The sequence below is a fragment of the Chiloscyllium plagiosum genome, unplaced genomic scaffold (genome assembly GCF_037043375.1).
Source record: "Chiloscyllium plagiosum isolate Xiang-an unplaced genomic scaffold, Cpla_swu_hap1 HiC_scaffold_12, whole genome shotgun sequence".
Lineage (NCBI taxonomy): Eukaryota > Metazoa > Chordata > Chondrichthyes > Orectolobiformes > Hemiscylliidae > Chiloscyllium > Chiloscyllium plagiosum.
In genome coordinates, this window is record NW_028270150.1 from 21,134,043 (window position 1) to 21,422,400 (window position 288,358).

Below are 288,358 nucleotides of genomic sequence, written 5' to 3' on the forward strand. Positions count from 1 at the left end.
GTTCGGCATGGACTAGTTTGGGCCAAAGGGCCTGTCTTCATGCTGTAGGACTTTGATTGTAATTATGATTTGTCTACATTTCCTGCTGCCTCAGAAACGAGAATCGACGTTTCGGGCATGAGCCCTTCTTCATGAACTTCCTGAAGAAGGGCTCATGCCAGAAACGTCGATTCTCCTGCTCCTTGGATGCTGCCTGACCTGCTGCACTTTTCCAGCAACACATTTTCAGCTCTGATCTCCAGCATCTGCAGTCCTCACTTTCTCCTGCTACCTCAGAAAAGCAGCCAACGTAATTAAAGAGCTTCCCACCCTGGTGATACTCTCTTCCACACTCTTCCATCAAGTAGAGGATACAAAAGTTTGAAAACACGTATCAATGGATTCTAAAAACAACTTGTTATTCACCGTTATCAGATTTATGAACAGACCTCTCCTACATTAAAGTTGATATTACAGCTACAGAGGGGGTGCAGTGAAATACTATATTCTGAATTCTGTTCTATTACCCTGATGGACTTATGTTATATATGAGTTGTCCAGTTAGCATGGAAAACAATACTTCTCATTGTATCTCAGTACATGAGAATATAATAAATCAAATAGCGGTGTCCAGGGAAAAATAAAACTTGTCCGTTTTGTTAGGAAGAATTAAAACCAGTATACGATGCAAATTGAGAAAGTTGCTAGAATTTGATAATACAGAGGGATGTGTGTATCTTGGTACAAAGATAGCATGCAAGTGCAAGAAATGCGGAAGGCAAATGGAATGTTGTAGTTTATTCCAAGAATGGAATATAATATCAGGGAAGATTTACTGCAGCTGTACAGGATGTTGGTGAGACCACATCTGGAGAACTGTATAGTTTTGGTCTCATGCTGGGAAAAAAATATTCAGTTGCATTAGAAGCAGTTCAGAGGAGGTTCAATCAGAGGGGATGGCTTCAATTTATGCCATCTTAATCTTAGGTTGAAAAGGCTTGGCTAATACTCATTAGAGTTTAGAAGAAGGAAAAGCAGATCTTCCTAAAACATATAAAATCTTGTTGACTAGATAAGGTTTATATTGAGGAAGTTTCCTCCTATGAGCCACTGAATTTATTCAAGGCTGAATTTGATGGATTGTTAATAGACAGTGAAAGTTCACATTATGGGGAGGGATGTTGAGACCACAACCACAAGTCATGATCTTACTAAATGATAGGTCAGCTTCCTTTCCTACACTTCCTGAACCGTCTCTTAGAATGGGGGCAGATCAAAATGGGTAGCATGGTAATGTTTCTCTCGTGACCAGGCACAGACCGGCATCCGGCATAGGAGGGCTTTAAATACCATCCATTTACCCTTGCCTCAGACCCTCCCTAAACACTTACAACCTTTAGTTTACACCACATCAGGTACAAAGCATTTGGTATAAGCAGTGGTAGGTTTATTAAGTAGAAGCTCCAATATAACAAAATGGAACGTAGCAAGACAATAATCACTATGTTTTTATGAACACCAGTTGATTGAGGTGTTGTCTCCTGGTCTGCTCTTATTGCTGTTGGATTCCTGTTAAACATAGTCCACCTCCTTTTCTCTTGGTTGTGTGTTGAAGATCATAATCTTCCTTATCTTATACCCTTTTGAGTCCAGCCTTGTGCTGTATTAGCTGAATGATTAGTTTACCCTTGATTTGGCTGAAATCTCATCTTAACTAACCTGATTAATTTATTATCATTGATGAACTGGTGAATTAGCCATAATTTCATTACTGCTCAATACAGCATTGCAAATATGAATGGAATCTTGTTTATGAAGTAGAAGACCCTTGAGCTAACTAACATAGTTAACATAATATAGAACTTTATCTTTGCTATTGGCTTATTACAGAGTTCAGCAGACAAAATTGCTTATTCAAGCTTCTAATCAGCCAATGGCTAGGACACTTTCTGATCTAAGGCTGTATAACAGCTGACATTTCTTACTATTTTCCATATTTTGGAATCTAACTTCGAAATTAATTAAAAATTATGCCTCACTTTTCGGCATTTTTGAATTCTTTTCCCCATTTTAACCGAACTCCTCTCCCTCATCCCGGGTTCACTCACACTTGACCTGGGGTTCTATGATGACCCTGAGCCTTCAGCAAGTGCTTTACCACCAACTGTTCGACAGCTGGGACTTATACCACCGTGGAGCGCAATCACGGGAAAGCTTGACGCTGGTCACTCAAATGTTTGAGAAAAGGTGATTGACAGGAGCTCCCCACTCACTCTCTGACCAGCATGTGAGAACCCTTTCAGCCTGAGAATCTCAGCCAATGTTTCTGTTGGGAATGTTGTGACTGAAGTATCAGCCGAATCATTGTGAATGCATCTCAAAGCCTGACCTCAATTATTAATTTGGTTACTGAATTAAGACTAACAGCATCAATCCCATTACAGGACCATAGAAATGAGCTTAATCCTAAATTTCCTTTTATTTTTATTTTATTTTTTTCTCAGAACATTTACACTTGCTTAAATTCCCATAAATCTCTTTGATGGTCAAATTTGAGCAATTTCTAGCAGCGCATTAACAATTTTCTAGCTTATTATACAATTTATTTCGCTTTGCTCCATGGTACATGAAAGACAATATTACACAATGGCTGGGTTGAGAAAAAATCCATTGTTTTGCACAATAGTGGGCAGCCGAATTTAAAATAGACAACATAATTAAGATCATACAACCAAACTTTTTCGGGTATGCATCTGTCAGGCTGCTAGCTTCTGCATGAATCAGAATTGAGAATCATTGAGAATTGCAATTTAAGCATTTTCTTTCCTCACTGCCATCCCACCACACTCCCCTTTTTTCTCTTTGTTCCCATCCTCATCGACTTGTTCTCGTCTATTATTCCACAGGCATCAGTGTTCCATTATATCTCGTAAATGGGAATTTCCACACTTTAACTCAATAGATTTTAGTGGCTATTTGGACGCAAGAAGCATCTGAGCTTCTTGAAGCATCTGTGCACAAGTCTGCACTGTTCAGCAAGAGTCACTGGACAGTGCCCAATGAAGCCTGTCACTTTATTTTTCTTTGCTCCCCCAATGCCAAAGGACCCTTAGACCAATCAATTGCACCTCCATATACCTCACCTGAAATCAGCTACTTCTCTCCTAACGGAGACATAATCAAATTTGACCGTTGACTGGATTCGTACTGCCTTTAGTAAAGTGGAATTGGTAACTTATCCTGTAATTGCTGCCACCCATGCTTGCTGATTGGGCATTGGTTAACTAACAGATAGCAGTGAATAGGATAAGTGCAGTAGATTTAAAACCAAGATGCAGAGAAATTACTTCTCTCAAAGGTTGTGAATCTGTGGAATTCAGTACCAATGCCGTGGATGCTGAGTAAATTTAAGGAGAGATGTGTATTTTTGATCAGTAATGGGTTGAAAGTTTATGGAGAATGGGCAGGAAAGTGAAGTTGAGGCCGAGGTAAGATCAACCATGATCGTATCGAATGGTGGAGCAGGCTCGAGGGGTTGAATTGTCTGCTCCTAGTTCTTATATCCTTAGTGACCATCATTTAATCTTAACGGGGATGTCTTTGGAGTTCAAGCAGTTTTAAGATGATGTATTTGCCAATGATATCTCAGTGACAAGTCTCATGACTACAGGCTTTAATGGTGGTCCAGTGGTTAGCACTGCTGCCTCACAGCGCCAGGGACCCAGGTTTGATTCCACTCTCAGATGACTGTGTGGAGGTTGCACATTCTTCCCATGTCTGCATGGGCTTCCTCCAGATGTTCCAATTTTTTCCCACAGTCCAATGAAGTGCAGGTTAGGTGGATTGGCCATGCTAAATTGCATATAGTGCACAGAGATGTGCAGGCCAGGTAGATCCAGCATGTGAATTGCAGGGTTACAGGACCAAGGTAGGATGTGGGTCTGGGTCGGATGCTCTTCGATGGGTCAGTGTGAGCTCAATGGGCCCAATGGCTTGCTTCCACACTGTAGGGATTCTAAGATTCGATAATGCTAAGCCAAATAGATTCACACTGTTCTAGGATGGCCATCCCCAAAATAAACTTAGATAGCAGCTTTAGTGGGATCTGTCAAACTTCTTGTACAATGGGAGCATAATGGTATTGTCACTGACCTGGTAATCTTAAAGCCCAGAAACATGTTCTGGGCTCCTAGGTTTAAATCCAGTCATAGCAGCTGGTAGAATTCAAATTCAGGGTTTAGGTCAGAGTGGTGCTGGAAAAGCACAGCAGGTCAGGCAGCATCTGAGGAGCAGGAAAATCGACGTTTTGGGCAAAAGCCCTTCATTAGGAATAGAGGGAGGGAGCCTCCAGGGTGGAGAAATAAGTGGAGAGATGAATTGAATTTAAATTCAATTAATTAACAAAAATTGAATTAAAGGCTAATCTCAGTAATGGTGACAAACCATGAAACTATCATCGACTTTCATTAAAAACCCATCTACTTCACTAATGTCCTTGACAGAAAGAAATCTGCTGCCACTCTTGCTTAGCCTGACTTATATGCGACTCTGGACCCATGCTAACTCTTAACTGCCCTACAATGACCCAGACAGGTAATATGGGATGGGCAACAAATATTGCCCTGGTCAGAATAGCCCACATCTCAAAGAAGAAAAAAACATAACTCCAGCTAAGTATGGTAGCCCTTTCTTGACAAGAACCAGGAGGTTTACCAATGATTCCACGCTGGGAGTCCAGATGGCTTTAGCTGCTTGAGTTCTCGCGAAACATTTTGCATTCTCCAATACAATGAGCTTTGGATAATGTCACCCTCTGCTTGAACTAGCTGATGGAGAGATGTGCTCTCCATAACAGAGAACTTCTGCCTTTGTAAATTTTTCAATAGTTTGGTTTAGAGATTCTTAAGCCTGGTAATAGGTTTTTATGTATGTCAGGCTAACCAAAAAGGAAACAAAAAAGTTCAGACACACATCACGTGTCCTCAACCGTATGAGACTCAAGGATCTTTTTCATCACTTATTGCAAATGGGGAAAATGTTCAAACACAAGTTTCTTTCGATTGAGCTTTTTAAAGCAAACAAGTTTTTGACTAATTTATTAACTATATAAAAGAAACAAAACTGAAATTAACACTAGAAATTATGTACAAACATTTCCCAAAAATCACTTGGACAGCTTGTGATCTTCCCACTGAAGCTAGCTCCACTGGCAATGGCACGACTTCCAGTCATCACGTTGTGTGCTTTGGAATTTTCACCCTTCGTTCTACTTCACTATTTTTCCAGCTTCCTTTGTAGGATTATCTATGTCCGAGTTGTTGATGCTTTGCAGTAAACAATAAGGTCAAAGTGGTCTCCCAATGGTTTCCAACAGTTTGAGCTACCCAGAACGAAGTGTCATAAAGTTACTAAAAAGATTTATAGTTTATTCAATTTTATTACAGAGAATTATGCTTTACAAAAATTAAAACCAGGCCTCCAAAATTAATTTCAAAATACTGCATCCACTAATATATCAAACATGTTCATATACTCTTATGATACAACCCCTTTTCCTCCATTGTATGTTTTCACCTGAATGTATTAAATATGTCGTCCTGGGGAACAGTCTCAAGATATCAGCAGTTGTCAATTACCTCTCAGTGGTAATTCGTTACATGGGAGCCTAGGCAATGTGTTCCATTGTTTGGCTGTTCCATTTTGAAAAGAATTGTTTGCAAGTCTGACCACATCCTTGCCTGTAGTCCTCCAAAAACAAGAAGCTTTCCAGTGGTCGGGACAATTTTGGTTATTTGATTTATCAAGAGAATAAATCAAAGTGGATTTCTTGAACTTAGCTGTCCTAATAATACTTCTTTTTGGAGCCATTTCTAGTAATGTGCAATGTTTCCTGACTATTTCAACAAAATAAATATATGTAAGCTTGGAAAAATTTTCTAGGTGCTAAGCATGAATCTATGAAATTTCAGAAGAAATCATGCATGTGATCCGTTGATATTTCAATCAGATCGACTCCCCAAAACTAGCTAAACAGGGAAAAGTAACAGCAGCAGAATGGAAAATTTGAGGGAAAAGAGTCAAGAATGCAACAGTTGTCAGCTGCTTTCTTGATAGTTTTTGGACTGATTATAAAGCCAGTGTGTCTTTAATCAATCTCCTCATAGTAGTACTAACGGATGTCCCAAGAGAATCAGTGATCTGGTAGCTGATTTTGTACAGGTACGGCTGCACATCTCTCAGGCTTGTATCAAAGACATTGTCCACCTCTGATTGCGTCGGCATTTTGGGCAAGTACTCATGTCGGTTCATGACCTCGATGATATTAATTATCTTCTCGCCTAGTTTTTCGCCCACCTTCTCACGGCAGATCTGCCTCTCCTGTTCATTGGCCAGGTTCACCACGTTGAGTTTGAAGGCCCATACCTCCCATGGAATGCACTCATCTGAGAATGGCCAGCGTGATTTCTTCTTCTGGTAGAACTCAAGGGAGATTTGACCACTCCCATCGCTTCCAGAATTACGAAGGGCATCCTATTGTTAAGAGAAAATGGCATAAGGCAAATGAGGGGTGAGATCCATTACTCCAAAATATCAACCAAATATAATTGTTATGTTGGAGTCTGAATGCACAATTCTTGAAATTACAGTAAGTTTGAGGGGGGGTTCTAAACCTTGTAGACCATAGGTCCCAGGTTGGAATCATATTACGTTTCAATCTCATCCAGTATTTGGGGACTCCACAGTCTGATCATGTACACTTAGTAAGTGGGATGTCAGCTAATGATCCCACATCCAATTGATGCTAAAGTTCAGATAATCTTTTCCTAAATTCCAGATACAATTGTATTTTTAATCTGGGCTACCAGGAGCATGTCCTCATTCAGTTTTGAATACCAAAACTTGGGGAAATATCTAGTTCTTGAAGGGAATTGAATGCAGCTTAAGTTGATAGAAATTCTAGAGTTTAGCAGGCTAAATTTTGAGCAAAGCTTTACATAAGAACACAAGAAATACAAGCAGCAGTAGATCATCTGGCCCATTGAGCCTGCTCAGAGATTCAATGGGATGATGGTTGATCTTTTCATGGACTCAGCTCCACTTACCCGCCTGCTCATCATAGATTTTGAACAGTAAAGGAGTTAAGAGCTATCTGTCCTATACTTAAAAACCATTGTGAGGTAGCCTTAGCTGCCCCACTGGGGAAGGGATTCCACAGATTCACAACCCTTTGGGTGAAGAAGTTGCTGCTCAACTCAGTCCTATATCTGCTCTCCCTTAATCTGAGGCTATGCCCCCTAGTTCTAGTTTCACCTGCCAGTGGAAACAACCTCCCTGCTTCTATCTTATCTACAGTATTCCCTTCATAATTTTAAATGTTTATATAAGATCCTCCCCTGTTCTTCTAAATTCCAAAGAGTATAGTCCAAATCTTGGCTGACTGTGTGGAGTTTGCACATTTTCCCTGTGTTTGTGTGGGTTTCCTCCCACAGTCCAAAGATGTGCAGGTTAGGTGAATTGGCCGTGCCAAATTGCCCATAGTGTTAGGTGTATGGAGGCTCAGTAGTTAGCACTGTTGCCTCACAGTGCCAGGGACCTGGGTTCGATTTCTGACTTGGATGACTGTTTGTGTGGACTTTGGACATTCTCTCCATGTCTGTGTGTTTCCTCTATGTTCTCCGGTTTCCTCCCACAGTCACAGGTAAATGTAGGGTAGTGGAATGGGTTTGGGTGGGTTACTCTTCGGAGGGTTGACGTGGACTTTTTGGGCCAAATGGCCTGTTTTCATACTAATCTTAAAAAAAAAATCACTCTTCGGAGTGGATTTTTTTTTTAGATTAGTATGCAAACAGCCATTTGGCCCAACAAGTCCACACCCACCCTCCAAAGAGTAACCCACCCGATCCATTCTCCTACTCTCTATTTACCCGTGCCTTATGCACCTAACCCTATGGGCAATTTAGCATGGCAATTCACCTGACCTGCACATCTTTGGATTGTGGGAAGAAACTGGAGCACCCTGAAGAAACCCACACAGACACGGGGAGAATATGCAATCTCCATACAGACAGCTGCCTGACGAGGGAATCGAACCCAGGTCCCTGGTGCTGTGAGGCAGCATTGCTAACCACTGAGCAACCGTGCTGCCCTCATTGGGTCAAATGGTCTGTTTTCACACTGTAGGTAATCTAATCTACTCAATCTCTCCTCATAAACCAACCTTTTCTTTTGTATTTCTTTGAATTTTGAAGGTTTGGGATTGAGGTATTTAAAATGGTAAAACGATTTAAAAGTACATAGATATAGAGAAACTGGTTTTCTTGTGTCAAATCCCAAACCAGGAGGCCAATATTGAAATTTGAAATAAACTATTCCAATCATTAACCAATTTTTCACACAGAAGGTAGTGTGATTTCTGAAATTTCTTTTCTCAAACAGCTATGGAGAGGTACATTTTGGTCATATAGGGAACATGAAGAAAAGGCAGGTAGCTCTATTCTAACCAGACTTACTTGGAGGTGCCAGTGTTGGACTGGGGTGTACAAAGTTAAAAATCACACAACACCAGATTAAAGTCCAACAGATTTGTGGGCGGCACGGTGGCAGGCACGGTGGCACAGTGGTTAGCACTGCTGCCTCACAGTGCTTGAGACCCGGGTTCAATTCCCGCCTCAGGCGACTGACTGTGTGGAGTTTGCACGTTCTCCCCGTGTCTGCGTGGGTTTCCTCCGGGTGCTCCGGTTTCCTCCCACAGTCCAAAAGATGTGCAGGGTCAGGTGAATTGGCCATGCTAAATTGCCCGTAGTGTTAGGTAAGGGGTAAATGTAGGGGTATGGGTGGGTTTCGCTTCGGCGGGTCGGTGTGGACTTGTTGGGCCGAAGGGCCTGTTTCCACACTGTAATGTAATGTAATCTAATCTAATGTAATCTAATGTAAAAAAAGATTTATTTGGAAGCACTAGCTTTCAGAGCACTGCTCCTTCATCAACCACCTGATGAAGGAGCAGCGCTCCAAAAGCTAGTGCTTTAAGATAAACCTATTGGACTATAACCTGGTGTTGTGTGACTTTTAATTCTAACCAGGCTGATGGCTAATTAGCTTACCTGTGCTCATCCAGGCAAGTGATATTGTAGAGCGACAGGAGAAAATTGAGGGTAACAGTGGTCACAATTAACTCCTAGCATACACTATAACTTGATATACGAATGTTCCCTGAGTATGTAGCATTGATCAGCATCTAGAATAGAGGAAAAGTAAAATTGCCATAGTCCCAGAGGACCATAATGCTGTTCTCTTGTGAGTGTGTGTGTGAGAGAGAGAGAGAGAGAGATGACTGGTGGCGAGTCTAACCTGAGGATCACCGTGCCTGAGGTGTAGAAGGCAGGCCCTTCATGATAAACTCAGCTGGGTCAGGAATCAGCTATGATCTCAATGAATGGCAGAGCAGTCTCATTGGGCTGGCTGGCCTGGACACTCCAGTACTGCATCAACGCTGCACTGTAAGAGGTCCTCTCTTTCAGTTGAGGTGTTAAACTGAGGCACAAACTGCCTTTTCAATTGGACATAGATGGCTCATTTGAAAGGCATGGTGACTCCCTTAAAGGTAAGCCCACACGCAATGTTGCTGGCATTTAAATGACAGACAAATGAACATCAGGACACGGAAATGGTGTTGAGGGTGGTGGAAGCATTGTTGGAGACATTGGTGATGGAGCTGGGCTGTGCTTCCAGGAATGGTAATGGAGGAGGGGCAGTAGGCATACCCCGAGAAAGGAATGGGAGCAAGATTCCAAGGAGGCAAACTCCCAGGTTCTCAGCCAAGAACCCATAAGCAACGCGAAAGAAATTAAATCTCACATGGCTGGCCTAACTGTAAACTGACATCTACCAGCTCCATACATTTCCAATATACTACAATTCCAACCTCTCACACTGCTCAATGCAGTTCACTCCATCTCTCACCTACTAGCACTTCTTGACAATTAGCCCTCACTACAAATACCCAGATACCCCACCTCACTCTCACACTACCTCCCAATACTTTCCTTATGATTAGATTGAGCCTGAACAAGCAGAAGTAGGCGGCACGGTGGCACAGTGGTTAGCACTGCTGCCTCACAGCGCCAGAGACCTGAGTTCAATTCCCGCCTCAGGCGACTGACTGTGTGGAGTTTGCACGTTCTCCCCGTGTCTGCGTGGGTTTCCTCCGGGTGCTCCGGTTTCCTCCCACAGTCCAAAGATGTGCAGGTCAGGTGAATTGGCCATGTAGTGTTAGGTAAGGGGTAAATGTAGGGGAATGGGTGGGTTGCGCTTCGGCGGGACAGTGTGGACTTGTTGGGCCGAAGGGCCTGTTTCCACACTGTAAGTAATCTAATCTAAAAAAAAGTAGCGGACTGATTTACTCTCCCAGCCAATTTCTCACAAATCCAGCAACAGTTTAGATTAGATTACTTTACAGTGTGGAAACAGGCCCTTCGGCCCAACAAGTCCACACCGACCCGCCGAAGTGCAACCCACCCATAACCCTACATTTATCTCTTACCTAACACTACAGACGATTTAGCATAGCCAATTCACCAGACCTGCACATCTTTGGACTGTGGGAGGAAACCGGAGCACCCGGACGAAACCCACGCAGACACAGGGAGAATGTGCAAACTCCACACAGAGAGTCGCCTGAGGCGGGAATTGAACCCGGGTCTCTGGCACTGTGAGGCAGCAGTGCTAACCACTGTGCCACCGTGCTGGGTTTAAAGTTGGTTTTAAGTCAACTTTCAGGACATCCCCCTGGGTTGCTACATCAATTCACTGCAATATTGAACGTTCTCTTCCAAACTCAGGTAGAAAATACAGAAGCTTGGACAGGCACCAACAGGTTCAAGAACAGCTTCTTCCCTGTTGTTATTAGACTGATGAATGGACCTTTCTAACTTCAAATAATGCTGATCTTGTTAACATTGATCTGCTTTGTGCATTGTAGCCCTCTATACCTCCCTCTGTCTAAGCACCCTATGATCTGTATAAAGTTAAAAATCACACAACACCAGGTTATAGTCCAACAGGTTTAATTGGAAGCACTAGCACTAGGTGGTTGTGATTATCTGTATGTGCTTGCTTGCTTTGTTCACAAAACAAAGCTTTTCACTGTACTATGGTACATGTGGCTACATTAAATCAAATCTGATCAAACCTATAAAACCGGAGAGAACTACTCTGTTTTGAAATTGTGCCTTATGGGGATCCCTCACAACTATCTCACAGTGCAGGTGTGGGCTTCCATTCAAAAGGCCGGGGGCACCTCGGGGAACACCACACTCAATCTCAGCCTTGATTTTGGGATCAAGACATGGGGGTGTGGAGGAAGGCCTGATCGAAGAGTGCCAGCGACCAAGGTGAGGCTGAAACTGCAACTGTAGGCCTGGAGACTCTGTAAATCATTATGAGAAGAATGCAGACAATGGAAGCGCTTGAATTTGAACATAAACCGAAACCAACCGACTCGATCCATGATGAATCCGAGCTTGGAGCTGGCGTCGCTTTTTTTTAAAAAAATACACAAAACAGCAGAGATATAACGAAGTCTGCAGAGCGAACTCACCTTAAACTCGCCTACGGATCGACGCAGCGTGCGGTCCAGCTCGTCGGACGAGACCCGCACGTAGGTGCAGTCGACGAAATCGCAGTCCACGTCTTCGGTGCCCACCGTGCCGATGGAGTAGGTGCCCTCCTTCTTGTAGTGGAACTTGCCCGAGCTCCGGTGCAGAAGCACGGTGTGGAGCACGGCCAGCACGGTCTCCTCGATTTGCCTGGCTTCCACGGTGAGCTCCAGGATCTGCGACCTGCAGTTCATGGTGGCGCGCAGGACAAGCCGGGTCCGTCTGTGTCTGTGTCTGACCCCGTGTGTATCCTTGTGGTGAGGATCAGAGACTGATGGAACCCCGGGGGAAACAATGTAACCATTCAACAATGGAAATGGAACGCCGTCAGTTTCTGCGACAATGTAAACATTCCACCGGGTGACATCATCCGCTGCTGGAGGAGGAGGGAGTTTCTCCTCCTGACTACAGCATCCTGCCCGGGACAAAAATGAATGTAAACTCGCAATCACTGGAACATAAGCATGATTTGGACATAAGCAGAAGTTCTGGTCACTGAAGCTGAAGAATGGTCACTGAACTCAAAATGTTAACTTCTGAATTCTCTCCACGGACACTGCCAAGTCTGCTGAGTTTCAATTTTAGTTTCAGATCTTCAGCACCCACTGTTTTTAAATTTTGTATTCACTGGAGTTTAGGAGGCGACGTGATTGAAAAATATAACAGGGCAAGGATGTTTTACACAGTAATAGAGTTTTTTTTATAGTTTGGATAAAGACCCTTTGGCCCATCGCATCAGAAGGAAAAACAGTAAAACTTGTGATGAAGCATATTGGAATGCTGATATACTAGAAAAAACAACGTCTCGTTTTCTGTTTGGGGACCCTGCAGCCCTCCTGACTCAATAATGAGTTCAATAATTTTAGGGCCTGAACTTTCCCATGTCCTAGGCCCCGACCCCACACACCAGGCCTTGTTATCACAGTCTGCATTATACCCTATCTATTGTTTGCCTTGATGAGAGGTTTTTGCCCAAAATCTCGATTTTCATGCTGCTTGGATGCTGCCTGACCTGCTGTGCTTTTCCAGCACCACACTCTCGACTGTAACCTCTAGCAACTGCAGTCCTCACTTTCGGCTAGTCTCCATTAACAGCTATTCACACTCATAGCCAGATCGTTATCCACTCCTTTGTCTGTCCAACTGTTCTTTTTTCTCTTTGGGCTCTATCCCCACCTATCGTTTTACTCCTTACTGCCCCCGCCCCCACATCTATCTCATCCATTCCAGTTTTTAGGTACTTGGGCTCAATAGCTCTGAACAGTTCTGAAGATTCCCACCTCTACTACCCTTTTAGGCAGTGTCTCCTGCTTTGAGAGAGTCAGGTTGCAGAGGTGATTGTAGTGACTAACTGCAGGGAGAAGAATTCTGAAAGAGTTGGCAGAGGAGTTTGTAAGGCATTGATGGTGATCGTTCAGAAATCACTGGAGTCAGGTTATTCCTGATGAAGGGCTTTTGCCCAAAATGTCGATTTTGCTGCTCGTCGGATGCTGCCTGAATTGCTGTGCTCTTCCAGCACCACTGATCCAGAACCAGGAAGGGTTCCGGCAGACTGGAATATGGCTAATGTAATGAAGGGAAGGAGGCAGCGGACAGGAAACTATAAGCTGGTTAGCCTGACCTTGGTCGTGGGTAAGATATTAGAGACCATTATTAAGGATGATATTGCTGAGTACTTGGAAGTGCATGGTACAATAGGCTGAGTCAACACGGCTTTGTCAAAGGAACGTCATGCCTGACAAATATGTTAGAATTATTTGAGGAGGTAATCAGTAAGTTAAGCAAAGGAGAACCAGATTGATTTGGATTTCCAGAAGGCCTTTGACAATGTGCTACTCAGGAGGTTGCTAATAAAATAAGAGCCCATGGTGTTAGGGGCAAAGTATTGGCATGGATAGAGGATTGGTTAACTGGCAGAAAGCAGATAAAGGGGGTTAAAGGGGTCTTTTTTTCAGGATGGCAATCTGTGATCAGTGAAGCTCTGCATGGGGTTCGTCTTTATGTTATACATTAACGATCTGGACGAATCAATTGAGGTCATTGTTGCTAAGTTGGCAGATGACACAAAGATACGTGGAGAGACAGATATTGTTGAGGAAGCAGGGAGGCTGTAGAAAGACTGAGACAGGCTACAAGAGTGGATCAAGAAGTGGCTGATGGAATACAATGTGGGAAAATATAAAATATTGGAAGAATGGAGGCATAGACAATTTTCTAAATGGGGAAAGGCAAATGCGATGTTAGCATTAATTTGAAAAGGACTAGAATACAAGAACAGGAATGTACTGTTCTGGCTGTATAAGGCTCTGGTCAGACTATATTTGGAATATTGTGACCAGTTTTGGGCCCTGTATCTAAGGAAGGATGTCCTGTTGTTGGAGGAGGTCTAGAGGATGTTTACAAGATTGATCCCAGGGATGAAGGGCTTGTCATATGAGGAGCAATTGAGGACTCTGGGTCTGCACTCGATAGAGTTTAGAAGGATAAGGCGAGGATCTGATTTAAGCATACAGAATACAGAGAGACCTAGATAGAGCAGATGTGGAAAAGATGTTTCCACTCAGAGTTTTTAAAAGGTTTTAATCCAGAGATATAGAAATATATTTGCTTAATCATAACACTAACATATGGCATGTGATTAATGACACTTAACCTTTAAGAATAATATATGGACAGCATAGGAGCCAGCTACACTGATTGTCTACAGCTCTGTGTCAGGACCTTGTGAGGATGATGTTTAGAAACAAATGATCAGTTGTACAAAATCTAATCAAATCTTTCAAGTATATTTCCCAACAGTTCACACTTTGGTGTATAAGCGCCATTGTTATACAGACAAACACAATAATGTTTTTGATGGTCCTGGCTATGACCTTAGAAAATCTCCATTTTTCTCTGAGTGTTACTTTTGGATCTCGAACTGCCAGCAGAAACAACAGACAGATTATTAATCACAGAATAGTTATAGGACAGAAACATTTGTCTGCACTACTACTCTGAAAGAGTGATTCATCAAGTACCACTCCCTAACCTGCTCTCTGTGGCCCTACGCAATCTTCCTTTTCACCTAAAATCTAACTCACTCTTGAATTCCTCAACTGAACTTGTTTTGACCACACTTTCAGGCAGTACATTCCAGATTCAAATCAGTTGTGTAAAACGTTTGTCTCACGTCTTAATTGCTTTTTCCCCTCCAATGACTTTAAGTGTGTGCCCTTTTGTTCTTCATACTTTGACCAATAGGAGCTTTATTTCCCTATTTCATTCTGTACAAACCCCTCATGATTTTTCTTACTGCTGTGCTCTTCCAGCACCACTAATCCAGAATCTGGTTTCCAGCATCTGCAGTCATTGTTTTTACCTAGTTGATTTTAACCCCACTGCGAATCCTCTTGCAAGGATGCCTGCCTTGAAGAAGTTTTCCTCCTCTCTCTACAAGAATCTCAGGGAGTCCTTCTCCCACTGCAACTCTATGCTACTTTCTCCCCACCCCCACCCTCCTCTCACTTATCTCTCCACCCTTCAGGCTCTCTGCCTGTATTCCTGATGAAGAGCTTTTGCACAAAACGTCGATTTACTGCTCCTCGGATGCTGCCTGACCTGCTGTGCTCTTTCAGCACCACTAATCCAAAATCTGGTTTCCAGCATCTGCAGTCATTGTTTTTACCTAGTTAATTTTAACCCTACTGTGAAGCCTCTTGCAAGGATGCCTGCCTTGAGGAAGTTTTCCCCCTCTCTCTACAAGAATCTCAGGGAGTCCCTCTCCCACTGCAACTCTATGCTACTTTCTCCCCACCCCCACCCTCCTCTCACTTATCTCTCCACCCTTCAGGCTCTCTGCCTGTATTCCTGATGAAGGGCTTTTGCACGAAATGTCGATTTTACTGCTCCTCGGATGCTGCCTGAACTGCTGTGCTCTTCCAGCACCACTAATCCAGAATATACCTATATTATGTCTATTTGACAATTCATTGGTATAACATCTTATGACATACACCTCAGGCACAATTGAATGGACTGATAGACAGACAAAGGTGGATAAGGAAACAAACAGTTTGGAAAGGAGATCAGCAGATTAATGCATAACCATCTAAGACAGGACCTAGAACAACAGACAGAGTTAAATTGATATAAAGATAAATACATAAAAGACTAAACTTTGTGGAGTTTTTGCTTACCTAATTCTGGCGTCTTGAGCATCCCTGATTTAAATCACTATTATTGGTCGTCATTCCTTCAGCTACTTGGGCCTTAAACTGAAATTTCTCCACATTTTTTTTGCTTACTTTAAGATGCTCATTAAAATGTTCCTTGTTGCAATGTTTTATTACATCAAAGGTGCTATCTGAATGCATGTAATTGCTAATAGGTAGACAAATAAAATGTATTGATAGAAATATGAATGGATAAATAAGTAAAAAAGTAGAAAATGAAGTGTGTTAAATAGAGTGACAGATAGTGAAATATCAAGAGGAGAAAGAGGATAGGCTGAGAGAGATAAAGATGGACAGAGTGAGGTAGGTAAGTAAAAAGATGATAGAGGTTTTACAAAAAATGATTAAATAGAAATATGCATACATAGAGAGAAATAGAGAGGTATAGATGGATAGAAATAGACAAACAGCCAGAACTAGAGTGAGAAAAATAGATAAAGAGATAGAGAGGGATAGAGTAAGGTAGTAAGAAATAGATACACAGAGATAGAGAGATAGAAAGAGATAGATGGAAAGAAATAAACTGAGAGAGATAGAAAAATAGAGGGGATGGGAAGGGAAAGAGAAACAGAGAGATAGACAGGAACAGAGAAAGAGATTGATATGGTTAGAAAGAGAGATAAATAGAGGGAGAGATAAACATAGAGGGAAGTAAATAAAGGTAAATAAATAGAGAAAAAAGAGATAAGGAGATGGATAAATGGACAGGGAGAGATTAATAGAGAGGGTGAGATAGAGAGAGAGAAATAGAGAAATCTAGATAAATTGAGAGCCGGATAAATAAATATAGATAGATAAAGAAAGAGAGAAATAGATGTAGAGTGATGGGCAAGGACAGAGTGAGATTGTGTGGTTTTTGGACTGTGGGGTTGTGTGCTGGGTCAGTGCTGCTTTAAGAAGCTTCGGGGAGGGGTTTGGGCGGACTCCGCCCCTTAGTAAATGCCTGGAGAGTGGACTTGGAGCTGGGAGCGGGGATGTGGAGGCTGGCTGTTTGTATGTATTGTGGGCTGAGCTTGCTTTCACTCTCAGCAGTGTCAGTGTGGTTCAGGGCCCGGCTTGCTCACTGTGTGGCCGGATGCAGTCAGTAATTGTGGCCGGGGATTGAGCTCTGTGGTGTCGGCCTGTGCCCCTTTCATAAGGAGAATGGAGTTAGTAAGGAAGGGCTGAAAGTGAAACCCACATCAAGGAATCGAATTCAACACTTTTAAAAATAACTTGTTTTTTGTAATTTAGTGATTTGTTAAGCTACTTAACAATTTTCAGAGGTTAGACACTTTTGCTCAATTTTTAAAGACATGCCTCCAATTTGGCAAAATATATCCAGTTAATATATTTTTTTAAAAATGTGCAGTATCTAATGTAGGTGCAGTATCTAATGTACTCTTTATTGTTGCCTGACATGTCTGATTTGACTGTTGGGATGGAGCCCAGTTTCTTGGATGTGCTGAAATGGGTTGGGCTACTTGTCCTGTTCCTGGCCTCAATATTTACATTGGTGATGTATGGCCTTCAGTGGGTTTCACAGCCTTCCCAGGGCAAGGGTAAAACTGTCCCCAAAACTGGGGCTATGGCAGGTTCTCATCTGAGCGATCCTTGTGAGGGGGCAGCCACTCTTCTCTCCTGGGTGCTGTCCTTGGAAAGCTGGAACCGTGAGTGGCAGAAAGCCTGGGTCACCGCTCTCAATGAAGCAGTCGCAAAGCACGGGGTGAGTTCACGTCTCGGTACTTACCTGATTCACTTGTAGAGGATAGGGTTGATGAAGCTGATCGACCAGTAGCTGATGGAAGAAAATGGACACTGGGGTGTATGAGTTTTGGTTTAAGTATGGTGAAACTATAATGGTTGTAAGACAGATTATTTTGAACCTAATGTGCTCTTAATCATTTCTGGGGTTCTGATGTTTGCATTTGAACACAGTGGCTTACTAGACTATTTGATTTGGAGATGCTGGTGTTGGACTGGGCTGTACAAAGTTTAAAAATCACACAACACCAGGTTATAGTCCAACAAAGTTAATTGGAAGCACTAGCTTTTGGAGTGCTGCTCCTTTATCAGGTGGTTGTGATGAAGGAGCAGTGCTCTGAAAGCTAGTGCTTCCAATTAAACCTGTTGGACTATAACCTGGTGTTGGTGTGGTTTTTAATTTGAGATTGTGTTTGGCTCTTAACCAATGTCTGGAGTGTCTCATTCAGCTGACTGGGTAAGAATTACAGATTTTCTTCCCTAATTGATAATAGTGAACTGGACAGCCCTCTTGATGGCAAATCTTTTTTTAAAAATTCATTCACGGGATGAGGGAGTGACTGGTGAGGCCAGCATTTATTGGCCATATGTAATTGTCCAAAGGGCAGTTAAGAGTCAACCACATTGCTATGGATCTGGAGTAACACGTAGGCCAGGTCAGGTAAGGATGACAGTTCCTTTCCATAATGGACATTAACGAACCAGATGGATTTTTCTGACAGTCAGTAATGGACTCATGGTTGTCATTAGACTATTAATTCAATTGAATTCAATTTCCACCATCTGCCATGGTAGGATTTGAATCTCAGTCCCCAGAGCATACCTGGGTTTCTGGCTTAATAATCTAGCGATTTATACCACTAGGCCATTGCAGATAATAGGTTTATAGTCTGGATTTTTAAAGTATTTAAACTACCCCATTTGCCATGGTCATTTATTAGTCCAGCTGTTTAAATTAGTAATCAGGCAGTGTAACCTCTGAGCGGTTTTTGTTTGCTTCTTGAGGTAGCATACTTTGCGATGTCTTTCTGATGTTTACTATCTGTCTTTAACTCAGATTTTGTGTTTAGCTGGAGCTCTTCTTCAAGGAGCCTGAAATGTTGATTTTCCTGCTCCTCGAATGCTGCCTGATTTGCAGTGCTTTTCCAGCAATGCACTCAACAAAGTTAAAAATCACACACCAGGCTATTGTCCAACAGGCTTATTTGGAAGCACTAGCATTTGGAGCGTTGCTCCTTCATCAGGTGGTTGTGGAGGTTAAGATCATGCTCATAGAATTTATAGCCTAAAGAGTCCAATGTCATGGAGATGTGATTCTGTAAACAATCTCAGATTAAATCTTTCCCCTTTTAGAATGGGATATGCTGGTTGCTGTTCGACATATAAGCTTACAGAGTGAATTTGTTTTTATTTTGCTCAAAAACTCCATGAATCCACTGATTTTTAAAAGGGGGGGCTTTTCTTTCTGCAAATTGGCTATCTTCTTTACTTATTTTATGAGAGCAATCATGCTCCCATATGTATTTAATGCTGTCTCATCTTCCAGTCAGTTTTGACCTGAAGATGCTATATAAACACAAGTTTTCTTCTTTTTCCTGAGGAAGCTGATCAGAAGAGTTCAAATAATGTGGTTAAAGGAGAATATTTTGATGATCAATGATTTCCAGTCAACACTAAGAAGTAATCTTTGAAATGCTAATATATTTGAGGTAGTTTCTTGGTTTATAAAGTAATAATTTGCTTTAACCTTCTCGGTGAGTTGATTCAGGAAAGGTTGGAACGTGATTCCTTATTTTACAAGAGCAAAGAAAGTAGCCAATTTGCAGAAAGAAAAGCCCCCCTTTTTAAAAAAAACCGATCACCTGGTGGGGGGAGAGCAGGCGGACGGTGGGTGGAGAATTAGTTTCGGTGACATTCATTTCTCTAAATTATGGACAAGGAAACTCCCAGGCTTTGTCTCAAATAGAATTAAGTCATGCTGTTCAATTGGACAGCACTATGACGTTGTATCTGTAAGACTTGGAGGTGCCAATGTTGGACTGGGGTGGACAGAGGTGATATACCATGGGTTCCAAATGTGTTGCTTCATTTCCTTTTCTCCTTGAGTTCTTCATTCTATTCACATGGAAATGCATTGCAAGTTTCAGTACTGTCCTATTTCTCCAGGAGTGTAACACGTTGCTTGACATATCTCTTCCTCTTCCATGCTTTAATAGTCTTATCTTCTACAAGGTAAAAACAAGGACTGCAGACGCTGGAAACCAGATTCTAGATTAGAGTGGTGCTGGAAAAGCACAGCAGTTCAGGCAGGAAAATCGACATTTTGGCCAAAAGCCCTTCATCAGGAATACAGGCAGAGTGCCTACCTCTCTTCTCCCCCCCCCCCCCCCCCCCCCCCCCCCCCCCCCCCCCCCCTCCCCCCCACCCCCCCCTTTATCTTCTATAAACCTTGTGTCAACCACCCACTTGTTTTTCTTGTTCTAATCACTTCTGTCTTTAACTTTAATCAGCTTTGCCTTCTGTTTCCCCTCTCCTGCCGCTCCCCAATGCCTGCCTGAGCCTTCTGAGTTCTGACCTCATGTGATAAACTGGTAGAGTTCTGACTCCCGTTCTTGGAGAAGGTCATCACACTGAAATGTTCACTTTTTTTTCCTCCACAAATGCTGTTTGACCTGTTGAGTCTCTGCAGCATTTTCTATTCTTATTTCACTTGACATTTTTTCATTTCTCTCCCTTGTTTGTTCTCAATCTTGTCCCTGGAGCTTTAGTTTTTCCTTAAGGAAAGGCACGCTAAGCATTGAAGAATGTAAATTGCCTCAACACACACTGCTGGACCATGTGTTTCTTCACCCAGTGAACCTCTACCAACAACCCTCCACTCTAATCATTAATGACACGGTGATGTGTCAGAGAGGTGTGGAATGGCACCTTGTGTACTCTAATGAAGGAGAGGAATCAATTCCTATCGGAAAGATATTGTGAAACTTGAAAGGGTTCAGAAAAGATTTACAAGGATGTTGCCAGCGTAGGAGGATTTAAGCTATAGGGAGAGGCTGAACAGGCTGGGGCTGTTTTCCCTGGAGTGTCGGAGGCTGAGGGGTGACCTTATAGAGGTTTACAAAATTGAGGGGCATGGATAGGATAAATAGGCAAAATCTTTTCCCTGGGGTCGGGAGTCCAGAACTAGAGGGCATAGGTTTAGGGTGAGGAGAAAGATGAGACCTAAGGGGCAACTTTTTCACACAGAGGGTGGTACATGTATGGAATGAGCTGCCAGAGGAAGTGGTGGAGGCTGGTACAATTGCAATATTTAAGAGGCATTTGGATGGGTATATGAATAGGAAGGGTTTGGAGGGAAATGGGCCGGGTACTGGCAGGAGGGACTAGATTGGGTTGGGATATCTGGTCGGCATGGATGAGTTGGACCGAAGGATCTGTTTCCATGCTGTACATCTCTGACTCTCAAAGAAAGAAAATGCATTGGCTTTCTCCATTGAATCGAGAACACCATTTATTGGTGGTGTGGCTGTGTCTACGGTCAGATGCCCCGTGGACTTGGAAGATGGAAGAATCAAGGGAAATTATGCTTTCAAGAGACTGGCGCATAAACGAGTAGTGGATAAAGTCTGAAATTTTACGTAGTGGGTTAAACAGTGCCGTATGGAACAGTCTGTGTGTCTCTCAAGTGGTACTCCAAATATCGTTTGCAAGTAATAATGATTGTAGTTAAGGGCTTCAGCTGTAAACGGCCTAAGATTACAGAAAGAAACATGGTGAGAGCAGGTGGAGGCTGTTCAGCCCTTCGAGACTTGTCAATATTTTGAACGATAGTGAAAGAATATGTTGCTGGTTAACATTTGGGTGTAACGTTTTTGTGTGGTAGCATTTCAAATACTATGTACCTCCCAGATAGCTCTGGGATTAAAAAGCGTTTTAATGAACCTTTATAAAGAATGGAAGTCCCTAGTTTTTGGGTCGAAGGGTCATGAGGTAGTGTTGCATTACTGTGTAATTAGTTGAGTCATCTAGACCTGTTGACTAGTTCTTGCTGATGGGTTTGCAACTCAATGAACTGCTGTCCTTAAAGATTTATGCACCTGTTTGTCTTCCACTGTCTGTCTCCTGCACACACACAACATGGGTGCTGGGGAAAATATAAGCATGACTGCAGTTAGGCGGTAGTGTGGGGAAGAAAGAAAGAAAAGTATTACCAGGAGATTGAGTCTCCTCAGTTTAGGGCACTGACCCTGTGCTGCCTGGTGCTTAAAAAAAGAAAATGAACTGCTGACCTCAGGATAGAAGCTCTCAGAAGAGGTGAGGAGATGATCCGCTTCTTGCTTTTGACCTAAATGTTTGCATTGCTTTATTTCCACTGTTGCCTACGGGAAATGACTGTATCAAACGCCTATGTGGGAATTATCCCTTCAACAACTGGAGTGGGAGCCAAGGCAAGGTCTAAACAGAGCTGCTGCTTATATGGCTGAAAATCCCTTGTCCATCCCTACTCTGGATCTGCCTGATCAGACAACAGCCCTGGCACCCAGCCAAATCAGACATCAGTCCTACCCTTCATGACAGGCTGGTGACCAAGGCAGGTTCACAATCTGAAATTGAACCCAATTCACGGCTTGGTGGGGAACATCTAGCCCCCGTGTTTGCACTCACTGAGATTAACAAGATCGAGAAACCTCTCCCAGCTGGCTAATAAAATAAGTTGTGTTATGTCATAATCATGTGCATATGTCCATGTTGGAGTCCCACTTCCTTTCTGGAAATGTTTGCACGTGTTGGTTGAAATGACTCCCCACTGACTGGGGTGATGGAATGCCCAGGTCTTAATCAGGCTGGAGGAGAAAGTAACATAACCATCTTCCAAGCAGCTGTGATGCAATCCCACCTTCTCCAAACCTTCAGTATTAATTGCGATGTGGTTAAAGTCGTTCAAAAGCCCGCTGATGATCTCTTCATAACTGAGGTTTGTCTTAATCTGTAGTGGTGTGTACTGGGCAACCTAACTGACCTGTCCTCTGGGCCTGCATTTATTGTGTTGTGATTCCATTGAGATTCAGTATTCTTCCTCTGTTTTTTTCTCTCTGGTTGTCTCTGTCACTGTTTGATAAGTTGCATTTCCTGAAGTCTTGCTTTAGTGATCGCTGCCTTTGTACTTGGAAACCTTGACAAGTATTTATAGTTGTGTGTTTATATTTGCAAAGACTAACGGTTTCCCACCTCTTTTTTTTTGCATTTGAATTTGAAGTTGTTTTTGTCCACCTTTTCTTAAAACCAATTACTGGACACGTTTGTTTTAAGAACAGACTGAACTGTACTGATGGGAGGGTTTGACAGTTGTTGTATCCGCCTAGGAAACCTCCAACCACAAGGGATGAATGCAGATTTCTCCAGCTTCCTCATTACCCCTCCGCACACCTTATTTCAGTCCCAACCCTCTGACTCAGCACCGCCTTCTTGACCTGTGATCTTCTTCCCGACCTCTCCGGCCGATCACCCTCACCTTTAACCTCCTTCCACCTATCGCATTCCCAACGCCCCTCCCCCAAGTCCCTCCTCCCCACCTTTTTATCTTAGCCTGCTTGGCACACCCTCCTCATTCCTGAAGAAGGGCTTCTGCCCGAAACGTCGATTCTCCTGCTCCTTGGATGCTGCCTGACCTGCTGTGCTTTTCCAGCAACACATTTTTCAGCTTTGACAGTTGTATTGTTGGTCCCTGCATAGCTTTTTAACCAAGAAAGCTGTTATAGCACAGAAATGTTGTGACATGTACAACAACATCACTGATCACAAGCTTAGAGTCATAGAGATGTACAGCACCAAAACAGACCCTTCAGTCAACTTGTCCGTGCTGACCAGATATCCTAAATTAATCTAGTCCCATTTGCCAGTAATTGGCCCATATCCCTCTAAACCTTCCTGTTCATGTACCCATTCAGATGCCTTTTAAATGTTGTAATTATACCAGTCTCCACCATTTTCTCAGGCAGGTCATTCTGTACACACCGCCTGTGTGAAAAAGTTGTTCCTTTGATCTCTTTTAAAACTTCCCCTCTCACCGTAAACCTATGCTATTGGTTATTCACCCTATCCATGCCCCTCATGATTTTATAAACCTCTCTAAGGTCAACCTTCACCCTCCCACCTCCAACAAATATAACCCCAGCCTATTCAGCCTCTCCCTATAGCTCAAGCCCTCTAACCTCATCTTTGTAAATATTTTCTGAATCCTTTCAAGTTTAACAACTTGAATGTGGGCTTGAAAACAAACATGCCAGCCATAACCGTATGGAATGGTGGAGCAGACTTGAGAGGCTGAATTATACAATTGTTCTGGTGCAGAGGATGGCCATTCTGTCCATCATTGTCTGCACTGGCTTTAAGCATTTTAATTTGATGCCAATGTCCAGCCTTGTCCCTGTAACCCTGCATTATTTAAGTAATCCACCAGTGTGGTGGCTGGTTAGCTCAGATGGTTAGAGCAATGCTGAGGTTATGGGTCATGTTGCTGGCTTCCACCCCAGGCTCTGATCAGCTATGATCCGATTAAATGGTAGAAGAGGCACAAGGGGCTGAATGACCTACCCCGTTCCTATTTCCCATGGTCCGTGCCATTTCGAATGCCTCAGTTTGAACCTGCCTCCTCCAGTGGGGTGTAGTGCATTCCACACCTTAATTAATTGCTGTACAAAAAGAATACTTTGTTTCTTTTGCAAAACGCTTTTAGTCTGTGCCCTTAAGTTGTCTGTTTGTTGAGCAGGAACAGTTTCTTCCTATCTATTCTGTTCAGATCCACGTGAATTTGAAAACTTCTGTCAGATCTCCTCTTCGCCTTTTCCCTCTCCAAGGAAAACCATCCCAACTTAAGAACATAATTGGGACAAGCGTAGGCTATATAGCTTCTCAAGTCTGCCTTGCCATTCACTCAGCTCATCCAACTCCAAGGATCAGCGCCTCTCATACCAGCTGGTCATCATCATTCTCAACTCCCCTAGTTTCGGAAGTCTATCTGATTCCTCTTGTAATTCTTTCCATGAGTTAATCTCCACAACTGAACTCTCCTGACCGTTCAGGACATTCCCCACTATTTTGGAGAAGCCATTCCTTCACTTGTCAGTTTTAAGTTACTGTTCTCTAATGATATCCCCTAGTATGAGACTAGGGAAACACCTACTTGACATCTACCCAACCAAACCCAACTCTCTTTCCCCCCCCCCCACAATCATTTATGTTTCAATAAGATGACCCCTCTTTGTTCTTAACTCTGATGAATTAAGATCTATGAAGAGAAAATGAGGTCTGCAGATGCTGGAGATCAGAGATGGAAATGTGTTGCTGGAGAAGCGCAGCAGGTCAGGCAGCATCTAGGGAACAGGAGAATCGACGTTTCGGGCATTAGCCCTTCTTCAGGAATTCCTGAAGAAGGGCTAATGCCCGAAACGTCGATTCTCCTGTTCCCTAGATGCTGCCTGGCCTGCTGCGCTTCTCCAGCAACACATTTCCATCTCTGAATTAAGATCTAACCTACTTAAAAGTTTTTGATGAGACAAACCCTTCTTCCCAGTATGACTTTGAAGTGCCGGTGTTGGACTGGGGTGTACAAAGTTAAAAATCACATAACACCAGGTTATAGTCCAACCGGTTTAATTGGAAGCCCTAGCTTTCGGAGCAACGCTCCTTCATCAGGTAGCTGTGGAGGCATCACTTAGTGTGCAACTTTGTTTTCCAATTGTGACCTCATGCCTCTGCCTCTTTCTTCAGAGATGTCTATGCAGGGAGCTTCCTGCAGAAACTCATGAATTTTCTCCAGTACCGTTGCTGCACAGTCATCTTGCTCATCTCAACTCATGAGCTCAATATCTTATCGTAGAGTCATAGAGACATTAAGCATGGATACCTTCGGTCCAACTCATCCATGCCGACCAGATATCCCAATGCAGTTTAGTCCCACCTGCCAGCACCCGGCCCAAATCCCTCCAAACCATTCCTATTCTTATACCCATCCAGATACCTTTTAAATGTTGCAATTGGACTAGCCTCCTCCACTTCCTCTGGCAGCTCATTCCATGCACATAACACCCTCTACATGAAAAAGTTGCCCCTTATGTCTCTTTTATATCTTTCCTCTCTCACCCTAAACTTAAATCATCTAGTTCTGGAGTCTCCCACCCAAGGGAAAAGACCTTGTCTATTTATCCTATCCACGCCCTTCGTGATTTTATAAACCTCTATAAGGTCACCCCTCAGCCTCTGACACTCCAGGAAAAACAGCCCCATCCTATTCAGCCTCTCCCTATTGCTCAAATCCTCCAACCCTGGCAACATCCTTGTAAATCTTTTTTGAACCCTTTCAAGTTTCGCAACATCTTTCCAATAGGAAAGAGACCAGAATTGCACGCAATATTCCAAAAGTGACCTCACCAATCTCCTGTACAGCTGCAAATTAACCTCCCAACTCTTGCACTCAATACTCTGATCTTCTGCTCCTTTTCAATCCAAAGTTCCCATATTATAAGATGAATTAGTTGGAGTATTCCACCAATGAGGTGGCAACTTTGATATTGCATTTTGAGTATGCAGACACTGAATCCTTCATTGGGTAGTGGATAATAGAATAGCAGTCCATCATTGTCAGTGATTGGGCTTGCACCAGAGAAAGTTTGACTTCTGCAGCGAGTATGCAGAAAGTGCCACACAAGTCTGGGTGCTTTGGCTAAAAGTCCGAGCTCAACCGTTTACAAGAAATTGACCACTCAGTCAAGTATATAAGATGAGTATCTTGCTAAAAGTTATTGATCTTTATTTGTATCGTAATAACAGACTTAAAGAAATGAAGGTGGCCTAGGAGAGTTTGAAAAAGCTGTTAAGGCATGTAGTGTGGTGGGCTTTATAAATAGAGAGTACAAAAATCAGTAGTTGTACTGTACCTTTCAATAATGCATTAGTTCATCCTCAACTGGGCATTGCATTTTAAAGAAGGACTTGAAAGTTTTAGATTTGGAAAATACAGAAAAGATTTGTGATTCAGCGACTCTGGACTTAATTTGGAGAAGTAAGGTTGGAGAAGCCAGGATTGTCCCCTTTGGAAAAGAGAAGGTGAAGGATTTGAGGCATTCAAAATTGTGGGGTATCTGGACAAAGTACAGCAGGTGAGGCAAAAGTATTCCCTTGGTTGAAGGGTCAAGGGCCAGAAGACAGTGGCTTAAGATGATTGGCCAAAATAGAAACAAGGCATGAGGAAAACCTTTCTCCATGCAGCAATCTGGAAGATGAAACTCGTCTCAGTAATAGTGTTATGAAAGTAAGGGGTACTGTACCTTTAAGAGAGTTGAAAGCTAGTAAGGACAGAGGCACAGAGTCCAGAACAAGATAACAATGTAATGCTTGGTCGGCACAATTAGCACTGGCTGGGTTGCTACGAGACAAAAACAAATTCAAATTTGACCAATCATTTTAAATTATGCCCCAAGATGCCAAGCTTCAATCAAGTTTGTATTTAGTATTTTGACAGTATTAAAACAAATGAAACGATCTGACTTTATTTATTTTATTTATTTACTTTTGGGGTATAAAACCAGAAAACGTTGAGAGAGAGCTGCCAAAAGACCAATAGATGTAGGCTGCTAGTAAGATCTCTGAGAAGTAACTGTCTAGAGAAGGGGAAAAAAAACACCGACACCGGCCTGGAGAGCACATCTAAGAGGAAGGTATAAAGAGAAGATTCGACTGCTGGCTGGTTTTGAAATTTGAATTTTTTTTTTGTAAATCTTAATTGGGCCAGTATTGTAGAGGGGAAGGTAAAAGATAGATTTAGGTGAATGTGTTGTAAATAGTTGTTACTTAAATATCCCTGTTTGATTGTAAAAATTAACAACTTTATTTTTTATTTAAATGGTGACTTTTGGGATAGTTCTTTGCCTCTTGAATTTTCACAGATGACAGCACGGGGTGAATCTTCTCTGTTACTGGTTTAAATTAGCGAGGCAGTGTTTACCCAGTGTTGTAACAATAGTGACATCAAAACTCATTGTAAAAACCCATCTGGTTCACTAAAGACTGGGAACACATGGCAACCATTCCATGGAAGAACAAGTATTTTTCTAAATTTGCAGTTGCCTTTTAGCTGAGAGGTGAAAGGCCCGTGATGTTGTCTTTCCCCATTAGTTTTATTCCAATATTTGAATAAAGAAACCATCATCATAACAGCCAGCCTAATCTGTTTCCAGACTGGCTGAGTTACTGCAAATTCATAAAGATCCTGAAGTAACCCGAGGGCTGAATTTAGTTTATAGTAGGATAGAGTTCTGCCAGTGTTTCTTGGGTCTTATACAAGAGTCTTTGTGTGAATTTACAAAGAAATTATTCTGTCAAATCCAAGTTGCTAAATCTAGTTTCATCCTCCAGTTGCTTAACTTGACTTGGCTCCCAAAAAGGTACATACCATTGCAAGCCCAATGCAAATAATTACAAACCTATTATTGATCACAAGAAAACACATCACAAAACATTTTAATGTTTGCTCAATGCAGTTTCTTCTAAATGCAAACACTTTTAAAATTTACAGTTTGTTTTTTCAAAAAAAAAGCCTAACAGCAATAACAAGCTTTGGTGCCCCTGGTTAAAAGTTATCGACTTTTGTCAAATAATTGGATATTCACTTTGTTTTACAGAGTTCTCTGCAGCTCAGTGTTGATAAAGTGGGTCCACACTCATCTGCCCTTGTTCTGAGTCAGGTTACCACCGTTATCAAATCAGACCGACACTTGGTGAGTATGATGCAGTGAGTAAAGATTTTTCTGTCTATCACAGCTTGTGTTGTGTTCCCAAAGCAGAGCCGTGGAACAGCTAAAATGAATGCATGCCCTAAAATTATCTATAATTTTGACCATATACCATTGAACTTGTAATTTCCCAACTGGAAGTCAATCTTGGATACAGGGATGACATTGGCTGACATGTTTTGATAGTTTTAAAGGTGGCCCTGTGATACTCTGTATTGATTTGAGTCCAATAAGAGTCATAGGATGTGTGTTAAATTGACTATATTTTGGGGGTTGGTTAGCTCAGTTGGCTGGATCACTGGTTTGTGATTCAGAATCACACCAACAGTGTTCTGCACAGGCTGAGGTTATCATTGAAGGTCCTGCCTTCTCAACTTCTCTCTTTACTTGAGGTGTCATGACCCTCAGATTAAATCACAGTCAACCATCTCTGTAATGACAACCCTCTGGGGTTGTGGTGACTTGATTTGTTTTAAGGCAAATGAATTATTTGAATATGGTCATCTTTGTAAGTTCCTTCCCTCAGCAGAAACATTTTGCTGAAGTAAATGTGATTAAAGTGGCTGACTTCTGAAGCCCAAACCGTTAAGGAGAGTCATAAGCTGAGCTTTGACAAAATTAGGTTAAATCATCCCTTTATTGGTTTGAATTGTAGCGTACGTGAGGGTTTGGAAATTTAATGTATTGTCTGATTAATTGTTGTGGCAATGAACTTTATCCATCTGGCAATTTTATATTTGGAGTTAGTTAGGTTTTCAAGAACCTTGATTGACTTTTACTTCAAAGGTAGTTTTACTGAATTGACTGAAAAGTTTTGTTTTATTTTTGTTCTATTCCCCTCCCCTTCAAATATTTCCGAGCATAAACGCTTGGACTATTTTGATCTCCGTTGCTGTAGAGGAACCTCTTTTGAACATTTGTTATGAATCCAAACTCAGTATATTCCAGGAAGTGGCAGTAAAATTGGCGATGATTATGTATTCCTGTCGTGACAGGAAATTAAAAGATGTAAATGGGAAATGATCAAAATCCTCCACTTTGAGCTATGGCAACCTCGGAGTTTGCTTCCAGTTTGTGACCTCTGATGAGTTTTTTGATTGGCTACACATGCTCCCACTGCATCTTTGAGGAACCCTCGTGACTAGTGTGAACAGGAGTTATTAAATCAATGCATTGTTTTGCATTAATTGTGTGTTGATTATTATTTGAAAGCTTTTAAAAAAGATGTTATGGAGCTGTAATGTCTTGACCCAGTCACTGATGTTCCTGTGTAATCCGTCTCCACCCCAGTATTGTACTCAACTGTTTACAATTACTTAAACTCAAAGATTGTTTTTTTTCTAAATGTTGATGGTGATTAATTCTCTGGCTCTACCAGTGAGCTCGAGTTCCTACAGAATACATTATAGAATGTTGCACCAGAGAAACTGGGCACTCTATGTAATTCTGTTTATTTTATCCATAGGAGCTTGTTAATCTATTCCTACTCTCTTGCTGGCTCCCCATATTCGTTTTTAACTTTTTTTCTTAAGCAGTCATCAACCTCCAAGAATTATCAATGCTCTTTGAAAATTTTTGGCAGTGTTTCACATTTTCAGCTTTTTTTTTTGTTTGTGATTGACTGCAATCCTGTATTTGTTTCCCCACTGCTATTCAATGGAAACAGTTTATTATTATTTACCGGGGATTACTTTTGAGGATAAGTTGATCAGATCTAGCTTGTCAAACCTCAAGTATTGAAGTTTTGACCGGATCGAGGTGTTTGAAGTACTCGAAAGGCTCTGATGCAATTTACTTTGGAGGTGGGGAAGGGTGTGAGGGGGCGAAAGGATTTGATATTAACTTTTGCAAGGAAGCAATTTTTTCTCACAAGGATGATTAGGAATCTGGGGCGCTGTTCCACTTCCCAAAATAAACCTGTCAATGCTGGGACAGTTGGACGTAACAAAACTGAGTCTTGCTGGATGAGTGCATTGTGAGCCGAAGTGAATAAATCTAACTCAAGGTCACAGATCAGCCATGATCCAGTTGAATGATGGAACGTGCTCAATTGGCTGAAGGGATTCCTTCTGTTACAATAGTTCCTCAAGCTTTGAGCATAAAATACTCACTGGGATAAATTAGCTCTACCCCTGCTAGGGAGAATCAGTATCATCTGACTCCTTTCCTGTATTCATTTGTAGATGGTTTTATTTAGCAATGCTTCTACTCAACGCTCTTTAGGCTGATGAGATAGAGGGGGAAATATTAATGAAGTATTTGTAGCATACTCAAGATCTGTTTCATATCGGATGCAATCATTTCACAATGAAGCAGTTTGGTATGAAAGAACATATACCAGTTTTCTGTGTCACATGGCCCAAAGGTAAAATAACTTCTTTACTTCATTTCTTTTAAAAGCTAATCCCTGTGATATAAACCACACATTATAAAACATTCTGGGATACAGACAGATAAACCACTGATCTTTCCACGTGGTGTTTAGCTATTTCCCATCATGTTTGCTCCATTTTACATTTATTTATGCAACGTGATTTCTTTTAGCACTTTGAGGTACATATTAATAAAGTTGACATTAGTAAAAATGACTGGATGCTTTTGTGTGAATTATTAAATGATGTATAACTTATTAAGTTAGATTGGAAGCAAACATGAGTGTTGGCAAATTACAGTCCTGTTACATGAGGAGATGCCTTGCCCTGGGCCATTTGTTCTCCTGCAACAATGCAGCTTGTAGGTTTTGTTTACACCTGCTGCCTATATGTGGTTCCTCTTTTTTTTCCCCCAAAAGTTTTAAAGATTGGTGGCTCAGTGGTTAGCTCTGCTGCTTCACAGTGCCAGGGAGCCAGGTTTGATTCTAGCCTTGGGTGAGTGGAGTTTGCATGGACTCCCAGTGTCTGCGTGGGTTTCCTCTGTAAGCTATGTTTTGTCCCACGCTCCAAAGATGTGCAGGGTCTTTGGATTAGTCATGCTAAATTGTCCATAGTGTCCAGGGCTGTGCATACTAGGTGGCTCAACCATGATAAATGTGAGTTATAGGGATCGGCTTGGAGGTCGTGTCTAGGTAAGATGCTCGTCAGGTGATCAGTGCACATTTAATGGGTCAAATGGCCTCTTTCTGCGCTAGTGATTCTATGATCAGGAGTAGGAATTTTAGACATTGCTCACTCTGACTGTCTCTCCCTCCCTTTTTTTTTTCCCCCACCCCAGACACTTCCATTGCTCAACTCCACATCTCATATAACCAACATAACCCCTTTCCTCCAACCTTTACCCCAGCTCAGTTGTCAACACCCTAGTATTTTCCTACCCAGGAAAAGTTTGGGCCTTTTGTTTTGCTCAGGTATGGGTAAAATTAATTTTGCCAATAAATAATTGGAATTCTTATAAGGTTTTGAGAGTATTGCCACTGTGTTGATATTTTTCCACATGTTTTACACAGGCAGGCCGGGTTGCTTTCTTAGATTTAGAACAGAGTTGAAAGCTTTCAGTAACATTGCGGATGAGAGGACAAGTAATGTGCACTGTTATCTGACTATCTCTGGATTAGATTTAAACCTTGAATTTGTGCCAGGATTATCTGGTTTGTGTTAGAGGTGCTAACAACTGATGCTTTTAATTGTTGGTTTGTAATTGCCCTGACCAAGTTGTTTCTGGAATTTGGGATATAAATATAAAATAGGGCAAACATGGTGGGAAATGTTTAAACACAACCCAAACTAAATACCACATGAAAAGCCCAGAAAATCTTATGTGGTGGTGATCTGTCTAAATGCTGTCAAACCTTCTTTAATGTTTAAAACAAAATCTGTTGATAATGACTTGGTTAATAAAGGCAATATTCACTGTATTGCTGAACGTAAGAGACTGCTAAGGGTTTGGATTTAATCTTCATCTAGATACTGAGTTAGTGCTTCAAATAAATTGATAATTTGATTCTGTACTCCTCCCTAAACTAAGAACATGATACAAAGATGTTGTTCTCGGTATCTACATTCCATTTTTTCACCAGCTTCGCATTGTATGATAAGTGGCCGCTTGGGAGACTTATCAGTGATTGCAAACGTGAGTTTTTAACATGCAATTGAAGGGAGATGATGAAAGAAGTAAACTGGGTTTCATATAAAAGTCATACATTTATGTAGCTACAATATGTTTTTGGCAAACAAAATAGAAAAATCAAGGGATCCACTAATTTCTTTCTGTCCTGCACATTTAGTATGTGAGGATGTGTATGTTATCTGCTTATTGATGGTAAATGTAGTGACTTTGATGCAGACTCCACAATCCAGCTTGTTGTATGAATTTGATTTTAGGTTTTTGGATGCCATGTGACTGGAGAGTATGCTCAGTTTTCTGTTACTGTGACCCAGGACTCGCCTGTTGCCATGGGACTGGAATCTTTTCATATCCAAGTATCTCCACTTCATTTACAGGTACAAACTGTGATGAATCATGAGCAAGTTTTATTCTGAGGAAGCTGTCCAACATGAAATGGGGCCAGCACACACCCTTTGGGAATTTCCAATTTTCATATGCATGCTCTTTTTAATTAGAGAGAATACTTTGTGTTTATTTGCATTTGAATGGCTGTCTCTGTTTCTGTTCCGCTTCCCTTCATATGTGGTTTTCTCTAAAGAAGCAATGATGTGCTGGCGATGATTGATTGACAAAACAAATTTTTATTTGGCTTTCCCCCAAGATTCTGCATGTTTGAATCCTACCTCTCTGGGTCCCAACTGGGTCATATCTAATTACTTGGTATGAGCAGCAGATTGAGTAAAGGATTTTACTTGCTGTGTCCAGATTGTACACTCTTTTTGGAATTCCTAGCAGCTGTATAATACTGTACAAAGCCTGCATTTCTGCAACTTGCAAGGGAAGGCTGACATTGAACTGACCTGCCAACATGTTGCCTGACCTGCGGAGTAACCATGTATGGTTTGAGGCTTGCTTCGTTGCTCTATTGTTCAACACAGATGACCAGAGCCTATAGAGGATCACTGCACCTGAACCTTGTGTAGACGTAACCCACAACAGTCCAAGTTCTATTTCGCTTATTTCAGATGTTTTGCATCCATGAGAACGAAGTATGGAAGTCTATTTATGAGAGTATTGACCATTTTGCTTACAATACTCTATTGCTCATTATACTTCAATTCTAGAGTAATTAAACTGCTTTTACTTCCTCTTTTGCAGCTTTCTTCATCATCCTATAGCTATTTAATTTTAGTTTTGGGTTTTTTTTCCCTCTTCTCATTGCTCCTTATTCTTCTAATAAGGACATATCTTATTAAAAAAAAAACAAGATTCTGAGGAGACTTTACATGGGGGATGCTGAGAAGATGTTTGCAGTATGGAAATCTTGAAATAGGGTGCAGAGTTACAGGATAAAATTGCACACATTTAAAACTAAGATGTAAAGGAATTTCTTCTCTTAGAGGGTAGTGAATGTCTGGAGTTCTCTTCCCTCAGAATTGTGGAGACTAGATAACAGATTTTTGAAATGTCAGGGAGTTGAGGGCTGTGAGGAGCTAGCATAAAAGAAGAATTGGGATCAATCAGCTCTGATCTGTAACTTAGAATATTCACTTGTCTAGCTTTGCTTTTTGAGGTAAGGACAGTGGGAAATATGCTTGGGAAGAAATGCCTGTGATTACGTACTCCCGTGCATCACAAAGTAATATTTAATCCGGGTAAGGCCCGTGATCATGCTGTGTTGGAAGCATTGGCTCTTTGTTCCAGTGTTCCATTGCGATCTTTGAGAATTTCAGCACTTTCCGATTCAGTTGCAGCCTATCGCTGCTGGAGCGTGAGCAAATTTTATATGTGCAGAAAAATGTGTGAGAGAGAGATGGGAAGATACTGAAGTTACTTTGTTACCATGATGTTTTGAATTTCAACCTGGTGTGTGAGATCCAGGAGGTATTAAGTTTTTGTGCTTGCACCAGCTGCATTACTTCTGTAATAATGCTGTGACTGAGTGGGTGCTGAAACCCAAGCCTCACTAGTCCACAAACTGTCACAATTGCCTGACTTTGACCACAAAGATAAAATAATATTCTGATGAAATCTGATAATTAAGAAAACAAAGCTAGCTGTTAGCAAAATTTTAACAGGTGTCAAAATGGATTATTGGTTAGTAATTTGCAGACTTTAAATAAACCCCCTTTAAATTCAAACGCTTACAAACAATCGTTCACACATGGGACGGACAAGATGGACAGTTCTGCAGAAATATTCTGGTTGGAAAGCTTAAACGCAAAGGAATAAATTTCTGTCGAGCATGAGCCTGACTTAAAAGGGTGGATTGACTTTTTCTCTTTTGGTTTCTGTACATATTTACATTGTCTACTGCGACGATACTCCAATTGGTATTCAGTCAGTTGGACCTAGGTTTTTGCTCCAGTTAGAGGTCATTTCTGAATCATGAAGTGTTGGTTTTCTTCCACTCGCAGAGGGACGAGGGAGGGAGGGAGGGAGGGAGGGAGAGAGAGAGATCATCTCAAACATATTCAGTCCAACTTAGAGGCTTGGAGATGTACAACATGGAAACAGTCCCTTCGGTCCAACCCGACCATACCAACCAGATATCCCAACCCAATCTCATCCCACCTGCCAGCACCCGGCCCATATCCCTCCAAACCCTTTCTATTCATATACCTATCCAAATGCCTCTTAAATGTTGCATTTGTACCAGCCTCCACCACTTCCTCTGGCAGCTCATTCCATACCCGTACCACCCTCTGCGTGAAAAAGTTGCCCCTTAGGTCTCTTTTATATCTTTCCCTACTCACCCTAAACCTACACCCTCTAGTTCTGGACTCCCCGGCCCCAGGGAAAAGACTTTGCCTATTTATCCTATCCATGCCCCTCATAATTTTGTAATTTTCAATAAGGTCACCCCTCAGCCTCCGCTCCAGGGAAAACAACCCCAGTCTGTTCAGCCTCTCCCTATAGCTCAAATCCTCCAACCCTGGCAACATCCTTGTAAATCTTTTCTGAACTCTTTCAAGTTTCACAATATCTTTCCGATAGGAAGGAGATCAGAATTGCACGCAATATTCCAACAGTGGTCTAACCAATGTCCTGTACAGCCGCAACATGACCTCCCAACTCCTGTACTCAATACTCTGACCAATAAAGGAAAGCATACCAAACGCCACCTTCACTATCCTATCCATTTGCGACTCTACTTTCAAGGAGCTATGAACCTGCACTCTAAGGTCTCTTTGTTCAGCAACACTCTTTAGGACCTTAACATTAAATGTACAAGTCCTGCTAAGTTTGCTTTCCCAAAATGCAGCACCTCGCATTTATCTGAATTAAACTCCATCTGCCACTTCTCAGCCCATTGGCATATCTGGTCAAGATCCTGTTGTAATCTGAGGTAACCCTCTTCACTGTCCACTATACCTCCAATTTTGGTCTCATCTGCAAACATACTAACTGTACCTCCTTATGCTCGCATCCAAATCATTTATGTAAATGACAAAAAGTCAAGGACCCAGCACCGATCCTTGTGGCACTCCACTGGTCACAGGCCTTCAGTCTGAAAAACAACCTTCCACCACCACCCTCTGTCTTTTACCTTTGAGCCAGTTCTGTATCCAAATAGCTAGTTCTCCCTGTATTCCGTGAGATCTAACCTTGCTAATCAGTCTCCCATGGGGAACCTTGTCAAACGCCTTACTGAAGTCCATATCGGTCTCCTGTAGAAGTTACATGAACCTGTGTAACCAGTTAGTAATCTGGCTGTGTTTCCACTTTTTTCTTTTGAATCATTGAAAAAGGCTAGTCCACTAAACTAACTACACAGCAGTATCCAAACTTATATTTTCTCAGTTTATGTTTTTAAAAGAAAAATGTGGTCCTTACAATAGCCTTTTAATGTTTAAGCCTTGCAATAATGAGTTTTATTTGTCTAGGGGAGAAAGTGAGGTCTGCAGATGCTGGAGATCAGAGCTGAAAATGTATTGCTGGAAAAGCGCAGCAGGTCAGGCAGCATCCAGGGAACAGGAGAATCGACGTTTCAGGCATAAGCTCTTCTTCAGGAATGATTTGTCTAGGACCTACTTAAGGTCCACAAAGACTTGTCTCTGGAGGTGTGAATGAAACAGAATTGAGCTTTCATCATCCTATTCAATCAGAGGGATGGGGTTTTAAGGGAATTCCTGAAGATAGACAGCTGAAAGCATAGCCTGTAACGGTTGGGTGAGTTCCAAATGTTGCAGGCTCCTTCTGTCATACGAGAAACATTCAGCAAAGACCGTGTGATTTGGAGCAGGTGGAATGACATACTGTGCTGCAAAGTCAGTGAATCCCAAAGCAAAATGTCTGGCAACATTCGGAGCTGACAATTAGTAAAGAGAGTTAGTTTACCAAAGTAATTGGAAGCAACCAATGTGGATTTCACAAAGATGATGATACTTGACAAATGCGATTTGTGCTGTTTGAAGAGGTGGCAGATTCCGCAGTGGATGTGTACTTGGATTTTCAGGAACTCTTGAACAAAATATTTGAAAGAGATTGCTGTAGATTTGTGGATGAGTAGCTGAAGAAAGAGAATGTAAGAGTGCGGCTAAGGGACAGTTGAGTGGTTCAAAGTATGTGAATCTGTTCAGTGAGTGTTGGCTGTGAATAATGTGAGTGTACGACTACAAAGGGTGATATCCAAAACGTCAAAATAGGTACAGAAGATTGGTGCATCAAGGAAGCTAAAAGGCATTGTTAATGAGGTGGTAGAATGGGCAGGTAGAGTTCAGTATTTATGTGAGAGATGTACAATTTGGAAAAAAAAGGCTATGTGCAAAAACTGAGGGGTTTGAGTGGTTCAGTTTCTACAGTTTTAGAAAACTGCACAAAGAAGGGCACAGAAATAACTGGTGGGATTTTTATGGTAATGGGTGTAAGGCATTAAAATAAAGTTGTAATACTAACTATGGTAAATCACATTTGTAGCATTGTGTGTAGCTTTGAATTTCAGCATTAAGAATAAAGTTAAAAATCACACATCAGGTTCTAGTCCAACAGGTTTATTTGGAAGCACTAGCTTTTGAAACTTTGTGCACCCCAATCCAACACAGGCACCCCCATATCATAGCCTTAAAGATGACTGTTGAGGCAGTACAGAGGGTGTTGCACGAATTCACTAGAATGCTAATTCACTGCAAAGTACTGCTGATGCTGGGAATCTGAAATAAAACTAAAATGCAAAGTAGTCATCCAGTAAAAGGGATTTTAAGCGGTGGATGCTGGAAATTGGAAACACAAACAGAAATTGCTGGGAAAAACTCAGGTCTGTCAGCATCTGTGGAGAGAAAGCAGAGTTAATATTAAGGGCCCAGTGTCCCTCCTTCAGAGCAGTTTTTCTTTTTAAAAAAAATCTGCAGAAGCTGTCCAGCCGCCCTCCCCTGCCAGCCAGTCCCAGATCTGGGGATGGTGTCAATGGATAGTATGTGGAATCTTTGAGAAAACTTCTGTGATAATCATAGCTGGGTGAGAAGCGAAGTCATCAAAATTTAAATTTAATAAAATTTTGGCCGGTCCTCCTAAGGTAACAGAAAGGAGAGTCATTGAGGAGCAGCAAAACATGCGTGATCCTGTTTGAAGTATTTGAATGAGAAGAGAAGCCATTCATGGAGATGGTTCAGATTAATTGGAGCCAAGCAAGTCCAGTCCTCAAGTCAACAGGAGAAGGGAGGTGTTGAAGGAAGACAATGTCTTTGATTCTTTCAGAGGTTGCATAGAGGATGAACAGTACAGGTGGTGAGCTATAGTTGTAGGATAATTTGATCGGGATCATGTAGACAGCACTGAATAATGCAGGAGTTCACAATTAATCTGGTCCCACCAAGTTCCATATCATTCTAAACACCTCCGTCTGCCAGCGTGTAATCTAACAGAGCTCCAAATAGAAATTGGAGGGAGGGAGAAATAGAAACCTATTTCCTTTTGTAATTTCTTTCTTCCCATAGCTGGAGATTCATGTCCAACAAGTTGATGATGTCCAAGTCTCATGGAATCTTGTAGAGTCTCAAAAGTTGAACTTGGAAGTAACTCCAAAAGTAAAAAGGGAGGTGAGTGACCAAGTTTCTTTCTCTCCTCTGTTCATTTCTAATTTTAGTCGCTGCATTTAGCATGTAGAAAGCAGATACCCTGTGCAAGTTTTGCTTTGTCTAAAACCAGCCTGATCCTACCCTGGAGACAACTAATGGTGATTTTAAGAATTGGAATCTGACTCCACCTTTAACAAAGAGCACAGGCAATGAACCAATTTAACACACTGCAGTTAAGTTTGGTTTGGTTTCATACTGGATAATACACTCATCAATTATACTGAGTTGTTCAGTCAGTTTTCTGTTTGAACGTAGAACAGTACAGAACAGGAGCAGGACCTTTGCCCTACGATGCTGTGCCAAACGTGATGCAAAATTAAACTAATCCCTTCTGCCTTCCCTTGGTCCATGTCCCTCCATTTCTTGCATATTCATGTGCGTATGTAAAATTTTCTTAAATGCCCCTATTGTATCTGTCTCCATACTACCGGTAAGACTTGTACCACTCTCTTAAAACACAAAAACATGTGCTCCTCACATCTCTTTTGAACTCTACACCTCCCCCCCCCCTCATCTTAAATGTTTGTGCCCTAATTTTAGACATTCCAACTCTGGAGAAAAAAAGATTCTGACTGTCAACCCTATCTATGCATCTCATAATTTTATAGACTTCTATTGAATCTCCCCTCTCAGCCTTTGCCACTCCAAAGAAAACAACCCATGTTTTTCTAGCTTCTCCTTACAGCTCATACCCTCTAATCTAGATAGCATCCAAGTAAACCTCTTCTGCACCCTCTCCAAAGCCTCTACATCCTTTCTGGAATGTGGCGACCAGAATTGAGCACAATACTTGAAGTGATGACTTCCTGACTCCTGTATTCAATTCCCTGACCAATAAAAGCAAACAAGCCATGTGCCTCCTTTACCACTCTACCAATCTACTTGTGTGACCACTTTCAAGGAGCTATGGACTTGAACCCAAGACCCCACTGTATATCAGTGCTCTTCAGGGTCTGGTCACTAACCTTATACTTTTCCTTAACATTTGATCTCCCAAAGTGCAGCACCTCACGTTTACACAAATTAAACTCCATCTGCCATTCCTCCACTCATGCCTGCAACTGATCTATATCTCGCTGTTTCCTTCTACCTTATCCACAACTCCGTTGATCTTTGTATCATCAGCAACCCGCCCATCTACATTTTCATCCAAGTCATTTATCTAAATCTCAAACAGCAGAAGTCCCAGTATGGATCCCTGCGGAACACTACTAGTCTGTGACCTCCAGCCTGAAAAATTCCCTTCCACCACTATGGGCAAGCCAGTTCAGAATGTCTGCTCTAGCCAAAACAACCACCTAATAATTCTAACCCCACTTCCAGTACTTGGCCCATAGTCTTGTACGTCTTGACATTGTAAGTATGCATCTAAATACTTAAATGTTATGAGGGTTTCTGCCTCTACTGCTCTTACGGACAGTGAGTTCCACATTCCCACCACCCCTGGATTTTAAAAATAGCTTTTCCTTGCATCTCCTTGTCTGCTCCGTACCTTAAATCTTAAACTCCTAGTCATTGATCCCTCCAGTAAGTAGAAATGTTCTCTCCAATCTACCCCATCTATGCCTCCTCTTAATTTTATACATTTCAATCACGACCCTGTCTCCTTTGCCATCAATTCCTGTTGGAACCTGTGATCTGCATGAGAAACCATTCTTACAAACTCCAGTGCACTGTTCCATTAAAAGTGCTGTAATGGGTTGTGAGCAGGTACTTGTTGTGGAGTTGTGCAGTATCAGTTTATCTGTGTTTAACAACCCAGTCTTAGAAGAACCGTGGGCCACCTCCACTCCCTGCTCAGAGAAGAATTTGCGACTGTTTGAACGTATTGATCTAGTTGGATGAATGAAGAGAACAGGGTTGAGATTCAATGCAGGCAGTGAGACTGAAATGTCTCCAATGTTGGCAATTCTGTTGCTCATGGAAAAAAAGATTAGGAGACAGAGAATTGGTATGTTCATCATCTATTGGCCATTCTCTTCTGAAGGACTGCATTGATGCCCAGTCTTGAAGTACAGAGTATTGGACGGTGTGATTCTCATAGTAGTGGTCAGTTAGTATTCCAGGTCTGTATGTGTGCTTGCCAATTCGATGCAAGTTGCTTGTCAAAGATGTGGGTAGGAGTTCAATTTCACAATTTATCATTGATCTTTTACAAATTGTCCCATTTTGAAGAACAACCTTTTGTTCTTATTTGCTTTTAACAGGCTAAATTTTAAAGAATTTTTTTCCACTTCCGCATTTTAGTCAGTTCGATGAAATTGAACGAGGTTCTCGTATCCTCTCAGCAATTACGAAGGCCACGATCTTCTGAAACATGCCTATTTAAGAGGAGTGGCAGAATTCACTATAAAACTGTGCGCTTTAAATGTACAATTTCTAACTATGTTTTGAAGTCTGTTTTGTATTGGAATTAGGTGGATGAAGAGGATACATACCTGGAGACAATCCACACTTTGTTACAGGACATGTTGATTTCTGCCCGTCCAATGGTCTTGATGAATATGAAAGCTGTACCTTTAAAGGAAAGCCAAGTGAGTAGGCATTGTCTGAATATTCCAAACTGAGGCCCTCACCTTTCAGCCTAACACGCTGGTAATACAAATTCTCAAGATTCAAGTTTATAACTCTATATATGTTTTCCTTGTATCGAGCACATATAAAATTGCTCCCTGTTTGTACTGAAGTCAGCATTCTTGTAATAGAAGATTTTTTTTCTGCAAATCCAAGCCAAAGTCATTGAAGCCTGACAAACATCTGATACATCTGTCTGCTTCTCTACCCTGTTTTTTTCCCTTAAGTCCTCCTTGACCAAGCTTTTGGTTATGTGAGCTAATATTTCCTTGTGTGTCGGTATTGTACTTGGTTTTACAATACTCCTATGAAGTATTTTGGATATTTCATTACAAAAATGGCGCTATACAAGGGTAAACCTTTTTTTTTAAATGAATTCATGGATGATGGTTATTGCTGCTAGACCAGCACTTATTGCCCATTTCTAATTGCTGTTTAGAAGATGGTGCTCTGTGTAAAATGGCTGCAGTCCATATTCTGTAGGTATACCCACTGTGCTGTTCAGAAGGGAGCTTCAGGAATTTGATGCAGCAACATTGAAAGAAAGGTGACATAATTTTAAAGTCTTGGAAGGAAATTTGCATGTGCTGGTGTTCTGCATCTTGCTTGTCCTTCTAGCTGGTACATGGGTTTGGAAGGTGCTATTGAGAGAGTGTTGGTGAATTGCTAAAGCATGTCATGCCACAACCCAATGGCGTAAAGTGCTGGAAATCAAGCCCCATTTATTCCTGGACTTGCCACAGACATGAAAATTTTATGAAACTTCCAAAAATCCTAATTTGCCTCTGACTGCAACCCTAGAGAGAAGTAAACCACATCAAGTTCCTTCAGGCATTAATAAAAATAACTATTTATTACGTCATTCTTTTACTGCTCTTCTTAAACTTAAGAAAAGAATGTCTAACTTAGAGTCATAGGCATACATGACGAAAGTAGACTCTTTAGTCTAACTTGTCCATGCTGATCAAGTTTCCTAATCTCGACTAGTCCCACTTACCTGCACCTGGCCATAGTCCTCTATAAACATTTCCTATTCATGTACCTGTCCAAATGTCTCTTAGCTGTTCTAATTGTACCTTCATCTACCTCTTTTCCCTGGCAGTTCATTCCACATATACGCAACATCCTCTTTGTGGAAAAAGTTTTCTCTCTAGTCCCTTTTAAATCTTTCTCCTCTCACCTTAAAAATATGACCCCTAGTTTTGAACTCCCCAACCCTAGGCAAAAGACCTTTGCTATTCACCGTATCTGTGTCCCTTGGTATTTAAATGGTGATCTGGATTACTGATTCTCATTAACTTGCATGTGTGCATGCACATATCTGGGTGTGACTATGTTTCTTGTGTGTGCATGCATGTGCCTCTGTGCTTGTCTATATATTATAGTGGTGTGTGTCTGCCTGTCTATACGTAATTTTCCGTGTGTGTGTTGTCTAAGTGCGTGCATGTGTTTAACTTTTTTTTAATCCACTCGTGGGACATGGGTACGCTGGCTGGTCAGCATTCATTGCCCATCTCTAGTTGCCCTTCAGATGGTGCTGGGGAGCTGCCTTTGTGACCTACTGCAGTCCATGTGCTGTAACTAGACCCATAATGCCATTTGTGATGGATTTCCTGTACATGAGTCTGTGCGTGTGTCTGGGTAACTTTGTGTGAACCTCCATGCTCGATTGTATGTGTTAGGTGCCTGGATGTGTCAGAGATCTACAGTGCAGAAAAAAGGCCCTTCAGCCCATCATGTCTGCACTCGCCAAAAACAACCACTAACTATTCTAATCCCATTTTACAGGACTTGGTCCACAGCCTTGTATGGCTTGGTGTCGCAAGTGTGCATCTAAGTGTTGGTGGTTTCTGCCTCTTCACCCTTGCACACCAGTGAGTTCCTGACTCTCATCACCCTCTGGTTGAGAAAGCTTTCCTCATTTTCTGTCAGCCTCCTGCCCTTTAATTAAAATTGATGCCCCTGGTCATTCATCACCCCTTGATGAAGGGTGAATTATTCTTCCTGTCTAGCCGATCTGTGCCCCCTCATAATTTTATACATTTCAATTATGTCTCCTTTCAATCAACTTTGCTCTGCTCTGATGAAAACAACCCGAATCTATCCCAACTCTGATAATAACTAAAACTCTCCAGCCCAGGCAACATCCTGCTAAATCCTGGCACCGACTCTGGTACTGGCACATCCCTCCTATAATGTGGATTCCAGAATTACATACAATACTCTAGCTGTAGCCTAACTAACTACTTATGCAATTCCAGCATAAGCCTTCAACTCTCTATCTTAGTTAATAAAGGCAAGTTTACCATAAACCGCCTTAGCCACCCCTCCTGATACTTTCTTGGACTGCTGTGTGTGCTGTATGTGTGAGAGACTGTGTGTGGTCTATGTATGATAGCGAGACTGTATGAAGGAGGAACTCCAAAGGGATATTAAAATCTTCAGTGAAAGTGAAAATCTGACCTAAAGCAAGACTTCCTCACATTTCTAATATAATCTCTTGCCTATAACTGGCAAAGTATCACTGTCCTCGTAATTATTAACTCTGTCATCATGTAAAACTTATGATATTTGAGTACAAGATCACCTGAACCTCCCTGGACAATAATATTTAATTTCTCACCATTTTAAACAACAATATTTTTCTATTCTTCCTCCAAACATGAGTCACATTTCACCACATTATATTCCATCTGCCAATGTTTTAAAAATAATTTATGAGACAGACAGGAAAGTGGCATATGTGGCAACCTCTGTCAGTCAGTACAGTCATGTTGCAATGTTTCCCGAGAGAGAGCTGTCTCCTGATCTGTCACTGGATTCTCTGTTGCTGGCGAGACTGTGTAGTTAATCGGTTATGACTTTTTGTAGGACATACAACAATTTGAATAAAAGTGACATGAGAGGTTTTTGTTGTCAGGAAGACCAATGTTATGTAACTTAAACTTTACCCCCTTTTTAAAATGCTCAAAAAGCAATTTCAAAGCAAAAAGACAAAAACACAAATATTGAGTGGGGGAGAAAATATTTTAGAATTTTTTTTGTCACCAGTCCAAAACAAAACCAGATGGGTTAGTTTTGCAATCCTTCTGTGACAATGCTGTGGCTTTTAAAGATGTACTTTAACCAGATTCCTTTTGGGAGAGATTGTAGCGAGCAGTCTCTGGTAAGATAAACAACCTGAGATTGGGTTTTTTTTTCCCCAGGAGCTGGAAGAATAGATTCAGCCTGAGTTAGTGTGGTCAAGTTCCCACAGATCAAGGGTTTTTAGTTGCTGTTTTGGGGGTTGAAGAAGTGGAAGCTACTTTCCCCCCCCTCGATTACAGCTGGAAGCTCTTCCTAGGCTGCTGGATTGCATGCGAGACAAAACCGGTTTTCTGAATTTGCCTTTTTTGCCAACAGGTGTGTTTATAGGATGTTACTATTATTGGAACAGTTAATTAGTAATGATTACTGTATCTATTATTTTCTCCAGTTTTCCAATAGAATTGTTATTCCAAATTCTTTCTTTCCTTTTGTATTTTTGCTCAAGTATTTGTATCAATTATGTTTTGCTTTGAGTAGCTTGACCAATCGAATTGCATCTGGAACACAGCACGTTAACTTTCTGTTATCTTAAAAGGCAAATGCAGAGTCTAGGCTACCTTAAGATATTTTAAGAGGGTCTGGTCTGGTCCATAACACTTCTAATTCTTCAATTATGCTTCAATGTTACCTGCACAGTGGTGATCGGTCTGTAGTTCACTAATTGCTTGGTTGGATCTGGGGTTTGTCTTGATGTCTTTCAACATGTCCAAATGTAATGTGGTTTTCCTGGTATTTCGACAGAAAATTGATGACAGTAGCCTTACAGAGAAAGGAGAGAAATTGATAGTTAACCTCGCAGGGTCCTCTTTGTTCATTGTTTCATTCCCCCTCTCAGAATCTCTATTAAATTGGAATCTGACCAGTCAGTGGGTTGATGCACAGTTGAGCTCTCCTGAACCCTTAAGAAATGGTGCCCTTTTGTCTGAACTCTGTATCCCTAGGAAGCATCATTATCTCATGGAACAGGTAGCTCCACTTTGTTTTTCTAAACCTGCAAATAGGTCCTTGGATCTTCTCCCCCTTTCTTAAAAAAAAAAATTCATTTTTCTCCCTTTCACTCCATAATTCAGAAAATTAGAGATGTCGTCCCTTACAGAACACAATGTTGCCACTGCAAATTGGTGCCAGTCAAGCATACTGCTTTGTCCTGGATGGTATTGCAATACTTGAATGTTGAAGCTGTGCCCATTCAAGCACCTGATTTTCACTCCTGTCAATTGGACTGAAGTGTGATTGAGGTTTGAGCGAGTAGGTTGGGAGAAGTTTTTTGTTTTCTGATTTCAGAAGGAGTCTGGGGACAAGGGGCTATAAAGTCATAATTAGTCAGATGATTTAGGAGTGGAATCAAGAAACACTACTTCATGCAAAATGTGGTAGAAGTGTGGATCACTCATGCTTGCAAAAGCAGTAGGTGCTGTCTCAATTTAGTTTTAATTTTTGATATTGATCTTTTTGCTAGCAGGGGGTGGAAAACAATGTGACGTTAGAGCATAGATTGTATTGAATTTTGAGAGAGGCTCAAGCTGCTGAATGGCTTATCCATCTTTCTACTTTGAGAAAGAGAATAGTTCTTCAGAGCCTACGTACTTTAATAGAACTAAGGAGAATAGTGAACTGGAAGGACAGGTGAAAAGAGGAAAGGATGTTCTGTACCTGTGAATGGGCTGACCTGGTCCTCCTCCCCAACACCCTGACTCCCTCCCTTCCCCGGCTGCCATCAATCTATCCATCCATCCGTTCTCTGTTCTCCTAGCCCCTCTGCAAAACTTCATTCCCACTTCTCTACCTCCTCCCCTCCTCCCCCACTCACCCCTCTCAGCTGTTCAGTTAAAACATTCTGTTTTAATGTTGTGCCTGTTCTGTGTCCACATGCAGTGCAGAATTTGTGCATGAAACTGACTTGGAGTCACAAACCATGTGCACATGTTTCTAACTGAGCTCGCACATGCAGTTGCCTTGCATCTGTGGTGTTAGCAGATACTGTTTGTTTTTAACCAACCTGGAGAAGGTGGGGCCGAAACCTTCTGGCCCAGAATTAAGGATGCTGTCACAAGAGCCCTTGTATGTTCCTTGCGTACTGACATTAACGATTCGTTTCACCAGCTTCAGGTAGGAAGGTGGAGCTGAGGGTTATCAGATCAGCTCTGCTCTCATTGAATGGTGGAGCAGACGCATTGAGCTGAATGCCCCACTTCTGCTCCTATATCTTAGGTAATTTTCCTGTGCAAGCACCGATGTAATTCTAGTTTGTTTTTCCTTCTCCCTCCTTCCATTTTAGCATATGCCCATTCCTCAAAGTTTACTGAGCACTGAATTGGCCTCGCAGATCTGCTCACCTCCCAAACCACCAAGAGCTCACGAGCGCAAACTTCTTGTGAAGATCATTAAGGTGGACAATCTCGCAGATCCTGATATCGCAGGTAACCACATCTAAATCATGTGTTGTATGAGTGCAGTTGGGTCCTACCATGTGGATACCATGTAAAACAGAAAACCTGTTACATTTTAAGAGCTGGGGATAAAAGCAACCTTATGCTGATCATAAATAAATAGCTGTTGCACTATGTAAATGTTTCCTTGAGTATTACTGCAACCCTTGTTGATGTGTTTGTACTTGATGATCAATCAAATTGTGATCAATTGTGTTTAGCAGCAAATGTGACTTGTATTTACGGACTGTATTTATTCACATGTAGCATCTTCAGGCATTTTGCTGGAGCATTGTAGAGCCAAATGTGACACTGAGCCACAGAAAGAGTTACCAGAGCAGATGAAGTAGCTTTCAAGATGTGCCTCAAAGAGAAGCAGAGAGGTTTAGACAGAAAATCTTGAGCTTGACAATAAATGCCGTTTATTTGAAACCGTAGAATTGCTTAATTTTTGAGAAATAGGATCTTTTTCAGGATATTGATCTTAGGAAGACAAGAATTTTGTTTCCCCAAAGGGTTGTGAATTTTTTGGAATTCTCTACCACCCTGGTTTGAGGAAGCCCAAGTCTATGTGTATGTTTTAAGGCAGAGATTGATTGATATATTTCTAATTACCAGTGATCTACTGACTGCAGTCATACTGAATGGCAAAGTGGGCTTGAAATGCTGACTGACCGATCATCCCTATGTTTTCTATCGTAAAATCGTTGAAACTTTTTTTGTTAAAATAAAAGTTCAATTCATAATCTGGTGTTTAGATAAAATTCTGTTCTCTGGTGGGAGTAATTCTAAGCAGCATTGTGCTAAATGATCTGTTTTGCACTAACCGCATCTAAAATTGATTTAACATTTGGGATGTATTTTGTATTGTCAGAGAATGTTCATCCATACTGCGTTGTAGAGTTGGATAATCCAGTGCAGAAAGTCTGCAGCTCCGTAATGAGCAGCATTTCCAACCCCTTGTGGGATGAGCAGTTTGTGTTGTGAGTATGGCGCTGTTGTTCATTTTAAACTGGGAATTCTAGCTGGATGCCTTGCTGCTGAATAATTCTGAGAGGATCAAAAATTGTTTTGTGGGAGGTGCCTTTCCTGGCATCCCATCTGGACCGCTGGTTTGTGATGCAGAGTGACCCCAATAGCATGGGTTCAATTCCTGCACCAGCTGAGCCTACCATGAAGGACCCTCCTTCTCAAGCCCTCCCCTCGCCTGAGGCATGATGATCCTCTGGTTAAACCAGTACCAGTCGTGTCCCTCTTAAAGAGCTGCCATATGGTCTGGTCGAACTGTGGCGATTTTACTGATACTTTAGAAAAATTCAACAAGCTTCACGTCATTTTTTGTTTCCTTTTATCTATGGTCTAAGAATTGTTTTTTTTTCAAAAAAAAAAGTAGACAGAAACATTATGGTTTTTTTATTGAACACGATCATGACTTGTCATCTGCTTTGACTCCACTTCCCGTGCACTCTCCATATCTCTCAATTCTGAGAGATTAAAAATCCATGTATCCCAGCCTTTACTGTACTCAATGATGGACTATCCACAACTCCAAGATACAGAATTCCAAAGATCCACTTCCCTTTGAATGAAGGATTTCTGCTCATCTCAGTTCTAAAGAATCACTCACTCTTCCTGTGATCCTGCGTTCTGGAACTCTCAACCTCTTGATCTCGTCCATGTCTGTCCCCTTTAGAGTTTTGTATGTTTCATTGAGATCACTGTTTTTTCAAACTCCAGAAAATGTTAGCCCAGTTTACTCAACCTGTCAGCATAGGACAAACCTCTCATCCAAAAACTAATCTAGTGAATCTTTGTCCTCGAGGCAAGTCTATCCTTCCCTAGATGTGGAAAGAAAGACTTCCGTATTTATCTCACATTTTCTCATCAATGTATGTCTGAAAACACTTTACAGCTGAAGTTCTTTTGAAAGGCAATCACTGTTGTAGTTTGGGGAGTGGAAAAGCTGCAGTATTCCGGGTATGGTCACACAAAAACTCAATAGGAGCAGGAGTTGACCAAACAGCAGATTGAGCCTGCCCCACCATTCAGTATAATGACCTTCTGCTTCAGATCCAGTTTCGTGCCTGCTCCTCAATATCACTTGATTCCTAGAAAGTCGAAATATCTGTCTTATCACATCCTTATAGTGGTCATTGATGAAGCATCCACAGCCCTCTGAAGTGTAGGATTTGAAAGATTCAAAACCCTTTTCAATGCAATGATTTTTCTCCCCTCAGACCCAAGCAATCCTGTTCCTGCTATGAGGCTGTGATCCCATATTTTGAATTCCCTGACCAACAGACAACCTCCTATTGTTCACCCTCCCAAGCCCCTTCAGAGTCTTGCCTGATAGTCTTCTAACTTTGGTGAATACAGGCCCAGTTTACTCTGTCTCTTATGGTAGGACAATCCCTATGTCTCATGATCTAATTTAGCGAACCTTCGCTGTCTTGTATCCAAAGCAATTACATACTTTTCTTAAATGTGAAGACCAAAACAGCATACAGTATTCCAGATGTGATCTTACCAAAACCCTGTACAATTATAGCAAGACTTCTTTATTCCTGTATTCCTCTGGCAATAAAGGTCAACAGGCAATTTGCTTTCCTAATTTCCTACTGTACCCAAGTGTTCTTTTGAATGAAGACACCCAAGTTTCTCCACACCTTAACGTTTGAGGTCTTATGTAACAATAAACACAGATTACCAAAATGACTGATTTTCGCATTTCCTCATTCTCCACTTCTTACCTTGTTCCCCACTCACTGAATCAATTTATGTTTCATTGCAATCTCTTTGTGGTCTTGGAGTCTCCCTGGGCATTTGACCTGCTTAGAATGCCCGTAGTCTTGTATGTGGGTGCAATCAAGTATGACTTATATTTTATTTATTTCTGTTTTGTTTTCTGAGTACATTGGCATACATTCATTCTGTACAGTATTCAAATTTCCATGTGTGGTCGTTTGAATGAGCCAAGTTACCTCAAAAGCTAGTGGATGAACTGAGATTGACTTGAGAGATAGCAATCTTGTGGTGAAGTACAGGTCGCGTTGATAACCCTTTTCGTTCAGGTAACTTATGTACCTCTTATCTCACCACCACCACCACCTTTGAGAAGATGGCTTGAACTGGGCAAAGTAAAAATTAGGCCCATGAATCCACCCCTGTAAGGGTTTGAGAATTTAGTGCCTGGGAATATCTTTGTGACTTTGATCTGGTGTTGGACCCGGTGAATGTTTAAGCACAGAAGGATGCCACAGTCAGCCAGAGCCTATGCTGTTCCTTTGATAGAGCTTTTGAGTAGGTTCCATTCCCAGATTCTTCCCATATCACTTCCAACTTTTTCTTCCAAGACTCTCTTGTTTTTTAGTGACAATTTTCTTCTGAATGCTTTTGCTTACTTTGCTGAGAAGTGACTGACAACAGAACCAAAACGCGTTGCTCATGTCTGTGGGTTGAGTTGCACCACATTGCATGAAACAGCATGTCATTGTCTTCAAGTTAGAACACACTTTGCAAAGATTTTACAGCCATTTCCTTGTACTCTAGTAATCCACAGTTAATCTAAAGCTGCAGTCAGTTTTGGTTTTGAACATTTTCAAGTTTCTTTTTTTTTAAAAGAAATGTCAATTTTCCTTCTGCTGTTCGCAGGGAGAGTTTCTGGTGTTTGATCAGGCATATACATTCTGGTTTTGTTACATGTCGGGGAAAGTGAAGTGGCAGAGGGGGAAGACTCCGCCATTTAAGTTTTAATGTTAGTCCATCCATCTCTCAAGTTATAAAGGCGGTTGTGTTGTGTGTATTTAAATGATATATAATGCTGACTGATGTCTAAACAAGAATCTTGATGCAGAAACACAATCTCATCCGATTTTCCCCCCCCCCCCCCCAAAAAGTTGGCTTTGCATTATGTGGCAACTACCAAATAAAAACCTCAAACCTGTCCACTTTGTTTTAATGGAAACCAACTAGATTAGATGCCCTACAGTGTGGAAACAGGCCCTTTGGCCCAACCAGTTCACGCTGACCCTCCGAAGAGTAACCCACCCAGACCCATTTCCCTCTGACTAATGCACTTAACACAAGGGCAGTTTAGAATGGCCAATTCACCTGAACTGCACATCTTTGGACTGTGGGAGGAAACTGGAGCACCTGGAGGAAATCCACTCAGACATCCAGCTTGAAGAAGGCAAATTAGTTAATCCACATTTTGTAATGTGGATGTATGCCTCAGAATTAACCATTGGATTAAATTCATAGAATCCTTAGTGTGGAAGCAGGCCATTTGACCCACTGAGTCCATACCAACCCTCCGAAGAGCATCCAACCAGATGGACCTCTCCAACCTATCCCTATAACCCTGCATTTCCATGGCCATCCACTTAGCCTGCGTATCTTAAGAATGTGGAAGGAAACAGAAGCATCCAGAGGAAACCCACACAGATCACTGGGACACTGTGCAGATTCTACCCACAGGTGACTGTGTGTGGAGTTGAACCCCGGGTCCCTGGTGCTGTGAGGAATGAGTGCTAACCACTGAGCCACCGTGCCACCACATATTTAAACTAGATCTGTCTGGTTATGGGGTTTAGGGAGGTGAAGAGGCAGTTTAAGGAAATAAACTCCAGTTCAGCTGAAGGCCAACCAAAGTAGTACTTACAAAATTTTGGAGATGGGGGAAGGTGCAGAGGGTTACAGAGCAGGAGGAGATTGAGTAAGAAAATGTGAATGCACTTCATTGACCATGGTAAGAACAGCATTTTAAAAGTGTTTCAGAAGCTTGGGTATGGTAGCTGATTAGATCCTTTGTTTTTCTACCCGACAGTGAATTGAGTGCCAAGTCCAAGAAACTTCACCTGCAGATATTGGAGGATGGAAAACCCTCAGAGAGTGCGTAGCTGACATCATCGTTAGAGTTGTGCCGAGCAATTATTTCTGTAATTGAACATTCATCATCATGTGAGATTGTGCTGTGATGCATGAAATCATTTTACTTTATCTAGGTTATGTCTTTAAGATCAGTTTCTTGCATTTTACTGGAGAGAATAAACCTCCAGACTTTGTTTCAGTCAAAAAAAAAATCAGTGTTTTCATAGGTACACGAGCGGAAGATTCAACCCCTTGAGCCTGCTCTGTGTTATCTGCACTTCAAATCCATTCAGTTCCTTTGCTTCATATCCCTTGATCTTAACAAACCAAAACTGAGTCCTATAGAATTATATTACATTGATCCAGCAACTACAGCCAGCAGAATGAGGAGGCGTTCCAGATTTCCTCTACCTGTATCTTTCTCTCTATCTTTTCAATTAATTATATCATTTTAAAGATCTTGGTTAGATTACCTGTCACCCTCTGACTGTAAAATGGAGTCAAAACCAAATTGATACAACGCGATTCTCATAACTTGACATTTTAAGTCTTGCTATTTGGTATACCGTAAATTATCCGAAGGAAATGTGCACAGTATTCCAGGTGGGGTCTGACCAACACTCTGCTGGTTTGAAGCATCTTTCCTTCAATCCACTTTTTCTTGAGACGTGGGGCCAACCTTCCTCAAGTCTTTTGGATTTTTTTGTACCTGCTTTTTAACAATCTGCACACAAACATTTCAAAGCCCTCGTTCCTCCTCTTTGTATTTCTCTGATCCAAAGTGACCGAACGTAAAATAGCCCAGTTTCAATTCCATCCACCATAGCTTTGTGCACCTGAGGGGTCATTTAGCTCAATTTAGCAGGAGCACTGGTTCAATTCTTATCCTGACCAAGAGCACAAGGAAGGTCCCACCTTCTCTCCTGAGCTGTGGTGAACCTCTGGTCACCTGTCTGTGATGAGACCAGCATATGGAAACTTTAAGTTTTTTCCTTTTCGCACTGATGCAATCTGTACTGCTGATTTGTCAAAACTTCTTATTTCATCCTCTGGATTCTGACGAAAGGTCACCAGACCCAAAACGTCAACTTTAATTTCTCTTCACAGATGCTGCCAGACCTGCTGAGCCTTTCCAACAACTTCTGTTTTTGCTTCTTGTTTTACTTTTGTCATTGCAATTCCAAACAATATAAATTCAAGTGAAAAGCTAACGTTTGTGAGGAACCTAGTCATTTGTTCACTCATGGTCTATGGTAGAGGAATTGCCAGGGAGCATGCACCCATTAATGATAAGCCTGGTAGTTGACTACCAGAGTTTAAATTTTAAACTGGTTGACTATTAATCAGGGCATTACCCTGCGAAATGAACCAGTAGGTGGCTGTAATTTATTTAGTTGAATTTGAACAGGTGCAGTGCGTGTACATTTTTTTGTCTGTCTGCAAAGAGCAGAGTCCTGTTTCTTTGTGCTTAGTACATGCAAGTGTGTCACACCTGAATGGTAATTCTAAATTAAAAACCGAAAGAAATGCGGATGCTGTAATTCAGAAACCAGGTGGTTTCAATTCGACAATTCTAAATTGGTTGTCAGTGCAAATCTTCACGCATACGAACTTAGCCAACAAAGGTTTTTTCCAGTTGGGGGAATCACATCTGATGTTGGACACTGTTGTGAGTTTGTCATGGCTGAGCTAGTTGGGTACGCTCATACCTTGTTGTGAACAGCTAAAGGGATACTCTTCCCAGTCCAATAAGATTGGGACATGTGGCTTATATAGCTGGCATCATGCCAGTGCTGACAGTCGTATACCACATTACTTATTTTTGTCATTGCATGAGTTTTTGGGTTCAACAGCAGCAGCATGTTTGTGATGAGCAACACTCATGTTGCTACTGCATTGGATTAGTGTGAAACAGCGACTTAAACTGTTGCTTAAACTTTTGAGATAATCTGAGATAGACTGGACTCTTAGGTCAGCACCTTAGGACCTTGAGTGTGCACAATATTCAGAAGGAAATAACCTGATTGGGATCGTCATTATCTCACAGGACAACTTTGTGTCCTACTTCAGCATCAAGTTTGTGAGGTGCACAAATGGCTTGGTTGAGGTTGCCAAAAAGGCCAATTTTCTAGCGTGTAGAACTGCAGGAATCCAAATATGTACACTTAGCAGTGAAGATACGTTTGCGGTAGACAATAGCTGAGAATCCTTGTCCAGTTTCTATCTGACACAGAAGTGAGAAATAGACATGTGGCAGCAGTATTGATTTACCAATGTAATGCCAAGTATGGAAGCTGAGCATCCCAAAGTCTGGCTGATTTGTATCCAACAAATTTCCCTTTGAAGTGTTGTCACGACTTGAAACGTTAACTTGCTTTCCCTCTAGATGTTGCCTGACCCGCTGTAATCTCCAGTTTTCAGTACAGATTCCAGCATCTACAGTAATTTACTCCACCATTTCCCTTCAGCTATTTGCAGCAAGCAAGGTACTGGGTATACCCAAACAGCTCACCCTTGGAAAGCTCTCATTTAGATATGATTGTCCACTTGCACAACATTTTCTGGGTATGTTAAATGTGTGAAGAATTACACTGCCAACTGATTTGGTATTGTCAGTTGGGCTTGCAGTATGGTGCACTGTGTATATATGCATTTAGGACACAGGCCCTGTTCCTTATAGACAGACTGAACATGTACACACTGCACTTGGATCGACTCCACAAGGTAGGTGACAGCCATTCACCAGTTCATTTCTCAGGTCAGTGTCTTGAGAAATCAGAAACACCAGCCTAGTTTAAAGTCTGATTGTTTGGATATTATATGTGTCAAGGGAAATGAAGCGAAAATGGGAATCACGATGATGAGATGGAGGATCAGCCATGAACCTATTGAATGGTGGAGCAGGCTAAAAGGCCAAATGACCTACTCCAGATCCTAGTTTTTGTTATTCCAAACAAAGCCTGGCAGTTAGATATCAAACGAGATTAATGGGTTCATTCTCCATGGCAATATCTCTACCAATTAGAGACCACTTGCTAACCAAACAGAACTGACCTTTTGTGCAATATAGACTTTGGTTTTCCCCTTCAGCTGGTATTCTTACAGATTCTCCTGTTGAGAGCGAAATGAGAAACTTTGACAAAATATGTCCAAATTATTATTTATTTAATCAGGCAATGTCCCTTTTATACATTCCTGATCTTGAATTTGCAGCTTACTGCACTTTCTAACATGGTATCACCTTAATCTTGCATGTCTGAAATAGCAATGTTCACCCAGGTATTTGTATGAAATAAAAATTGAAACTGCTAAAAATTTACTGGCAGATCACTTGTTCTAATGCAACCTGAATAGTCGACTTTGTTCTCTGTATTCTGAAGCATTTTATTTGTATTTTCTTCTTTACTTCTCACAGTAGATGCAGTCCTTGGCGAGGTGACAGTACCCATAGACCTGTTCAAGAAACAGCCCAGTGGGAGGCAGAGCTTTCATCTCGGGACCATGCAGAATGGGAACAGTTCAGGATCCATCACAGCTGAGGTGGTAACTCGCACTGACCTTCCTTTCATTTTTGATCAGTGGCGCTTTTTTTTCACGAGAGAGAATTTTCTGATTTCTTTTTTTTAAATTGACTACCTTTATTTTTAGCTCTCTTGGGATTGTAACTGAATCAAATAATAGTGGCTGGAGTTTAATAAACATGCATTGGGTGGTATAAGACCTCGATCTGAAGCAAAGTTACCTTTCAAAGCAATTGCACCCATAATTGCACTAATTGAATTATAGAACATTACAGTGCAGTACAGGCCCTTCGGCCCTCGATCTTGCGCCGCCCTGTCATACTAATCTGAAGCCCATCCCACCTACACTATTCCATGTACATCCATTTGCCTGTCCAATGACGATTTAAATGCACTTAAACATGGCAAATCTACTACCGTTACAGGCAAAGCATTCCATACCCTTACTACTCTGAGTAAAGAAACTACCTCTGACATCTGTCTTATACCTATCTCCCCTCACTTTAAAGTTGTGTCCCCTCGTGTTTGCCGTTCCCATACTTGGAAAAAGGCTCTCCCTGTCCACCCTATCTAACCCTCTGATTATTGTGTATGCCTCTATTAAGTCATCTCTCAACCTTCTCTGTAACGAGAACAGCCTCAAGGCCCTCAGCCTTTCCTCGTAAGACATTCCTTCTATACCAGGCAACATTCTAGTAAATCTCCTCTGCACACTTTCCAAAGCTTCCACATCCTTCTTATAATGCGGTGACCAGAACTGTACATAATACTCCAAGTGTGGCCGTACCAGAGCTTTGTACAGCTGCAGCATAACCTGGTTCCGGAACTCGATACCTCTATTAATAAAGGCCAAAACACTATGCCGCCTTAACGACCCTGTCAATCTGGGTGGCAACTTTCAGGGATCTGTGTACATGGACATCGAGATCTCTCTGCTCATCTGCACTCCCAAGAATCCTACCATTAGCCCAGTACTTTGCATTCCAATTACTCCGGCCAAAGTGTATCACCTCACACTTGTCCACATTAAACTCCATTTGCCACCTCTTAGCCCAGCCCTGCATCCTATCTGTCTCTCTGCAACCTACTACATCCTTCGCCACTATCCACAACTCCACTGACCTTAGTGTCATCCGCAAATTTACTAACCCACCCTTAAGCCCTCATCCAGGTCATTTATAAAAATGACGAACAGCGGTGGACCCAACACCGACACTTGCGGTACGCTGCTAGTAACTGGACACCAAGTTGAACATATTCCATCAACTATACAACCCTCTGTTTTCTTTCAGCAAGCCAATTACTGATCCAAACTGCTATGTCTCCCACAATCCCATCCCTCCGCCTTTTGTATAATAGCCTACTGTGGGGAACCTTATCAAACGCTTGGCTGAATTATGTATGAAATTGAGTAGCCATCTCCTGCACAATAAAATATCTCTGTGCTTGAGATGGGGATGTTAATGTTAGAGATGGGATATTTCGAAACAGCTAGGTTTGGTATGATTTTCTTGGTTCATGGTAAGTTCTATCTATTCTGCCTTGACCTCAAACAAAGTGACTTCTATCTACATGTCTTCCATTCCAATTTCAATGTTGGCAGCCTCTTTCGGCTTCACCACTATTTTCATTTCATTTGTCTGTGTGTGATTTTAAGTCTGCTGTAACACTGTCCTCTCCTGCATGCTGATTTCCAATTCCAATTCACAAGGCAAGAAGAGAAAGAAATTGGACAAACACCAGAAGCCTGCGTTCAGGCCAATATGGGCAAGGGACACGCAACTGTGGGAGGGGAAATCATCCCTAATTTCTGTGTTTTAGTGCTTATCTTGAAACTTGCTAAGAAGTAAAAATGAGCTGTTGTGTTTGAAGACTGAGTGGATCAATCATCCCCTGTCTTCCAGTACAATACAGTCCTCCAGTTTGGATGTGTCGAAGACAGACAGTTGTTGGGTATTCACTGCTGATTTTTCTTACTCTAATAAAGTACTTCATCTCCATGATGTTCTCCTCGTTCTCTGTTACAATCACAGTGTATTGCAACTTTTTTTTTCTTATGAATCTTTTTCCCTGTCTTCAACATTGGGAACCCTTTACCTCCCTTTAAACTTTGCCTGCTCCAATTTATTTTGAGTCGAATATTTGAAAATGCTTAGTGTTTTGTCAGTGTGTTTGTGATTTCTACTCTTCTGTTTTTGAAGTATGGGGACTTTGTTCTGTAACCTAGATTCTCAGTATTCGCTAGTCTCCTTGGGGGGGCGGGGGGGGAGGAAACTGCCATCGTTACCTGGTCTGGCCTATGCTGAGAGTCTGGAGTCACATAATGTGGTCGACTCATAACTGCCCTCTGGGCAATTTGGAAAAAAAAATCCCCTCCGATTGCGACCCTCCTTATGCCAAACAGGCAGATGCAAGTTCATTCACTTGTTCAGCATGTGGAACTCTAGTTGCCGTGGGATTTCAATACCTTGCCCTGATGACGTGTTAGCACCTCCCTAATTTATTAATCAGCCCTACTGTTATAATTCAAATATCTCTCTTGTGGCATTCCTCTGGCTTTGCCTGCTTGCTCGTGGTCCTAAACAGCTCGTCGTCTTTTTGTTTTTTAGGAAGTGAATTTGAATAGACTAATGGTAATGTAACGGTGGGTAGTTTTTCTTTTATTTTAACCACTTTTTCTTTTCCTCCCCTAGTCAGATTGTCCCTTGGGTTCCACAGTTCATGGTTACTTCTACCAGGACAGACAACTATGCATCTGGAGGTTAGGAGAGTGGGATATAGGTAGGAATGAAGTAGCATTGCATCTAGGTTCTGTTCTCCAGTGTCCACGTGAACACACTCAGTAGTGGTCGATGGCTTTTTCCCTTCAATCTGTTTTGACCTGTTGTCATTGTAGCACCTCCATTGCCTTTCTGACTGAGATTCAAGTAAAAGATCAGGTCAGGATAAATCTGAGACTTTCTGATCAGTAAGGGTTAACTACCTCTTTGAATATTATTGACCTTGTGGGAAAAACCAGTTCAGGTTTGGCATTTCCAAGGGACTGTTGGTGAGACACCTTGCCTGCCCTGAGTGTGTTTGAAAGCTGAAAGAAAAACCTTTTGGAAAAGGCAACATTTTGCAAGGATGAATCTCCCTCCCTTCTGTTTGTGTCCAAATTTGGAGATGCAAAGGTGGTGAAATGTGATGATGGGCTTGGGTCTTTAACAATCCTGATTTTGTGGATTGCAGTTCTGTTACATGGAACCACATGAAGTTAAGTGCCGGCAATCTCCTTCAATGGTTTCAGCAAAGAAAGTGGAAAAGGATCGAACAATCATGCCTTGTGGTACAGTTGTTACTACAGTAACTGCTGTTAAGACCAAGCCTCGAGCAGATGGGAAGCCTTGTGGAACTCCAACAGGTAATAAAAGCTGACTGAAGTAGCTGTTTGCCTCCCAGCTCTAGTTGTTTAATATAGAGTCATACACCATAGAAAGAGACCCTTCAGTCCAGCTCATCCATGCCATCCAGACATCCCAATCTGACCTTGTCTCATTTGCCAGCATTTGGCCCAAAACCCTTCCAAACCCTTCCTGTTCATATACCCATCCAGATGCCTTTTAAATGTTGTAATTGTGCCAGCCTCCACCACTTCTGGCTGCGCATTCCATACACACATCACCTTCTTCGTGAAAATGTTGCCCTCAGGTCCTTTTTTTTCCCGGTCACCTGAAGCTTATGCCCTCCAGTCTGACACTCCCCTGCCCTTAGGAAAAGATCTTGGCTATTCACCATATTCGTGCCCCTTGTGATTTTATAAACTTGTATGAGTCCATATATCATCTTGTAATTCTTTCAGAAAGATACTGGAGCTGGAAAGGTTAAATTAAGATGACAATTATAACTAGTGGAGTAACTAGTGCTGGGGCCACAATTATTTATAATTTAATGACTTGGTTGAGGAAAGGGAATGTACTGTCACCATGTTTGTGGATGACATGCAGTTTGCAGAGGGATATGGGTAGGTTAAGTGGGTAAACGAGATCATGGCAAATGGAATATAATGTGGGAAAATGGGAGGTTATGCACTTGGCTAGTCAAAGGGAGGAGCCGAAATTTATCTGAATGGAGAAATGTTATAGAACAGAAGGATTTGGGAGTCCTCATGTATGAATCACAAAATGCTAGCGTCGGAGTTCATCGGGGGAAGGCAAATGGAATGTTGGCATTTATTTGAAAGGGAGTGGAATAAAAAAAGTCGGGCGATTTTGCTAAAACTATACAAGGCACGATCAGACCATGGCTGGAATTCTGTGAACAGCTTTGGGCCCCTTTTTCTAAGGAAAGGTATATTGGCATTGGAGGCAGTCCAGAAAGGTTCACTAGGGCTGATACTAGTACATCCCTTAAGACCAGCAGATGTAATTGCTGACTCTTAAAAATCAAAGGGGAGCTTTTATTTTTGTTGGTAGTGGACTTTGCCATACACACAGACACTTTATATATACACTATCTGACTTTTGTTTAAACATGTATAGCACCTCTTAGCAAATGTACAAACTAAGTCACCCTACCTTGCATAAAGCTGCTAAAAAACAGTGAGATATAGGTTCGTTGTTCCCAACCTTTCCTTTGCTACATGTTCTGGGCCCAGTACCAGCTGTATCTTTGCAGAGAGGAGATCATTATTCTGACTCCTGCTGGCTGTGTATTGTAAATCCTTAATTCTTTACATCTGGAACAATCTTAAGTCTGAATTGTTTAAAATTTGAGTGTGCACCTAGAATGTGGAGGTTGTAATTGAGGAGAGACCTTCTGAAAAAGAATGTTCACATTCATCTGTTTGCAGAATTCTGAAGATAAATAAATTACTGAGAAGGTAAGTGCTGATTTGATACTAATAAGGATATTAAAGGATGGAAGTTGTTGATGGGCAAGTGAAGTTGATGCAGTGATCTTATTGAACAGCAGAAAAGGTTCGAGAGATTGAATGACCCCCTAGTTCGTATTTATGTTTGTGGTGTTACCTCAGCTGAGGTTTCATAGAAAAAACAATAACAATTCCAAGATATTTTAGCATTGGCAATTATTCAGTCCTTTTTTGAAAGCTATAGTATTGTGTGTTCGCTCTCTCGCTCGAAACAAGGCCTTTTTCAATAGGAGTCCAGGAGTCAGAGCCAATAACAATCATCCTAATATTTATTTCTTCATTTAAATTGCAGACTCCCCTATAAAGGCCTCTACAGAAATGAAAGAAGCTGATGAAGAGTCCTTGACTCTCGGAAACTCTGAACAGGGAGCACCAGTTAGCAAAGTCTTGTCATCATCTGATACAGGTACTAATCGTCTGCTGGGTTTTCCTCTGATTGTTTTACAGTGATACGTGCACCTGTACCAGGTATCTCTGACTACTTTCATAAAATCTGAATACTGGGACAGATTTATCTTTTGACTTTGGGTACATGGCGATGACATCCATTACTGTTCCTCAACTTGTTTAGCAATGTGCTTCAAACTTGACAATTCGGAATCCAGTGGCATTGCTGTCTGTAATTACCAATTCTTTTGATGAGAAGCAGATTTGTTCTGCTGTTCAACTTTGTCTTATTGATCTGGGTTCAGAAATTCTGTTGCATATGTTCTGGGGTCACTGTACATCCTGCACCAGCAAAATTCTTGTAAGGATATGAAGGCCCAACTTGGTATAGGACTCTGAGAAGAACTGTTCTGGAGCACAACTTTGCAGAAATTATGCTGGACTTGTATACAGCTAGTGCTTCCTTGCCTTGATAGACCACACTTGCAGTGCAATGACCAGTACTGGTTTCCACACTCCATGGACATAAACGCACTGTGAAACAAATGTAAAGGAATGATACGAGTAGTGAGAGGTTATACCTGTCAGAAAAGAATGAACAGAATAGGGCTGTGAAGACAGCACTAAACAACAACTTAACAGATGCCTTGAAGATTTATGAAAGGGTTTGATGTGGCAAGTTTCCATTTGTAAAGAAATCCAGAACCAAAACAATTTGTACAAGATAATCACTTTATAAATCCAGTAAAGGAATTTGGGAGAAATTTCTTATCCTGTAATTGGTTGGAAAGTGGAACTCTCTGCAATGAGGAGCAGTTGAGGCAAATGAGCTTAAGAAGCAGCTGGATAAGCACAGTGGAGAGCATTGTGGAGATAGGATCAGATGAATAGAAGGGTGAGGGGATCTTTATGAAAAAATAAAATCCTGCACACAACGTGCTGTTTGTTTGTTAAATACAATGAATTCCAAATAGATTTCAAATGTTAATATTCCTCATTTTACCTGTGGGGAGGGAATAAAACCAGAGAGAAGGTTTCTCCCTCCTTGCTAAGTTTAGTTTGCATTTCTAGTATCTACAACAGAGTGGCATTGATTAAAACATTGGGATTAAATTACAGCCACAGCTGGATATGGGCATGAACTACATGCTCCCCTTTTGGCATTCAAAATGTACTCTGCTTTTTAAAAAGGAGTTTATTTTTGAAGCCAGTCATATCCAGCACAGTTTCCACTCCCCTGTTGTGTTTCTTTATCTCATTCTCATTGCTCATATCTATTTTCTTTGCACTTGTGAGCTCATTACTGCAACATGTACTTACCAACTGCTGTGCTTTTATTGTCACAGGAAGTGCAAAGCCTGTGCTTTTGGCAATGGTTGACCTATTAAGCCTTGACTGTCCAGTATCCTCCAATTTACTTTGAGTAGCCATAGTAACCAAACAAACTAGTTTCTATACGCACACACCGATATCTATCCTCCGCTCCCACCCTGGTTCAGTAATTATGGTTTCAAATGCTGAAAGACACCATCTCGCAAATGAGTGCAGAGTCAGAGAAGATTGTAAACTCATAACTACTGGTTTGGGTTTGGATCTGGCTTGAGGTAGCTTATTTGTCCCTCTGTCAGAAAGTCATGGGCTCCATTCCTTTTGAGGTTTAAACAGAAGAATCAGGCTGACATCCTGCTGTAGTGTGGAGGGAATGTTGCACAGCCTGATGTGTCGTCTTTCAGATGAAACTTGAGCCCCTGCCTGCTCCCTGTTGGCTTGGCCATCAAAGCTCCTGTGGAGCTTTCTTCGTCATCTGTGAAGAAGAACAAGAATATTGTGCCCTGTCAATACTTATGTCTGGTCATATGTTTACCTGCTGTTTGGGAAAACTTGCTGTGTGCCTATCAGCTGCTGCATTTTCTCCATAGTATTACATTTCAAATATATTTCAGAAGTAGCTGTGAAACACTTAGGAGATTGACTGACTTTTTTTTAGGAGAAAGTGAGGACTGGAGATCAGAGCTGAAACTGTGTTGCTGGAAAAACGCAGCAGGTCAGGCAACATCAAAGAAGCAGGAGAATCGACGTTTCGGACATAAGCCCTTCTTCAGGAATAACTTTTTTTTAGTTCATTAATGGGATGTGGTCATTCCCGGCTAGGTCAGCCATTTAGTGCCCATTCTTAATTGCTCTGAAGAAGATGCTGGTGAGTTGCTTTCATGAACCAGTGTAGTCTTTGACAGTATGGGAGTTCCAGGAGTTTGACCCAGTGACAGTGAAGGGAGATGAAGGTATTTCGAAGTCAGGATGTGAGTGGAGGGGAATGTGCAAATTGTTCCCATGTATCTGTTGTCTTTCTCCTTCTAGGTGTTGGAGCTCATGGGTTTGGAAGCTGCTGACAAAGAATCCTTGGAGTGTTAATGTGTCTTGTATTGTGCATCTGGATAGAAGGTAGTGGATGTGGTGCCAGTTACGCAGGCTGCTTGGTTCTGGATGGTGCTAAGCTTTTTGAATGTTATTGAAATTCGGTTCAACCAGGCAAATGGGGAGTATTCCATCACACTCCTGATTTGTGCCTTGTCAATAATGAGCAAGCTTTGGAGGTTAGAAGGTAAATTACTCACTGCAGAATTCCCAGCCCCTGATCTGACATGGTAACTTCATTTTATTTATATGGCTAGTTCAGTCCAGTGCCTGGTCAATAATAAGCTGCAGGATGTCAATAGTGGGGGATTCAGCAAGTGTAATGCAACTGAATGTCAAAGGGTAATCGTTAGATTCTATATTGTTGGAAACTACCATTGACAGGAACTTGTGTGATGTGTAGTTAACATTTATCACCCCAAGCCTATTTTATTCAGGTGCTATTGCATGTGGGCACAGACTACTTCGGGATTGAAATATTCACAAATGATGCTGAGCATTTTGTGTAATCATCAGCCGCTTCTCTTGTTACGATGGCACAGCTGAAGCTGATTGGGTTGAGGATGTGACCCTGAGGAACAGTTACAACATTCAAAAGGCATTTGGACAGATACACAAATAGGAAAGGTTTAGAGGGATGCGGGCCAAACACAGGCAAGTGGGACAAGTTTAGATTGGGAAGCGGAGTTGGCATGGGCAGGTTGGATTGAATAGTCAGTCTGTTTCCAGGTTATGATTTGGAGATGCCGGTGTTGGACTGGGGTGTACAAAGTTAAAAATCTCACAACACCAGGTTATAGTCCAATAGGTTTAATTGGAAACACACTAGCTTTCGGAGCGACAATCACCTTATGAAGGAGCGTCGCTCTGAAAGCTAGTGTGCTTCCAATTAAACCTGTTGGACTATAACCTGGTGTTGTGATTTTTAACTCTGTTTCCATGTTGTATGACTCTGACTCTTAACATCTGCATGAGGCTCAGATGATTGATTTAACATCTTCCTTTGTGCTAGGTATAATTGACCAGCATAGAGTTTTAATCTGCCCCAATCAATTTTCCTAGGACTCCTTGACATCAAATACTTGATCAAATGTTGCTTCGTGTCAAGGCAGTCGTTCTCACCTTGCTTCTGGAATTCAGCTCTTGTGTCCATGTTTGGTGAGAGGTCAGAAACCTGAATGAGCAGGTTATTCCTTTTGCATTGCTGCTTGATAACACACATCCCTGCTCCCCACTTCTGTCATGGTGCTGTAAATGCAAGTCTGTCGTTCTTTTTCAATTGACAACAATTACATTCATTCTACTGTTTCTCCATGTGTTTCTTCATGGACTACAGCAGTCTACTGTATTTATGAACTTGGCAGAATGCTTCAGTAATTTGGAAAATTCAGTTCGCGAGACAGATTTGAAGAGACAACTTTCGAGGGAGGCCCTGGTCTTTCTCCCTTGGTAAGGTGTTTGACAACTTTTTTTTTGTTAAGGAAGGAGTTTTTTTTCTACTTTTTCCCCATGATTCACAAGTCTTGCTGATCTGACCCCAATCTGATATGCCAACACTTGAGAATTCTACAATGAAGTGCCTGACTGTGTATTAAAATTGAATGTAATTAAAAATAAAGTAAACTTGCCAAAGTCCCTAAGGGCCATAGGATTGCTTTCTCATTCGAGATGTGATTGGTGGTGATTTAACGTGAGGGTCACCATGCCTCGGGCAAGGGGAGAGGTTGAGAAGGAGGGTTTTTCATAGCAAACTCAGCTAGTGTGGGAATTGAACCCATGCTATTGTCATCACACTGCATCGCAAACCAGCCATCAAGTCAACTGAGCTAACCAATTCACTGAGTTGTTTGTCACCATCAGCCTGTTCTTGAATAAAGACAAGTTTGTCTTTATTCTAATATTTTAAAAAAATTCTAGTTCAGTAGGAAATTGAGGGATACTGCACAACGATAGTTTGGTTTTGAGCATAGTGTCATAGGAAGGAACAAACCAGTTGAGAGTATTCTTTTTGGGTTAACTTGGATTCAGCTGTTAATGTATGCAAGGTAGTTTCCTTCTTGTCGGATGGTCTCGTTGCCTTAATCAGTGTTAAGGGGTGTTCTCGGCATTGATTTCAGTCTTAAATTCTTGTAGAGCTGCTGCAGTTGAGTGGCACAGACCCGGTGGCTGAAGCTGCAATCCGACAGCTAACAGAATCGGCGAAGCACACGCTGAAGTCTCCCGTCAGGAGAAGTACAATGGTAATTTCGGGTGTCACAAAGGTAAGTTCGTTATCATGTCAGAGATCATCTTTCTCTCTGTCTTAATCATCCTCCTCCCTTTCTCAAACCAGAACATCTACATTTGGCAAATTTTTGATTGTTAGGGTCGTTATGATTGGAAAGAGGGTGAAGCTATTAAGTGGAATATAATGCCGGATAGATAACTGCTCTCCTGATTTTGAGCGAGGAAGGGTTTTCTCTAATCATGTTGTTTATTTTTCCTGTTTGGTTGGGAATTAACTTTAATGGTGTTGAAGGCACAATGTGGGAGTAACATTGGACTTCTGTTTCTTATTTCCCTTTTAGTTCAGAAGTGCAAAATATTAAAAGATTCCAGCTTCTTAGCTTTATAATAAATACTGGTAAAAGCACTGTTGGGGCACAACCAAAATGGTGTATCTGTACAGTTTGTTTATTTTTGGGATGGGGACAGTGACTGTATTTCTTGTCCATCCCTAGTTGCCATAAGAAGCTGGTAGTAGGGGCTTTTGTGGCATAGGAAGTAGCGTCATATCAGTACCTTTGAACCAGGAAGCCAGGGTTCAAGACCCACCTACTCCAGAGGTGTAACTAACCACTGCCAATTGTCATAAAAACCCAGCTGATTCACTAATGTGAAAACTGTCATCCTTACCTGGTCTTAGACAACTGCCAGATACAAGGTAGACAAGCAGGAGCCTGGGGGAGCACAGCAAGCCGGGCAGCATCAGGAGGTGAAGTCAACACTTTGGGTGTAACCTTTCTTCAGGCCTCCCGATGGGCTGAGAGCCAAAGTAACCTCTAAGTCTCACCACAGTCCTGAAGAAGGGTTACACCTGAAACGTCATCTTCACCTCCTCCTGATCCAGCCTGGCTTGCTGTGTTCTCTAACCTCCTGCTGTCGTCCTTACCTGGTCTGGCCTACATGTGACTCCAGATCCAAGGTAACGTGGCTGACTCCTAACAGGCAATAAATGCCTACATCTTATGAATCAAAAAAAAGAGCTGGTAGTGATCATCTTGAGTTGCTGGGGTCCTTGTGACGATGGTGCTCGCACAATGGTATGTTTCCTGGATATTGGTGCAACAGTTGGTTTACGTTCAAATCAAAACGGGGTGAGACTTGGTGATGACTTCAGCGCTCTCAGCCTGTTGGGAAACTTTCATATGCAAATTGGATTCTTGGTGCTCAATTAGTCAGCTTTCCCACATGTGTTGAAATAATTTGTGCTTCACCAAGTTCTGTCTCAACCTCCTTAAAATGTCCATCTGACTTTTCTCCGATTTCATGAGGGATGTTTTCTCTTGATCCACCCTTGGTTCATTAAGTGGCGCAGGGGAGGAAGAACTTGAAAATTTCTCATACGTGGGTTGGACAACATTGAGTATTCAGTTCAAATTTGGGACTTTAACTTTTAAAATGCTTGACTTAGCTGCAAGCAATTAATAATCTGACGACATTATTTCCCATCTTGCCCTCCCAGTCTCCCTTAGTCATCGATGATGAAATGACCCTGTCGGCTGATTACGCAGCTGCCATGGATGCGTCCTTGAGGCAAGAACCTCAGCCTCTCGCTTCCTCTGACTGCATCTCTGGGCTTCCCTCGGAACGGACATTAACTCGCAGCTTACCCTTGGCTGAGCTTTGTGCTGCAGAGGGAACTTCAGCGATGGCACCCACAAATCAAGTGGAGCAGGAAGTCAGTCAGTGGAACGATGGCTCTCAGGAAGACCTGGATTTTGAACAGCGGTCCAATCTTTCCATGGCTGGCTCAGAAACAGGAACTATGAAAAAATCTAGAGGTAAATGTTCTGCTTGAGTTCCAAAATCGGGGATTATTTTGAAAAAGCTTTTTAATAGAGAAGTGACAAGCTATCACCTCAATGCATCGGATTCTCTTCATTCGTTGTTATGTTGCAGTAGTATATCATTGATAATCATAGACTTCTTCACACCCCTCTCCGTTCTCCCGCCAAAAAAAAGTTTTTAAAAATCTCACACTGCCAGAGATACTCAGCAGATCGTGCAAATCCATGAAGGGAGAAACTACGTGATGTTTCAGACCATGATCTTTCATCAGAACTTTGTCCAGTAGAGGACATAACATTGTCAAGGTGGGCATTTCTAGGAGACGCCGCAGTGAATTAAACACTAATGTTGTACTATAATCCAAACGCAACATACTATGTATTTCACTTCCTTCACTGGCCTCTGCCCCAAGTCTAGAGTGACACTAGGGGTTAGGTTAGATTAGATTAGATTACTTAGTGTGGAAACAGGCCTTTCGGCCCAACAAATCCACACTGACCCGCCAAAGCCTAACCCACCCAGACCCATTCCCCTACACCTAACACTATGGGCAATTTAGCATGGCCAATTTACCTAACCTGCACATTTTTTTGGATTGTGGGAGGAAACCGGAGCACCTGGAGGAAACCCACGGGAGAATGTGCAAACTCCACACAGAAAGTCTCTGGCGCTGTGAGGCAGCAGTGCTAACCACTGTGCCACCGTGCTGCCCACAAGTTAGGTTAAGGGAGGCAAAGAATCAGAGTCACAGAATCCATAGTGTGGAAGCAGGCCTTTTGGCCCATCAAGTCTGTACCGACCCTTCTAATAGCAGGCCACACTGGACCCACCCCTCACCTGTCTGTGTAACCCTGCATTTCCCATGGCTCATCCATCTAGCCTGCACATCCCCGGACACTTTGGACAGTTTACCAAGCCAGTTCACCTAACCTGCACATCTTTGGATTGTGGCAGGAAACCCATGCAGACAGTCCCTCAAGGGTGGAACTGAACCCAGGTCCCTGGTGCTGTGAGGTAGCAGTGCTAATCACTGAGCCACTATGCTGCCCTTTGATTTTTATTTATTTTGGATGCGAATCTGTATTGCACAGAGTCTTGGAATTCAGTTTGTGGACAGCCTTGAGTACAAACTAAAGCAAATGGAGATTGAATTGTCAACAAGTAAATGATTTCTTACAAGACCTTAGCAATCTCGCTGCATTGTACTTGGCCTTTTCCGGGATATGATTCTCTCGGGCTCTCCAATATCTTCATTAAATGACCATCCGGGTGGGTCAATGCGGTGTGTGGGTAAAGAGAGGAAAAAAGGTGTTTGCAGTGTGCCTGACTTGTGCATGCACCTCCTTTCAGATGGAGTCAGCGGGTAATTTTTCTCTCCTATCTCCGCTGAAGAGCAGGGAAACTGACTGGAATCTTCATTGAAGTTGAAAGCCCTTAGCGCTGCCCAGAGAGATCAAAATTGGCAATGTCTGATCCACTGCCACATGGCACACAGTGTTTTCCTGCTCAATCTGCAGAGACTGACATTCAGCGTGTGCATAATTCCACTGACACAACCTTTTGTGAGGGTAGAAGGGATATTATAGATGGATGTTGTTTTGAGTAATTTTGGGCAGGACCTAATTGCCTTGTAAATTTTGATTTTGGTTTTCCAGGTAGTTTTATGCGGAGTGGAGCAAAATTTTTTTTCCGCCGCCGCCGACATCAGAAGGATCCTGGGATGAGCCAATCTCACAATGATCTGGTTTATCTGGAGCAGCCAATGCCCCTGGAGAAAGAGAGGAAGTCGACCAGGAAGCAGATTAAGAGGCTTTTCCCGAAGTCCAAGAGCAAAGCTAAATTTAACAGCTCCACAGTGGACTAACACTTAGGAATGCTTGAGGTTAACTCTCTCCTTCCCCCTCCCCTCCAATCCTCCCCTTCTGTCCACTGTGTTGCACTGTGACTAGGGAATGTGCAAACTCTGAAAGCCTCATGGTATTACTTGACTTGCAATTACTGAGGTGTGCTGCATCAAAATTATTTCAATTTAGTAGGATACTAAACTTTAAATGTTACTTAACGCTCACTGAGGTAAATAGCAACACTTTTACTTTGTGGTGTTGAGGACAGGTGGTGGGAAGGGGGGGTGGAATTGGTGGGCTTCCATTCATTTGTAATTTCCTGTCATGAGCTTTGGATACCGAACAAGGTTTTGAAAATCTTGAAGTACTTTGAACACTACATTTTTATGTACCCAGGCCCAATCTCAGATAAAACACCATATCTTAGGAACCTCCGCTGAGGTGTTCATATTGATTTGAGCTATCGTGCTAGATTGCAGGAAACTTTACAATGTTTGTGACCTGCATACAGCTATTTCAATTGGCTTTTGTCATTTAAGTTTAGAATTATTGTAGTTTTTTTAAAAATATACAATTGGGTTTAAACCCCATCTAACTCATTTGCAAAATTCCATTACTTTTTACTCTTGCTGCTTCATCCACATCCCTTTGACCCTTTTGCTCCACTCCATTCATATTTTGCCATTTTTCCTTTGGAAATGGAAGCGTATTGACAGGCTCAAAAGATGGAACAGTTCCTGGCACAGGCACCAGGCCTTTCGGAGCCATTTGGAAGGATTTGGTCTCTGATTTCTGTTCCTTCCAAAGGACAGCCCTGGATGTTAGAGTATTATTCAGAGAGTGACTTGTGGTTAGAATGCTGACTTTTATTTTCTTCACCTTTTTTTCGAATGGTGCCAAGCATTTTACCTTGAGATTTGTAACTGAGTGAGATGGTATCGTGGTTCTCTTTTGGTTGTAGGAGCTGCCAAATAGCTAGATCTCAGTAGGATTGGTAAGAAGAAGCATTGCGCTGTTCAGGAACCAGTGCCCTGTTTTGTTCCTTGCTAAGAATTCCCTGCAGAGGGCAAGGCAATGAGAGAAATTTTCTAGAACTGGGAAGAAACATCTGAGATCAGCAAATGGAATGACTTCCTGTCTTCCAAAATAGAAGTGATGGAATTCTGATGTTAAAAAATACGAATAGGAATCACCTTAATATAGGAGATCTTGTTTCTTTATGCTGTTTAAGCCAGACTATCAAAGCCGTTGGGTTGGTTGTGCGCCAAAAAGATGCCACATCTTGTAACCTGAATTTCCACTACAGAGGACTCCGAATTAAGCTCAAAAGCATTAACTTCCCCTCTAGGGCTCTCTGAGAATCCCTGAGTTATCACAGTTTATGACTAAATGTTAGAAGCTGACTTTGCTTTTTAGATAGTTTACAAATTGTAATACGAACTTATGAAGCAAGAAAGAGGAGCACACGTCTGAGACCGCCTCCCCCACCCATGACACTAATTGTTCACTACATCAAAGGTATTTGAAACAGGATGCGGATTGCAGTTCAATAGGTTTGTATGCATGTCATTGTAACTTTCTTCTCCTGTTGGGTGGTATTTGGAGGATCGTAACACCACCCTTTAACACTCAAAATACAAAAATCTTGAGCTTCCTGCAGGCTGTTTGAATGTGCTGCTGCACAGTGCCACTTTAAATGCCACATGTTTAGTGGAACCAGAGGAATCTTCTGATAATGCACTTGATTGTTTTTAAACTGACTGGAGAAGTTGTTGCTGGAGTCCATCATTTTTTTGTCATGTTATTGAGTACCTGTCCTGTTCAGTCCCTTGATGTCTTGCTGTTGCATTGCCTCTGAAGTTTTGAGGGACCATTTCCTTCCAGCTTTGGGAAATCCAAAGAACAGTGGGTTCCCAATATCTAGTTCTGAGTGTGCTGTTTGTTTTGGAAGTAATTGGGTCAGTTAAGAAAGGCAAACATCTGACCATGTTTGCTGGGATGTTAGTTGAGGCTTCACACCGAAGAGTTAAATTGACTGTATTTTGTACTTGTGTGTGGAAGGATACAGCAATAGGATAAATTTCACATTTTGTATCTTCTGACCTCTGGCGGCATTTTTTTTAAAAAAGGAAACAAACCTCCCTTGTTTGGTTTACAACAATCGTGACCAATTGCTATCTCCCTTCCATTATTCTTTTGCTACTTCCAGTTTTGCCCAGTGGTATTTAGGAGTCACTGAATAAATGTGTAGTGGCCTGCCTTTCCTTTGCTTCAGGGTTGACTGCAACTTAATGCAAAATACTGGCGATCTAAATAAAAACACTGAAGAAACTCAGCAGGTCTAGCAGCACCCGAGAGAGAGAGAAAGATGATTATTGTTTTGAGTCCAAGATGACACTACTTCAACCCGAAAGTGTCACGTGGGATTCCAGGCTCTCTCTGTCTCAGTCTGTCTAATTCTCTCCCTCCCTCCTGCACTCAGTCGTGTGTGTGTGTGTGTGTCTCTCTCTCTCCCCATAGATGCTGCCAGCCTGCTGAATTCCTCCCTTTGTTTTTATGTACTGTAACTTAGGACTTTAGGTTATAGCCATCTATTTTTAATCTGCCAGTCTTGACATACAATTATTGTCCTTCCTCTTTTTAGCTAACCTGATAGAATATTTACTGCTTTTAAAAACTCAAATGTAGTGACAACATCCAGAAAACTACACAAGTTCTGTAGACCAGTGCAAAAGAACTTGTAGTTTTTTCTGTTTGGGCTCTGGGTCTGTTATGACAGAGCCCATTGCCCTAGGATGCTCCAGTTCTGCCCTTGTCAAGTCATGATGGGGAAGAAGACCAGTGAGCATCTTATTGCTGTTTCTCACGCAGTTCAGCTGGCCAAGATGTGCCTTGACATCTGACTGTACCAGTGGATTTTGTCAGTTCTTTTAAACAGTCTCCCCTGCCCCTCCCCCAAACTATGTTCCTTCCTCAATACCCCTCCCTTCAATTTCAATGAGTTATTTTGGGGGTGGGGGAAATGACTTGTGTGTTGGGTTTACGTGATGCTGTTCCTTCAGTATGGGCTTCCAGTTATCCTTTATAGCTCAGTGATTTATTTTTAATAGATATTAAGTGACATTGCAAGTAATAATGTTGTAAGTATAGAAGTGTAAAATGATTCCCAACGAAAGTGACCTACTAATCATTGTGTGTTTTCTGTGAATTTAGGACTTTAGTATTGACACCTCCTGAAAAGGGGTGGTCTGAAAGTACTATACAAATTTCCATAGTTACTATTGTTTCTCTACATTCTGTCTTACCCTTGTCATTTACAACTTGTAAATCCTTGCATGTGAATTATTGTATGTCCAGCCCAGTATTTGATGGGGTTTAAGCCCATGACCAAAGAGTGGAAAAGGGCTGTGTAAAGCCCACTACCACCACACAAATGCTGTGAAGAATCTTGCATTTAAAATGGATTGTTTCCATGTAAACGTGTAAATGTTTTTATTTTAACACGGGCACAGTGATTGTAGGTTTCTCGTTGACTGTAACTGGAACCTTCTTTTGGTGCTCCCTCCCTACCTGGAATTAGTAAAGGGAAAAGTAAGTGTATGATGTTTATGGAACTGAGCCAGGAACCAGAACTGAAAATGGATTGCACACTAAGTTATTGTCAACGATAAAAGCAAATGCTGCATGTTAATGATCTTGCATAAAGGAAAAACACTGAAGTTACCCAGTTGCCTTCATATGTAAAACTTGTGTCTTAATTCATGTAACTAATGCAATAAATATTGAGAATCATGATTAGTTTTGCTCTTTTTTTTGTTCTTGTTGAATGCAGGGCAGATGGAATCCCTACAGTGTGGAAACAGGCCATTTGGCCCAACAAGTCCACATTGACCCTCCAAGTAACCCACCCAGACCCATTCCCCTACCCTACTACATTTACTCTCAACTAATGCACTTAACCTACACATCCCTGAATACTGTGGGTAATTTAGAATGGCCAATTCACCTAACCTGGAAAAAGGGAGGACTGCAGGTGCTGCAGATCAGAGTCGAAGAGTGTGGTGTTGGAAAAGCACAGCCGGTCAGGCAGCATAACTGGCTGTGCTGTTATGCTGCCTAACCGGCTGTGTGCTTTTCCACCACTACACTCTTCGACAATTCACCTAACCTGCACATCTTTTGGTCTGTGGGAGGAAACCAGAGCACCCAGAGGAAACCCATGCAGACACGGAGAATGTGCAAACACCCCACAGACAGTTGCCCGAGGCTGGAATCGAATCTGGGTCCCTGGCACTGAGGCAGCAGTGCTAACCACTATGAGCCACAGTGCCCCCCATTGTTTCACTATCATCGCCAGCAGGTAGGTAGAAGACAACCTTTGGTTAATCTCAGTACTGTTCATTAAAAGTAGCATTGGTACGTCCATAGGAACAGTATGATAGCCACATCTACTTGTTAGTAGACAGACAGGAGGCTGGAAGAACACAGCAAGCCAGGCAGCATCAGGTGATGGAGAAGTTGATGTTTCAGGTGTAATCCTTCAATCCTGGAGAGGGGTCTATGGAATAAATGATAGGTGATTGTCTGGGATGTATCCCCAAGAGTGGAAAAAGATCTGGCTAGGAGGGTGAATAGCAGTTAATGGAGACTGTTAGTGACTGACAATAGGTTGTGTGTAATAGTAGACTGTCATCAAAGGCTGGGACATAGGAGAGTTCAATCCATAAGGTTGTTTAACTCCATATTGAGTCATGAAGACTGTAGGGTCCCCTAGCGGAAAACGGAAAATGATCTTCCAGCTTATGCTGAGCTTTGCTGGAGGATGGCAATAAGCCTGAGGTAGCTGTTGGCTGGGGAACAAGGTGGTGTGTTAAAGTGGCTGTAACTAGAAGCTCTGGGATAGTTTTGTGGGCAGAACATAGATATTTTGCAAAGCGTTCACCCAGTCCACACTTGGTTTTCCCCAACATTGAGGGGACCACATTGTGAGCAGCGAATTCAGCAGACTAGCTTGTGAGTGCAGGTAAAGCACTGCTTCACTTGGAAGGTATATTTAGGCCCTTTGATACTGAGGAAGGAGGAGGTAAATGCGCAGGTATTGCACCTTCGATTGGAGAGGGGAGGTGGGGGGGGGGGGTGATGTTGCGAGTGAAGAAAGAGTGGACCACTATGTTCCATCAAGAATAGTCCATTTTCCGCAGGGACAAGGGAGGAGAATATATGTTGGGAAATGGTAACTAATGATTTTCTGGATGTGCATGCTGGTAGGATGGTAGGTAAGGATGTGGGGAACCCTATCACTGTTGCAGGAGAGAAGGGAGACGATGAGGGCTGAAGTGCAGGAAATGGGTCGGACCCAGTCGTGGACCCTGTCAATGGTGCTGGGGAATCCTCAGTTAAGGAAGAAGGTGGACACTTTGGAGGCTCCCTTGTCGAAGTTGGCGTCATCGGAATCTGCGATGGAAATGGAGGAACTGGGAGAATGGAGTGTAATCTTTGCAAGAAGCAGGGTGTGAGGATGTATAGTCCAGATAACTCTGGGAGTCGGTGGTTTTATAGTGGATATTATTAGCCAGTCTATCCCCAGAATTAGAAACCGGTATTGGGGAAAGGAAGGAAGAGAGGAGGTACCTCAATCTAGGTATTAGTTTGGCACAAATTATGTGAACTGCATTTACATTCTTAAATAAGGTAATCCTTACTCTGTATAGTGTTCCAGGTGCAGTCACACCATTGCCTTGTGCAACTGAAGCATAACCTTCCTATTTTGTTCAATTCCTCTCAAGTGGTAACATTCTATTAGCTTTCCTGTATCTGCATTTGTGCCTGGGGGCGGCAAGATCCCGATGTATTTCTCATGAAGGGCTGTTTTCCCTGCAATGTCGGAGGCTGAGGGGTGACCTTATTGAGGTTTACAAAATTATGAAGGGTGTGGATAGGGTAAATAGACAAAGTCTTCTCCCTGGGGTCGGGGAGTCCAGAACCAGAGGGCATACGTTTAGGGTGAGGGGAAAGATATGAGACCTAAGGGGCAACTTTTTCCACACAGGGTGGTATAAGTATGGAATGAGCGGCCAGAGGATGTGGAGGAGGCTGGTACAATTGCAACATTTAAGAGGCATTTGGATGGGTATATGAAATAGGAAGGGTTTGGAGGGATATGGGCCGGGTGCTGGCAGGTGTGACTAGATTGGGTTGGGATATCTGGTCGGCATAGATTGGTTGGACCACAGGGTCTGTTTCCATGTTGTACATCTCTACGACTCTCTTTAGATATTTTTAAGTTTACTCTTCCAGCCAAAGTGGACTGCAGATGCTGGAGACTGCAAAGTGTGCTGCTGGAAAAGCACAGCCAGTCAGGCAGCATCTGAGGAGCATGAAAATCTACGTTTCAGGCATAAGCCCTTCACCAGGAATGAGGCTTGTGGGCCAAGGGGAATGAGAGATAAACGGGAGGTGGGTGGGGTTGGGGTGGGGAAAAGGTAGCTGAAAATGCCCTAGTTCACCTCAAGGTGAAACATGAAGATCTGAAGGCACTACTCTGTGAAGACAATGATCCTTACCACACTGCTGTTTGTGAGAGCTGGTTGTGGCAGTTTGGCGTTGTGTTGTCTATACTACAACAATGTTCACACTTAATTGGCTGTAATTTAAAAAAAAACTTATGAAATGTCCTGATGTTGTGAAAGATACTTCAGAAAATTTGTTTTCTTTTAAAATGATTTCATTCTGTCCAGAAAGAATTCCAGAAGAAAGACCCTTTTGATAATTACGTTCTCATTCAATGACAAAATAAATAAATAATTGTTTGGACTCATGGCAATAATTTTACAAAGTTAAAATTCACACAACAGGTTATAGTCCAACAGGTTTAATTGGAAGCATCTAGCTTTTGGAGTGCCGCTCCTTCATCAGATGGGGGGTTGTACACCTGATAAAGGAGCAGCGCTCTGAAAGCTAATGTGCTTCCAAATAAACCTGTCAGACTATAACCTGGTGTTGTGTGAATTTTAACTTTGTACCCTCCAGTCCAACACCGGCATCTCCAAATCAATAATTTTATATCTTTCCTTCACATAGAAACCAAACCAAGACAGTTCTCCAGATGAGACCTAACCAAGGCAAATTAAACATTTAGGATTGACACCCTTTGCTGTCTGTTCCTCTTTTATTTGCTTGCCTGAATGTGTGTGCCAAACTAACAGATTAAATTGTCTATTCACTGTTTCCAATTTTTAAAATAAATTAGTTCAAAGGATGTGCTCCTGCCTAGTTACCCCAAGATGATGTTTGGATGTGAACTGTCGACTGAGTGATTTGTGACATTTCTGACATAACCAGCTTGATGTGGAACTGAAGACTTATCGGGTAGTCCACTGTTTTTCAAAGAAGCACATTAGAGAAATGTACAGATGTAAAAGGGCAAGTTGGCCTATTCTGCCTGAACTAGTTCCTTGCAAGAATTATTCACTTGGGCCTTTTCCTCCGTCTGAGGGTCTTCAACCTTTGCATTTGGAAGCTGGATGACTTTGGCAATATTGCTTTTCTGGTCCATCCCTAGTTGACTGAGGTGGTCCTTGATTCAATACAGTTGTTGTTCTGAAATGGAACGTAACTTGTGATTTTGGCACATTGCCACAGCAATGCCCTCTAACTTCTGCAATTTCCCTGCAGGTCTGTTCCTCTGCATCCTTCCCATTAAGTTGGTAGTCTATACATTGTTTGCTGTAATGTAATAGCACCATTTTTATTCTTTATCTAGCCAAATCAACTGTTCTTGAACCCTTGGGAACATGATCATCTTTCTTCACATAATGCTATCTGTAATACCACCACAGCTGCTGCATTTTTTTCCCTCTTCTACCTTTATGTGCACATTGTAATCAGGGATCTCTAACATCCAGTTGTGCCTTTCCCAGAGTTAAGGGACATTTTTGAACCAGATGGGTTTTTTTTATGACAGTCAAAATTGGTCATTAATCAACAATGGTCACTCTTAGACAAAAATGAGGACTGCAGATGCTGGAGATCAGAGTCCAGAGTGTGGTGCTGAAAAAGCACAGCAGGTCAGGTGACATCCGAGGACCAGGAGAGTTGACCCATCAGGCAAAAGCCCTTCATCAGGAATAAGGCAGAGGAGGAGAACTTTCTCAAGATAGGTATCCTTGAAAGAGGCTTCACAGTGAGGTTAAAATCAACTAGGCGAAAATGAGGACTGTAGATGCTGGAGATTTGAGTTAAGCCTCATTTCTGATGAAGGGCTTTTGCCCAAAAGGTGACTCTAGCTCCTTGGATGCTGCCTGATTTGTGCTTTTCCAGCACCACACTCTCGACAATGATTATGATTAGGCCAGCTATGTTTTTATTCCAAACGTTTTATTAAAATCATATTTTGCCATGGTGGGAGTTTGGACCTGTACCCCCAGAACAGGGATTCTAGGTTCCCAGTCCAGTGAACTTGCTACCATGCCATTGCTTTCTACTGCCAGTAACTGGGAAACTAGGTTTAATCTTCTAAATACGTTTTGGAATTGTTTCTCTGGAATCCAATAAAGCTGAGCTTTGACAAGCTGTTGGTGAAAAAGAGACCTGCTTGTTCTGGTAAACTAGAATTGGAGCAGGGATATAAAGTGCTCACAGCAGTCTCATCTATATTCTCTTACGCTGCTGATGTCCAGCTTGTCACCCACTTAGGTGCATCTACAAAACAATACCAAGGTACTTAAGTAGTTACAGTACTGGCATCCACCTCACAATGTGAATATTGCTCATGTATATCTGCAAAAGCCAAGACAAATCTAATCTAGCCAATGCTATTGTATTGCTCTACTCTCCAACAGGGAAGTGATGAAAGATGCTATGGACAGTGCTAGCAAGCAACACGTACTCAACAGTAACATGGTCCTTGACACTCAGTTTTGGTACTGTCAGGTCAACGTAACTTCTGACTTCATTACGCCCTAGGTCAAAATAACTGAACTAAAGTGGGGAAGTGAAAGTGACTTGCCCTTAATATTAAGGTAGCATTTGATCAGGTGTGGCATCAAACAGCCTGAGGAAACCTGGAATTAACAGGGATCAGGGAGAAAAATGCTCCGTTGGTTGGAGTCATACCTAGCAAAAAGAAAGATGGTTGTGTCATATTGTCATTCATACAGCACAGAAAAGGCCCATTGGGTCTGCATTGACCTATTTACACTAATCCCAATATAGGACTGGAGATCAATTGTCTCAGATCTAGGACACCTCTGCTGGAATTTCTGATGGTTGTATTTTTTAAAAAGTTTCTTGCGGTTGTGTCATATGCTGAACTATCTTCAGCTGTTTAATCAATGACCTTCCCTCCATCATCAAGTCAGAACAGGGGGATGTTCACTGTTGATTGCACTGAAGCAACTCAAGGTGGTAGGTCATCAATTCCTCCCAAAGAGAAACTAGGGATGGACAACAAAACCTGCCCTAGCCAGTCATGCTATGGCCCATGAATTAATTTTTAAAATTCTTCAGAATTTTGGGTGACTCCAGAATTCACAGTTGCAAAATGTTAGTGGTCTGGAAAGATGACGTGCAGGAAACTAAGTCTCTGCAGTAGTCAGTGATCACATTTAATAACTGATAGACAGAGAAAAGCAGAGGGAAGTAAATAATCATTGAAAATAAGTGCTCCTTGCCTTGCAGTAATAGGAGACTGCAGCAAGGAAACGTGTTTTGCCTGGTCAAGTTGCACTTGACAGCAGTCAGGTTAGTGGATCATATGTCAGTCACCATAACCTTCCGTTGTTGACTGTTTTTAGTAAATGAGAAAGGTGAAAACAATGGAAAATAAAACTTAATAGAGCAAAATGGAAAGTGCTGAATATTATAAGATAAAAAGCTTCGAGGAGAAAATGAGGACTGCAGATGCTGGAGATCAGAGCTGAAAATGTGGTGCTGGAAAAGCGCAGCAGGTCAGGCAGCATCCAAGGAACAGGAGAATCGACGTTTCGGGCATAAGCCTGAAGATAAAAAGCTTACCATGCAAATTATCTTTAAAACAGCCAGAGATATGATTGAGGGAAATTTTAGAAGTTATTAGCAGATGTGGCAATTAATATTCCAAATCACACTGCAAATCCCAAATTAGAATCCTCATTAGTATGAATTGTGGGATCTTTCATTGAATCTGCACTGTATTTTAGTCACATTTTGCATACTGTATCCAGCTTTGGTCAAGGTGTCAGGGCAACAGCCAAGTGTATTAATGAGTTGCAGAAGTCAGATGGTTAAACCAATGACAGAACACCAACGAAAGTGGGGGTCTTTGGTTTCAAAAGATAGCAAGTGTTTGAGAACTTGACAACATGAGATGTGTAAATCTATGGCTCAGATTGAAAGAAGAGTGTAGATGATGGCCTAGTGGTATTATCACTGAACTGTTAATCTAGAAACCCAGGTTCAAATCCTGCCACAGCAGATTGTGGAATTTGAATTCAATTTTAAAAATCTGGAATTTTAAAAAATCGTGAAATCATTGTCAGAAAAACCCATCTGGTTCACTAATGCCCTTCAGGGAAGGAAATCTGCCATCTTCACAGAGTCTGGTCTGCATGTGGCTAAACCCACAGCAACGTGGTTGACTCTGAATTGTCCTCTGAAATGGCCTAGTAAGCTTTCTGTGGTACTAATTGCTACAAAGTCTCAAAGAAATTAAACGGGACGGATCACCTGGCATCGTCCTCAGTACTGGTAAAGACAACGGCAGAAACAACCCTGTCGATACTGCAGGGTCCTCCTTTCTAACATCTGAGGACTAATGCCAAAATTGGGAGAGCTATCTCACAGACTAGTCAAGCAACAGCCTGACATTGTCTATAGGGTATAATTTCGTGAGTATGACTATATCCCAGACGACACCATCACCATCTCCAGACATGTCTTGTCCCACTGGCAGAAGTGGTGGCACAATAGTATACAGTTGAGAGTTGCCAGACCCCATGAAGTATTGTGACGTCAGGTTAAACATGGGCAAGGAAACCTCCTGCTGATTACCACATACCATGTACCACGTACTGTCCTCCCTCAGCTGATGAATCAGTACTCCTCCATGTTGAAGAACACTTAGAGGAAGCATGAACAATGGCAAGGACACAAAATGTATTCTGGGTGGGGGAGTTCAATGTCCGCCACCAAGAGTGGTTCGGCAGCATCACTACAAATCGAGCTGGTTGGGTCCTAAAGGACATAAGTGCTAGACTGGATCTGCAGCAGGTAATGAGAAAACCAACAAGAGGGAAAAACATACTTGACCTCACCCTTACTAATCTGCCGACTGCAGATGCATCTGTCCAAGACAGTATCAGTAAGTAACCACCACACAGTCCTTGTGGAGACAAAATCTCACCTTCAAATTGAGAATAACCTCCATCATGTGTGGCACTATCACTGTGCTAAATGGTACTTGAACACATCCAGCAACTCAAGACTGGGCATCCATGAGGCACTGTGGGCCATCAACAACAACATCCTGAAGAAGGGCTTATGCCCGAAACGTCGATTCTCCTGTTCCTTGGATGCTCCCTGACCTGCTGCGCTTTTCCAGCAACACATTTTCAGCTCTGATCTCCAGCATCTGCAGCCCTCACTTTCTCTCATCAACAACATCAGCAGAATTGTACTCCAGCACAATCTGTAACCTCATGACCCAGCATATCCCCCACTCAACCAGTCCCGTCAGGCCAGGGGACGAACCCTGGTTCAATGGAGAGTGCAAGAGTGCATACCAGGAGCACCTGAAGATGAGGTGTCAACCTGGTAAAGCTACCAAGCAGGACTACTTGCATGACAAACAGCATAAGCAGCAAATGATAGTCAAAGCTAATCCCACAAACAAAAGGTCAGATCTAAGACCTTCAATCCTGCCACATCCAGTTGTAAATGGTGGTGGACAATTAAACAACTCACAGAGGAGGAGGGTCTACAAGTATTCCCATCCTCAATGATGGAAAAGCCCAGCGCATCAGTGCAAAAAATAAAGCCAAGACTTTCACAGCAATCTTCAACCACATAAGCATAGTGGTTACAAGAGCAGGTCAGAGGCTAGCAATACTGCGGTGAATAAATCACCACCTGACTTGTCAAAGCATGTCTACCATCTACAAGGCACAAGTCAGGAGTGTGATGGAATACTTCTCATCTGCCTGGATGCGTGCAGCTCCAATATTACTTAAGAAGCTTGACACCATCCAGGACAAAGCAGCTTGCTTGATTGGCACCACATCCATCAGCATCCAATTCTTCCACCACTGACGCTTAGTAGCAGCAGTGTGTACTATCTACAGGATGCATTGCAGAAATTCACTAAGGATCCTCAGACAGCATCTTCCAAACCCATGACCACTTCCATCTAGAAGGACAAGGGAACTTTTGAGCCTAGATTTTTAAATAGATACCACGAGAAGCAATTGCTGGTGATTTATCAGTGTATTTATCGGTACAAAGAAATAAACTTGAGTTAAAGTAGAGTATGTTAAGACCATTTGTTTTTTGCTAAAAGTCAAAGTTTGTACATGGGAACTGTTTTTGAGAGGTTGATATCCCTGTCTGATTTGAACCCAAACAAGATCTCACAAAAGAATAAGGTAAAAACCAACAACACAAAGAAATGATATCAATATTTGATGAGTCAGAAGGCTAAACTAATGACCAAACACCAAAGTAACGGTGAGGGAGTTGGGTCTGGGTGGGATGCTTTTCGAAGGGTCGGTGTGAATTTGATGGGCTAAATGGCCACCTCCTGCACTGAAGGGATTTGATGATTCTATATGAAAAAGCTGACTTCACTTCAGTAATATTTAATTAACTTGTATTGTAAAGTGTTTAGGGACATTGAGTGATTGGGAAAGGTGCGACATAAATTGAAGTCATTTCTTCCTTCATTTAGCTCAGGACCATGCTGCTACAATTGATTCTTAACCAACCCACCTTTGCTCCACATTCCATAATCCTTCTTGGATCGCGGAAATCCATCAATCTCCAAACTAAATAAACCATTGACCTCATAGAAATTTCAGAGGACTGTTCCAAACTTCTACCAGCCTTTGTGTGTTAAGTTCCTTTCTACTTTAGCTTTGCAAGATTTGGCTCTTTTTTTTAATCCCCCAACTATAGGTTCCCCCTATACATCTGCCCTTCGATATTGTAAGTCAAAGTAGGATTTCCTTACAGAAAAGTCTGAACACAACCATCTTCCAATCAATCAAAAGCCAGTTATAGAGTCATAGTCATACACACAGAAAGATGCCTTTCATCCAACTTGTCTATGCTTTCCCAAACCAAACTAGTCCAATTTCCCTGCATTTGGTTCATATCCCTCTAAACCTTTCCTATCCATGTACCTATCCAAACCTCTTTTAAATGTTGTTACTGTGTCTGCCTCAACACTTCATCTGGCAACTTGTTCCAACTATGCACCACCCTCTATGAAAAGATTGCCTCTCAAGTCCTTTTTAAATCTTTCCTGCCCCACTTTAAACCTATCCCCTCTAGTTTTGGACTCCCCTAGCCTGGAGAAAAGATCTTTGTTATTCTCCCTATCCATGTCCCTGACGATTTTATAAACCTCTATAAGGTCACCCCTCAGATTCCTACACTCCAGGGAAAAAAAAAGTTGCAGCCTATTGAGTCTCTCCCTATTACTCAATCCCTTCAGTCTTGGTAACATCCTTGCAAATCTCTTTAGGACCATTCCAGTTTAATAACATCCTTCCTATAGCAGGGCAGCCAGAATTGTCCACAGTACTCCAAATGTAGCCTTACCAGGCGACTGACTGTGTGGAGTTTGCACGTTCTCCCTGTGTCTGCGTGGGTTTCCTCCGGGTGCTCCGGTTTCCTCCCACAGTCCAAAGATGTGCTGGTCAGGTGAATTGGCCATGCTAAATTGCCCGTAGTGTTAGGTAAGGGGTAAATGTAGGGGTATGGGTGGGTTACGCTTCGGCGGGTCGGTGTGGACTTGTTGGGCCGAAGGGCCTGTTTAGATTTAGATTTAGATTAGATTACATTACAGTGTGGAAACAGGCCCTTCGGCCCAACAAGTCCACACCGACCCGCCGAAGCGAAGCCCACCCATACCCCTACATTTACCCCTTACCTAACACTACGGGCAATTTAGCATGGCCAATTCACCTGACCCTGCACATCTTTTGGACTGTGGGAGGAAACCGGAGCACCCGGAGGAAACCCACGCAGACACGGGGAGAACGTGCAAACTCCACACAGTCAGTCGCCTGAGGCGGGAATTGAACCCGGGTCTCAGGCGCTGTGAGGCAGCAGTGCTTGCCACCGTGCCGCCTGTTTCCACACTGTAATCTAATCTAATCTAATCAATGTCTTGTACAGCCATAACATGACATCCCAACTCGCGTACTCAATGCTCTGACCAATGAAGGCAAGTGTGCCAAATGCCACCTTCACCATCCTGTCTAACTGTGACGCCACTTTCAAGGAACTATGTACCTGCACCCCTCTGCCTCTCTGGTTAACAACACTTCCAGGGCCCGATCATTAACTGTGTAAGTCCTGCCCTATTTTGTCTTATCAAAATGCAACATCGTGCATTTATCGGAATTAAGCTCCACCCACCATTCCTTGGCCCACCGGCCCAGCTGATCAAGATCCCATTGTACCCTCAGATAACCTTCTTCACTGTTCACTAAATTTCAATTTTGTATCATCCACAAATGTACTAACCATGCCTCTCATCCAACTCGTTTATATAAGAGACAAACGTAGACCCAGCACCGATCCTTGCAGCACATCGCTGGTCACAGGCCTCCAGTCTGATTAACAACCCTCTCCCACCACCCTCTGTCTCCTACTGTCAAGTCAATTTCATATCCAGTTGGCTGGCTCTCCCTGGATCCAATGTGATCTATGGGATCTAACCTTACTAACCAGTCCTTGCTAATGTCTACTGCTCTGCCATCATCTATGTTTGTCTCTACAAAATGCTCAACCAAATTTGAGAGACAGGATTTCCTATGCACAAAGCCATGCTGACTATGCCTTATGAATCCTTGCCTCTCCAAATGCATAAGTCAGTTTCTTAGTGAGTCCCCTCCAACTGAAGGAAGGCTATAGTTCCTTGGCTTTTCCTTACCACCTTTCTTAAATAATGTTACATTAGACACCCTCCAGTCTTCCAGTTGATGTTGTCCAAGGAAGAGTTCAAAATTTGTCAGGAAATGTCACTAACCTGATACATTGACTCTGTTTCTCCTGCCACTGATTTATCTGAACTACTGAGTATTTCCAGGATTTTCTGTTTTTTGTAAATTTCAGCTGTAAAATGTTAGAAGTATTTTGCTTTCGTTTCAGCTTTTTCCAGCAGCCCCCAGTACTGGCTGAATGAAGTCTGGCAGGACTACATTTCATAATATCCTCACCCCATGAATTTCACAAGTCTTGGATCTAAATTTCAGAATTCCCCATCTGTTTCAATAAAAAAAAGCTCAAGGGTGGCAAACCTAGCATGGGAGAATTTAGCCCCAGACCTGGACACGTATTAACAATTGACAAAGGGCAGGCAGAGGCTTTTCCACTCAGATTGTCCTAGCCAGTTCTCCAACTGAGAAACACTGACACAAACTATTGAAGGTGGCAGGGGTGGTTGAGAGAAAGCTGCGGAGTCAAGAAGCCCTAGTTTTCTGGTCCCATTCTCTCTAGGGGTGTGCAATAACATGAACAGGTTGAATAAAATAAATACAGATCCTGTATTAGAGGTAACACAGAGTACAAAAACAAGGAAGTTATAGTGAACCCAAACACAGGTTCAGCCTCAACTGGAGCAGTGTCTAATTCCAGGCCACATTTTAGGAAAGATGTGAAGTCTTTGGTGAGGGGTACAGAAACCATTTGTAAGTTACAGGGATGAGAGACTACAGTTCCGAGGAGATATATGGAAGCATTTTCTTTGCATTCAAAAGCATGAGGAGACTGGATAAAGTAGACAGGATAAGGCTGTTCAAATTGATGGAAGACTCAAGATTTAAAAGAAATGACAGGAGTACAGTTTTCCACATGCAGTGGCTGGGATCTGGAATGCGGGTGCAGATTCATGTTGGGCTTTGAACAGGATAATTGTGTGAAGAGAGAGAAACAAGAGTCGAGTTTGGACTGCTCTTGCCGACAAATTGGCAGAGCGGGGCTCAGAGGCCTGTTTGTAAAAGCCATTCCAGAGTTGGATCAACAGCAAGCTGGAGAGGGAGGGGGCTGAGGGGAGTTGTAGTCCGCTTCACCGCGGGATGACACTCTCCCTGCGCACGGAAAGACTACAAACCCCAGCAGGCGGCACGATAAGGCTTTGCTTTTGGTGGGGGAAGGAAAATAGGGAAAAAAAAAGGCAAGTCAGGCTTCCGCTCCTGCGCAATTGGGGGCGGCCAGGAACCCGGAGTGAGGATTCACCAGACTCGAACCTGCAAAATAATCAGAGAGAGAGAGAGAGAGAGACAGAAAAAAGCGGGGGGCAAAACCCGGCGCGGCGCGGCCCGGCTCCGGGCCCCGGAGGGAGGTATGTTTTTTTGGCGGTAGGAGTGAAGGTGAAGGGGAGTGGGTGGAGGGTGAGAGAGGGGGGTACCAGGGGGAGGAGGGTTGCGGACCGAGGGGTAATCTCCGCTGGGAAGAGGTTGCAATCCGCCGCTGGTTACATTCTGTAAGGTAGCAGCGGGATCGATACAATGTTTCCATTCCGGCCGCCATTCCGCCTGTTCTTTGTTACAATGTTGCACATGGATCGCTCTTAAAACCCGGCTCCACATCGGCAGCGGCCGCATGGATCGGCAGGGGATCCGCTGGTGAGCGAGCCCCAGGACTCTACCACAGACACACACACCAGAAACCCAGTCCACATCAACTTCCACCAGAGCACCACCTCTCCCGGCAGAAATCAGTAACCATCATTATAAATGGGGCAGTCTTTATTATTTTCGAATCCGCATCATTTTATATCAAAATGCTTGCACCTAATTGGGACTACCCACCTCCTTCAGATTTTTGATTCAAAGACTGTATTGTTTTGGCTTGCAATTCTTGTTTTGCTTTTAGTGTGTAAATGTTTGCAAGTTTTCTGAACTAATCACGATATTTTCACGGACTTGGGTTAAGGTTTGAGAAATGTTGTTGCTGTGGACTTGAGCTGGATTGGCTGTGGTCAAAATTAGATTGAAGGTCTGGACTGTGTTGTGCAGTTGCAATGTTGGATGTGACCTTGTCGGCTCTATCAAAGTGAGACATCACTGAAATTTATGCTGGTGCGATTATTTTTTTCCCTATAATGAGAGTTGTTAATAGGATTAAACCTGCCAAATGAGTCTCAGGCAGATTCAATCAAGCCTTTTATCTAGGCCTTAGCCTTTTTTTTGCTACACATTGCTCAGTAGGTCATCTGTGGGATCTTGTATTCTCTAAAATTCAACTTAATTTTATTTTAACCACTGTGAGTATGACTGTGTAAGGTCACTGATGTTGCAGGTAGATTCAGGGCTGTTCATATTCACCAGTATCACAGTTTTATATATGTGTGCCTTGTCTGGTGCAGAACCATATTGGAATCAAGAATCTTCTGTGACTTGTTTGATAATGTAGGAGTGCATGCTTTTGGGTGCATCTCCATATCAAACTATTTGATGTACTTCATTTTGAATTGTAAGCTAGTGTGTCTTGAAAATGATTTGACTTTTGCAGCAACACAAATTGCATGTGGAATGATGGGTCAGAGATGAGGTTTTGGATTAGTGGTGCTGGAAGAGCACAGCAATTCAGGCAGCATCCGAGTGCTGCCTGAATTGCTGTGCTCTTCCAGCACCACTAATCCAGAATCTGGTTTCCAGCATCTGCAGTCAATGTTTTTACCTCAGAGATGAGGTTTGACAGCTTAAGTTAATGTGATGTTTTGGGCCCACCTTTTTTATTCTTTGCGATTTGGCATCACCAGCAAAGCCAGCATTTGTCCATCCGTAATTGCTATTTCAGAGGGCAGTTAAGAGTAAACCATATTACTGTGAATCAGACTGGGTAAGGATGATAGTGATTCTGGATCAGTGGTGCTGGAAGAGCACAGCAATTCAGACAGCATCCGAGGAGCTTCGAAATCGACGTTTCGGGCAAAAGCCCTTCATCAGGAATTCCTGATGAAGGGCTTTTGCCCGAAACGTCGATTTCGAAGCTCCTCGGATGCTGTCTGAATTGCTGTGCTCTTCCAGCACCACTGATCCAGAATCTGGTTTCCAGCATCTGCAGTCATTGTTTTTACCAAGGATGATAGTGAACCAGGTGGGTGTTTTACATGGTTTCATGATTGCCATAAGTTAGATTAGCTTCAGTTCCAGAGCTTATTCATTGAATTTACATCCTACCAGCTGCTGTAGTGTGATGTCAAACCATGTCCCCAGAGCGTTAGCCTGGATTTTCTGGTTTGCAAATCCACTTTGCTCCCATCTGTGTCAGGCTATCCACCAGTTACAGTGGTGGATAGATACATAAGTGCACACAGCAGGAATCTTTGAATGACCATCTCGTTCTTTAAAATAATTTGAAAGGTTGTTGAAAGAAAGAAAGAAAAAACATGGCAAAGATTAGTAGTAAGGCAGAAGATTGGGAAAGTTGTAAAATCCAGCAAAAGGTGACCAAAAAAATAAGAGAGAGATAATACATTTTATGGATAAACTGGCAAGTTATATCAAAATAGATAGAAGAACTTTATGTCTATAAAGAGGAAGAAAGGCCAAAGTGAATGTAAGCCTCTTAAATGATGAGGCTGGGAAGTAATATATGGGAGAGAAAATGGCCGAGGAATTGAATAAATACTTTACATTAGTCTTTATGATTCAAAACACTAATACCATTTCAAAAATATAAATAGAGAATTGGGTTGAGGTAATATGTACATTAACTGACACTAGAGGATATGAGGTGAGGAAATACCGAGGGAATGAAGGACAGTGCATCCCCTGGACCTGATGGTTTGCATCCTAGGATTTTAAAGGAGCTACAGAGGTAGTGGGTGCATTGGTTATAATCTTCCAAGAATGCTCAGATTCTGGAAAAGCCCCAGAAAGTGCAAGATGTAACACCTTTATTCAAAAAGGAAGAAAAAAAAAGGTTACCATAGACCAGTTAGCTTAAAATCTGTCATTGGGAATGTGTTAGGGTCTACTATAAAGGGTATAATTGCAGACGACTTAGAAATACATAAGAAATCTAGCAGAGGCTGCCTGGCTACGTGAAGGGCAAATGATGCCTGAACAATGTATTAGACTTCTTCAAGGTGCTAACAAACAGGATAGAAAGAGGGGAACCAGTAGATTTCCAAAATGTGCTTGATAAGCTACCTCATATAAAGCTATTTAATAAAATAAGAACTGATGGTGTAGGGGCATATATTGACCTGGATAGCAGATTGAATAACTAAGAGAAGGTTGACAATGAGATGAGAATGAAGACATTTGCAGTGTATGTTAACAACATGGATGTGGAAAGTTGAATAAACAATAGCCAAGTTTGTAGAAATGGGTGGAAAATACAGTAGGGAAATATGAATATGCCCATTAGCAGGAAGCATGGAGGAACTGAATTTTATTTAAATGGAGAAAGACTGCAGAAAACTATAGCACCGAGGGATTTGGGAGGCCTAATGCATGAATCACAAAATGTGAGCATATACGATCACATAGGGAAGGCAACAGACTGTTGGCCTTTATTTCTAAGGGAATGGAGTATAAAAGTAGGGAGGTTTAGCTAAAACTGTACAAGATGTTAATCAGTCCATTTCTGGAATGCTGTGAACAGTTTTGGGCCCTTATCTGAGGAACGATATACTGGCATAGGAGGCAGTCCAAGGAACATTCACTGGGTTGATCCTGGGAATGGAACGAATTTCTAATGAGGAGCGGTTGAGTAGATTGGGCCTGTACCTGTTGGAATTTGGAAGAATGAGAGATGACCTTATTGAAACGTCCAGGACTCTGAGGGGGCTTTCCCACGCAAATGCTGAGAGGTTGTTTCTTTTGTGGGAGAGTCTAAGACCCCAGGTGGTGTAACCTTAGAATAACATTTGAGTGTGATGTATAGCTGGTCAGGAAGCATCCAAGGGGCTGGAGAATCGATGTTTCGGGCATAAGCCCTTCATCAAGAATGAAGCTTGTGGACCAAGGGGGCTGAGAGATAAATAGGGTTGGGGCTGGGGGAAAGATAGATGAGAGTGCGATTAGGTAGATGAAGGTGAGGGAGGACGTGATAGGCAGGAGAGGAGGGTGGAGTGGATAGTTGGGGAGGAAGATAGACAAGTAGGACAGGTCAAGAGGGCGGCGTTGAGTTGGAAGGTTGGATCTGGGATACGGTGGCGGGGAGGGGAAATGAGGAAACTGGTGAAATCCACTTTGATCCCACGTGGTTGTAGGGTCCCAAGGGAGAAGATGAGGCATTCTTTCTCCAGGGGGTGGATGGTAAGGGTTTGGCAATGGAGGAGGCCCAAGCCCTGCATATCCTTGGGGGTGAGGAGTTAAAGTGTTCAGCCACGCGACAGTGGGGTTGATTCGTGGGTGTGTCCTGGATATTTTCTCTGAAGCATTCTACAAGTAGGCGTCCTTTCTCCCCAGTGTAGAGGAGACCATACCAGGAGCAATGAATACAGTCAGTGATGTGTATGGAAGTGCAGATAAAGCTCTGACAGATGTGGAAAGCTCTTTTGGGGCCTTGGACGGAGGTGAGGGGGGGGGGGCAGAGATGTGTGTGCAGGTTTTGCAATTCTTGCGGTGGCGGGGAAGGTGCTGGGAGGGGAGGGTAGTTTGGTGGACCTGACACATTTCCCTGGCCCCCAATGCCTCATCTTCACCATGGACATCCAGTCCCTATACATATCTATCCGCCATAACAAAGGCCTTCAAACCCTCCATTTCTTCCTCTTCTGACATCCCCACCAGTATCCTTCCAATGACACTCTTATTCATTTGGCTGAACTGGTCCTAATCCTCAATAATTTCTCCTTTGAATCCTCCCACTTCCTCCAGACCAAAGGGTTAGCCATGGGCACCCGCATGGGCCCCAGCTATGCCTGTCTCTTCATCGGGTACATAGAACAGGCTATATCCTCCACAACTATATTGGAACCATTCCCCACCTTTTCCTCTACTACATGGATGACTGTATTGGCGCCATCTTGTGTTCCCACAAGGAAGTTGAACAGTTCATCAGCTCTCTGGATCAGTGGTGCTGGAAGAGCACAGCAATTCAAGCAGCATCCGAAAAGCTTCGAAATTGACGTTTCGGGCAAAAGCCTTCCTGATGAAGGGCTTTTGCCCGAAACGTCGATTTCGAAGCTTTTTGGATGCTGCCTGAATTGCTGTGCTCTTCCAGCACCACTAATCCAGAATCTGGTTTCCAGCATCTGCAGTCATTGTTTTTACCTTTTTAGTTCATCAGCTCCTCCAACTCGTTCCACCCTGATTTTAAGTTCACCTGGACTCTCTCTAACACCTCCCTCCCCTTCCTGGACCTCTCCATCTCCATCAACACAGACATCTTCTACAAACCCACTAACTCCCACAGATACATGGACTACACCTCCTCCCACCCTGCCCTCTGTAAAATCATTATCCCTTATTCACATTTCCTCTGCCTTCACTGCATCTGCTCCCAGGAGGGCCAGTTCCACCACAGAACACACCAGATGGCCTCCTCCTTCAAAGACTGCATTTTCCCCTCCTACGTGGTCAATTATGTCCTCCAGCACATCTCATCCACTTCCTGTACCTCCGCCCTTGAACCCCACCTGTCCAACCGCAACAAGGACAGAATCTTACCCGGTCCCCACCTTCCACCCCACTAACCTTTGGATACATCGCATCATCCTCCACCAATTACGCCACCTACAAACAGACCATACCACCATTGGTATACTTCCCTCCACACCCCTGTCTGCGTTCCTTAAAGACTGTTCCCTCTGAGACTCTCTTGTCAGGTCCATGCCCCCCACCAACCCATCCTCCCCTCCCAGCGCTTTCCCCTGCCACCACAAGAATTGCAAAACCTATGCCCATCCCTCACCTCTGTCTAGTGCCCCAAAAGAACCTTCCACATCTGTCAGAGATATACCTGCACTTCCACACATGTCATTTGCTATATCTGTTGCACCCGATGTAGTCTCATCTTCATTGGGGAGACTGGTTGCCTACTGGTCGAACACTTCAGAGAACATTTTTGGGACATGCACGAAGCAACCTCATTCCCTCTTGGCCAAACACTTTAACTTCCCCCTCCCACTCACCCAGGACATGCTGGACCTGGGCCTCCTCCATCACCACACCCTTACCACCCGCTGCCTGGAGGAAGAACGCCTCATCTTCTGCCTTGGGACCCTCTAACCACTGATTTCACCAGTTTCCTCATTTCCCCTCCCCCATCTTATCTCAGCTCCAAGACTCCAACTTGGCACCGTCCTCTTGACCTGTGCATCTTCCTTCCCACCCATCCACTCCACCCACCTCTCTGACCTATAACCTTCACCTCCATCTACCTATTGTGCTCTCAGCTACCTTCCCCCCAGCCCTACCACCGTCCCCGCCCTCCCATTTATCTCTCAGACCCCTTGGCCCACAGGCCTCATTCTTGATTGAAGGGCTTATGCCCAAAATGTTGATTCGCTTGCTCCTCTGATGCTACCTGACTTGCTGTGCTTTTCCAGCACCACACTCTCGACTCTGATCTTCAGCATCTGAAGTCCTCACTTTCCCCTCAGAATAAGGGTTGTCAAGTCAGATGAAGGTTTTTTTTTTCTTACAATAGTGAATCTGTTGAATCCTTTATTGCAGAGGCTGAATTGTTGAATATATTCAAGGCTGAGGTAGACAGACTCCTTAATCAGTAAGGAAAATGCAGGAAAGTGGAATTGAAGGATATCCAATCAGCCATGACCACCTTGAACAGAAATTGTTAGAGAAACTCGGCAGATGTGACAGCATCTATGGAGAGAAAGCAGAGTTAATGTTTCAAGTCCAGTGACCTGTCTGACGAAAGGTGACTGGACTCAACGTTAACTCTGTTTTCTCACTACAGATGGTGCCAAACTTGCTGCGTTTTTCCAGCAATTTCTGTTTTTTGTTTCAGATTTCCAGCATCCACAGTTCTTTGTTTTATGATTTTATTGAATGGTGGAGCAAACTTAATGGGTCAAATAGCATGCTTCTGCTCCTAGGTCTGATGGCTTAAATAGTTAAAAATCACACCACACCAAGCTATAGTCCAATAGGTTTATTTGGAAGCACTAGCTTTCAAGCGCTGCTTCATCAGGTGGTTGTCAACTACCTGATCAGGGAGCAGCACTCCGAAAGCTAGTGCTTCCAAATAAACCTGTTGGACTATAACCTGATGCTGTATGATTTTTAACTTTGTACACCCCAGTCCAACACCGGCATCTCCAAATCATGGCTTAAATAGTGCCATTCATCAACCCATGATATCCCTCAGGTCTTTACAACTGACTAAACTATTGAAGTTGAATCACTGTTGTAACACAAGACATAATAACTTTGCTTGTTGCAGGCCCCCTGCATACAGGAATGAAATAAATAAGATCATCTGCTTTTCAACAAAGTACAGTTGTAGTCATTCAAAATATCAACTCAGTTTCACTTTCCACTCCTGAGTTTCCATTTTTATTTCAGACCCTTGGCATCTTCAGTTATTTGATTCTTTTTGCTGTTTTAAGTGTTGATGGAGGGAATGTTATTGAGCAGGAAGAAATATGCAAATATGAACATCAGTCGGCCATTTAGGGTCTTTAACCTGCTCCCCTATTCAATGAGATCTTGACTGATCTGTATCCTGTTTGCATTTACCCGGAATCCCTGGATACCTTTGGCATGATCAAATTTTAACTTTACAAATGATCTTGCCTCAATTACATTAGGGAAGGGAGCTTGAAATATCTATACCCTTTTGCATACAGAAATATTTCATTGGCCAAAGATCTGGCTCTAAAGTTTAGGCTATGCTTCCTATTTGTAGACTGCCCAACCAGAAATAAGAGTTTCTCTCTCACTGTTCCTCTTAATATCTGGTAAACTTCAATCTTTTGCCAATATTACAGAGCCAGGTTCCAGAGCATATAACACAAGTCTAAAGTCTATTTCTTAATATCTAATATATTAAACCCTAGTTTAAGGCATGGAGCCCATGAATCATTCCAGAAAATCGGTGGTGCACATCTGGAGGGCCACAATGCTATGGGTTGGTTTATCGAGGGTTTTGTCCTGTCTCATTTTAGTCTTCAATACAAAAAAGGCTAACGTTGCATTAGCCTTTTAGATTATTTTCTGGAACTGTTTGTGACATTTTAATTATTGATTTCCTTGATCATGAAGTGTCACGGTACTGTTAAGGACTGTTAACATTTAAAAAGAAATCCAAGCACCAATTTAATGCTGAATTTTAAACAGGAACAAATTGTTATATATAAAAAATTAAATGCAACTAATTAAATAGTATTGTTTATAACTGTTTTATTCACTGAACTTTACTTCTTAACCTCCCACATCCCCAAAGAATTATACTTTATGTTAAAGTTATTTACTTCTGTTCGCACCTACTGAAAGGTATGCCACAGTCCTCTGGGCTTTACTTTAAATCTCAGTTCCAGATACCTGCTGCTTGTTTAATGCCTCAGCCCCTCATTTTTGTCACTTTGCCAATGCTCCCAACAAATGCTATTGATTGCTTACTTTTTCACAAGACCCTGTGAGGATTACTGATGATGCTATTCTAAACTATTCCCATGGTCTGTATCCCTCTGTTCCTGCCTGTTCATGTGTCTAAGTGCCTTGTAAACATTGCTAACGTATCTGCTTCTACCACCTCCCTGGCAGGATGTTCCAGGCACCTATCACCCTCTGTGTAAAAAGCGCATTTCCTTTAAACTTTTCCCATCTCACCTTAAACCTGTGCTCCCTATTATTTGACATTTCTATCTTGAGAAAAAGACACTTCCATCAGATCGCTCCTCACCCTCCAATGCTGTCGTGAAAACAATCCAAGTTTGTCCAACCTCTCCTTATAGTTAATGTAGGCAACAAGCTGGTAAACCTCTTTTGACCACTCCGAAGCCTCCAACTTCCCTCCTGTAGCGTATTGACCAGAACTGCACACAATACTGTGACAGTAGCCTAACTAAAGTTTTATATAGCTGCAACATTGCTTGCAAAATTTACACTCTATGCCTCGACCAATGAAGGCAAACAAGCACCTTTACCATCGCATCCACTTGTGTTGCCACTTTCAGGGAGCTTGCACCCCAAGATCTCTCTGGATATAGGGTCATAGAAATGTACAGCACAGAAACAACTCATCCATGCCGACCAGATATCCCAACCCAATCTAGTCCCACCTGCCAGCACTTGGCCCATATCCCTCCAAACCCTTCCTATTCATATACTCATCCAGAAGCTTTTTAAATGTTGCAATTGTACCAGCCTCCACCACATCCTCTGGCAGCTCATTCCATACACGTACCACCCTCCGTGTGAAAAAGTTGTCCCTTAGGTCTCTCTTATATATTTCCCCTCTCACCCTAAACCTATTGCCTCTAGTTCTGGACTTCCTCACCCCAAGGAAGAGATTTTGTCTATTATCCTATCCATGCCCCTCAGGATTTTATAAACCTCTGTAAGGTCACTCCTCAGCCTCCAACACTCCAGGGTAAACAGCCCCAGCCTATTCAACCTCTCTCTGTAGCTCAAATTCTCCAACCCTGGCAACATCCTTGTAAATTTTTTCTGAACCCTTTCAAGTTTCACAACATCCTTCCGATAGGAAGGAGACCAGAATTGTGCGCAATATTCCACAAGTGGCCTGACCAATGTCCTGTACAGCTGCAACATGACCTCTCAATTCCTGTACTCAATACTCTGACCAATAAAAATCAATGCTGTTAAGGGTACTTCCATTTACTAATACTTTTCTCTTGCATTTGACTTCCCAAAATGCATCAACTCTCACTTGTCCAGATTACCACTTTCCAACTGATCTATATCTGATCTGTATTCTTTGATAACCTTCCTCATTATATACAGCTGCACCTACTTTCATGTCATCTGCAAACTTACTAATCCGACCACATATACTTTCATCCAAATCATATATATTATGTATATATAAAATGCAAGGAAAATGATTCCATCACTAATCCTTGTGGAACACTGCTGGTCACAGACCTGTGTCAGAAAATCACCCCTCCAAAACTATCCTCTGTCTTCTATGACCAAGCCAATTTTGTATCCAACTTGTCAACTCATCATGGATGCCATGTGACCTAATTTTCTAGACCAGCCTACCATGAGGGATCTTGTTAACCCTTTAGTAAAGTCCACATAGTCAACATCCATTGCCCTATCCTCACCAACCATTTTTGTTACTTCCTCAAAAAACTTAGGTTTGTGACCCAAGACCTCCTCACATAAAGCCATCCTGACCATCCCCAATTAAGTCCGTTCCTTTCCAAATAGGAGTAAATCCTGTCCTTAAGAATCTTCAATAATTTCCCTACACTGATTAATGGCTCACTGACATGTATTTGCTTTGATTATCCCTGCTGTCCTTCTTAAACAAAGAAGCAACATTAGCTATTCTCCAGTCTTTTGTGACAAGATACAAAGATCTCTGTCACGGCCCCAGCAATCTCCTCCCTTGCCTCCTTCAGAACCATGTGATAGAGGTCACCGAGCCTTAGGGTCTTGTGTACCTTAATGTTTTCAAGACACCTGACACCATCTCCTTCTTAATATCAACATATCTCAGAGTACCAACAGGCCCTCCCAAATCTTATCATCATCCATACCCTTCTCCTTGGTGAATACCAATGTGAAGTGTGGTTAAGGACCTCATCCACTTCTGGCTTCATGCATAAATTCCCTCTTTTATCCCTGAGTGAACCTATCCTTTCACTAGCTTCCCTCTTGCTGTTAATGTACATATAAAATGCCTTAGGATTTTCCTTAATCCTAAATGTCAGGGATGTTTCATGGCCCATTGTAGCCCTCCTAATTTCTTGTTTAAGTTGTTTTCTGCTTTCTTTATTGATTCCTGCTTCCTTGTTTGATTACAGTTTCCTAAACCGTCCGTGTACTTCCTTTCACTTTTTGACTATCCTTTCTCTTGTCATCTAAGGTTCACAAATCTTGCCATTGGTATTTTTAGTTCTCGCATGAACATGCTGATGCTGAAGTGTGATCAGCTCGCCTTTAAAAGACTCCCGCATATTCTCAAATAACTCCCCAATCTAAATATTCCAGTTCCTACCTAATATTGTTGTTTTAGCCTTCCCCCAGTTGAGCACTTTCACCTGAGGACCAGTCTTATCCTTATCTGTGACGATCTTAAAACATATGGAATTATGGTCCCTGTTCCCAAAATGCTACCCCACAGAAATTCCAATCAACTCTTTCCCCAATGTAAGATCTAGTACGGCCCCTTCCCCAGTTGGATTATCTATGTCTTGTTTCTTGGATGCACCAAGCAAACTCTGCCCCATCTAATTAAAGCTCTGGCACTAAGGGAGCCCCAGTCAATATTGGGGAAGTTAAAATCACCCACTGTACTAACCCTGTTTTTACATCTTTCTGTGATCTGGTTACATATCTGTTCCTCTTTGTTTCGCACTGGCTATTGGGAAGTTGAATAGTATAACCCCATCGTAGGAATAAGAAAGGTGCAATCTCTAAATTCTACTCATTGCCTTCAAGCTGTCCTCTCTTAGTACAACTGTGGTATTTTCTTTAATCAGTAATATAACTCTCTCACCCCTTTTACACTCCCCTCTATCATGCGTGAAACATCTAAACCCCGGAATATTGGAGTTGCCAGTCCTGCCCTTCTCTCACCCAAGTTTCTGTAATGATTACAACGTTATAATGCCATGTACTAATCCAGGCTCTAACATCATCTGCCTTACCTCTTGTACTCCTTGCATTAAAATAAATGGACTTCAGACTACCAGACTCGCTGTGCTCATTAATCGGGCCCTGCCTGTTAGAATCACAGAAATACACAGCTTTGAAACAGATCCTTCTGCCCAACTCATCCCTGTCTACCAGATTTCGCAAATAAATCTAGTCCCGTTTTCCAGCATTTGGCCCATATCTCTCTAACCTCTTCCTATTCGTGTACCTATCCAGATGCCTTTTAAATGTTGTTATTGTACCAGCCTCCACCACCTACTCTGGCAGCTTATTCCATACAAACACGACACTCTGCATTGAAAGGTTGCCCCTGAGGTCTCTTTTATATCCTCCCCCCTAACCTTAAACCCATGCCTCTAGTTCTGAACTCACCCAACCCAGGGGAAAGACTTCATCTGTTTATCCTATCCATGCCCCTCATGATTTTGTAAACCTCTGTAAGGTCACCCCTCAGCTTCCGACTCTCCAGGGAAAACAGCCCCAGCCTCTCCCTATAGCTCAAACCCTCCAACCCTGGCAACATCCTTGCAAATCTTTTCTATACCCTTTCAAGTTTAACAACATCCTTCTTATAGCAGGGAGAGCAGAATTACATAGTGTTCCAGTGATGGCCTAACCAATGTCCATACAGCAATAACATGACCGCCCAACTCCTCTACTCAAAGCACTGACCAATATAGGCAAGCATATCAAATGCTGCCTTCACTGTCCTATCTATCTGCAACTCCATTTTCAAGGAAAAACAAACCTGCACTCCAAGATCTCTATGTTCAGCAACACTCCCCAGGACCTTACCATTAAGTGTGTAAGTCCTGCCTTAGAACATAGAACATAGAAGAATACAGCTCAGTACAGGCCCTTTGGCCCTCGGTGTTGCGCCGATCCAAGCCCACCTAACCTACACTAGCCCACTATACTCCATATGCCTATCCAATGCCCACTTAAATGCCTATAAAGAGGGAGAGTCCACCACTGCTACTGGCAGGGCATTCCATGAACTCACGACTCGCTGAGTAAAGAACCTACCCCTATACCTACCACCCCTTAATTTAAAGCTATGCCCCCTCGTAATAGCTGACTCCATACGTGGAAAAAGGTTCTCACGGTCAACCCTATCTAAACCCCTAATCATCTTGTACACCTCTATCAAGTCACCCCAAACCTTCTTTTCTCCAATGAAAACAACCCCAGGTGCCTCAGCCTTTTCTCATACGATCTTCCTACCATACCAGGCAACATCCTAGTAAACCTCCTCTGCACCCGTTCCAGTGCCTCCGCATCCTTCCTGTAGTATGGCGACCAAAACTGCACACAATACTCCAGGTGCGGCCGCACCAGAGTCTTATACAACTGCAACATGATCTCAGGACTCCGGAACTCAATTCCTCTACCAATAAAAGCCAGTACGCCATATGCCTTCTTCACCGCACTATTTACCTGGGTGACAACTTTCAAAGATCTGTGTACATGGACACCAAGATCCCTCTGCTCATCCACACTACCAAGTATCCGACCATTAGCCCAGTACCACATCTTTTTGCTACTCTTACCAAAGTGAATCACCTCACACTTAGCTACATTGAACTCCATTTGCCACCTTTCTGCCCAGTTCTACAGCTTATCTATATCCCGCTGTAACCTGCCACATCCTTCCTCACTGTCAACAACTCCTCCGACTTTTGTATCATCCGCAAACTTGCTCACCCAACCTTCTAGCCCCTCCTCCAGGTCATTTATAAAAATGACAAACAGCAATGGTCCCAAAACAGATCCTTGCGGAACACCGCTAGTAACGGCATTCCAAGATGAACCTTTACCATCAACTACCACCCTCTGTCTTCTTCCAGCCAGCCAATTCCTAATCCAAACCTCCAACTCACCCTCAATGCCATATCTCCGTATTTTTTGAAGTAGCCTACCATGGGGTACCTTATCAAACGCCTTACTAAAATCCATATACACCACATCTACCGCTTTCCTCTCATCCACCTCCTTAGTCACTTTCTCAAAGAATTCAATAAGGTTTGTGAGGCACGACCTGCCCTTCACAAAACCATGCTGACTATCCTTGATCATATTATTCCTATCCAGATGTTCATAAATCCTATCCCTTACAATTCTCTCTAAGACTTTGCCCACAACAGAAGTGAGACTCACCGGCCTATAGTTACTAGGGTTATCCCTACTCCCCTTCTTGAACAAGGGAACCACATTTGCTAGCCTCCAGTCTTCTGGCACTACTCCTGTAGACAACGAGGACATAAAAATCAAGGCCAATGGCTCTGCAATCTCCTCCCTTGCTTCCCAGAGGATCCTAGGATAAATGCCATCAGGCCCAGGGGACTTATCTATTTTCACCCTTTCCAGAATTTCCAACACCTCTTCCCTACATACCTCAAAGCCATTCATTCTACTTAATTGTGACTCAGTATTCACATTGGCAACAATGTCCTGTTCCTGATTGAATACTGACGAAAAGTATTCATTCAGTGTCTCCCCAATCTCTTCAGCCTCCACACGCAACTTCCCACTAATATCCTTGACTGGACCTATTCCTACCCTAGTCATTCTTTTATTCCTGACATACCTATAGAAAGCCTTAGGGTTTTCCTTAATCCTCCCAACTAAGGACCTTTCATGTCCCCTCCTTGCTGTTCTTAGCTCTCTCTTCAGGTCTTTCCTGGCTACCTTATAACTCTCAATCGCCCCAATTGAACCTTCACGCCTCATCTTTACATAGGCCGCCCTCTTCCCTTTAACAAGGGATTCCAATTCCTTATTAAACCATGGTTCCCTCACACGACCCTTTCCTCCCTGCCTGACAGGTACATACTTATCAAGGACACTCAATAGTTGCTCCTTGAACAAGCTCCACATATCAATTGTGCCCATGCCTTGAAGCCTACTTTTCCAAGCCACGCATCCTAAGTCATGCCTCACCGCATCATAATTTCCCTGCCCCCAGCTATAACTCTTGCCCTGCAGTGCACACTTATCCCTCTCCATCACTAGAGTAAAAGTCACCGAATTGTGGTCACTGTCCCCAAAGTGCTCACTTACCTCTAATTCTAACACCTGGCCTGGTTCGTTACCCAGAACCAAATCCAGTATGGCCTCACCTCTTGTTGGCCTATCTACATATTGTGTCAGGAAACCATCCTGCATACATTGGACAAACACCAACCCATCTAATGAACTAGAGCTATAGCTTTCCCAATCAATATCAGGAAAGTTAAAGTCCCCCATAACAACCACCCTATTACTTTCACTCTTCTCCTGAATCATCCTCGCAATCCTTTTTTCTACGTTTCTAGGACTATTAGGAGGCCTGTAAAAAACTCCTAACAGGGTAACCTCACCTTTCCTATTCCTAACCTCAGCCCAAACTACCTCAGATGGCGAGTCTTCATCCATCGTCCTTTCCACCGCTGTAATACGATCTTTGACAAGCAATGCCACACCTCCCCCTCTTTTACCCCCACCTCTGACCCTACTAAAACATTTAAACCCTGGAACCTGCAACAGCCAATCCTGTCCCTGTTCTACCCATGTCTCCGTAATAGCCACAACATCGAAGTCCCAGGTACCAACCCACGCTGCAAGTTCACCTACCTTATTTTGTATACTTCTTGCATTGAAGTATACACACTTCAAGCCACTTTCCTGTTTACAGGCACCCTCCTTTGAGATTGACGCCATGTCCCTAACCTCCCTACACTCCAGGTCCTGCACCCTAAAGCTACAGTCTAGGTTCCCATGCCCCTGCAGAGTTAGTTTAAACCCCCCCCCCAAGAGCACTAGCAAACCTCCCGCCAAGGATACTGGTGCCCATCAGGTTCAGGTGTAGACCATCCTGTTTATAGAGGTCCCACCTTCCCCAGAAAGAACCCCAGTTATCCAAATACCGGAATCCCTCCCTCCTGCACCATCCCTGTAGCCACGCATTTAACTGTTCTCTCTCCCTATTCCTTGACTCTCTATCACGTGGCTCGGGTAACAAGCCAGAGACAACAACTTTGTTTGTTCTAACTCTGAGCTTCCAACCTAGCTCCCTGAAAGCCTGCCTAACATCCTCAGCCCTCCTCCTACCTATGTCATTGGTGCCAATGTGGACCACGACTTCGGGCTGCTCCCCTTGAAAGGCGTATTTGATATTGGCAGCCTTTCTGTGTCAACAAAGTGAAGGTGGAGTCCATGGATGGCAGGTTGGCCTGCGAGATGGCCTGGGCAGTGTTCACAACTTACTGTGGTTTCTTACAGTCCTGGGCAGAGCAGTTGCCGTACCAAGCCGTGATGTGCCCGGTTGGATGCTTTCTGTGGTGCATCCATAAAAATTGTTAGGAGTCTTCATGGTCATGTCAAATTTCCTTATCCTCCTGAGGAAGAAGAGGCATCATTGTGCTGCCTTGATCGATGTGGCTATGTGGGAGAAGCAGGACTGATTGTTTGTAGTCGTCACTCCTCGGCACTTGATGCTGTCAACCCCTTCCACCTCCACCACATTGATGCAGACGGGGCCTTCTTCCTGAAGTCGATGATGAGTTCTTCAGTGTTGCTGACATCGAGGGAGAGATTGTTATCTTTGCGCCGAAACACCAAGCATTCTATCTCCTTCCTGTATTGTAACTGATCATTATTTGATAACCGGTGGGGTTGTCAGCGAACTTCTGGAAGGCGACCAGGATGAAATTTGGCCACACAGTTGTGAGTACAAAGGGAGTACAGTAGGGGGCTGAGTATGCGCCGTTGTTGAGGATTATTGTCAAAGAGATGCTGTTGTCTATCTTCACTTATTTCAGTCTATGGGTCAGGAAACTGAGGATCCACTTGCAGGGGGCAGAGCCAAGACCTGGGTCTGGGAGTTTGGTGATTAGTTTGGTTGGGATTATAGTGTTGAAGGCAGAGCTGCAGTCGATAAGTAAAAGCCTGACGTGGGTATCCTTATTATCCAGATGTCCTAGGGATGAGTGTACGGCTAGATCTGTTTTGCCAGTAGGCAAATTGCAAGGATCAAGGCAGCCTAGGAGGCTGGAGTTGTGTTTTAACCCTACTGCAAATCCTCTTGCAAGGATGTTTTCCTTGAAGAGGTTTTCCTCCTCTCTCTACAAGAATCTCAGGGAGTCCCTCTCCCACTGCAACTCCCAGGTCATTTCCTCTGCCTGAAGCTCTTCAACCATGTCGTGAAACAAACTCGCTACCATAGCCACACTTGCTTCTACTTTCTCCCCGCCCCCACCCTCCTCTAGCTTATCTCTCCATGCTTCAGGCTCACTGCCTTTATTCCTGATGAAGGGCTTTTGCCCGAAACGTCGATTTCGCTGTACCTTGGATGCTGCCTGAACTGCTGTGATCTTCCAGCACCACTAATCCAGAATCTGGTTTCCAGCATCTGTAGTCATTGTTTTTACCTTGTTGATTTTAACCCTACCTTGATGTGAACTATGACCAGCTTTTTGAAGCACTTCATAATTATGGATGTCAGAGCCACTGGGTGGTAATTGTTAAGGCACATTGCGTGTATTTTCTTTGGTACTGGGATGATTGCGAACTTCTTGAAGCAGATGGAGACTTCAGATTGTGGCAGGAAGAGGTAAAAAGATATCAGCGAATACTCCGACCAGTTGGTCTGCACCGGATCTGAGTGGATGCCTGGGGACTCCATCTGTGTCTGTTGCTGTTGGCTGGTTCACTCTCACAAAGGCTGACTGCAGTGGTGACTGAGGGAACAGGTGCATCAGGGCTATTGGGGCAGGTGACACCACACCACTAGTATTCTGCTCAAGCCGAGTGTATAATGCATTGAACACACCAGGGAGAGGTGTGTTTTTGTCCGCTATTCTGTTCTGCTTCATTTTGTATCCCAATATGTTGTGTAGGCCTTGCCGCAGGTGGCTGTCTCGCTTGGTCCGGTACTGCCTCTTGGCATCTCTAATGGCCTTGCGGAATCTGGGTTTCCTGTAAAAGTGTGGGTTTTCCGACTTGAATGCCGCACGCTTAGTCTTCAGTAGGCAGTGGACTTCCCGGTTCATCCAAGGTTTTCGGTTGGGGAACGTACAGACTGACTTCTTTGGCATGCAGCCCTGTATGTACTTGTTAATGAAGTCTGTGACAGTGGTGGCGCACTGGTCTAGGTTGTCCCCTGAATTCTTGAATATGATCCAGTCCACCGATTCCAAGCAGTTCCAGAGAAGTTCTTCTGCCTCAGACCAGCACTGTACCACTTTCTGTGGTGGGTTCTCACATGTTGGGACTGTTTCCCATCCCCCTGCCTCACTAGTTTAAAACCTCCCGAATGGCACTATTAAGTATTTCGAGGAAGGGCAGGGGAGTTCTTCTCTTTGTCCTGAAATAATATTTATATTACAGCGGACATCTGATAAAGAAATCTCCTGATCATTATCATGAGGCTGTTTGTGACTTTGCAAAAATTGGCTGCTGCATTTCCTACATTGCAAAGGTTGCTACACTTCAGAGACACTTTGTTGGCTGTGAAGTGTTTTGAGATGTCCAATGATTACAAAAGAGGAATGCAAGTCTTCCTTTTCATTCTGACATATTGTGAATATTCTTTACATTGATTTTGATATTCTTCGCACATTTCTTTTCATATTCCCTTTTTTTGTCATGCTACGCTGTTCTTTGTGTCTTTCCCATTTGCTCGGATCTCTGCTGTTTGCACTTCTCTATGCTTTGGGTTTTAGTTTTATGCAGCCTTCTGCATTTACTGTTGACCGTGGTTTGGTTTTACAAGCAAAGCTCTTACCACTCCGGGACATAAACTAATTCTGTTCCACATTAAATTCATTCTTAAACTCCCACTGACCTTCTATCACTTCACCCCTTTAAAGGTTTTGCCAACTTACTGTGGGTTGACTCTTGTTTAATTGTATGGTAGTCAACCTGACTTAAATCTAGAATTTTATTAGTGAAGAATATAAAAAGTAAGAGTAGGGTTAGAGTGGGTCATTTAGCCTCTTCAGTCTGCTCAATATGGCTGATATTTCACCACAACTCTTTCTCACTCAATTCCCATATTCCTGGAACTGAAAATCCAACTGTTTCAGGCTTGAATTCATCCATAGCCCTCTGATTACAGAATTCCAAAAAAACCACAACCATCTATGGTGAGTCACTCACTTTCCCATTGCCTTTCCAGCATTGATAAGGCACAAGTCAGGAGTGTGATGGAGTACTGTCCAGTTGCTTCAATGAGTGTAGCTCCAGGACAAAGCAGCTTGCTTGATTAGCACACTATCCATTAATTCAGGCATTCATTCCACAAAAGATATGCTGCAGCAACTCACCACGTCTCTCATTCAACAACGGCTTCCAAACTCAGCCACCTAGAGGGGCAAGGGGAGCAGACATATTGAAGCACCACCTCCAGTCCACATACCGTCCTGACTTGGAAAAACAACACAGCTCCTCGGCTGAATCAAAACCTTGAGACTTCTTAAATAGCACTGTAGGCTTAATGGCAAGTGTCTTTTCCCTAGGATGGGGGAATTTGAGGATAGGGGGCATATTTTTAAGGTGAGAGGAGAGAGATTTTAAAAAGACATGAGAAGCAAACATTTTACACAGAAGGTGGCTTGTGTGTGGAATGAAATTCCTGAGGAAGTAGTGGATGCAGGCACAGTTACATTTAAAAGACATTTGGATAAGTACATGACTAGGAAAGGTTTGGAGGGATATGGACAAGGAGCAGGCAGGTGGGACTAGTTTAGTTTGGGATTATGTTTGGCATGGACTGGTTGGACTGAAGGGTCTGTTTTTGTGCTGTATAACCGTGTGTGAACCATAGTAACGTCAGGTGCTACCATCTTTTCAGGATACGTTCTTGTTAGGCAGGATTGTTAAAAGATATCAAACAAGATAGAGAATCGTAGAATGGCTATAACACAGAAGGAGGCCATTTGATCTGTCATGGTTCTTTGAAAGAACAATTCAGTTGTGCCACTCTCCTGCCTTCTCCCATTAGCCCTGCACATTCATTCTGAGCAGATAATAAAGCAACTGATTCTTGAGTGCCCCAACTGAACCTGCATCCTCCACACACTCAGACAGTGCACTCCAGATCCTAACCACTAGTATTTGGAAAGGTACAGGCTGCTCTGTTATAATGTGCATTTCGTCAATGCAAATTCACTGTAACACGATTGATGATTTAGGGACACTTTCTAAAGCGAGAACGTTTAAAATGTGTGTTGGCTGAAACGCAATTACAGTGGCAACACTTCAAATGTTGTGTCTAAAGCATGATTTTTCTCTAACACAGGGTTGCACAAGAACTCAACCATTGCCGTTACAGAGGAACTGACTGTATTACCTCATGTTACTTCATCTGCCACTTAGCATAAAACTGTGTACTCAACCCTTTCACAAGCGGGAACATGGTCTCCCTATCCACTCTGTTCAGACCCCAGTACATTTTGAACAACCCTATTGAATCTTCTCTCGACTTTCTCTTCTCCAGCTAAAACATTCTGAATTCCTCTAATTTATCTCAGTACTTCACTGAAGTTCTTCATCACTGAAACCATTCTTGTGACCCTTTTCTGTATTTTATAACACTTCCACATTCTTCCTAAACTGTAGTGCCCAGAAATGATGCCAATTTCCACTTGAGGCTGAGCTAGTGTTTTATGCAATTTTAATGTGACTTACTTGCATTTCCTGATGAAGGGCATATGCCTGAAACGTCCATTCTCCTGATCCTCGGATGCTGCCGGACCTGCTGTGCTTTTCCAGTGCTACACTTTTTAACTCTGATCTCCAGCATCTGCAGTTCTCACTTTCTCCTTTGTGCTACTGTCCCTATTAAAAGCCTGGGGGAACCTGAAACTTGATTACTTGCTGTCTCAACCTGTTTGTTTTTCTTCATTCATGGGATGTGGGCATCACTGACTAGGTGACCAGCCAGAGTCTGCTAGCTAGCCTGTCCTTAATTGCCCAGAGGCCTGTGGGTCTGGAGTCATATGTAGGCCTAACCAGGTAAGGACAGCAGATTTCCTTCCTTAAAGAGCATCAGTGAACCAAGATAAGTTTTTACAACAATCATCATGGTTTTTCTAACAATCGAACATGCATTTTATTTTAGATTTTCATTACCATGGTGTCATTCAAATCCAGTGACGTTACATTATATCATCATCACCAGAGGAGAGGTAGTGGTATAGTGCTGTAAAATACTGGAAATGTGTAGTGTTGGCAGCAAATACTACAGTGCAGAGCTGGTCTTTGATAATTTGAAAGACAATTTAAGTTTACAATTTCAGATGAGCCACCAGGAGATGGTGCCGTGGTGGTGATGTCACTGGATGAGTAATGCAGAGGTGAATCCTCCAGAGATCTGGTTCAAACCCCATGGCAGCCAGGGAATCTTAAGTTCATTTGAAAGTTCTTGTGGCACATGGGTAACATCCTTGCTCTTGGGCTGGAACGTGTCTCAACACGTCCAAACAGACTGATTCAAAATTCAGTATCATTTCAGATGGGATCCAGGCTAACCCTAAATCGGTATCCAGACCTCAGTTTGTTGAACTGATGGTTCGTGCTCAGTTTGGTTTGCCACGTACAGCCTCTATCTCTACCACATCTCGTATAAGTTCTTGACTTGGCAGTGACGTCATCTCTCAACACCCTACCCAGTGCAAAGTCTCGATCCAATGAACTATCCACTGTTTACCTGCTTTGTTGGGATCCATAAATTAAGAACTGACCCTCGGAGAGGGATTTTCTCAGTATGTAGCACGGATCTTGCTGTGGTTTGAATTTGCTGGTTTTTCCACCCTTTCCCTAAAGACTAAATCTCGTGGTCAATCCATGACTGCCAATTGCCTAAGTGACCCACTCAATTGGAATCTGTTGAGTGCACTGTTGTAACCAAGCTCATACCCATTCTGCAGCTCCTGAGAGGCTCAGGGCCAAGCTGTGAGATAGTTCAGTACCCGGAATGTTGCTGGCTTCCTCTTGAGTTCTTGTCTCAGCAGTGATTAAGCCACTGAGCCATTGTTGGCAAGGGGAATGGGTGAAGGAGTGTACCCAGAGACTGTGGGGATGAAATAGGCAATCTTGCATCCTTTAGCTACCATGGGCTGTCTTTCAAGTAGAGTTTTTTTTAAAAAAAAAACTTAAATGCTAAAAATGTGAACTACAAATGAATGATTTCTCAATAAGCCTGATGGAAGATCTCCATGTAAAGCTGGAATAAAATCAAAATACTGCAAATGTTGGAAATCTAAAACAAAAATAGAGAATACTAGAGAAACTCAGCAGGTCTGGCAGAGTCTATGGAGAGAAATCGAATAGAAATCTTCTGAAGAAGAGACATATCAGACTCGAAATGTAAGCTCTCATTCTCCGCAAATTATGCCAGACTTAGTGAGTTTCTCCAGGATTCTGCGTTTGTTTTGATGTAAAGCTGAAAGTTTTTTGCTGCTTCTAGCTGCTGACCTGTTCAGTTGCAACATTTAATTTGTTTGCTTTTGTTTTCGACTTTTGGCTTTTATTTATTGAGAATGAAATCATTTGGTCAATGTTTGGACTGCATTATGTCCACCGATGTCATTGCCAAGTTGAGAGCACACTCACCATTGAGCCAGCAGGTGGTGGTATTGAGTGCTGCTTGGCCTGAGAAATGTGATTCACAAACTCTGTGCTGCTGCTGTGATAACACAATAGTGAGGGAACAAACTGTAAACTGAGACTGTAGTTGCCCCTCTGATGGACATAGAACGTTCTATGGCAGAATTGTGAAGAGAGGAGAAGTTCCACTCCCACTCAGCATCACTGAAACAGATAGCATATCAATTAACAATATCTAAACACTAACAAAAACAATTAAAACAGCACAGAAAGATTCCAATCCTAGAGTCATGGAGCTGCACAGCATAGAACCAAACCCTTCAATCCAACTCGTCCATGCTGACCAGATATCCTAATCTAGTCCCATTTGCCAGCATTTGGCCCAACCCTTCCTATTCACATACCCATCCAGATGTCTTTTAAATATTGTAATTGTACCAGCCTCCACACTTTCTCTGGCAGCTCATTCTATACATCCCCTATGTGAAAACGTTGGTCTTGGGTCCCTTTTAAATCTTTCCCCTCTCGCCTTAAATCTATACCCTCGATTTTTGTTTCTCCCCTACCCTGGAGAAAAGTCTTTGGATATTCACCCTATCCATGACCCTTATGGTTTTATAATAAGGTCATCCCTCAGCCTTTGACATTCCAAAGAAAATAGTCCCAGCCTGTTCAGCCTCTCCCTATAGTTCAAGTGCTCCCAACCCTGGCAACATCCTTGTAAATCTTTTCTGAACCTTTTCAAGTTTCACAACATCTTTCCTATAGGAGGGAGACCAGAATTGAAAGCAGTATTCCAAAAGTGGCCTAACCAATGTCCTACACAGCTGCAGCAAGATCTACCAACTCCTACACTCAAAATGATTATTAATGATTATGATGAGGAGGTGCCGGTGTTGGACTGGGGTGGACAAAGGTAAAAATCACACAACACCAGGTTAAAGTGCCAACAGGTTTATTTGGAAGTACTAGCTTTCGGAGAGCTGCTCCTTTGTGAAGTACTTGAAGGAAAGTCTGTACGTTTGTATTGTATTTGCAGGGGTTAGTTGGAAGGGAGGTTTGGATGACCATGTAATGTTTGCAGTGAGGTTGAGTATAGTGGCAGAGGTGGTTGTCATTCTATGCCAATATTTTATACAAAGTTCCTACAGGGCGTCATGGTGGCTCAGTGGTTGGCACTGCTGCCTCACAGCACCAGAGTCCCAGATTCAATTCCAGCCTCAAGCGCCTGTCTGTGTGGATTTTGCACATTCTCCCCGTGTCTGCGTGGGTTTCCTCCGGGTGCTCCGGTTTCCTCCCACAGTCCAAAGATGTGCAGGTCAGCTGAATTGGCCGTGCTAAATTGCCCGTAGTGTTAGGTGCATTAGTCAGAGGGAAATGGGTCTGGGTGGGTTGGTGTGGACTTGTTGGGCTGAAGGGCCTGTTTCCATACTGTAGGGAATCTAATCAACAGGTTCTGGTAAATGTGCTGATCTCATGCTAAATAAATACACTGCATCAGTCTTAACTGCAGTCTTAATGGCATTCAGAGAATACTAAATAATCAATAGGCTAAAGGAGGCAACAATCACTAGAGGAAAAGCATTTGGGAGACTAACGGATCCAAAGACTAAGAGGTCCTGTGAAGCTAATGGGTTGCATCCTAGGATTTTAAAGGAGGTGGGTGCACTGGTAGTAATCTTTTAAGAATCCTTTATGTTCTGGAAGAATCTCAGAGAATTGTAAACTGCCGATGTAAAACTCTTATTCAAAAAGGGAACGAGACAAAAAAGGTCACTAAATCCAGTTAGCTTAAAGTCTGTCATTGGGAAGATGTTAGAGTTGACAATAAAGGAAGAATTGGAAAGCATTTAGAAATATATAACCTCAAGCAGAGTTGACCTGGTTTTATAAAGGAGATGTCACACCTAACAGATTTATTACAGTTCTTTGAGGTGGTAGTATGCATGATAGATAAAGGAAGACTAGCAGATGTAATATATTTAGATTTATAATAGGTGTTTTATAAGGTAGCACACATAAGGTTAAGTAATAAGATACGAGCTCAAGGTGTTGGATGTAAAGAAATATACTAGCATGGATAGAGAATTGACTAATAAAAGGCAGAGTTTGGAGATTTTCAGGATGGTGACCTGGATAATGAGTGGAGTGCCACAAGGATCAGTGTTGGGGCCACACATTACTTCTGATATAAATAACTTGAATGAGGGGAACTGAATGTACGACAGCCAATTTTGCAGATAACACCAAAATGGATCGGAAGGCAACTGGTGTTAATTGCACAAAGGATCTCCAGAGGGATGTAGATGGGTTATGTGGGTGGGCAAAACTTCAGCAGATGGACTCTGATGTGGGAAAATATCAGGTTATGCCATTTGGCAGGTAGAATAGAAGAGATGAATATTATTTTAATAGGGAAAGACTGCTGAAAGTTGTAGCACAGAGGGATTTAGGGATCTTGATGCAAGAATCACAAAAAGCTAGCATACAATTTCAGCCAGTATCAGGGAAGCCAAATTCAAAGGGAATGGAGTAGAAAAATAATGAGACCTTGCTAAAACTATACAAAGTGTTAGTTGGACAACAGCTGTAATGCTGTGGACAGTTTTGATCCCCTTACCTCAGGAAAAATATACCAGGATTGTAGGCACTCCAAAGATGGTTCACTGTTAATCCCAGGAGTGGAGCGATTGTCTTATGAGGAGACTTTGAGCAAGTTGGGTTCATATTCACTGGGGTTTAGAAGGCTCGCTTGAAACATTTAAGAGGCCTGTCAGGATAGGTGCAGAGAGTTTATCTCGCCAGTTGTGGTGAAAGTCTAGATCCAGAGGGTATTATCTGCATATGGGATTTGGTCCATTTAAGTTAGAGATGAGGAGGAATTTCTTTTTAGAGGGTAGTGAGTCTGGCATTCTTTACCTAGAAGTGCTGTCGAGGCTGGTTCAATAATTAATTATATTCAATGCTAAGACAGATCGATGTTTAATAAGTTATGGAATCAAGGCCCGTGTGGAAAAGGCAGGAAGATGGAGTTGAGGATTATCAGATCAGGTATGATCTTGTTTAATGGCAGAGCAGACTTGATGGGCCGAATGGCCTACTTCTGCTCCTACCTGTTGTAGTCTTAAACACACAAGTTTGAAAATGAAGCACTGCATCAATTAACTCCTGTGTTCTTTGATTTGTTTTTGTTCTCACAGATCCAGATGGCAGGTGATGGCACAGATGGGAAATTGTTTGTCTGTAAGTATTCAAACACTTGTGCACAAAAATTATTGTTGACCTAATTAATTTTGGAATCTGTAAAGTTTTGTTCCTGGAATATCCGGCAGATATGTTTGGAATAATCTATGCACAAATGCTGCGATTTTGTGGATGAGATAGTGAATTGCTCTGGTTACACCCACACTCACTGAGCACAATGGGTGCAGGAGCTGCTTATTGTAGGAATCCTGTGTTTCTGGGTAGAGTCATAGAATCATACTGCACAAAAACAGACCCTTCGATCTAACCAGTCCACGCTGATCACGTTCCCAAACTAAACTAGTCCCACCTGCCTACACATGGCCCATATCCCTCCATGTTGAAACTTTATTGCTGGAACAGCACAGCAGGTCAGGCAGCATCCAGGGAACAGGAGATTCGACGTTTCGGGCACAGGCCCTTCTTCAGGAATGAGCAGAGAGTGTTCAGCAGGAGAAGATAAAAGGTAGGGAGGAGGGACTTGGAGGAGGGGAGTTGGAAATGTGATAGGTGGAAAGAGGTCAAGGTGAGGGTGATAGGTCGGAGTAGGGTGGAGGCGGAGAGGTCAAGAAGAAGACTGCAGGTCAGGAAGGCGGTGCCGGGCTGGAAGGATCCGGCTGAGACAAGGTGGGGGGAGGGGGGATGAAGAAACTGGTGAAGTCCAAGTTCTTTCTATCTCAGGCGACCGAATCAACACGGACATCTACTACAAACCTACCGACTCCCACAGCTACCTGGACTACACCTCCTCCCATCCTGCCCCCTGTAAAAACGCCATCCCATTCTCCCAATTCCTTCGTCTCCGCCGCATCTGCTCCCAGGAGGACCAGTTCAAAATACGTACAACACAGATGGCCTCCTTCTTCAAGGACCGCAATTTCCCCCCCGACGTGGTCGACGGTGCCCTCCACCGCATCTCCTCCACTTCCCGCTCCTCCGCCCTTGAGCCCCGCCCCTCCAACCGCCACCAGGACAGAACCCCACTGGTCCTCACCTACCACCCCACCAATCTCCATGTACAGCGCATCATCCGCCGTCACTTCCGCCACCTCCAAACAGACCCCAGCACCAAGGATATATTTCCCTCCCCTCCCCTATCAGCTTTCCGTAGAGACCACTCCCTCCGCGACTCCCTTGTCAGATCCACACCCCCCACCGACCCAACCACCACTCCCGGCACCTTCCCTTGCAACCGCAGGAGGTGCAACACTTGCGCCCACACCTCCCCCCTCACTTCTCTCCAAGGCCCCAAGGGAAACTTCCATATCCGCCACAGATTCACCTGCACCTCCACCCACATCATCTACTGCATCCGCTGCAGCCGGTGTGGCCTCCTCTATATTGGGGAGACAGGCCGCCTACTTGCGGAGCGATTCAGGGAGCACCTCTGGGCCACCCGGACGAACCAACCCAACCAACCTGTGGCACAGCATTTCAATTCCCCCTCCCACTCCACCGAGGATATGCAGGTCATTGGACTCATCCACCGCCAAACCACAACAACCCGACGGTCGGAGGAGGAGCGTCTTATCTTCCGACTGGGAACCCTCCAACCGCAGGGGATGAACTTGGACTTCACCAGTTTCTTCATCCCCCCTCCCCCCACCTTGTCTCAGCCGGATCCTTCCAGCCCGGCACCGCCTTCCTGACCTGCAGTCTTCTTCTTGACCTCTCCGCCTCCACCCTACTCCGACCTATCACCCTCACCTTGACCTCTTTCCACCTATCACATTTCCAACTCCCCTCCTCCAAGTCCCTCCTCCCTACCTTTTATCTTCTCCTGCTGAACACTCTCTGCTCATTCCTGAAGAAGGGCCTGTGCCCGAAACGTCGAATCTCCTGTTCCCTGGATGCTGCCTGACCTGCTGTGCTGTTCCAGCAATAAAGTTTCAACTTTGATCTCCAGCATCTGCAGACCTCACTTTCTCCCCATATCCCTCCATACCTTTCCTATTCATGAATGTATCCAAATGCCTTTTAAATTTTATAGCTGTACCCACATTTGCCACTTCCTCTGGCAGATCATTCCACATATGAATTACTTTGTTTAAAAACAAGTTGCTCCTCATGCTAATCAAATGGGAAAATTAGCAGTTAACAAATGGCACTAGGAGAAGCTTGTTAGTGAACTGGTGTACACCATGTAGATTCATGAATTAAAGTTCTCTCTGTTCCTTGGCTATGGAAGAGTTTTGCAAGAACCTAGTTTTTACTGATATCGTCTAGTTTCTATAGTAAAAGCAAAGGGCTGCAGATACTGCAGACCTAAATAGAAACGGAAAGTATTGGAAAACTTAGACCTGGCAACATCTGTGGAGAGACAAGTACAATGTCCCAAGGAGAAAGTGAGGTCTGCAGATGCTGGAGATCAGAGTCGAGAGAGTGTTACTGGAAAAGCACAGCAGGTCAGGCAGCATCCGAGGAGCAGGAGAATCGATGTTTCGGGCCAGAGCCCTTCATCAGGAATGAGGCAACACATGTCATTTATTGTATCCGTTGCTCCCAATGCAGTCTCCTCTACACTAGGGAGACCAGACACCTTCTCGCAGAGTGCTTTCGAGAACATCTCCGGGACACCTGCACCAATCAACCCCACTGTCCCATGGCTGAACATTTTAACTCCCCCTCCCACTTTGCCGAGGACATGCAGGTCCTGGGCCGCCTCCATCGTCACTCCCTCACCACCCGACGCCTGGAGGAAGAACGCCTTATCTTCCGACTCGAGACCTTTCAACTCCAGAGCATCAATGTGGACTTCACCAGTTTCCTTAGTTCCCCTTACCCCAGTTTCAATCTTCCAGCTCAGCACCGTCCTCATGACCTGTCCCACCTGTCAATGTTCCTTCCCACCTATCCACTCCACCCTCCTCTCCGAAATATCACCTTTACCACCTCCTCCATCCCCATGATGTCCCAAGTCAAGCTACTACTCTTTAGAGTTCTAAAGAACTTGCTGTGAGCAAATTGGCTACTGTGCGTCCTACTGCTGTGATGTCACCTCAGGAGCACTTAACCTGCTGGTGAGACATCCTAAGGTCAGGGGTGGTACTATATAAATGCAGGTTTATGCTGCTTCCAAAGCGCCATCTACATTTATTGCTGTTTTCAAAAGTTATTTGGTGAGAAATAAGTCTGGGTATCTCAGAGTTCTGAAGAAGAGGAGTTCAACTGAAAAGGTTAACTCTGTTCTTCTCCATGTAGATGCTGCCAGACTTTCTGAGTTTTCCTGTTCTCATTTTAGATTTCCAGTATCCACAGTATTTTGCTCTATGATATGACTAATTTCAACTAAAATATGTTGTGTGCAGTGGGAAGCTGATAGCTGCTGATATGATACCATTTGTCGCGAGCTGCAGGTAATGTCCTCCTGGTTATTCCACTTGCAGGTTACACAGCTTGTGTGTCACTCCTTCAGAGTTTGATCCAACAGTGCTATGCAGCTTGTGGATCAGGTATCCTGTGTGATCCACTATTGTTGGAGAAACTAAATACTTCAGTGATTTTGAAGAACGATTATTCAGAAGGAATCATCTCTCCTTTTTTATTTGTAGGGTGTGATGATTGTGGGGAGTACCATGACTCGGAGTGTCCTGAACTTGGTCCATTGGTGACGGTCAGCGATTCTTTCGTTTTGAGCCGGGCTCGGTAAGGAGGAAAGGGATTTGTAAAGTGGAAAAGAAATTGCACAAAAAAAAAATCTATGTTTAAAACCAAAGACATTTTTATACTCTTTTTTTTTAACCAATATATATTGTAACTTGTGAGTTTAGTCTTTTGAGATTGTCATGGTTTTCAATAATTTTTTTTAAATCAGAAGTCAAATGTCCCAATTGTTCCAATCCCATCCCTGCTTTGTCCTAGACTTTCATTCTATCTTGTTTCAGGACTTGGCAGTATGCTTGGTAGCATCTTGGGAATTTAGCAAATCTTGAGGCAACAAGCTGGGAGATGGTAATGCTGTGGTACTGATATTGGACTGGTAAGCCATAGGTCCAGGCTAATGTTCTGTGGCCGTGGTTCAAATCCCACTAATGAAACTTAAATTCAATTAATCAAATCTGGAATATAAAGTCAGTCTCAATAATGGTCATATGCTCAATAACGGTGGTGACCATGACAACTATCATTGATTCGAGATTGTGGTGCTGGAAAAACACAGCAAGTCAGGCAGCATCTAAGAAGCAGGAGAATTGAAGTTTCGGGCAAAAGCCCTTCATCAGGAATGAGCTCTGAAGAACTTGCTGTGAGCAATTTGGCTACTGTGCTTTCTACTGCTGTGATGTCACTTCAGAAGCACTTAACCTGCTGGTGAGACATCCTGAGGTCAGGAGTGGGACTATATAAATGCAGGTGATGAAGCGCTTTTGCCGGAAACGTCGATTCTCCTGCTTCTCGGATGCTGCCTGTCCTGCTGTGTTTTCCCAGCACCACACACTCGACTCTAATCTCCAGCATCTGCAGTCCTCACTTTCGCCAAACTATCATTGATCGTCATAAAAACCCACCTGGTTCCTTAATGTCCCTTCTGTTTTGGGAAGGAAATCTGCCTTCCTTACCTAGGAGAAAGTGAGGACTGCAGATGCTGGAGATCAGAGCTGAAAAATGTTGCTGGAAAAGTGCAGCAGGTCAGGCAGCATCCAAGGAGCAGGAGAATCGACATTTTGGGCATAAGCCTTTCTTCAGGAATGCCTGAAACGTCAACTCTCCTGCTCCTTGGATGCTGCCTGACCTTCTGCGCTTTTCCAGCAACACATTTTTCAGCTGCCTTCCTTACCTAGTCTGGTTTACATGTGACTTCGGACCCAAACCTCTAGGGTGCCCTCCAGAATGGACTAATAGACCACTCAACTCGAGAGCAATTAGATATAGGGAACAAATGCTGACTTCGCCAGTGATGCCCACATGCTCTCAGAGATTAATAAAAAGAATCCCATTGAGAACAGAATATGTGGATTCCTTGGTTGCCTTTTGGATACCTGGTGTGGATTTAAACACTTGATCCTTTGCGCCAATAGGATAATTGGAAAAAGTATAGTCAATAAAGCTTCTGTTGAGCAAGGCTACTCCAGTACTTTTCTGAGTGTAAAAGTGTGCACAGACTACTAACCTGATAAATTTAAGGTGATATTTTGACTCTGTGTTTAATTTTAATCCTTGCTTCACAAGAACGCAGCACGGGAGATGTTAAGATTGTATGAGAGTGCTGACACCCGTCTCCTGCTTGACGATATCTTCAGCCACCGTGAAGTTTGTTGAAGTTTGCAGATCAGCAAGGGTATAATTTAGTCCATTTGGTAGAACCTCTGCCCACGTGTGATGAATGTGCCCACGTGGTATCCTCCAGTTAAAATCAATCCCACTAACCCCTTCAAAATCTGTCATACTAAAGAAGCACAGATTGATTTATAATATAGTGAAAACATTTGTTGTTTATTGCAGAAAGAATAAAATAAAGAACGAGGGAGGTTTAGCTGCAATGATGAGAGCACATCTTGAGTACTGTGTGGAGTATTAATCTCTATTTCAGAAGGCATAGAATTGAACTGGAAGCTGTTCAGAGAAGGTTCACTCGACTGATTCCTCGGATGAAGGGGTTATCTTGTGAGGAAAGGTTGAACAGGATGGGTCGTTAAATATTAGAGATTAGAAGAATGAGAGGTGAACTTATTGAAACATATAAGAGGACTTGACAGGACGAATGCTGAAAGGATGTTTCCCCCTGTGGATAAGACTAGAAATAGGGGACACAGTTTAAAAATAAATGGAGTGGGTCTTCCATTTAGTACGGAGATTCTCTCTGTGGGTTGTGTTTTTTTGAAACTCTCTTCCATAGTGCTGGTAACAGAGTGTTTTTTGACTGAAAAATGTAAAAAGTATAAAGGATAGACAGGAAAGTGGAGTCGAGGCACTGTTGGTTCAGCCATTTTCTTAACAACTGGGCAGAGCAACCTCAAGAGGCCAAATGGCCTAGTCATGCTCATAATTGATCTGTCAATTGTATATTCAAAACCAAGTTATCACCAAGATATATTATTCTGGTTGATGGTGTGAAATCTGATTTTCTGAGACGATGGGTGTTTTTATATTGTCTAGGTCCTCCCTACCATCTAGTTTGGAGATTAGACAACTGGAAGATGGAAGTGAAGGGGTCTTTGCATTGTCTCCCCTAGTAAAACGTACACAGTTTGGACCGTTTGAAGCCAAAAGGGTTTCCCAGCTGGAAAAAGAAGCTGTGTTTTCTCTGAAGGTGGGTCAAACTTGTGGCATTTATTCTGTACTACTAATCCTTTACTCTTGGAGTAGTTTGCCCTGTCTGCTCCTGGGTTTATTTCCTGACCTGCAATGAGCTTGCTGTAGTGGATCAGCCTTTCTCCTAGAGTCTCCAATAAAGGAATAGCTTGCCTTTACATGGCACCATTCCTGATCTTAGCTCAAGATGCCCCAAAGTGCTTTACAGCTGATATGAATTATCTTATGAAACAAAGCCACTGTTGTGATGTAAGTGCAGAGCACATTTCTGTACAGCGAGCTCCCATGATCAATAATGAGATAATGCCAAGATGAACTGTTATTTTCTGTCTTTTTGATTGAAGGTGAAGATTGACCTGGAACCAGGTAAAAGGCTTTGCGGTTTACTCTATAAATGAAAATAGAGACGCTGGATTAAGTCATCAGTATACTAAAAACAAGTTGACACAGTCTGCAGATAATTTTGCTTATTTCAGCAACTTCTTTCATTGTTATTAACAAAATGAAGAAGTTCCCTGTCTCTTTCTGCTCTAACATTATTGATGGGGTATAGTCCAGATCAAGGGATCTGTAATGCAATCTACTGTGTAAGTGCTATTTCAAGAGCTGTACCTGTTATAATCTCTCTGTCTTCTAAATTTTACGTGCAAGATTTTCCAGAAGGATGGACCGGATATTTATTTTGACACCACAAATGAAGAGGACTGCAATTGGATGATATTTGTGAGACCGGCAACAGATTTTCATCATCAAAATCTCACGGCCTATCAACACAGCCATGATATTTACTTCAACACATTACAGGTAGAATTGGCCAACAATCCAGGTATCTAGAAACTCTGAACTTCTTGAAGGAAACTGAAAGGTCATGATGAGGTCAGATGTGCTTTCTGTGCCAAATAAGGGGGATATTGGGTTTGTACCTTGTTATCAGCTGTGATTACCTTGGGCCAGGCTTCCCAAACTGGGAGTCAAGTTCCCATTGCGGTCATGAGATAAGATTCTGAGGTCATAAACTTTTGAGGCAGCAATAGAGTCCTGACTCATTACTGACACCTTCAAAATTCTTGGCTTTTTATTTGTTGATAGGTTCAGCCTGATGGATAGCTTTCTAAGGCTGATTACTACTGCTGCAAAAAGTAAATACATAGGAGTTTGTTTCTTTTGTGCAACTCAGTCTTTTCATCCACTCCCGTCATGCTTCATGTCTGTTTCTCTCTCCACTCCCTCTCCATCATGAACTAAAGCTCCCCCACACAAAACTGTCACCCCCATATTTCTACAATGTTTATACAGTCTGAAACATTAAAACAGGTGCGCAGCATGAAAGCGTTTCACTGACCACTGACTTAGGGGCGCAGAGAAAACTTCTGTCTACTATCCCCACTTGGCCAAGGGTTTTTAAAATACTTTCATTTGCTTCTCCCAGAAGATTATATGACCTGCTTAGTTGGAGCACCATTGAGGAAGGTGGTTGTAATTCCTCATTACTGCTTGGCCTTTCAGGATAAGCTTGATGAACTAGGCAGTCTTGTCCACCCCATCTCTTCCTATGAGGGACTTCAGTGAGACTTGTGAAGTCAGGACTTTTTCCTTTAACCCTACAAATATTGTGGAGTGAGGTGACAGAAGATTATGAAGCTCAAAAACGATTGATCATGTAAACAATTACAGATTTTCTAAAACAGTAACATAAGGATGTTAATTTAAAACTCAATTAAGAGTTAAAAGATTAGAAAAATTATTGTCGTACATAAATTAATTATAAGTCATTGGAAGAGAAATAATAGCTTGAAATGAAATGGGAAGGTTAAAAATTTGAAGGATAAAGCAGAAGACTGCGATGATCTGTAATTTGAAAGGAAATCCAGGTCAGATCTGATAGACTGAATGACCTGTTTCTTTAGATTATTTGAAATAGCTTTGTTTTATTCACAAATATACACCTCCCTACTTCTCTGGGTGACACTGCTTCCTTTATGAAATATAGTTCCAAGGATACTGGTGGTGGTCATTATTCATGAGTGGTCATAGATAGAGTCAGGACCTCACATTCAACACTTCCAACAACCTCCATTTATGTAATGCCTTTACCTCGGTAAAACTTCCCAGAGCACCTCACCAAATTTCTTTTGCTTCAGACAAAATGTGTCATTTAGTGGGTTTTTATTTTAAACCTTCCTTTGCATCATTATTGACTGGATAGTCATGGTTTATGCAGCTGGAGATGCTTCTCATGGTTTCTTTCATGAAGTGATTCTAAACTCGGGATTTTTCAAGGTGGACAGTGATGAAAAAGCAAACTAAGAGTTAGAGGAAATTGCAACAGATTCTTTTGACCGGCGGAATTTGTACTTGCTAGTTTCAGAATCTTGATGAATGAGACTTCAATGTGCATTTTCTATAACTGGTGCAAAAATAAGAGACCCAAGACTGTAACAACTTCAGTGTAATTAATTCAAAGAGGAAATCCAATTATTCTGGGGGCTACTGGGATTAGGTATGGATCTGCCTACATCTTTTCAGGCCAATTTTCTCCTCTTTCACAGGATATTCAGCCTGGTACAGAGCTGCGGGTCTGGTATGCTGTGTTCTACGCAAAGAAAATGGATAAATTAATGCTCAAACAAGCAGCGAATCCAGTGAAAGGTAAAGAAGAGGAAGATGGTGGCTGGGACTTGGGCTTGGACATTGGAGTAATCTTGAATGTTATTCTGTTTCTGACTTTCCTGCTTCTCCTTTCTTATACTGCAACTGATGAAATGTCATTAGCATAAAGGAGCGGAGGGCTCTTAGTGTGCAGATTTGCAAGTCATTAAAATGCATCAGACTCAGTCAATTAAAGGAGTTAAATAAAGGAACCAGTTCTTGCATTTGGAGGCAGGGATGTCAAATATACAAGCAAGGGAATATTGATGAATGTACACAGGACCTAATGTAGGCTGCTGTTATTGTTTATTTCTTGGGTGCTACATTATGGAACATATTTCCACTGATAGGCGAGTGCCGAACCAGAGGACACAGCTTAAAAATACGGGGTAGACCATTTAGGACAGAGCTCAGGAGAAACTTCTTCACCCAGAGAGTGGTGGCTGTGTGGAATGCTCTGCCCCAGAGGGCAGTGGAGGCCCACTCTCTGGATTCATTTAAGAAGGAGTTGGATAGAGCTCTCAAAGATAGTGGAATCAAGGGTTATGGAGATAAGGCAGGAACAGGATACTGATTAGGAATGATCAGCCATGATTATATTGAATGGCGGTGCAGGCTCGAAGGGCTGAATGGCCTACTCCTGCACCTATTGTCTATTGGAACAGTTAACCATATGGTAAAAGCAATGGAATCGATGTAATGTAGATTCACAAGAAGGTTAGTTGTGATGAGGAGTCTTACAAATTGAAGATGATCAAGAAGCTGTTGTGCCTGATTGTGGTCTGTAGTGGTCATATGACGTGATACGAATGCCTGATGTGCGAATTCTAAAGAGGACCTATTCATGGCCCATTGATCATTAACTGGGAAGCAAATTCGTGGCAATCAGCAAAAGTGATGCAGGGACTGCCTAAAAGAGACTGAAATTGGGTAAAGTGGATGTTCAGAAGTGGGAACAATTTGTTCAAGATAAAATTGGGCAGCTCAGTGGTTAGCACTGCTGCCTCACAGCACCAGGAACTTTGGTGCGATTCCACCCTTGGGCAACTGTCTGTGTGGACCTTACACATTCTCCCTGTGCCTGCGTGGGTTTCCTCCGGGTGCTCCAGTTTCCTCCCACAGTCCAAAGATGTGCAGGTTTGATGAATTGGCCATGCTAATTTTCTCATAGTATTCAGGGAAGTACAGACTAGGTGGGTTAGCCATGGGTTACAGGAGTGGTGGGGGGTAATGGTGGAACTCGGGATGCTCTTTGGAGACTAAGTGTGGACTCAATGGGCCGATTGGCCTGATTCCACACAGTAGGGATTCTATGTTTATATGAAAATAGTATGGGATAAGAAATAACCATAAAGTTCTTAGGCCTGTCATGTTGCTGGTGCTGAAAGTAGGTACCAATTGAGAAAGTCTTTCTTGAGAAATCAACATTCCCTTTCCACCTATTGTGCCTGGGTTCCAGTGTGTTCAAATTGGAAACTGTCCAAGCAAAAAAAAAAGGTTGCCAATGTCACCAAGCAACATGCTGCAACAATTTGGTATTTAAGCTAACAGCTTCTATGCTGAAGAACAAATTAACCAAGGGTGATGTGTTCCAGTTACGGACTGAGGTTTGGAGAGGTTGGGTGGTTTTATTTCTCCCCACTGGAGCTGAGAAGGCAGGAAGATGATCTGATGTATGTGTTCAAGGTATGAATGGTTTATAATTGGGTAAGTAAATGGTGATAAATTGCTTCTGGTACTGAATGAATGCAAATTTTAGATAATCACAGAATCAAGTTGATGGTCATTAAATAGTCTTCATGAAGAGGATATATTGCATTTGGTATTTTAGATTGTGGCGGAGATATAAATTCTTTTGTAGGGGCATTTATAAGAGAAACATAAAGAGAAACATAAAATGAAATGCAGATTTAGCAGGATTACACTGAGTTCCTTTATATTTTTTTTGGTGAGACATGAACATCACTGACTTTTATTGCTCAGCCCTAATTGTTTTTAGGACGGTAGTAATGACTTGACTTCCTGAACCACTGCAGTTTATATGGTGTGGTCAGACCCGCAATGCTGCATGGGATGGCAGTTCCAGGATTTTGACCATTGCAAAGAAGAAAAGATCATGGCAGCCTTAAAAAAAACAAGTTGGGTATCAGATTAGGATGGCACGGTGGCACAGTGGCTAGCACTGCTGCCTCACAGCGCCAGAGATCCGGGTTCGATTCCAGCCTCAGGCTGTGTGGAGTTTGCACATTCTCTCCGTGTCTGCGTGGGTTTCCTCCGGGTGCTCCGGTTTCCTCCCACAGTCCAAAAATGTGCAGGTCAGGTGAATTGGCCATGCTAAATTGCCCGTAGTGTTAGGTGAAGGGGTAAATGTAGGGTATTGGGTATGGGTGGGTTGCTCTTCGGAGAGTCGGTGTGGACTTGTTGGGCCGAAGGGCCTGTTTCCACACTATAAGTAATCTAATCTAAAAAAACTTACTGAAATAGCCAACAAAAAAAAATGCCTGTGGGATTAGATCTATTGCCCCCATGGAGCATAAACACCTACATGGACTAGTTGGAATGAATCGAAGAGTGTGGTGCTGGAGAAGCACAGCAGGTCAGGCAACGTCCGAGGAGCAGGAGAGTCGACATTTCAGGCATAAGCAATTCGTTTTGCCCGAAACGTCGATTCTGCCTGCTCCTTGGATGCTGCCTGACCGGCTGTGCTTTTCCAGCACCACTCTCTTTGACTCTGATCTCCAGCATCTGCAGTCCTCACTTTCTCCTCATTGGAATGAATTACTTCTTTCCATTTTAGAATTATTCTGAAAGTGCAGTATGCACTGATTATTTATCCTGTTTCTGTTATTTAAAATTCTACTTGATCTCTCCTGTGGGATCCTGCTGGGCTATGTGTTGCTTAGATATCAGATTCCCCTCTGTTTGAAGAGGGTCATCTTGCTTGATGCCACTGTAGTCAAGGAAGTGGACAGTTAGGCTTCCTAAAGCACATAGGGCATTCAGCAGACTCTACAAATGAGCAAACACAGCCTCAGGACACAGATTAAAGTCAAAATTTACAAAGCCTTAGACCTCATTGTCCATCTGTATGGTGATGAGTCATGTCCTGTGTAGCCTTTTGCGCCTAATGGAGCACTTCCACAGCTCTGCTGGCAGGACTGTATCACAAAGTCCTGGTAACTGCCAACACTGAGGTCATCCCCCTGCAAAGTTAGCCGCATTGGGTTCTCTCAGTCACCTATCCAAGACGGTGTTGTGTGGAGACCTATCCACTGGTCAATGGAAAGTGACATCCTGAAAAAAATCCCTTTTTCTGTGTGCCACATCAGTCATCACCAGTGGGAAACATAGCTTGCAATGCTACATCAGGATTGCCAAAGATGAGACTATGGTTTTGAGACTAAGTGAAGAGTTGGTATGAAAGAGAAAAGGAGAAGCAGAATAAATCCAGTTAATCCCAGCAGTGCCTACTTCACTTGCCCATGCTTTTGGAGGATTTGCTGCTCTCACTTAGACACTAGCCACCAGTGTGCTTGTAACCAACATGTATAACCTGCCTAAAATTTGCATCTGTGAAGACAGGCTGGGAGAAAGAGTATCCCTCTGGTACTTGGTTATCATTCCTAATGTAAGCCGGACAGGAAGTGATTAGGAATGTAGGATGGGAGGGGCAAACAATCCAGTGTTTTGTGAGATATCTGCATACCTACCTGTAATAGTTGCTGTTTGGCAATCGAGAACAGAACGCTAACCGACCGTTGTACTTAACACGATGTGGACCTGGAGTAATTATGCCAATTTCAGCACCAGTTTCAGTTCAAATTCTTCATCTGTGGAAACTAGGGGTCAATCTGCGACCTCTGTAGGTTTTATGACCCTACAGCCAATAAGTTGGAAGGAATGTACACTATGTTGGAGATAGTGAGGACTGCAGATGTTGGAAAGTCAGTCGATAAAGTGTGGAGCTGGAAAAAGCACAACAGGTCAAGCAGCATCAGAGGAGCAGGAGAGTGGACGTTTCAAATCAGGGCCTTTCATCAGTACTTTGCATTGTTTAGGATTTAGATGATGCTAGTGTGCCAGGAAAATTGACATTTGTAATTGATACTGAATATAGATAAATTTGATGGATGAGAACTAATTATGCTCTAATTGCATTTATGATGTAACTGGAACAAAGATTTTTTTCCCATGTGGATAAAGTATCACTTGGTCTCTCTCCTTTTTTTTCTCCCCCTAGATGAGAGGCAGTGTGAAATTGACGAGTCCAAACTTATGCCAAAGATCCAGTCTGTAACATCTTTATGTGACAAAGCCAGTGGTGACACTACAGTCTCTGTCTCCCTGAATCCAGGTAAGCTGCATTGTAACTTTTCACTACAATGTAATTCTGCTGAAAGAGTCACAGACAATGAAACTGCTGAGATCAGCTGCTTTGGTAATGGAGATGGAATTGCTTGGGTTTGAAACACAATTAGCAGCTGTATAGATAAGAGGCCACACGCTGAACCAGTTCTGTCCTGATGGCCTGAAGAGGCCAACACTGAATTCTCTAAAGTATGTTGAGTTTTAAAATGGCTTGGTTTCTTCTCTCGTCTTTGGACTTTTTTAGTTGGATAATGGAATGAGATGAGACCTGATGGGATTGAGAGGGGAGAGGACTGTCTATTAACTGTGTCCAGGCCATCATTAATGTGCAACAGGCTTGATAGGACAACCGTTCTTACCAGACTATGACTTAAATAAAAGACGTTTAACATTGCAATTTTGAAGTCTGGTCCGGCTTAATTAAAGACAGGATAGTGAGCCAGTAATTTTGTTGGAATAATGTGACGCAGAAGAGAAATCCCAAGAGTATCAGTGTCGGATTTCTCCCACACCAGACACCTCTGACTGACCCCATTAATAAAGTCATTTTTTACTAATCAGAACGTTTAGCTTTGGACTGCCTGGGAAGAGACTGCTCAAATTCATGTCCTTCAGGACTCTTCTTGCTTGTCAAACCAATGTTCTGATTCCAGAGGCACTATCTCATCCAAGCCATGTGCTCATCTTGTAACGTGGTCCAATGCACATTAACTCTGAGTAATGCAAATCGGCTACTAAGTCCTGCCTCCCACTTCGTCCTTCAGGTGTAGTGCTGTACTCAGAAAGTCACTATCCATGATCGACACCTCAGCACTTAGGCTGTTGAGGGACTGTCGCATTTGAATTCAGAGATGGCCTCTCCTTTTTTTTTCTCTCTTGTGTGCTGTGTACCTAAGATTATAATAATATTGCCATCTTATAAAAGACTGAGAGAGTTCCAGTGACTGGTGGGAGATTTCTACCTTTTATGAGCCACACCACTGGAAGAAGAGCAACAGCAACCACTTGTGTTCATTTAGTACCTTCAATGTAACCAAGACTTTTCACAGGAATAGTTATCAAACTAGATCTTATCCGGGCATCATAAAGAGCTGTTAGGGAAAATGACCAAAAGTCGAGTGGGGCAAAACTTCAGGAGAAATTTACAGTGAAGACGCAAGGAGCTTTAGGGAAGGAATTGCAGAATGTAGAGGTGAGGCAGGGCAGCCATTGCAGTAGCAATCAAAATCAGGCTATGCAAGAGTCCAAATTAGATGTCCACTGAGTTCTGAGGGTTGTTGGACTGGAGGAGATTATTGCATTAGGGAGAAACTTAGTCATAGCACAGCTACTCACATTTTTTGGTTAATCAAGCAAATCAGATGTGAAAAAGTCTTGGGATTAGCCCAATGCTGCATTCTGTGAGCAAGTGCCATCTTGCACAAAGAACTGTTCATCCAAAACCCCAATCCTCGTTGACTTGTTTGGCTCTGGGTCCACCAATATCTCACTTCGAAAAGTCTCATTCTTGTAATCTTTCTTTGTGATCTTTCTTCTCCCTATCTCTTAAAAACTCCCCTGGCTCTATAACCCAAAATTTCCTCCAATTCTGACCTTTTGCACAACACTTTTTTAAGGTGGCACAGTGGCTCAGTGGTTAGCACTGCTGCCTCATAGTGCCAGGGACCCGGGTTCAGTTCCCGCCTCGGGCAACTGTCTGTGTGGAGTTTGCACATTCTCCCAGTGTCTGCGTGGGTTTCCTCCACGTGCTCCAGTTTCCTCCCACAGTCCAAAGATGTGCAGGTCAGGTGAATTGGCCATGCCAAATTGTCCATCGTGTTAGGTGCATTAGTCAGGGGTGACTGTAGGGGAATGGGTCTGGGTGGGTGGCTCTTCAGAGGGTCGGTGTGGACTTGTTGGGCCGAAGGGCCTGTTTCCACACTGTAGGGAATCTAATCTAACTGCTCTGTCATTGTGATATATGCCTTCAGTTGCCCAATGCCCAGGTTTTGGAATTCCCTCAGTGAGCTTTTCCACTGTTATTTCCTTTTTGAGATACTGGTTTTATACTGACTACTTTAAACAGTTCCAAGAAAGAGTTATCTTGGACTCAAAATATTAACTTCTGTAGTAATTTGGTAGTACGACACTTAGGTGTTGTCAGGTAGGCTAGATTAGATTCCCTACAGTGTGGAAACAGGCCCTTTGGCCAAAACGTCCACACCGACCCTCCGAAGAGTAACCCATCCAGTCCTATTTCCCTCTGACTAATGCACCTAACACTATGGGCAATTTAGCATGGCCAATTCACCTGGCCTGCACATCTTTGGACTGCGGGAGGAAACCGGAGCACCTGGAGGATCTCAACTTTTGTTCTTGTCTCCACAGATGCTGCCTGACCTGTTGATTTTCTCCAGCATTTTCGATTTTCATTTCTGGTCTCCAATATGATCAAATTATCTCATTATCTCACTTGATCTTCAGAAGAATGAGGGGAATCTCTAGAAACCTGTCAAGTTCTAACAGGGCTAGATGGTGTGGATGCAGGACGGGGATTCCCAATGGCAGGGGAGTCTGGGAGTCATGGTCTAAGGATGAGGTAGACCATTTAGGATTGAGATGAGAAGAAATTTTTTTTCTTCCAGCAAGTGGTGAGCCTGTGGAATTCACAGAAAGCAGATGAGGCCAGATCATTGTATGATTTTTCAGAAGGAGTTGAATGTAGCACATGGGGCTAAAGCGATCAAAGATTTGAGCAAAAAATAGGAACATGCCACTGAGTTGGATTATCAGTCACATTCATAATGAATGGCGAAGCAGGCAGAAAGACCTGACTGGCCTACCCCTATTTCTTTTGTATTTTAACGTAACGTAATCATTGTGTGTGAGCTTGTAGCCATCATCTCTTAAGTGAATTATTGTGGTAGGTTGCCAAGTGGCTCTTCCATTCATGCTTTGATTGTTGGAATAGTCCCACCTTTTCATGTTAGTTTTGTGCTTTTCCTTGCTGGAGCAGGAGAGAGGGAATAATCCTGATTTTATTGCTGGCATCAGTGCAGACAAAGGATGGTGTGAGCAACAATTCATCAAGGATCACCACGTGAGAGGCTCCCACAATTGAAGCAGCCTCGGGAATAAGGAATTTTTAAGATGCTACTTGCAGTGAATGCATCATAATAATCATCTGTTAATGTCCTTACCGCTGAGCCAGGAGGCCTGAGTTCAAATTCCAACTACTTCAGATAAGCAAAGTAGCATATCTGAACATATTGTTTTTAAAAGATCACCAGGAAAATCCTTTGCTACAGAATAAATAAAGAAGGCTATTTAGCACACTAGCTTATCCATTTAAGAATCTCCATTCTCCCCCATTTCTTAAATGAGTGTAGGATTTTGCCTTCGGTATTCTACCTGATAATACTCATACAAACCATTTTGCAATGTTTAATTATGTTACATGCAATACATTACACTGATGTTGATGCATTCCATGTATGGTGACTGTGGCAAATCTTGTCCTGATTCCCTGATATTTATGACTTTAGTATTTTCCATCCTGTCTTATTTTGCTCTTTTTCCAATAACAGATAAAGAGAGTGGTGTATTCCATGCAGTGGACCCAAACCAATGGTTTTGTAAAGTCTGTTCTGCTGTATTCCAAGAACCTCAGCTTCTCACAGGTGAGAGCAGTCACATTTTGTCTCTATACTGAGTAGTTGGCTCCAGGAATTGGTGATGTAGCCTGATTGAAACATAGCAAAATAATCAGCTAGAAAGGGTGGATGCTGGTAGAAAGTTTCCTGTGTCTGGGGAAATCAAGAATATGGGATTAGAGTCCCAGAAAACCGTGTTGGCCACTTGGGACTGGAGTGAGGAGAAATTTCTTCACTCGGGTTTGTCAATCTTTGGAATTCTCTACGGTGGGGATTTGTAAATGCTTTATAGTTGAATATCTTTAAAACCGAGTTTGATAGTCCACTAGGGAAATTAAGAGACATGGCAACGATAGATGTTAGGCATGATCTTAACTGAGTGGCAAAGTGGACTCAAAGGGTAAAGTAGACAAGCAGGAGGCTAGAAGAACAGAACAAGCCAGGCAGCATCAGGAGGTGGAGAAGTCAACGTTTCAGGTGTACCCTTCTTCAGGACAAAACTCTGCTCCACTCACCTCCATTTGGAGAACTGGCTTGCAGCTGAAGGCGTCCCTTTCCCAAACATGTGGAGGACCTCTACTATTAAATTAGATTAGATTTCCTACAGTGTGGAACAGGCCCTTTGGCCCAACCAGTCCACACCAACCCTCCGGTGAGTAACCCACCTAGACCTATTTCCCTCTGACTAATGCACCTAACACTATGGGCGAATTTAGCATGGCCAGATCACCTGACCACATCTCATGCAACGCAGAATATACCAGCTCAACAAACAGTTTCTCGGTTTCATACCAGATATAAAAAATTGGAAGTTTGCAAAACTCTGCTCCACTCACCTCTAGTCAGAGAACTTGCTCACAAGTCTCTTCAAAGGGTAAAGTGGCTGATTTTATCTTCTGTTTCTTGGATTGAGAAGTAGTAGTGGTGGTGACATTGTGAGCAGTATTTCCAATAAAGAGCTTGCCTATAATTTGCAGAATTGAATTGAATAATATTCAATAAAAATAAACATGAGGTCTTGCAAGTTGGACAAAACCAAATGGTGGATACAGTTGATAACTGTTGTTGAAATAGTTCAGGAAGTATCCAGTAGTAATGTGGCAATAATGGCAGAGAACTGTAATAGTACTGAACAATATCAACCTATTGCCAAGTTATATTTTCAAATTTGTCACTTTAAATCAGGAGATTCAAAACCAGAAATTGCTGGAAAGGCTCAGCAGGTCTGGCAGGATCTGTGGAGCTAAGTCAGAGTTAACATTTCATGTTGAGTGACCCTTCCTCAGAATTATTCTCGACCATGAATGTTAACTTTGATTTCTCTCCACAGAAGCTGCCAGACCCGCTGAGCTTTTCCAGCAATTTCTGTTTTTGTTTCTGATTTACTGCATCCGCAGTTGTTTCAGTTTTTAAAATGAGATTGTTGTACTGTATCTGTGTTATGCCTCAGTGAGATTACACCTTCAGTACTGCCAAGCACTGGGAGTGATATAACAACAGATTGTGGGGCTAATATCCTGGTGTAAGGAAACAGAGTTTTGAGGAAACATTGAACAAAAAAACTTGAAGAATACACCCTTGAAAGGAGGTGAATGTGACAGCGCCTTATTGAAGTATACATACAATTCAATACAAAAAAGCCTTGAACATTAAGTTGAATGCTGACCAAAAGGGACAAGTGCAAACTATTAAAAGTCAAACTGGAAGCAGTGCCTTCTAAATATGTAAATAATAAAAAGGAAGATAATGAAAGAGTGGAGTTGATTAGGGACTAGAATGGAAACCTTGTTTTGTCAGCAGAGTGCATGGCTGGGGTGGTGAATGAGTATTTTATATCTGTCTTTACTAGAGAAGGGGATACTGTCAACATAGAAGTAAAAGAGAAGACAGTAGTGACATTGGATAGGATACAATGAAATAAAAAGGAGGTACTTAAAAGAAATGGTTCCCAAACTAGAAAACTCACTTCATTAGGATGGGATATACTCTTGGTTAGTCAGGGAAATGAGGGAGAAAATTGCAACCTCATGGGCCACAATCTTGAATTCCATATCAATATTGAGTTTGTGCTAAATATCTACAGAATTATAAATCTTTCTCCTTTGTTTTGAGCAAGATTGTTTATGATCAGCCGAATGAAGGCAGTTATAGACAAAACTCCAGGAGAAAATTAATTGCACTTTGAAAGTGTGGGCTAATAAATGAAAATCAGCAAGGATTTGTTAAAGGTGGTTAATTTTGACTAACTTGATTGAGCTCATTGATGACGTGATAGTGTGGATTGGTGAACATGGGGGTTGATGCTGTGCATACTTTTAATGATGTCACGATGAATTATCACTGACTGGCCTTGTTAGCAATAGCAAAACTTAAAACCCATGGAGTAAAAGGCTAGTGCCAGTGTGGGTATGAAATTGACCAAGGGATAGAAAATAAGCAGTAGTGGTGCACAATTATTTTTCATACTAGTGAACAACTTATAGTGATCCTTCCTGTATTAGGATCAATTGCTCTCATGAAATGGACAGTAAAATTTAACAGATATGTGAAGTAATGCATTTTGGTGGGATGGATGAAGAAAGCAATATAAGATGAAGGGCACATTGTAAAGGGTGTGCAGGAACCAAGATACCTGGATGTGCGTGCACACATATATTGAAATTGTCTCACAAATTGAGGAGACTAATCCATATGTAGCCAAGAGTCTTATATGCTATATGTGTAGAGAGGTAGAATATGAAAGAAATAAATTCCAAACCCTTATAAAACACTGGTTAGGCTGCAATCCTGTGCTTAACACTTTTGGAAGTATGTCAGGGCATTGGAGAGGATTCATTAGAATTTACTTGAATTCTATCAGGGCTGAAGGACTTCAGATATATTAGAATTAGGTTTTATTGTCATGTATACTCAAGTATAGAAGTACAGGAGTACAGTGAAAAGTGTACACATGGCACCATCCAAGGTACAAAGTACCTAATGATCAATCCTAGGCTCTAAAATAGATTAGATACTAAAATAGAGAAATAAATAAAAATTTAAAGCTAAAATCTATGCAAAAGAATATTACGTTTGTATGTATACTTCAATAAGCATCTGTCCCATTCACCTCCTTTCATGGGTGAACTTCTGAAGTTTTTTGCTTTGCTTGGAGCAATAATAGGGATATTTGACTGAAATATTTGTTCTGAATCTTGAATGGCTTTAAAATTTAAATAAGGAGGCAGGACAATCGGTAACCAGAGGGAAATGAAGAGGGCACTCAGTACAGTGCACAGTCTCCACCACACACACTGCTAACATTCCAGTTATACAGTCCTACCATGAGGCTTTGCGCTATCCAGTTAATGCTTTGCAGCTACATGGCTAAAAAGAGATTCTTCTTTTGTTACTTATAGCTTCCATCTCGCTGAGCAGTTTTCACACCAATTCACAGAAAACAACCTGCTCTGAACATTTTTCATCAAGCTGCTGCAGTCTGGCGTCCAAGTATAGTGGAAGCAGGTCTAACAGTGGCATTCATAAAAAGGAATCCTAAGTTTGAAAGGAAAAATACTAAAGGGCTATGACAAATGAGCAGAGAGTTGTAATTAATTGGACAACCATATCAAAGAGCTACTAACAGCAGTTTGGATCAAATAGCAGCCTCCTCAGCTGTAACATTTATGATTGTACAAAAAACTTAACAGTCAGGCTGAATACCTGTCTCATCTGAGCCCCAAAAGGTGTACCATCAGATGTTAACCTGTGGAAATTTCACCATAGGACCATAAGAGTTAAGAGCAGATGAAAGCTATTTGGACCATCAATGAGATCATGGCTGATCTGATGATTTTAAACACTATTTTCCTGCTTTGTCCCCATAACCCTTGACTGCTTTAATGTTTAAAAATCTATTTATTTCAATCTTGAGTATATTTAATGTAGATGTTTGCCCTCTGTGGTAAAGAATGCCACAGATTCATTACTTTCTGAGAGAAGAAATTTCTCCTTATCTCTGTCTTAAATGGGTGACCTCTTATTTGAGATTATTATTTCTGGTCGAAGGCTTTCATAATATCTTTATATGCAATATAGTATCCTTATATGCAATATTTTCTAACCTCCATGATAAGCGATCAGATATTCACCAGTAGAATGCCTTTGGGTATGGGTGCTTTCATTTTTTTTTCCTCAATTATACACTTGTTAAAAATTTTGATTGCTGCAGACCATCTGATGAGCCATTTGGAGCAGGCGCAAGGAATGCCATCCCTTGTGAAAGATTTGACTCCAGCTAAAGTCGCAGGTTCTCTTGACTCTGATGGCCCAGACGTCATTGAAGTTGCTACAAATCCAGAACAGAAGCCCAGGGCCAGGAGGCCTCGAAAGCCAAAGCTATGTAGAGAAGAGCCTGAGCCAGTGCCCACGGACCCGAATCATGCTGCAGGTGTGGAATGTTAGAATATAAGTTATATCTATCTTTACACAGTTTAAACCTTTATACTGTCAATAATCTTTACATTTGTTTAAGTTTTATGTATAAAACCTGAGACTGATATAATTGGCATATTGGTTAAGTTTAACATTTGTTAGAACCAGTGGATTAGGAGAACTAGAAAGAAATCAGTGCACCCTCTCCACCTCGATTGTAACAATGCCCTAATGATATTAATTAGGGAGATAGCTATTGTTCAGGACGCTGAGAGGACTACTCACTTTACTTTGACTAAGGCTGTGGTATGTTCTTTAAATCCTCCTGAGAAGGCACACAGGACCTCGGTTTAACTTCTGATCTGAAAGACGGGACCTTCTGAAGTGTGGCTGTTCTCCCACTCCCAGTATTGCATTAGCTCTGCAACCCTAGATAGATGAAGTCAAGTTTCTGAAGTGGAGTTTGAGCTGAGAGTCTTTTAATTCAAAACATGAGAGTGCTTTCAGCAAGCACCTGATATCCAGGGAGACGTTAAAGCAGAGACGAGAGGCTTGATAGTTTGGAAAAGTAGGCCAAATAGAGCTTCTATGGACTTGAACTCTACTTATTATATATTTTAAATTGATATCAAACAACAGGAGCATTGAACCAATTTTGGGTACTACTACACCTTTGGAAGGACATTAAGGCTTTGGAGAAGATATGGAAGAGATTTAATGGAATGGGTCCAGAGATGAGTGAATACAGTCACTTGGATAGACTGGAGAAGCTGCATTGTTCTTTTTGGAGCAGAGAATGCTAAGAGGAGACTTGCCAGAAGTGTTCTCAAATGATGAACTGTTTAGAGAGAGACAGTAAATAAAGATAAACGTTTTCAATGGCAGCTAAATTGGCAAGCAGAGGGCACAGATTTAAGGTGGTCACAAAAGGGCCAGATATGGCATCAGAAATAGCTGATTTGTGGAGTTAATATTTGGAACATACTTTCAGATAGGGTGGTTGTTTCGGATTCAATAATCGTCTTCAAAAGAGAATCGAATAAGTAACTTGAAGAAGAAAATGAATTAGGATATGGGGAAGGCACAATTGAAAGGGCTAACTGAAGTGTTCTTTGGAAGATCAAGTCCAAACATCATGGGCCCAATTCTGTACTATACTGTTCTACAGTTCTGTTGGCTTGTAAGAGTGAAATCTTGATTCGAACTGTAACATTATAGCTTTAAAACCTATTACACTACCATTTCTCTAATCCTTTTGCCTGTATTTTCTTGCAGTGCCTGAGAGTGTTGTCAAAGCTCCCTCAACAGTTGTACCTTTGGAAGCACCTATATGTGAAGGAAAATTGGGTGAAGTGTTAAATCATGGAAAAATGTTGCGGAATGGCCGTCATCTGCGTCCCAACTTGAGGCAAGTCCCAAGAAGGTGAAGATTTTATTTATTTGTGTACTTTCTCATTGCTTTACTATTCGTCCGGTTGCTGCCTGCCAACATCTCTGACTTTCTGGGGATTTGAGAACAATGACAGATCTTGGGATATCGGAATTCTTCTAATTTTGAGATTACATCAGAATGGTGAAGTCATGGACAAGGGAATTAAGCTTTGAAATCGAACTAGCCAATCGGATGAGAAGCTGGGTAACAAGTCTTCAAACAAAGAGCATTAAAAGTATGTAAATTAGATTAGATTACATTACAGTGTGGAAACAGGCCTTCAGCCCAACACGTCCACACCGACCCGCCGAAGCGCAACCCACCCAGACCCCTACATTTACCCCTTACCTAACACTACGGGCAATTTAGCATGGCCAATTCACCTGACCTGCATATCTTTGGACTGTGGGAGGAAACCGGAGCATCCGGAGGAAACCCACGCAGACACGGGGAGAACATGCAAACTCCACACAGTCAGTCGCCTGAGGCGGGAATTGAACCCGGGTCTCTGGCCCTGTGAGGCAGCAGTGCTAACCACTGTGCCACCGTGCCGCCCACTAATCTCGCTCAAAATGTCCAATGTGTGCAGGAGGGTTTCCTGACACAATATGTAGATAGGCCAAAAGAGGTGAGGCCATACTGGATTTGGTTCTGGGTAATGAACCAGGCCAGGTGTTAGAATTAGAGGTAGGTGAGCACTTTGGGGACAGTGACCACAATTCGGTGACTTTTACTCTAGTGATGGAGAGGGATAAGTGTGCACTACAGGGCAAGAGTTATAGCTGGGGGCAGGGAAATTATGATGCGGTGCGGCATGACTTAGGATGTGTGGCTTGGAAAAGTAAGCTTCAAGGCAAGGGCGTAATTGATATGTGGAGCTTGTTCAAGGAGCAACAATTGAGTGTCCTTGATCAGTATGTACCCGTCAGGCAGGGAGGAAAGGGTCGTGTGAGGGAACCGTGGTTTAATAAGGAATTGGAATCCCTTGTTAAATGGAAGAGGGCGGCCTATGTAAAGATGAGGCGTGAAGGTTCAATTGGGGCGATTGAGAGTTATGAGGTAGCCAGGAAGGACCTGAAGAGAGAGCTAAGAGCAGCAAGGAGGGGACATGAAAGGTCATTAGTTGGTAGGATTAGGGAAAACCCAAAGGCTTTCTATAGGTATGTCAGGAATAAAAGAATGACTAGGGTAGGAATAGGTCCAGTCAAGGATATTAGTGGGAAGTTGCGTGTGGAGGCTGAAGAGATTGGGGAGACACTGAATGAATACTTTTTGTCAGTATTCAATCAGGAACAGGACATTGTTGTCAATGTGAGTACTGAGTCACAATTAAGTAGAATGGATGGTTTTGAGGTATGTAGAGAAGAGGTGTTGGAAATTCTGGAAAGGGTGAAAATAGATAAGTCCCCTGGGACTGATGGCATTTATCCTAGGATTCTCTGGGAAACAAGGGAGGAAATTGCAGAGCCATTGGCCTTGATTTTTATGTCCTCGTTGTCTACAGGAGTAGTGCCAGAAGATTGGAGGCTAGCAAATGTGGTTCCCTTGTTCAAGAAGGGGAGGATGGATAACCCTAGTAACTATAGGCCGGTGAGTCTCACTTCTGTTGTGGGCAAAGTCTTAGAGAGAATTGTAAGGGATAGGATTTATGAACATCTGGATAGGAATAATGTGATCAAGGATAGTCAGCATGGTTTTGTGAAGGGCAGGTCGTGCCTCACAAACCTTATTGAATTCTTTGAGAAGGTGACTAAGGAGGTGGACGAGGGGAAAGCGGTAGATGTGGTGTATATGGATTTTAGTGAGGCTTTTGATAAGGTTCCCCATGGTAGACCCCTGCAAAAAATACGGAGGTATGGCATTGAGGGTGAGTTGGAGGTTTGGATTAGGAGTTGGCTGGCTGGAAGAAGACAGAGGGTAGTAGTTGATGGCAAAGGTTCATCTTGGAGTGCCGTCACTAGCTGTGTTCCGCAAGGATCTGTTTTGGGACCATTGCTGTTTGTCATTTTTATAAATGACCTGGATGAGGGGTTAGAAGGTTGGGTGAGCAAGTTTGCGGATGATACGAAAGTCGGAGGAGTTGTAGATAGTGAGGAAGGATGTGGCAGGTTACAGCGGGATATAGATAAGCTGCAGAACTGGGCAGAAAGGTGGCAAATGGAGTTCAATGTAGCTAAGTGTGAGGTGATTCACTTTGGTAAGAGTAATAAAAAGATGGGGTACTGGGCTAATGGTCGGATACTTGGTAGTGCGGATGAGCAGAGGGATCTTGGTGTCCATGTACACAGATCTTTGAAAGTTGCCACCCAGGTAAATAGTGCGGTGAAGAAGGCATATGGCGTACTGGCTTTTATTGGTAGAGGAATTGAGTTCCGGAGTACTGAGGTCATTTTGCAGTTGTATAAGACTCTGGTGCGGCCACATCTGGAGTATTGTGTGCAGTTTTGGTCGCCATACTGTAGGAAGGATGTGGAGGCACTGGAACGGGTGCAGAGGAGGTTTACCAGGATGTTGTCTGGTATGGTAGAAAGATCGTATGAGGAAAGGCTGAAGCACTTGGGGTTGTTTTCATTGGAGAAAAGAAGGCTTAGGGGTGACTTGATAGAGGTGTACAAGATGATTAGGGGTTTAGATAGGGTCGACAGTGAGAATCTTTTTCCAAGTATGGAGTCAGCTATTACAAGGGGACATAGCTTTAAATTAAGGGGGGTAGGTATAGGACGGATGTTAGGGGTAGGTTCTTTACTCAGCGAGTCGTGAGTTCATGGAATGCCCTGCCAGTAGCAGTGGTGGACTCTCCCTCATTATGGGCATTTAAGCGGGCATTGTATAGGCATATGGAGGATAGTGGGCTAGTGTAGGTTAGGTGGGCTTGGATCGGCGCAACACCGAGGGCCAAAGGGCCTGTACTGCGCTGTATTCTTCTATGTTCTATGTTCTATAAAATATTGTAGATTCTAGCTCAGCTAGTAAATCAGTTAGTTCCTCAGTTCTTTACGATAGTCTTCTAAGCTTAACCATCTTCAGCTGCTCCATCAGAGCTCTTCCCTTCATCAGGTCAGAAATAGGATGTTCGCTTATAATTGCACTATGTTAACCACCATTTACAACTACTCAGATACTGAAGCAGTCAATGTCCAAATACAGCAAGACCTGGATAATATCTGTGTTTGAGCTGAAAAGTGGCAAATAACATTAGCACCTCAAGTGCAAGGCCATGGCAACGTTCAAGAAAAGAGAATGTCTATTGACACCCAATGACATTACCATCACTGAGTTTCACATCAAAATGCTGGTGGTTGCCATTAACCAGAAACTGAACTGGACAAGCCATGTAAATACATTAGCTACAAGAGCAGGTCAGAGGCTAGGAACCTTGCAGCGTGTAACTCACCTCCTGACTCCCCAAAGCCCGTCCATCATTTCCAAGGCACAATTCAGGAATGTGATGCAATATTCCCCGCTTGCTCGGATGAGTGCAACTTCATCAACACATGAAGCTTAACACCATCCAAAACAAAGCAGCACACTTAGTTGGCACCACATCCACAAATTTTCACTCCTTCCACCATTGATGCTCAATAGAAACAGTGTCTACAAGAAACCTGAAAGAAATTCACCAAAGAGCCTGACTTGGAAATATACTGCTGGAAATCCATCCCGAATAAGATTGTGTGTCTACTTATACCAAATGGACTTCAAGAAGGTAGCTCACCACCATCTTCTCAAGGTCACAAGGGATGGATGATAAGCGATGCCCATATCCCATGAGTGAACAAAAATACATGCAAATATAAGCTGAATGCATTTTGAGCTAAGGCACGTGGATATAGATCAGTTAAGATCCCTCAAATAGAGGTGTTGGCTGAATTGTCGACTTTTTTTTATAGAGTCATAGAGATGTACAGCATGGAAACAGACCCTTCGGTTCATATTATTTCCAGATATTCCTGCTGCACCATGTAAGAGCTACTGGATACTAAGATGATTTGGGGCAAAACCATCTAGAGTAAGTGTTTGCAGCTCAACGAAATTTGGATCTGGATTGAGGAGATGAAACCTGAGGCAGCGAGACTGTGACACATCAAGGAGGGAGTAGGTTGACTGGACATTTTGAAAAGTGACTACAGAGAGCTAGGTTGGAAGCTGAAGAGCAGGACAAGTAGAGTAGTGATCTCAGGTTTGCTACCGGTATCACGAGACAGTGAGGTGAGGAACAGTCAGCGAGTGCAGCTTAACACGTGGCTGCGAGGCTGGTGCAGGAGAGAGGACTTCAGATACTTAGACCACTGGGATGCCTTCTGGGGAAGATGGGACCTGTACGTGAAGGATGGGTTGCACCTGAACTGGAGTGGCACAAACAAATGGAAGATTTGTTCATGTGATTTGGGAGTGTTTAAACTCGTTTGGCAAGGGGGTGGGAACCAGAGCTATATATCTGAGAGGGGGGGTAGTTGTAGATGGGGCAGTGACAGGATGCAGTGAATCTATTGGGAAGGTTTTTCATGTGAAGAAACAAAGGGATTAGTTAAAGTGTGTCTGCTTTAATGCAAGGAGTGTCAGAAATAAGAGTGATGAACTTAGAGCATAGATCTGTACTTGGGACTATGATGTTGTGACCATAATGGAGACATGGATTTCACCGGGTCAGGAATGGTTGCGAGATGTTCCAGGTTTTAGAATGTTTAAAAAGAACAGGGACGGTGGAAAAAGAGGAGAGGGTGTAGCATTGCTAATCAGAGAGTGCATCACAGCTACAGTAATGAGGAAGGTTGTTGAGGAAGGTTTGTCTACTGAGTCAGTATGGGTGGAAGTTAGGAACAGCGAGAGAGCAGCCACCTCATTGGGGTTTTTTTTTTACAGATGCCCTAATAGCAGTAGGGAGATTGAAGAGCTCATAGGCCAGCAGATTTTGGAAAAATGCAGATGTAGTGAGTTGCAGTTGTTATGGGTGACTTCAACTTTCCCAATATTGACTGGAACCTCCTTCGTGCAGATGGTTTGGATAGAGCCGTTTTTGTCAGGTGTGTTCAGGAGGGTTTCCTTACTCAGTATGTAAACAGGCCAACGAGGGGAGAGGCCATTTTGGATTTGGTGCTCGGCAATGAGCCAGGACTGGTGTCAGATCTCGCGGTGGGAGAACCCTTCGGTGACAGTGACCACAACTGCCTCACATTAACCATAGCTTTGGAGAAGGAAAGGAGCAGTTCCTAAGGGAAGATATTTAATTGGAGAAAAGAAAATATGACGCTATCAGTCAAGATTTGGGAAGTACAGATTGGGAACAATTGTTCCACAGAAAAGGCACAACCGAGATATGGAGACTCTTTAAGGAGCAGTTGTTGTGAGTGACGCACAAATTGTTCCTCTGAGACAGGCAAGAAGGAGTAAGACTAAGGAGCCTTGAATGACGAGAACAGAGGAACTTCTTGTCAAAAAGAAGAAGGCAGCTCATGTAAGGTGCAGGAAGCAAGGATCTAGCACAGCTTTAGAGGATTACAGGCTTGCTAGAAAGGAGCTCAGAAATGGACTAAGGAGAACCAGGAGGGGGCACAAATAAGGCTTGGCAGGAAAGATTAGGGAGAACCCAAAGGCATTTTACTCCTAAGTGAGGAATAAGAGAATGATCAGGGAGAAAGTAGGGCCGATCAGGCATAGCGCAGGGAACTTGTGCGTGGAATCTGAGCAGATAGGGGAAGCTCTAAATGAGTTTTTTGCTTTGCTTTTCACGAAGGAAAGGGACCTTGTTGTGAATGAGAACTTTGAGGTGCTGGAAAGCAGGCTTGATTGATGAAGTTGATGTGCTGGAAATTTTGGCAAACATTAAATTTGATAAGTCCCCAGGACCAGACCAGATTTATCTGAGGTTGCTCCAGGAAGCGAGAATGGAGGTTGCTAAACTGCTGGCGAGGATATTTGCTTCCTCATTCTCTACGGGAGTCGTACCGGAGGATTGGAGGGGGATGAATGTTGCTCCTCTTTTCAAGAAGGTGAATAGGGAAATCCCTCGCAATTACTGACCAGTCTGTCTTACGTCTGTGGTCAGCAAAGTTTTGGAAAAGATTCTGAGGGATAGGATTGGTGAGTATTTGGAAAAGCATAGAGTGATTAAAGGCAGTTAACATGGCTTTGTGGGGGGCAGGTCATGCCTCACAAATTTTATTGAGTTCTTTTGAGGATGTGACGACTCAGGTCGATGAATGTCGAGCAGTGGATGTGGTGTATATGGACTTCAGCAAAGCATTTGATAAAGTTCCCCATGGTAGGCTCATTCATAAAGTCAGGAAGTATGGGATACGGGGAGATTTGGCTATCTGGATTCAGAATTGGTTGGCCGACATAAGGCAGAGAGTGGTTGTAGATGGAAAGTATTCTGCCTGGAAGATCGTGTTGAGTGGTGTCCTGCAGGGCTCTTTTCTTGGGCCCCTGCTATTTGTAGTTTTAATAAATGACTTGGATGAGGAGGTTGAGGGGTGGGTTCGTAAATTTACCGGTGACACAAAGGTTGGAGGTGCCATTGATAGTATCGAGGGCTACTGCAGGCTGCAGTGCGACATAGACAGGATGCAGAGCTGGGCTGAGAAATGGCAGATTGAGTTCAACCTGGATAAATGTGAAGTGATGCATTTTGGAAGGTCAAACTTGAATGCTGAATATAGGATTAAAGATAGGATTCTTGGCAGTGTGGAGGAACAGAGGGAACTTGGTGTTCAAGTGCATAGATCCCTCAAAGTTGCTACCCAAGTGGATAGGATTGTTAAGAAAGCATATGGTGTTTTGGCTTTCATCAAGGGGGATCATGTTTAAGAGCGGTGAGGTTTTGCTACAGCTCTACAAGTCCCTGGTGAGACCACACTTGGAATATTGTGTCCAGTTCTGGTCATCCTATTATAGGAAAGATACAGAGACTTTGGAGAGGGTGCAAAGAAGGTTTACCAGGATGCTGCCTGGGCTGGAGAGCTTATCTTACGAAGAGAGGTTGACTAAGCTCGGACCTTTCTCTGGAGAGAAGGAGGGAGAGAGGAGACTCAGGCGACTGACTGTGTGGAGTTTGCACATTCTCCCCGTGTCTGCGTGGGTTTTCTCCGGGTGCTCCGGTTTCCTCCCACAGTCCAAAGATGTGCAGGTCAGGTGAATTGGCCATGCTAAATTGCCCGTAGTGTTAGGTAAAGGGGTAAATGTAGGGGAATGGGTGGGTTACTCTTCGGCGGGTCGGTGTGGACTTGTTGGGCCGAAGGGCCTGTTTCCACACTGGAAGTAATCTAATCTAATCTAATTTAATCTAATGGAAGTAATCTAATCTAATCTAACCTGGTCGAGATAATGAGAGGAATAGATAGAGTCAATAGCCAGAGACTTTTCCCCAGGGCAGGATTGACTGGTACGAGGGGTCATAGTTTTAAGATATTAGGAGAAAGGTTTGGAGGAGACGCCAGAGGTAGGTTCTTTACGCAGAGAGTTGTGAATGCATGGAATGGTGGGGAAGCAGAGTCATTAGGGACATTTAAGCGACTGCTGGACATGCGCATGGATAGCAGTGAATTGAGGGGTGTGTAGGTTAGGTTATTTTTATTTTAGATTAGGAGTAATGCTTGGCACAACATCGTGGCCCCAACGTCTTGTTCTCTGCTGTACTTTTCTGTATTCTATGTTCTATGAAACTCGACACAACCTTCAACACTGCGTAATCTAAATTTGGTTTGTGACAGGGATAGGAGGCTGTGACTGCAGGTGAGGTAGGTATGGGACCCAAGGATAGTATTTGAGGAGCTTAGCAGAGGTTCTTGCAGGCTGTGTGGATGAGAGTGGGGTATTCTGGGAAGATGAGTGAACTCATTGTGGCACCTTAGTCCTGGAAGTCATTCCTGTTGGGGATGGGGGAACAGGAATGTGGTAATGTCAAGGACAGTATATTTAGGGGAATAGATATTGTTCTGTGCTGGCATGGACCCAAGTTTTTTTATTGAATCCCTACAGTGTAAAAACAGGCCATTCGGCCCAAAAGATCCACACGGACTCTCCGAAGAGCTTCTCACGCAGACTCACCTCCCTATCCAATTCATGTATTGCCCATGGCTAATCCACCTAGCCTGTACACCCCTGGACACGATGGGAAATTTAGCATGGCCAATCCATCTAACCTGCACCTCTTTGGACTGTGGGAGGAAACCCACGCAGACACAGGACGAATATGCAAACTCCACACAGACAATCACCTGAGGCTGGAATTAAAACCGGGTCCCTGTGAGGCAGCAGTGCTAACTACTGAGCCACCATGCAGCCCTCTGAAATCTCATACAATGCCTGCCCAGTGCCAGGATTAAGGACATCTCCTTGCAGCTAGAGAGGAACTTTGAGTGGGATGTGAGGAATTCAGCTGTTGTTGTCCATATTGGTCCCAATCACATTGATAGGATAGAAAGAGGGTTCTGCTGAAAGATTTTGAACAATTAGGAGTTAAACTAGAGAGCAGAACCTCCAAAGTAAAAATCCTGTGATTGTGTGAACTTCCAGAAAATTCATATAGGGTAAATAAAGTCAGAGTTAAATGTTTAGCTGAGAGATTAGTTTAGGAGGAATGGTTTTCAGTTAATGTGCACCAGTATTGGGCTAGAGGGGTGCTTTTTTTAAAAAATGTGCTGGGAAATGACCAGGCAAGTTGAAGACCTTGGGTTTGGGAGAGGGCCTTAAACCATTGAGGTGGGGAGAAGGGTTCTGGGAAGGTGATTCATGAGCTTAGAAAGCAAAAGGATGGCAACATTGATGATACCAAGAGTAGTGGGGAGTAGATGCGGTGACCCAAAGAATTGCAGACGCTGGAAATCAGAAACGAAACTGAAATGTGCTGGGAAAACTCGGCAGGTCTTATTCTGAAGAAGAATCACTGGACCTGAAACATTAATTCTTCTTTCTCTCCTCAGATGCTGCCAGACCTGCTGAATTTTCCCAGTAATTTCTGCAGGTGTGGTGATGTTGAATATATTCAAGCCTTGGGTAGACAGAATTTTAATTCGTAAAGGAATCACAGTTTCAGGGGAAAAGGCAGAAAAGTGGAGTTGAGGAGTGTCAGATCAACCATGATCTCATTGAATCGCAGAGCAGATGCCTTGGGCCAAATGGCCTCCTTTCACCCCTAATCTTATGATAACACACTCAAGGGTTAATTCTGCTTGTTTCCATGCTGTAATTTCAGTGTAGTCCTGTGGGTGGAGACATTTATTGTCTTTCTTAATCCATTTTCACCTTGTGATTTTTGTGAAGGAATGCCTTTATAAGCAGTGCAATGCAGTTGAAGATGATGTACAGTCTTGTACCATCCCACAGGCCCGATACACGCAGAAAGATCTTGAGAGGTCTCGGTGACCAGCGAGTCTATCAGTGCCATCTCTGCAACAAATTTTTCAACAACAGCAGCAACCTAAAGAGACACATTCGTTCCCATGGTAACTTCAAGTACTCTTACATAGAACAAACAAATACTCAAGGCATTAAAATGTCTACTGTGTATGTTCTTTTTCTGTAAATGTAAACACCTGTGTTATTACTAACTTGGGAATCCTTTATACAAATACACAACTTTCCCCCTATTTTAATTTAGAAAAGACTGTTGTAATCTTGTCCAGGGTGTGATGTCCCATGGTGGGGTATGGTATCAGGGCACTTGCCAGTTCTCTGGTTCCCTGGTAACGTGGTGATTTTGCACATGCCGGTGAGGCCGCTTCGCCTTATCCAACGCTCAGGTGTACCTTTCAGCAGCAACAGCTGGCTAATAAATGGCAGTGACAATATGCACACATATTGTTAACAGCATGGCTGTGTAGCATAGATTAAAAATCACACAACACCAGGTTACCGTACATCAGGTGTATTTGGAAGCACTAGCTTTTGGAGTGCTGCTTCTTCGTCAGGTGATTGTGGAGAATAAGACACCCTCTCACACAGCTGCTCACAGACACTCATAATACCCCCCCCCCCCCCACCGGCAACATACACGCACACACACACGCATGCACGTGTGGGTGAATTTACTTGCAGAATTTCATTTTACTTTGTTCAAAAACTGCATGAATCCATGTAAGATTCTGTAAATCTGTTTTTTAAATTAGAATCAGTCTGACCTTTGTGGCACAGACAGCCCCACACAGGGAAGCTAATACCTTATCTGGGCCAACATGACACCAATTGTTAAAGTTCACTTGAGAATGTAACTTTTAAAAGAAGTTTTGCGATTTACATATGAAAGAACTGAAACCAACATGGTCATTCTAAAAGACGAGAGATTTAACAAACAATCCAGGTCTTTTTCAATATATAATTTCACTTATGTCACACTTTAAGCTTTTGCTATAAATTCTGTCTTACAATCTTATTCTCCACAATCACCTGATGGAGGAGCAGCGCTACTAAAGCTAGTGCTTCCAACTAAACCTGTTGGACTATAACCTGGTATTGTGTGATTTTTAACATCGTACACCCCAGTCCAACACTGGCACCTCCAAATCATAGCATAGGTTAAACAAAGAACAGAGTCTGCTCCACATGGCTTCAGTAAAGATTCCCAGATGAGTTATAACATGGCCTAGATACAGTGATAACAATCTGTGCTGTCTTCTTATGTGCAGCAGGTCAGGGAAGATAAAGCTCCCTCCATAGAAGTCTTAGTCAGCTATAACGAGGAATAAAAATGGAACAAAGTTCCTTTCAGATTAATATTTGTTGAATATGACCTCAAAGTTAGAAGTCACATGACACCAGGTTATAGTCCAACAGGTTTATTTGAAATCAAAACCTTTTGGAGCGACGCTGTTCATCAGGTGAAGGACTTCACTTGGTGAGATGAAGTTTGTGATTTCGAATAAATCTGTTGGACTATAACCTGGTGTTGTGTGACTTCTGACTTGTCCACCCCAGTCCAACACCAGCACTTCCACATCATGACCTCAAAATGGTAGAGGCAAAATAAAGTTTTTACAAGGCTTGTCTTCATTTAATGGAATTCTACCAACATCACTAAGGTATACTGACGGATAGATATTGAATTATTATATTTCTTTTTGCATAGTGAGCATTAAGTTCCTTTATACCATCTGCGAAAATTGAATGATTGAACTTTTTCTGTCAAATTGCTGATGGGTGGAGGCCTTTAGAGGTTCCCCTGTACTATTGCTGACCTCTGTTGGCCTATGCTGGATTGACCCTTTAACCACAGGGTCAGAACATGTTCATTTGATTCTTCTCTGCCTACAGGTGATAAACTTTACAAGTGCGATGAATGTGAGAAAGAGTTTAGCCGGAAGGAGAGTCTGAAACAACACGTCTCTTATAAGCACAGCAAGAATGAGGTGAGAAACTCAAACAAAATGCTCTATTTTTAAGTTTCCCACAGTAACATTAGCAATGTTTGGTACAGCAAGTTGGGCAAGAAAGTAATATCGCCAACCCCCTCCCCCCACTCTTGTGCTATGCAGCAAAAGGAGAAGATAGCAAACCGAATCCCCCCCCAGACCATCTTGTAATGTGTTTTACAATCATTTACCAGAAACCTTTGTTACAGTTTTACAATTGGAAATCAAGGGTTACCACAATCTTTGAGCAGATGAAGTAAATCAGGAAGTAGTTTAGATGGATCTTAAAAATCTTTGGATTATATAATGCTTGGAGGGTGGGGGGAGACAGGCAGGCTTGTATTTATATTGTGTCTTTCACCATTTCCAATGACCAAAAGTGCTTTATAGCATGATATACTTTAGAAGTGCAGTCAGTATTGTAATGCAGGAAACAAGGGAGACAAGTTGTACACAGCAAGGTCCCACACACTAATGTGATTGCGAGCTAACCATCTATTTTAGAGATGTTGATTGAGGGGTAAAAATTGACTAGGCCAATGGGATTGTTTTCATTCATCAGAGAGCAACCAGAGCCTCCATTTAATATCATTCAATAGATGATAGCTTCCAATAATGCAGCACTCTGTTCAGTACTGCACCGGAGCAGCATCCTTTACTTTTGAACTCATTTCTTTAGAATAGTATTTAACACCATCACCTCTGAGTTCAAATATTTACCAAATGAGCTGAAAGTGACAGGGTAAAGCTCTATGGTTATGAGATCCTAGAAGAGGCAAGAGTGATAGTAGATGATGTCCAATAAAGTATTCTATTTATAGTTTAGAGATGAACTCTGAGAAGCCTTCTACTTGCATGTACTCAGAACGGCACAACAGAGTTTTGAGCACTTGGTTACGAGTCTGTCAGAGGCAACAATCCATCTTTGACACCAACTGTTATCACTCTGCCCATGAAAATCCAATTGCCATCAACCTGGGGATAAAGTTTCATTTCATACAGACTGAAGTTCAAAAGAAAATCTTCCCAATCAATAATTGAATTTAAAAGCAAATTTGACAGCTCTTCCAAAGGATGGACTGAATGGCCTCCTTCTGTGCTGTATGATTCTGAGATTCAATGCTGACACCACTCATGTGGGAGACAAGAATATAAGTAAACATTTGTTGAGTTGGGTGCATTGAGGGTGCGGGAAGCACATGTGAAACATAACTTCCTATTTTGATAAATGGCCTGTTTCTATGCTGTAAAGTTCTGTGTGATGCATGTGGTAGTAGCCAGATTACGTGTTTAGCAGTGTTTGGACATGATACTAAAGGGGCACTCTATTTTAAGATCAAATCTATTGGTATATGTTTTATCCAGATACATGTTTGAATATTATAAGCATAAAGTATCTATTATATCCCTACTTCCAAAGTTCATTTTGAATGTCAGTTTTTTTAAACCTGTATATTGCATTGTATTCTAGTTTGTAGCATATATCATATTGTTATTAAATACATAAAATGATTAAACCAATGACACTGTAGACAGCTTTATTATGCTAGTTATGGTATGTGCCAGTTAGTAAACTGAACAGCCAGTCATTGTGTAACAGGTTATAATACTGTCTGCTGTTACTCCCCAGGTGGATGACAGCTACCTGTTCCAGTGTAATACCTGTCTAAAAGCTTTCCGTATCAGGACTGCACTGGAGTTTCACAACTGCCGAACAGGTAAAAGAGGTAAATTTGCTGTCGGTGGAAGTGGATAGTTCTGTATGAAAATGTTGTTAATGTAGACCAATTGCATGTAAGCTTTGACGAACGTTACCCTTCCCTATCCCAGTGGTGCTGAGGCCACCTTTAGCCCAGTTTTTGCCCAGCCTGAGATCAGCTTGCTTAGCATAGATCAGATAAGGGAGCTGTTGAAAATGTTCTGGTCAAGTTTATTTAGCTAGAGGGGTCCAGAGCTTGGAGGAGTCCTGCAGATATAATGTGCTTTAGACCCCCAGAGTGCCTCATCTTTACAATGACTCAGTTTCTGTAGATTTTTGCTTTTTCTCTTTAAGCAACATCCTATAGATTTTTCTGTCACATCTAGAATTGATGCTGCATCTTCCCACAGCATGCTTCAGCTAACAAGATCTACAGAAGAAAATGCATCTTGGGCTCAGTTTAGCGCAATTGCTTTGGCATATTCAGATTAACTGGATCAAAGTTAACATAAGGTATAAGTTAACGAAAGGGTTAAAATTGGTAAAAGGTGACTTGAAGTGAATTCAACGTGGCTTTCAAAAAGGAGTTGGATAAATATTTGAAGAAGAGAAAGTTGTAGGGCTTAAAGGGAGAGAATAGGGTAAGTGGGCTTGATTGGTTATCTGTTTTAGAGATCTTGCACAGACACAATGAGCCGAACGGTCTCCCTTTGGATTGGACTATTTTATCATTGTGAACATCCCTGCTTGTGCTGCAAGCTGTCTTGCAGCTAATTGGTCTTCTCCTGCATCTTTGTGTGCTTTTCTTTATTTAGACGACAAAACATTCCAGTGTGACATGTGCTTCAGGTTCTTCTCAACCAACAGTAACCTCTCGAAACACAAGAAAAAGCACGGAGACAAGAAGTTTTCCTGTGACACCTGTGGAAAGATGTTCTACCGGAAGGATGTTATGTTGGACCACCAGAGGCGTCACACAGAAGGTACCTTATGGCCTTTGTTGATCTTGAGCAAATGTATGGGGTTTGTCCATACATTGTAGGCCTCTTTGGAACAATTATACACATAGTTGGTTACTTATTTGATGGGTTCAATCAGAAGATTGATTTTTGGCATCCTCTTTATTTAATATTGGATTGTATAAGTTTCAGAACATAGGGATAAGAGTACATCATACTGCACCTTGGGAATGCTGTCCTATACCCTTGGATCATGGCTAAAATGCATTTCATCTCAAATAAACCTTCCACTGTTCTATATCCCGTGGCAGCAAGAAACTGTTAATCTCACTCTTGAAAGCTCCAATTTTCCCATCAGTCTTTTCAGGAACAGAAGTTCTAGATTTCTGCTGCACTGCTCTGGATAAAATTCTGCCTGAGTTCACTCCCGAACAGCCCAGCTCTAATGTTATTGATCTTTCCTCCCCCCACAAGTCAAAGTAATTTCTCTATATTGACCCTATCAAATCTTCATCACTTTAACATTTTAGTTCATTGACATGATCTTGAAGTGATTTTTTTGAAAAGTCATATTGTAACTTGTGTATCCAAGGCTTTGAGCAGATGATGAGCTGGGGAGTCAGGAGCATTATAACCGGCTTTTTCAATGAGTGATTAACTACCATGTTACAGGGTATCGGACTCAAATTGTTGTTTTGCTTAAATTATTTCTTTTTGGAAATTTGCTATTTTCGGGTTAATCTGTTGCATAATTTGTATATGGTCATAATTTTTAAAAATGCCATTTGGAGTGTGATTTACTTTACTATTTAATATAAAATTATATTAATGCTCTTCCACTACTGGCTGCTCAGAATAATTTACCTATTACTGAAACTTTTGTACTCTTCTGATCATTGCATAGGATAGTTACTTTTCTGATGATTGAGTTCTGATCACTTTGGTTTTCATTGCTTCCTTGGACCTGTATAATGGCAATGCAACTTTATTTTTAAATGAATTCCTTTTCACTTTTTTTATAAACAGGTGGCAAACGTGCAAAAAAAGACGAAAGTGAGACCAATGGAATGGTGAAGTATAAGAAGGAGCCTTCGGGATGCCCTGTCTGTGGAAAGGTACAAGCAATAATGGACACTTTACAATGGGTATAGGAATATGAGGGACTAACGTGTGTTTAAAAAAAAACCATCTTTTTTGCTTCATGTGTCTTGGTGACGTGTAATTCTTGCCATTTAATTATCCATTCAGTATCATTGAGCCATCTACCAAATTCTTAACGCCTCCATTTGATACTTCACTCTTTCACTCCCCTGTTTGCTCCATTCTGATAGCAGGTCCTTGTCTCTATTTGTGGAACTGTCGACCAAAAGGGCAGGTAAAAGGTGAGGGGGCGGGGAGGGAGGAATATTTTGAATTAGAAATACTTCCACCCAAAGTCTTGCTATTCCCTTTGACTGTGGCAATGGAGTAACACCTGCATTACCTCATTGCCAAAACTTAGTCCTTCTCAACTGTTTGCAACTACAGTTTCATATTTCACCCAAGGTGAGCTTTCAACCATAATCTATACTGTCACTCAGATTGCTTATTTAATTGCTTATTGCTTGCACTAACCTTCATCCCAGTGGTCACAGACTCACATTAGTACATTAGTTCAACAATGCCTTAAAGCGTTTGTCGTCTATTTTAAATCCCTTCCTATTGCTGTTATTTCCTCTAGCCCTCCAGGATCTTCGTTCATATAACTCCGCCTCTTGGTCATTCCTGATCATAATCTCTCCATCATTGGTGACCATGACCACAAGCTTAGGAGTTCCCTCCCTACATCTTTTCACTTCTCTATTTGGCTTTCCTGCTTTAAGACACTCCTTAAAATCTATCCCTTTGATCGAGTTGTTAGTCATCTGTTGAAATATGTCCTGTAGCTTGGTGTCTTACTTTGTTTTGTAATGGGGTGTTATTCAATCAAAGGCATTATGTAAATAAAAGTTGTAGTTATAAGAGTGATTGCAATCAGTTTGTTAAAATGACAAGGCTGAAACTTTCTATTTAGTATGTGGACAGAAAATGATTGCAAAGTTGAGGGGAAGTATTTACGTAATATGATGCTTGTTCACATGTCTCCTGTTTTAATTTTGCCGGTAGGTATTTTCCTGTCGAAGCAACATGAATAAGCACTTGCTGACACATGGAGACAAGAAATACACCTGTGAGATATGTGGACGCAAATTCTACCGTGTAGATGTCCTGAGGGATCACACTCATGTCCATTTTAAGGTATTTTTTTTTAAGGTTGGGGATAAAAAGGTGCTATAATACATTAATCCAATAATTGCAGTGAACATCGGAAACAGAGACCATGAACAGTTGAGTAATGGTTGAGCTTGTGTCTAAGTCGACTCCCAACATTTGGCAGAAAAAAATGTTAATTTTCCATATACCTCACATGTAAGTCAATCTGCATTTTAGCTAAAAGAAGTCAATTGCCACACTCTTGCAGCTGAAGTCAAACCTACCCTGGTGCAACCTGCTTGTTGATAGCATCACAGAATGGCAGATCATTGTAGGCAGCTGTTCGCCCACACTTGTCAATATGTAAAGTCAAGGCTAACTCCTCAATGGTGCACACTGTGTTCTTTTTGTGTTATTTTAAGGGGTGGCTTTGGTGGAAACAGTCCTCGAATAGACCAGTCTTTCATAGTGAGCTGCTGGGAGAGGGTAATTTATAACCCTTAAATGTTATTTGTGTTAAAGAAGTAGGGGCATACTCTGAGAATCCGGGCCAGACTGCTCAAGAGAGATGTTAGGAAGCACTTCTACTTCCAAAGGATGGTAGATGTTTGGAAGTCTCTTCCACAAATGGCAGTGGATGCTAGATCATCTGTTAATTTTAAATTTGAGACAGATGAATTTTTGTCAAGCAAAGGCATTAAGGATTATGTGCCAAAGGTGGGTATAGGGAGTTAGGCCACAGATCAGCCACGATCCCAGTGAATGGTGAAACAGACACAAGGGGCTGAATGGCCTGTTCCTCTTCATGTCTTCCTAAAGGTTGACCTCTATGTTTTTGGTGAAACTTGATTTTCACACAGTAACCTCTTCAGGTCACTGATACCATTCATTATTTGGGTTTTTATTTGGGGATCATAATTAAATTGAAACTCATGCAGTGATAACACTCCCTGATATTGTTGTACTTCTCCTCCTGGAAATGCTGATATATAAAGTAGAGTTAATGTAAGAATGGCAAGTTCAGCCTAAGCGTCAGCTTAGTCAGTGAATATTGGCAACTTTGCAGAGGCATCAGTGTTAAATGTGATCCTGTTTTCATCAACATTGATCCAAAAGCATGGGGACTGAGTGAGATGAATTTGAATTGTTTTCAATGCACAGCACCCCAAATGTGGTCTCACAAGTGCCCTGTATAACTGAAACATAACATCCCTACTTTTATAGTCCATTGTTTTGCACTAAATAAAAACATTGAGATTTCCTAATTACTTGCTGTTCCTGCAAATTTTGTGATTCATGCACACAGACACCCAGGTCTCCCTGCATTTCAGAGCTCTGCATCTATCACTGTTGAGATGATATACTTCTTTTTAATTCTTCCTGACAAAATGAACTTTTTCACGTTTTCTCATAGTATATTCCATTTGTCACGTCTTTGTGCACTCACTCCAATCAACATATTTTTTGTATTTTCCATATGTCCTGTTCACAACCTACTCTTCTACCTGTCTTTGTGTCATTGGCTATCTCAAACCTTCCATCCCTTCATCCAAGTTAATTACATAAATTGTAAATAATGAAACCTCCAGCACCAATCCCTGTAGTGCATCCATCTTTACAATCTTTACAGACACATTTATGCCTACTGCTACCTGTTAGCTAACCAGTCTCCTATACATGCCACTTTACATGAACTTTTATTTGCCAGAATAGCCTGTGATGTGCCACTTTCCAGAAGGCATTTGATAATCTAAGTACAGTACATCCACCTTTTTATCCAGTATGTGTTGCCTTCTCAAAGAACTCCAGTAAATTGGTCAAATGTGATTTCCATTTCACAAAGACATGTTGACTGACTGATTACCTTGAATATATTTAAGTTCACTGTTTAATTTTTATTTTAATGTTTTTTGTCTGATAGATGTTAAGCTAACAGGCTGTAATTTTCTGTATCCCTCCCATTTTGAATAAAGGAGTTCCTTTAGCCAACTTCTGGTCAGATGGCACCATCTCTGAATTGAGAAAGTTTGGAAAAATTAAAACCAATTAACAATAGACTATCACTGTAGCCTCATATTTCAAAACCATAAATTTCCCATGTTTATTTACAGATCCCTCTCTATGTCCTTGCTCCTTCCTCTCTCTGTGACTTTCTCAATCCCCACAACCCACCACGATCTCTGTGTTCCTCTCATTTTGGCTTCTTACACAGCCCTGATATTCATCACTGCACCACTACCTTCAGCTGTCTAGATCCTGAGCACTGGATTTGCTTTCCTAAACACCTTAACGTATCATCAGCGCTCTTTTCAATAAGACGATCAATAAAATCTCCCTTGTTACTCAAGCAATCCCAATATTTTTTACGTGAGTGTCCAATTTTATGCGGTAATATCTCCTGTAAGAACCATAAGATATTTTCCTGTGTCAGCGATACTGTATAAACCTATCTATCTCTTATGTTAATGCTAGCTATTGTGTCATTGCTATGGTTGGTTGTGGTTACAGGTATTTTGACTTGTCTCTCAGAAAGGCATTTCTTGCTGGTGGCTGGATTTCCCTGCAGATTACTGTTAATTGGCTTTCTCTTGTCTTTGAATACCTTTCACTGTTATGCATGAACACTGATATGTAAATATAGAGGGAGAAAGTGAGGACTGCAGAAGCTGGAGATCAGAGCTGAAAAATGTGTTGCTGCAAAAGCACAGCAGGTCAGGCAGCATCCAAGGAGCAGGAGAATCGACGTTTCGGGCATAAGCCCTTTTCAGGAATGAGGAGGGTGTGCCAAGCGGAGTGGGAGGGGGAGTTAAAGTGTTCAGCCACAGGGTGGTTCCTGACCCCTCTGCCCCCACCCCGTCTCCGGCCTATCACCCTCACCCTAACCTCCTTCCACCAATTGCATTCCCAATGCCCCTCCCCCAAGTCCCTCCTCCCTATCTTTTATCTTAGCCTGTTTGGCACACCCTCCTCATTCCTGAAGAAGGGCTTATGCCTGAAACGTCGATTCTCCTGCTCCTTGGATGCTGCCTGACCTGCTGTGTTTTTCCAGCAACACATTTTTCAGTGTCTATAAATATAGATTCAGGTGTTTTTGTGGCAGAAGCAAAATCCTTCTATAAAGTTATTGTCAAGTACTGAGTAGAGTACATGATTGCCTGTGGGGGTTAGTTGGCAGATTGGCTTGCGATGCCAACAGCGTGGGTTCAATCCCTACACCGGTTGAAGTTACCATGAAGGACTCTCCTTCTCAGCCTCTTCCCTCGCCTGAGGTACGGTGGCCCCCTGCTTAAATAACCAACAGTCGTCTTTCTGTAATGAAAGAGGAGCCCTATGGTCTAATAAGACTATGGCAACTTGAATTTGACATGATTTTCTATCTGGCACCTTGTAGTTGTGATGCAAAGGCCATTCTGTTAAGCCCAGTGCGATGCTGTCCTGCAGCATTTGAAACTGCAAAGGTGTAAGGTGCCTTCTTGAGCAAACTCACATTGAGGCAAGACTCAGAGATATGGGAATCATACAGTCTGATCTTTACTCTGTGGCATCCTCCTAACTCTTGTGTGCAGGACATTCCACTGATGAATGAGCAACAACGAGAGCAATTCATCAGCAAACTCGGGATCACAGCAGAAGAAACGGAAGAACAGTCCGATGGAGTGAACGAACCCATTCCACATAAATACAGCTGCAAGAAATGTCAGGCAAGTCTCTGTCTGTTATTAAGAATCTTCAATAAAGGATATTTAAGACCCCACCCCATTCAAATGTACTTTATTCAGTCACCTATTCTGATATCTCTTAATGTCTTACTATGAAATTTTGTTTAAAAATCCGTTCTGTGAATTGTCTTGACATGTTTGTCATGTTGTGTGCACTAAGATGTTGTTGTTTTAAGTGATTGCTAATGTTGTCACTGTCAACCAAATTGCTGTTTGGATTTCTTTATAAATTAGCTTCTCCCAACCCCTTTGAGGTGTTGTGTGTGTGGACGCTGTTTATAATTAAGGGGTCACCTATTTCAGACACCAATGAGGAGAAATATTTTGTCATAGAAGGTCTTAAGTCTTTGGAGCTTTCTTTCCCTAAAGACACTGGAAGCAGAATATTTAAATATGTTTTAAGACAAAGCTGCATAGGTTCTTGATAAGCTGAGGGCGAAAAGTTATAGGATAGGTGGTAATGTGGAGCAATCAGATCAGCTATGAGTCAGAACAGGCTCGGGGGGCTGAGTGGCCTCTTCCTTCCTTTTCCCTTTGTTCTTAAATAATTAAATATAGATTTGTTCTTTTTTTTGAGGTAAAACTGCACCTGGCTACACATATGCAGCTCTCATCAGCCAGTGTGCATGTGTGTATGTACCAGGGAACATCAAGTTCTGATATACTGATCATTCAATTAAATCTGAATCGGGTGACTATGTATGAAGCTTGAAGTATTGATCAGATTAGGATTACACTTAACACTGACCATTCTATAACAAAAACAGAAATTGCTGGAGAAACTCAACAGGTCTGGCAGTATCTGTGAAAAGAAAGCAGAGTTAACGTTTCAAGTCTAGTGATTCTTCTTTAGATACTGACTCAAAATGTTAATACTGCTTTCTTCCCATAGATGCTGCTCGACCTGTGGGAAGCATCCACAGTTTTATTTTACTGATCACTCTATTGCTATTTCCAGGCTACATTCGCAAAAGGGAGTCAGTATTTGAAGCATTTGATGGAGATTCATAAGGAGAAGGGCTACGGCTGTACGATCTGCAATCGTCGCTTTGCACTGAAGGCCACCTATCATGCCCACATGGTCATTCACAGGGAAGAATTGCCAGATTCTGACCCCAATGTGCAAAAGTGAGTGAATTATATCCCAATGATGCTTTATGGCTGACTCTGTATATGCCAACTGCTAAACTAGTGGTCGTCCATCGCTATGCCTGAGGGCCTGAAGACAAAGCGCTATGTTATCCATTTGGATAGGATCAGACACAAAATACACAGATGCGCATGTATTTGTCAAGATTTAGAGGTACCAAGTATGCACAGGTATACTGGTGGAGTTGAAGCAGCTAGACCCTTACGCTATGCCAGTACTTTAATGATTCTTCTTGTGTGTCCGATTGTGACAACTCTGGATAACGCTTAGCATGCACAGTTATTTGAACTCTGATGCTAAGAATTACATCTATCATCCCATTCAAGTGATTACGAGACCTATCCCTCTGCCCCTATTGGGCCAAGTCAGCCACTGACTTACTAGCCATACTGACTTGGTTAATGATTGATGCACTTGGCCTGGATTGAACAAGATGACAGTTGTCAATAGGCTCAATGCAGGCAGTGTGGAAATGTGTGAAACTTTGAAGGATAGGGCTGGATTTGGCCTGTGATCCCTGCTATAACTAAGGACTCTATTATTGGGCAGATTCTACGCTCACATGAGGTAAATGCTAGAGCAAGGGCCTGAAAACAAGCAGGAGGTATGGGAAGAAAATGCCACAGGCGTGACAGAACCCATCATATTGAGTTGTTGTCTTGCAGTGCAGAATTGAGAATTACTGAAAGAGACATTTTTTTCAAAGCCTTTCATCTTTCGCTTATCAGGACATTAGCATGAATACCAATGTAATGGGGAACAACATTTTATATTGTATGAGAATAGAGTGCTAAATGGTTGGCAAGTGGACATTGATAGAGCTTTGCCATGGACAGTGCGCCAGCCAGCTGACTGGCAGTTATAGGGTGGTACAGTGGCTCAGTAGTTAGCACTGCTGCCTCACAGCACTAGGGACCCGGGTTTGATTCCATTCTCAGGTGACTATTTGTGTGGAGTTTGCACATTATGGGCGGCACGGTGGCACAGTGGTTAGCACTGCTGCCTCACAGCGCCAGAGACCCGGGTTCAATTTCCGCCTCAGGTGACTGACTGTGTGGAGTTTGCACATTCTCCCCGTATCTGCGTGGGTTCCCTCCGGGTGCTCCGGTTTCCTCCCACAGTCCAAAGATGTGCAGGTCAGGTGAATTGGCCAATGCTAAATTGCCTTTGTGTTAGATAAGGGGTAAATGTAGGGGTATGGGTGGGTTATGCTTCGGCGGGTCGGTGTGGACTTGTTGGGCCGAAGGGCCTGTTTCCACACTGTAATGTAATGTAATCTAATCTAATCTAATTCTCCCCGTGTCTGCATGGGCTTCAGCTGGGTGCTCCTTTTCCCTCCCACAATCCAAAGATGTGCAGGTTAGGTGAATTGGCAATGCTAAATTGCCCATAGTGTTCAGAGATGTGTGTAGGTTAGGTGCATTAGTTGGGGTAAATATGAGGTAGGGGAATGGGTCTGGGTAGGTTACTCTTTGGAGGGTCAGTGTGGACTTGTAGGGCCGAAGGGCCTGTTCCATACTGTAGTGTTTCTAAACTGTCAAGGTTTGTTTAAATTTAAACAGACAGTTTGGCTGTAATTGGTCAAAGCATTACGCTGAGGAATGAACCAGAGAATGGCTGTTTTGTTCAGTTGAAACAGCCACAATGAGTTTATGCTCCACTTAAAGTGCTTCCCCACCTGTTTCTATCTAACTCCATCAATGTAAACTTCTTTTCTTTTCTCCCTTCTGTGTTTGTCTAGCTTTCCTTTAAATTCATCTATGCTATTCACTTCAACTAATGTTCAAACAAATCCCTGGATAAAGACGTTCCAGCTACATTTCCAGTCGAATATATTAATAATTATTTTTATATTTTTGGCTCAAATTCTGGCTTTCCCCACAACTTAAAAACATCTCCATGGCTACACTATAAAAGTGTTCACTGTCTTATAGACCAATATGGGATCATCACTCGGTTTCTTCAGTTGAAAAGGGGTCTGACCTCTTCACTTTTTCCTGATTATTTGTATGCTCCATCGATCTGTTTTCTACTTTCTGCAGTGCCTCTAGCTTATTTGTATCAGTGAGACTTTTTTTATAGCAATTGCAAAGCCTCTGAATTAATTTCTTAAAGGTCTGTATTGTGCTGGATTTAATCCTGTCTGATCTGTTCTCTCTTTGTGGTTGTGTTTCTGTTCCAGGTACATCCATCCCTGTGATATCTGTGGAAGGATCTTTAACAGTACTGGGAACTTGGAACGTCACAAAATAATCCACACAGGTAAACCGTCCCATTGTCCAAATCACACTTCCAATTCCTTCAAATCCTTGCTTTCTCACACCTTAGAAAAACAAAAATACAAGCAAGATTCAACTTTTGATTAATCTCAATCCGATACCTGCTTTCTCAAGATTGTATGTTTTAATTTGGGTGGGGAAAGCATTTGCGTTCATTCTGATTTACTCAGAACATGGATTTTAAGTTCCCTACGTCAGTGGAACAATTTACAATGATGTGAAATCACTTGCAATGACAATGATGTTCCACAACCATTTGAAGCCACTGAGCCTGCCGATTCCCACACAGTGGAATAAATCAAAGGTTTTTAATTCCGGTCATCTGAGGAAGCTTCAAATTTAGGCTGGGTGTGGCTGCCAATTGTGACCAGTTAAAAGGTAGCAGTCACAAATGGAATCATACAACATAGAAATAGACCCTTCAATCCAACTCATCCACACAAACCAGGTATCCTCAACTGATCTAGTCCCATTTGGCCCATATCCCTCTAAACCTTTCCTGTTCATGTACCTGTCCAATTGTCTTTTAGATGTTGCAATTGTACCCGCAGTTCGTTCCATACATGCACCACCCTCTCTGTGAAAAAGTTGCCCCTTGGTTCCCTTTTATATCTTTCCCCTCTCACCTTAAACCTATCCCCTCTACCCATCCGTTCCTGTAAGCAGAAGAACATGCACTTGCAAAAATTTAATCAATTATTTCATCCTCCTAAAGACTGCAAGCTTGCTTTATATTAGATGATCTGAGATTGTTTCAGAGGTGCAAAGTTACTCTTGGAGTAAAAACATAAACTGCAAAAGCACTCCTGACATACAGAGCAAAGAATGATTGGTCAAAATGCTAGAATACAAAGAGTGGCAAATTTGGTTTATACTATGGAACAGTCCATAACTAACTATTGAAGGAAAGCCCCATTTCCTTTAATAAAGCTGACCTGAAAAATATCTCTTGGACTTTATTTGGACAAAGATTGGTGATGATAAATTGTTTGTGTTGCCAGACATTGGACATTACCTTTGCTTCTGTTGTTAATCTATCCTGCATCATATGTCTATCGTTGTTTAGGAGTGAAGAGTCATACCTGTGAACAGTGTGGGAAGTCATTTGCCCGGAGGGACATGTTGAAGGAACACATGAGGGTGCATGACAATGTTCGGGACTATCTGTGCGCAGAATGTGGGAAAGGTGAGATACTGGAGGAACTATTGTTTATCATATTCAAGCGGCACTGTGGAGGAGTTGAGCTTGGTCTGAGTCAGCCTGCTGCCCATGTCAGATTGGGAGAGGCGTGTAGGAACTATTTGCTTAGTGTTGTCACTTCTGATATAACCTGGGATCACTCTTTCTTCCTAAAGAAGAGTCTGCGTTTCACAAGCACCTTGTGAAATTTATTAGGGATAGTGAGAGATAATTATTGACAAGGGCATCTGCTTGCCTAGTCTTCTTTGAAATAGTGCAGTATGATCTTTTACATCTATTTGAGAAATGCTGACTACTCCCCTCACACACTTTCTCACTTTGTCCCTACTTGTCTCTTGCTTCACTCTCTCCACCTCTCACTCTCCCTTGTCCTTATCTTTCTCTCCCTCTTTCCCCCCCCCCACCACCACGTTCCTTCTTTCCGGTGTCACACTTTCCCCCGTACTGTTGCTCATTGTTCCCTTCGTTTTTCACTGCCCTCTTCTCTGTCTCTCTCCCACTGTCTCTCTCACACCACAACTTCCCTTCTCTTTCTCTCAAACACTGCCCCTTCTTTTGCATTCCACTCTATCTTTGTGTATGCACAGCCCATGTTCTCTCTCTCTCGTAACCCACCCCAACCCTTTGCACTGCACCTTTGCTGTCTGTTTCAGGCATCTCCTTCCTCACTCTAACTGCAGAGCATTCTCTCACTATTGTGGGCATTCTTTCTCTCTGTGATGACTGTCTTCCCCTCTCTCTGCAGCACTGCTGCTCTTTTCCATTTCTGACCACACTGTGACCTTGGTGTGTCTTGAAGATTTATTAAGAATTCTAACCAATGAATAACCTCTAGAATGCATAAGGAAAAGTAATTTGGACATCAGATGCTTTCCTTTTACAGACGATGCATCAATCCTTCAATGTCGGACATTCTCCTCACACTCACCCAAGACTGCCTTGCTGTCTTAAAGTGAATGAAACAAATAATTTGAGGGAAATCTTTTATCCCCTTTCTCAACAGATATACAATCCAGTTCCTTTTTTCTGTTTGTGCATTTACTAACCATGTGAGTTCTAATTTTCCTCTTTGCTGAAGTCTTGTTAATTTTGTAATGATGCCCATTTCTTTGCCATTCTGTGCCCAGGAATGAAAACAAAGCATGCGCTACGACATCACATGAAACTGCACAAAGGCATTAAAGAGTATGAGTGCAAGGAGTGTCATCGGAAGTTTGCACAGAAAGTCAACATGCTTAAACACTACAAGAGACACACTGGTAACTACTGACACAGCAGCCAGGCTAATGCCAAAAACAGTATGACTTCCATCCATTTCTATATTGAGGGCTGAGAATCTCTTGCTTCAGAGAGGCTTGGGTTAAAGTTTATCATAGATCCATTGCTTGTTCTACTCAGTACTCTGCATCATTTGATTAGGAGACTGTGTTCCAACTAAGAACAGCAGTAGACAATTCTGCTTCTCAAGCCAGTCAGGTATTCCAGAATAATTAATTTATCTCTTAACTGCGCCTACCTTCCTTGGCTTCTGATCTTTTTCTATCTCATCCCGACAAAAATCTCTGGTTTAACATTATTAATAGAGTTTATCATCCTGACGTAAAGTGATTACTTTTGAAGTGGAAACAATAATTGTGCACAATCGACTCTTCATTCACCCTGTCGTAGGGAGAACTACTCCCAGGAGAGAGTTGAGTATTTTGTGCTGGTGATCTTTGCTACTGCTCACCTGTGTCTGAAAGATGGCAATACAAGGGTTTAGGTGGAGTAGAGGATCACCACACTGCCCTCCCATCTCTGTCTGGCTCTCAAGAACAACATGTATTTATATAGCACCCTTACCATAATAAAGTGTCCCAATGTGCTCCATGGGATCATTGTCAAATAAAACTTGAAACCAAGCTACATGTGTCGGTGGGACAAGTGACCAAAAGAAGTGGGTTTTCAGCAGATCATTGAAGAACCAGATAGGTAGGCGCAGAGGTTTGGAGAGTGAATTTGGGTCACAACATCTAAGGGAATGACTGCCAAAGGCAGAATGATTAAAGTTGTGGGAGCATAGGAGGCCAAAATTAGAGGAGCACACTCAGCTTGGTAAGTTGGATGGCTGAAGGAACTTCCAGATATACACAGGGGCAAGATGATGGAAAGATTGAGTTTTAAAATTCAATGAGAGAGCTGGCCTAAGAAAGCAGGACATACCACAAAGGGTTGTCAGTTCCTATGTGTACGACATAGTGGGGTTTAACTTAGTGTAATGTGTGCTGACAGATGTTGTGTAATGTGTGCTGACAGATGCTGCGTAATGTATTTTTTAACCTGTCCAATGATTTTCTTTTACTCTGCAGGTGTGAAGGACTTCATGTGTGAGCTGTGTGGGAAAACCTTCAGTGAGAGGAACAGTATGGAGAACCATAAACTACTTCATACTGGTGTGTTTGCCAAACTAATCCAATATTATTCAAACTGGGATCACGTGTGTCACTTGAGAAGTCAACTTTTTTTTTTAAGTATTTCCCAATTAACATCTTCAGAGATGTTATTGCACAACTGGAACGGGTGAGACTTGAACCTGGGCCTCCTGGCTCAGAGATAGAGACACTGTCACTGCAACACAAAACCCGAAGTCAACTTGTTTGACATGGGAATCTTTAAGAGCAAACAGGTTGATTTTTTTATTTACAGTGGCGATGGAAAGCTTTGCATGGATGTAGAGAAAGAGTGGGGGATTTGGGACTAATTGAGATTAGCTCTTTTAAACAGCCAACACAGACATGAGTGGCTGATTTCACTTCCCTCCTTTGCTGCAATGTAGAATAACTGCTCATGAAGGATGAGTTATAGACTGGCAGGTTAATTTGTGGGTGCAATTGTGTCCATATAGAATGAGGAATTGGGCTGCAAACAGGGGTCCTAATTGTTTACCTGTATAATGTATCATGAATTTGCAGGAATGAGTCTGAGAAATTGTTAGTGAAGAATTCATATTAATACTGCTTTCTAATCTTATTTTAAATGTTCTCATTGAGCAGATTTTCATTATGTTACAAGGATAGCCACTGTTGGAATATTGTGTGCAATTCTGGTCGTCTTCCTATCAGAAAGATGTTGTGAAACTTGAAAGGGTTCAGCAAAGATTTACAAGCATGTTGCCAAGGTTGGAGGATTTGACTTATAGGGAGAGGCTGAACAAGCTGGGGTTGCTTTCCCTGGAGCGTCGGAGGCTGAGGGGTGACCTTATATAGGTTTACAAAATTATGAGGGGCATGGATATGATAAATAGACAAAATCTTTTCCCTGGGGTCGGGGAGTCCAGAACTAGAGGGCATAGGTTTAAGGTGAGAGGGGAAATATATAAAAAAGACCGAAGGGGCAACTTTTTCACACAGAGGAAGTGGTGGAGGCTAGTACAATTGCAATGTTTAAAAGGCATTTGGATGGGTATATGAATGGGAAGGGTTTGAAGGGATGTGGGCCGGGTGCTGGCAGGTGAGACTAGATTGGGTTGGGATATCTGGTCAGCATGGAGGGTCGGACCAAAGGATCTGTTTCCATGTACTTCTCTACGATTCTATAACAGACAAAACTAAGGACTCCATATTAGAATGTGTGTGGCATTCATTACAAAAAAAAATTCATAACATATTGAAATGAATAAACATAATTTGATGGCAATGACAGAGATGTGACTGAATGATAAATATTGAGGGCAATGTGACATTCACGAAGAATAGGAAGCTGGGTCAAGGTGGAGGAATAGCTTTAATAATGTATGCCATGATGTGGAGGTACTAGTGTTGGACTGGGGTGGACAAAGTTAAAAATGGCACAACACGATGTTATAGTCCAACAGGTTTATTTGGAAATACGAGCATTCGGAGCGCTAATTATTCAATGGGTAGCTAGTGTTATAAAGAAGCAGCGCTCCGAAAGCTTGTACTTTCAAATAAACCTGTTGGACTGTAAACTGATGTTGTGTAATTTTTAACTTTAATAATGTAGAACAACTTTGGTACAAAAGTTAGAGACGATCTTGGTTCATGAGATCAGGATGTAAAAGGGTGAAGATGAGGGATTGTCGGAGAAATATAAGCATCTAGCTAGAGTGATCTACAGAACCTCTAAGAGTAACCACAACAAAACCATGATGCCAAAGTATATGAGAACTATTGGCTGATTGTGATAAAGGTGCTGAAAAATGTGGTGCTGGAAAAACACAGCAGGCCAGGCAGCAGCCGAGGAGCAGGAGAATCGACGTTTCGGGCATAAGTAATCATGATTTTAATCTACATTATAAAGTGTAAAAATCAGAATGGCAAAGGTAGCCTGGATGAGAAGTTAATAGCAAACTCTTGAGAGAGTTTCTTTGAGCAACACATTTTAGAATCAACCAGAAAGGTTATACTAGCTTTGGTAATGTATAATGTCACAGGATTGATTAACTTATTCAGAGTAAAAGTACCCTACTTAGCAGTGACCACAATATATTTGAATACTTACATCCATTTTAAAAGGGAGAAGAGTGGGTCTCAGACTTTAGTACTTTAGGCTTAAATAAGCATAACAATGTGGCATGAAAGCGGAGATGGCTGGAATCACTGGAATACAAAGCTATGGGGTAGAACAATGGCAAAGTTATGGTAAACATTTTGGGAGATATTTCAGAATATTTCAAAATAAGTATATTCTTACTATAAAGAAAAAACTCTGAGGCAAGAACCCAGTATTTCTTAACTGAAGAATTTAACGAAAGCATCAAACTTGAGGGAAAATTATGTAAGGCGTAAAAATAAGTGGCAGGTCTGATGATTGGACACAATATAAAGAATGGCTGAGAATTACTAAAAGATTAGTCAAGGTAACAAATTAAAAGTACAAGAGGAAACTAGCTAGAAAAGGAGAAGCCGATAGTAAAGGTTACTATTTAGTCTTTTCCTTTTTACATACTCTAAAATCCCTTTAAATAAATAATAAGGGGAATATTAGTCCTCTAGAAAGTGAGAATGGGTAGTTAATGGCAAATGAGGAAATGACAGATGAAATAAAAACCTATTTTACTTGTACCTTCACTTAGATGGTACAAAGACATTCCACTAATTGCTGTAAGTCAGGAGGAAAACTAGATTGAGGAACTTGATAAAATTACATTCACTAGAGAGTGGTCCTGAGCAAACTGATGGAGCTGTGGGTTGACAGTCCTGATAGACTTCATCTTAGCATCTTAAAATAGGTGACTGATGCAGTAATAGATGCATTAGAGTTCATTTTCCAACACTGACTAGATTCTGTAAAGATTCCATCAGAATGGAAAGTAAAAAACAAAAGGGAGAGAGGCATAAAACAGGAGACCATAAGCTTGATACCTGTCATGAGGTAAGTGTTAGAATCGATCTTTAAGGAGTTTATAGCTGGATACTTAGAAATCTCCAGGTAATCAGGAAGTATTGTGAAAGGAAAATCATGTTCAATCAATTTATTGAAATTCTTTGAAAGAGTAATGTGTGCTGTGAATATAGGAGAGCCTGTAGATTGGGTGTCCAGAAGGTATTTGACAAGACACCACATAAAAGTTACCGCACAAAATAGGTGCCTATGGTGTAGAGATAACATATTAGCATGGATAGAAGACTGGCTGACTAACAGAAAATGGGGATTATGCAAAAGGGAAATTTTATCTGATTGGCAGGATGTGACAAGTGCATTCCATAGAACTCCATGCTGGGACCTCAGATTTTGACAGTAGATATCAATGACTTAGATGAGGGGACCAAACACACTGTAGCTAAATTTTCAGATGACACCAGAGGTAGGAAAATATGTTGTGAAAAGGACATAAGTAGGTTGTAGGTTGAATGAGTGAGCAAAAATCTAGTAAATGCGGTGTAACATGGGAAAATTTGAAATTGTTCATGTTGAAAGAAGCAGCAGAATGTTATTTAAATGAGAATGACTGCAGACTTGAGAGGTGCAGAGGAATTTGCATGTTCTCAAGCAGAAGTCACAAAAAACATTAATGTACAGGTGAAGCAAGTAATAACGTTACCTTATGAGAAAAATTAAATAAGCAAGTGTTTCTCTACACTTAAAAGGCATTGGTAAGACTGCATCTCGAAAATAATGTACAGTTTTGATCTCCTGATTTAAACAATAATGTAAATGTATTAGACAGTTTGGAGGAGATTTAATAGATTGATATAAAAGTACTTCCTGATATACTGTAGATGCTGAAAGTCTAAAATAAAGCGAGAACATATGGGGAAACTCTAGATTTGGCAGCATCTCTGGAGCAAGATACAACAGCTTCAGATTAACTTCAATTCTGACAGAAGTGTCATAACTCAGACATTAACTCAGTTTCTCTCTCCACAGATACTGCCAAACCTGCTGAGCTTCTCCAGCACACACTTATTTATAAGGCTGATATCTGGAATGAGTAGGTTGTCTCATGAGGAAAGGTTGCACAGACCAGGCTTGTTCCCACTGGGGTTTCTAAGAGCTGAGCTGATTTAATTGAAGCATTTAAGATCCTGGAGGGTTTCGACAAGGTGGACATGATTGAGTTCGGACCTAGGGGATATAGTTTAAAAATTAAACATTGCCCTTTTGTCACCAAGAGGAGGAGAATTTTTTGTTTTCCCTGAGGGTTATACAACTTTCGAACTTTGTCTCAGATTGCAGTGCAAGTGCGTTCTCTGAAATATCTTTAACGTGGATGTAGATAGCTTCTTCTAAGGCAACAGAATCAAAAGTTACTGGGGTAGATCGGAATGTGGAAATCAAAAGACAAGCTGATCAGATGTGATCTTATTAAATGATGGAGCAGGCTTTACGGGCAGAATGGTCTTGTCCCACTCCTAATTTGTACGTTCACATTTAATTAACACTTTTATTAACATCAATTTCAATCAGCAGCGACCCTATTTCTAAACCCTTTCTTTTGTCTCTCCTTCCTCCTCCATCCACTTTTCCCACGCTCAGTTGGAAAGCAGTGGACCTGCAGTATCTGTGAGAAGAAGTTTGTCACTGAATACATGCTCTTCAAACACATACAGCTGACTCACAAAAAGGTGGAGGCCCAGAACTGTCACCTGTGCGGCACAAAGGTTTCTACAAGAGCTTCAATGAACAGGCACATGAGGCGCAAACACCCTGAGGTGAGAGGTGTTTCAGATAGACTGACTTTCAGATGCTCCAGTGAGTAGAACAGCCCATAACAGTGGGGTGGGGGCTGGTGGAGCGTACAATGCTGAGAGAGATATCAGCCCTTTATTTTCTGTCTTACCAATGCCAGAAGAACGTTTTGTTAGACATTAGCTCAGTGCAGTACTTTGACCGTGACAGCACAATGTAATGAGCGACCTGGAGTATAGATGTAACAGGGCTGAACAAATGGAGTACACGACAGAGAATAGTAGTAGAGATGTAGATAGTATTGTAAGTAGAATATAAAAGCAAGGAAGTTATGATGAATATTTATAAAATAATGTTTTTTCTTCAACTGAAGTGCTGCGTTCAGCTTTAGACACGACTCCCTAGCAAGGATTTGAAGGCTTGAGAAGGTGATAGATAATATTTAGGAAAATATTTCCAGAGATGTGGAAATATTAGTTAGGTCACAACTGGAGTGCTGTGTGCAGTTCTGTCACCACGCTATTGGAAGGATATGATTCACTGGAGAGGGTGCAGAGGAGATTCACCAGGATGTTGTATGGGCTGTAACAGTTTAGGTCCAGAAGAGAGGCTGGATAAGCTTGGGTTATTTTCTTGAGAGTTAAAAGGGGACCTAATCCGAGGTGTATAAGATTATGAAGGGCATGGCTATGGTGAATAAAAAGCAAAAAACCAAAAGAACTGCAAATGCTATAAATCGGAAACAAAAACAGAAGTTGCCGGAAAAGCTCAGCAGGTCTGACAGCATCTGGAAGGGAAATCAGAATTAACATTTCGGGTTCAGTGACCCTTCCTTAGAAAGCAAGTGTTCCCCGTATTTAAAGGGTCAGTACTAACAAGGGCATAATTTTTAAGCTGAAAGGTTTAGAGAAGATTTATAGAGGATTTTTTTCACACAGAGGGTAATGGGAATCTGAAATGCACTGTCTGGGTGGGCAGTAGAGGCAGAAAACATCACAACATTTTAAAAAAAAGAACACTTGAGATGTCATAATGTTGAAGGCAATGGGCCAAGTTCTAGAAAGTGGGAATTTGGATACACTGAGAGTAGTTGTCGATGCACACTTGACATGCCAAAAGTCCATACTGTATGTTTCTAAGGGATTTGAGTTACATGAATAAATTGGAGAAGCTGTAGTTGTTCTCTTTGGAAATAAGAAGGTTGGGAGGAGATTTCACTTTGATTTTATAAAATTATGAGAAGTCTTGACCGTAGATTTGAAACTAGGATGGGTAGAAACTGGAGGACTGCAGTTTAAAGTGATTGGTAAAATTAAGAGGAGGTATAAGTGGGAGCTTTTTTACACATTGTCTGGAAGGTTTAGAAGCTCAAGGGAAGCTAATGGCCATGGAACCAATGTAATACGGTTAAGCATAAGGTTCAGTCCTGGAATATGCTGCCTGAGAGTGTGGTGGACAAAGAGTCAATCATGGTGTTTTAAAGGGAATTCAATAAGAACCTGAAAAGAACAAGCTGCCAGCTACAGGGGAAGGATCCTTGAGGGGGACTGGCTGAGTTACTTTCTTTGAGAGCCAGCATGGATATGACGGCTTCCTTTTGTGATATAATTATTTTATGATTTTTCTGGAGTTCTGAGGCAAATACTGATAATCCGAGGGACCTGATGTCCTAACTTCTGACACACCATGCTGGCTACAAACATCCATTGATTTGCTGCCAATATCCTACTGTACTTGTGCCGCAACAGAAAGAAAGGGCTGGATTTGACTAGGTGCTTTGGGATCTCTGGGTCTCTTCAATCAAGAATTGCTGAGGGTCCAGAGCCTGCAGTTGTTAGAAGCTGCATTTCAATCCTCTGAAGGTGGCCTCCAATCCAGCTCAGTCTGTAACTGCAGCTGATGAAGGGCTCTCACTGTTGTGGGACCTCCATCACTGGGCCAGCAGCTCAGGAACTTTGGCAGCCTCACTGAAGGTGATGGGGCACTGCTCAGACTTGGGGATGGTTGTAATTGGGACTGTTCTGCCAGCAGCAAAATACTGGTGTGCCATTTAAATTGCCCCTAATTAGGGCTCTCACCATCTCAATTGGGAGCCCACCTCTACTAGAACTACCACAAGACTAAAAAACCCAACCTTAGATGTTGGTAAATCAATAAATGCAGAAATATGGTGGTGTCACGAACCCAGTTTGATCATATATTTGGCTAATTACATTACAGTCCAATAATTTGGTTGCCAAATGCCTACATGTTTCCACATTAAAATCAAAACAAAGGCAGCCATTCAGACCATCATTATGCCCGAATTCCAATTATTTCCACATTCCCCGCTCTTTCTCAGTAGCCCTGTGCATTTTCCCTGTAAGCATTTATCTGATTGTTTTGAACATTACCATTGAATCTACCTCTGTTACCTTTCCAGAAATGCAATGCAGATCATCACAATCCATTGTGCAAAGCTTAAAAAAAAGTTTCCTTATGTCAAGTCTGGTTCTCTTGACAGTCACCTATATGTGTGTTTTGATTGCCTACTCTTCTGCTGATTATTTATTTACTCAATTAAAACCCTTTATCGTTTTGCACATCACCACCACATACAGTCATAGAGATGTACAGCACAGAAACAAACCCTTCGGTCCAACTTGTCCATGCCGACCAGATAAACAACCTAATCTAGTCCCATTTGCCAGCACTTGGCCCATATCCCTCTAAACCCTCCCTATTCATATACCCATCCAAGCTCCACATATAGGCTGCCTTGCTGATCTTTGAGGGGCCCTATTCTCTCCCTGGTTACCCTTTTGCCCTTTATGTATTTATAATATCCCTTAACCCTATCTGCCAAAGCTATCTCATGTACCCTTTTTGCCCTCCTGATTTCCCTCTTAAGTATACTCCTACTGTCGTTATACTCTTCTAAGGATTCACTCAATCTCTCCTGTCTATACTAGACATATGCTTCCTTCTTTTTCTTAACCAAAACCTCAATTTCTCTTGTCATCCAGCTTTCTCTACACCTAACAGCCTCTCCTTTCACCCTAACAGGAATATACTGTCTCTGGATTCTCGTTATCTCATTTCTGAAGGCTTCCCATTTTCCAGCTGTCCCTTTACCTGCCCTCAATCAGCTTTTGAAAGTTCTTGCCTAATACCGTCAAAATTAGCCTTCCTCCAATTTGGAACTTCAACTTTTAGATCTGGTCTGTCCTTTTCCATCACTATTTTAAAACTAATAGAATTATGGTTGCTGGCCCCAAACTACTCCCCCACTGACACCTCAGTCACTTGCCCTGCCTTATTTCCCAAATGGTCTGCAAATGCTAAAGCCATTGATTCCTGCTGTTGCGGTTGTGTGTGTGTGTGAGCACATATATGAAGGTCTTGTGGCACATGGGATTATATCCATGGCTCTGACCCAGCAGCTCCATTTTCACATTCCACACCCGCACTTGATGGATAAGGAAGGTGCATTCCTAAGTGGTCAAACAGATCAAATATCAACTTGCAATACCAATAACGGTGGATAGAGTGGGAGAGATAGGTGGAATTTTGGAGTTTATATCACCCATTGACCTTGGTTCCAAATTATAACATTCATGTAAATGTGTATGTTGGCAAAATAACTTGCTTTCTCGAGGTGAACAGTAACACATCACCATTTGTGTGTCTCTGTGTTTGAGACTGACACTCAGTACTTGACAATGGTTATAACTAACTTATTTTACACTTGTTGCAGCAAGACATCAGCTTACATGAGAGCGAGCTAACAGAAATGGGTGAAGTGAAAAGATCGAAACGAGGGCAAAAGAAGAAATGGAAGACAGAAGAGGAGGAGGAGGAGGAAGAAGATGAAGATGAGGATGATGAGGACGATGATGATGAATCAGCAACAGCTGCTGAGGAGGCAACAATGTACACTTACACAGATAAAGAAACCGGTTTCACAGGAACTGTTGATGATGAGACCGATTCTGCAGTACAGAATATGAGTCAGGTCAGTGAGGGATCATGGTGAAAACCAGATTGGAACTTGTATGTGATAATCAATATAAGCCATGATGAAGTGACTCCATCTTTAAACTGGGTCACTGACAGAGAACTCCCCCTTTTAAACAGGGTTGCTGTTTCAGTAATTGCCTTGTAGGGATTGGCCCTGTGTCAGTCATCACTCAGTTGGTGTAATAGTACCACCTTTTGATTCACAAGATTCATGGTCCAAATCCCAACTGCAGAACTTAAGCAAGAAGCATTAGGCTGATGACAGTGCAAGGAAATTCTGTACTGTCAGATATATTAAAAGCTGAGACTCTGTCAATCCCGTTGGATTCATGTGAAAGATCCCAACACTAAATTGAAGAAATACGAGTGGTTATCCCCAGTATCCTATCCAATATTTATCCTTCAATCAACATTAGAAAATAGACTATCTGTTCATTATCACATTTTGTTGGTGGAAGCTTGTTGCACACAATTTAGCTGCTGTGTTTCTTATAACAGTGACTACAAAAGTATCTCATTAGCTACAAAGTGCTTTGAGATTTGTAGTGGTGGTGAAATATGCTACATAAATACAAGTCTTTCTTTAATGCTCCACTGACAGTAAAATAAAAAAAAGACGTATTTACAGATATCCCTTTCATGACTCAGGATGTATTAAGATACTTTACAGCCAGTTTTTGTAGACAGTACTGTAACATAGAAAATGCGACAGCCAATTTTTTCACAGCAGAGACCTGCAATCAGCAATGAAATTATGACTGGGTAATCATTTCTAGTGATTTTGTTTCGCTGTTAAGCAAGTGCACATAAATACCATCATTTTCTGATTCCCTGCTAAGCCACACACCATCCTGATTTAGAAATACTGTATATTCCATTCCTTCATTGTCACTGCAACTCCTTTCCTAACAGCATTGTAGGGGGCACTACAGTGGCTCCAAGAAGGCAGCTTCCCACCACCTTGATGCCCATATTCTGTGAATGAATTTTTTTTTAAAAAGTGAGCACAAGCCAGGACACCAAGCAGAGCTCCCATTCAGCTGTGATATTTTGTGTACACCTTTTGCATTTCTGACTGTGCAGCAGCAAACATACTTGAGGCATCTAATCAGTTTCGGATTTTCTGTAGTTGCAAAGGCCTCTGTATAGATGTACATATTCTTTCTTTCCAGTGTTTAATTTGTATTCATGACTTTTTTTTAAAAGGAAATTATTTCTTTTGATCTAGGTGGTCGTGACACTAGGAGATTCAAATGCTACCACGGCAACCAGTTCCGCTGGGCTGACTAACATTGCGGTCTCGCCCAATATCAGTACAGTGGCCGGCACCCATTTCACCAACCTCCAGCCCATCACGGTGACCAACCTTACCCTACAGGATCGTCAAATGCAGCTTGACTCTATCCTGACGGTCAGTTTTGACTCCATCAGCGGCTCCACTGTGGTGCACAGCCGGCCAATGGAGATCCAGATCGAGGCACAGCCAGCAGCTGCCCAACAGGCTCACTCCCTTGCCCAGTCCATGAACCTGACCACCTTCGTCAACTCCATTGCCCCAGTGGACAGCTCACTGGGTGAACAGCAGCACACCATGACCTGGAGGGCTCTACCACAAGCCGGGGACAGTTCTCACCACATCCTCCAGGCACAGCCAGCCCCAGCACCAGCACAGCAACAGCAGCAGCAACAACAGCAGCAGCAGCAAGTTCAGATTCAGACACCGCAATCCCAACAGACCCAGCAGCAGATATACAATTTTTAAAGACAGCCCCTCTACCCCCCACCCTCATATCAGAAACACGGAACACAAAGTCAATTGTGGCCGACGTTGAGCACTTTTACGTAGGGGTTGGTACAGTCCCCCTCTCCCAATCTGCACCAGAGTTTACTGATTCTGCAACATCAAACACCCATCTTCAATCACTTTTCTCCATTCTACACAGGTTTCCAGTTTGGGAGGCGACAACATGAACACAGCAGAAAGATGATGTCATGAGTGTGATATTCGTGATTTAAAATGAACATTTTTAAAAAAAATTAAATCCTTAAAACAAAGCAGACTTGAAGTGAAAAATAAATGTACCTACAATCCTGTGACAATCTTGAGATGTGAGTTAGGATAAGTTGGATTTGTGAATTGGTCAACACAGCTGCTGACTCCAGCTGTGGGTCATTGTGGTTCGTTTAGATGTACATTCTGCTTTATCCGCTTACTTACACTGAAATCTATGCTATATATTAGATTTTTCTGAAAGAATGGGAATGATTTTTAAGCTGGCACTCATCCATTTGAAATGATTGTTAATTCAAACTGAAAGATAGTTTTGATCTGAAAATCCAGACATGTGCTGCTTCTAGAATCTCTCTTTCCTTCCCCACCTTTATACTCTCTCTATTGTATATACTCACTATCAGGAACATACGTATACAAATGTAATTATTGTATGTATTACTTATCTTCAGTTCCGTCCACTCCTTGTTAAAGAAGGAGAAAAATGGTTCAGTTGTGCAGCATACTATGCAAAAGTGAGGACTGCAGATGCTGGAAACCAGAGTTTAGATAAGAGTGGTGCTGGAAAAGCACAGCAGGTCAGGCAGCATCCGAGGAGCAGGAAAATCAACGTTTCGGGCAAAAGCCCTTCATCAGGACACTGCCTAGTACATCCTTTAAAAGCAATTGAACACTTACACTAATAAAATTTCAGAAAATGTTATAATGCTGAAGAAAAAAATTCAGCAATAAGATATCTTTGCTAAAACATAATTGGCTGGTACGTAAGAATATCCTACTTCCCTTGTTTTGATGGAGAAAATGGCAATGTAGGTCAATGCTAGAATTTTTTTGACAATCTTTGTGCCCTTCTCACATTCCGTACATGCCAGCAACCATCTTGCATCTGATCCAATGACCATGTGTTAGTGCAGATAGTAAACACTAGCAGGTTATCGGATCTAATTTCTTTTTATTCTTCATCTGCACTGTGTACCTTTTAACATTACATAGAAATTGGGAATGCAAATAATACATGTTTACAAAGAACAAATGTTATAACCACAGGTTTTACCCTGACTGCTGGAAACATTCAGGTCAGGCAGCATCAGTGGAGTTAGAAACAGGGAATGTTTCAGGTTAATGACCTTTAATCAGAGCTAGAAAATGTTATCTGTTTCCATATCTGGGGATAGACTAGCTATTAATATCCATTGTAAACCCGCCAACTCCCACAGCTACTTGGACGATGCATCCTTGCTTCCTACTTCCTGTAAAGATTCCATTTCATTCCATTCTCTCAGTTCATCCATCTCTGTCACATATATTCCGATGAGGCCAACTTTGACAAGGAAGCCTCCGAAATGTCTGGGAGAAAGTGAGGACTGCAGACGCTGGAGATCAGAATCAAAAAGTGTGGCGCTGGAAAAGCACAGCCAGTCAGGCAGCATCCGAGGAGCAGAAGAATCAATGTTTTGAGCATAAGCTCTACATCAGGAACGTTGACCCTCTGAAATGTCCACCTTCTTCCTCAACTGAGGATTCCCCAGCATCGTTATTGACAGGGTATGACCCATCTCCCACACATCGGCCCTCACCCCCTCTCTTATCTCCTGCAACAGTTATAGGGTTCCCCTTGTCCTTACCTACCATCCCACCAGCTTCCACATCCAGAAGACCAGCTGCCATTTCTGCCAGCTCCAGCGAGATGCCACCACCAGACACATATCCCCTGTCCACCTTCTGCAGGGACCGTTCTCTCTGTAAAACCCTGGTCCACTTCCTTCATTCCCAACTTCCACCAGCTCCATGGAACCTTCCCCTGCAATCGCCGAAGGAGCAACACCAGCCCATTTACCTCCTCCCTCCTCAGCACCAAGAGCCCAAATGTACTTCCAGGTGAAGCACCGCTGTCCTGCACTTCTCACAATCCGTTCTACTGCTTTCGCTGCTCACAATGTGACCTCCTCTACACTGGGGAAACAAAGCGTAGACTGGTTGATTGCTTTGCAGAACATCTACATTTTGTCTGCAAAAATGACCCTGCGTTCCAATTGCCTGCCACTTTAACAGCCCAATCTGTTCCCTGGCCAACATCTCTACCTTAGGCTTGCTGAAGTTTACCAGTGAAACTCAGCATAAGTCTGAAGAGCAACACCTTATTTTCTGCTTGGGGGCCCTGCAGCCCTCCGGACTCAATATGGAGTTCAATAATTTTAGGGCCTGAACTCTCCCATGGTCCAGCCTCTTACCCCACACAACATGTCTTATCACGTAGTCTGCCATTAAACACTATCCTTTGTTAGCCACTAACAGCCTCCATTAATAGCTATTCACCCTCCTAGCCAAATCATTAATCACTCCTTTGTATGTCCAACTATTCTTCCCTCTCTTTGGGCTCTATCCCCACCTAGCATTTACTCCTTCCCCTGTCTTCGGCATATAAACCAATATTTTCCTAGCTATCAAAAGTTCTAAGGAAGGTCACCCATCCCGAAACTTTAACGCTGATTTTACAGATGCTGCCATAGCTGCTGAGTTTTTCCAGCAACATCTATTTTTATTTCTGTATCAGTAGTTCTTGTGGTTTTTAGAAAATGTTAGAAGTAAATTGTAAGCAAATGAAACTGGGTTGAGGATTGGGCATTAAAAGATCAAAAGGGGAGGATTTTTTATTTACTTATTGGATTTGGGTGCAATGGCTGGGCTGGCATTTATTGCCCATCTGTAACTGCCCTTGAGAAGGTGGTGGAAAATTGCCTTCCTGGACAATTGTAGTCCATGATGTGGGTCGTCCCACAATGCCATTAAGGAAGGGATTCCTAGGACTTTCTTTACCCAGCAATAGTGAAGGAACAGTGATATATCTCCAAGTTTAGGAATGGTGAGTGGCTTAAAGTTGGTGGTGTTCCCGTGTATCTGCTGGCCTTGTCCTTCTAGATGGAATTGCTCATGGGCTTGGATGACTCAGGATCTTTAGCAAACTTCTGCGGTGCATACTGTAGATACTACACACTGCTGTTACTGAGTATCAATAGTGGAGGGAGATTTTTTTTACCATTATCATTTCCTTTGGTCTTACACTATGAATTCTTTTGTCACTTATCTCTCCTCTTCACTTTCTATCTTTTTCCCACTATCGTCCCTTTTATAATCTTGAAATCTTTAATTTTTCTACCTCGTGCTGATAAAAAGGTTAATGTTTTAGGTAGATATGACCTGTTTTTCCTCCCCTTATATGCTTCATTCTAACTTACTGAGTATTTCCACAACTTTTTATAGTGATTGAATTGGTCTTTTTGGTAATATTAGTTGTATATTTGAATCTTGTAAAAACAAAAATATCTTCAGCCCTTTAAAGAAGATTGACTTTATCCTGGAGTCGTAAAGAACTGGTCAGTGAGATAGTTGGCTTAATTTTCCAAAATTCCCTAATTTCAAGGAAGATTTCATTCGATTAGAAAATGGTGAATGTAACATTTAATTTTATTCAAAATGGGAATGAGACATAGAGCAGGAAACACAGACCAGTTAGCTTGACATTTCTCCCAGAGAATAATTTAGAAGCTATTGTTACAGACATTACAGAAAGCCACTTCAAAAAAAAATCAAGATAAGCAGGTAGAGTCAACAAAGTTTTCTGAAAGGGAAATCACATTTAACCAACTCTTTGCAGTTTCTGAAAGTAGTATGTGCTTGGATAAAGGGGCAAACAATAGATGTATTGTCCTTGGATTCCCAGAAGGTATTTGATAAAGCAAGGCATCAAAATGTTTGCAGAAAATAAAGATTCATGGAATAGGGGATAACATATTGGCATGGAAGGAAAAGCGGCTGGCTAACAGGAAAGAGAATAAGGATAAATGAACACAGAACTGCAGATCCTGGAAATCGGAAATTTAAAACAACGTGTGTTGGAGAGACAAAGCAGGTCTGACAGTAAAGAGAAAACAGAGTTAACATTTTAAGTCCAGTAACCCTTGAGATAAATGATTTCTATCAAGGAAGGTATTGTTGCTAAGTTTGCTGATACCATAAAAATAGGCAGGAATGGAAGTTGTGAAGAGGACATAAGGATGCTATAACGGTATAAGTTTAGTGAGTGGGAAAAGGTCTGGCAAATTGAATATAATCTAAGAAAATTAGAGATTGTCTATTTTGGCAGAAAGGATAAATGTGTAAAGATTACAGAGTTCTGAGATGCATGAATCTAGATGCCCACGCGTGAATTGTAAAAGATAAATATGCTCATAGCAACTAATTAGGACAGCTAATAGAATGTTATCGTTTATTGTCGATAGTGGGCACATCGGAAATGGCATTAAACAGGCAGAGGTGCACGTGGTAAAGCAGCAACCTTAATTATGGACCAAAATCATATATTTGATTTATTGAGCTACATGTAGCTAAGCATAGTGAAAAGCTCTGTGTAGCGAGCAGTACAGGCAGATCATGGCAAACAAGGACATATAGATGACAGTGTGTTTAGACAGAGCAAGGCATACAGGTTACATTGCACAGGAGGAATGCAAAGGAAGATCAACATTAGCAAGATCAATGCTTTGTGAAGTTAGCGAGTCCATTGCTCAGTCTAATAATGGCAGGGAAGAAGCTGTTCTTGTACCTGTCGGTGCATGTATTCAAGTTTCTATAATCCCTGCCTTAGGGAAGAGGTTGTAGGAGAGCATTACCAGGTTGGGAGGGTCTTTGATGTTTGCAGCCTTTCTGCGGCGACAAGAAGTGTAAGTAGAGTTCATGGATGGGAGGTTGGCTTCCGTGATGGTCTGAGCTATGCTCACAACCTTCTGTAGTTTAATGTGGTCCTGGGCAGAGTAGTTGCTGTACAGGCTATGATGCAGTATGCTTTCTATTGTAGATCTGTAAAGGTTGGTGAGGGTCCTTATGGACATGCAAAATTTCTAAGTCACCTTAGGAAGCAGAGGCGCTGTTGTGCCTTCTTGACTATCGCACCTACATAGGAAGTCCAAGGCAGGTCGTCAGTTATTGTTACTCCAAGGAACTTGACGCTCTCAACCTCCACTCTGTTGATATAGATGGGGGTGTGTCCTCCTTTCTTTCTGAAGTCAATAATCAGTTCTTTTATTTTGCTAACATTGTGAGAGAGATTGTTCTCATTGCACCATAACACCCAAGCCTTGGGGAGCTCCAGTATTGAGGGCGATCGTGGAGGAGGTGCAGTTGTCCATCTTCAGTGATTGTGGTCTGTGGGTCAGGAAGCTGAGGATCCAGTTGCAGAGGGCAGAGCTGAAACTTAATGTCTCAGGAGTTTTGAGATTAGTCTGGAGAGGACTATGGTGTTGAAGGTGGAGCTGTAGTCCACTAGTAAGAGTCTGATGTCAGTGACCTTGTTGTACGGATGTACCAGGGATGATTGCACAGCTAAGGAAATGGAGTCCTGTTACATCGGTAGACAAATTGCAGGGGTTCAAGGCAGGCTGGGAGAGTAGAGTAGATGTGGGCCATGATCAGCCTCTCGAAGGACTTCATGATTAGGGAGGTAAGAGCCACTGGGCGGTAGTCACTAAGGCACATTCTATGTGCTTTCTTTTATACTGGGATGATGGTAGTCTTCTTGAAGCAGGTGGGGACTTTGGATTGTAACAAGGAGAGGTTGAAGATGTCAATGGGTACCTCCACCAGCTGGTCTGTACTGGACCTAATTGCATGGCTGGGAACTCTGTCCGAGCCCATTGCTTTCCTTGGGTTGACTCCCAATGAAGTGCACAATCGGACGTCTGCAGCGGTGACAAGATAACAGGTGCATCTAGGGCTGTTGGGGCAGGTGACACTCTGCCACTAGCATTCTACTCAAACTGAGCATAGAAAGCATTGAGCGCATCAGGGAGGGATGTGGTTTTGTCTGCTATCTTGCTCTGCTTCATTTTGTATGCTGTTATGTTGTGCAGGCCTTGCCACAAGCAGCAGGTGTCAGTATGGTTGGTTTGGGCCTCTACCTTTGTCTGGTACTGCCTCTTGGCATCTTTGGCTTTTTGGAAGGCATGTCTGGATTTTCTGTACACCTTTAGTAGGCAGTGGATTTCCAGGTTCATCCAAGGTTTCTGGTTGCCCAACACGTGGAATGACTTCCTTGGTACACAGTCCTCCACGCACATGCTAACGAAGTCCGTGACGGTTGGGCAATAAAGATTGGGCAAATCACATTAGTCACAATACCGTAGAGGAGGATATCCTAGAATGTATACAGGTTGGTTTCTGACCAATATGTTGAGAAGCCAAGTAGAAAACAGCCACCTTAGACTGGCCATATTGCAATGAGAAAATAATAATTAGTAATTTAGTTGTGAGAGACCCTTTGGGGATAAGGGACCATAATATGATAGAATTCTCCATTATAATAGAGTGATTCTGAGATTAGTATTAGGAAACTACAATGGTATGTGGCATGAGTTGGCTATGATGGATTCAGAAATGTTACTGAAAGGAATTACTGTGGATAGGCAATGATAAACATTCAAAGAGTGAATGGGTAAATTACAAAATTTTATTCCTGTCTGCCACGAGTGTAAAGAGAACAGTGCCAAACCATTGCTTATGAGGGAAGTTACAGAGTTTTGATACAAAAAAAAGCTTAAAATGGGAAAGAAAAATAACAGATCTGTACATCTCTATGACTGATTAAGAAACAAAAAATAGAGTATGAGAATAAGCTTGCAGAGAACATATCTATCTGGAAAAGTTTATCTAGGTGTGGTGAAAACTCATGTCTGTCCCTTACAATCAGAAAAAGGGGAATTTATAATGGAGAACAAAGAAATGGCTGATAATCTAAATTCATACTTTGCTTTTGTTTTCAAAAAGGACACTAATAATATACTAGATACTGGATGTAGGTTTGCTCGCTGAGCTGGAAGGTTCATTTTCAGACATTTAGTCACCCTACTAGGTAACATCATCAGTGAGGCACTGGTGGTATGGCCCACTTTTTATATATGTTTAGGTTTCCTTGGGTTGGTGATGTCAATTCCTGTGGTGATGTATTATCCCAATCAAAGTGATGTCCTTCTTCATCTGTATATAAGGACACATTGAACAAACAGGCAGAAAACTAGCCATCAGAATACATGAACAAATACTAACCACAAAAAGACATGACCCACTCTCGCCAGTATATTTACATTCAGCTCAGGAAGGACACCACTTTGACAGGGACAACACATCCATCCTAGGACAAGCCAAACAGAGACACGCGCAAGAATCCATAGAAGCATGGCACTCCAAACGGAACTCAATCAACAAGCACATTGATTTGGATCCCATTTACCATCCTGTGAGAAAAAGAAAAGGAAATTACATCATAAACCCAAGAAACCTAAACACACAAATAAAACGTAGGCCATACCACCCATGCTTCACTAGAGGCTCACTGAAGGTGTTACCTAGTATGGTCATGAAACATCTGAAAACGAATCTTCCAGCTCAGTGAGCAAACTTAAATCCAGAACCTCAACCTGAGCTACAAATCTTCTCAAAACTCGCTAACATACTAGATACGTTGGGGAACACAGGATTTTGTGACAGGGAGGAACTGAAGCAAAGTGTATTAGTAAAAAAAAATGGTGTTGGAGAAATTGATGGGATTGAGAGCTGACAAATCCCATTCAGACAGACTGGCTGAGTAGACAAATGCATTGGCAGATGCAGTATAGTATGGATGATTGTGAGGTTATCAACTTTTGTAGCAAAAATACGAAAGCAGATTATTATTTCAATGGCTGTAAATTGAGCGGGGGAAATGTTCAACGACATTTGGGTGTCCTCATGCACTAGTCACTGAAAGTAAGCGTGCAGGTGCAGCCAGTAGTAAAGAAGGCTCATTCTATGTTGGCCTTCCCATAGCCAGAAAATTCAAGTACAGGAACAAGGATGTCTTGCTGCAATTGTACAGGACATTGGTGAGGTCATATCTGGAATACTGCGTACAGTTTTGTTCTCCTTATCTAAGGATGGATATTCTTGCAATAGAGGCAATATAAGGTTTACCAAATTGATGTCTGAAATGTTAGGGCTGACGTATGAGGAGAGATTGAGTCAGTTAGGAATTATATTTGGATTTCAGAAGAATGAAGGGAATCTCATAGAAACCTATAATAGTTTTAATAGCACTAGACAAGTTAGATACAGGAAGGATATTCCTAATGTTGGAGAGTCCACAACCAGTCTAAGGATAAGAGGCTAAACTTTTCAGATTGAGAAACATCTTCACCAGAGAGTGGTGAGCTTGTGGGATTCACTACCACAGAAAATAGTTGAGGCCAAAACATTGTGTTTTCAAGGAGGTAGATATAGCTCTTGTGAGGTGGGGAGGTGGGATTGATCAGCCATGACCATATTAAATAGCAGATCAGTCTCGAGGGGTCAAATGGCCTACTCGTGCATTTACCTTCCATGTTTCTGTGAGATTACATGAGAAGTATTGTGCACAGTCGATCACTTTATTTAAGGAAGGATATAAATTCATTGGAAGCGGTTTGGATTTTTATTGAACTGAAACTCCACTATCTGCTGTGGTGGGATTTGAACTAAGTCCCTAGATGAAGACCTGGGTCTCTAGATTAATAATCTAGCAAAAGTACCACTTGGCCATCGTCTCCCCAAGAATGGCAGTTACATTCCCTAAAGGATGTTAGTGAACCAGATGGGTTTTTTTCCTGTTAATTGGCAAGAGACTCATGATCATCATTAGACTCATTATTCCAGATTTTAATTGAATTCAAATTCCACCATCTGCTGCAATATGTTTTGAATCCAGATCCCCAGTACATTGGGTCTCTGAATTAAGAGTCCAGTAATAATTCCTGATGAAGGGCTTTTGCCAGAAACGTCGATTTCGCTGCTCTATGGATCCTGCCTGAACTGCTGTGCTCTTCCAGCACCACTAATCCAGAGTCCAGTAATAATACCAACAGATCTTCACCTCCCTCTGGTGTCACTATTCAAAAATAAGGAGTCATCCATCTAAAATTGGAGTACTTTTCTAAATAAAGATCAGAATTGCAGAAAATACAAAGGCATGGGATTGAGGGCAATTTAGCGGTTTGGATCAGAAATTGGCGAGCTGAAAGAAGACAGAGGGTGGTGTTGATATGTTCATCCTGGGGTTCAGTTACTAGTGGTGTACCACAAGGATCTGTTTTGAGGCCACTGTTGTTTGTCATTTTTATAAATTACCTGGATGAGGGCGTAGCAGGGTGGGTTAGTAGATTTGTGGATGACATGAAGGTCAGTGGAGTTGTGGATAGCGCTGAAGGATGTTGCAAGTTACAGAGGTACATAGATAAGCTGCAGAGCTGGGCTGGGTTGATGGTAATATTCTTGGTAGTGTGGATGAGCAGAGAGATCAGGTGTCTATGTACATAGATCCCTGAAAGTTGCCACCCAAGTTGATAGGGTTGTTAAGAAGAAATACGGAGTGTTAGTTTTTATTGGTAGAGGGATTGAGTTTCGGAGCCGTGAGGTCATGTTGCAGCTGTACAAACTCTGGTGCAGCCACACTTGGTGTGTTGCATGCATACGGTTCTGGTCACCGCACTATAGGAAGAATGTGGAAGATTTGGAAAGGGTACAGAGAACATTTACTAGGAGTTGCCTGGTTTGTAGGGAAGATCTTATGAGGAAAGGCTGAGGGACTTGACACTTTTTGGTAGAGGGAAGAAGGTTGAGAGGTGACTTAATAGAGACTTACAAGATGATCAGAGGACTGGATAGGGTGGACAGTGAGAGCCTTTTGCCTTGGACGATGATGGGAGTGATAGACATAGATTTCAGATGTAGCTTTTTTACTCAGAGTAGTAAGGCCGTGGAAGCATGCAACAGGAGTAGACTCGCCAACTTTAATGGCATTTGAATGGTCATTGGATAGGCATATGGACAAAAAGGGAATTGTGCAGGACATATGGGCTTCAGAGTGGTTGCACAACATTGAGGGCCAAAGGACCTGTACTGCGCTGTAATGTTCTATGTTCAAGAACTGTGGAGAAATTGCCAGAGAAACCCAGAGGCCAGGCACCATCAGTGGAGAGACAGAGTTAACGTTTTAGGACCACTTCTTCAAAACCGTATTTTTTTCGTGGATTATTGTGATCTTCCTCAAAAGGTGGTGAATGCAGAATCCTTGATAATCTTTAGGTACAAGAATTCTTGATAAGGATATCTGTGGTAGGCAGGAAATTGCAACACTCACATCAGCCATGACGTTTTAAAGCCAGGCCAATGTATGAGGGGCTGAGTGGCCTACTCCACTGGGGATTGTTCCACGACTGCCCCCGACAAAGATGGCGGCCTTGCCGTTCGATGCGACCCGACGCCGTGCGTGGCAGTGCACAGCGCCGCCATTGGCTGTCTCTTCGCCTCAGTTCCCGCATCTTATTGGCTGAGCTATCAGGGGTACGTAAGGTACGGAGGGCAGGTGGAGCCGGACCAATGGATGTGGGGTGGGGGCGGGACGTCATTGAAGGCGGTAAATGCGAGGGTGAGCGGCGCGAGACGGAGACGCCGGGGAAGTGGGAGCGCGGCTCGTGGGGTTGGGCTGGGCTGTGTTGGGTGTGCGTGCGTGTGCACAGTTCACGGGAGGAGTGCGGCCAGGGCGCGCGCGCTGGGTGAGAGCAGGTCCACGCCCGGGCGCGGAGTCATTTGGGGTGTGCGGGGCACGGTCCGTCCCCGGTTGTCATAGTAACGGGCTGTGAGGTGAGCGCGTGGGGAGTGCGGCCTGATCCTGAGCCGGCGGTGAGTGTCCGCACAGACCCGGGCCACCCCACACAGGGCACATTGCACGGGCTGGCGTTTATCGTTCACATTCGAGCCGAACGTTAGGAAGCAAGGTTGAATTTAGGATCTGGGTCAGGGTCAGGATCGATAACAGAACCAGGAGTGGGAATAGGATTAGGGGCCACCATTGGGATTGGGATCAGAGGTCACCATTGGGATTGGGATCATAGGCCAACATTGGGATTGGGATCATAGGCCAACATTGGGATCAGGGGTCACCATTGGGATTGGGATCATAGGCCAACATTGGGATTGGGATCAGAGGCCACCATTGGGATCAGGGGCCACCATTGGGATTGGGATCAGAGGCCACCATTGGGATTGGGATCAGAGACCAACATTGGGATTGGGATCAGAGACCAACATTGGGATTAGGATCAGAGGCCACCATTGGGATTAGGATCAGGGGCCACCATTGGGATTGGGATCAGAGGTCACCATTGGGATTGGGATCATAGGCCAACATTGGGATTGGGATCATAGGCCAACATTGGGATCAGGGGTCACCATTGGGATTGGGATCATAGGCCAACATTGGGATTGGGATCAGAGGCCACCATTGGGATCAGGGGCCACCATTGGGATTGGGATCAGAGGCCACCATTGGGATTGGGATCAGAGACCAACATTGGGATTGGGATCAGAGACCAACATTGGGATTAGGATCAGAGGCCACCATTGGGATTAGGATCAGGGGCTGCCATTGGGATTGGGATCAGAGGCCACTATTGGGATTAGGATCAGGGGCTGCCATTGGGATTGGGATCAGAGGCCACTATTGGGATTGGGATCAGAGGTCACCATTGGGATTGGGATCAGAGGTCACCATTGGGATTGGGATCATAGGCCAACATTGGGATTGGGATCAGAGGCCACCATTGGGATCAGGGGTCACCATTGGGATTGGGATCATAGGCCAACATTGGGATTGGGATCAGAGGCCACCATTGGGATCAGGGGCCACCATTGGGATTGGGATCAGAGGCCACCATTGGGATTGGGATCAGAGACCAACATTGGGATTGGGATCAGAGACCAACATTGGGATTAGGATCAGAGGCCACCATTGGGATTAGGATCAGGGGCTGCCATTGGGATTGGGATCAGAGGCCACTATTGGGATTAGGTTCAGGGGCCACTATTGGGATTAGGATCAGGGGTCACCATTGGGAATAAGATCAGAGGTCACCATTGCTAATAGGATCAGAGACCACCATTGGGAATAGGACTGGGGTTAGGAATAGGATCAGAGGTCACCATTGGGAAAAGGATCAGAGGCCACCATTGGTAACAGGATCAGAGGTCACCATTGGGAATAGGACTGGGATTATGAATAGGATCAGAGGTCACAAATGGGAATAGGACTGGCATTGGGAATAGGATCAGGGGTCACCAATGGGAATAGGACTGGGATTGGGAATAGAATCAGAGGTCACCAATGGCAATAGGATCAGGAGTCACCATTGGGAATAGGACTGGGATTAGGAATGAATTCAGGGAGTCCCCATTGGTAATCGGACTGGGATTGGTAATAGAATCAGGGAGTCATTGTTGGGAATTAGATCAATGGTCATCAATGGGAATAGGATCGGAGAGTCACCATTGAAAATAGGCACAGGATTGGGAATAGGATCAGGAGTCACCATTGAAAATAGGATCAGAATTGGGAATAGGACCCGGATTGGGAATAGGATCAGTGGTCAGGATTGGTAATAGATCAGGGGTCACCATTGGAAATAGGAACAGGATTAGGACTAGAATAAGGGGTTACCATTGGGAATAGGATCAAGATTGGTAATAGGATCAGAAGTCACCACTGGGATTAGGATCAGGATCCAGGGTCACCATTGGGAATACATCATAGTTAGTAATAGGATCGGGGTAACCATTAGGAATAGGATCAGGGGATTAAGGATCAGGATTTGGGACAAAGTAAGGGGTCAGGATCAGGGATTGGATCGGGATAAATTGTTCAGGATTGGTGATATGATCAATGTCAGGATTGGGGTTAGCATCAGTAGCCATGGTCAAAGCTCAGATTTGGGGATAGGATCAGAGGTAATATGATTTTGGATAAGGTCCAATTCAGGATATGATAAAAGGCCATTATTGGGGTCAGGGCTGAGGGAGATAGGATCAGAGAATACGACTGAGCATAAAATCAGAATTGGGGTCACTGTTAGATTTTAGAGTTTGGATCAGAATTGGATTTTAGGATTGTGTTCTTGTTTGAATTCAGAAATTTGATAAAATACAGGAAACGTTCAACAAGTTGGGCAGTCTCTGGAGAGTGAAATAATCCAGATAATTCAGTTTGACATTTTGTGAGGACTAGAAGATCATACAGATTATAATTTAACAAAAATAATTTAAGTAAAGCTATGATAGTTTCTTGCAGGTCATCAGTCATTATTAGAAGTATAAAAACATGTTCTGAAACCCTGAAATGTCAGCTCTCCTGCTCCACAGATGCTGCTTCACCTGCTCTGCTTTTAAAGCACCACACTTTTCAATAACAACTAAAATTAAATCAAGTCAGCAGCACTGGCAGCATCTAGAGAGAGACAACAATTCTAGAGATTAATGACACCAAGGGATGGGAATAGCGTAGGAAAATAGCATTGAAGTTGATGATCAGCAACGATCTAATGGCTGAAAAATGACAGATGGTGTTCAATCTGGGTGAATGTGAGGTATTGCGTTTTGGTGCAACAAACAGGAGTGGGGTTTACACATTAGTGGTAGGGCATTGAGTAGGTGTTATAGAACACAGGGACCTAGGGGTATAGGTACAGAATTCTTTAAAGTTTATGTCATAAGTAGATAGGTTGGTTAAAAAGGCATTTGGCATGCTTGCCTTCATTGCTCAGTCCTTTGAGTAAAGGAGTTGGGAAGGTACCGCAGGTCAAGCAGCAACCGAGGAGCAGGAGAATCAATGTTTCAGCCATAAGCCCTTCATCAGGAATGAGGCTTGTGGGCCGGGGAGGCTGAGAGATAAATAGGAGGGGGATGGAGATGGAGGGAAGGTAGCTGAAACTGTGGTAGGTAGATGAAGATGGGGCGGGAACATGATAGTCAGAAAGGAAGGTGGAGCAGATAGACGGGAAGGAAGATGGACAGGTCAGGAGGGTGGTGCCGAGTCGGAGGTTTGGGACTGGGATAAGGTGGGGGGAGGGGAAATGAGGAAACTGGTGAAATCCACATTGAGCGTGGGTGGTTGCAGGGTCCTAGGGCAAAAGATGAGGCGTTCTTCCTCCTGGCATTGGTTGGTTAGGGTTTGGCGAAGGAAGAGGCCCAAGACCTGCATGTCCTTGGTGGAGTAGGAGGGAGAATTAAAGTGTTTGGCCATGAGGCGGTAGGGTTGGTTGGTGCAAGTGTCCCAGAGATGTTCTCTGAAACGATCTGCAAATTGGCGTCCTGTCTCCCCGATGTAGAGGAAACCACATCGGGTGCAACAGATATAGTAGATGATGTATGTTGAAATACAGGTAAATTTCTGTTGGATGTGGAAGAAGGTAAGAGGGTGGTGTGGGCACCGGTTTTACACTTCTTGCGTAGGCAGGGGAAGGGGCCGGGAGTGGGGTGTGGTCTGGTTGGGGGGGGGGGGGGGCGGATCTGACAAGGGAGTTGCGGAGGGAATGGTCTCTCCGAAATGCAGATGGGGTGGGAGGGAAATGTATCCCTAGTGGCAGGGTCTGTTTGTAGGTGGCAGAAGTGGTGGAAGATGTTGCAATATATCCGGAGGTTGGTGGGCTGGAAGGGGAGAACCAGGAAGGATCTGTTCTTGTTGCGATTGTTGGGGTGGGGTTCAAGAGCGGAGGTGCAAGAAGTGGTGGAGATGTGCTGCAGGGAATCATCAACGACATTGGAGGAGAAATTGTGGACTTTGAAGAAGGAGGCAATCTGGGATATTCTGTGGTGGAATTGGTCGTCCTGGGAGCAGATGCAACAGAGGTGGAGAAATTGGGAAGAAATTATGACATTTTTGTAGAAGGCAGGGTGGGAGGAGGTGTAATCCAAGTTTGTGTGGGAGTCAGTGAGTTTGTAGTAGATGTCTGTGGTTAGTTGGTCGCTGAAGATAGAGATGGAGAGGTCCAGGAAGGGGAGGGAATTGCAACAAGGACAGAACCCCCTTGGTCCTCACTTTCCACCTCACCAACCTCTGGATACATTGCATCATCCTTCACCACTTCCGCCAACTACAAACAGACCCCACCACTGGGGATATATTTCCCTCCCCACCCCTCTCTGTTTCAGAGAGACCATTGCCTCCGCGACTCCCTTGTCAGACCCACACCCACCAGCACACACCACTCCCGGCCCCTTCCCCTACCAATGCAAGAAGTGCAAAACCTGTGCCCACACCTCCCCTATCATCTCCGTCCAAGGCCCCAAAGGATCTTTCCACATCTGACAGAAATTTACTTGTACTACCACATACATTATCTACTATATCCGTTGCACCCGATGTGGTCTCCTCTACATCGGAGAGACAGGATGCCAATTTGCGGATTATTTCAGAGAACATCTCTGGGACACTCACACCAACCAACCCCACCGCCCCGTGGCCGAACACTTTAACTCTCCCTCCCACTCCACCAAGGTCATTTAGGTCCTGGACCTCCTCCATCGCCAAATCCTAACCAACCAACGCCTGGAGGAAGCACACCTCATCTTCCACCTTGGGACCCTGCATCCACACAGGCTCGATGTGGATTTCACCAGTTTCCTCATTTCCTCTCCCCCCACCTTATCCCAGTCCCAAGACTCCAACTCAGCACCGCCCTCTCGATCTATCCGTCTTCCTTCCCACTAATCCACTCCACCTTCCTCTCTGACCTATCGTTTCCCCCTCCCCCACCTTCATCTGCCTAATAAATTCCCAGCTACCTTCCCCCATCCCCACCCCCCTCCCATTTATCCCTCAGCTGCCCCCCGACCCACAAGCCTCATTCCTGATGAAGGGCTCATGCCCGAAACGTCGATTCTCCTGCTCCTCAGAAGCTGCCTGAACTGGTATGCTTTTCTAGCACCACACTCGACTCTAATCTCCAGCACCTGCAGTCCTCACTTTCCCCTCTAGGAGTTGGGAAGTCATGTTGAGGTTATATAGGATATTAATGAGGCCTCTTCTGGAACATCTTGTGTGGTCACCCAGTTATAGGAAGAATATTATCAAGCTGGAGACGTTTCAGAAGAGATTTACCAGGCTGTTGCTGGGTATAGAAGGTTTGAATTATAAAGAAAGACTGGATAGTCTGGAACTGTTTTCACTGGAGGGTAGGAGGTTGAGAGGTGATCTGATAGAAGTTTATAAAGTAATGAGAGGTACAGATAGAGTTTATGTTAGTTGTCTTTTCCTTAGGATGGGGGATTGCAAGACTGGGGGCACGTTTTTAAGGTGAGAGAAGAATGATTTTAAAAAAGATATGAGGGGCAAATATTTTACACAGTGGTTCACATGTGGAATGAACTTCCTGAGAAAATGGTGGATGTGGGTACAATTATTTAAAAGACGTTTGGATAGATACATGAATAGGAAAAGTTTGGAGGAGTATGGGCCAGAAGGAAGCAGGTGGGACTAGTTTAATTTGGGATTGTGTCCGGCATGGACTGGTTGAACTGAGGAGTCAGTCTCTTGTGCTGCATGACTCTATAAAAGGCTCGACAGGCTGAATGGCTTCCTCCTATGTTACTAAACAGTTAACTTCCAGTTCAGTGGTTTTCTGATTAAAATTTTATCAACATGAAAAATTAACTCTCTTCAGATGCTGCCAGGCCTACTACTAGGTATTTCTAGCATTTCCTAATAGAGTATTATTTCACTAGACATAGTTCATTTTAAATCTGTTTCTCTTCATAAATATGCTTTTCCAGCTTTGGTAATATACTAGTAATGATGTACAATACTTTCTCTCTAAATATGTAATGTTTTAACATCTTTGTTGTGATGTGATGTTCACAACGCACCATAGTCTAATTATTGTTATGTTTAAATTTTATCATTATTTCTTTACTGTTTTCTCTCTTTTTATAAAATGCAAATGTTATTTAATCTTTGGTTTATCTACTTGCACTGTTGGTATCACTTTGCATCGCAAACCAGCTGTAAAGCCAACTGAGCAAATTGATCCCCATACCGTACTGTCTGAAGGTCCTGCATTCTCAATCTCATCACTCTCCTGGGGTGTCGTCACCTAAGTTAAATTCGCTACCAGTAATCTTCTCTTATGAGAACAGCCCTATGTTCCTGTGGTACAGTGGTGACTTTATTACATTGCATTTTCAGGAAATCATTTGTTTGAAACTTTAGGTTTCTGCTCATCAACAAGTTACATTTTCTTTTCAACCTACACTCCTTTTCCTTGTCCTGCCATAGTTTTGCATGTTCAGTTGCTTCTGTCATCTACCAACAGCCCCATTGGGGCAATTTGGTTCCTGCTGAGGTGACTAGGAGAAGGAAAATTCAATAAGTTAGAGAAGGGGTTGGCAGTATGACCTTGGATCAGAGTCACAACCTTCAGTGTGCATATTTTGGGCTTTGGGGACTGCCTTTCCTACCTGTGACCCAGTCATAACATAAGAACTAGGAGCAGGAGTAGGCCATCTGACCCTTCAAGCCTGCTGCACCAATCACTAAAATCATAGCTGATCTTTTTGTGGCCTCAGCTCCATTTATCCACCCTCTCACCACAACCCTTAATTCCTTCACTTTTCAAAACATTATCTATCTTCGTTTTAAAAACATTTACTGAGGAAGCCTCAACCGCTTCACTGGGCAGGGAATTGCATAGATTCATAACCCTCTGGATGAAGAAGTTCCTTCTTAATTCAGTCCTATACCTGTTCCCCCTAATTTTTAGGGTATACCTTTTTGTCCTAGTCTCACCTGCCAGTATAAACATCCTTTCTACTTCTGTCTTATCTACTCCCTTCATAATTTTATGTTTCTATAAGATCTCTCTTCATTCTTCTAAATTCCTCATAAGCCAACCCCCTCAACTCTGGAATCAACCTTGTGGACCTCCTTTGCACCCCTCTTAGTGCCAATAAGTCCTTTCTCAAGTAAGGAGACTAAAACTGCGTGCAGTATGCCAGGTGTGGCCTCACTAGCACCCTATACAGCTGCAACATAATCTCCCTGCTTTTAAACTCGATCCCTTTAGCAATGAAGGACAAAATTCCATTTGCCTTCTTAATTACATGTTGCACCTGCAGACCAACTTTCTGTGATTCATGCACAAGGACACCCAGGTCCCTCTGCATAGCAGAGTGCTGCAATTTTTTACTATTCAAGTAATAATCCTTTTTACTGTTATTCCAACTGAAATGCATGACTTCACATTTATGAACATTATACTCCATCTGTCAGACTTTTGCCCAGTCACTTAAACGATTCATGTGCCTTTACAGTCCTCTGTACATTTTGTTCAACCACTCATCTTAGTGTCATCCGCAAACTGACATATTGCATGTGGTCTCCAACTCCAAATCATCTATATAAATTGTAAATAACTGCTACCCAACACTGATTCCTGAGGCACACCACTAGTCACTGATTGCCAACCAGAATAGTACTCATTTATTCTCACTCTTTGCTTCCTGTTGTTTAACCAATCCTCTATTCATTGCTAATACATTGCCTGCAACACCTTGTATCTTTATCTTATGCAGCAGCCTTTTGTGCGGCACCTTGTCGAATACCTTTTGGAAATCTAGGTGCGCCAATTCTACTGGGTCCCTGTTCTCCACCGTGTTTGTAAGGTCTTCATAGAATTCCAGTAGATTAGTTAAGCATGATCTGCCCTTCATGAACCCATGCTGCGTCTGCCCAACGGGACAATTTCTATCTCGATGCCTTGTTGTGGGATTTTGTCACCAAAACGAAGGACCCGATACCCAGCATGAGCAAAACTAATGTAGTGTACAAAATCCCATGCAAGGACTGCACAAAACACTATATAGGACAAACAGGAAGACAGCTAACGATCCGCATCCACGAACATCAACTAGCCACGAAACGACATGACCAGCTATCACTAGTAGCCACACACGCAGACGACAAGCAACATGAATTTGACTGGGACAACACTACCATTATAGGGCAAGCCAAACAAAGAACAGCCAGGGAATTCCTAGAAGCATGGCACTCATCCACAAACTCCATCAACAAACACATAGACCTGGACCCAATATACCGGCCACTACAGCGGACAGCTGAAACTGACAACTGGAAGCGGCAAGGACAGGCCATTATAAATGCCGGAGGAAACACCACAGAAGCGCTTCACAGGAGGCTCCGAAGCACTGAGGATGTCACCTAGACAGGGGACGAAACGTTTGCAACAAAAACTTCCAGCTCGGCGAACAGAACCACAGCAACGAGCACCCGAGCTACAAATCTTCTCACAAACGTTATGTTAAAATACATTTATTGTATGAGGCACATTGAATCAACATGATAAATATTGAAATTCCTACTTGCAGTGACGCTTTCTGGAATTTCAACAAGGATGTTGCCAGGGTTGGAGGATTTGAGCTATAGGGAGAGGTTGAATAGGTTGGGGCTGTTTTCCCTGGAGCGTCAGAGGCTAAGGGGTGACCTTACAGAGGTTTATAAAATCATGAGTAGCATGGATAGGTTAAATAGACAAAGTCTTTTCCCTGGGGTCAGGGAGTCCAGAACTAGAGGGCATAGGCTTAGGGTGAGAGGGGAAAGATATAAAAGAGACCTAAGGGGCAACTTTTTCGCTCAAAGGTAATATGTGTATGGAATGAGCTGCCAGAGGAAATGGTGGAGGCTAATACAATTGCAATATTTAAAAGGAATCTGGAAGGGTATATGAATAGGAAGGGTTTGGAGGGATATGGGCCAGTTTCTGGTAGGTGGGACTAGATTGGGTTGGGATATCTAGCCGGCATGGATGAATTGGACCAAAAGGTCTGTTTCCATGCTGTACATCTCTGTGACTCTAATTGGTCCTAAAAGTAGAATGTTGTGTAAGTTTTTATTCTCAACAATGGTGTGCCATTAATGTTGTGAATCCTCTCCATGTTTCTTTTTGCCAATTTTTGAAGTTGATTTGGCTGAGACTGAATCTTTCCTAATATTATTAAAAAGCTCATTCTAATTTGCACAAAACCAATTTGCACATTCCCAAATGACCTGGTATCCTTGAACAATGTGGTTTACTGTTTTGATTCAAGCTGCCACTGTAAGGCACTATTCAGTCTAAAGGAGCAAGTATAATTTTGGATCTTCTGTCACAGCAGTGGGGATGATGAGAACCAATTCTGAGCTTGTTTTGTTTTCTTTTATTTGGGAAAAGAAATGATATCAGAAAATCTTTGTTTTGTCATCATCTGTAGTATTTGGTGAGAAGAACGTCCTGAGTGGAATGATCTGGTTGGAACATGGCCCCTGGAAAAAGCATCAAGTACTTGGAACTGGTACTGTCCTGTGAATGGGATGGTTGTGCCTTTGTTGGGAAGACGATGGAGGAGTTCTGCGACCACATAGCTGTGCACTTGAAAGAGTATGTCAATGAGTATGACAGCTTCGGAGATTTAGGTAAATATCCGTTGAGATCACTCTTGAGTCTAGTCCCAATTGTCTCTTTTGTTTTAATCTTTGCCCCTCACATCCTTTTCTGATTCCTGTTTCTATGTGGTTCCAGGGGCACTGGTGTCCTCTGATATCTCACTTAGTATAGAGGGAGAACTAGCTATTTGGATACAGAACTGGCTCGAAGGTAGAAGACAGAGGATGGTGGTGGAGGGTTGCTTTTCAAACCGGAGGCCTGTAAACAGCAGTGTGCCTCAAGGTTTGGTGCTGGGTTCACTACCTTTCGTCATTTATATAAATTATTTGGATGTGAACGTTGGAAGAATGGTTGGTAAATTTGCAGATGACACCAAAATTGGAGGTGTAGTGGACAGCGAAGAAGGTTACCTCAGATTACAATGGGATCTTGATCAGATGGGCCAATGGACTGAGGAATGGCAGATGGAGTTTAATTTAGATAAATGCAAGGTGTTGCCCTTTGGAAAGGCAAATTAAGGCAGGACTTATACACTGAATGGTAAAGTCCTGGGGAGTGTTGCTGAACAAAGAGACGTTGGAGTGCAGGTTCATAGTTTCTTGAAAGTGGAGTTGCAGGTAGATAGAATAGTGAAGAAGGCATTGGTAAGCTTGCCTTTATTGGTCAGTGCATTGAGTATAGGAGTTGGGTTGTACAGGACATTGGTTAGGCCATTTTTGGAATATTGCATGCAATTCTGGTCTCCTTCCTATTAGAAGGATATTGTGAAACTTGAAATGTTTCAGGAAAGATGTGTAAGGATGTTGGCAGGGTTGAAGGGTTTGAGCTTTGGGGAGAGGCTGAATAGATTGGGGCTATTTTCCCTGGAGTGTCGGAAGCTGAGGGGTGTGGTCATCCCTTATTGAGGTTTATGAAATGATGAGGGGCATGCAAAGGGTAAATAGACAAGGTCTTTTCCCCAGGGTGAGGGGAGCCCAAAATTATACAACATAGGTTTAAGTGAGAGGGGAAAGATTTAAAAGGGTCGTAAGGGGCAACGTTTTCATATAGAGGGTAGTGTGTGTATGGAATGAGCTGCCAAAGGAAGTGGTGGAGGTTGATACAATTACAACATTTAAAAGGCATCTGGATGGGTGTATGAATAAGAAGGGTTTAGAGGGATATGGGCCAAATGCTGGCAAGTGGGACTAGATTTATTTAGAGTTTCTTTATATGTGAACCTTTCCACTGAAGAGCATCAGAATATTTACTAAAATCATGAATGTGCATATTTACTGTGTACCGTTCCCCAATTTCAGTTACACTTAAATGTCTATGTTTTAATGCTATACGGAAGCATTCTCAAAATTTGCTCGTTTATTGACAATGTGACAGGAAATTCCCCTCTCTGCTACTTCCTACTTCAATCTTGGTGTTTCTCAGCCACTAGTAGACCATAGAGTCATAGAGATGTACAGCATGGAAACAGACCCTTTGGTCCCACCCGTCCATGCCGACCAGATATCCCAACCCAATCTAGTCCCACCTGCCAGCACCCTGCCTATATCCCTCCAAACCCTTCCTATTCATCTACCCATCCAAATGCCTCTTAAATGTTGCAATTGTACCAGCATCCACCACTTCCTCTGGCAGCTCATTCCATACACATAACACCCTCTGTGTGAAAAAGTTGCCCCTTCGGTCTTTTTTATATCTTTCCCCTCTCACCGTAAACCTATGCCCTCTAGTTCTGGACACCCCCACCTCAGGGAAAAGACTTTGTCTATTTATCCTATCCATGCCCCTCATAATTTTGTAAACCTCTATAAGGTCACCCCTCAGCCTCCAACGCTCCAGGGAAAACAGCCCCAGCCTGTTCAGCCTCTCCCTATATAGCTCAAACCCTCCAACCCTGGCAACGTCCTTGTAAATCTTTTCTGAACCCTTTCAAGTTTCACAACATCTTTCCACTTGGGTTCCAAGTTCCTTGTTAAGAGTTCCAATCCAATTACGCTTGCTGTAGAATGTTTTTGAAGCTGGGATGTGCATGGGTTAAGATTTTTGATTCAAAATAGCAAAATGCCAATAACTAACCTTTTGTTCGCAAGATGTGTGAGTCAGAGTTTCGTGAATTGCGGAGAAGAGACATTGGAGGGAAGACCTTCGTAGTGATAGTTGTCTGGTTAACTCCCTAAGTCTTTATTTTGGTGAAACAGTACCAGATACAGGTGAAGCTATGTAAAGATGTGCATGGAGAAAGTCTTAAATATCCAAACTGATGATTCTTATTTGAAGAGAAGCAGTCATTTTGTAATTCAAAAATTACTGTATATACTTGAGTAATAGTCAAATTTATTTGCTTGAGTTTTAATGTTAAATATTTGTGGTCAACTATTACATAGATGTGACTTTTGAGGGGCTGAAATTCATGCCCATCAAAATTCTTACCATATCATGAGCAGAATCCCAATTTATCTCTGAACAAATGAAGAAAACAAAACGAATTATGGTAATTCTGAAAACAGGAGTGGAACACAACAGCCAGTGAACTGGAAAGAGAGGGAGCAGAGCGGAACAACCGGCAGACGGGAAAGCTGGAGTGGGCCGTGATGGCTGGCACACTGACTCATTAACGCTGATCTGTTATCTGTGCAGAACTAGAGTCAACTTTAATATGAGATATATGGAAAATTCCAGGTTATTTGGCTAGAACTGGGGGGTCGACTTTTACGTGAGATTGATTATTAATCGAGTGTACACAGTAATTTGTCTGAAGCATTGTGAGAGTTCCAGTGGTGCATTCAGTCTTCTCCAAGTGAACTTATGGGAGGGTCCCTAAGCAGCAGTGCAGTTCCTATAGTTAGAAGAGCACCAAGGATAAGGACACCAAAACCAAACACTCATTATTCGCGGCATGGTGGCACAGTGGTTAGCACTGCTGCCTCACAGCGCCAGAGACCCAGGTTCAATTCCCGCCTCAGGTGACTCTCTGTGTGGAGTTTGCGTGTTCTTCCCGTGTCTGCGTGGGTTTCCTCCAGGTGCTCCGGTTTCCTCCCACAATCCAAAAACGTACAGGTTAGGTGAATTGGCCATGCAAATTGCCCGTAGTGTTAGGTGAAGGGGTAAATGTAGAGGAATGGGTCTGGGTGGGTTACGCTTCGGCGAGTCGGGGTGGATGTGTTGGGCCAAAGGGCCTGATTCCACACTGTAAGTAATCTAATCTAATAATAAAAGACGATTATGTCAAATAATGAATCCTTTGCTCTTACATTCTCCTTTCAGATGAGTACCAGTGCCTTTGGCGGGGCTGTGGCTTCCTGGCTGTAGAAGGCCCCAATGAACTGGTGGTGCACGTAAACTTCCACAGCTATCATGCTAAGCTGAAATATTTTGGCTTGGAGCTGCAGCGCCTACGTCCAGATCTTCCTGTGTGTTCTCTGGACAACCAGAACCAGAACTTGATTCCAGAGATTGCAGAGACCTTCACCTGTCAGTGGGAGCATTGCGATGTGAGTATCGATTTAGATTCTTAATATCTTATCAGGGTAGATATGGAAGGTTGTTTCCCCTTTTGGGAAAATCTAGAACCAGAGACACAATCTCAGAGTAACAGGTTGCCCAGTAAGGACAGAAATAAGGAGGAATTGATGGAATTCTTCTGTATGGAGGGCTGTGGAAGCTGTGTGTTTTAAGTGTATTCATGGCTAAGATAGGTGAGTTTTTAATTGGGAATTACTGTTCATGGGAAAAAGGCAAGAATGTAGAAGTAAGGGGTTATCTCCTCAACCATGAACTCATTGAATGGTGGTACAAACTCAAAGGGCCAAATAACTCACTTCTACTACTACTACTTATTATGCTCTTCAGTGTATGTGCTATCATTGGGTGGTTATTTTTAAAACAAATCAGTGATTGGGATGCATAAGAAATATCCCAGAAGTACAAAGTCTCAAAAGTGGCTAGATAATTTATTCCGCTTTTCTGCTACTACAGCTTGCTTTTAACCTCTGTGTGATTTTCATGAAGTTGCTGCATTTACACTTTTAAAACAAATTAAAATTACCATGGAACTTTAGGGTATAAAAACACAAGGACGTTTTAATCATGAAATTTGAGTGATGTCTGTATGTTTATATCCTGAGTGTCTTTAAGTTGGCATGGACAGGATGGTCCGAATGGCTCCCTTCTATCTATGTCATTTCTACGATTCTTTATCTTTTAATTTTTGATGCTCTCTTAATCAAATAATCCTTTCTCTCTCATTACTTCTCTTTCTGTACCTAATTTGCTGCTCAGTTCACCCTATTCTCCACTATCCTGTTTCCTCCTCTGTCTTTGCATCTCATTTATTAAGGAAGCAAACTTTTAGTCTTGTCATTTACCAAGGTCCTGTTGACCTTGACATAAACTTATCAACCTGCATTTCCACCATTTGACAATGGAAGCATTTTTTGAGCTAAGGAGTGAGAGAATCAAATCCCCATTCATGGAGCACACACCAAGATGCCCTGTCCCTACAAAGTCTGATAACAGAATCTGAGAAATATCTTTTGTTCTTCCTTTTCTAATCAAGAGGCATTGGCCATTTCTTAGTGGGATTCTACAGCTAATTGTCACCCACGGGTGTCTTGCTTAGACAGTGCTGGCAGGCTATAGTCCAAACAGGGCAACATTTCAGAACCTGATCATTTCATCGCTTCACGCTGTTTATTTTCCAGAGTATATCATTTAAAAATCATTATACTTGAACCCTGACTTTTTTTTATTCATTCATGGAACGTGGACACCAGCAGCCCAGGAAAGTTCAAATGTAGTACCTTGACTACCATCTAGTGTGAGTGTTGGCCTTTTACATGTCTTGGTGCGTCCAAAACTGAGAGGAGTTTTGGTTATCAGTTAAAGCAACAAGGAAGCTGTCAGATTGACATAACAATCCAACTGGCGCACTGCTGTCATCCTAATGGTAAGGAAACCTGCCATTATACGACATAGAACTTGGAGATATGCTATTTGGCCTCTTGAGCCTGTTTAACTATTCGATAAATCCTAGCTGAAAGAGTTGTGGTCTCAACTCTACTTTCCTGTCTTCTTCCCATGCTTATCATTACCTGATCTGACCAAGACATGACATCAATCCCACACAAATATTTTAAACTCTTAAGAGTCCGCTGGAAATGGCCCAGCAAGCAACTTAGTTGCAACAAATTTGGAACAACCGGGTCTGGGTAATAAATGCTGACTACCCAAGAATGAAAGGTTTTTAGTTTAGTCAACCAAATTTATAGATATTAACCAGTGATTCACTGTGAACATTAGCTAGAGACAGAAACATACTTTACTATTGGCAATCACTGATCCACAAAACTACCTTGCAAGCATTACTATCTTTTGGACAGAAGATGCGAGTAATCTTGGTGAAAGGGTGTTGAAGAAGATTTTAGACTTTCAGACTTTTATTAGTTTTCAGACTTTATTGTCACATGTACTCACTCAAGTACAGGAGTACAGTGAAAAGTAAATAATTTTGCCATACATGGCGCCATCTTATGTACCAAAGTACCTAGGAACAAAAAAAGTGCCTTGTTTACGCTGTTTATTTTCCATGTTTCAAATTCCATAGTTCAAATGTACTCTGTCAATTGTCTTAACCTTATTTGGAATTTCTACAATGTGAAATATTTGTGAAGTCGAGGTGTTGATATTTGATGACCATATGTGTATTCAAACCTTCAAATGCAACACCTGATGGCGTAACCCTTGTTATTTTTTAAACCCCTACTTGAAATACTTTAGTTGTGTATTATAGAGCCATAGACATGTACAGCATTAATTTACTTTTTGTTTCTAGAGTACATTTGACAATCCAGAATGGTTTTACCGGCATGTGGACATGCATGGACAGTGCACAGATAAAGAAACTCTTCCTAACAAAAATGAAACCATTTCATGCTGCTGGAAAGGTAACTGGGTGACGCAGGTAGTTGCAGCAAGTTAGAAAGTTTGCATTTTAATTCTGGGTTCAAATGTCTTCTTAACCTCAATTTTATTCATTTACAATTGAAATCATGTTTGTTTAAATTTTTTTTAGACATCAAAGGTAGAAATTCCAGATTTCTTACTAAGAACAGAAAATACTGATGATAATCAAGGGGGCTGGCTGTGGAGAGAGAAAAGGTTTAATGAGATGCTGCTAGACCTGCAATGCATTCCATTTTTATTTCTCGTTCCTAGCATCTGCAGTATTTTACTATTACTTTTATTTTTAGTATTGTTGGACCAAAACTTACTTGCGGCCTAACAGACCTTATTTCCCAGTTCTGTACTGATGCACCTCTTATCCAGAAGCGATGAGGTATGCATCACAGAATCTGTGGAATGATGGCTTTCCCCTCCTCCTCCTAGCAGCACCCCCAAAGTGGAATGCCCCTGAGTCTCACTGACCACATTCCCAAGGCATTGTTTCGTGGCAGGCAAATTCTGTCTGCTGTAATTTCCTCCCTCTGACTCCATGAAGTTGGTTAAAAATCACACAACACCAAGATTGTAGTCCATCAGGTTTATTTGGAAGTACTAGCTTTCAGAGCGCTGCTTCTTCGTCAGGTAGCTCGTGGGGCAGGATCATAAGACACAGAATTTATAGCACAAGATCATAGTGTCATGCAACTGATACAATATATTGAACTTGGTTGTAGCACTTGAGATTAAAGGGCTGGCTCGAAGGTGGAAGACAGAGCGTGGTGGTGGAAGGCTGGTTTTCAGACTGGAGGCCTGTGACCAGTGGTGTGCCACAAGGATCAGTGCTGGGTCCACTACTTTTCATCATTTGTATAAATGATTTGGATTTGAGCATAACAGGTATAGTTAATAAGTTTGCAGATGACATCAAAATTGGAGGTGTGGTGGACAGCGAAGAGAGTTATCTCAGGTTACAATGGAATAGGCCAATGGGCTGAGGAGTGGCAGGTGGAGTTTAATTTAGATAAATGCAAGGTGCTGCATTTTGGGAAAGCAAATCTTAGCAGGACTTACACACTTAATAGTAAGGTCCTAAGGAGTGTTGCTGAACAAAGAGACCTTGGAGTGCAGGTTCATAGCTCCTTGAAAGTAGAGTCGCAGGTAGGTAGAATAGTGAAGAAGTCATTTGGTATGCTTTCCTTTATTGGTCAGAGCATTGAGTAGAGGAGTTGGGAGGTTATGTTGCAATTCCAATCTCCTTCCTATCGGAAAGATGTTGTGAAACTTGAAATGGCTCAGAAAAGGTTAACAAGGATGTTGCCATGGTTGGAGGATTTGAGCTATAGGGAGAGGTTGAATAGGCTGGGGCTGTTTTCCCTGGAGCGTTGGGGGCTGAGGGGTGACCTTATGGAGATTTATAAAATTATGAGGAGCATGGATAGGATAGATAGACAAAGTCTTTTCCCTGTGGTGGAGGAGTCCAGAACTAAAGGGTATGGGTTTAGGGTGAGAGGGGAAAGATATAAAAGACTCATAAGGGGCAACCTTTTCACACAAGGTGGTTCGTGTATGGAATGAGCTGCCAGAGGAAGTGGTGGAGGCTAGTACAATTGCAACATTAAAAAAGGCATCTGACTGGGTATATGAATAGGAAGGGTTTGGATGGATATAGGCCAGGTGCTGGCAGGTGGGAGTAAATTGGGTTGGAATATCTGGTTGGCATGGACGGGTTGGACTGAAGGGTCTGTTTCCGTGCTGTAGATCTCTATGAGTCTATGACTGCGACTGTTGTTTTAAATTGCTCACTTAAACAATATGATGATCAGAGGATTCGCTAGGGTAGGCAGTGAGTGTCTTTTTCCTAGGATGATTACTTCAGCGTGTAAGAGGGGGCATAACTACAAACTGAGGGGTGATAAATTTAAGAGAGATGTCAAAGGCAGGTTCTTTACGCAGAGTGGTAAGGGCGTGGAATGCACTACCTGCTAATGTAGTCAACTCAGCCACATTAGGGAGATTTAAACAATCCTTAGATAAGCACATGGATGACTTTGGGATAGTGTAGGGGGACGAGCTGAGAATAGTTCACAGGTCGGCGCAACATCGAGGGCCGAAGGGCCTGTTCTGCGGTGTATTGTTCTATGTTCTGGTGAAAGTTCATGTGAGACTCATTCCTAACAATAGCTGAGAACTTTTCTTAACATCCCTCCAATATTTATCATACTGCTGATGCCTTCTAAAACAAATCTGATCATTATCTTGGTGCTGTTTCTGGGATCTTGTTATGCACCAATTGCCTGCCACATTTCTAACAATAGTGTCTGTACTTCAGAAGTACATTGTGAGTTATAAAGTGCTTTGGGGTGTAATGTTTGAGACAAATGTTTCTTTCTTTCAGTCCGAAAAGATGTTTTCAAATTTAAAGAAAAATGCTTACCACAACTCAAATATAGCATTCCCTGCTACGAAGCTGAAGTGTCAGCTTATAATTAGAAGGTCATGCAGTTCGATCTTTTGAGGCAAGGGCACAACTAATTGACTAAACTGATAGCAAGAAGAAGATTTTGTCAAAGATTCTGTCCAATGCTTCAGTTTTCATAGAATACACCAGCAGCATATCAGAACTTCAAAAAAGTCAGGACCAGAGGTGACTGTAGTAGCCGTCACTCAGGAAGAAGTTCTGGAGAAGCTGAAAGGCCTTAAAGGACTACACCCCAGCGTTTTGAAAGGAGATAGCTGAGGAGATTGTAGAGGCATTGGTGGTGATCTTTCAGGAATCACTGGAATCAGGCAAGGTACCAGAGGACTGGAAAATGGCTAATGTAACATCTTTGTTTAAGAAGGGAGGGAGCCAGAAGACAGGACATATTAGGCTAATTAGCCTGACCTTGATCATTGGTAAGATTTTAGAGTCCATTATTAAGGATGAGATTGCCAAGTGCTTGAAAGTACATAGTAAAATAGGGCAGAGTTAGCACAGCTTCATCAAGGGGGTTCATACCTGACAAGTCTATTAGAATTCTTTTGAGGCGATAACGAGCCAGTTAGACAAAAGAGAGCCAGTGGATGTGATCTATTTATATTTCCAAAAGGCATTTAACATTGTTTCACACAGGAGGCTGCTAAATAAGATCAGAACCCATGGCGTTAAGTGCATGGATAGAGGATTAACTTACTGGCAAAAGGTAGACAATAGAGATAAAGTGGTCTTTTGCACATTGGCAGCCAGTGCCTAGTGGAGGTCTGCAGGGGTCAGTGTTGGCACCACAACTATTCACATCATATATTAAGGGTCTGGATAAAGGAACTCAGGGCATTGTTGCTAAGTTTTCAGATGACACAAACATATGTGGAGGGTCAGCAGGGAGTCGGTAGAAGGTCTTCAACATCCCAGGTGAGTGGGCAAAGAAGTGGTAGATGGAATACATTGTGGCAAAGTGTGAGGTTATGCACTTGGATAGGAAGAATTGAAGTGTAGCCTTTTTTGTAAACATGAAAGGCTTCAGGAATCTGAAGTATAAAGGGACTTAGGAGCCATAGTTCAGGATTCTCTTAAGGTTAGCATGCAGGTTCAGTTGGTGGTTAGGTAGTCAAATGCAATGTTAGCATTCATTTCAAGAGTGTTAGAATACAAGAGCAGAGATACACTAGTGAAGCTGTATAACGCTCTGATCAGACCGTGGGCGGCACAGTGGTTAGCACTGCTGCCTCGCAGCGCCAGAGACCCGGGTTCAATTCCCGCCTCAGGCGACTGACTGTTTGGAGTTTGCACATTCTCCCCGTGTCTGCGTGGGTTTCCTCCGGGTCCTCCGGTTTCCTCCCACAGTCCAAAGATGTGCAGGTCAGGTGAATTGGCCATGTTAAATTGTCCGTAGTGTTAGGTAAGGGGTAAATGTAGGGGTATGGGTGGTTTGCGCTTCGGCGGGTCGGTGTGGACTTGTTGGGCCGAAGGGCCTGTTTCCACACTGTAAAGTAATCTAAACTAATCTAATCAGACTGCATTTGGAATGTTGAAAGCAGTTTTGGACCCTGTGTCTAAGGAAGGATATGTTGGCGTTGGAGAGGGACCAGAGGAGGTTTACAAGAATGATCTTGTGTATGAAGGGCTTGACAAAGGAGCAGCAACTGAGGACTCTGGGCACTTAAAAGAATGAGAGGGTATTTGATTGAAACTTACAACATACTGAGAGGTCTGGATGTTGAGAAGATGTTACCACGAGAAAGAGAGACTAGGACTCGAGGGCACAACCTCAGAAGACCCTTTAGATCTGAGATGAGGCAGAATGTTTTCAGACAGAAGGTAATTAGTCTGTGAAACTTATTGCCACAGAAGGTTGTGGAGGCCAAGTCATTGATTAGATTTAAGACAGGTAGCTTCTTGATTGGTTATAAGATCAAGGGTTACAGGGAAGGCATGTGAATAGGGTTGAGAAATACCCACATGAACCCTATTCATGCATGATCGAAAGATAGAGCAGAATCAATGGGCTGAATGGCCTACTTCTTCACCCATAACCTACGGTCTTATGGATAGCCGGTTTGCAACTTGATTTGTGGGAAATATTTTTGCTTTCCCTCTCCCAATGTATCCCTTCAGAGTGTTTTAATTCTAATGAAATGGCCATTGAATGATTGGCATAGGCACAAAGGGCTGAATGCAAATCCCCACCACCAGCACAAATCTCTCCTGTAAGATAGTAGGAAAATATGTACATTTCCAGACATTTTTAAACTTGTTTTTCACATTTTATTCATGCTCCAGGTTGTGGTGCTACATTTAAAATCAAGTTTAAACTTCGTGAGCACCTGAGGAGTCACACACAGGAGAAGGTTGTCTCCTGCCCCAACTGTGGAGGAATGTTTTCCAACAACACCAAGTTCTATGATCATGTTCGCCGGCAGACCTCGAACGAACGTATGTGGTTCTTACAACTGAATAGTTAATTTCTAAAACAAATTAACTTTAGGGTTTTGCTTTAGGAAGTTGTACCAAACTTGCTGGTCACTATTTAGTTCATGTGTGTGTAACCATGGATGTATTGAGGATGGGAACTAGCAGAGGATGTTTCAGTGGTTGAATATCTCTCTGCCGTCAGTAATTTCACAGGTGAAGAATACCCACATGGCTTGGAAGCCACAAAATCTTCTATTTATTTCTGCCTGAGGACTGAGGAGTGGCAGATGGAGTTTAATTCAGATAAATAAATACGAGGTGCTGCATTTTGGGAAAGCAAATCTGAGGGAGTTTTGCTGAACATAGAGACCATGGAATACAGGTTCATAGCTCCTTGAAAGTGGAGTCACAGGTAGATAGGATTGTGAGCGTCGGACGCTGATGGGTGATGTTATAGAGGTTTATAAAATTATAAGGGGTATGGATAGGATAAATAGACAAAGTCTTATCCCTGGGGTGGGGGAGTCTAGAACCAGAGGGCATAGGTTTAGGGTGAGAGGGGAAAGATAGATATAAAAGAGATCGCAGGGGCAACTTTTTCACGCAGAGGGCAGTACGTGTATGGAATGAGCTGCCAGAGGAAGTAGTGGAGGGTGGTACAGTTGCAACATTTAAAAGGAATCTGGATGGGTATATGAATAGGAAGGGTTTGGAGGGATATGGGCTGGGTACTGGCAGGTGGGACTAGATTGGGTTGGGATATCTGGTCAGCATAGACGAGTAGGACCGAAGGGTCTGTTTCGTGCTGTACATCTCTATGACTCTATTTCGCCAAATGGAGTAAGCTGGGCCTCTATATCGCCTCTTTCCTGAAGGCATAACTTAGCTGAAATTTGAAGAAACGATAATGCAGTTTCTGATTTTTTTTAATGCACCCTAGTAATGAAGCAGATAATCCTCACATATATGATGCTCTGTCTGTTTCATGTGCTGCTAGGTTTGTTGAGAACCTGAGTTTTTTTGTTTCTCGTGTATTATGGAAAGAAAGACTGACTTTGATTTCTATAGGGAGCCAGTGAGGTTTGCACATGCTGGAGATCAGAGTTGACAGTGTGTTGCTGGTAAAGCACAGCAGGTCAGGCAGCATCCTAGGAGCAGGAAAATTGATGCTTTGGGCTGGAGCCCTTCATCAGGATGCAGGGCTCCGGCTCAAAGTGTTAATTTCCCTGCTCCTCGGATGCTGCCTGACCTGCTGTGCTTTTCCAGCCACACACTGTCAACTTTGATTTCTATAACTCCTTTCTTGTTGATTAGATTCCCTTTGGCCCAACAAATCCACACCGACCCTCCAAAGAGTAACCCACCATTTCTCTCTGACTAATGAGCGATTTAGCATGGCCAATTCACCTGTTCTACACATCTTTGGACTGTGAGAAGAAACCAGAGCACACCCATGCAGACACAAGGAGAATGTGCAAACTCCAAACAGACAGTTACCCCAGGCTGGAATCGAACCTAGGACCCTAGTGATGTGAGGCAGCAGTGCTAACCACTGAGCCACCATGCTGCCCACAAAGTTGTTACTTTGTATTAAATAAATCAGAGAGTTTTTGTAAGTGAACTCTTGTGAACCATGTCTCTTGTGAACCGATGGAAGCATTCAGAAAAAAATCAAGGTCAAGAAGAAACCTTCAAATCAGGAAGAAGTAAACCAACAGATCTGGTTTACAAACAGCCTAGGAAGCTGTTTTCCCATTTTTGCACTCTGCCCATATGCATTTTTCCTCCTATTTGAGTGTAAAAGTGTATTTATGTGGGGTTTAGAGTTTAATTTGTAGAGTAACTAGTTATAATTGTTTGTTCACAGAGCATACCAAGTGCTTTACAGCTGATGAGGTACTTTTGAAGTACGGGGTTTATGGCTCAATTGGTTAGACAGTTGGTCTGCAATGCAGACTAATGCCAACAGAGTTCAATTCCTGCACCAGCTGAGGTTGTCATGCAGGGCTTTCACCTTTCCCTTGTCTGAGGCATGAGAATTCTTCAGTTAAACTGAGAAAAGTTGTTTTGTCTCTGATGAGAGAACAGCCCTGTGGTCCTGTAGGACCTTTTCATTTTTGAGGTGTTGCCACCATTGTAATGAGTGAAGGTAAAAGATTCCACAGCATTGATACAAAGAAGAGAAGGGGAATTCTCACTTAAACTAAAACAAAAACCTGCTTGTTATTTCATTGCTGGGTGTAAGACCGCTTTGTGCCCATTTTGTATTTCCTGCATTATAATCGATGTATAACAGAAAGAAAGACTTGCATTCATGTAGTACCTTTCCCATAATGAAGATGTTCTGAAACACTTTATAACCAATTAAGTAATTTTGCATTCAGTGCTGTAACATTGGTTGAAGAATAAATATTGGCCAAAACTAATTGGGATAACTCCCTAACCAAAAGAAAACTCTGGAGGCTGGAAATCTAAATTAAAACAGAAATTGCTGAAGAAACTCAGCATATCTGGCAGCATCAGTGGAGGGAAAGCAGAGTCAATGTTTCAGGTTCAATAGCCCTTTTTCAGAACTGATTGTAGCTAGGAAAAGATAGTATATATGCTAAAGAAGGGAGGGATAGGGGGAAAGAGTGTAAACAATAGGTGGAGGTGAAATCCAGAGAGACAAAGACAAAGGAATGGATAATTGTGAGCCAAGGACAAAGAGGACTAATGGAGATCATTAGTGGATGAAAATGGTTTGGCTGTAATAAAAGCAGCCCATGTGATGAGAAGGCCTGGGGTATGGGGGTGGGTAAAGGACATGGAAGCCTGTTGAGGATTTTAGGAAGAAGGTAGAAGCGGGCTGTACGGGGTTGGGGGATTGTGAGCTTGGAGGCTGTGTGGGGTAAATTACCAGATGGATCAAATTCTGTCACAGAGAGGAGCAGAACTTCTTCAAGGTGGGCATACCTGGAAGAGATGTTGCAGTGAGTTAAACACTAAACGAAAAACAAAGAACTGCAGATGCTGAAAATCTAAAACAAAAATAGAAATTACTGGAGAAATTCACCAGGATCACAGGACCCATAGCGTCGACTGTGCTTTCTCTCCACAGATGCTGCCAGACCTGTTGAGTTTCTCCTGCAATTTCTGTTTTTTTTAATGTGGGGTAACTCCCTCTCTCCTTCAAGTAAGTGTGTTGTGATCTTTCATGTACACCTGAGAAGCCTTTATTTCATGTCTCATTAATAGAAAGCACTTGCAAAACTATAGCACTTCCTTAGTACTACGCCAGTCCAGATGTTTGTGCTCAAGACTGTGCAGTGGGAGTTGGAGTGATGAAGTTGGTGTTCTATAACCATTGTAATTGATACAGGCTTACACATTAAATATACTCTGATGATGATAAGCATTAATGCTGATGTGGAAAATGACCAAGTCTTTTCAAAATCATGACTCAGGTCTTTAAGCAAGGATTTAAAACAATCCTTGTCATTCAAACAATCCAATCATACTATCATTTAATACTTACAGAAACCTTTGACCCTGTACCTTCCCTGTTACCCTAGTCACAAAGACTATTTCTTTGCAGCCTTATGTCTTTGGCATTGCATAGAAATGGGGCATTCAGTCTAACTAGTCCAAGCTAGTGACTGTGGTTTGCTTGAAACTCATACCCACTCCATTTCCTCTTACTCTATCAGCCTGTGGGCAGGTGCCTTAATTTTTCCTTGTTGGCATATTGCTGAAATTTCAAATCCTGAAACCTTCATATAGTTCCTACTGCTTATGGTCTAAATGCATTAGGATCAGTTCTTTGCACTCCTGCACTACAAAATATGTTTCATTGGGAATACACTTCTATTGAATACCTGGAATACACATTTACAGCAGTAGAAGGCAGTCTGTTCCATAGGAAACTGCAATATGTATAAAACGTAATCAAAGTATATCTAAACTTATAAAGTACAGTCCCCTGCTCACAACCTGTTCTGGTTTTGCACAAAATGAATTTTCCAAGTTATTCTGACTTTTGATTTATAAATGTTGATTACGCTGAACAGTACTTCACGGTCTGCCTCTTTTCGCTGGGGGCTGAATTTGATTCACAAATTTATTACTTTAATGCCTGTTACTGTCATTATTGCTTTTTATGTCATATGGGGACAATCTCCAACAGGAAAGCAGATATTATTGTCTCTTGACATTCAAGGGCTTCACCATTGCTGAATCCCATACTATCCCAGGAAGGGTTACCAATGACCAGAAACTCAACTGTGAACTGGACCAGCCATACAAATACGGTCATTGTAAGTGCAGATCAGAGGTCGATAATTCTAAAGTATGTAACTCTCCCTGTCCACCTTCTGAAAGGCACAAGTCTCATAGGTGATTACAACACGGAAGTAGATCATTTGACCCACAATATCTGCAGCAGTCAACAAATATCTGACTAACACTGTTTTGCAACTCTTGGCTCGTAGCCCTGGAGGCTGTGGCAAAGCATGTGAATACTTAAATACTATTTAAGTGTTACAAATTTTCCTGACTCAGCCATCCTTTCAAACAGTGAGTTCCAGACTTCCACCACCCTCTGGGTAAAAATCATTCTCGTCAATTCTCCTCTAAGGGTTCTATCTCATACCTTTAATCTATGCCCCCTTGTTATTGACCTCTCTACTAATGGAAAAAGTGCCTTCCATCCTACCTGTGCTCCTCGCAATTCTGTACACTTCTATCAGATCCTTTCTCAACCTTTGTTGCTCCAAGGAAAGCAAACAAAGCCATTTTCTCTTTTCTCATTGTTCAGACCCTCCAACCCAGACAAACATCCTGGTAAATCTCTTCTACACCGTCTGTAGTGCAATGACATCCTTCCTATTCTGTGCACACAATGCTCCAATTGCAGCCTAGCCAGCTACTTAGAGACCATGTAAGTCAGGAGTTTTTAGAATGTTGTTCATTTACTTAGATGAATGCAGTTCCAACAACACTAAAAAAAACTCAACAGCATACAGGATAAAGCTACCCAATTGATCTGCACCCAATCTCAGTGCTTATACCTGTTACTAATGCACAGTGATAGCAGTATGTACCATATTAGGATACTTTGTAGTAATTTGTCAAGGCTTCTTTGACAGTATCAGCATCTTTTTGAACCTGTGACTCTACCAGTTGGAAGAATGCAGGCTGCACATCCCACAGAACTCCACCACCTGCAAGCTGCCTTCCAAGGCACACCTCTGTCTGGCTTGGAGCTGTATCATGTTTTCTTTCCTAATGTTACTGGATCAAATCTTGGAATTGTCTTCATAAAGCATTGTGTGTATATCCACTCAACGTAGACTACAGTGTTTCAAGAAGGCAGCTCACCACCACCACCATCTTTCAGGCAATTAGGGATGGACAGTAATGCTAGCCTAGTCAGTCTTGACCTTATCCCAAGAATAAATTTAATGAGAAACAAGTTTTCAATGTCTTGATCTTCTTTTAAAGTCAAAGCTCAATGCAAATCTCATTGCAGAGATCATCACACTGAAAGTTGATGTTCAATTCCTACGATATCAATGATGCTGTCTGTTGTTTTTCTTTGTTTTTGTGAGATTGGGCAGTGAGTGTTGAAAATTATCCAGATCATGTCATCACCTGATGTCTGTTATCCTTATGGACTCACTAATTAAGAGGGGACTTCTGGCTGATGATCTTCAGCTACCTCAAAGAACCACACTAGGATCAGCATGTTCAGGCCATTCTTTTGCTTCACTGGACTCTACAGAACTGGAATACTGGTGAAGGTTGTCTTTTTAACACAACACCTCACACTTACTCTTTCCATGAGCTGCTGCTCTAGTCTCTGATGTCTGTCTCAGGAATGTAAGCTTGCTGTTAGATTGCTCTTACCTTCTCACTGTTGGAATAAGGCTGTGATTGAGTGGAGCATGGTTCAACAATATGAACAACCTATGAATCTAAGTTTGAATTTATTTTCTAGCTCCCAACTAATCAATATCATTCTTGCGTTAAACAACAAATCTTTTGCTGCATTTGTTTCATTTTTTCTTCCATTTCCCTATGTCTTGCCTTGACATCAATGCCCTGTCCAATATTTTTTTCCTGTGTTTGCAAGGGGAGTGTCTAAAGATTGCTGGCATACGTACGAATGTGAAATTAAACAATAGTGCAGTTTGCTGATATGATATATTACGTATTTGCATTTGGATAGAGAAACAGTTACTTACAAAAGTACTGAATTTAGACTGATCTCTGAACTGTACATTTGTTTACAGAACATACTTAATTATATTTCATATATGTTTAATTTTAGAGAAGACCTTTCCCTGTCAGCACTGTGACAAGCAGTTTGCCAATGAGAGGCTACTAAGGGACCACGTACGAAATCACGGTAGGGTGCATCAGTGCATTTGTTAATGGTTGCAAAAGCTAATGATATGGTTGTTTGAGTCCTATTCTTTAGTGGTGTGAGGGCCTCAGGTCATGTGTTAACTGCAGAATGCTGTCTTCCTCTGCCTGACTTCAAAATAAACATCTACCCAATTTCTTCAATGAATTCACAAAGCAATCTATTTGTAGGAACAGAGCTTATTCTTAAAGCAAATGGTAATTACTGATTAACATATACTGTGATCCAGAACTAAAACTATATCCTCTTAATCCCACCTATACACACATACTGCTCCTCCAAAATCATTTCCAGAAAAACAGTAGGTGGCTTGCAGTGCAAATTAAACAGGTGAATCACAGCACGCCTACTGCTAAATACAATTCTAGGAAATCACATGATTCATTCAATCCAGAAAAGTATCCAAATAATTTTATCTCCTCTAACTCCCTTTATACATTTCTTAATATAGATATGTAATCCCAACACTTGCTAACCCTGACAAAAATAATATTGATGTGAAGTTGGGACAAAAAGGAAGTAGTGTCTAGAATACTGGAACAAATTATTCCAGTACAACAACAGCACTGGTATCTATTAGGCAAATGCTAAGGTATGTCTTCAGCCCAGAAAGCAGGACAAATTCAAATTAGTTTACTCTTTTGTTTCCTTTGCTGTGTTGGCATAAAGCACAATTTTATTTAAACTCAGCTCTCTTTGTCATCATGTGTTTTAGAATTCAATCCTTTCTGTCCCACTTCCAATGTGCTGTAAAATCAAATTCCTCTTTCACATACGATTCGTCCAGCTATGTGTGCACCTCCTTAATCTCCTTATACCAATGTCAATTTATTTGTGACTCGAGTAATAATCCATAGAGAATAATCCCTGGAATCGTGTTCTCTGATTTAGCTCTTTACTCCTGATGCTCTCTGAGTAGTGCCTCATGCCTGTTCTTTCCTGTGTTGCTGGTTCCAACAAGGACCAGGATGATTGAAACCACCTTCTGCAGTGTAGAACCCTGAGCTGCCAAAGTAAAAGAAAAACTCTTCATAACTTTAGGATGCTTTGCAACGAGGTTGCAATGTAGAAAATGCACCAGTTATTTTGCCCAGAACAAGTCCCAGAAAAAAATCATTATGAACAAATCATCTATTGTTACTGACATCAGGTGAGGGATAAATATTGGCCAGGAACTTGAGAAGAACACCCTCAAACACTTTTCTGCATCATGCCAAGGCATTTTGCCCTTTCAAAGGGCAAGTGTGACCTCGTCCAAAGTACAGCACCCAGACTGTGCAACACTTCCTCTGTACTGTACTGGAGTGTTGTCCAGACCACTACCTTGTAAGTTTTGTTTCTTGACATCAGAGAATACTAGGCTCCCCCTGCTTTTGCTTAACATATGCCATTGCTCGCTCAATGCTGTCAGTACAGGGACACTGGCACCTGTATTGACTATGAGGTGCACTGTAACTGTTTAAAGTTTTGAGCTAATTATTATTTGGAGCTGTAATTGAATCTGCAGTTGATATATTTGTAAAAGAACTTTACTCGGTGCACAAATGCAGCTTTCTAAGGTCAATTTGTTTCTACACCACAGCAGTGTGGGTTTCTTCCTGCCACCTTTAACTTCTAGTATTCCACTCACCTTTACCGAATTCCAGGTGCTTCATCTAATACTCTAGATTTTTCCGTATCATAGATTGGGTGGAGAGAGAGTAAATTTAAAAATTATACAGAAGATGGCAGAATAAAATTTTCTCCCATAAAAGTTTGTATCCAGGAGCAAAAGTTTTTAACAGATAATTTTGTGCTTCTGTTTGTCAGTGAACCAATTTAAGTGCCCACTCTGCGACATGACCTGCACTACTTTCTCCTCATTAAGGACACACATTAAATTCCGCCACTGTGATGAGAGGCCATATGGATGTGACTTCTGTGAGAACAGGTAAGTGTTGTGGTTGTTACTCAAATTGCTACTGCACTTTTATATTGCTCATGCAGTACCTTGGCAAAGCTGAGCGATATGCACTTTGGCGAGATGTGGATTTGAATTGCGCAAGATGTTCTGCAAGGCCCATAGAACATAGAACAGCATGGGAACAAGCTGTTTGGCTCACCATGTCTGTGCCAACCATGATGCCATTCTTAAATATAACCGCTTGCCTGTACATGGTTGTTTTAAAAAATTCTCAAGGTCAAGGACCAGGCTCGCAGGAAAGTAGTCTGACACAGAACAAACAGCCAAGAGGCGAGTCTGCTAGAATATAAGTGTTTTATTCCCCGCAGCGTCGCCACAACCAGGTCTCGTACTTACAACGGGTCTGGTTTATACTCACTCTACGTGTTACCGGAACTGGGAGCCGTCAGTTCTCGTAGAGCGGTTGCCAACAACCCACGCTCGGCGGTTAAACGCAACCCCGGAGCAGACTCTACCGAACTGGAGACTTTTCCAGCTGATATACTCTTTTCGAGATCTAAACATTCATGTGAACAGCAGAGCAAGGCTGAAAAACACATTCCATTCTGGTCACATACAGATAAGAAGATTCACACGGGAAGGTGTGTAATAAGATTCACACGGGACTAAGCGACACCTTCCATTTTCGGTTAGATTCACACATGTATTGGGACACAATTTTAACCCTTTCACCACATTCCACTGCTTGGCCCAATACATGTGTTACATTATGATTCACACATGTATTGGGACATAATTTTACACCACATTCCACTGCTTGGCCCAATACATGTGTTACATTATGAGCACACATGTATTGGGACACACCACATTCCACTGCTTGGCCCAATACATGTGTTACATTATGCCCATATGTATTCTTTCTAACAAGCGCCTACGTACACGCCAAATATACAAGCAAGTCAGGACATTACAGCATGTTAAAATCACCAGGACCGCTACCAGGATCGACAAGGGTGGGAACAGGAATGTCCCCGCAGTGGAGGACATACCACTCAATATGTCCCACCAATGATGAGCTGACTCCACGTCCACTACACGGGCAGCATGTACTACCTCCTGTCCATGTATAAAGGTAGACACCGTAACCTTGGTGACATTGGTTTGATGCTTTCGTAATATCTGCTTAAGCTCCTCGGATCGGTCCAATGCTCGCTTAAACCGATCCAGGGAAATGTTCCAAGGATTCATCAGCACTTTCCACTGCACCTTGGTAAAGTGGCGAGCACTGCTATAAGTGGTCAACAGATAGGTCTGATTCTGCCAGTGCCACTGATAGACATTTGAGAGGCATCCCGAGAACGGTGCTGAGGGAAGCATAGGATGTGGATTATTGGTAGCCACACAGAGCGTGTGTGGCCCAATCTGCCACATCATGTCCCTTGGAGTTTCAACAGTCCATTCGCACAGGGCCGTTCCCTTAGTCAAGCAAGGGTCCCGATACCTGTCCATCAGTAGGCAAGTTTTCCCCTGATCAGTCTGTTCACAAGCGGACAGATCATAGGTAATATTGGTATCTGGGCTAAACCACTGTCCCCTTGTCTTCAGAAAATAATATCCAGAAGATGTAATCACTGGTAATACATAATATCGACAGACCGTAACAGTGTGGGTTACATTCATGATCCGTTACACATAGTTGCGTTACACCATGTTCGTTCTGGATGGGTTATCATCCACAATTTCTCAGATACATTCCATATTCCCCTCCACGCTTGTACATTGGGGGATGTTACCACACGCAAAAAGCGTTCTTTCTGTATTTGAGCATGCAACATTTGAATATGACAGGCAGTCCAATTTAACTGAGCCGTAATGTTCTCAAACAGTTCCTGAGTGGCACCCCAGACATCCAGTTCCCATTGCAGAGATCGTATCATTATTTCAGCTGTCTCTCCTTGAGTCATCATTACGGATGGCATCCACCTTCCAATAGTATGTAGTCCTTGTGAGGTGGCCTGTCCCGTGTTAGATAATTTAGTACGGGTTACCTCAGAGTCAATGGCATTCGAGATACCCATAACAGTTCCTGCGCCTCCCAGCAGGGTGTCGTACCACGCTCGTCGCCGCCTCTTGGTATGACACTCGGGTATGAGGGGCAACTGTACCCGCCAATGAACATCAGTGTGCAGTACCGCCCGGGCCATCTGTTGACAAGTTGACATAATAGGGGCCAACTGTGTTCGATGCGACCGCACGCCCCCCGTGGCACCCCTCTTCGGTGCTGGCCCGCCCCGCGTGGGGTTTAATAACGCCTCAGACGGGGCGTTCGTCGAGGGCAGTACCATTATTAACCACATGAATCGATGACGATTCCGAATATCGGTGGCATTGCGCAGCCACAGATCTTCCCCCCGAGCTGTGACGCTCCAATGAGTCCCCGTTGTCCCGCATGTCTGGGTGCGTCGGTCCCACAAACACGTCTTGACTTGGGCATTTACCACCAGGGTGCAATTAGGCGGTATGAACGATATGTCATATTTTTCCCCATCCTGGCGCATGTAGCACTGTGCACACGTGTACAATTGACAGTCGCTGGTGAGAGTCAGAACAACGCGCTGCTGACCGGGTTCACATGTAAAATTGTCCTGCGTCCGTCGCTGGCTACTGGCCTCCCACCGCACCTCATGGCGGGCGACCGGTACCAGCGTCCAGGCCGTGATACCGATGCCCTGGAGTGGCCATCCGATCGCGAACATCGCCAATAGGAGTCGCAATCCCCATGACCACCCCATGTTCAAGGCGGAGGGCCAGCCTGCGGGTGCATAGCAATTACAACATTATTTAGGTCTCACGTAAGTAGCACTGGTTCGCCGGGACGTTTGCCCAGGTCGGGTCCCCGGGGTACATAATGGTGACCAGACTGTCCTTCCCCTGTGCTATGATTTCGGCCGGCCTGGGGGGGCCGGTCGTCTGGCGCACCCATACCTTGGCCCCCTTAGTGTCAGTAGACCCAAATCCCCCCGTCCCACGCTCAGTAACCGTAACGGGAGCTCCCGTCTCTTCCACCGTTGTAAGGTTACATGGCTTAATGACCAATTGCGCTATTCTGTCCCCCTTCTGTATCACGTAAGGTTCAGCAGTGATGTTGACCAGGACCACCCCCAACTCCCCTTGGTAGTCCGCGTCAATTACGCCTGCCATCACATCAATCCCCTTTAGTGACAGTCCCGACCGCGGGAGGATATGCCCATAGGTTCCAGGGGGACAAATCAATCCTAATCCGGTCTTAATCACCGTAGGTTTCTGTTGGATCAAAGTCTGGGCAGTTAGTGCTCGTAGGTCCAGTCCAGCCGAAGCCGGCGTGGCCCTTACGGGAATATCAGCTTCCTCAGCGAATTTCCACATTTTAATAGGCTGAGTCTTTGGGGTATCACATACTCGTATCATCCTATTCAAGGGTGTTACCCCATTTCCTAATGGGCGGTTATTAATTTGTTTCACCACCCGAATTAGTTGCTTCTTCCAACCTGTTAAGTCATTGCAACCTCCTGCTTTTCGTAGTGAGGACTTCAGAAGCCCATTCATTCGTTCTATAAGTCCCGCAGCTTGTGGGTGATAGGGTACATGATAAACCCATTCCACGTGGTTATCGTGACACCACTGCTTTACCGCCCTTCCTGTGAAATGGGAGCCATTGTCACTCTGGACCTGTATGGGCAATCCATAAAATTGTTCAATCAAATCTAAACATCGCAAGGTAGCCTGTTGATTGTTGTGACGACAGGGATGGGCTACCAAAACCCCAGACATAGTGTCCACAGCTGTACATATGTGGTTACATCCTTGTGAGGAGGGTAAGGGACCCACAAAGTCCATTTGCCAGCTCTGTCCCGGACCATCCCCCCGATGGATATGTCCCATCATGTGTTGGGGCACTCCCTGCCGCTGATGTTGACACTGCTCACACTGGTTTACTGCAGTCTTAACATCATCTACCATAAGATCTATTCCTCGGTCTCGAGCCCATTGCAAGGTTCCTTGCACTCCCCAGTGCCCAGCCTTAAGGTGTGCCCATCTAGCTAGGTCCACTGAGGTGCCCCTTTGCACAATCATGGTTCGGACGATACCATCCACATATCGGTTATGTAGAGCTTCCACATCATTTCGAGATGTATGGGCATCTACGTGGGTGATGTATATGACCAGGTATTGAGCTTTCTCCCATATAATCTTCCCATAACTGTTTACCCCATACTTCCCTATTCTGGATCATCCACTGATTGGCCTGCCAAGTTGGCATCCATTGTGTCATGCCGTTAACCACTGACCACGAGTCAGAGAACAAACAAACTCCCATGACCCCTGCTTGCATGACTACCATATGCACTGCTTTTAATTCTGCCCACTGACTACTTTTTCCCTCCCCTAATTCTTCTAGGGTAGTGCCTTGTTTTGGGTTAAAGGCGGCAGCTTTCCATCTACGCTGTCCCGCTTTCCATTGGGCTGACCCATCTACGAACCAAGCCGTGGCTTGTTCATCCGGGGTCAGTTCATCATACCGTTTTCCCATCTTAACGGGTGATTCCTTGTATTCAATCACCTCAAACCGTTTTTCCCCTTCCTCAGGGGCCTCCGCCACTTGCTCATGTAGGACTGACACTCCTTTCTGTCCAGTCCGCACTCTCTCCGACACATACCATTTCCATTTAATGATGCTGCTCTCTTGGGCAGTTCCTATTCGGTGGGTAGTGGGGTCACTAAGTACCCACGGAAGAATAGGGATAGCTGTTCTCATGATCACTTCATGTCCAATGGTCAGGGCTTCAGTTTCCACCAAGCCCCAGTAGCATGCTAATAACTGTTTCTCAAAGGGGGTATACCGTTCCCCTGCCGGGGGTAATTTTCGGGACCAAAATCCCAATGGCTTACGGGTTCTTCCCTGTTTTTGCCATAAGCTCCAATTGGCATAATCCCCCTGTGCTGAGACTTGCAGTTCTACAGGTCCTGACTGTATCTTTCCCAAGGATACAGCTTGCTGTATCGCTTGCTTGGCCATTTCAAATGCAGTTTGATGGACCTCCGTCCATTCGAACGCTGCCTTTTTCCTCGTAACTCGATACAAAGGTTTTAAAATTTGTCCTAAATGGGGAATATGCTGTCTCCAGAATCCGAATAACCCAATAAATTGCTGCACGTCCTTCTGGGTGTGAGGGACGGCAAAGACCTGAATCTTATTTTTAGCTTTCGCAGTGATTTCCCTTTCCCCCTTGTTCCACACGATTCCTAAGAATTTTACCGTTTGTGAGGGACCCTGGATTTTGGCTGGGTTGATCTCCCACCCATATCCTCGCATATGTTGAACCAGTTGGTCCAGCAATTCCTGAACCTGCTTCTGACTTGTCCCCTGTATCATCATATCGTCAATATAGTGCGAGATCATCACTTCGTCAGGCACTTTAAAGGCAGCCAAGTGTTCTGCAACTATCCGGTGGCAGATAGTAGGGCTATGCAGATATCCTTGGGGCAATCGCGTGAACGTGAATTGTCTACCCTCCCAAGTGAATGCGAACTGTTCCTGCCTATCTTCGGGAATAGGAATTGTGAAGAAGGCATTAGCCAAATCAATTACTCAGTACCACACCCCTGGATGATGTTGGATTCGTCCTATAATAGTGACGGCATCTGGGACCGCTGCCGTCAAGGCCGGAGTGTGACGGTTTAGTTGCCGATAATCTACCGTCATCCGCCATGACCCATCGGCTTTATGTACGGGCCATAAGGGGTTATTCCACGCCGTGGTGCATGTCCTAAGCACTCCCGCTTCCAAATAATCCTTAATTGTGGCGGATATTTCTTTATGTCCGCCGGGAATCCTATACTGTCTAAGACTTATTACGCGATCGGCGATCGGGATGGGGAAGGGGTCCATTTTAACCTTTCCCACTAACACCGTCCTACAGCGCAAAGCCATTTTCGTGATTCCAAATTCAAACTTCCCTTGTTGGAGGTGAAGTGTTAAACCGGCCAGAATGTCCATTCCCAGGATCCATTCTCTAACTGGTGTAATGATAATTGAATAAGTTTTAATGGGCATTGTACCTATCTTTAGGGGCAATTGTACTGTTTTTCCTTCAATCAGATTACCTCCCAGCCCAACCAGCGTGACTGGGGTTCCTTTAAACTTATGGGACGTCCCATAGATTAAGGTGGCCTCCGTCCCTGTGTCCACTAGAGCCATAACGGTTTGGACGGATTTGCGCCAATAGATAGTCAATGATACATGAGGTCGAATGTCGTCTGCTGACCATTGGCTCGTTCGTGGGCAAACCCTTGGGGCTTGGCCCGATTCCTATTGTTCCTCCCATTCATCTTCCCCAGACAGCACTGGGTAAAGACGTTTGCCTCGCCCTTCTTTGTTCTTGCCTTTCTTACTAGGTTTCCGGCCACGCCTATCCACTTTATAACACTCTCGGAGGGGAGGCCGTACCTCCTCCTCCTCCTCGTCCTCCGAGATTCCCACCGCTGGGAAGTGGAAGTTCTACCCCTTCGAGGCTCATTAACAACCGGACCCCGTGTCTGACATTTTTGTGTTAGTAATTCCACTAGGTCTTCCATAGTGGGTCGGGACTCCGTCTCTACCCGGGACACCTTCAGTCCCTTTCGTCTGCATAAGTCTTTTAATTCCGGTGTAGGTAGGCCATCAATCTCCGATGCTGGGACCTGCGCCCGTATAAAAGCTTGCCACAAAGCACGCCGTGAGGGGCCTTGGTTACTTCCTTGATTAGGGTTTACTTTTCCCCCTGCCCGAGCCTCAGGGCGACGCCCCTCCGTGCCCCCCTGAGAAGCACGGGTTGTGGGTCCCCAATCCCCCAAACCACCCATCTCCCTCATCATACTACGGGCATCTCCTAGGGTTTCTCCCCGTCCACTCAACATTATGGTTAATAACAGTGGTTTATAATGGGGGGGGGCAGTCTTCACTAGGTGGTCTCTAGTCTGTCTACTAACATTTGTGTTATCTACCTCGTCCAGCACTCCCAGCAACAGGGCATCCCGCACACACAAACGGGTTAGCCTCTGAACCCCTTCCTTAATTGTTGTCCAAGTTCCTTCCAAGGGGGGCCAATCGGACGGGAAGGGATACTGTTCGGCCACTGCCCTGGCATACATCCCAAATAAGGTCCCCATACTGCGATCTATTACCATATCCTTGGCTTGTCTGCGGTACCCCAGGTCTATGGCAGCATCCTTTGCTAATCCACCAAACTTGGGAGCATCCTGATAGTCTACCTGCACTTGTTGCCCCCCTTCCTCGAGGAGCCGAATTAGCCATAGCTCTAACGGCTCCCCAGGATTACGTCGGGTTTTCTGTGTGATAAACAGCACCTCATCGGTAGTGAAGTCTTCCGTTAATTCAGAGAATTCTGCAGGAGGCTGAGCCCGCGGTAATTCATGCATAATTGCCTCCCCTTGTTCATTCCGTATAGGGTTTCCTTCCTCATCTAACATTATCTCCCGTTGCACTGGGAGACGTCTCTGAACCTGCTTTCTCCTAACCACTGGTTTAGCTTGGAGTACGGGTGGGTCCTCTTCGTACTGATCATCTGAATCTCCCCAAATGTTCCCATCCCAATGATCGATATCCCACCGATCCCCGTTATTTAACTGGGCTACAAACGCCCGTACTTGTACTGGGTCCGGGGTTCGAGGGACCTTCCTTTTCTCTTTCCGTTTCTTAGCAGACAGATACATAATAGTTCGTCCTGCTAGTTCAGTTAATGCTGTCAATTCAGCTTTTAACTTCATAATTTCCTGCCTCAACATAGAGGCATCTCCCGAACTGAGTCCCTGCTCATGTTTCAGGAGGGCTAATTCTGCTTCAGCTTTTTGGCGCTTGTCTGACTGTTGTCTACAAGCCGCCGCACAGGCCCACATCCTCCGCTGTACCCCAGGCAAGGGGTTCTTCGGCAGGACTGGGATCCTCTCAAGGGTGGACAGCAACGACCCTGGGGTTCCTACGCCCTCGGCCTCCCAGTTCTCCGGTCGCCCCCCACCATTTCTCAAACAAACTGCCACGCCATGCCACGGTCCATGCCATCCCGGGACAGTCGGGACCTCCACAGTTTGTTCCTCTGGTTTCTTAGCCTTTTTCCAAAACATTGTTCTGTATCAAAATCTTTCCTCAATTGCGATTGATCCTGCCGACTACGCCAAAATGTTTTAAAAAATTCTCAAGGTCAAGGACCAGGCTCGCAGGAAAGTAGTCTGACACAGAACAAACAGCCAAGAGGCGAGTCTGCTAGAATATAAGTGTTTTATTCCCCGCAGCGTCGCCACAACCAGGTCTCGTACTTACAACGGGTCTGGTTTATACTCACTCTACGTGTTACCGGAACTGGGAGCCGTCAGTTCTCGTAGAGCGGTTGCCAACAACCCACGCTCGGCGGTTAAACGCAACCCCGGAGCAGACTCTACCGAACTGGAGACTTTTCCAGCTGATATACTCTTTTCGAGATCTAAACATTCATGTGAACAGCAGAGCAAGGCTGAAAAACACATTCCATTCTGGTCACATACAGATAAGAAGATTCACACGGGAAGGTGTGTAATAAGATTCACACGGGACTAAGCGACACCTTCCATTTTCGGTTAGATTCACACATGTATTGGGACACAATTTTAACCCTTTCACCACAATGGTCTGTATCTGTCTATTCCCTGCTTGTTCATGTGTCTATCTAAATGCCTGTTCAACGTTGCTATCGTATCTGTTTCTTTCACCTCCCACTCTTTGTAAAATAAAACTTGTCTCGCACATCTCCTTTAAACTCTCCCTATCTCACCTTAAACCTATGCCTCCTTGTATTTGACATTTCCACCCATAAAAACTCCAACTCTCCAACCGATCCATGTCTCAGAATTTTATACAATTCGATCAGGTTGCCCCTCAGCCTCCATTGCTCCAGTGAAAACAATGCAAGTTTGTCTGACCTCTCCTTATAGCTAATACAGTCCAATCCAGGCAACATCCTGATAAATAAAGATTTGCAGATGCGGAATTCATAAACAAAAACAGAAATTGATGGAGGAACTCAGCAGGTCCGGTAGCATCTGTACAGAGAACGCTATTTCAGTTCTGAAAAAGGGTCAGTGGACTAGAAATACTAACTCTGCCTTCTCTCCATAAATGCTGCCAGACAAGCTGAGTTTCTCCAATAATTTCACTTTTGTAACATCCTGGTAAATCTCTTTTGCACCCTCTAACATTCTTCCTATAGTATGGTGACCAGAACTGTACACAGTACTCTAGATATAGCTTAACTAAAGTCTTATACATGATTTGCCAACTTTTATACTCGATGCCTGACTAATGAAGGCAATCATGACATATGCCTTCTTTACCACCATACCAACCTGTGTTGCCACTTTCAAGAAGGTATGGACTTGAAACCCAAACTCCTACCATTTACTGTACATTTTCCTCTTGCATTTGACCTCCCCAAATGTGTCACTCTCACTTGTCCAGATTAAACTCCATCAGCCAATTGTCTACCCAACTTTCCAACTGATATATATCCTGATGTATCCTTTGATGACTCCACCAACTTTTGTGTCATCTGCAAGCTGACTGATCAGACCAATTGCATTTTCATCCAAATCATTTATATATATTACCAACAACAGAGGTCCCAGCACTGATCCTTTTGGAACAGTACTGGTCACAAACCTGTAGTCAGAGAAACACCCCTCCACAACTCAATGTTGGAATCATTTCAGTGCAGTTCGTGTGCTTTTCTGAAGTGATGTGTTGAGATTCTCACTAGGCAGTGGTGAATCCCAAGTTGACCCTCAAAATCATTTGTTCAGCCTCTTATTAACAGCCAAACACGAGTTTCTATTGTACCAAATTCAATATGCAAATTAGCTGTTGGGAAAATTCGACATGTAAACAGAGCATAGCAGCTTCAACTCATCACTTACTCCATAAGTCATTCCTATTTTATATCTGGTATCAGCATCTCAGGCAAGCTCCATGGGCCCCTGCTACCCTGTTCACATATCCATGAACATTGGCATCCAATATGCATCAGTCTCTATGAGCCTTCAGGGCATATAAACAGGCTACTTATAAGAAGCTTCTGCATTTCAGTACTGTGCCTCAGACTGCATCAGCCACTATCATTATAATACAAAATCACCTGGTGCTCATGGACTGGACTAGACTATATCCCTTCGCTCTTTGCTCACTGACGTAGCACTCACTCATTCTGCACCTATCTAGATGTTTCCAGCATTCTTGGCTTGCTAACTTTTTTGCATATTGCTTCCTTAGCCAGTGATATCAGACTCATAATACTCTTGTCTTGCCGCACCATTTAATATAGAAACAAAGCCAGGAAGCTTATTATGGTTGTCAACAGGCTTCAGTCTCGTCAAGGGGATTAGCATTTGCTCACGAGTTTCTGGCTCACTAAATCAAGGGCAGCCTCCAATACCAGTCCAGGACTTTTCCAGGAGCTCAGAGTTACAATCCTCTGCTCATAGAGGAGTAGATTGATGGGCAGTATGTCACCTATCTTGACACTTTCTCCCTTGTGTGCTATATTGGTCCTGGAATGAGAGAGAGGGGCAAGTATTAAAAAGCTGAAAGTGGATGGCATAGCTATTACAGTTGGTGCAGATGGGGAGGTTTTCTAAGCAATTGAGTAGACTGCACAGATGGTATGCAAGGTTAATGATGTTTTAGGTTGGTGTCAGTGAGGTCGGGTGGAGAAGATGTTGCATAGATTAGTGAGAATGGTAAACCCTTGGTGAGTGATGTGTGCAGTAGCAGAGAGAGAATGAGTATAAGGTACTGGAGAGAACATGCTGGTAGAGAAGGACATTGGTTTCTCCCTACTGTGCTGGGCATTCCTCCAAATGGCGGAGACTCCTCTAACCTGGTTAGCAGCCTCAGACCATGCTGGCCATTCAAAATTCTGGGCTGTAGGCTGGACTAAAGATTCAGCTCCCCATTCCTTTGATCCAGTCCCACGGTAAATGTTTAGTACAAACATTTCGCTCCTTGGTATCCCCATCTTAGCTAACATTGTAAAATCGCTCTCCTCAGCTACTTGGTCCTTCTCTCTCAAAGACTGCTCGTCATCACCTGCTTTGCAAACTCAGCCTTGACCCTTCTGTCCTTCCAAACTACTGGCCATCCCTAACCTCCCATTCATTTATCCAAATCTTTAAACATGGTATTGTGTCCCTGAGTGGTGCCCAAGACCCCCACGTAAATCCTTTTAATCATGCTTCTTTATCTGCCACCAGGCTGAATTTGTGCCTGTTTTTTCTACTGCTCATTCCTTTGATATTCCGACAGTGATAGTATATTCAGTACTTCCTTGTGTCAGATCAGGCAGGCTGACACAGATAGAAGCAAAACCTTAGCACTTCTATGCCTGATTTCTATGACTCAAAAGCCCCTGGACTATGTATTTCATTAATATCACTTTGACTGACTGAAAATTGTCCAGGCCTAGTTGCTCATTGCTGGGGTAGTGAAGACAGGCAGGGAGCAGTCCTGTATCTTCATCTGATTTGAGCTGTCCACAGTCAGGTCTACATTGCAATCCTGGTACAATTGAGAGAGAGTCTATTAAATTTGATCAGCTTACATGCATTGATGAAGTACGTGCAGTTTAGCAAGCTGTGGCTTGTTTGAGATGATAGCAGGATGTATCAGCAAGGCATAGAAAATTAGACTGTTGCACTGCATTGGGATGTTTAACGGAATATGAAGTTGCCCGAAGCCACAGAAATTTGTGTTTCTCCGCTCCATTTAATTTTGTTTCATGTTTTCATTGATCCCCTTAATGTGAATTCATATAGCAAGCAATTCCCTCGACCAAGTAGATTACGCAAGGATGGAACGTGGTTTAGTTATGACTTAGTCATTAAGATCAGAGAACCGTGGGAACAGATCAGGATCATGATTTGATGAGGTAATCGTTGTGTTTGTTTTGAGGCAGGGCAACAGCTTCCAAAAGAAATCTTCTTTCATCTTAATTGACATGTTAACATAAACATTTTAGAACCATAGGAAACAGAACCAAGAGTAGGCCTGAAACAAAAGAAGAAATTGCTGGAAAAACTCAGCAGGTCTGGCAGCATATGCGAAGAGAAATCAGAGTTTACATTTCAGATCAAGTGATCCTTCCTCAGAACAGGGTCTGTTTCAGCAACTTGTATTTTTGTTTCTGATTTACAGCTTCTGCAGTTATTTCAGGTTCTTTTCCTCACAAGAGTAGGCCATTTGGCTCATTCAGCCCACTCTGCCATTCAACATGATCATGGCTGATCCTCCGTTTCAATACCATTTGTCCGCTTCCTGCTTAACCACTTGATACCTTTAACTTCTATAGATTTATTTCTTTCTTAAATATGTTCAGTGACTTAACCTTCACAAACTTCCGTAGTAAAGAAATCCACAGATCTCTAACCTCTAAGTGAAGAAATTTCTCCTCATCTCATCTTTGCGTTTTGTGATATTATCACACTCCTATGTTTTGTGGAGGTGACCAGGCTTATGTTTTCTTTCATGTATGTTTGAATTAATTCATTGACACCATACAAAACTGAATGTATCAAAGCTCTCTAAATGCCACGTACTGTGGAGCTGCCTAACTGAACTGTGGGTTGTACTCGCATAGCATGGAATGGACAACAATGGTTCAAGAATGTGGCTTACTGTCACCATTTGATGTATAGTTAGGGTTTGGCTATAAGTGCTGGCATTGCCAGTGAGGATTATATCCCATGAACAAGCAGAAAATAAAAGTCGCTGATTTTCAGGTTTCTAGTTTGAAATGTCAGATCATATGATTTCATGGGTGAGGTTAGAGATGAGTTGATCAGGTTAAAAGAGTAAAGTCACCATAGTCCTACCAGACTATAGGACTACTTTCTCATTAGAGATGAGAGATGATTAGTGATGGTTAACCTGAGGGTCACCATGCCTCAGACAAGAAGAGAGTTTGAGAAGAAAAGTCCTTCCTGGTAACCTGGTAATTGAATGTGCACACTTGACATCACTTTTCGATGCAAACCAGCCATCCAGAGCAGCTTGCTGACCCTAATGGCCATTTCTTAAAGTTCTCTTGTTTAAGAGTTTCTTCTTTTCTTTTTGCCCTTCACTTACAGTTTTAAGAATTTGTATGATCTGCGGAAGCACATCGAAACACATAATGATGAACCTACGTACCGCTGCAGCTCAGATGGGTGTAACTTCAGTGCCCGCAGTGTACAAACCCTGAAACAGCACTACAGGAGAATACATGAGGTAGGTGACCAAGTGACAGCTGATCTGTGCAATGCTATGGGATTTCGTATGCTTTTGTCTCAGAGACCATAATTTGAAATCACTTAAGGTCAGTGGCATGGAGCTGTTTCCTTCCTCTTAGCTTTTCCTTTACAGTTGAGGTGGGGGGGAGGGATGAGGAAACTAGTGAAGTCTGCGTTGATGCCATGTGGTTGGACGGTACCAAGATGAGGCGTTCTTCCTCCAGGCGTTAGATGGCTTGAATTTGGCGATGGAGGAGGCGGTCAATTCTCCTGCTCCTCGGATGCTGCCTGACCTGCTGTGCTTTTCCAGCGCCACACTTTTCGACTCTGACCTCCAGCATCTGCAATCCTCACTTTCTCCCAAGCTTAACTATGTGGCAAACAGTGAGGATGAAATCAATCAACTGCAACAGCACATTAAAAAGTTAACAATATTACCAACAAGTGGCAGATGGAACTTAATATAAGAGAGAATTGTGAAGTGATGCAATTTAACAGAAGAAATAGAAGAATAAAAGATAGACTTACTGGAACAGCTTTAAAGAGTGTGGGGATAGAAAAAGCTGGGGTTTATTGGCATAAATCTTTGCCTGTGACAGGATAAATTGAGAAAGACGAGATTCAATAGTGTTAAACATTTTGACAGGTTTTGGATAAAATAGATAAAGCTATGTTATTCACATTAGATTTATATTTTATTGTCATATGTACTCAAGCACAGGAGTACAGTGAAAAGTATATAACGTTAGCACACAGTACTACCTTACAAAGGTAGCTATGTACAAAAAGCTTTGATACACAGTTGTTGAAGAAACAAAGTTTAAAAAGGTTAAGCATTGGTGGGCGGCACGGTGGCACAGCAGTTAGCACTGCTGCCTCACAGCGCCAGAGACCCGGGTTCAATTCCCGCCTCAGGCGACTGACTGTGTGGAGTTTGCACGTTCTCCCCGTGTCTGCGTGGGTTTCCTCCGGGTGCTCCGGTTTCCTCCCACAGTCCAAAGATGTGCAGGTCAGGTGAATTGGCCATGCTAAATTGTCCGTAGTGTTAGGTAAGGGGTAAATGTAGGGGTATGGGTGGGTTTCGCTTCGGCGGGTCGGTGTGGACTTGTTGGGCCGAAGGGCCTGTTTCCACACTGTAATCTAATCTAATCTAATTACCTTGATAGAATATGTAGAAAAATAAAGAAATATAGTTAACATTAAGTCCTTCTTGTATAACTAGAAAAATAAAGGAGTAAAGGTTAAAAGTTCAACAGTCTTTGATGTCCTCTGCTTAGCTCAGTCTCCAGGAGACCTCATCTAGCTGTTCTTGATGCTGCCGGAGATACCAGGGGATCTCCCTCACCACTCGCTGTTCTTGCATTGGGCTGCAATGCCATCGTTGCTGCTGCTGCTGAAGCTGGCATCTCCCTGATCTTCTGTTGCCTCCAGAACATGCTCGGGCAGGACCCACTCGCATGCCAAGATACCTTGGCACCGGGTTGAGAGATCGCCACAGGCCACCAAGAGACCAAAGGACATGGGGACGTGGATTTAAAGTTTTGGTCAGACTATTTCAAGGCAACATGAAGAAGGTGCTTTTTATGCAGTGAATGATAACAACCTGAAACTGGCTGCCGATGATGTGGAGTCGATTTTAAAAGGATGGACACTTGATGGAAATAAACGTGGAGAGCTAGGGGACTAAGTAGATTGTGCGCAGGAGTTGGCATGGATTTAGTAGGTAAACTGCCAATCTCATGTGCATTATGACTGTATGGTCATTTTTGTTTTATCTTTGAATTTTAATTGGTTCCTGTTCTGGAGATTTGTATGCGCTTTCTTTGACATCATGTCAAACCTATGGACAGAATTATAGCATCTTTTGATTTTGCTACTTACTGAGTTTAGAAACATCATGTGTAACTACTGGATAATAAATGGATTTTTCAGATTAGTTCTTCCCTATTGCCTGGTTACCATATTATGGAAGAATAGCTCTTCGGAGGAAAGTTTGTAAAGAAAATAGTTAACCTATTCAAAACATTTTCAAATTAACAGTGCAATGGGTCACTGATATTTCTGTCTTATTCAGGGAGAAACAAAACCTCGATATAAGTGCCACATTTGTGCCAAGTGTTTTTCTTGGGCCTACACATTAACAATGCACCTACGCAAGATGCACCAGCTGAAGTGGCCTTCTGGGCATGCACGATTCAGGTAGGATAATATCATTTGCCGAGAGCCAAAGGGTGTTGCCTTAAACCATCTGTTGCTGATGCTATTTATTCCAGTGAACTGTATTTCACCTTTGGATGCAGAACTAAAATGTTTGTTTCCTCTTACACCCACAGTCATTCAAAAAGAGTCACTGCTAGAATGCAGTTTTTGTATATATACATGTGTACATTCACAGCGGATGGATATCATCTGCAAGAGGAAAGTTAGATTTAATCTTTGGTTGGATATTCTGATGAAGGTTCTTATCTCTGGTTTTGAACTTTAACCCCTTTAGTCCTGGGCCCTCCATAACTTGTCCTTCCACTTTCAACATCCCAGATAAATTTAAATCACTTACAGGCCTAGCATTGAGTCTAGTAAAATGCTGATGCCACGCATAATATGAACCTGTATGTACTGGGATTGGAGCCTTCCAATTCAGAGTCAGGACAGCTGTCAGCAGCAAGCCACACCATTCTTTTTGCAGTGCTTCTTTGAAAAATAGATGGGGCCATCAACTACTGACCACCTAAAACTTGTTTGCTAATGTCTTATCTAGCAGGAAGTCACAGTGTTAATGCTTTTTATTTGTGTAATTTGATAGGCCAGCACGTGTTGGAGCAGCTTAAAAGAAGTATGAGATCCCTACCTTAAATATAGATGAAGTAGGCCATTCAGTCAGCTTTAGTTAATTCTTTGGTCAAGATATATCCAGTTGACATGGAACATTAATGCTCTGAGTGTAGAGGGGATCCAGTTACAGAAATGAGAAACTGAAATCCAATTGTATAAGCAATGATACAGGATGGCAAATGGGGAATTATCTAAAAACAATATATGAAGCAGTGTAAAGGGAATTCAAGTGATGGGCTGGCCTATAGACAGTCACACTAATTCTTCATTGAGCATTGCCAGATATAAGCAGGACTTCTGTTGCCTTCTTGTACAACCACATCACTTCAGCTTTCAGAAAAAAACTGTCTTCAGAATTATAAACTTGTCGCAGTAGAGGCCTCTTAATCCTATCAACTGCTGACTACCTAAAACTTGTTTGCTAATGTCTTATCTGGCAGGAAGTCACAGTGTTAATGCTTTTTATTTGTGTAATTTAATAGGCCAGCACATGTTGGGGCAGAATAGTGGGAGACTCACTTTACACCTGTCAGTACAGCTGCAGTAAATGATTGAAATGAAACAAGCTTAACTTCTCAATTTGACAAGTCTCCTACATAAAGAAGACTCACATTGTTGCTTGGGTGGTGCTATGGTTTAGATCATGAACTTTCACTTCAGTTACCTGATTCAGATCTGAATGGATAAGATTTTTTTGTTCAAGTTTCCTTGTGAATGAGATGGGCAACTTCTGTCCAGTTTCAGGTGGACATAGCAGGGCAAGAGCTTCATTTTTTTTCCCACACTTTGGATTTCCTCTTTGAGCTTTGTGTTCCAATAAAGTGAAGAATGTTAGTGCTGTTCCATTTTGTTCCATTGTGCGCAAGAGACAATTTCAAAGATTGCAGATGACTCAAACTTGGAAGAATTGTAAATTGTGAGGAGAGCAATATAGAGCTCCAGAAGTACAAAAATAAATTGGGAGAATGGGCAGATGGGTGACTGATGAGTTTCAATGTATGGAAATGTGATGTGATGCATTTTGGTATAAAGAATGTTGAAGACAATTCAAAATAGGGATACAATTCTAAAGGTGGAGGGGATACAGGAGCATAGAGATCGGAGGGTATATGTGCACAGATATTGAAAGTAGTTGGACATACCGAGAGAGCATTAAATAAAGAATAGAGTATCCTCGGCTTTATTAATAGGATCATAGAGTACAAGAGCAAGGAGATGATGTTGAATTTGTATAAAGTAAATGGTGGACTTCAATTGGAGAACTGTTTGCAGTTCTGGGGCCTCCTTATTGGAAGGTTTGAAACGCATTGGACAGACTGCAGGAGCAATTTACACGAATGGTTCCAGGGAGAAAGAACTTTAGTTATGAGGATTGATTGAAGAATTTGGGACTGTTGTCCTTGGGAAGTGGAAGGCTAAGTGGAGAACTGATTGAGGTTTTAAAAACTGTGAGCAGGCAGGAAAGGGCAGTTAAAAAGAAGCTGTTCCCGCTCATAAAAGGAACAAGAGGGCATAGCTTTAAAGTGATCTGCAAAAAAGAAAAGCAAGGGTGAAATGAGCAAAATGTCTTCACACAGTGAGTAGCTTGGGTATGGAATTCATGGCCTGGAAGTGTGATGGAAGCAAGTTCACTTGAGGCATGCAAGAGGGTATTTGGTGTTCATTTGGAAAGAAATAGTGTGTCAGGGTAAGAGGAAAAAGCAGGATATTGACGTGAGGTGGTGATGCTCATTTGGAGAGCCAGTGCAGGCACGATGGGCCAAATGGCCCCCTCCTGCAATGCAACAGTTCTGTAATTTTGGTCTCCCAATAGCATTCTGAGTGAGATTTGCCAGTTGAATGCTGTTTTATGCAATGCTGGATTAAAGCTGACTCGTTCATTGAAACATCATTGGCCACAAGACTTTTGGGCCACTTGAGTTGAACCCAATTCCAGAGGTGAAAGGTCAGTACTTCCACCATTGTACCACTCAACCACACTCTTCCCTTTCCCCATCCCTTTCAAATTAAATATTTTAGCTCTGATGATGAAAATGGATCCAACACGATTTATTTTGCTTTAACTGTCTAGATACAAGGAGCATGCGGATGGATATTTGCAACTACATGTGGTGCGCTATGAAACAGTTGAGCTGACTCAACAGGTCATTAAGGACTTGGAGAAGAGACGTGGACCCCGAAGGAAGGTGACAGAAGCGTGTCTATTTGCACCAGAATCCCGCCGCAAGGCCCTCTCTGCAAAGCCCACCACTGGCAAAGCCAGCAAAGAGGAGGAGGACTATCTCGCAATCGCCACTCGGCTGAGGCGTGCTGGGCACCGGGAAGCTACCAACTTGCCAACCAAGCCTTCAGAGAAGGCCCCACAGCTGGAGCAGTGCAACTCTCTAGAGCCTCCCAAAAGGGCTGAGCAATGTTCAGACGTTTCTGGAAATGGTTCTCCTACCAACTCTGTCCTTCATAATGTATCCCAGTCAGCAACCGGGCATCCTACTGCTCCCGAAAGGAATGAAGCTGTCTCCTCTCTTGACCCTGTTGAAACATTGGAGAAGGTAGCACGAGGTCTTGGCATTCAGATAATTGGATAGTTAGGGTTGCTGGTAGCGAATTGGTGAAACCAAGGTCCATAACTTCTTTGAACAGTAGTTCCATAAATAAAGCTTAGTCATGTGGGAGGGTGGGGGTGGATTTGGAGTTACAACTTAACAGGGTCCTACTGTCTGTATATTATACGTATTGAGAGCTTGCTGCATGTTCAGATGTTTTAGATAACCATCAACTGGATGCTAGATCAATTTCTTATTCTTGCTTAAAAGCAAAGGATTGTGGATATAGGAAATCTAAAATAAAAACAGAAAGTGCTGGTGAAACTCGGTAGGTCTGGCAGCATCTGTGGAGATAGAGACAAACAAACAAAAAAAATTATTCAGAGCATTCACCGTGCCTGAACATGTTGGAAAAGGGTAAGGAGGCCCCCGACTGTACCTGTCTCTCACTAATTGTCGACCATTGTCTTCCAGTGTTCTTGGCAGGAGGGAACAGCTTGATCTGCAATTGTATTGAGATTGAGGGAATGACAAGATAGGTTCAGATGATATATGGGCCCTTCTTAACAGCAAAGGAGCCAGCAAAAGCCAACGCCTATATAGAACATGTTCGATTTAGAAAAACTACCCAAGACTCTTCACAGAAGAACAATGAATGTCGAGCCAAAGAAGGAAATATGAGGATTCTGAATTATCATTCTGATATACAACTGATTATTTTAAATGAAGTTCAGTGTCTTGGCCAGTCTTCCTGTCAACCTGCTGTAGCTGTTGCTCCCTCTCTTTAACGGTTACTTTATCCCATTTAACAACCTTTATGATCCCTCTTGAGATGTTATTCTTTTAGCTACAGAGCCAGCACAGATGTGTGCATGAATTTGTGTCTCCTGCACAGATCAGCTCAATTATATATTTTATTCTGACTTTTTTCAAATTTTAATTGAGAAGTCACAGATGGCGTACATATCACTCTTGACATTAGGTCAGATGTTAGTCTAAGATCTGTTGTCCCAAGCACTGTATGACAATTAAGTAGACTGCTAAATGAGTTCAGGGTTCAGCTTCTGATCCCTTAGAGGAACTTGGCTGGCTGACTGCCAACTCATCACTGAGCCATCTCTGAAATAGTGCCCTCACTTCTCTTGCAACCCTCTTTGTTTCTCTCCAGTATGTAGTGAACTTGTCCTCTGTTATTTCCTCAATTTAATCATCTAAAAATCAGTTTTCCTTTTGTATCCACTCACCTTTTCCTTTTTTTTTGACTAAAAAGCAAATATGACTTTTTTTGTTAGGACTTTTTTAACTTTTGAATGATTTCATGTGGGGTCATCTGAGGTTGACTTATCCTTAAAACAGTTATAAAGTATTTTTTTGTAATGTTTAGAAATGTACCTTATTTATACCACAGTACTGCCTTCATCAATGGCACAGAACCACCCCAGCATGAGAGATAAATAGACAGTGGCTGATACCAGTGTAATTTTTAATCTTGCTTCAACTCCGTATACCCTTGCTTTTCACCGTGTCAATGGTGATGATTTCTGCCCATTAGTGTGAAGTTCTGACTGAGGCTTTGGAAACATTGTCCATGTGTAAGTCCAAACGTTTAATTGAGAATGGGGAGATCTGGCTGTTTCATTACTGTCCTTCTGTAAAGGAAATAGGCATTTAACTCCTCTGTGATCTATATGTGTGACTCCAGTTCCACATCAATACATATGTAGACCTACATTTTGCAGATGATTGCAGTGTCATTGTCCACACTGCAGCAGATTTGCTAGCCACCTTTGATCTCTTCATCATACAAAAATCTTAGCCTGTTCTTGAATGTTGTGACAACATCAACTCACAGTTGGACAACCAAATATTCCACGTGCCACACATGTTGAAGGAGAGACTCTGAGATATGTTGAACACTTGCCATAACTTTGTGGCCACCTGTCTTGAATGGATGCCATTAATCTGATCAAAAACTCAGCTGCACTAGATCAGCCTTCTTAAAAAAAACTCCAGCAGCAACTGTTTTGGGCAATAAAAGCCTCTGCAAGTCAACAAGTGTCCTCATGTACAAAGCGGCTGTCACCACACTCCTGCATTCCAACAGAAATGCCTCTCACCCTGTCATCCATTTTTAATTAGGGGAACTGTTGAACTAATGCTAGCGTCCTTCTTGAAGCTGGCTCTACAAGCATTCAGGCAAATCACCACATCAATTCGATTCACTGCCAGGTAATTAACTCTTATGTCCAGTGTTAAAGAGAGAACAAATAAATTGTTACAAAGACATTCTGAAGCTATCCTTGAAGCGCATCTTTAGAAATAGGGAGAGCTGGCTATCATCCATTTAAACAGCCATAATTTGTCCCTTATGTAACCTTGTGCCCAAATGCCTTCATTATGAGGTGGAGCAGAAGGAGAGAAAGAAAGAAATGGAAGCAAATGTGCACCCTGTATCCCACTGCCTCTTGGGATGTCCTGCACCATGTACTGAAAGATCTGCAGGATGAGAATCACTCTATACAAACACATGAAAACTCACTACAGAAACTCTCAATCCTGAGTAGTTGACATCCTCATAATCAAGGGACAGCTAATGAATGTCTTTGACACTTACCTGCCTGTTGGTACTGCCTAACAAGTTATTTACAAAGTGAGAGTGGGCAATAAATGCCAGGAACTCTGCATATTTCAAAGTAAAGTAACTTTTAAGAAAATATTTGGGACAAAGTTGCCTCATCCCTTTGCAGGACTGCTATAACTGGAGCCTCAGGAAACTATTCAATCTCGTTAAATGGGAATTACCCTGGTCAAGTCACTTGGGCCTTGTGAAGGTTCCACTGTGCTTGTTGAACTGCAGTTTTAACCTGCTTTTTTAGCTCCTCCATGTTTCTAGGACATGTGTGGCAGATAAGGTGTGAGACTTATGTCATCTATACTGGATTTAACTTGTGGCTGAGGCCCCAGTTTTCCAATCAATGTGGCAGTGCAGAACCCTTCAGTCACTTTGCACCTTCCAGAAGCCGAACAATAACAAAATGCCACAACTGCTGTTTGTCTCCCACACATAATGCCACCAGCAACATTTTATCCTGATAATGCAACAGTTTGTACAGAAGCCCTTAGAAACTGCTCCTTTTTTCATTCTGCTCACTCTTCCTTAAAAATGAAGGCTGGACTTGTTTCCAAGGGAAGTTGCCAAGTTCCCAAAGCCTGACAGGGAGCTTTGATTGTTGACTGGAAGTAGAAATTTGGGTTCTGTGCAATTTTGTTGAAATCCTGCTAAATAACATTGCCACATTGTAACTGGAAATAAAATGGCAGTGTGGTAGGAAGCGTTTGATTTTCATTTCAGAAATTTTAATATAGCTTTTTGGAGAAAAATAATGGGCTATCCAGTTTTTAACCTGAACAAAGTGGCAGACCCATTTTCGACATCGCTACTCACTTTTGTGTTCAGATTACAGCCTTGATTATGCACTGGTGCCTTCTGTATTAACTTTTATTGACTTAATTCTGTAAAATTCATAAGTAATGAGCCTGTAAAATCTTTCATCAAATGGAAGATTTTTAAACTGTGAAAATGACTTATGAGTGCTTTTATTTTAACACAACATCCTGTCAAAGGAATAAATTGTAAACTGTTATGATGATAACTGCGGCAATGCCTTTGTGAACTTGGTGGAATATCTCAATATTATGTCCTCTTGAACAGTGGACGACACCCAGTATTGTAAAACTAGAGTCTGATGTTGTAAACATGAGCAGTTTATAATGGCAGCATGAAATAGGTGGCATTGAAAAGATTGCCACTGGTAACCAGTGACCAGTTTATGGTGTTTCCAGCCCTATGGTGGAGCTTTACTGGTTAATGGAACCTTCCAGTATGCATGTGAGGCTTGCAGTATATTTTTGTAATTATGAATGGAGGCATTTGTCTGTATACTGGCCTCATTGTGATTTTGTTGCTGTCTGTTGCAATTAGTGGGCTCAGTCAGTTTGGTGACTGCACTGTTATAAATATGATTCACCTAGAACTGACTGAGGTGGGTGTATTTTATGATCCTTCCCAATAGTGTGCCTCATTCAATAGTACACTCCCACGCAGTCCTGCAAGTGCAGACTTGTAAAGTTATCACTTGTGTGCATAACAAATGTTTAATACTGTGTTATTTGTAATAACGTTTGACTCGGGGTTACAATCTAAACTGTTTATAACAAGGTCTCTATAGCTAGAGACGCTATTGCTGTGAACAAAAGTTTTGATAAATCAGTGTTTAATTTACTTGACAGACAAGGCTAATTCTTAGTCACAACTAAAACCCTGCAGGTTCTGTTGAGGAATTTACCAGCTGTGCACACAGTAAGCTCACTTTTTCTTAAAGAGATTTAGGGATGGGCAATAAGTCACAACATTGCTAACAACACCCTTGACTTAAGAAAGAAATTTTAAGAAGTACACAGTCTACTCACTGCCTCTTTAAACAAACAGTCCTGATACTTAAAGGGCACTCAGGGTTCGCTATATCAGAAACAAAAGTATTGTTGAATATTGAATAGACAATATTGTGCCTCATCCAATCATCTTTTGTGGAGCCACGCCCAGTAAATCAAGAATTTTTGTTAAATTGGAACTACATGTTCATTATGTTTTCTCTGTCAAGAGCAATTTATATGTGTTTTGAATTGGATAGGACGTTCTAGCAGTGGGTGTTTATATTGTGATCTCTCAGTGTCAAGTGATAAGTTCTCTCATTTTGTAATCGGCCAATCCCATTCTTCTCTCCCTCTAAACTTGCACTGAGTTTGATGAGGCTTTGATTTCTTTGGTAAAACCCTGCAGTTATAGAGAAGGTTTACTGCCTTCGTTAATTGGACCTTCTGCCAAACTTGAGAGTTCAAATATATTTTTGTAGTTTTGAGTGAATCACATTCGGGATCAGATCTGTGTCCTTATGAGCAATTACTTTGTTTTTGCTGCCAGATCATGAATACTTGCTAGCTGCAGTTCAGCTTTAATGTCTAGAGTGTACAACTCTAACTAACCATTCATGACTTACAGTTCAGACTGCAAATATTTGGGAGTCAGCTCAATTCTTGTATGGTTCCACCCTTGCCACAGCCCCAGTCTGCTAAGGTTATTAATCATACCATTAAAATATGTTTCTAAAGTGCCCAGTGGACCACTTAATGAAAAAAAAGACTTGAAATTCTGCAGTGCCTTACCGTACTTCTTGTACATGTGCCTATGAACTACTTCACAAACTGTGAATTGCTTATGGAGTTGCCAATTGTATTGTCAGATTAGACAAGCCATGTTACTGAAGATTTTCCACATCCACTTTCACGCATCCCAGAGTCTTATTCGAAATAAACACCCTGCCTTTGAGTCGTGAGCAGCTTGTCTTCAGTACTTTGTGTAATCAGACTCTGGAGTTAATACTGGTTCACGTGCAAACTGCACAACATTGCAAAGTTAAAATGAGTTCTGATGACTGTGTGATGTTTTTGGAATACCTTGAGTTTTATTTGTCATTTTATCCATATCTTGCATATAAATGTTTACATAGCTTTCCATATTAGCAAACTCTACACTCTGCACCCATGCTAAATTATTATTTCTGATGTTCACCTAACTTTCCTATTTGCTAATAAATTGTAGATAAGTTTAGATTAGTGCAGGAACGAAGACTGCCAATAATCGCATAATGTGTCCATAAGAGTAGTATACAGTCTGCAAATAAAAATGTTTTACAAATTTTTAATTCAAAATCAGAAATGTTATATATCTTTCCTTCTTGTGAGGGTTTTTGAAATGATTTTCTTTACAGACGAGCACACTTGTTTGCAAATCATAATTTGTGCATATTGCACACATGTATATAGTTGACAATGTAAATGTTTTTGTGATGGTTAAGAGGAAATTTTGCATTCTCCCAGTTTCTGTCCACTGAATGTTGTCTCTGCTGCCTCGAATATTTCTAAGTAATCTCAATCTCCAAATTATTAGAGAGAAAACTAGGGATGGCAAATGAAAAATCACCTAGTACTAACAGTGTGTTCAGTTTGTTTTCATGTTCTTTCATGTTTAATCTGTTACAATTTGAGAATATTACACTGCATTTTGTTGAGGTGTTACTGTGAAATCTTCCTATTGTTGAACCTGTTTTGTGCAGCTTGGTCACCGAATTTGAGTAGGAATCACCTTCTGTTACCCTGGTAGTCATGCAGTATGGTGATAAAGTTATTGACTGATTAATTGTAACAGTCAGTTAGCTATACAGCATTAATATAGTCTGTGTAAAATGCTGGGGTGGGTTGTGTTTGACCCCTATTTAAATCAAGAAGGAAACACATTGTGGAAAAGCCAAACCTATTGAAGAAGTGTCTGAATTAATAATCTGTTGTTGATTTCTCCAGTTGCTGTGACTAAGACAGGAAGGAAGATTTCCTATTTTTATCTTTGAACTTTGTTCTTTATACCTTCTTTAATTTGTTACGTAGGAAGGTATGTGTTATCCCTACCCTCATAAGCAACACTGTACCATGTTATTTGAAATATTGTGTTAATTTGGATCAGAAAGAAGATCAGTAACTGTACCTTGACTGAAGTTTTAAATAAGTAAGCATGAGTTCATTTTACAGAAATTGCCTTTTATAAACTTCATTGTTTTCATTATTTTTGTGTTTCAAATGTTTTCTTCTTGTAAGCAGTTGCTACCTGGTGCATTAAACATCTTGAATATTTTGCTCACATCCCATGACTCAATTTCCTGTGTCTCACTTTAGAATCACATTTATTTTCTATGTCTGGCTACATCAGAATTTTCCATAATAATTTTGCTTGCTTTTTATTCACTCATAGAATGTGGATATTGATCGCTAGGCTAGCATTTATTGCCCATCAGACAGTTGGCATCAACAACATTGTTATGAGTCTGGAATCATACATAGGCTAGACCAGGTAATGGCAGCAGTTACCTTTCCAAGAGGACGTTAATAAACCAGATAATCAACAATGCATTTCATCATCTTTCAACTCTCTTAATTCCAGGTTTTTTTTCTTGAATTCATATTCCACCAGCTGCCATGGTGAGATTTGAACCTAGATCTCCAGAACATTACCTGTGTTTCTAGATTAATAGTCTAGCGATAATACCATTCGGCCATCACTTCCTGTAGGTCAACATTTATTGCCCACATGGCAGTCAAGAGTCACCTACATTCCTATGGGTCTAAAGTCTGATTTGAGTCCTGCAGGTCTAATCTATTGTGTAGTTGGTGCCATTGCAGGTATCTCAGCTCTGTCTGTAAATTTCTATGTTGTCAATTTCCAAATTATCTTCTGTGGATACCTTCCCTACTTCTAGATCCAACACAGTGCCGCAGTCCCACACAGATAATATTACCTGCAAACAATTTCAAACGTTGAATTCTATTTGTGATTTTAAAAGCACAAATTGACAGCTAGAAATATGACTTACCTCATTCCTGCAAATGGGGAGATCCCTAGATATAATCATGCAAAATGTTTACATTTATAATGTTTACAATAAATAAGTTGTATTTATATAGCACCATTGTGCATCAGCTGTAGCTCAGAAAGTCTTAGACTTGTTGAAAGCACACTTGCTGCTAAGTCAGATGTTTTGAGTTCAAGTCCTACTTAAATACAAAAAAAAATCACTCACTGTGGGGCTCCCACTGTCTTAAGGTAAACATAAAAGATTCCATTACACTATTTCAAAGTTGGGCGGGCAAGTTATTCCTGTTAGCAAGTGTATATCTTAGTCAACTTCACAAAAAAAGGGGGTTCAAATCAGAACAGAGCTGTTCGTACAAGTTTACTTGCACAATTTGATTGCCAGTCAAATAAAAACAGGTAATGTTGGATGAGAGAGAAACAGAGTTAATGTTTCAAGTCTGATATGACTCTTCAGAACTGAAAGGGGATAGAAAATGGTGGGCTTTATTCTGCTGATAAAGTGGGAGGAGGGATGAGTGATACAGATGATGAGAGTGCCCAAAGCAAAAGACAAAACATGCTAATGGTGGTACAGGAGTGATAAACACATAAAGTAGGTGTAATTACTATGGATCATAAACCTGGGAGCAAATTTTGGCCATTTGGAGCATTAAGTCTGCGGAGCCTTTAAGTGTGGTAAAGAATTCACCATCTTCTGAGAGAGAAAACTATCTGTGTCTTAAATGGTCCTAACCTCTCCCAGAAGGGAAAATAATCCATGTTTACTCTGTGAAGCCCATAAAAACCTTATGTTTCAAAAATGTCTATTTTCATTCTTCTAAATTTCAGTGAGTAAAAGCCCAACCTACCCAACATCTCTTCATAAGACAATCTGTCCATACCTGGGATTAACCTGTTGAATTTTTTCAGAACTGCCTCTTATGCCAGTATCTCTTCTTTCAATGTTCATCGTATTCCAGCAGATTAGTGCCTTGTAGCATTTTAGAAAGGCCGACTTAGTTATACTCCATTCCCTTTGAAATGAAGGCCTACATTCAATTTTTCTTCCCTAATAATCACTGAACTTTTATGCTAGTTTTTTATTTGTGATTCATGTACCTAGACCCTTCCCCAAATCCCTTTGTTCTGGTGCTTTCTGCAGTCTTTTCCCATTTGAATAATACTGCAAAAGTGCACAACCTCAAATTACGTTCCATCTGCCAAGCTTTTGCCCATTCAACGTGTCTATATCCCTCTACAGATTTCTTGCATATCTTCACTATTGGCCTTCCTATCTATTTTTCTGTCATCAGTAAATTTGGTGACAGTACATTCATTTCCTTCATCCAAGTTATTAATATCTACCTGGAATGATTGTGGCCCAGTTCTCTGATTTACCTTTAATCTTTGCCACATTTGAATGTTTCCTTTCAGTTCAAAACTGTTCTTAACTTCCCTAGTTAACCAAGCTCCACTCATCCCCTTCCGAGTATCCTTCTTTACTGGGGTATATCTTTGCTGTGAGTTTTTTTCAACATCAGCTATTGTTCATCAAGTGTCTTACTGCTAAAATCCTTTCCAATCCACTCCAGCAAATTCTGCCCTCATTCCCATGAGTTTAGCACAGTTATTTTATACCCTGGATGCTCACTCTCAAACTGAAGGCTAAGTTCTTTCATGTAATAGTCACTATTCCATAGAGGATCTTTTATTTGGAGAACATTTATCGAACCAACCTCATTCCACGTTGCCAGATCCAGAGTAGCCTGATCCCTGGTTAGATATACATATATCATTCTAGGAAACTATCCCAAGGGCATTCTATGAATTCTTCCCTGTGACTGCCTCTGCCACGGTGATTTTCCCATTGTCTGAGATGTGAAGCTGGGGATGGGAGACCTTCAGAGGATGTGATGTGCGTGAATCCTACAAGGAACAGCTTTGATGGATCACTGGTGGATCGTGGTCCAGGGAGATTACAGGAAATGTCTCAGTGTTGGAGTTCAACTTTTGACAGATAGAGGTCAGCATGCCAAGTGACACATGTACCACCCTTGGCGGATTTGATACCAAGATTGGGGTTGGACCTGAGGGAATGGAGTGCAGCAAGCTCAGAAGGAGACAGTTTAGAGCAGGTGAGGGAGCAGAGTAATTAAAGCTACCTATGTCACGTCAGCAGTTCTCAAGAGATCGAGTGCAGGTAAAAGGCAAGAGGGAGGTGTCCAGGTGGAGGTTGGTGAAAGGGTCCATGTGGTGGGGAGAGGACTTCTGTTCAAAGAAATGGGCACGTGGTTGAAGGCAATGGAAGAAGAACTGAGCCTGAAATTCATTGAGGTGAGGCTGTAAAGGAATACAACTAAGTACTTTGCTGAGCACAGATCGTTTAGCATCAGAGCACGTAAGGTCAGAGGGTATATTTAATAAAGGCAGAGAGGTGGGGTTATAAGAGAAATGGAGTTAAAGGGGAAGAAGAATCCAGAGCAACATTGGTACTTTTGGTCTTTGGACCTTGTGCTTATTAACACCTGACAAGAAGAGAACAAGTTGTTAAAATGTTGAATGATTCAAAGAATGAAATGGAAGTGGGGATGAAGACAGTTTAGAGATGGTATGAAGGAGTGTTGATAGAGCGGTCAAGAGTATGCATTTGGCTGCACATGGCACTGAATGTGGATGCCAGGATAGGGTGAGAGGATCTGTCTCAGGAGAGTTTCATGTCATAAAGATATCTTAATTCCAACCCACGGCTGGGTTTGAAACATTAAAAGATGCGACTTCAGTTGGCATCTGTGTGGGGAAGAAAGAGTCTAAGGTGGATTGCTGGAAAAGCACAGCAGGTCAGGAGGCATCAAAGGAATAGGAGAATTGACGTTTCAGGCAAGAGCCCTTCATCAGGAAGCCAGGCAGTCACTGACAAAAGATGTCAGTGAAAGTGAGGTTTAGTAAATACTTTATCCTACACAAGATTGCAATGAAGGTGGACGAGTCAAAAGATTAATTTGGAATCCAGGACGGGTTCCAAGGAAGGGTCACTCCACCTGAAGTGTTAACTCTAATTTCTCCCCACTGATGCGGCCAGGGCTGTTGAACTTTTCCAGCAATTTCTATTTTTGTCTCCGGTTTACAGCATTCGCAATTCTTTCAGTTTTTAATATCAAAATCCCAGGGGCAGAACTTCTTCGAGGTGGGCATACCTGGAAGTGAGTTGGCACTGAATTAAACACTCAAATTAAACAAAATAAAAACAAACTGGAAGCTTGAAGGGATATACTAACTTATGCACATTGAAGTAATGTATAGACCTGTCTTGTGAACTTTATTCTGATTTTTTTCAGGATCCTGCCCGTGCTCCTTTCGGTTCTGAAGAAGTCATATCGGGCCCAAAACACTAATTCTGTTAATCTCCTCACAGTTGCTGAGTTTCTCCAGCACTGTCTGTTTTTATTTCAGATTTCCAACATCCACATCACGCATCTTATTTGACAACAATGACCACAAAAGTTCCTCAATTCCTGTAATATGTTTGAGATAACTGCTGTTTGTGAATGGCACTGCATAAATGCAAGTCTCTTTCTTTCACAACTTTTAAATTGTATGAAAGTATTTTGCACTGCAAATTTAGCCATGTGTTGTAGTCACTGTGCTAATGTAGAAAATGGTAGCCAGTTTGTACACAGCAAGGTCTCAACCAGCAGCATAATAATAAATAGATATCCATTTTAACCTGAGAATAGTCAAATTTTGAACTTTCTTTCATAGAATCATAGAGATGTACAGCATGGAAACAGACCCTTCGGTCCAACCCGGCCATGCCGACCAGATATCCCAACCCAATCTAGTCCCACCTGCCAACACCCGGCCCATATCCCTCCAAACCCTTCCTATTCATATACCCATCCAAATGCCTTTTAAATGTTGCAATTGTACCAGCCTCCACCACTTCCTCTAGCAGCTCATTCCATACATGTACCACCCTCTGGGTGAAAACGTTGCCCCTTAGGTCCCTTTTATATCTTTCCCCTCTCACCCTAAACCTATGCCCTTTAGTTCTGGACTCCCCCACCCCAGGGAAAAGACTTTGTCTATTTATCCTATCCATGCCCCTCATAATTTTGTAAACCTCTATAAGGTCACCCCTCAGCCTCCTATGCTCCAGGGAAAACAGTCCCAGCCTGTTCAGCCTCTCCCTATAGCTCAAATCCTCCAACCCTGTCAACATCCTTGTAAATCTTTTCTGAACCCTTTCAAGTTTCACAACATCTTTCCGATAGGAAGGAGACCAGAATTGCACACAGTGTTCTGACAATGGCCTAATCAATGTCCTGTATAGCCGCAGCATGACCTCCCAACTCCTGTACTTAATACTCTGACCAATAAAGGAAAGCATACCAAATGCCTTCTTCACTATCCTATCTACCTGCAACTCCACTTTCAACCTGCACTCAAAGGTCTCTTTGTTCAGCAACACTCTCTAGGACCTTACCATTAAGTGTATAAGTCCTGCTAAGATTTGCTTTCCCAAAATGCAGTACCTCGCATTTATCCGACTTAAGCTCCATCTGCCACTTCTCGGCACTCCACTGATCACAGGCCACAAGTCTGAAAACAACTCTCCGCTACCACCCTCTGTCTTCCACCTTTGAGCCAGTTCTGTATCCAAATGTCTAGTTCTCCCTTTATTCCGTGAGATCTAACCTTTCCTTCTGAATCTGGCTAAACATTTTACCAACTGAATCAAATTGATGTCCAATTAGTGTCTACCACAGAACGCAGACGAGGATAAAACATTGTGTGATTTCAAGGAGTTAGGTATCACGCTTGAGGCTAAAAAGATCAAAGGATGTCGGGGAAAAGCGACAACAGGCTTTTCAGCCATGATCATATTGAAAGGTAGAGCATGCTTGAAGGAGCAAATGGCCTATGTTTGTTTCTATATTCTATGTTTATAAGTCTACTATAATGCAGGAATGTATAGTTATTACACTTTACAAGCATAAAGTAACATAAGTACAGAGAAAAGAGGAGCAGGAGTAGGCCTTTTGGCCCTTTGTTACGATCAAGGTTAATTACCCAAGTCAGCACCCTGTTCTTGCATTCTCCCCATACCCTTTGATCCCTTTAGCTTGAAGAACTATTTTGATCAATTAGATCAATGGGCTGAGGAATGGCAGATGGAGTTTAATTTAAATAAATGCAGGGTATTGCATTTTGCTAAAATGAACAAGGGCAGGATTTATACACTTAATAGTAGGGCCCTGGGTATTGTTGTTGAACACTGTCACCTAAGAATTCAGGTACATAGTTCTTTGAAAGTTGCATCATGGGTAGACAAGATGGTTAAGAAGGCGTTAGCACACTTGTCTTCATCGGTCATAGCTTTGAGTACAGGTGTTGGGACGTCACGTTGAGGTTGTACAGGATGTTGGTGAGGCCACTTTTGGAGTACAGTTCTGGTAACCCAGCTGCAGTGAGGATATTATTAATTTGGAGAGGTCGTAAAAAGGTTTACCAGGGACTTGAGGGTTTAAGTCATAGGGAGAGGCTGGAAAAGCTGGGACTTTTTTTCCCTGGAGCATAGGAGGCTGAGGGGTGACCTTACAGAAGTTTATAAAATCATGAGCACAGATAAGGTGAATAGCAAAGTTCTTTTCCCTCACGTTGGTGAATTCAAAACTAGGGGGCATATTGTTAAGGTTAGAGGAGAAGAGTCTAAAAGGGACCTGAGGGACAACTTTTTTGTACAGAGGGTGGTTTGTATGTGGAATGAATTGCCAGATGAAATGGTAGATGCAGGTGCAGTTCCAACACTTAAAAGATATTTGGATAGGTACATGACTAGGAAAGGTTTAGAGGGATTCTGAGCCAAACGCAGGCCAGTGGGTTACTTTAGTTTTGGAAACTTGGTTGGCATGGACAGGTTGGACTAAAGGGTTTGTTTCCATGCTGTAAGACTCTGACCCTATAACTCCTTCTTGAAACCATTTAATGTTTTGGCCTCAAACATTTTCTGTGGCCAAAGAATTCCTCAGGATGAAGACACTTCTCCTTCTCTCAGCCCTAAATTGCCTACTTTATCTCCTTAAACTGTTGACTCCTGGTTCTGAACACCCCAATCATCAGGAACGTCCTTCCTGTGCTTACCCTGTCTCGTCCTGTTAGAATGTTACAGGTTTTATAGGTTTCTATGAGATTCCTCCTTCATTCTTCTAAACTCCCGTGATTATAATCCTCATCAATCCGGTCTCTATTCATATGTCAGTCCTGCTATCCCAGAAATCAGTACTTAGTAATACTAACTTAAGCACATTGAAATGACGTATAGACCTATCCTGAGATGCATCCTAAATCTCTTCCATGTTGCATCAAGAGGCTGCCCATCTTGAATGGAACACTGAATGAGAGGGCACCCGTTTGGAAGTTGCCTCTAGAAGTTTGCTGAGCTAATCACACTGCCAACAAGTATGGACTCAGGGGGCACCTACATGGTCCCAGCTTTGGGGTCCCAAAGCCTACAGGAACGTGTTGCCTCGCTGCACAGAAACTGCCAGACCTGCTGAGTGTGCTCAGAATTTTCCATATTTTTTGTCTAGTAAGCATATTTGCCATATCCATTAATAAATGAAAGTTACCGGTTATATTAACTGTGACAAACAAAATGATAAAATAAAAGGCCTTGAGTAATATGTGGTTTGACTATTTAGTTAGTAAGTGGCAATGAATGCAGTCTGAAGATGACTTATGCCTTGGAATTTCGAACTATGTTAAGTTCATTACAGTCGTGATTGTGCTGATGAAACTCATGCCATAAGTGAATGAATGAGTGAGTGTTTTAAAATTGGTGCTATAACACATGCCCCATCTTATAACCCCAACATATCCACCCCCAACCCACAATCGTACCGTAAGTCCTTAAGAATGGGCCGGGATATCCTCAAACTCTTTTGTTGCAAGAGAGAAAGACATGACTTGATTAAACCAAACAAATACGGGTGATGGAAATCTGAAACATAAACAGGAATTGCGGGAGAAACTCAACAGGTCTGGCAGCATCCTTGAAGAGAAAACAAAGTTTCAGGTCCAGTGATCCTTCTTTAGAACAAGGATCTGTTGAGATAATGATGGGCCCCGGCATTCTTTTCATCATGCTAACCATGGCTAATAGTCCTATCAGCAGGATAATTATTGCTAATAATTTCTCACATTGTTTGCAATTCCAAGAAATAAATCACCTGAAGATAGTGTTCATTCTGACTGAGTAATATTTAACCACATATTACTCCATGTCTTGCATTTCATAATTTTTATTTGTGACACTGGTTTGACTGGTAACAGTTAATACAGTTATTGGCACTTTATTTCCATGAAAAGCCGTTCCATTGTCTGTACCTCCTGGCCTTCATTGGGCTTGCTTGTTGGGATGAATCGTATTGTCCAAATACTTCCAGAAGCCATTGAAGTGGTTCAATGGCTGCGAGACCAAGTAGAGGGTGTTCTTAGAGAATGTAAGGAGAAGCTATCTCAGAGATTGCAGAGTGGCTCAGCCAATTGTGTGTGAGGGTCATAAAGAAGGATCGGATTACAGCACGACAATATGAATGGGTTACAGGGGAAAGACACCTACCTGGTCCTACTGATCCACAAGCAGTGTTGGAAAAGCATTTGCCCCAATTATCACTTCCCTTTTGGAGCTGAACCCGAGGAATCCTGGCTTGTAACCAACAAATTCAATTTGTAAAATTTAGAGCATGCAGTCATATTAGTGCATTACAAGGATCAATCCACCTCTGCAGACTGGATTACTCCATTGAACACAATGCCACCTCAATTAGCCAACAACACTTTTCTGTTTGCAGAACACCTTTAGTAAACATCCTGAAAAGTTTCTCTCAAGCTCTATAATGTAACACATGGCAGTGAGCTGCAGAAGAAAGCTTGTCAAAGAGCTGGATTTTAAGGAGGATATCTGAGGAGCAAAGAGATGGAGAGGTTTCTGGAGGAAATTCCAGAGTGTAAGGCCTTGGCAGCAGGAGGCATGGCAACTAACAGTGAAACAAGAGACCAGAGTTAGATGAGTGCAGGTATCGAAGAAGGTTATGAGGATGGAAAAGATTGAAATGATAGGGTAGGCTGAGGCCATGAAAGTATTTGAAAACTATAGATGGAAATGTTAAAATCAAGGTATTACCTCACGAGAAGCCTCTGTAGTAGAGATGAATGTGACTTGGTGAGAAGTTGGGACTTGGTAGTTTGAGATGTTGCAAAGTTTAAAGAGGGGAGAACAGGGGAGACCAGCCATGGGTGCATAAGGATAGTCAAATCTAGAGGTAACAATGGCATGAATGAGAGGTTCAACTAGGGCAAAGTCAGGCAATGGAATGGGGATGGAACTGGATGGTCTTAGTAACGGTGTAGTTGGAAACTCATCTCAAGGTCAAATATAATTAAAGATTTATTAACATTCTTGTTCAGCCTTAGACAGTTGCCTGGGAGAAGGGTCGAGAATGGAGTTGATTGTGGTTAAACCGCATATATGATGAGGAGCACTGACAGACAGTACAAAATGAAGGGTACCATTCTAAAAGCGGTACAGGAACAGAATGACCTGAGTACATATATGCCAGATCACTGCATGTTACTGGATGAGTTAGGAAAGAAGTTAATAAAGCATATTATATCTTTGGCTTTATTGATAGTGGCATAAAGAGCAAGAAGATAATGTTGAACTTTTAAAAGACACTTGTTAGAACTCATCTGGAGTATGATGTATAATTCTGGGTACCAATTATTAGGAAATTTGTGAATGCATTGGAGACAGTGCAGAAACAATTTATAAAAATGATTCGGGATTGAGAAACTTCAATTATGTGGATTAAAGAGCTGGGACTGTTCTCCTTGGAGAGAAGAGGGCTATGAGGAGATCTGATAGAGGTTTCCAAAATCATGAGATGTTAGAGAGCAAATGTCAATCCCCCTCATAAAAAGATATCAAGAACCAGAGGGCATAGATTTAAAGTAATTTGTAAAGAAGCAAATGTGAGGTGAGAAAACACTTCGTGTTATTAGGGTAAGGAATACGCTGCCTGGAAATGTGGTGGAGCCATGTTCAATGTATGCATTCAAGAGGGGCATCAGATGATTAATTTGATAGAAAGAATGTACATGGTGTGGGGCTAAAGCAGGAGATTGGAACTAGGTAATGATGCTTGATGTGTGAACAGCCAGCACAGACACAATAGGGTGAACTGCTTTCTGTGCTCTAACACTTCTGTGATTCTTGATGTAGCATTGCAGGATGAAGTGGGTTTTTCAATTTTTAACAATTTAACAGCACCCTTCGCCTTAGCCTGTCCTGTGTATTTTGTGGGAATTAAAATTACGACCTCCCCCATATATCGGGTAAAATGTATGGAAATGTGAACTTTGAAAGATGAACGAACCATATTCTTGATGTCAAAACTGTGACCACTCTCAAACTGTCTCATTGGATGTAAGATGCCTCAGCAAGACAGGAGCATATGTAAATGCAAACTCTGCATTTCCTATTATTTGATTAGATTCCCTACAGTGTGGAAACAGGCCCTTCGGCCCAACCAGTCCACACTGACCCTCCAAAGAGTAACCCACGCCCCTCTGAATTATGCACCTATCACTATGGGCAATGCAGCACAGCCAATTCACCTGACCTGCACATCATTGGACTGTGGGAGGAAACCAGAGCACCCAGAGGAAACCCACACAGTCACAGTGAGAATGTGCAAACTCCACACAGTCACCTAAGGCTGGAATTGAACCTGGGACCCTGGTGCTGTGAGGCAGCAGTGCTAACCACTGAGCCACTGTGCCACCCATTTGTGACATTTTTCCTTTATTCTTTCCTGGTTTGTGAGAGCTGCTGGCAAGATCAGCATTTTTTGCCCATCTGTAATTGCCTTTGAACTGAATTACTTGCTTGTCTTTTTCAGAGTCAACCACCTTACTGTGGGTCTGGAATCATGAAGATTGATTTTTTTGATTTGATTAATTATTGTCAGATGTGCCAATGTACAGTGAAAATTTTTCTTTTGTGTGCAATACAGGCAGATCATATCATATAAAGTCCATTAGGGTAATAGAACAGAGTGAGGAATACAACTTTACAGCTGCAGGGATGGTGCGCAAAGAACGGGATCAACATTAAATTTAAAATTTGAGAGGTCCATTCAGAGGTCTAATAACAGTGGGAAAGAAGCTGTTCATGAGTCTATTAGTATGTGTGTATCTTTTCCCTGACAGGAGAGGTTGGAAGAGATTATAACTGGGGTGGGAGGGATCTTTGATAATGTTGGCTGCCTTCCCGAGGGAGGGCATAGATGGAGGCAATGGATGCAAGGTTGGCTTGCATAATGGACTGGGCTGTGTTCACACTCTCTCTAGCTTCTTACGGTCCTGGGCAGAGCAGTTGCCCTGATTCTCGTCATAAATGTCAGACTTCCTTGCTTAATGGCTTTTTACCGCAATTGATGATGGTTGTGGTTACCATTTTTGGTAGTCGAGATTTATTAACCGCAGTCAAATTTCACCACCTGCTGACATGAGTTTTGAAATCATGTAATATCCTGGGTATCTTGACTACTAGCTCGGTCCTACTGCCACTAAATTATCATCTTACCGAGTGAAAGATACTTCTCATGCAGAGGCTGTATCAGCTTCAATGTACAATTTAAATATTTTCTCAGGAAACATGTTCGGAACTCCCTGGACAAACTTGGAATAATAGTATCATTAAACATTTGCGAGCTAAAACTTCAAAACATATCATCCTATCTTGGAATGCATGAAAAATAATTCAAATCTTGCTCTTAAGCTAGATGTTGTAGCTACACTTTGACATTGCTCAGATGTGGGAAATCTCCAACTTGGGGCTTCTTATACTGGATGGGGAATGTGGAATATGTTAGAATTAACGTTAGGATTATAATTAAGTTTTACTGTCATGTACCAAGTACAGAGATACAGGAGCACTGTGAAAAGTTTACAATGTCACATTCACAGCACAATCTTAAGTACAAGGTACCAATGTACAAAATTGTAGGTTAAAAGTAGAAAAATAAGTTAAAAGTTCAACATTACAATTCCTTTCAGTATAAAGTAGTAAATAAGAAATTAAGTTAAAAGTTCCAATTGTCCTTCTTTAGCCACGGGCCTGCAGTCGCTCCAAGCTGGGCTCCCCCAAGGGGACTCAGTCTCTCTCTCCCATGCTGGTCGGTATCAAGGGTAAAGGAAAGCACAAATACCATTCAATCCTTCTATCCCCTTCCACCAAGATAAATGGATCACAACTCTGTATAGGTACTGAGACAGAGGATAAGACATTAGGACAGGGGGATAGAGGCTTGAACTCAAGAACTGGCCGAGGGATGCGAGGGAGGAGTGAAGGACTTCTAGGAAGTCATATATTTGTGAGATTGCATTACCCAAAACACTACTCAGGTAGTGTCTCCGACGCATCCTTCTCCTCTAACCAAAAAAAAGGTTCTGTGCGCCAGATTGGTAAGGTAACGAGTTTATTTTTTATTCCTTATTTTTCAACAGTCTCTGGGAATTTAGAATAGTGGGAATGGAGGTTAGGGCAGTTGAATGTTCCTCCTGCAGAATGTGGGAGGTAAGGGTCAACACTAGTGTCCCTGCTGACTACATCTATGGGAAGTGCACCCAACTCCAGCTCCTTGAAAACCACGTTAGGCAACTGGAGCTAAAACTGGATGAACTTCGGATAATTTGGGAGGCAGAGGGGGTTATTGAGAGGAGTTACAGGGAGGTAGTTACTCCTCAAGTACAAGAAAAAGGCAAATGGGTTACAGTCGGGAACGGAAAGGGAACTGGCAGGCAGTGCAAGGATCCCCTGTGGCCATTCCCTTCAACAATAAGTATACCGTTTTGGATACTGTTGCGGGGTGGGAGGAACGACTTACCAGAGAAAAGCAGTGAGGCACAGGGCGCTGGCACAGAGTCTGTCCCTGTTGCTCAGAAGGGAAGGGGGAAGAGGAGCAGAGCAGTAGTCATTGGGGACTCCATAGTTAGGGGACAGATAGGAGGTTCTGTGGGGATGAGAGAGACTCAGAGTTGGTGTGTTGCCTCCCAGGTGCCAAGGTTCGTGATGTCTCTGATTGTATTTTTGGGATCCTTAAGGGGGAGGGGGAGCAGCCCCAAGTCGTGGTCCACATAGGGACCAACGACATAGTAGGAAGAGAGATGGGGATTTAAGGCAGAAATTCAGAGAGCTAGGATGGAAGCTTAGAGCTAGGACGAACAGAGTTGTTATCTCTGGTTTGTTGCCTGTGCCACGTGCTAGTGAGGCGAGGAATAGGGAGAGAGAGGAGTTGAACACATGGCTACAGGGATGGTGCAGGAGGGAGGGTTTTGGATTCTTGGATAATTGGTGCTCTTTCTGGGGTAGGTGGGACCTCCACAAGCAGGATGGTCTTCATCTGAACCAGAGGGGTACCAATATCCTGGGGGGGGGAGGTGGAATTCGCTAAGGCTATTGGGGTGGGTTTAAACAAATCCAGCAGAGGGATGGGAACCAAAGTTATAGTTCGAGTATAGAAAAAGTTGAGAGTAGGGAGGTCCGAAATCAAGTTTCAGGGACGCAAGATGGCACCGGCAAGCAAGAACTTGGTTTGAAGTGTGTCTACTTCAATGCCAGGAGCATCCGGAATAAGGTGGGTGAACTTGCAGCATGGGTTTGTACCTGGGACTTCGATGTTGTGGCCATTTCGGAGACATGGTTAGAGCAGGGAGAGGGATGGTTGTTGCAGGTTCCAGGATTTAGATGTTTCAGTAAGAACAGAGAAGATGGTAAAAGAGGGGGAGTATGGCATTGTTGGTCAAGGACAGTATTACAGTTGCAGAAAGGATGTTTGGGACTCGTCAACTGAGGTATTATGGGCTGAAGTTAGAAACAGGAAAGGAGCGGTCACCCTGTTGGGAGTTTCCTATCGGCCTCCGAATAGTCCCAGAGATGTAGAGGAAAGGATAGCAAAGATGATTCTCGATAGGAGTGAGAGAGACAGGGTAGTTGTCATGGGGGACTTCAACTTTCCAAATATTGACTGGGAACACTATAGTATGAGTGCTATAGATGGGTCAGTTTTTGTCCAGTGTGTGCAGGAGGGCTTCCTGACACAGTATGTAGACAGGCCAACAAGGGGCGAAGCCACGTTAGATTTGTACTGGGTAATTAGCCGGGCCAGGTGTTAGGCTTGGAAGTAGGTGAGCACTTTGGTGATAACGATCACAATTCTGTTATGTTTACTTTCGAGATAGAAAGGGATAGGTGTACACCACTGGGCAAGAGTTACAGCTGGGGAAAGGCAAGATTGAGGAAGCATAGGATGGTGAAGGAAACTGCAGGGGATAGGCACATTAGATAATGTGGATCTTATTCAAGGAAAAGCTCCTGTGTGTCCTAGATAAGTATGTACCTGTCAGGCAGGGAGGAAGCTGTAGAGCGCGGGAGACATGGTTTACGAAGGAAGGGGAATCTCTGGTCAAGAGAAAGAAGAAGGCTTATGTTAGGATGAGATGTGAAAGCTCAGTTAGGGCACTTGAGGGTTACAAGGTAGCCAGGAAAGACCTAAAGAGAGAGCTAATAAGAGCCAGGAGGAGACATGAGAAGTTGTTGGCAGATAGGATCAGTGTAAACCCTAAGGCTTTCTATAGGTATTTAAGGAATAAAAGAATGACGAGAGTAAGATTAGGGCCAATCAAGGTTAATAGTGGAAAGTTGTGTGTGGAGTCAGAGGAGATAGGGGAAGCACTAAATGAATATTTTCGACAGTGTTCACTCTAGAAAACGACAATGTTGTCGAGGAGAATACTGAGATACAGGCTACTAGACTGGGTGGGATTGAGGTTCACAAGGAAGAGGTATTAGAAATCCTGCAGAGTGTGAAAATAGATAAGTCCCCTGGGCGGGATGGGATTTATCCTAAGATCCTCTGGGAAGCTAGGGAGGAGATTGCCGAGCCTTTGGCATTGATCTTTAAATCGTCATTGTCTACAGGAATAGTGCCAGAAGACTGGAGGATAGCAAATGTGGTTCCCCTGTTCAAGAAGGGGAGTAGAGACAACCCTGGTAATTATAGACCAGTGAGCCTTACTTCAGTTGTTGGTAAAGTGTTGGAAAAGGTTATAAGAGATAGGATTTATAATCATCTAGAAAAGAATAGTGGGCGGCACGGTGGCACAGCGGTTAGCACTGCTGCGCCGGAGCTCCGGGTTCAATTCCCGCCTCAGGCGACTAACTGTGTGGAGTTTGCACGTTCTCCCCGTGTCTGCGTGGGTTTCCTCCGGGTGCTCCGGTTTCCTCCCACAGTCCAAAGCTGTGCAGGTCAGGTGAATTGGCCATGCTAAATTGCCTGTAGTGTTAGGTAAGGGGTAAATGTAGGGGTATGGGTGGGTTGCGCTTCAGCGGGTCAGTGTGGACTTTTTGGGCTGAAGGGCCTGTTTCCACACTGTAATGTAATCTAGATGGAAACATGTTGCTGGAAAAGCGCAGCAGGTCAGGCAGCATCTAGGGAACAGGAGAATCGATGTTTCGGGCATTAGCCCTTCTTCAGGATTCCTGAAGAAGGGCTAATGCCCGAAACGTCGATTCTCCTGTTCCCTAGATGCTGCCTGACCTGCTGCGCTTTTCCAGCAACACATTTCCATCTCTGATCTCCAGCATCTGCAGACCTCACTTTCTCCTGTAATGTAATCTAATCTAATCTAAAAAAAAATAATTTGGTTAGGAATAGTCAGCACAGTTTTGTGAAGGGTAGGTCGTGCCTCACAAACCTTATTGAGTTCTTTGAGAAGGTGACCAAACAGGTAGATTAGAGTAAACCGTTAGAGTAATCCATATACATGTGGTGTATATGGATTTCAGCAAGGTGTTCGATAAGGTTCCCCACACTAGGCTATTGTACAAACTGCGAAGGAATGGGATTGTGGGAGATATAGCAGTTTGGATCAGTAATTGGCTTGCTGAAAGAAGACAGAGGGTGGTGGTTAATGGGAAATGTTCATCCTGGCAAATGGAGTTTAATGCGGACAAGCGTGAGGTGATTCACTTTGGTTGGAGTAACCGGAATGCAAAGTACTGGGCTAACGGTAAGATTCTTGGTAGTGTGGATAAGCAGAGAGATCTCGGTGTCCATGTACACAGATCCTTGCATACAATGTTTTAGCTTTTATTAATAGAGGGATCGAGTTCCAGAACCATGAGGTTATGCTACAGCTGTATAAAACTCTGGTACGGCCGCACTTGGAGTACTGTGTACAGTTCTGGTCACCGCATTATAAGAAGGATGTGGAAGCTTTGGAAAGGGTGCAGAGGAGATTTACTAGGATGTTGCCTGGTATGGAGGGAAGGTCCTATGAGGAAAGGCTGAGGGACTTGAGGCTGTTTTCGTTAGAGAGAAGAAGGTTGAGAGGTGACTTAATGGAGACATATAAGATAATCAGTGGGTTATATAGGGTGGACAGGGAGAGCCTTTTTCCAAGTATGGTAACGGCGAGCACGAGGGGGCATAGCTTTAAATTGAGGGGTGATAGATATAGGACAGATGTCAGAGGTAGTTTCTTTACTCAGAGAGTAGAAAGGGTATGGAATACTTTGCCTGCAACAGTAGTAGATTCGCCAACTTTAAGTACACTCAAATCGTCATTGGACAAGCATATGGACGTACATGGAATAGTATAGGTTAGATAGGCTTCAGATTGGTATGACAGGTTGGCTCAACATCGAGGGCCGAAGGGACTGTACTGCCGTGTAATATTCTATGTTCTAACTGGTTTTAAACAAAACCTTAAAGGACTGAAAGAGAGAGAGAGAGATGGAGAAGAAAAGAGGTTTATTGGGGGAATTCTGAGTCCTCTGGAGCTGAAACTGCAATCGCCAATAATGGAGCAAAGAATGTAAGAGTGTTTAAGAGAGCATAGGCAGGTGGATTCTCAAGAAAGTTGCAGTACAGGAAGAGGTCGCAGTGATAGGGAGGTGTGTGGCCTTGGAGGACAGAAAAATATCCCAAGAGAATTTCTTTAGGAGGAAGAAGAATGGATGATAAGATTTGTGGATGATTGAAAGCAGTGTTAAATGGAGGGGAGGTTTGGGCAGGTTTTTACTGGTTGAGAGCGTGCCTGGAAGCTGTGATATTTCAAAAAGGGACAACAGTTAGTAAGTTTGCAGATGACACCAAAATTGGAGGTGCAGTGGACAGCAAAGAGGGTTACCTCAGATTTCAACAGGATCTGCAGATGACACCAAAATTGGAGGTGTAGTGGACAGCAAAGAAGGTTACCTCAGATTACAACAGGATCTTGACCAGATGGGCAAATGGGCCGAGAAGTGGCAGATGGAGTTTAATTCAGATAAATGTGAGGTGCGGCATTTTGGGAAAGCAAATCTTAGCAGGACTTATACACTTAATGATAAAGTCCTAGGGAGTGTTGCTGAACAAAGAGACCTTGGAGTGCAGGTTCATAGCTTCTTGAAAGTGGAGTCGCAGGTAGATAGGATAGTGAAGAAGGTGTTTGGTATGCTTTCTTTTAGATTAGATGATTTACAGTGTGGAAACAGGCCCTTCGGCCCAACCAGTCCACACTGACCCTCCGAAGAGCAACCCACCCAGACCCATTCCCCTACACCTAACACTACAGGCAATTTAGCATAACCAATTCACCTAACATGCACATTTTTTTTGGACTGTGGGAGGAAACTGGAGCACCCAGAGGAAACCCACGCAGACACAGGGAGAATGTGCAAACTCCACACAGACAGTTGCCTGAGGCAGGAATTGAACCCGGGTCTCTGGCGCTGTGAGGCAGCAGTGTTAACCACTGTACCACCGAAATTGGTCAGAGTATTGAGTACAGGAATTGTGAGGTCATGTTGTGGCTATACAGGACATTGGTTAGGCCACTGTTGGAATATTGCGTGCAATTCTGGTCTCCTTCCTATCAGAAAGATGTTGTGAAACTTGAAAGGGCTCAGAAAAGATTTACAAGGATGTTGACAGGGTTGGAGGATTTGAGCTACGGGGAAAGGCTGAACAGGCTGGGGCTGTTTTCCCTGGAGCGTCGGGGGCTGAGGGGTGACCTGATAGAGGTTTACAAAATTTTGAGGGGCATGGATAGGATAAATAGACAAAGTCTTTTCCTTGGGGTGGGGGAGTCCAGAACTAGAGGTTTAGGTTGAATGGGAAAAGATATAAAAGAGACCTAAGGGGCAAATTTTATCACGCAGAGGGTGGTACATGTATGGAATGAGCTGCCAGAGGAAGTGGTGGAGGCTGGTACAATTGCAACATTTAAAAGGCATTTGGATGGGTATATGAATAGGAAGGGTTTGGAGGGATATGGGCCAGGTGCTGGCAGGTAGGATTAGATCACGTTGGGATATCTGGTTGACATGGGCGGGTTAGACCGAAGGATCTGTTTCCATGCTGTACATCTCTATGACTCTATAACTGGAGTCCTGGCAGCAATGGAGGGGAGAAGATTGATGATGTAAATCAGAAGTGTGAAGAGACTGCATGGTAGGAGCTAGGGTGGGAGATGGCCAAAATAGTCATGAATAGTTTGATGACCATTTTTGATGTGCATTCATGTTTTTCTGAAATTTATTCTTTCATGGTGTGTGCACATCACTCACAAGGCCAGTATCTGATGCCCATCTGTAACTGACTTTAAATTGAATGGGTTGCTAGGCAATTTCAGAGGCTAGTTAAGATGTCACCTACATTGCTGTGACTTTAGATACGTAAGTAGGTCAGAAACAGTAAGGATGACATATTTCAACGGCATTTGACAGCATTTAAAATAATTGATTATAGTTTTTTTTATAATAGCATCACTACTGAGACTAGCCTTTATACTCTAGATTTATTAATTGAGTTGATGGTTGGATTTGAGCCCATGATCCCAGAACATTAGCTTGAACTTTAGAACATTGGATTAGTAGACCAGTGACATTGCCACTATATCACCTAGTCTACATATAATTGGACAACTGGGGAACTCTGACTCAGTTCAACAATTAAGTGGACTATAAAAGGGGAAGGAGGAGTAGGTAGAACTCCATCTCTCGATCCCTGTTCAATATCCCTTGTCAGAAATTTCACGTGAATGGTAAGGCAGAATTTCTCGACATTGTTTCTCCAAGTTGAATGTGATGAGATTTACAGAGGACCAGTTTGGTCAGGGGGTCATTCACAAACTGGAACTGTAGTATCAAACTAATACAGCCAAGAAAAATATTCAGGGAGAAACATAAAGGAGAAAGCAAGTTAACAGGCTGGTGAAAAGTGTGATTGTGTCTTCAGGACTAGCCATGCTTTCCCTGCACATTTCCACTTACAAGAACCCTCCCTGTGAAGTTAACTTAAAGAGATGCAATTTAAAACCGGTTGTGTTACATGTCCTCAAACCTCAGTATGTTGTTGTGCAGACTTGCTGATACTCGCAGGCACTCTGGGGTTGCCTTTCCCTTGCAGTCTTTTGGTGTGAAACCTCACTTGAAAGATCTGAGGATAAAATCTAGACAGGCACACCAGCGCAGTGCTGAGGGAGTGCCCCACTGTCGCAGTTGTTATATTTCAGATTGCATGGTCCCAGGTCCTGCCTCCTCTTTCTTTGCAGAGGCTATGTGTCACAGGATATGTGAGGCATCCTCATTGAATCATAGAAGCTATAGAGTAGGTAGAGGCCATTCAGCCCATCAAATCTGCACTGACTGTCCAAAGAGCATCTCACTCCCATCCCCTCCCCAAAACCCTGTATTTACCATGGCTCATCATAGCCTGCACATCTTTGGATTGTGGGAGGAAACTAGAGCACCCAGAGGAAACCTATGTAGACACGGGGAGAACATGCAAACTCCACACAGACAATCACTCAAGGTTGGAATCAAACCCAGGTGCCTGGCATTATGAAGTAGCAATGCTAACCCTCGTTGCCAAATAAGTTGACCAGTTGAGCGATAAGAGCCAGGTGGAATGAATGATGGATATTCTGAGTTCAGACATTCCAACCGTAATATGAGTACCCCTTTTGTAAGGATGGGGAAGGTCAGTCAGAGCCTTCTGTTCCTCATTGTTGTTCAGCAGACACTTAACTGCAAAGTGTTTATATGTGACAACATCAAATGAAGGTTGAACCATTCTCCATTGGTGAATAGTCCTCCATTACTTCCAGCCTGTCTAAAGAATGCCCACTTTAAGGAAATACATGGGAGGACCAATGCTGTAACGGTTTCAAAATTGGCTTCCACATCCAGACCAATATTTCGTATGTTCTCTCCATAGGGAATTATTAATCTGATGTGTGTATCTGGTTCACTATAAACTGTATCAGTCCATCTCCTAACCAGATTAATAAAGGTCCTTCTCAGTTTCCACAATCTCAAGGTGCAGAGTTTCTGGAGACTGCAAGCACAAACTTTCAAAAGCACTTTCTCAAACTATGACCTGCCATTGCAGCAAAGTGTAAATTTCGATGGGACGATTTGTGATCACTGATACCCAATACAAACAGACGACAACTTGCAGCAATATTCTGACAGCTTTTAAAGAAGCAGCAGTTTAGATATATTACATTAATCAATTAGACAACAAAAGTGCATGACCGTGACAGATGAGAACACTTCACCAATCCCGAAACTGAACCCAAGAATGAAGGAGTGAGCTAGTGGGGCCCTATATGGGTTATATGTCTTATGGACTTTGGTGGTAACCTTTGGATCAATGGTCTTTGTCCTTCCGTTGGGCCTCTGTGGAGGAACTTGAAGTCTTTTCATGTGAGGAAGGTGGCTCTTTCCCTTAGGTTCTCTCACTCCCTCTCTCCCCACCTACTGTTGTCTGTTATCCCTTATTTTGGGGTCTGGCCTATCTTATTTATCTATTTAAGCATCTCTCAGCCAATGACCATGGGCAGCTACTTATAATACCAGGATGACCACTGTCTACTCGCCAATCTCCATTTTAAGGTTAGCTTTCATTCCTTCAAAGAAACCTATTTTATGTATTGACCATTGTGTTGTAAGGTAGTGTGGTGCCCAATAAATCTTTAATGTGAGTCATGACCTCAGTAATTCTTATAACCTTTCCTTTGTTTTAATATATTAGAGACATGGTTACATTTGCACAAGGCTAGTTACTGCAGTAATGCCCAGGCTGCGCAATAAATGCTAAATACGAAACACTGAAAGAATTTTAGTTTTATAGCGGACCCCAATTTCCATCAAGTATTATTTGTACACAGCCCAATACCTAACATCAAACCTATTAGGTGTAACATGGTGGCGAGCATTGATATGTCTTTTGTTGCCTTATTCCATTTATGCCAAGGGATTCCAGACCTAGAAGCTATCCATATTAATAAATCCAATATGAAAATCCAGAGAAACTGCTTTGCTCAACAAGTGATTAAAAATCAATTGGCTACAACAATTGATAGATGCAGTGAGTCAGGCAATCTCGTTAAGTACTAAAAGGAGGAAGGGTTAGAAGGAAGTGCTGATAAGGTTAGATAAGAGATGTTGGGATGGGGTTTGTATCGAACGTGAACATTCCATAGACGAGGTGGGCTGAATGGCCAGTTTATCTACTTTAGATTCTATGTGATACTTTGTGGGTGTTTCCAATTTTTAAATTAGTTACTCATTGTGACCCGGTTATAAACACAAGAGAACTTGAATTAAAATTACAAATAAATACCATGCTGATAAAAAAAATCTTGTTTGTATATTGAAACAATTAGGATCCAGATATGTAAAATAACATTGTCCCTTTCACTGATAAAAAAAAAACTAAAACGAGTAAAATAATGATATGAGTTAAAACAAACTGGGGGACTGAAGTCTGTCCTTTACAATGCTCAAGCCTCGCAAGTTATTAGTGAACAGCAAGAAAATTAGGTAGTTTTACTTATTGAGGACAATCGTGAATAACAGTGCAATAATGAAAGTTGGCTGAAAATTCTAGCAGCTATGTCCTTTAGGACTCAACTAATTCAATCAGTAATGGCTTTGCCTCACTCTTGGTAATGGACATTAAGTCCCCCACCAAGAATACATTCTGTGACCTGGAGTAATGACTCATATGGTTTATTCAAATATTGCTTTTTAAACTAAAACTGCTGGAGGATGGGAATCTATAAAGAGAGACAGAAGAGAGGGAAACAAAAGCAAAAACAAAGACAGATGGGAAACATGAAAAGTGGTAGGCTCGGAATTCAAGGACAAGAATCAAAGAGGATGATGGTGTAAAATAATGCGAACAGGACCAAGCATATTAAAAAGATAGGCCTGAAGACACTGAGTCTAAATGCATGGAGCATTCACGACAAAGTGGGTGGATTAGTCATGTAAATCGATATAAACAGGATTGATATAGTTGGGATTACAGCAATGTGACTGCAGGCATGGGAACTGAATATCCAGGAATATTCAGTCTTCGGAAACATACACAAAAGAAAAAGGTGGCAGGTTACATTGTTGGTTAAGAAAATATTAAGGAAACATTAAAGAAAATATTGAGGAAAGATGTTAGTTCCAGTGAGGTGGAACCTGTATGGGTAGAGTGGTGGAATCACAAAGAGGACAGACAATGATTGCAGGGATTGTATATGGACATCCAAAACGTAGATGGGGAAGTCATTAATCAGGGAATTACAGACACTAGCAATAAAGATACCATTGTATTTACGGGCAATTTTCACCTACATGATTCCATGACTCTATGTCTCTTTGATTATGACTCTAGATTGGGCAAACTGAATCAGAAACAATGCCACAAAAGAGAAATTTCTGGAGGCTGTATGAGATGGTTTTCTAGATCAATATGTTGAAGAACCAATTAGAGAACTGATCATCCAAAACTCAGTATTGTGGAGTTAGAAAGGAATAATTGGCCACCTAGCCGAGTGAGGCCTGTTGGGGAAGAGTGACAATAATATGATAGAATTCTTTATTAAGATGGAGAGTGACATCGCTGATTCTGAGACTAAGGTGCGAACCTAAATAAAGGAAACTATGGTGGTATGAGGTGTGAGTTGGTGTTGATAAATTGGGGAATATTACTTCAAGGGATAACACTGAATAGGCAGCAAGCATTTAAAAAGTGAATGGAGGAACTGCAGTTCATTCCAATGTGGCACAAAAAGAAAATGGGAAAAGTGGCTCAAACAGGGCTAACAAAGGAAATAAGGGACATTATTAAATCTAATGAAGGGATACAAATTGGCCAAATAAAGCAACAGATTGGGAATAATTTAGATGGGAGGGAAAATAGAGTACAAAAGTAAGCTTGCAGGAAACTTACAAACTGATTGTACGATCTTCTATAGGTATATGAAAAGAAAAGGTTGAGTGAAGATAAATCTACAATCAGAAACAATATCAGAAACCGTATGTAATAATAATTTGGATAGGGGGAACTAAACGTCATATCTCCAGGTTTGACTGTGACACAAACCTCTGATTGATAAAGTCATTTATTGTCACATGTATTCAAAATAAAATACAGTGAAAATTTTAATGAGAATGAATCAGCATCATTCTCATTAACTTACAATAAAATGAAAAATAAAGAAAGATAACTTAAAGAGAGTCCAACTTTTCATTCTTTACCAAAACAGCCCCGCTCTGGACTGCACCAGCCCATGCCATGCCCCTGTCAGAGTCCTGCTCCAGACTGCACCAGCCCATGCCATGCCCCTGCCAGAGTCCTGCTCCGGACTGCACCAGGCCATGCCATGCCACTGAAAGAGTCCTGCTCCGGACTGCACCAGCCCATGCCATGCCACTGCCAGAGTCCCGCTCCAGACTGGCCCGCTCCGGTATGCACCAGCCCATGCCATGCCACTGATGGAGTCCAGCTCCGGACTGCACCAGCCCATGCCATGCCCTTGCCAGAGTCCTGCTCCAGACTGCACCAGCCCATGCCATGCCCCTGTCAGAGTCCTGCTCCAGACTGCACCAGCCCATGCCATGCCCCTGTCAGAGTACTGCTCCAGACTGCACCAGCCCATGCCATGCCCCTGTCAGAGTCCTGCTCCAGACTGCACCAGCCCATGCCATGCCCCTGCCAGAGTCCTGCTCCGGACTGCACCAGCCCATGCCATGTCCCTGTCAGAGCCCTGCTCCGGACTGCACCAGCCCATGCCATGCCCCTGTCAGAGTCCTGCACCAGACTGCACCAGCCCATGCCATGCCCCTGCCAGAGTCCTGCTCCGGACTGCACCAGCCCATGCCATGCCCCTGTCAGAGTCTTGCTCCGGACTGCACCAGCCCATGCCATGCCCCTGTCAGAGTCCTGCTCCGGACTGCACCAGCCCATGCCATGCCCCTGTCAGAGTCCTGCTCCAGACTGCACCAGCCCATGCCATGCCCCTGCCAGAGTCCTGCTCCGGACTGCACCAGCCCATGCCATGCCCCTGTCAGAGTCCTGCTCCGGACTGCACCAGCCCATGCCATGCCATTGATAGAGTCCTGCTCCGGACTGCACCAGCCCATGCCATGCCCCTGTCAGAGTCTTGCTCCGGACTGCACCAGCCCATGCCATGCCCCTGTCAGAGTCCTGCTCCGGACTGCACCAGCCCATGCCATGCCCCTGTCAGAGTCCTGCTCCAGACTGCACCAGCCCATGCCATGCCCCTGCCAGAGTCCTGCTCCGGACTGCACCAGCCCATGCCATGCCCCTGCCAGAGTCCTGCTCCGGACTGCACCAGCCCATGCCATGCCCCTGTCAGAGTCCTGCTCCGGACTGCACCAGCCCATGCCATGCCATTGATAGAGTCCTGCTCCGGACTGCACCAGCCCATGCCATGCCACTGCCAGAGTCCCGCTCCAGACTGGCCCGCTCCGGTATACACCAGCCCATGCCATGCCACTGATGGAGTCCAGCTCCGGACTGCACCAGCCCATGTCATGCCACTGATGGAGTTCCAGCTCCGGACTGCACCAGCCCATGCCATGCCACTGCCAGAGTCAAGCTCTGGGTTACACAAGCACATGCCAGGCCCCTGCCAGAGTCCTGCTCCAGACTGCACCAGCACATGCCATGCCACCACTAGAGCCCAGCTCTGGGCTACACAAGCACATGCCATGCCACTGCCAGAGTCTGGCTGTGGGCTACACCAGCCCACTCCATGCTACCCTCAGGGGTCCACTCCATGTGGAAATGAGAGTCCTGCTCCAGACTTCACAGGCCAACTGACTCTGTAGCCATACTGCCTCTGAAGACCCTGCCACTCCAGACCCATTGAAGCCACTTTCCTGCCAAAGTGCTCACTTTATCAGGTACATTGAAGCAAACATTTTAAGAAAAACTGATAACAGAAAACATAGATAATACGCAAAGAAAAGAAAAAGCAAATGAAGAGGACAAACCAGGGCACAGGAACCCAAACACTACCTTCTTCACGACCGTTATCTGGGTGTGTGGTGAGTAGTGAGGAGGAAGCAGAGATGCTTCACTGTGACAAGGACAAGTCGAGTGAGTAGGCAAATGAATGGCAGATGTAATATAACATGGATAAATGTGAGGTTATCCACTTTGTTAGCAAAATGGGAAGGTAGATTATTATCTGAATGGTGATAGATTGGGAAAAGGGCAGACCGGGGTGTCCTTGTACACCAGTCACTGAAAGGAAGCAACAGGTGGTGAAGAAAGCAAATGGTACATTAGCCTGCAGAGTGAGCCCAAGAGACTTCGTGTTTCAATCGTACAGGTGAGACCACAGCTGGAGTATTGTGCGCCGTTTTGGTCTCCTTATCCAAGGAAGGATGTTCTGACAATGGAGGGAATACAACGAGGTTTCACAGGTTGATTCCTGGGATGGCAGGACTGACATATGACCGATGTAAGAAGAGAGACTGGATCAGGTGGGACTGTATTTCCTGGAGTTTGGAAGAATGGTAGATAATCTCATAGAACCCTATTAAGATTTTGACAGGATTAGACAGGATAAAGGCAGGAAGGCTTCTCCCGATGACTGGGTCCAAAGTCACTGTTTAAGGATAGAGGGTAAGCCAATTAGGACCGAGGTATGGAGCTTTTTTTACCCAGAGAGTGGTGAGCCTGTGGAATTCTCTGCCACAGAAAGCAGTTGGGGCCAAAACATTGAATGTTTTCAAGAGGGAATTAGATATAGATAGAGTTATAAAGTCTTACAGCATGGAAACTGACCCTTCGATCCAACCTGTCCATGCCAACCGAGTTTCCAAAACTAAACAAATCCCACTTGCCTGCATTTGGCCTAGATCCCTGTAAACCTCTCATGTTCATGTACCCGTCCAAATGTCTTTTGAATATTATAACCGGTCCTGTATCTACGACTTCCTCTGGCAGTTCATTCCACAGATGAGCCATCCTCTGAGTGAAAAAGACAAATGTAGAAATTGCTGAAAAACTGAAGGTTCTGAGGCAGGGTCACTCGACCTGAAACGTTAACTCTGATACCTCTTCACAGATGTTGAGCTTTTCCAGCAGTTTCTGTTTTTATCTCTGACTTATGGTATCTGTAGTTCTTTCGGTTTTACTCTATTTGAAAAAGTTGTCCCTCAGATCTCTTTTAAATCTCCTCTTCTCACCGTAAAAATATGACCTTTAGTTTTTAACTCCTCTCTCCTTGGAAAAACACTTTTGCTATTCACCTTATCTGTACCCCTCATGACTTTATAAACATCTATAAGCTGACCCTTCAACCTCCTACACTCCAGTGAAAAAAAACTATCAAGCCTCTACTTATAACTCAGTGTTCATGTAGCTGAATGATAGAGCAGGCTTGAATAGCATTTTCGTGTTCCTATGTACCTATGAAATCTTTCTTAACTAACATCAATACAATTTGCATGGAAAGCAATGCACTGAGAAAGTTTTGTTCTTTGATTGTAACTCATTTTTTCCATACAAATGGAAAAGGAAGCATGTACTGTTGATGTTTTGAGTTGAAGCACAATTAAGACCTGCCCTCAATTTATTTACCAGCTTTGAATTTCATGTATTACCTTGCAAAAGTGCTCTCCAACAATACATTACTCAGTTTATGTTTACACCCTCTAATTGTAGCTGGTTATTGCTTTGTTTCATTTTTTAAAAACTTCCTGTTGTGTGGCATTTGAATAATTGGGTGCTTGCATCCTGTATTAAGTACAGGGTAGTTCCTGGAGTTCATCCCTTTACAGTTTAACAACTAGATCAGGGTTGGTTTAGTTCAGTAGGATGGACTGTCGGTTTATGATGCAAAGTGGTGCCAACAGTGTGGCTTCATTCGTGCAAGAGTGTGAATGTTACTTGCCACTTGTCAGTCCAAACCTGGATATTTTCCAGGTCTTGCTGCATTTGGACATGGACTATGTCACTATCTGAGGAGCTGTGAATGGTGCTGAATGTGGGATCAAGGAGCCCTATGGGATTCAGAAGGCAAAGTCTCTGCTGGTTGGAGTTATAGGTGGCACAAAGGAAAATGGTCCTGATTTTCTGAGGTCAACCATCTCAGTCTCTGGGGATTATGGGGGTTCCTCAGACTTGTGTCCTAGGCCCAACCAGCTTCAGCTGCTTTATATTTCAATCATAAAGTGTTCAACACCATTCCCAACTCCTCAAATACTGAAGCGGTCCATATTGAAATATGACAAGACCTGGGCAATATGTAGCCTTGGGTGATAAGAGTCAAGTAACATTTACAGCAGACAATCTCCAATAAGAGAAAATCTAGCTTTCTTCCCCTCCAATGGCATCACCATTACTGCAATCAATATCCTGGGAGCTACCAATAACCAGAATTGAATTAAATTGAATTTATTGTCACGTGTACCGAGGCACAGTGAAAAGCTTTGTCTTGCGAGAAATACAGGTAGATCACAGAGTTAAATAGCATAGCTAAGTAAATAATAGGCAAACAGCGGCAAAAACAAAAACACAGGTACAAGTGAATGTTAAGAGTTTGTGAGTCCATTCAGTATTCTAACAACAGTTGGGTAGAAACTGTTGCAAAACCGGCTGGTGCGTGTGTTCAGGCTTCAGTACCTTCTCCCTGCTGGTAGAGGTTGTAGAAAAACATTTTCAGGGTGGGATGATCTTTGAGAATGCTGGCAGCCTTTCCTTGACAGCGGGCCTGATAGATGGATTCTATGCATGGGAGGTTGGCCTTTGTGATTGTCCGGGCCGAGTTCACCACTCTCTGTAACCGTCTCTGATCTTGAATGGTACAGTTGACATACCCGGGAGTGATACATCCAGATAGAATGCTCTCGATGGCATACCTATAAAAGTTGGCAAGGGTATGCACTGTCATGCCAAATTTTCTCAGTTGCCTGAGGAAGAAGAGACATTGTTGGACCTTTGTGACCAGTGCATCCACATGAAGAGTCCAAGGGAGCTTGCTGTGGATGACCACTTCCAGGAGCTTGACACTCTCCACTCGTTCCACCTCTGTGCTGTTAATGTGTTGGGGGGCATGAGTAACATCCTGCTGAAAGTCAATGATGAGTTCCTTGGTTTTGCCAGCATTGAGAGCTAGGTTGTTCTCAGTGCACTATTTTTCCTGGTCTTCCGCCTCCCGTCTGTAATCTATTTCGTCGAGATCTAAGATTCGACTGACTATGGTGGTGTCATTAGTGAACTTGTAAATGGTATTAGTCTGGTATTTGGCGATGCAGTCATGGGTATACAGTGAGGACAGTAGGGGGCTGAGTACGCACCCCTGAGAGGCTCCAGTGTTGAGTGTTAGTGAGGATGAATTATTGTTCCCAATCTTCACTGATTGTGGCCTGTGGGTCAGGAAACTGAGGATCCAGTTGCAGAGAGTGGGTCTTCGCCTGAGATCACTAAGTTTAGTAATCAGTCTCGAGGGGATAATAGTATTGAAGGCTGAACTGTAGTCAATGAGTAGGATTCTTAGGTAGCTGTTCTTGGTGTCAAGATGTTCTCGGGAGGCGTGAAGGGCAAGTGATATGGCATCTGACATGGATCTGTTGGCCCGATAGGCAAATTGGAGTGGGTCAAGAGTCGTGGGGAGGCTGGAGTTGATTAGTGCCATGACCAGCCTTTCAAAGTGCATGATGAACCATATAAACACAGTGGCTACAAGGGTATGTCAGAAGCTGAGAATTCTGTGGACTCCCCAAAACCTGGACACCATCTACAAGGTTCAGGTCAGAGTCTGATTGAATACTTGCTTGGATGAGTGTTGCTCCAGCAGCATTCAAGGAAATCAACACAATCCAGGCAAAGGGAATTTGCTTATTCAGCACCCCATCCATCACATTAACATTCACTCTTTCCACAACCAACACACAATGGCAGTAGTGTGCACCGTCTACAAGAAGCACTGCAGGAACTCGCCAAGGCTCTGACTGCAAATTTGCCACCTCTACCGTCTGGAAGCATAGGGCAACACCAATGTTCCCTCTAAGCTGTGCATATGCACACGCACACACAGCCATTCCATTTCATATACCATCCAGATGCCTTTTAAATGTTGTAACTGTACCAGCCTCGACCACTTTCTCCAGCAGCTCTTTCCATTCAAATGTGAAAATGTTGCCCCCCCCAGGTCCCTTTTAAATCTTTCCCCTCTCTCCTTAAACCTATGCTCTCTAGTGTTGGACTCCCCTACCTTGGGAAAAAGATCTTGGCTATTCACGCTATCCATCCACCCAATCATGAACCTTTATACCGTCACTCCTCAGCCTCTGATGGTCCAGAGGAAACAGCCCCAGCCCATTCAGCCTCTCCCAATAGCTCAAACCTTCCAGTTCTGGCAACATCCTTGTAAACTTTTTCTGAACCTTTTCAAGTTTAACAACACCTTTCCTATAGCAGAGAAACCAGAATTCACTACTATTCTGTCCTGTACAGCTGCAACATGATTTCCCAACTCCTCTGCTCAATGTTCTTACCAATGAAGGCAACTGTATCAAATGCCTTCTTTACCACCCTGTCTACCTGTGACTCCATTTTCAAGGAACTATACACCTGCACCCCTCGGTCTCTTTGTTTAACAACATCCCCCAAGACCCTACCATTAACTGAATAAGTCCTGCCTGATTTGTCTTTCCAAATGGCGGCATGGTGACTCAGTGGTTAGCCTTAGGTGACTGTCCGTGTGGAGCTTGCACATTCTCCCAATGTCTGCGTGGGTTTCCTCCACGTGCTCCGGTTTCCTCCCACAGTGCAAAGATGTGCAGGTCAGGTGAATTGGCCATGCTAAATCGCCCGTAGTGTTAGGTGCATTAGTCAGAGGGAATTGGGTCTGGGTGGGTTACTCTTTTGAGGGTCAGTATGGATTTGTTGGGCCGAAGAGTCTGTTTCCACACTGTAGCGAATCTAATCTCAAATGCAACACCTTTCATTTATCTGAATTAAACTCCATTGCTATCCCTCGCCAATCAGTCCACCTGATTAACGTTCCATTGTACTCTGAGATAACCTTCTTCACTGTCCACCACACCATCAATTTTGGTCTCATCTGCAAACTTCCTTTCCTGCCGAGCTGAAAAATGTGTTGCTGGAAAAGATCAGCAGGTCAGGCAGCATCCAAGATGCAGGAGAATCGACATTTTGGGCATAAGCCCTTCTTCAGGAATGAGGAAGGTGTGCCAAGCAGGCTAACATAAAAGGTAGGGAGGAGGGACTTGGGGGAGGGGCGTTGGGAATGCGATAGGTGGAAGGAGGTTAAGGTCAGGATGATAGGCCGGAGAGGGGGTGGGGGCGGAGAGGTCGGGAAGAAGATTGCAGGTCAAGAAGGCGGTGCTGAGTCCAAGGGTTGGGACTGAGATAAGGAGGGGGGAGGAGAAACGAGGAAGCTGGAGAAGTTGTTCAGAGTGAGGACCAGTTCAGTCAGTCGAAGGAGGGTGTCAGTGGAAGGGTACTGGTTGGTTCGGCAGGAAAGGAAGAAGCGGAGGGCTTTGAGGTCTTCGTGATGGGGGATGGAGGTGTATAGGGACTGGATGTCCATGGTGAAGATAAGGCGTTGGGGGCCGGGGAAGTGAAAATCTTGGAGGAGGTGGAGGGCGTGGGTGGTGTCCCGAATGTAGGTGGGGAGTTCTTGGACTAAGGGGGACAGGACCGTGTCGAGGTATACAGAGATGAGTTCGGTGGGGCAGGAGCAGGCTGGGACAATGGGTCGGCCGGGGCAGTCAGGTTTGTGGATTTTGGGCAGGAGGTAGAAACGGGCGGTGCATGGTTTTGGGATTGAGGTTGGAGGCAGTGGGTAGGAGATCCCCTGAGGCGATGAGGTTATGGATGGTCTGGGAGATGATGATTCGGTGGTGGGAGGTGGGGTCATGGTCAAGGGGGCAGTAGGAGGAGGTGTCCGCGAGCTGGCGTTTAGCCTCAGCAGTGTAAAGATCAGTGCGCCAAACTACTACCGCCCCTCCCTTGTTTGCCGGTTTGATGGTGAGGTTGGGGTAGGAGCGGAGGGAGTGGAGGGCTGCACGATGTGAGGGTGAGAGGTTGGAGTGGATAAGAGGGGTGGACAGGTTGAGGTGGTTAATGTGGCAGTTGGCTATGAAGAGATCGAGGGCGGCTAAGAGGCCAGCACGGGGTGTCCAGGTGGATGGGGTGTGTTGGAGACGGGAGAAGGGGTCGTCAGAGAGTGGGCGAGAGTCTTTAATGGAGAAGTAGGCGTGGATGCGAAGGCAGCGGAAGAATTGTTCGATGTCTCGCTGCGTGTTGAACTTGTTAATCTGGGAGTGTAGGGGGAGTGTAGGGTGAGGCCTCTGCTGAGGACTGATCTTTCATCCTCAGAGAGGGGGAGGTCTGGAGGGATGGTGAAAATACGGCAGGGCTGGGAGCTAAGACCTGGTGTGGGGCTGGAGCTGGGAGTGGGGGCGGGGTTAGGCGTGGGGGCAGAGTTAGGCGTGGGGTCACTTCTTCAAAAAACTCAATGACCTCAAAAAATCATGACCTAAATGTACATCATCCTTCCTTCAGTGCAGCTGGGTCAAAAGCCTGGGAGTCTCTTCCTAACAGAACTGAGGTTGTAGGTAATTCCCCTCCTCACCATGGATTGGTACACTCAAGAAAGCAATTCACTACCAATTAGGGATGGGGAGTAAATGCTGGAATAGTTAGCAAGGCCCACATCCCATTAATGAATAAAATAAGGTGCTTGGTGAAATAACTCCACAGAGGCTGGTATCCCATCACCAAGTCACCCTTTATTTTCATGTGGAGAGTCTTTGACACTGATCCAGCTTCAAAGTTTGGGAGAAGATTTGTAGCTCGGGTGCTCATTGTTGTGGTTCTGTTCCAGAACTGACAACTGGAAGCGGCAGATACAAATCACTATAAATGCCGGAGGAAAGATCACAGAAGCGCTTCACAGGAGGCTCCCAAGCACTGAGAATGTCACCTAGACAGGGGACGAAACGTCTGCAACACAAACTCCCAGCTTGGCGAACAGAACCACAACACTAATCCAGCTTCCTCAGAGCCAGCTCTCAGAGTGAATAGAACCTCAGACAGTCCTGTTTATATTTTTTTTATTTTTTTCTTAACCCCCACACTACCGCCTCCTAAGTGCGGTAGTGCTTATTTTATCCCCAGCACCCATGGTGTGTGTGTGCAGGTGTGAGACACAGTGAAAGACACAAAGTGCACGAATCTTTATTCAAATTCCACCACCAGGAAGATAGGAAAACACCCAGGTGGCCAGTGACAAGCACTGCCCTTCACATCAAAGGGCAGTGCTGGACAGTCCTGTTGATTTTTTTTTTTCCTTTTTTTTTCCCCCTTCCTTTTTTAGCCCCCACACTACCACCTAAGTGCGGTAGTGCTTATTTTATCCCCAGCACCCATGGTGTGTGGGTGTGCAGGTGTGAGACACAGTGGAAGACACAAAGTGCACGAATCTTTATTCAAATTCCACCACCAGGAAGATAGGAAAACACCCAGGTGGCCAGTGACAAGCACTGCCCTTCACATCAAAGGGCAGTGCTGGACAGTCCTGTTGATTTTTTTTTTTCCTTTTTTTTTCCCCCTTCCTTTTTTAGCCCCCACACTACCACCTAAGTGCGGTAGTGCTTATTTTATCCCCAGCACCCATGGTGTGTGTGTGTGCAGGTGTGAGACACAGTGGAAGACACAAAGTGCACGAATCTTTATTCAAATTCCACCACCAGGAAGATAGGAAAACACTCGGGTGGCCAGTGACAAACACTGCCCTTCACATCAAGGGACAGTGCTGTGTGATCAAAACAGTGAAGGGGAGGGTAGGGACTAAATCAAAATAGAATTGGAGGGAGAAATGATGCACTCCACTCCCTGCGGCGCCCACCTCTCCCTGAACAACTCCAGGGTGTTGGTCGACACCGCGTGCTCCTTCTCCAAGGACACCCGGGCTCTAACGTAACCGCGGAAGAGGGGCAGGCAGTCGGCCCTAACGACCCCCTCCACGGCCCGCTGCCTGGACCTGTTGATGGCCAGTTTGGCCAGGCCCAGGAGCAGACCCACGAGGAGGTCGACAGTCCTGTTGATATTTGTCAGCCAGGGCTCCCTGATTGGACCGGATCAACAGCCCCAGTTAGGGAACTCATATACTATAAGGTCCACCTGGCCAACCTTGTTACACTCACTACATCTGGCATTGGGATGAGATTGTATTTAAAAATCCTCTAAATTAAAGAATTCCAGAACGAGCCATTCAGCCTAATCAGTCTAGAGCTTTATCTCCTGCAGTAACCCAATTTTCTATAATTGTTTCATCAATTACACCATCCTGTTATTGGCTTTATTCCTCATGTACTTATCTATCTTCCTTTTAAAATGCCCTAACTCCTATACCTGGCACCCAGTGTCTGGGTCAAGATGTGTCTTCTGAATTCCACTTGGATTTATTCTTGACTATATTATACTAAGAGGCCCTATCAGAGGGGCTGCTGATTACAGGGATTGTCTGGGCAGGATTGCCCCGGGTCGTTTTGCTGCACAGAACCATTACCTCCTTCCCTGCTGTTTTAGATTAGATTGGATTCCATACAGTGTGGAAACAGGCCCTTCAGCCCAACAAGTCCACACTGGCCCGCCGAAGAGTAACCCACCCATGACCCATTCCCTTACTAATGCACCTAACACTACGGGCAATTTAGCATGGCCAATTCACCTGACCTGCACATCTGTGGACTGTGGGAGGAAACCGGAGCACCCGGAGGAAACCCACGCAGACACGGGGAGAATGTGCAAACTCCACACAGACAATCACCCGAGGCTGGATTCGAATTCGGGTCCCTGGTGCTACGAGACAGCAGTGCTAACCACTGAGCCACTGTGCTGCCCCAAATTGGCACTTTAACCTTGAGTTTCAGGATAAGGAACTTATACGCGAGCTCTTCTCTCGTCCTTTTGCTGCGTCTGATGTATGGGATTGTTGGGGAGGAGGGTGCAGTGAATTGTTTGGGGTGGTGGGATGTACATAGTCCCATGAGCTCCAGTGACTTGGTTACTGCTTGGGTTTTCAGTTCTCCTTTATATTCAGGGATTATAATCTGCAGGTAGAAGCATGGCTGTGATTTCAGTTGAAGCACTGATAAGTGAGCTTTTGCTGAGCTGAGTGAGTTGCTGGGAGCTTGGAGGGGGATGGGTTAATGCTCAGAGAGGCCGACAAATTCTGACAGGGTGGATTACCTCACTGCTGCAACAGGAAGTGATGTTAGCACTGAGTTAATGAACACACCTTGAACACCTGACCATTAGCAGCTATTACTGATGATAAGAACGAAGGGAGATACATACAGCCGACAAGTTAGAAGGGAGTAGCAAAAAGAGTTTATTTTGAGGTGGGAAGAAAATTTTAAACAATGGAGGAACAGGAGAAGTCCTCCTGGAGAATGGGACTGCTAAAGACTTTTGATTCAGATGAGTTTATGAGCTGGGAAAAGATTGGATCTGGTGGATTTGGACAGGTTTATAAGATTCGTCATGTTAACTGGAAAACATGGCTGGCCATCAAGTGTCCTCCAAGTCTCCATGTGGATGAGAAGTAAGTTACTGATCTGAGTCTTGTCTTGAAATTCTGTACGTTTCTGTTGGTGTGTGCGCTGTTTGAGCTCAGCTTTGGTAATATGCTCTTTGAAATGGAAATAGTATTGGACTGTTTGTGTAGCAACTAGTGAGAATGTTGCCGGTATACTATGAGGAGTGTTAACTTTCAGTTTAACCCTTCTCTTGTCTGTTTTGTTTTTGCTGGTCCTATTTCTTCTGCTCTGGGTGTGATGTGTTGGATTTACGCTGTAAGGAATTGTATACTCACAAGAATTAATCACAATCAGAGGCTTATACAGTACAAAAGAGGCCCTTCAGCCCATTAATTCTACACTAGTCTCACTTACTTGACTAAGCCCATAGACTTAAATGTTATACTGAATGGACTCAAACTCTTAACATTCAGCTGCACCTGTGTTTTTGTTTTGTTGCTGTTTACCTATTATTTACTTATCTATGCTATTTATTTAACTCTGAACTGCCTGTATTGCTCGCAAGACAAAGCTTTTCAATGTGCCTCGGTACAAGTGACAATAAATTTAAATCAATTCAATGTTATGACAGTTTTAAGTGCTCATTCAAGTATTCTTTGAAAGTTGAGATTACCAACCTCAACTACCTTCCCAGGCACTGTATTCCAGACCCTCACCACTTTCTGGGTGAAGGAACATTTTCCTCCAAAACCCTCTAAACCTCCTGAATTTTTAAGAAGTGTGCCCCCCTGCTCTCAACCCTTCGATTAAAACAAACAGCTGATCTCTCTTCATGCTGTCTGTGCCCCACATAATTCTGTACACCTGTATCATATCCCTTCTCAATGTTCCCTGCTCCAAAGAAAACAACCCAAACTTATCCACCCTCCATTCATAGCTACACCCTGGTGAATCTCCAATGCAGTCACATCCTTCCCACAGTGAGGTAACCAGAACTGCACACAGTAGCCCAGCTGTTGGCCTAACCAAAGTTCGGTATAGATCCAACGTAACCTCTATGCTCTTATGGTCTATTGCTTGATTCATAAAGGCAAACATCCTGTATTCCTTCTTAACCAGTCTGTTAACTTGTCCTGTCATCTTCTGTTGATAAGCACCCCAGGATCCTTCCTTCTGTTCGTCTAAGCTTCCTAGTGTCCTGTTATTCATTGAGTACTGTCTTATCTTGTTACTCCTTCCAAAATGCATCACCTCACACTTACCAAGGTTAAATTCCATCTTCCAGTGATCTACCCATCTGAACAATCCCATTTATATCTTTCTATAATCTAAGATGATTGATCTGACATCTGCAAGTGTATCCTGCGCCTCCCTCCCCAGTTAATCAGCTCTCTTCTTTGCAAAATGTTGATTTTTCTTTTCAGGGTTTGGTTTTGAGGCCCAGTTGGCAACCATTAAGTGTGAGGTAAGATTGTCAATCAGAACTGTAGAGATGGACAAGCCTCATCCTGTCCTGACCCAAGGCAATACACGTACTCATGACTGGAGTCACGGAATATGACATGCTGACTGTGTTCATCCCTGGGATTTTGATGGATACAGTGTTATTAGCCATGTGTTCAAATATGCCCTAAATATTACATTTCCTTTCTAAAGCTCACTTTATTGTCTCCCCCAGGACTCTCTCTTAAACATTAGATAAAAACAAAGTTTTTTGATTTCTGGAGACCTGAAATAAAAACCAGACACGCTGACAACTCAACAGATCTGGCAGCATTTGTGGAGAGAGAAATCCAGTTAACATTTTGAGTCTGATATGACTACTTCAGAATGCAGTTCATACCCGGCTCGAACGTTAACTCTATTTCTCTCTCCTCAGATTTTGCCAGGCCTGCTGAGTTTTTCGAGCTTTTTCTGCTTTTAACTCCCTCACATCTAACTTGGCCAAACATTTGGTCAGCTGTCTGAATATCTCCTGGGTGTCGACTTTTGTCTGAATGTGTAAAGTGACTTAGGATGTAATTCAGGTGCTACATAAATGCAGGCTTTTACATGTATTGTGTTCAGCCTTTAACTCAGTTTGATTTGGGTGGGGTTGGTGGTAGAGAGAGAGTTATTTGAGAACTGACCTTTGTTTTTAGTCTTCCATTTTATCTCTTTCTCTGTCAGTTTGTTTTTCTTATATTAAAAAAAACACAATGCAGATGCTGGAAACCAAAATAGTGAGGCAGGAGAGGGGTTACACCTGAAACGTTGATTTCTCCACCTCCTGATGCTGCCTGGCTTGCTGTGTTCTTCTGGCCTCCTGCCTGCCGAGTTTGTTTTTCTGGCCATTATTGTGTATTGTTCTTCTGTTTTTGTATATTCTATGGGTTTGAGCATTACAGCACAAGAGTCATATTACAGGCAAACATTGAACAAGTTATCCCAGACACAAGTGTTTGCTTCAAACAGACTTCTTGATTTTTTTTCAGTTAATTTTTAACTTGCTGTTATCTACAAATTAATCTGTTACTAGATTAATCTGGCATGCACACGAATCACATCTAATGTCATGGGAATGCTGGCAGAAAGGTAGCAGTGAAATGGAGAACCCTTCACTGCCCCAAACTCCATTAACCATCTACCTACTCTGGATTGGTGTGAATGGTAGGCAATCAACAACAATTAGAATCTGTAAAGCATGGACAAACTACATCCAGAGGTGATTAACAGAAGCATTGTTAAACAAAGTTTGGCAGTTTGAGCCACACAAGGAAATTTTAGAATTAGCTTCATTGTCACATGAACTCACATGAATACAGTGAAAAGTTTACAAGATGCCTCTTATGGTGCTAACTTAGGTACAAAGGTACAGAATCCTAACGATAAATCCTTAGGGGAAAACAAATTTAGGAAAAAAAAAGGTCCAGCATTAATCTTAAAAAAAAAGAGAGAAATAAGAGATCAGGCATGGTAGCTCAGTGGTTAGCACTGCTGCCTTATAGCGCCAGGGATTTAGGTTCGATTCCCGCCTTGGCCAACTGTCTGTGTGGAGTTTGTATATTCTCTCCATGTCTGCATGGGTTTTCTCTGGGTGCTCTGGTTTCCCACCCACAATCCAAAGATGTCCATCTTTGTCCATAATGTTCAGGGAAAATGTAGGGGATTGCGTCCGGAAGGTCGGTGTGGACTTGTTGGGCCAAAGGGCCTGCTTCCATACTGTAGGTAATCTAATCTCAGAATAATAGGCCTTCCAACCCGGGCTGGGCTGCATCTCAAGGCCAGGAGTCTGAATCCACACTGAGAACAAAATGATGCCACAGGTCAAGGTGTTTGATTGTGTGGACCATCTTTTTTTTTTAAAAATGGTAAAAGTTTGAGAGATTTGCATTAAAATGCACTTTCAATACTTGTCAGCGATGAACCAATTTCAGTTTGAGTTGAGAGCTTGGCGCTGGAAAAGCACAGCAGACCAGGCAGCATCCTGACGAAGGGCTTATGCCTGAAACATCGATTCTCCTGCTCCTTGGATGCTGCCTGGCCTGCTGTGCTTTTCCAGCATCATGCTGTCGACTCTGATCTCCGGCATCGGCAGCCCTCACTTTCTCTTAGATGAAACTTGTTTGGTAAATGTTTAGAAGTCAGCTTCCTGATCAGACATTTTTGCAGTTAGCAGGCCATTCAGGAGGTCTGTTTACTGCCAGTCCTGTCCAAAGCCTGTTCCACACAATTGGTTCTGCGAAAAGTTGCTAGTGACATCCCTTATGATTGTGATAAAATTAACGTGCTCTCCTCCTCCTTCTTGAACTGTCTGCAGTCTTCTGCTCCACTGACCACGACATCCTCTTTGTCAGGCCTTCGTGGCTCAATAGCCATGAAGGAATGCACTCACTTGGTTCCATCATTTCCTATCCAGTCAAAGTCACAGAAACATCTGTACTCCTGTTCCCATAATATTCCCTCGAGTCCCTGAAGGATATATCTTCACTGCTTTCCTATTTCTTGTCTATTTGCTGCCCATTAGCATCAGCTGAAAATAGCGTCATGTTCCATGTTTGTGTTGATGTGATCTCATTGCCACCTCCCTTGACCCCCCCCCCTCTGGGAGGTGCCATGTTTGTTTGTTTGTTTGTATGACATCCAGCATTGGCTGAGTGGAAATCTCCTCCAAGAGGAGCTGTTTTAATATTTACTTTTCAGTTCAGTGTTCAAACCCAACTTAGGTGGAGTTAGGGAGTGGTAATGTTATGGGCCAGGTTGCACAGAACAAGGCAAACATTCTCTGCTCCCTTCTCCCAGTCCAACCTTTCTCCCTCTGGACTTGGTGCTCCAACCCTGACCTTGTTATCAAGCCAGCCAATGAGGGTGGTCAGGTTGTCATCTTGTGTGCTGACTTCTATCCAGCAGCTTTCAGACACATATTCCTATCTCTGTGGATCCCATGTCAAGGTAAAGTTGCCAAGGTCCTCTCGGACAATAGGGCTGCTGTGTCATTAATGAGAGACAGAGAGAGAATCAACTAGTGGCAGTTTAACCTGAAGGTCACCACACCTACAGTGACGGGCAAAGTTGAAGAGTCCTTCATGGTATCCTCAGCTGCTGCAGGAATTAAACCCTTGCTGTTGGTATAACTGTGTTATAAACCAGCTGTCCAGACAACTGAGCTAACTGACCCTGGATCATGGCTCCACCACTGAAAATTAATCTGCAGTTTCCAGCACTGTCACTGACTTCATCTCTCCTGGAGATCTCCTCTTCACTGCTTCCCACCTCATAGGCCATGTGTGGTTGAGGGTCTACTTCTACCTCCTTCCTGAACTCTATAAACAGTACTGCCCTGGCAGATATATTGTTTCAGCATGTTCCTACTCCACTGAGCTTATGTCTTCCTATCTTAATTCAATTCTGATAACCCTCCGCCTACCCTTTCCCCCCCCCCCCCTCCACCTTGACCAGTCTCTCCCCATTTACATTCTTGATTCTTCTGATGCTTTACGTAAGTTCCACCAGCATCTTCCTCCTCACCTGCAACCCCCCTACATGTTCATCCCACATCAGGATGGTCTGAAAGCTTCCCGAGTCCACCTTGAAAGAACTCCTGAGCCATTCGCATTCCACCAGCACCCTCCTTCCGACAACAAAAATGGAAATTGCTGGATAAGCTCAACAGGTCTGGCAGCATCTGTGGAGAGAAATTAGAGTTAACATTTCAGGATGAGTGACCCTTCCTCAGAACCACCCTCCTTTACATGGCTGAGCTAATTCTTTCTTTAAACTAATTCTTCTCTCAACTTATTTCACTTTCTGCCATGTCAAAGGTGTAGTTATGGGTTCCTGCCTGAGGCCCAGTTATGGCTGTCTTATTGTGGAGTATACAGTAAAAGAACTGCAAATGCTAGAAATCAGAAACAAAAACTGAAATTGCTGGAAAATATCAAAAGGTCTGACAGCATCTGTGGAGATGAAACAGAGTTATTGAGTCAGTCATACAGCAGATCCTTCAGTACAACTAGTCCACGCTGACCAAGTTTCCTAAACTAATCCCCCTCACACTCTGCTCCCTGAGAATCTGAATTTGGCCCATATCCCTCTAAACCTTTCCTATTCATATACCTACCCAAATATCTTTTAAATGTTGTAATTGTACCTGCATCTATCACTTCCTCTGGCAATTCATTCCACATACAAACCACCCTCTGTGTGAAAATGTTGCTCCTCAGGTCCCTTTGAAATCTTTCTCTTCTCATCTTAAAAATATGCCCCTTTGTTTTGATCTCCCCCACTCACTTAACTTATCTGTGCCCCGAATGATTTTATAAACCTCTGTAAGGTCACCTTTAGCATCCTTCAGAATGTCCTGAAGAGGGGTCACCAGACCCAAAACATTAACACTGCTTTCCCTCCGCTGATACTGTGACCTGTTGAGATTTTCCAGCAATTTGTTTCTTTTTAAGGGATTTAGGGGTCTTAGTTCAGAATTTTCTTAAGATTAACAAACAGGTTTAGTTGGCGGTTAGGAAGGTAAATGCAATGTTGGCATTCATTTCAAGAGGACTGGAATATGAGAATAGAGATGTACTACTGAGGCTGTATAAGGCTCTGGTCAGACTGCATATGGAGTACTGTGAGTAGTGTTGGACCAGTGTCCAGAGGTTTACAGGAGTATGGCTTGCAAGAATGATCCTAAGGATGAAGAGTTTGTCATATGAGGAGTCTGGATCTGTACTTGATGGGGGTGATCTGATTAAAACTTAATGAATACTGAGAGGCCTGGATAAAGGGAACGTGGAGAAGATGTTTCCACTTGTAGGAGACACTAGGACCTGAAGGCACAGCCTCCAAGTGAAGAGATGACCCTTTTTAGAACTGAGATGAGGAGGACTTTCTTCAGCCAGAAGGTGGTTAATCTGTGGAACTCATTGCCACAGTAGGCTGTGGAAGCCAAGTCATTGAGTGCATTTAAGACTGAGATAGATAGGTTCTTAATTAGACAGGGGATCAAGGGTTACAAGGAGAAGACAGGAGAATGGTGTTGTGAATCATCATATCAACTGTGATCGAATGGTGGAACAGACATGATGGGCTGAATGGCCTAATTCTGCTCCGATGTTGTGTGGTAATTCTGTCTCCAAAACATCGATTATATCTTCAGTGCTGCTTCCTGCTTTCATCCAGAATTGGAAAAATTAATGCTTTGCATTCCATTTCCATTCTTTTCTCACCTTCACCTGGTCCATCTTTGACTCTTCCTTTCTCTTTCATTCCTTGACTTCACCCTTCCCATTTGGGATAAACCATTCACCAATACCTATTTAAAAACCCACTGACTCCCACAGTTAACTTGACTGCACCCCTCACATTCTCCTCCCTGAGAATCTGAATGTGTCCACTCCATCACATCTGCTCAGATAATGCCACCTTCCACTGAGGTGTCTCTGATATGTTCTTTTTTTTCTTAACCAAAGACCTTATTTTTCAACCACTAGTGTCTATATCCAAAGGGTTATACTCTGCTGTTTCCAATGGGATACCATTGCCAAACATGTTTTCTTTGTCTCTGATCTCCAGCATCTGCAGTCCTCACTTTCTCCCAGTTGATTATCATCCCACTGTGAAGCTTTTTCCAAGGATGCCTCGAAGAGGTTCTCCTCCTCCTCCCTCTACAAGGATCTTGGTCAGTCTCTCTCTCACTGCACCCCCCCCCAGGTCCTCTCCTCTGCTCTGAAGCTCTTACCAGTCCATCTTCCTTCCCACCTATCAGCTCCACCGTCCTCTCTGACCTATCACCTTTTTCTCCCCACCTCCATCTACTTATCGCATCCTCAGCTACCTTCCCCTTGCACCCTCTCCCTCAGCCCCACACTCCCTCCCATTTATCTCTCAGCCCCCTAGGGCCACCCCTTCATTCCTGATGAAGAGCTTATGCCTGAACATTGACACTCCTGCTCTTCGGATGCTACCTGACCGGCTGTGCTTTTTCAGCACCATACTCTTCGACTCCCCTCCTCTCATTGTCAACAGTCCACAGGGACTTTTCCCTTAGCATTTAGGGATGAACAATAAATGCTGGCCTAACCAATGATGCCCACAATCCATGAATGAGATTATAAAACACTAATGAGGTTGGAGAAAGTGAGGACAGCAGATGCTGGAGATCAGAGCTGAAAAATGTGTTGCTGGAAAGCGCAGCAGGTCAGGCAGCGTCCAAGGAGCAGGAGAATCGACGTTTCAGGCATAAGCCCTTCTTCAGGAACTAATGAAGTTGGTCCTTTTTACTGTTCTGTTTATCCTTAAACTTTTAAAGTAGTTGAATAAAGGCAAAATACGGTGTGTGGTTGAAATAGACAATAGAAATCTGAAACAAACACAGAATACTAGAGAAATTCAACAGGTTTGGCAGTATCTGTAAAGACAGAAACAGAGTTTATGTTTCAGGTTTGATGTGATTCAAAATATTGCGTGTTTGGTGACAGTATCAATCTATGAAGTCGCGTTGGACTCAATATTGACAGTTTGATCTGTGATGACAGAGTTGAATACATTCGATCTAACAACAACTGGCCAATGACTATGCCTTTTCAACCTTAAAGGTTATTATGAACGAGGTGTATCTTTTCCCAACCATCTGATCTATCACTGACTGTTGATGAAAGATGTGCAGCCTGCCCTTAGTTTTGTTTGACTGGGTGGGTCGTCCTGAGTGCAGCATTTTCAGAGGGTCTAACTGGTTATGAGAACAGTTAAGTTTGCAGTCACTTCATTCAGCTAATGACTACTTTAATGTAGACTCTCCTGAGCAGTACTCATAAGCACAGCAAAGAGCTGGGCTATTTTAAGATCAGTGGGTTAATGTACAACTTGGGCTATTTCTTTCACTGAAATAGGAGAAGAAAGACAAACGTTTTTTTAAAATTGAGAGTTAAATTGAAAGGATTGCTGAATTTAAAACTCCTTACAGATCTGACGTGAAATGTCAGGATTAATTACAATGTAGGACTGTACATTATTTCAATATGACTAAATAGATTGAATGGTGTAATTTCTATACAGTTCTGAATCGAGAGATGCTAAAATAGGCATCAGTTTAGTTCAGTTTGCAGAACCTTTGCTAGATTCAGAAAGAAAGGTGGAAACTGAGCTGTTCTCACATTAAAATTCTCACAATAGCTTACCTAGCCATTGTTACTCTGCTGTTTGTAAAACCTCACTGTGCATAGATTAGCAACTGTTTTCCATATTTAAAGCACTTCCAAAATACTTCACAGGTTGGACCAAAGGTTGTGAAAAGAAAACAGACAAATTTGCCTTTCCATAAAACCTTTCATGATCAGCAATATCTTGAACTACTTTTACAGTCAGAGGTTTTTGAAGTGTGGTCACTATTGTAATGTAGGGAATGCAGTAACTGATTTGCTGACTGCAAACACAAATCACAATGTGATAAGGTCCTTAATGATGTTGACAGCTGGGTAAAAGAGAAGGGTGAACTCCCCTGATCTTGTTTAAAATAGTGACATTGAATATTTTTACATTCCACCCAAGTAGCCAGATGAAGCTTTTTCTATAGAACATAGAACAGTACAGGCCCTTCGGCCCTCAATGTTGTGCTGGCCTTCTATCCTACTCTAAGATCAGACTAATCTACATACCCTGCATTGTACTATCTTCCATGTGCCTATCCAAGACTTGCTTAAATGTCCCTAATGTATCTGACTCTACTACCACTGCATTTTACACACCCATTACTTTTGAGTAAAGAACCTCCCCTAAACCTTCCTCCAATTACCTTAAAATTATGTTTGCCCACATTTAACATTTCATCTGAAATATGTCAATAGCACTCCCTCGGTATGACTCTGCTGCTCCAGCCTTGACTTATATGCTCAACCCTGGGTTGGAACTTGAACCTGGAGCCTTGTGGTTCTGAGATTTAGGCAGAGAATTTCAAGACTGGGACCTGTTGTGTGTGTCTGTTGAACCAACTGCAGCCAGGTAAGGTTTGGGGTCGAGTGCAGCCTCCAATCCTCTTTTCTGTTTTTATTTAATACCAAAGAGAGATGAAATCACACCAGAATGGAGATCTGTTGGAGGCTGAGGGTTTGGCTGAATACCAAGCAAATGCTTCACAACAATAATAAAAGCAAATTACTGTGGATGCTGGAATCTGAAACCAAAAGAGAAAATGCTGGAAAATCTCAGCAGGTCTGGCAGCATCTGTAAGGAGAGAAAAGAGCTGAAATTTCAAGTCTAACTGACCCTCTGTCAAAACAATTGCTTCACAACAATATTTACTAAGCCTTTGCCAAAGCTAAACTCAGAAATTTCATGAGACAAAGCACTTTAGTGCTGGTAAGGCTGGCAGTGTTTCAATAGCTACTGATATAGCATCTTTCATGTGATGAATCATCCTCTGGCACTTCACAGGGGAGTTTTTTTAAAAAAAACTTAAAGGAATGGCACTGACACATCTAAAGTAACATTAGCTCAAATGCTAAGAACAAAGAACAGTATAGCATGGGAGCAGGCCCTTTTGCCTCAATGTGGTCTGTATCTGTCCCTGCTGCCAAGATACTTGAGTGTTACTGTTGTATCTGCCTTCAGCACCTTCTCTGGCAATGCATTCCAGGCAATTACCATTCAGTGTGTTTTTTTTTAAAAAAAAACTTTGCTTCTCCCATTTCCTTTAAACTTACCCCCTTTTACCTTAAACCTATGTCCTTTAGTAATTGATATTTGTACCCTGGGGAGAAAAATTCCGACTCTCCATTCCATCCAGCCTCTCATAATTTTGTAAACTTCTTCCCCCTCAGCCTCTGTTCAAGTGAAAACATACAAAATTGTCCAATCTCTCCTCAAAGTTAACACTGTCCGAATGAGGCAACATCCTAGTTAAACCCTTTCTGCACCGCACCAAAACCTTCCCATTCCTTCAGATATTGTGGTGACCAGAACTGGACGCAATAAGAGCTTGGGCAAAGTGGTGGGTTTTCCAACATATCGACAAGAAGAGTAAGGGGAAGGAAGTGGACAGGTTCAGGGAAGGAATTCCAGTTCTTGGGTTGAGGCAACAGAAGGCATGGCCTCCAGTGGTGAAAAATTAAAACTGGAGCTGTACAAGAGGCCAGAGAGGAGTGTAGAGATTGAGAGTTGTGGGCTGAGGGAATTAGAGATAGGGAAGGGTGATGTTTCAAAAGAGAGATGAGCATTTTAAAGTCAAGTTGCTGCTTGACTGGGAGCGACCATAGGTCAGAGAGCAGAGGGGTGATGGGGGAATTGGACTTGTTGGGAATTAAGACTTGTTGGGGCGGCACGGTGGCTCAATAGTTAGCATGGCTGCCTCACAGCACCAGGGTCCCGGGTTCAATTCCAGCCTCATGCGACCGTCTGTGTGGGTTTCCTCTGGGTGCTCTGGTTTCTTCCCACAGTCCAAAGATGTGCAGGTCAGGTGAATTGGCCATGCTAAATTGCCCATAGTGTTAGGTACATTAGTCAGAGGGAAATGGGTCTGGGTGGGTTACTCTTCAGAGGGTCAGTGTGGACTTGGGCCAAAAGGCCTGTTTCCACACTGTAGGAGATCTAATCTAAGACAAGGGCAACAGAATCTTGGTTGACATCAGTTTTATGGAAGGTAGAATGTGGGAGATCAGACAAGAGGATGTTAGTAACAAAGAAATTTAATGAGTCTGCATCTTCGTTGCTGAGAGAAATTGCAGAGATAATCAACAGATTAAAAACCGATTAGCTGGTCATTATCATATTATTTGAAGGAGCTTGCTATGTGCAAATTGACTGTTAATGTTATAAACTAAGAGACACACAATGCTTCAAAAAGTATATTAGATGTAAAGTGTTTTGGATATTAGGAGGCCATGAGGAACAATTTAATACGAGCTCTTCCTGGTCTTTTTTAATGTAGCATTTATTTTCTCTTGCTTATAAAGTCCGTCTTGGAAAATAGCCCAGCTTATTTTGGTTGCCATATAAAGATTTGCCCCCAATATAATCAATTGCTGTTGGCCTTGTTTCAGAATGTCCAGGTGGGGTTACTGAGCTCCGCAATGTGGAGAAATTAAGTTGGCATGCACACTGGCAATGACACGTTGGCTGCTGAGCCAAGTGATGATTCTCAGGGTTTGGCAGTACTGGGAAAAGAATGCAGAGTTAACATTTCGGGTCCAGTGACTCTTCAAAACCAACCCAAAACTTTAACTCTGCTTTCTCTCCACAGATACTACCAGACCTGCGGAGTTTCTTGAGCAATTTTTGCTTTTGTTTCAGATTTCAAGTATCTGCAGTTATTCATTCAGCACAGAAACAAACTCTTTGACTCCATTGACCAGATACCCCTGAATCTATATCTGATCTAATCCCATTTACCAGCATTAGGCACATATCCCTTTAAACCCTCCCTATTCATATACCTATCCAGATGCCTTTTAAATATTATAATTGCACCAGCCTCCACCACTTCCTCTGGCAGCTCAATCCATATCTGCACCATTCTCTGTGAAAATGTTACCTCTCTTTAAATCCTTCCCTTTCCATTCAAACCTATGGCCTCTAGTTTTGGACACCCCCATCCTAGGAAAAAGATCTTGGATATCCATGCCCTTCATGATTTTAAAAACCTCTACAAGGTCACACCTCAACTTCTGTTCCTCCAGGGAACATGGCCCCAGCCTATTCAGCCTCTCCCTGTGACTTAAGGATGTTGCTGAGACTAGATTGTTTAAGTCTTTTCTGCACCCTCTCAAGTTTAACAACATCCTCCCTATACTTTGTTTTCATTTTACCTGAAATTATCTGAGCAGTGACTCATGGCATTCTTCAGGTCATCAGTGCTGAAGGGAAATGCTGCAAATCTGAAACAAAAACTGAGAATTTGGGAAATACTCAACAGGTCAGGCAGTATCTGAGAAGAGAAAAACATTTCAGATTGGTGACAAATCCACTCCACCTCCAATCCTATACCTCTCAAATCAAACATTGTCAAGGAATTCCAAGCTTATTCACACAGGAAAAAGACAATGTTGTCGAGGAGAATAGTAAAATACAGGAAGCTAGACTAAACAGGATTGAGGTTCACAAGAAGGATGTGTTAGCAATTCTGGAAAGTGTGAAAATCAGTAGGTCCCCTGGGCAGGATGGGATTTATCCTAGAATTCTCTGGGAAGCCAGGAAGGAGATTATACAGCTTTTGGCTTTGATCTTTATGTTATCATTGTCTACAGGAAGAGTTCCAGAAGACTGGAGGTTAGCAAATGTTGTCCCCTTGTTCAAGAAGGGAAGTAGAGACAACCCTGGTAATTATAGACCAGTGAACTTTACTTTGGTTGTGGGTAAAGTGTTGGAAAAGGTTATAAGAGAGATGTTTTATAATCATCTAGAAAGGAATGAGTTGATTAGGAATAGTCAAAACAGTTTTGTGAGGGGTAGATTGTGCCTCACAAACCTTATTGAGTTCTTTGAGAAGGTGACCAAACAGGTGAATGAAGGTAAATCAGCTGATGTGGTATCAATGGATTTCAGTAAGGCATTTGATAAGGTTCCCCACGGTAGGCCTTTGCACAAAATAGGATTGAGGGTGATTTAACAGTTTGGATCAGAAATTAACTAGCTGACAGAAGGTGGTTGATGGGAAATGTACATCCTGGAGTTCAATTATTAGTGGTATACTGGAAGAATCTGTTTTGGGGCCTCTGCTGTTTGTCACCTTTTTATAAATGACCTAGACAAGGATGTAGAAGGATGGGTTGTTAAATGTGTGGTTGACACTAAGGTTGGTGGTGTTGTGGATAGTGCGGAAGGATGTTATGAGGGACATAGATAAGTTGCAGAGTTGGACTGAGGTGACAAATTGAGTTTAACGTGGAAAAGTGTGATTTACTTTGGAAGGGGTGACAGGAATGCAGAGTACTAAGCTAATGGTAAGATTCTTGGTCGTGTAGATGAGCAGCAAAATCTGTCTCCATGTACGTAGATCCCTGAAAGTTGCCACCCAGGTTGATAGGGTTGTTAAGAAGGCATATGTTGTGTTAGTTTTTTTTATTGGTAGAGGGATTGAGTTTTGGAGTCATGAGGTCATGTTACAGCTGTACAAAACTCTGGTGCGGCCGCATTTGGTGTATTGCGTACAGTTCTGGTCACTGCATTATAGGAAGAATGTGGAAGCATTGGAAAGGGTTCAGAGGAGATTTACTAGGATATTGCCTGGTATGGAGGGAAGGTCTTATGAGGAAAGGCTGAGGGACTTGTATCTCTTTCGTAAGAGAGAAGGAGGTTGAGAGGTGGCGTAAGAGACGTAAGATAAGATGGACAGTGAGAGCCTTTCCCCTACGGCTAGCATGAGGGGACATAGCTTTTAATTGAGGAGTGATAGATATAGGACAGATGTCAGTAGTTTTATTTACTCCGGGGCGTGGGACGCAACTGCCTGCAACAGTAGTAGACTTGCCAACTTTAAGGGCATTTTAAATGGTCATTGGATAAACATATGAATAAAAATGGAATCGTGTAGGTTAGATGGGCTTCAGATTGATTTCACAGATCAGGGCAACATTGAGGGCCAAAGGCCCTGTTCTGTCATGTTCAATGTTCTAATTTGCAACTGTTTCTAATCCCTGATCCCTTGATGTCTTATTGTGTGATACTGATTCTATGAATCAAAAAATCCCTACAATCAGGAAGAGGCAATTCAGCCCATCAAGTCTACATGACCCTTCGAAGAGCATCCCATTCAGAAAACCCCCTCTTCCCAGTAACTCTGCATGGGATTTTTGTTTTATCGTGGCTAATCCATCTAACCTACATATTCCTAGGCATTATGGGTAATTTAACATAACCAACCACCTAACTGCACATCTTCGGACAGTGGGATGCACCTGGAGGAAACTCATGCAGACATGCGGAGAACGTGTACTCAAGGCTGGAATCAAACCTGGGTACCTGGCGCTAATTCTTCAAAGTTGGGAGTTGTATCCAATAGTTGCTGGATGCATTTATCAGGGATGCTCAAGTGAACTACATTGGACCAGCTGAGAGGTTGAATGGAATTGAATTTATTGTCACGGGTACTGAGGCACATCTGAAGGATTGCAGAATTGGAGGAAGTCACAGAGATGGGGACAAGTACAGCCTCTGAGGGATTTGTGACAAGTGTTGGAATTTTAAAAATTAAGGTGTTGCTTGATCAGGCAGGAATAACATTTGGATATTTCTTTTATTCATTCACCGGATGTGGGTGTCACTGGTTAGGGCAGCATTCATTGTCCATTCCTGTAATATTTGCATACTTTTTAAAAACCCTGAGGCAAGTCTCAGAATAATGACAGAATAAACAATTGAATCTAAAGTAGAGACATTGGAAAGGTGATTAAAGGTTGTTCATCAGGGTAGGTTTTAAGCAGCATCTGCTGGAATTGGTGGGGATACTGATGTGTTCTTGGCACTGTTTCCAGTTCCATTAGATTTATTTTGTAAGCCCTTGAGCTATTTTTGAAATTAGCAGCTTTTCTGAGTTTTGTAGACTTGTCACATGTCAGATAATGGCAGTCTTATGGCATGGCTGTTCATGTCTTAGTAGTGCTGGATGGCGCATGATTTGAATAATTGATTTCCCCAGGCTTAGGCTAATGCTCTGAGGATGTGGGTTCAAATCCCATCAAGATACCTGGTGGAATTTAATTTATCAGGAATCTGGAACACAGTTCCAGTTTCTGTAATAGCGATGATTAAAGCACATCCTTTTTTTTTTTCACTCGAATGTCTAAGAGTGAAGGCTGTGCTGGGAGACATTTTCAAAATTGAGAGGCATGGATAGAATGGATAGTCAGTCTTTTTTCCCAGGTTAGAGAGGTCAATTATTAAGGGACATAGGTTTAAGATAAAAGTGGGTGAGTTTAAAGGAAATGTGAGGCAGGTTTTATTTTTAAGAGGATGATAAGAGCCTGAAATACACCGCCAGAGGAGATGGTAGAGGCAAATGCAACAGCAATGCTTAAGAGGCATTTTGACAGATAAATGAATAAACAGAGGATATGGAGTGTGTAAAAGCAAAAGGCCTTCAGTTTAGAGTCAGAGATGTACAGCATGGAAACAGACCCTTTGGTCCACCTCATCTATGCCGACCAGATATCCCAACCCAATCTAGTCCCACCTGCCAGCACCTGGCCCATATCCCTCCAAACCCTTCCTATTCATATACCCATCCACTTCTTCTGGCAGCTCATTCCATACACGCACCACCCTCTGTATGAAAAGGTTGTCCCTAAAGTCTCTTTTACATCTTTCCCCTCTTACCCTAAACCTATGCCCTCTAGTTCTGGACTCCCTGACCCCAGGGAAAATACTTTCTATTTACCCTATCCATGCCCCTCATAATTTTGTAAACCTCTAAGGTCACCCCTCAGCCTCCGACGCTCCAGGGAAAACAGCCCCAGTCTGTTCAGCCTCTCCCTATTGCTCAAATCCTCCAACCCTGGCAACATCCTTGTAAATCTTTTATGAACTTTTTCAAGTTTCACAACATCTTTCAGATGGGAAGGAGACCAGAATTGCACGCAATATTCCAACAGTGGCCTAACCAATGTTCTATATAGCCGCAACATGACCTCCCAACTCCTGTATTCAATACTCTGACCAATAAAGGAAAGCATACCAAATGCCTTCTTCACTATCCTATCTACCTGCGACTCCACTTTCAAGGAGCTATGAACCTGCACTCCAAGGTCTCTTTGTTCAGCAACACTCCCTAGGACCTTACCATTAAGTGTATAAGTCCTGCTAAATTAAACTCCATCTGCCCATTGGCTCTTCTGCTCAAGATCCTGTTGTAATCTGAGTTAACCTTCTTCGCTGTCTACTACATCTGCAATTTTGGTGTCATCTGCAAACTTACTAACACTGCCTCTTATGCTCACATCCAAGTCACTTACATAAATAATGAAAAGTAGTGGACCCAGCACTGATCCTGGTGGCACTCCATTGGTCGCAGGCCTCCAGTCTGAAAACCAACCCTCCACCACCACCCTCTGTCTTCTACCTTTGAGCCAGCTCTGTATCCAAATGGCTAGTTCTTCCTGTATTCCATGAAATCTAACCTTGCTAATCAGTCTCCCATGGGGAACTTTGTTGAACGCCTTACTGAAGTCCATGTAGATCACATCTACCGATCTGCCCTCATCAATCCTCTTTTGTTATTACTTCAAAAAACATAATCGTTGGGAGACATGATTTCCCATGCACAAAGCCATGTTGACTATTCCTAATCAGTCCTAGCCTTTCCCAATACATGTATATCCTGTCCCTCAGGATTCCCTCCAACCACTTGCCCACCACCGACATCAGAAAAATGTCATGTCTATGCAGTCCAGATGGGTCCAAGGGCTTGTTCTTATGCTGCACTGTTCTTTGTTCTTTATCATCAGTTCCTGTACAAGCCCATCAGTTTCACTAACATCCTTTAGGAAAAGAAATCAGCCACCCTCGTCTGGTCTGGCCTACATGGGATTGCGGGTTGACAGTAATGTAATGGAGTCTGTAGACTCTCAACTGCCCTCCTGAAGAAGCCCAAGCAAACCCCTCCATTCTGTGTCAGTTAGGAGTGGGCAACAAATACTCACCTTGTCAGTGATTCCTATAGTCCACAAAATCCCATTCTTTTCTTCCAAAAAATACATTTGATTTGAGAAGCTTGAGAAATAGTCTCATCAAAGCTTTTCAAAAAAATGATAGAGGAAACCATAACAATTTTTAAAAGGAGAAAGAACAAAGAATTGGAGGGATAGGCACGCAAGTATTTGTGACAGGACATGTTGTTAAAACAATTTTTTTAAAAAAGAATTATATATGATATATGTCAAAATTATAGAAGTGGAATGCAAAAGGAAGTTATACCAAAACATTCTAAATGGTCAGACTCCAACTGGACTATTGTGTCCAATCTGGGCACCATCCCTGAGGTCAGATGTTTGGTGAGGGATTTGGAGGAAATTTGTCTAAGTGAGGTGGGGAGTGGTGGTGGTGAGAAGCTCCCATTATCTGGAGATACCAGAGGACCTGGAATTGTTTTCATAGAACTTAGAGTATTTAGGGGAAAAAGACTGGTACCGGTGTTAACAATCGCGAGTTGATTCAAATAGATTATAAAGAGGAGCTGTGGCAGAAAGATATATAACTGAAGCATATGGATTTAACGAAAATAGGGGAAAAAAAAATCACAGGTGACATAAGGAAATTCTTAAACTGCAAGTCCTGACTTGGAATGCACTTATGGAAGTAGATCCCATAATGGATTTTAAAAGGAATTGGATCTGTGCTTGAAGTGGCTATGATGAGAGAATGGAATATTTTGGATTGCCCTTCCATAGGTCTGACTGGCTTCCTCCTTGGAGAAGCCCCTGAAGTCAAAGGGGAAAGATATAAAAGAGACCTAAAGGGCAATT

At 42.8% G+C, this 288,358-nt stretch overlaps 5 protein-coding genes across 13 annotated transcripts in view; 4 read left to right on the forward strand and 1 right to left on the reverse strand.

Annotated features, from left to right (window-relative positions):
• Window positions 1-2,127: 2,127 nt before the first annotated feature.
• Window positions 2,128-16,496, reverse strand: atg101 (autophagy related 101). The gene is made up of 3 exons (XM_043701386.2): window positions 15,812-16,496; window positions 11,576-12,048; window positions 2,128-6,510 (listed from the first exon to the last, which is right to left on the reverse strand). The coding sequence occupies exons 1-3, from the start codon at window positions 15,831-15,833 to the stop codon at window positions 6,106-6,108; spliced, it is 900 nt and encodes a 299-aa protein (XP_043557321.1). The 5' UTR covers window positions 15,834-16,496; the 3' UTR covers window positions 2,128-6,105.
• Window positions 16,497-16,757: 261 nt separating this feature from the next.
• Window positions 16,758-72,381, forward strand: c2cd2 (C2 calcium dependent domain containing 2). The gene is made up of 14 exons (XM_043701385.2): window positions 16,758-17,552; window positions 28,270-28,365; window positions 32,697-32,816; window positions 38,358-38,459; window positions 40,916-41,032; window positions 46,438-46,579; window positions 47,463-47,571; window positions 51,414-51,478; window positions 54,873-54,997; window positions 58,210-58,381; window positions 60,183-60,296; window positions 64,826-64,953; window positions 66,417-66,735; window positions 68,398-72,381. Exons 1-14 carry the CDS (start codon window positions 17,223-17,225, stop codon window positions 68,604-68,606), a joined length of 2,148 nt encoding a protein of 715 aa, XP_043557320.2. The 5' UTR covers window positions 16,758-17,222; the 3' UTR covers window positions 68,607-72,381.
• A 12,570-nt stretch (window positions 72,382-84,951) lies between these two features.
• On the forward strand, window positions 84,952-170,944 carry prdm15 (PR domain containing 15). 9 transcript variants are annotated; one of them, XM_087992486.1, is made up of 26 exons: window positions 84,952-85,129; window positions 107,919-108,066; window positions 110,351-110,393; window positions 113,945-114,038; window positions 116,487-116,640; window positions 117,294-117,446; window positions 119,192-119,291; window positions 123,532-123,645; window positions 127,220-127,318; window positions 131,502-131,720; window positions 132,980-133,127; window positions 142,398-142,579; window positions 144,384-144,478; window positions 146,112-146,208; window positions 146,996-147,163; window positions 148,166-148,254; window positions 149,285-149,416; window positions 152,938-153,072; window positions 154,049-154,218; window positions 156,423-156,502; window positions 157,586-157,705; window positions 158,848-158,979; window positions 160,069-160,152; window positions 164,699-164,874; window positions 168,588-168,845; window positions 170,079-170,944. In XM_087992486.1, the coding sequence occupies exons 3-26, from the start codon at window positions 110,357-110,359 to the stop codon at window positions 170,610-170,612; spliced, it is 3,570 nt and encodes a 1,189-aa protein (XP_087848612.1). In that variant the 5' UTR covers window positions 84,952-85,129; window positions 107,919-108,066; window positions 110,351-110,356; the 3' UTR covers window positions 170,613-170,944. The 9 variants fall into 9 exon arrangements, with proteins under 9 accessions (XP_087848612.1, XP_087848610.1, XP_087848617.1 ...); XM_087992484.1 differs by lacking the exon at window positions 107,919-108,066 and having other exon boundaries at window positions 84,953-85,129; XM_087992491.1 differs by lacking the exon at window positions 107,919-108,066 and having other exon boundaries at window positions 84,953-85,129; window positions 132,980-133,112; window positions 142,461-142,579.
• Window positions 170,945-181,500: 10,556 nt separating this feature from the next.
• On the forward strand, window positions 181,501-235,782 carry LOC122555403 (histone H4 transcription factor). The gene is made up of 10 exons (XM_043701377.2): window positions 181,501-181,604; window positions 191,016-191,217; window positions 194,450-194,676; window positions 197,016-197,127; window positions 201,885-202,037; window positions 208,327-208,404; window positions 210,232-210,352; window positions 223,514-223,652; window positions 225,729-225,853; window positions 228,558-235,782. The coding sequence occupies exons 2-10, from the start codon at window positions 191,061-191,063 to the stop codon at window positions 229,069-229,071; spliced, it is 1,626 nt and encodes a 541-aa protein (XP_043557312.1). The 5' UTR covers window positions 181,501-181,604; window positions 191,016-191,060; the 3' UTR covers window positions 229,072-235,782.
• Window positions 235,783-270,242: 34,460 nt separating this feature from the next.
• ripk4 (receptor-interacting serine-threonine kinase 4) overlaps window positions 270,243-288,358 on the forward strand; it is a 56,219-nt gene continuing 38,103 nt past the window's right edge. The window contains exon 1 of the mRNA XM_043701376.2: window positions 270,243-270,499. Coding sequence (XP_043557311.2) covers window positions 270,318-270,499 — 182 coding nt within the window. The 5' untranslated portion in view covers window positions 270,243-270,317. The remainder of the gene's footprint in view (window positions 270,500-288,358) is intronic.

Coding starts and splice junctions, on each gene's coding strand:
- atg101 (XM_043701386.2), bottom strand. CDS start 15,833: ATGCTCAAGACGCCAGAATTAG. Junction 12,049..15,811: donor GCTCAAGACGCCAGAATTAG/GTAAGCAAAAAC, acceptor TGTCCCGGGCAG/GATGCTGTAGTCAGGAGGAG. Junction 6,511..11,575: donor GATCCGTAGGCGAGTTTAAG/GTGAGTTCGCTC, acceptor TCTTAACAATAG/GATGCCCTTCGTAATTCTGG.
- c2cd2 (XM_043701385.2), top strand. CDS start 17,223: ATGTACTCTTTATTGTTGCCTGACATGTCTGATTTGACTGTTGGGATG. Junction 38,460..40,915: donor CTCCAAAAGTAAAAAGGGAG/GTGAGTGACCAA, acceptor TATTGGAATTAG/GTGGATGAAGAGGATACATA. Junction 54,998..58,209: donor CAGGATCCATCACAGCTGAG/GTGGTAACTCGC, acceptor TGTGGATTGCAG/TTCTGTTACATGGAACCACA.
- prdm15 (XM_087992486.1), top strand. CDS start 110,357: ATGGCAGGTGATGGCACAGATGGGAAATTGTTTGTCT. Junction 123,646..127,219: donor CTCTGTCTCCCTGAATCCAG/GTAAGCTGCATT, acceptor CTCTTTTTCCAA/TAACAGATAAAGAGAGTGGT. Junction 148,255..149,284: donor GATGCCCTGTCTGTGGAAAG/GTACAAGCAATA, acceptor TTTTGCCGGTAG/GTATTTTCCTGTCGAAGCAA.
- LOC122555403 (XM_043701377.2), top strand. CDS start 191,061: ATGGCCCCTGGAAAAAGCATCAAGTACTTGGAACTGGTACTGTCCTGT. Junction 194,677..197,015: donor GTCAGTGGGAGCATTGCGAT/GTGAGTATCGAT, acceptor TTTTGTTTCTAG/AGTACATTTGACAATCCAGA. Junction 202,038..208,326: donor CCGGCAGACCTCGAACGAAC/GTATGTGGTTCT, acceptor GTTTAATTTTAG/AGAAGACCTTTCCCTGTCAG.